The sequence below is a fragment of the Lampris incognitus genome, chromosome 10, assembly GCF_029633865.1.
Source record: "Lampris incognitus isolate fLamInc1 chromosome 10, fLamInc1.hap2, whole genome shotgun sequence".
Taxonomy (NCBI): domain Eukaryota; kingdom Metazoa; phylum Chordata; class Actinopteri; order Lampriformes; family Lampridae; genus Lampris; species Lampris incognitus.
The window spans coordinates 9,553,425-9,841,782 of NC_079220.1; the positions used below are offsets into that span (position 1 = coordinate 9,553,425).

Here is a 288,358-nt window from a genome sequence, read left to right on the forward strand (position 1 = left end):
AAAGTCTGCGACGAGCTCTCCTGCTGGGGGGAGGTGTGCCTCTCCCGTGGCCACCGCGCCATTGTACCAGAGACTCTAAGGGCCAGAGTGCTGCAAATGGCGCATGATGGGTATCTGGGGGTGGTCAAGATGAAGCAACGCTGCAGAGACACCGTGTGGTGGCCTCACATAGACTCTGATGCAGAGGAGCTGGTGCGTAACTGCACCTGCTGCCTTCTGAGTGGGTCAACTGGCCAGCCTACCACAGCACCCCTCACTCCAACCCCGTGGCCGTCCACGCCATGGGAGCACATCCAGATCAACCTCTGTGGAGAGCTCCACGGGGCACCCGCACATGCCCGCTACTTGCTGGTCGTGTATGACCTTCATTCGAAGTGGCCAAAGGCCATCGAACTGGGCTCCATCACCTCACACACCATCATCAACCGCCTCGACAAGCTGTTTGGGCGCTGGGGCCTGCCCAATTTGCATTGGTGGAGTTCTCAGAGTTCCTGTCACTGTGGTCCATCAAGCACATCAGGACAGCAGTGTACCACCCGGAGAGTAACAGAGGGGTGGAAAGACTGAACGAAACTCTCAAGAATGGAATTCGAGCCTGTCTGGAGGAAGGGAAAACCTTCAGCACTGCACTCAGCCAAACTCTCCTGACCATCCGGGCATCCAAGCACTCCACCACGGGGGTGACGCCGGCTCTGCTCATGATCGGGCGGGAACTAAAGCAACCACTGGAGCAAGTAAAGTTGGAGCTGCAACATGCTAAGCTGGATTTAATTAAGACAGGCAGAATGACAGGTGATTCAAGTATGGATTTTCACATATCTCCTGGTAATTCTCCAGACCGGTTTGACGCCAGCAATTTGTGTCCTGTCCCACTGTTCAGTGAACGGGATCCAGACACCTTTTTTCTCTGTTGAGCACATTGCTGATGCTAGGCAGTGGCCTGATGTGCAGCGTACCTTGTTATTGCAGTGCATCATGACTGGTAGGGCGCAAGAGGCATATGCTGCTCTCAGTTTAGTTGGTAGTCGTAGCTATGATACAGTGAAGTCCACTGTGTTAAGGCTGTATCAACTGGTACCCGAGGCTTACCGGCAGCAGTTTAGGTCCTGGAGAAAGGGAGATAAGCAGACGCATGGTGAGTTTGCTAGGGATCTAGCCACTCATTTTCACTGGTGATGCGCCGTTTTGGAAGTGGAAACGTTTGAGGGCTTGACCGATCTTATTGTGTTAGAACAGTTCAAAGACTCACTCCCTGGCTACATAGCCACACACATTAATGAGCATAAAGTTAAGACTGCTGCGGAGGCTGCTGTATGTTTTAACGCACAAAAACCCTTTTGGAGACGTGGGCACTCGCAGGTAGTGTATGGCAGGTGGTTCATATTCCATGAGGTAGGATGGGTCAAGACGGGATGATCATGGGTCAGGTGAGAAGTTTGATCCCAACAGAGTTTGTAATTACTGTCGGGGGAAGGGACATTGGAAGGCAGAGTGTCCTGTTCTTAGAGGTAGGAGTAAGTTATCAGGAAGTAGGGGGCAGGGAAAGGCTGTAGCGTTGGCCACCTCTATCCAAATTGGTAATCCTTTTGCGCAGTTTTCAGAGCAGGTACAGCCACCAGCATCCTCGTGGCGCTCTGCCGGTCCTGATTATTCTGATTTCTCACTATTTATTGCAGAGGGTCACGTCTCACTTGTGGGAAGTAATGTCAAAGTCCCAGTGAAAATCTGGAGCTGTAGATTCTTTCATTTTAGAATTAGTACTTCCTCTTTCTAAGTCTGACACCAGTGATAGTGTACAAAGGTACGGGGCATGGGTTTAATCACGTTGTCTGTCCCACTTCATCAGATGATGCTCATGTCTGACCTGGTGGAAGTGGTGGTTGGTGTCTGCCCAGCGCTACCGGTTGAGGGGGTTCACCTCATTCCAGGGTAATGGTCTATCTAGCTGGGGGATGTGTTTGGGCTAATGTGCCGCCACCTCTAGTAGTTAGCCCTTCACCGACACTCATGAAGGAGGTAGATGAAAGTGCGCAAAATTTGCCAGAGATTTTCATAGCCTGCGCTGTGATGCGCGCTATGAGCCGCGCTATAGCTGATCCACAGCTTAAGCTAAGTGGTAAAAAAGAGGACTGTACAATGCCATTGTTATCCTTGCCAGATCTGTCTGACTTGCCTTTTTCTGTTTCCTTACAGGACATGGCTAGTGCACAGCAGACGGATCCCACCTTGAAGGAGCTCCTTGACAGTGGCTGTCCTGTGGGTGAGGAGTGTCAGGAGTGATTTGTGACAGAAGGGTACCAGCAAGAGTTAAAGGGAAGGTTTACAAGATAGTTGTGAGACCAGCTATGTTATATGGTCTGGAGACAGTGGCACTGATGAAAAGACAGGAGGCAGAGCTGGAGGTGGCAGAGTTGAAGATGCTAAGATTTTCATTGGGAGTGACGAAAAAGGACCGGATTAGGAATGAGTATATTAGAGGGACAGCTCGGGTTGGACGGTTTGGAGACAAAGCAAGAGAGGGAAGATTGAGATGGCTTGGACATGTGTGGAGGAGAGATGCTGGGTATATTAGGAGAAGGATATTCTGTAAAAAGAGAGAAGAAAAAGAAAAAAAACCAAACATAAACAAGAACTAAAACATGAATTAACAAAAGCACAGCACCATCTCTGGGTTATTTGTGACATTAATAATTGTACAGTCCGTCAGCACATCATCAGTCCTTGAAGGAGTCGGCAAGTGACCCATTCCACAGCTTAAACCTAGAAACCAAAGAGACGTCCCTCAATGAATAATCTTGGTACAAACAGCTAAAAGAATCCAGGATGACTTTCACATTTTGGTGTTTTGCTTTGGGACAACGATGCATCCAGAGATTCCATAACATACCTTCATCGGGCTGGTCTGACAGATTAAATAGATGTGGATATTCATTACCAGGTTCATCTAGGAAAACATTTTTGGGAACGTCTTTGCCCTATATGCTGGTGCTTTTTAAAAAAAAAAATTTATCCACTTATATAAAAGAAAGAACAAAACAGGGAAAAATATGTACAGGTAGGGAGTAATTTTTTTCTTTACAACATAATCATTGATTTTTGAAAATAAAATCAGGCCTATGGGATGCTATATGTAGTCAAACCATTTTTTCCAGTATAAGGTTAATTGTGCCATTTCATGATTGACAGGTGCTGTTATCCTCTCCATTTTATAAATGTCCATTGTAATTTCCACCCATGTGTTTCAAGTTGGGCTCTCCTGTGATAACCATAAGAGTCTTTTTACTAGCCGCCAGCAGTATATTCATTAAATATTTATTTAATGAATATACTGCAGGCAAATTAAGAATTTCAACCATTCTTGGGGTATATACCCAAAATATATGGTGTTACTATCTAGGAGTATTTCGCATTTGAAAATGTCTTGTGTATCGCTCTCCAATTGTCTTTGATAACAGGACAATCCCAGAAAATATGGCAGTGGTTTGCATTTTGGTTTCCACAGTTTCTCCAGCAAACAGGGAGGTTACTATCATAATGTGATTTCTGAGAGGGTGTAATAAAATACCATATCAGGTTTTTCCAACCAAACTCCCTCCATTTCTGCGAACTAGTACACCTCCATATTGTTGTCCATTCTTCCTCAGATATAATTGTCTCTCCTTCCTTCTCCCATTTTGTTTTAATGTATAAAGTCGAATGTATTTTAAGATTTAACAGACCCTTATGAACTGATTCTTTTATCAGTATCTGAATTGTATGCGTCTCTAAACAGTTCTATCAGACAAGTATTTGCCTCAGTTATATTTTTCATCTTCATATTAGCAATGTCGCATCTGCAGATACCGATAAAAGTCTTGTTTTTCAGATAAGTGTTTCTTTTTAAGCCTTTCAAAACTCAGCAGTGTTCCTTCTTTCATTATATTGCATAGAGCTTTTATTCCTTTAGCTGTCCAGTCCTTAAATCTAGCTTATTTGGTGTAAAATCTGAGTCATATGCACACCATTTAAGAATTACAATATCTCCCTCGAGTTTATATGCTTTTATAATAGTTTTCCATATTTTGAGAGTGCATTTCACCCAGGGGTTATCCATAGTATTTATATAACTTTGTAGATTGTTATCAGCTAAGATTGCCTGTATGGGGATGGGAGGTGTCCTCTCTTCAATGTTTTTCCATTGAGCATCACATGATGGGTTACACCAGCATATCATAGCTCTCATCTGTGCTGGAAAATAATCATCTCTAATAGAAGGTAGCCCCTTCCCCCCTTTTCTTTAGCCAACTGCAAAGTTTTGAGATGAACCCTAGGTCTTTTACCTTGCCATATGTACCTTGACACCATTTTGTCCCATTCATTGAATTGGTTTTGGTTAATCTCTATTGGTAGGGTCTGAAAGAGATACAATAGTCTGGGCAATATATTCATTTTTATGGATTCGATCCTTGACCCGAGACGAAGGAAAGGAATTAGGTTCCATCTTGTTACGTCCAGGGCTCGAAATTAACTTTTTTCCTCAGTGTCCCACAACTGTCCCAAATTCTACTTTGTATTGTCCCGGATATAACCAACAGTGTCCCAAATTTTAATTCTTGTCGTCGCCCCCCCCCCCCAATTATGCAGAATACATATAATTTGATCCTTTTTTGTCACTTAATCATCACACCATGGACTGGTCCACCATATAAGTTTAAAATACTTATTCTTTTATTAAACATATGAATATTAGTTTCGGGAGTTTCGGGAGTCGGCAGTATTGGGGCTTGCATCAGGGGGCTGTTTATTCAACCACCTCAGCATTTCTTTCTTCTTCTTCTTTTAACTGTGGTTGATGATGGTCTATCGCTCTGGCTCTATGAATGCTGCATTGGCGCGAGTCAAGCAGCAGCCACTGGCAGGGTGGGTGACGTAGATGCATTGTATGATTTGCACGAACAGGCGATTGACTGCCCCATGGTGAGGTGGCGCAAGAACGTAAGCCTTCTGTAGTTTCGCCGTTCACACGTTTTTATTAAATTATTCAAACGACAAAGTAACGTCTAGATACTCATAATTAATGACTTTGCGAATAACACCTATTTTGAAGTTTACTTTGACATTTTTTTTCACTGTCCCGGAATTGTCCCAGACAAAATATATTTGTGTCCCAGTAGGATTTTTTATGGTCCCCGGGACATCGTTAATTTCGAGCCCTGGTTACGTCTTCCTTAATTTTTTTCGTTATAGGTGAATAATTGCATTCCGATAGTTTTGCCAAATCTTTTGGCATGTTGATGCCTGAATATTTGAAAGGCTCCATTTGCCGTGTCAAAGGGTATCTACTTTCAATTTTTCTTCGTGGGCTATAGTTATATGAAAGTAATTGGGTTTTATCTATGCTGATCATCTGCCAAGTCTGAAACTTCTTTAATACTACCCTTATCATAACAAATGTTTATGGGTACAATTCAAAGTCTAGTAATGATGTCCTACTAATGCAGTGTTTCCCAACCCAGTCCTCAAGGACCCCCTATCCTGCAGATTTTCTTTGCAACCCTGAATAGGTACCCGTTTGTAGTTATTCGACCAATCAGCAATGAATTATGTCAGACGTTGCACACCTTGCATAATTAAGTGCTGTGAGATGATTGGTTGAGTAAGTTCAAGCAGGGCTACCTATGCAGGGTTACAATGAAAATCTGCAGGATAGGGGGTCCTTGAGGACTGGGTTGGGAAACGCTGCACGAATGGACCTAGAATGCAAGCTTAAACAGTGGTTATCTAATTATCCAGGTGCTTACTTGCTAATAGGAGGAGACTTTAATGTTGTTTTAGATGACGCTGTTGACAGGTGGCCCCCATGTCAAAGTTGTAATCAAAGTTCCTCTTTAAAGCTGTTCATGGGTAGATTTGATATTGTAGATAAATGGAGAGAGGAATTTAAAACTGACAAGAGTTTACACTTAGATTACTGGCTTGTTTCTAAAAACTTACCTAAGGATTTGCGTACAGTCAAGGTGATGGCAACTCCACTTACAGACGACAAAGCCATCTACATTAATGTCAGACTTGTGTCTGATTATGGTATTATCAGAGGACGCTCTTTTTGGAAAATGAATAACTCTGCTAAAACATGCTATTTTTGAAATGGAATTGGAACGGATTTTATTGGAATTAAGCACAAGTTGAGGGATTGTTTGGTTGTAACTGGGAGCTCCTAAAATATGGAAGTGGTAAATATTTAAGGCAGTATGGAAGTGATTATGCCAAAGGCTGACACGCCATGGAAGAGAAGATGGTTTCTGAAATTACTTCCCTCACTAATTTGCCCTCAGAATGATGAGTTGTATAGAGAGGGCTGAGGGGGGCCTTTGTAAGATCCAGGTTGAAAATGGCTGGAACATGGAGAGCAAATGTCAGCTTTTTTTTCTTCTTGGAAAAGTAAAGAGCCAAATATAATATATATTCACAGCTGAATATTAATGTGTCTTTTACTGATAATGCAGATGATATATCTAAAGTTTGTTATAATTACTATTCTAATCTGTACAGATCAAAGTTCAATGAAAGCGACTCTACTTTGTTTAGTCAACATCTCGATGAATTTGATCCTATAAGTAAGGAGGACTGTTTATCATGTGAAGCTCAGAAGGTGAAATTACGGAGGGCATCCATTCACTCAAAAACAATAAATCGCCTGGTAATGATGGTATCACTGCTGAATTTTACAAATTATTCTCTGATTTACACACACCATTTCACACCCTAAGGTCTATTCAGAAAGTATCCAGAATTCCTCTCTTCCTACTACAATGACACAAGGCACATATGACACATATGTTTAATCCCCAAACCAAAGAAAGATCTGCTTCTGCTGGACAATTGGAGACTTTACGCAATGATTATAAAGTGTTTTGCTATTATTTTAGCTAAAAGATTCAAGCAGGTCTCAAACTCAATAATTGAATATGAATATGGAGCTGCCAGCAAAAAGGAAAAGATGAAGGCCAAAGAGGAGGTTTATGGATGTGGTGAGGGAGGACATGCAGGGGGCTGGTGTAACAGAGAACGATGCAGAGGACAGGAAGAAATAATGGATGATCCGCTGTGGCGACACCTAACGGGAGCAGATGAAAGTAGTAGAAGTAGTAGTAGGAGTAGTAGTCTCTAGAGCTTCAGGTTTATGCCTGAATTTGGATAAGTGTCAGTTATTTGCACTGAAAAACTGTAATGAGGTGTCAATTTGCAACTTTCCTGGAAAAGAAAAAGTAACTTATTTAGGGATTGTTGTAGCTAAAAACCCCAGAGACAGAGTTACCTTAAATGGAGCCCCAATTATTGATAAATTAAAACATAAATGTAATATGTGGTTACAAAGAGATTTGTACTAAAAAGCGCATACTCTCATATCCAAGACTGAGGGAATATCCAGGCTTATATATATTGCTTCATCTGTATATTTGGATGACAAATCCGCTAATGCCACTGATAAAATTTTCTATGGAAAAATCGAGTCCACTATATCAGGAAATCTGCAGTTTAGATTTTCTGGATTTTTCTTCTATGAATTACTCTGAAGATTAACTGGTTAAAGTACTTCTTGTCTAGCAGCTCATCCATGTGGAACATTATCTCTAGAACTGTCTTCAATAAGGTTGGGGGTCTTCCCTTCGTGTTAATGTTTAATTATCAAATTGACAAACTCCCTCTTAAACTATCAGCCTATCACAAGCAAGCCTTACTGGCATGGAAATTGACTTACAAGCACAACTTTTCTCCACACTGTTTCCATATATGGAATAACTGCAATATTTTATACAAGCACAAATTTTATACAAGTATTTTCTTTAGTAACTGGTTTGATAGAAATATTTTATTAGTAGGACAGCTGCTGAACTCTCAAGGTTATCTCATGACATATGACAAGTTAATTGTACATTTTACTTTTCCTGTAACACCCAAAGAATTTGCTATAGTGATGGCAGCTATCCCCAGTGGTTCAATTTCTTTATTGCAAGGTACTCAATATCCTTTCTGTTATGTATGGATGATGCTATTCTACCAGTGACCACTAGGTGGCACCTGTATTCTATATTGCTGTTGTCTGGGTTGTAACCAACAGAAGAAGAGTTCCTAGTAAAGCATGGAAATGAACAGCCGTGTGTGCGTTGTGGTCCCTGCATCGTGTGTGAAATTGTTTACACCATAGTGTTATTAGCCAGCTACATAATACTTTCGTCATTCCTTTGGTACATCCAAATGAAACCATGTGTGGAAGGGTTTGCTTTGCATCAAAACAATAAGGCTGTCCATACTGTTTTCCATAGGGAGTTTACCACTTCTCCCTATGTTGTAGCTTACTGGTCCCAGTTTGATCAGAATATTCCATGGGAAAAAAGTTGGACAAACTTGAGTTTCCTCAGCCGACCACTGTGCACCCTTGTTATCTACCGCTAGGCTATCTCCTCTCTTCTACCACTGAAATGTCACGCGCCCATTGACGTCATCACGGTTCGTGCTGAAAAACCTGCTATTTTTTGGTGCTGGTTCGGAACTAACTTTTCGGGTTCGCAGCCAATTTATTTTTGGTCGAAATGCTCTGAACCTGTTCCCTGTCGGTGGAAAAGGGCGAGACAGCACAAATCGAACAGTCTTTAGGAGGCACTCGTACAAGAGAGGATATAGCACTAGTCATAATCCAAAGAAAGGGAAGCCACCCAGGCAAAGACAGTAAACATATTTCAGGATTGTCAAACAATGTAATATCCACTACTACTACTACTACTACGTTCGGCTGCTCCCATTAGGGGTCGCCACAGTGGATCATCCGTTTCCATCTGTCCTCTTCCTCTGTCACTCACTCACTCATGCCACCTGCATGTCCTCCCTCACCACATCCATAAACCTCCTCTTTGGCCTTCCTCTTCTCCTCTTCCCTGGCAGCTCCATATTCAGCATCCTTCTCCCAATATACCCAGCATCTCTCCTCCACACATGTCCGAGCCATCTCAATCTTGCCTCTCTTGCTTTGTCTCCAAACCGTCCAACCTGAGCGGTCCCTCTAATATACTTGTTCCTAATCCTGTCCTTCTTCATCACTCCCAATAAAACATAACATCTTCAACTCTGCCACCTCCAGCTCTGCCTCCTGTTTTTTTGTCAGTGCCACTGTCTCCAGACCATATAACATAGCTGGTCTCACTACCATCTTGTAAACCTTCCCTTTAACTCTTGCTGGTACCCTTCTGTCACAAATCACTCCTGACACTCTTCTACACCCACTCCACCCTGCCCGCACTCTTCACCTCTCTTCCCCACTCTCCGCTACTTTGTACAGTCTATCAGTATTTAAACTCACACACCTTCGTCAGCTCTACTCCTTGGATCCTCACCACCCTCTCGTTCATACACATGTATTCCATCTTGCTTCTGATGTTCATTCCTCTTCTCTCCAGTGCATACCTCCACCTCTCCAGGCTCTCCTCAACCTGCACCCTACTCTCGCTACAGATCACAATGTCATCCACGAACATCATAGTCAATGGTGACTCCTGCCTGATCTCGTCCATCAACCTGTCCATCACCACTGCAAACAAGAAAAGGCTCAGAGCCGGTCCTTGATGTAATCCCACCTCCACCTTGAACCCATCTGTCATTCCAACCGCACAGCTAATCACCGTTACACCGCCCTCATAAATATCCTGCACCACTCCTACATACTTCTCTGCCACTCCCAAATTCCTCATACAATACCACACCTCCTCCCTTGGCACCCTGTCATAAGCTTTCTCTAAATCTACAAAGACACAATGCAACTCCTTCTGGCCTTCTCTATACTTCAACATCATTGTAAAAGCAAACATCACATCTGTGGTGCTCTTTCATGGCATGAAACCATACAGCTGCTCGCTAATCATCACCTCTCCTCTTAACCTAGCTTCTATTACTCTTTCCCAAATCTTCATGCTGTGGCTGATCAACTTTATACCTCTGTAGTTGTTACAGTTCTGCACATCGCCCTTGTTCTTGAAAATCGGTACCAGTATGTTTCTTCTCCACTCCTCAGGCATCCTCTCACTTTCCAAGATTGTGTTAAACAATCTAGTTAAAAACCCCACTGCCATCTCTCCTAAACATCTCCATGCCTCCACAGGTATGTCATCAGGACCAACCACCTTTCCACTCTTCATCCTCTTTATAGCTGCCCTCACTTCCTCCTTGCTAATCCACCGTACTCCCTGATTCACTATCCCCACATCATCCAACCTTCTGTCCCTCTTTCTTCATTCATCAACCCCTGAAATTACTCCTTCCACCTTCAACACACTCTTCTTGCTTGTCAACACATTTCCATCTCTATCCTTGATCGCCCTAACCTGCTGCACATCCTTCCCAGCTCGGTCCCTCTGTTTAGCCAATCGGTACAAGTCCTTTTCTCCTTCCTTAGTGTCTAACCTGTCATACAACTCACCATACGCCCTTTTCCACCTCTCTCTTCACTTTACACCGCATCACCTTGTACTCCTGTCTACTTTCTTCATCTCTCCAACTATCCCACTTCTTTGCCACCCTCTTTCTCTGTATATTTTGCTGTACTTCCTCATTCCACCATGAAGTCTCCTTGTCTTCCTTCCTCTGTCCAGATGACACACAAAGTACCTTCCTAGCTGTCTCCCGCACTATTTCTGCAGTGGTTGCCCAGCCATCCAGCAACTCTTCACTACCACCCAGTGTCTGTCTTAACTCCACCCTGAACACTACACAACAGTCTTCCTTCTTCAACTTCCACCATTTGATCTTTGGCTCTGCCTTCACTCTCTTCCTCTTCTTGGTCTCCAAAGTCATCCAACAGACCACCATCCGATGCTGCCTAGCTATGTTCTTCTCCCCTGTCACCACCTTGCAGTCGTCAATCCCTTTCAGATCGTGCCTCTTGCCTAACATGGTGGAATTTTTCACAGCAGCCAAGCAGGCCTCTAAATTAATCATTTGAGTATAATCATCAGCCCTTATAGGCATATATATATACAGCTGAGTATCATCCGCATAGCAATGGAGCTTTATTCCATGACTGCGTATAATTTGCCCAAGAGTTGAACTATAAAGAGAAAAAAAATGAATGTACAAAGCAATTAATTCAAATTTTTAAAATTTGAATTCAACCTCCTGAAGTTAATTTAAGTCACTTCATGGTTTTTCAAAGATTCATATGTAGAGGACAACTTATTGGATGACCTGATTTGTGATAATGGTAACACGTTGTTACACAGCTCCGCAAAATTGATTTGTGATGAGCCCATTTTTTTCCTGGTCATTATAGTATAAGTGTTTCTAATTTTGATTGTTTCACATAATAAAATGCTAAACTTTTTTTTTTTTCAGCAGAATACCTGACATAATGCTCAATAATGCTCAGAGCATGGCGCACACAACGTCAACCTTACAAGTGCGCCCCGAATAGAGGAGAATAGTCTCTCTTTACAGTTGTTTGTTCCTCTCCTCCTTATCCCATGTCTCCCTGTTATGCAACCCGCCAAGGCCATTTCTCCAGTTACTTTGTACCTCTCCACTGAGCGTGCCCCCCCAGTACCTGTCTAATGCCTCTGTACAGCTCCACTGCTGGGATGTCAAAGCAACATGTCCACCTTAACAGCGTATAGAGTGTCCTTCCTATTGATCTACTTTGCACACAAGAGCACGTAATGTTCTCACCCAGGAGTTCATAGTTTTTCCCTTACACTCTAGACAAGGCTATTAGTCATGCCCCAGTAATATTGAATTGAATATTCTAAAGCCGTTAGAAATGTTCGTCAACACTGGGTTATTAAACTTAATACTTCGATACTTAATCCCTTGTTTTGTCTCAAAAAGCCCTCTTCAGAATAACATCACGTATGAACAACATAACATGGATCAGACTGAGCAGCAAGAAGAGCCAGGATTGTCCAAAGGGTCTGCCATTTTCACGGATTGAATTAATCAGACCATGCATGCTCAAATAATTTTAAACAGCATAGTGGAAGAGCCACATATCAACATCCCACAGCCTACTTAATCGTCAACTCTCCCCTCTCTGCAATCCCCGAGATCCCTTGTCACCCACACAGTCGCCCTCGCTTGTCACCCAGCACACACCCATTTCACAGCCAGCCCTCTCCCCTCACCACGCCCTAGCATCCGCTCCACCAACAGCTCTCCCCATTAAGGTAGACCCTCACCCCCATCTACAAGCTGCGGGTCCCATACCAGTCTCTGATGCTAGCGTTAGCCACCCCCAGCCTCTATCTAAGCCTCAGTCCCAGCCCTATCAACACCCACCCCTGCAGGACTCTGAGGCCTCAGGATGGTCTAGTGAGGCTGCAGACCTGTCTGCTAACTACCAACCCCTGCAGTGGCAGCCTCCATCCAGCTCCATGTCCACCACACTGCCTTGCTCTATGTGGTGTAGGTAAACACGAAATGGGAAATGCAGTTTTTAGGTGATGTAGCGTCGTTTTTCCATTGTTGTTCTACGTCCTCTGAACAGAGGACGACCTCTGTGTGGAGTTTGCATGTTCTCCCCATGTCTGAGTGGGTTTCCTCCGGGTAGTCTGCTTTCCTCTCACAGTCCAAATACATGTAGGTCAGGTTACTCAGCTGTACTAAAATTGTCCCTATTTGTGTGTGTGTGTGTGTGTGTGTGTGTGTGTGTGTGTGTGTGTGTGTGTGTGTGTGGGCCCTGTGATGGCCTGGCGGCCTGTCCAGGGTCTCTCCCTGCCTGCCGCCCAATGACTGCTGGGATAGGCTCCAGCGTCCCCGCGACCCCGAGAGCAGGCTAAGAGGTTCGGATAACGGATGGATGGATGTTCTAGTTCAGTTCCAGTAATGTCCTGATGGTAAATCCCCGTCTTGCTTTGCTCATCAGGGCCGTAGCAAAACCAATTTTCTAACACCGAGAATGTATAATTTCAAATGTTTAGAAAAATTGTGTTTTGAGTGCGATTGTTTTTTTGAGGCCATGCCCCGTGTCTTAAACAGCTAACAATTTTATCCATTTCAACTCGCCTCATCCAACTGGACGGGCAGCTACATAGAAAGCATAACCGAGGTAATAATACGATGCTTGTCCACTGCCAGATAGGATCAGCCTTTGCCGATCCGGGGAGGGCCGCAGACTACCACATGCCTCCTCCGATACACGTGGCGTCGCCAAGCCGCTTCTTTTCACCTGACGGCGAGGAGTTTCACCGGGGGGACGTAGCGCATGGGAGGATCATGCTCTTCCCCCAGCCCCCCCCCCCCGAACAGGCGCCCCAACCGACCAGAGGAGGCGCTAGTGCAGCAACCAGGACACATACCCGCATCCGGCCACCCACCCGCAGACAAGGCCAACCAAGCCGGAGCCAACATGGGGATTCGAACCAGGATCCCCGTGTTGGTAGGCAACAGAATAGACCGCCACGCCACTGCTGGGTTTTCTAAGTTAAACGCCACATGTTAGAATTACACAATACTGTCTTTGAGAGTCAACCTGACGCCCCCCCCCTTTATTTTGGGTAGTTGTTAATGTGAATTGTCTGACTATTGTCCTAAATCTAATGCATCATAATAAAAGCGATAAGGATTACTTATCGCTTTTATTGATCGCCGTAAAGAAATTATCCTCACGCACAGCCTCTCTCCTGTGTAATTTGGTTTTCTGAATGCGGTACTTCCCCTTAGGTGCATACATAAGTACTACACACACACACAGGTATGTGAACAAATACATACACTCATCAGTGCCGATGCAACACTTTTTTGCAAGTATCCGGAAAGTGCAGGATGACTACCGCTCCACCCGGCTACATCTTGGCTGCTGGAAGCATCAATTCCTCCAAACTGATAGAAAAGATTTCCGCAGACTTACATCTATGCAGTATATCACTTTATGCTTCCAGTCTGTCAGAGCATACGTGACTCAGTGATGGACAGGCAGGTAGAATAACCAATCCCATCCCTGCCATTGGTGGTGGGAACTCCACCTCTTGGGATAGTTTTTTTAGTGCTAAATAGAGTACTGTTAGGCATACAGATAGAAGCCGTACTTATTATACGATACAAAAAAGCAGGATGAACCACGGTGAATAGGAAAAAACATACACAATAATATAATATTTGATATGTGTTATGAAACATATATTTCATATCACAGTAAATGGGGTTTTGAGAGGAATCGGCTAGCTAAAATTCGGTCTTTCCTGTCCGCGGCGGCTGCAGAGAGACTGTAATACATGCCTTTGTTTCGTCCAGATTTGATTACTGTAATTTTCTGTTTTCAGGTCTGCCACATGCTAGTACTAAAACCAGAGAAACTGACCGTGTTACATCAATTCTTGCCTCCCTTCACTGGCTTCCCGTCCATGTTAGATCAGACTGCAAGGTGCTTCTGGTGACTAACAAAATCCTAAATGGGCTCGCCCCATCTTACCCGTCTGATCCCCTTAAACCGTCCGTTCCATCTCGAGCTCTCCGCTCTCACAATACAGGGCTCCTGTGTGTCCCCCCCAAGTTAAGAAATCAAGTGGTGGCGGGGCCTTTTCCTATCAGGCCCCGTTCTTATGGAATAATCTGACTGCTGCTGTCAGACGATCAGAGTCTGTTGAGTCCTTTAAATCCAACCTTAAAACTCATCTTTTTGCCTCAACCTACAATTAGTTGTCTTAAATTGAGTGCTTCACAACCTGTACTGCATGGCGGGTCGGTTTCTGTCTCAATGAATTTACCGACCACTGTTCTGCCGACGAGATTATAGAGTACAGATTACTGACCATTGCAACTGCTCTCTTCTCTCACGTCTTTTCTCTCCCCCTGGACGATGTCTTCTCCTTTCTCCTCTCCCTTGTATGTGAATGGTGTGATGCGAGTCTCCCCCGTGTGCACGTGTAGCCTGTCCTCCTCCCAGGTCTCCATGAGGACGGTGGTCATTGCTTGACAGTCTCCTCATCCCATTCCTTAGATATTTTATAAATCCATATAATTCTATTATTCTGTTTCAATCAGTGTTGGGGAGTAGCCGAACACATGCAAAGGGCGTTACGTATTTAGAATACAAAATATGATTAACTATTCACATAGTTACCATTTAAATTTACGGTATTCAGAATACAGTTACATTCTTGAAATTAATGGATTACTTTTAAAAAAAAAAGTTCTTTGGCGGCGTTCTTATTTTAAAAGGATTGCGACACAAAACGCAGTGAAAGTGATACCCCAATGTTAGTTCAACAGTAAATTCAGTAAAACAGCATACTATAATTTCATTTTAGTCTAAGGTTTGTCATTCTAAGAGCTATGGAAATAAAGAAAAGGACATGGAAAAGTTCTCTTCTTTCTTTTTTTACAGGATGAAAAAAAATAATCATAGATCTTTTGTGTTTGCATACTCGTCTAGCCTCTGTTAATCTATATTTAAGGTGACTCAAATGCATTCAGCCAGTTGATACAATAGAAGAAACAGAATAGTCTACCCAAGTAAGTAGTATCGTGTGAATGCCACATATACTGTTACACAAAATGTAAGAAAATATTAAAGTAATCCAGAGTATTTAGAATACGCTACTCACATTGAGTAATCTAACGGAATACGTTACAAATTACATTTCATGACATGTATCCTGTAATCTGTAGCGGAATACATTTTAAAAGTAACCCTCCCAACACTGCTTTCAGTGGTGTATCCCTCTCTCTCCGGTGTGTGACTAATGTCTTTTCTTGTCTCTTCTCCCGTGTATGTGAATAGTGTGATGCCAGGTCTCCATGGTGATGGTGGCCGCGTGGCTCAGGTCCTGGGCTGTTCTGGCGGCATTTGGACACTGCTTGGCATCCTCCTCATCGAATTCTTCATATATCTTGTAATTCCATTATAATTCTGTTATCCTCTTTCAGTGTTGTGTTCTGCAAATTGTGTTTTATTCTGTACACACAACGTCCACTGCAAGTCTGTCTGTCTTGGGTGAGCGATCCCTCCTCCGTTGCTCTCCCTGAGGTTTCTCCCTATTTTTTTTCTCTGTGTTAAAGGTTTTCTTTTTTTAGGGTGTTGTTCCTTATCCGATTGTGGGTCTGTAAATCCCCTTGAGGCAATATTGGGCTATACCAATAAAATTGACTTGATGCAGATTGACAAAAAAAAAACTGGTCTTCCTTTTACTTTTTACTTGTGTTCAGTTTAAATGTGCCATCAAAATTGAAATTTTAAATGGGTTTCTCAGTACGCGCTCATTAAAAGCAATGCAAGTTGATTTGAACGGTCCAAGCCAGTGATGACATGTTATCCCTGTCTGAACTCCAGTGTGGAGTCATGGTAAGCTGATGCTTCATGTGATGAGACTGGATGAAATCAACTCTAAAATCCTTTGCTCAAAACGTTTTTCCTTTTAATTCACAGATTGCATTGCTAAACTTGACCTTTACAATGGGGAGAAAACGGTTAAGCCTCTGAAACCTAGATTAAGTCTAGTTTAAATCAATATCTGGCCTTCAATGTTACTGGCTTTGTCCTTGCACTTACTCATACCCTGGTGTGTCTGTATTTTCTCGTATGCAAGAGTATTCTGTTTGCAGCACTTAGCTGATTGCGTCTGTGTGTGTCCATCTTCTTGAAGACTCTTCCACCATGGGATACCTGGAATAAGACAACTTTGGTCAGCTTTCCTGTGTGTTGGAATTACACACGCTGTAAGAATCAGTTGCAGGGGTGTAAGGATATTTTTCAAAGCAGCCTTTGCCATCGTCGGTTATGGCATCAGACGGCACTTCCTGCGCAGCATTTTCATCACTAAACCCACAGCAAGCCGAATCACTAAGGATCCATGTGGTATGTACCTTTTACATTAGGGCTGTCCTTGACACGCAATCCAGTGGAGTAATGGGCAACCTGTAGCAGCTATAACAGTAATAGACAGAGCTGGAAACAGGAAAAATAGGCGTCAGACAGGCAGGCTAAGGTCCTAGGCTTTTCTGGTGGCGTCTGGACACTGCTTGGCATCCTCCTCAGCATATATCTTATAATTATGTTATCCTCTTTCAATGTTGCATCCTGTAAATTGTGTACACACAACATCCATTACACAGCTGTCTGTCTTGGGAGAGAGATTCTTGCTCTATTGCTCTCCCTGAGGTTTTCTCCTATTTTTTCTCCCTGTTAATTTTTTTTTTTTTTTAGGGAGTTGTTCCTTGGGTCTAAGGACAGGATGTTATATTGCTGTAAAGCCCACTGAGGCAAATTCGTAATAATGGGCTATACAAATAAAATGGACTTGACTTGGTTTGACTTAAGCAAACAAATAGGCAAAACGGCAAAGACGGGCATAAAGCCGAGGCTGGGTGCGTGGCACGAGCATGACTAACAAAGCAACGATCCTGCAGGGACTGGTGGCTGGTGCAGGGTTCTTGTAGGGGAGTGGGGATAGCTTGATGGCAGACAAGTGTGCTGAATCCTGATGGCGAGCAGATACTCAGGGAGAGAATGACAGGGAATGGATGAGGGGGGGGGCAAGGTCAGGCAAGGGAGCAGAAACAAGAGTCAGACAAAACCAAAACACACCAAGCACTCATCACTCATAGTAAGAGGCTGAAAAATAACAAGAAACACACACACGCCAGGCAGGCAAGTGTCATGAAGGAGGGGTCGTGACACTCTCCCAGCTACAGCAGAATTACACGGTTGTATAAATCGGTACTTAATCATATCTAACAACAGTAATCTTTCAATAAAATCTTATCAAATGGGAGTCAGTGGTCTAATGCACATCTGTTAGGGGGGGTCAATGACGAGAGAGTTTGAGAGCCAGTTAAAAGCTAATAATAAATCAAGTGAAATTTTTAAGGGATTGATAAACCTATTTATTAAGAAAAATAAAGTGGTATCTTTTTTCTGGCTTTATATGCAAGTCAAAGTTTTGTTTTGTTTTGTTTTGACGGTCCTGGTCGCTTACTTTTCTCGCAACATCTGGCAACCCTGTCTGTCCGTGACCTTGTCTGAGGTGAAAGAGCAGCGGGGGGAGGAAAGAAACACACAACAGAAACGATTAGAAATACATTTAACCACATTAACGGCTGGACGGAATTCACGTGTTGAATCGTAACCCATAAACTCCTGTTAGGGTATTTTTTTTATTTTTCAAGCAAAGTGCTCCTCCATTTTAATGATAGACGTCTCATTTGGGAGGAAGTGCTTAAATTATACGTCTCGAATGTTCGTATCTGGTACATAGACGGGGCCATAAACGGATGAAGACGTTTAACCGAGAAGAAGAAGAGGAAGAAGAAGAAGAAGATGAGGACGTTTAGAAGGGCCAGCAGACTCCGAAAGCTTGGTTAGCGATGGTCAAATCAGCCTTCCCGCTCAACGCAACAAACAAAATATTGTTGATCGGCGTTAAAAAAAATAAAAAAAATAAAAACATTTGGTTCGTTCCGCTAAAGTAATTACCCCGGAATGCGGACCGACCAGGAGCAACGCGCACCGGCCTTGCCCGACTCCGTGCAATTCCACTTCCGGCCGCTAGGGAGAGACTCTTAACTATGAGAACAGCTGTTTTACTCACAGGGTCCCACAGCGGGCGGACGGACGGGCAGCGGCGGAGTGCGCACCAGCACCGACACAACCGCGCGGAGCAGCGGTCGGTACCCCCTCCCCCTCCCTCCCTCCCCCCGTCTCACTTCTGACGGAATGGACAGAGACGCGGCCGAGCCGGGGCCGGAGCCGGGACCGGGGCCGGACCCGTCCCGTCGGCGAAGCGGGGCGGCGGGCGCGCTGTACGGGGAATTCACGGACACGCTGAGCGGCGGGGTGAGGTACTCGGTGAGCCTGACGGAGAGCGCCCTCACCGTGCAGAAGATCTCCGCCTCACCTGGCCGGACCAAGGCGGTGTACGACCTGAGCGACTGCGTCGGCTGCCGGGCGTACGGAGGGCAAGGCGGCGCGGACGTCGGCGCTTACTTCCAAGCCTATTTCTACCCGTTCAGGCGGCGGTGGATGAGCCCCGGCGTGGCCCGGCAGCGAGCGGAGCGGGGCTTTCGGGTCGCGCTGCTCCAGGACCCGCTGGCCAATCTCCGAGAGGCGGAGCGGTGGGCGAGGGCGATCCGGGACGCCTCCGCGCGGCAGATCCCCCGGCGAGAAGGTGAGAGTCCGCCGTGGGTGGGGGGGTAGAACTGACACGAAATTCATAACAGGTCAAGTGAAATTCGCCATGTTATAGCGACCGCTTCGGGGGGGGGGGGGTTGACCTTTTTATTTGGGGGACCCCATGTGTCTTCCGGTGACTTTTGTCGTTCTTGAGCCATGGGTAACCATCGCGATGCCCTACAAATATCCAAACAAAAATCAAGAAAGTAGTTTAACTTGCTTCTGCCTAGTACCCCCCCCCACCACCTTGATTTAAGCACACCTCAGTTCAGTACCCCCCCTCCATTAACTTCATCACACCATGACCTTAATTATGGACTTCCCTCTGCACTTAAACACACGCACCCCTTAATCGTTTTACTCAAGCCATACCAAATGTCGTCTCCTCTGTCATTTAGCCATACCCCCACCTCTCCCACTCCCCTTAACCACACCTTAGCTGTGCGGCTCCCCTTCACTTAGCCGTACCTGGAGTTTTTATGTCTCTCCGCCCTCCCTCGGCACAAACCCGGGAGGAGGACTAAATTGAGGCGTTCCACCTCCTTTGAGGAGGCGAGCCGCCGTCTCCTCATATAGTCCAGGAGTCGCACCTGATCCATTCGGTGAAAACTCCCCTCCGGGGACGACTTGTACCCATCGGCCTGATGACAGGTTTACTTTTCCCCCCATTTAAACGGGGCCCTCCTTAGCCTCCCTCGCGCGCGCGCGCGCGCGCGCTCGTATGTATCTCTCTTCCTCGTCCCCTATTGTTGCCGCCCTGTGTAATTCCCACGGATGGATGGGTGGATTTTTTGATGGAGGGGGGGGGGGGTTCGCATGAAAAACAAACCCATGTTTTTTTTTCCACGTTGTGCCGCCGCAGCTATTTCTGATTAGGCTCCATCGTGTGGTTTTTGAAACGGCGTCTGCTCTGTTCCTCCCCCCCCTCCCCCCTCCATCCTAGTGCACAATGCGTTGGCAATTAACACGAATCTGGGTGGTGTTTATTCAGCACATCATCCCTGCTTCTCGCCGGGGAGGAGGCGATGACGCGGTTGACGAGGATACAGAGATGCATGCGTCAACAAATACCCGATTTCTGAAGGAACTTATCTGTGCCCTAAACAGTGGTACTCGTATCTCACGCCGAAACAAGTCACACTAACGTGTGCTTATCTGTTTATGATATACAACAAAAGGCTCCATTGCCCGTAGGCGCACACTCCTGGGCAGCCCATGCTGGTCCAAAGAGGAAACGGATATGTGAAGGGGCAGTGACTAATTTGGTATGTTTGGTTGCCAGGGATGGAGTCAAGTGTTGGTGGTAGTATAAGGATGAGGTTGCCCTCCTGGCAGCAGCCCCCAGGTGCACAATGCAGGGAGGGAGGAGGAGAGCGAAAGAGGGAGAGAGACTCTGACAGGGCCCTTTGTGTGTAGGGGGACATTCAGTCTTCCTGTGCTCTGAAGCCAGCAGGAATTAGAGTTTCGGTGCTTGATGCCAGACGGGCAGATGGTAACCCGAGCGGCTACCGGGCAGCCCCCTCAACGTCCACCCTGCAGGATTCATCAGAGGGGTCCAGATAGGAAGGTTTCGGAAATGTCAGGTCACACATAGTAATGAAGCGGCGGTCGATAGACAACGCTAGCAAGCAAGCGAGCGGTTTTGTAGGCAGGTGCCTCGCGCTAGATTATTTTGCCCCCTTGCCTCTTTGTAAAACAGCGCCCCAGTCACGATGCGACGGCATCACTAATTTATAAGGTTGTTTTAAGCGTCCCAAATCCAGGGCAGCCGATAATACAGTATTTAACCGAATGTATTACGCGTTTTAAATGAATAAATTTGTGCTAATAGACGCTGCAGGATGTGCGGGTGCATCGGTTTAACGCCTTGTCGTAGAGGGTGTATGAAAGTCAGTGTGATTCACTAAATCCCTCATAGTGTATTTACCCCCCCCCCCAAGTTAATTACATGTCGTCTCATCTGCCGTTGCAGACTGAAAGGTTGGATTAAAAGTGCTGTGGCCGTGCAGGACCTTGTATTTCGAGAGAGAGAGAGAGAGAGAGAGAGCCTCCGCTACCGGGCAGTTTCATCACAGCGGCTGGATGAATGAACACCCCACGCCCCCCGTGAAGCCCCAGCCTGGGGCTTTTCCAGTTGTTTACAGCGACGTCGCATCCGAAGTCACATTTTAAGTGAGAAACATCGTGTACCTCTCTGTGTAGCGCGTCCATAAACGTTACTGCAGCCGGGCCTCGGTTCATGGTTTTGCTAGTATTTCCGAAGCCGGACAACAGGATTGCGCGCAAAGATATGGGGTGATGGTTGCAGCGCTGGTCTCGACTGGTCTTCCTAGCGGTTTGCCTCGAGGGTGGGCTCTTGAATTTGGGAGTAATGTTCAGCAGTTTTCACATCGACCGTGTAAGATATTAATTCGCATGGATTGATTCCTGTTTGGGATATCATTTCATATCCGCATTGTCGATTTCTTGTGTATTCTCACACATTTGATGTTACTCTCCGTCAGCATCCAAAATCCTGTTTACATTAGAGAAATCCTGCCGGTTCTGCGCAAGCATGACTCTCTTGTGCACTCTGTATAGTATGTCACGGGTTTGTGCCTGATAAGAAAAGTGGGAAGTGTGTAAGGGGGGGGGGGTGCATTAGAGAGAGCGAAAACCGAAATGGTATAAGAGAGGCACACATAAACGGTTGTGTGTTTCCACAAACACGGGAGCAAGTGGCCAAGTGTGTCTTTTTGTGTGTGTGTGTGTGCGCGAGTCACACACACACACAAATCATCAGTGGACCTTTCACCCCTGCCAGCCTCTTGGTCCCTCTGGAGCCCACGTCTGCCGCTCCCTGACACAGGGCAGCGATGGCCTGTCAGAGCCCCAGGCTGCTAATGCCTCTGAGGGCTGCGGTGTTTATACAGAGCCCGCCGCCGCCATCCCCCCCCCCCCCCCGTGCATGTGCATTTATTTTTAGTTCAGGAGTTTTCTTTCAAAGCACTTCGTGGTTTTTAACCCATCTCACCTGTGAGGGGATATGGGACGGGGCGAACGCCGGCGAAACCGCGGACTCTTTTGGCGGTTGGAGCCTGCACGGAGATAAGCTAGCTGATAATTGGTTGGTGAAGGACGTCATTTCTTTTTTTATCTCGGGAGTTTTTGCACAATAGCTCAGTGTTTTGTTAGCACCGCTACATCGCCGAGTCTATTCCTCATCCCCGCCTGCCTCTGTTTACCCTCGTCTAGCTGCGAAGTGCACACACAGGAGTTCAGAGTTCCCCGGTCGGACGGCTATTTGGTGTTTGGTCTGCAAGCCTAATTTAACCTACATCCGCAAATACAGACGGACTCGGGTGTTCTCGCTCTTCGTTTTTCTCTCACTTATCGTGCACTTACACCGTCGGTAACACACACACACACACACACACACACACACACACACACACACACACACACATAGATACACAAGTACACACAACCCACTGGGTGCAGGAAGCATGTCCAGTTGAAGAAGTGATTTTCACAGACATGCCTTTAGATACTTGGGGGCGGCGTGTTGTGAAACAATGACTCGGGGAACGGGCATCAAACCATGAATTATTGAATGTAAAACAAGATTTCGCCGTCTTCTCGTTTTGATCCGTTGCACCTCAGCTAAAAAGACGTCATTGGCCCTGTTAGGAGTAGCCCGTCTTTGTGGACCTTTTAACGTCACGGAGCTTGGAATGACACAGCTTGTCTACAGGATATTGGGAGAAACATCCAGGTAGCTGATGGACTTTCGCAAAGCCGCCTTGGCGCTCTGAAAACGCTCTGTGGGCAAATGAGACGGGCCCGTCTTATCAACTGATAAGCTTGACTTGAGGAATCTCCTCTTTTTGGCTGTACCGATGCACAGAAAATTGATTTGCTGTGATGAACCAATCACACAACCCAATACCAACAAGCTACTGGATAACTGGTGTGTCTCTCATATCTCTTGGTGCTTCTAAAGTACTGGTTTGATCGGGGTCCATCCATCCTTCCATTATGGGTCCAAAATATCCATCCTGCAGATCCTGGAGTGCATTATGCTATGTATGCTATCATGCATTTACTGTTTATGAAACTACGTAACCGTGACAAAGACGTTGAATTCAGTCGAGATGTATTAGTCCCCCCCCCCTTTTTTTTCTCCCCAGTTGTACTTGGCCAACTACCCCCCTCTTCCGAGCCGTCCCGGTCACTGCTCCATCCCCCTCTGCTGATCCAGGGAGGGCTGCAGACTACCACATGCCTCCTCCAATATGTGTGGAGTTGCCAGCCGCTTCTTTTCACCTGACGGTGAGGAGTTTCACCGGGGGTGGGGCGTAATACGTGGGACGATCACACTGCCCTGCCACCGACCAGAGGAGGCACTAGTGCAGTGACCAGGACACATACCCACATCTGGCTTCCCGCCCGCAGACACAACAGATCGTGTCTGTAGGGGCACCCGACCAAGTCGGAGGTAACATGGGGATTCGAACCAGCGTTCCCCAGAATAGACCGCCGCGCTACCTGGACGCCCGAGATGTATTCGTTTTTGACGCTGCAGCTTGTGTTCCCAAGAGCGGCCGTGCCCATCTCTTAGAAATGTAGATCAGTAGCTGCAAAGAAATGTGAGGTTTTGAATATTTAGCTAGCATAACCAATGTCCAGATCCCTGAAGGGTAAATGGGCGAGATCATTAATGGTGAAGCCTAACTGTGCATCAAAGGGTACAGTTGTACCCTTTGGTGCACAATTATTACCACACTATCATATGACAGATGTTTTTTAAAAATATTGTATGCTTGAATGTGTTGCAACACTCACTCACCTTGACTGTAAGATTTGGTCCGAGAGTCTCGCCGGCCGGTTCTGCAGTACACGTCGGAAGTCGTGAGCCTGTGCAGAGAGGGAAACGCAGCTCTTCAGCACATCTATCAATACCTCATTTGCCACTGGATAAAACGAGCCGTCCTCTGCGGAGGCCGTGTTTGGATTCTTTCAGTTTTCACTCTGACCTCAGTAAAGGCTTCAATGGTTTTATTGAGGGCGTGTTATTCAGCCCCGGTTCACCCGGGCCGTTTTTATTGAACACACTTTACCACCCTTGAGTGCAAAACCAGACTCTAAAGCCGTTTTATTGACAAAAGCCAGCTTCCACTATTGTGAATGATATTCTGGAATTGTAGACGGAGGCTTTTGTGTTTGTAAGCCATATTGTATTCCGATACAAACAAACAACAATGGTGACCCAGAGTGAATGAATAGAGGGAAACAGAGTTTGCCGTGTGCCTGTGTGTTGTTACACTGTCTCCAGACTCTTCCCGATGAGTTCATGTCTCTTCCCCCCCCCCACCCACCCCCCACCCCACACACACACACACCCCCACCCCCCGAGATATATTTTGCTACCTTTGCCAGTTCGGATCACAAGCCACACGAGGTAGTGGCAGCAGCAGTGCTATTCCAGGTCACGCCGGTAGCAACGAAGCGGTTATATGGTGTTAAGGAGAGAGACACGCACATGCACGGTTGCACGTGCACGCACATCGGATAGCGAGAATGTCATTTAGTTATAAGACGGGACCCACAGATCAGCCTGCAGGCGTTTGGCGGACAGCTATGGCGAATGTCCCTCTTGACTTGATTGTAACTCATCTTTGTTGTTGGAGATCAAATTTGGCCGAGGGATATGGGGCTGTCATCAGGGGCTCTCCTCTCACGGAGGTTTGAAATTTTAATCGTAGATCTGAAGAAAAAAGAGAGAGAGAGAGCGACTTTATTCATCTTACAGCTACACACACATGCTTGTAGAGAGTAGCGGCTGAAAAAATGTTCCTTCTGCCGTCTTCCCATCCTGCTGTCCTTCCTCCAGGGGCAGCCAGGAGCAGTGAGGCCCGGGGACCGATTCCAGGTGGACGTCCATGTCGTGGTCAGGGACAGGACAGGAGCGTGTTAAGCAAAATGTATAATTTACCCATCCACCCGCAGCCTTGTTAAATTGTGAAGTCATGCGCAAGGGGGCAAGACTACCGTTCTGACAGTAAAACTCCTGTGGCATTTACATCCTCGAGCCGCAGAGGTCAGTGTTTGCGGTTCAGGAGCCAAACCAGCAGTGTGCAACTCCGGAAATAAAAAAAACAAAAACATTTCAGTTCCTCTAGTCTGAATGAAAGGCAAGTTTGATGTGGCCTCTTGCTTTGAGGCTGTTGCACATCAACTGACAGAGAAGGGAATGTGTCAGCCACATCAACCTTCACGGGGTTGGGTTGCCTCACAGTTCACGTTATAAACGCTTCGCTTGACGGATCACTCATGTTGGCTGAACAAGTTTGACCTGCTTGGCTGACCTGCTCAGTGTCACCTAAGGCAGAAATTAACAGGACCGCTTAGTATCAAACAATGGGACAGGGGTTTGTAGTCTTTCTCTCTGTGTCTGTGAAGATAGTCCTGCATCATAGGAACCATCAAGCACCGTCTAGCTGAGCGATGCCGCAGCATCTAGCATGCAAACCCTTTTTTCCCCCCCAAATTCTTTGAAATAACCTGATTGTATTAGCGCAGGGGTGGCTAACCGTGTGCCACGGAGAGCCATGTGTATGCAGGTTTTCATTCCAGCCGGACCCCACACCAGGTGATTTCACTGATTCGCAACCCTTCAACCAAAGAGGAAGAATTTATCAGTGAAATCACCTGGTGTGGAGCCGGGTTGGGATGAAAACCTGCGTACACGTGGCTCTCCATGGCACACGGTTAGCCACCGCTGTATTAGCGGGACTAATTTGGTGACTAATTGTGTTCCTGTTTTTGCTGAAAAGCGAGTTTTGTCACCAGACTGCCGAGATGTTGTGAGGCCAACCCCCTTTTCTTGTTATCCTTGCCTTTTCTCACAACTTTGTCACATACCATACTGCTCTCTCTGTCTCTCTCTCTCTCTCTGTCTCTCTGACTCTCTTATTTTCTCCCCCCTCCTCCTCAGGTGTGGTGTATGCGGAGTTGTGTCGCCCCTGCAGGGTCATGGTGCTGGTGAACCCTCACAGTGGCCGTGGCCAAGCACTGCAGCTCTTCAGTGGCCATGTGCAGGGCATGCTCAGAGAGGCTGCTGTCCCTTACAACCTGGTCATAACTGGTTAGTAATAAGTAGCCACACACACACACACACACACACACACCCATAAACACACCCATAAACACGCTTAGGCGTACAGCAATGTACATACTAGCACCCACAAAACTGGTACACACTGTCCCACCTTTCTCCCTCTGCAGTCATCATACATTATTTGTGTAAATACGGATGCACAAGCCACTATTGCACGCATGCACATAGACACACACACACACACACACCAACTACACTATATGCGCACACCAACACATTCAGACTGGTGCACAGTCCCCACAAGTTGCCAAGTTGCTGGTGGCTTTTCGGGACCTTATCAGTCTCTGCAGTTCACTGTAGGCAGAGACTGTGACCTTTGATTGACTTTTCTCTGAATTGTGGCCACCTGCCAGCCAACAAATAGGAAAAGATGTCGGTGCCAAAATAATATGAAGTAGATTCACACACATTTACACCTTCCGCCTTCGTGTACCTCCTTACCACCCCCCGACCCCACCCCTCGTCCCCATTCGACTGAGAGATTAGATTGACAGGCACAACTGCCAGTCAAACAGTTGTGCCTGTCAGCATCATCAAGGCATCTGCGCGGTGCATCTCGAAAAACAATAGATTTTCGAGAATATCTCAGTGGTTCCCCACCTTTTTTACTTGGAGCCCTCCCCCCTACTTGTTTCTAAGAAAAGCTGAGCCCCCCCCTTCCCGGCCCACACACACACACACGCACACACACACCAAGAGAAAAGTGATTCATTCCAAATATTTGCAAAAATTAACGTCAATTATAGTTTTTTTCCACCTTTATCTTCAGTAAATGTCTCGTTTCCGTCCTCAGGACATCTGTGTTTAAATGTCTCTTGTCTTGTATAAGCTGAACATTTTTTTTCTTTTAATGACCCAACAGAGTAGACCTGTTGTCATCTGCCTCAGGCTCATTGAAACATCAACAGTACCAGTTATCATCTGACCCAGGCTCACTGAAACATCATACTTATCATCTGACCCAGGCTCACTGAAACATCATACCTGTATTATTTTCATCCGACCCAGGCTCACTGAAACATCATATCTATACTGTTATCATCTGACTCAGGCTCATTGAAACACCAACAAAGTACTAGCTATCATCTGACCCAGGCTCACTGAAATATCATATCTGTATTGTTTTCATCTCACCCAGGCTCACTGAAACAACAACATAGTACTAGCTTTCATCTGACTGAGGCTCATTGAAACACCAACTTAGTACTATTTACCTTCTGACCCAGGCTCACTGAAACATCATATCTGTACTGTTATCATCTTGACCCAGGCTCATTGAAACATCAACATATTAGTACTGTTATAATCTGACATCTCATATCCACATGCACATCATGTAAAGTTGTGAACACTGTTTTTTGACAGACATTAGGCCTATGTGTTATTTTGGCTCTAACAGTAACATTTTTACTGAGTCTGTATCATCCTGTTCATTCATAAACTAATAACACTGTTTGGTTTTTTTTTGACAGGCAGTATGTGTTATTTGGCTCACACAGTCACAAAACAATAACTTCTTCCTTACATTTTTTTACTGAGTCTGTGCCATCCTGTTCATTCAGAAACTAATGGCCACCTTGGGCTTGCACGCCTTTGACCAGGGATGGGATGTCAGGTGCGTCGCTTGTGACAGCCAGCCTAAAGTCCAGGGGCCTCGTGTATCAATCTTTACTATGGGCAAATTTGTTCTTATACACACCCATGGAATTTCTTAGCCCTCAAGATTGTCTTGACAGTCAGTTGCTATGCATGATGGTTATTTGTAATTCCTTCCTCCCAATATCTATCGTCTACCTCTTGCAACGAGCAATCACCCAGGCCTGCAAAGACATCAGTGTTAGCCAGTCGGTATCGAAATTCAGGGGTTACCCAGGTTCTACACTGGTCTCTGAGACAAACTTCAGGGCTAAAAAATCCCATGGGTGTGTACGAACAAATTTGCCCATAGTAACGATTGATACATGAGGCCCCTGGTGTACATCGAGTCTGTTGCGGGCTTTTACAAGGGTACTGGAGGCTGTCTCAGATACATACGTAGTGCTGAATGGCAGAATAACCCTTGTAACTGTGTGTTTGGCCAGTCTGGGTGCAACAGCGTGTCCTTCAATGATCTAAAACTTTTTGTATCCTTCTCCTGGAAATATTTCTTTGGCACCAAGTTTGCTTGAAGTTTCAGCAAGCTTATCATAGCTGCAGCCCCACCCGTGCAGCATGCAACAAGGTTCTCGTAGGGCAGATTGTTGGATGAGAGACAGGAGTCCACAGCCATAAAAATATCCTGGCCTGTTGTTTTTGCGGTTCGATCGGTAGACATAAGAATGTCTTGTTTCAAGTCATCAACGTCAAGGTATTGGACATAAATGATGAGCACGGACTCGTCTGACACTGCTGTCGTCTCATCCAGCTGAATGGCAAAGGGACCGTTCCTAAGCTTCTCGTGCAGCTGGTTCTGATCCATTTATCAATTCTGTCTTTGACGGTGTCGGCAGACAGTGGGGCGGTTTTCACTTTATCAACCGCGTGTGGGCCACACAGCCGCTCTACAGTGTTCAAACAGGCGGGTTTGATAAGCTGCTCTCCAACAGTGTGTGGCTTTTTAGCCTTGGCAATTAATAGCCAACACTCACATGATGCCTCCGTGGCTCTATGCAAATCGCTGCCTGCTTGTTCAAATGCTTTTCTGATGTCGGCGGAGCTTCTTGATAGCGCCACCTGCTTTTTCCTCTCAAAAAATTCCTGACTTTCCCCAATAGTCTCTTGGTGTTTTGTCTCTTGGGTGTGGTTTCATTTTGCTTGGCTTCATGCTGTCGTGAGCTAGTTTCTCACCACACATGACACATTCTGGCCCAGACTTGTCCCCTCCTTCCATAAAACCAAAGTTAAGGTGGCTCTTAAAATAAAGCCTTACTTTCTTTCTTGGCGCCGAGTCAGCCACACTTTCACGTCTCTCAGCCATGTTGTTTCATTCATAAAGTGCTGCTGCTGACTGCAGGAACAAATCAAGACGAGCTAACATTAGCGGCTAGCTGAGTAGCTACCTGACAACACCGCCGGCTCACAGTTTGATAGCGCAGATTGGCGGGTCACAGAAGTGTGGTTACTAGGTGTAGCCCAACTACATTTTAGAAGGGGGGGGGCAAAAATGTATCTTTTTAAATATTTTTACATACAGACTTTTGTATAAAATAAATGATCCAGTAAGTCAATTATCTACTACTACTTTTGGCTGCTCCTGTTAGGGGTCGCCACAGCGGATCATCCGTTTCCATCTCTTCCTGTCCTCTGCATCTTCCTCTGTCACACCAGCCACCTGCATGTCCTCCCTCACCACATCCATAAACCTCCTCTTTGGCCTTCCTCTTCTCCTCTTCCCTGGCAGCTCCATATTCAGCATCCTTCTCCCAATATACCCAGCATCTCTCCTCCACACATGTCCACACCATCTCAATCTTGCCTCTCTTGCTTTGTCTCCAAATCGTCCAACCTGAGCCGTCCCTCTAATATACTCGTTCCTAATCCTGTCCTTCTTCGTCACTCTCAATGAAAATCTTAGCATCTTCAACTCTGCCACCTCCAGCTCCACCTCCTGTCTTTTCATCAGTGCCACTGTCTCCAAACCGTACAACATAGCTGGTCTCACAACCATCTTGTAAACCTTCCCTTTAACTCTTGCTGGTACCCTTCTGTCACAAATCACTCCTGATACTCTTCTCCACCCACTCCACCCTGCCTGCACTCTCTTCTTCACCTCTCTTCTGCACTCCCTGTTATTTTGGACAGTTGACCCCAAGTATTTAAACTCATACGCCTTTGTCACCTCTACTCCTTGCATCCTCACCCTTCCACTGTCCTCCCTCTCATTCATGCATAGGTATTCCGTCTTGCTCCTACTGACTTTCATTCCTCTTCTCTCCAGTGTGTACCTCCACCTCTCCAGGCTCTCCTCAACCTGTACCCTACTCTCGCTACAGATCACGATGCCATACGCAAACATCATAGCCCACGGAGACTCCTGCCTGATCTCGTCCGTCAACCTGTCCATCACCATTGCAAACAAGAAAGGGCTCAGAGCCGATCCTTGATGTAATCCTGCCTCAACCTTGAACCCTTCTGTCATTCCAACCACACACCTCACGAGTGTGCTTTTATTTAACTTGTGCACTTTGACAACCTCAGAGCAGAGAAACCTCGTGAACCCCCTGTGATCTTTGATGCCCCCCCTCAGAGCAGACAAAGCCTTGCGCACCCCTTGGGCATTCAGGTGCCCCCCGCCCCAAGGGGTGCATGGACCCCAGGTTGGGAACCACTGGATTAGATGGAATAGAGCAAGAGAGGGAGGGGAGAGAAGAGGGCAAATATATGTTCGTGCATCCTTGTGTGCATGAGTGAACGGGTTTAAAGATGTGTATGTGGGGCATCTGGGTAGCGTGGCGGTCTATTCCGTTGCCTACCAACACGGGGGATCCCGGTTCGAATCCCCGTGTTGCCTCCAGCTTGGTCGGACGTCCAGACAGACACAAATGGCCGTGTCTGCGGGCAGGAAGCCGGGTGTGGGTATATGTCCTGGTCACTGCAATAGCGCCTCCTCTGGTTGGCCGGGGTGCCTGTTCAAGGGGGAGGGGGAACTGGGGGGGGAATAGCGTGGTCCTCCCACGCGCTACGTCCCCCTGGTGAAACTCCTCACTGTCAGGGGAAAAGAAGCGGCTGGCGACTCCACATGTATCGGAGGAGGCATGTGGTAGTCTGCAGCCCTCCCCGGATGGGCAGAGGGGGGTGGAGCAGCGACCGGGACAGCTCGGAAGAGTGGGGTAATTGGCCGGATGCATTTGGGGAGAAAAAAGGGCGGGGGGAGTATGTATATGTGTGAGCACGATCACGCATCTCAAGTTCAATTTTATCTTCGTATGTATTCAGAATACAGTGAAATTCTTGTGCTCTGGCTGTCTCTGGGGGGACACAAGGACGGAGAACACATGGACACACCATCACAAAAAAAAAAAAAAAACATAGGCTGTGTACACAGTGAATTCATACATAATTTACACAATATACAGTACACGATAACACAACAATGTAAGGTGCATATGTGTGCGTCAGCTGCTCAGCAACCTGACCGCCCGTGGAAAGAAGCTATTACTGAGACGGGCGGTGTGTGATTTGACGCTCCGCTAATGTGTTTTCAGATGGAAGGGGTGAGGACAGAACACGAGCGGGGTGGCTGGGGTCCTTAATGATGTTTTGGGCTCTCCTTTTTCGCGGCGAGCGGTGTAAATATTATGGAGGTCGTGCATCTGTTTACTGTTGCAGAGAGACAGGCGGGCGATGTGCAGGCCTTTCCTCACAGTCCCTCCGGGACTCGAGGAAGGTTAGCAGCTGGACAGTGATGAATAAATAAATAAATAAATTTGAAGGGGGGAAAAAAAAACCGGCATAATTTCCAACTCGTGCCGTAGCTGTCTGGGAGCGAAACGGAGCAGAACGGCACGGAGCAGGGGGAATTTGGGTCACCGAGGGGCTTAGCGGTCGATTACGGTGGCCCGGCAACGAGTCTGCCTGTCTGGCTAAATTAGCCAGCTCAGCCTCTTGTCACATTTTACCCAACACGCTCCTGCACGGTGAATATGTCCCGAGAGCCTGTGCCCGAGGAGAGACAAGCAAACCGGCGTAGCAGCGTGTGCTGAAACTTGGATGTGCCGAGGTTCGTCTTGCAGCGTGCGCAGCCGACGGAAAGCGTTGACCAATTCGAGCGCGAGTTCCGCGTCGTGTTTTTCGTTGCGGGGTACATCAAAAGCCAGAAACCGGCTTATTTTTAGTGCCGTTTAATTCACCCCCCGAGATCCCTCGGTTTGTGTTTACGCATTGCCTTAATGGTGTGCGACAGTCTCCCAGCATCTCGTACAGCTCAGAGGGGAGGCGTCGTCACGGCGGACACGACGGTGAAGGTGACACAGGAAACCTTCATCCGTCCTTGTCTCGACTCCCAGGAAGCACGGGTTTTCTTTCAGCCGGCGTCCACGTGCCGCATGTATTTGCGTTTGGCAGTGACTCTGCGAATAAGGAAATGGCAGTGCAGCATCAGCCTGTAGCCCCAGCAGGCTCAAAGTGCTGAGTCAGCTGCACCGAGCAGCCTCCCTCTGCCTGACAGCACAGGACTGCATCACTCAGCCTCCCCATACATACCGATTAGCCCCGACGTGGGGCAGCGCTGTCAGGAGCAGTGGTGGAAGAAGTATTCAGACCATTTACTTAAGTAAAAGTAGCAATACCACAGCGTAAAAATACTTTGTTACAAGTAAAAGTCCTGCATTGAAAATCATACTTAAGTAAAAGTAAAAAAAGTATTAGCATCAACATATACTTAAAGTAGCAAAGGTAAAAGTACTCATGCAGAATGGCCCATTTCAGAATCATATATCATATTATTGGACTATTATTGATGCACTAATGTGTCCATCACAGTGTTGCAGCTGGTAAATGTGGCGCTAATTACAATTACTTTATATACTGCTGGGTGGCTTAGCCTATAAAAATACATCATTATTAGTTGGTTCATAATTTGTATTAATAATCTAAATTTGCAAAGTAACTAGTAACTAAAGCTGTCAAATGTAGTGGAGTAAAAAGTACCATATTCCCCTCTGAAATGTAGTGGAGTAAAAGTATAAAGTCGCATAAAATGGAAATACTCAAGTAAAGTACAATTACCTCAAAATTGTACTTCAGTACAGTACTTGATTAAATGTACTTAGTTACATTCCACCGCTGGTCAGGCTTACGAGAACCCGGGGACAAGGACACATCAAGCTCTGTGAGGTGGGGGAGAAAGGCACCTGGAGTTTTTACCTTTTTAGGGGTCCAAGCAGCGAAGCTGGTGGAGCAACCATAAGTCCTAGACCAACCAAATTTGGTAGGTGCATTCATACGGCCCCCCACTACTCTGGCACTACAAATCACCCATGTCAGCCAGATGGTGGCGCTATAACAAAGGGTCATGCTTAAAAGGCCATAACTCCCACAGCATAAGTCAGATCAACACAAAACTTAATCGACCCATGCATCTCAATGTGCTCAACAACTTTACTATTGGGACCACCTATGTCAGTCATATAGTTTGCCCGCTATTTTGACTTATTTGGTGTGGAAGCGCTGCAGCTCTACATACCACACGCCAGGACACCTGGGTTTAACGACATACTTTTTCTTTTTACGGCAGCCGGCTAGGACGCAAGAAATCAGACACCGTCTGGTCCAGTTTTGGAAACTCTGGCACATGTTTCTGAGGCAATGGAAGTGTTACGACATTTTAAAAAATTACGGTAATCGTCTAGGGACACAGGCGACCCAAGTAATCCGACATTGTCATATCTAGTTGGAAACTCGGGTAGGCTACTGTTTCTGAAGCAAGATTCTTCCTTCTTTATTACATTACCAACAGCGGTTTAGTTTCATGCTGAAACGGTAGTCTATTACAGGCCAGGTGTATAAAAGACCCCTACGTATCATAGTGTTAATTATTTACGTTGGGTGAAGGTATATGATCATGAGGACAAAACCATTCAAATTGCTCCATAGGGGGCGCAACAGTGCCAATGCTTGGACCCCTCCCAACGCCGCTTGCGGCTTTAATTGCTTTTGTTTTTTTTTAGGGGGGGGGGGGGCTCTTGTCTATCTCGACCAATACCTTAGGTGGAGCAGAAAAGTGCTGCCCGCGAGCAGAGATGGGAAAAACCCGGTCCAGAAAGTAAAAACCCTAACCGTGTCTTTACTCCACCCATGTACTAAACCATCAGATTGCACTGACTAGTTTCCCGAATCAGCTGGTTTAATACACGGATGGAGTAAAGACACGGTTAGGGGTTTTTACTTTCTGGACCGGGTTTTTCCCACCTCGGCCCACAAGAAGACGAGCCGCCGGCGCTCGCCAAGTTCCGTTTGCTCGTTTTCTTGCGTAAACACACAAGCCCGTGCCAACCCATAACACAAACAGACACACACACACACATGCTTCAACGCACAAAAGCCTCATCATCCGGGACAGTCTCAGCTGGCAGGATAGAAGACTATTGCTGGAGGGATGATCCCACCAAGTCCCCCTGCAGTGGGACCCACTCAAGGAAGCTGCCAATAAAACTGGGCTGAACAAATAGCGCAGTCCTCTAGCCGACACATAAACCAACACATGCACGCACACGTGCACACCAACACTCATCCTCTTCAATGTATAAGTGCACACACACACACACACATGCATGCAGTCAGTCACAGATGTTTGCAGTTCAGCTGAACCGCCTTGGAGCCGTTGAGTGGCCAGTGGATGGGCTAATATGATATGTCTGGTCCCATAACGGGAAATTGAGTCTCTTTTCTCCCTAATCTCTTCGATCCTCCCCGGGAGGCCGGCGACGAAGGGAGCAAGCCTCTCTTTCAGCGCCCTCCTCTTTTGTTTTTCTGTCCTTCACTCGGTCGCCACAGTTTCTGTTTCTGCCCAGTTTCTCCTTTTCAGTTCCCCCGTTGTCGTTTTATTTCCGTCACGACCCCACCTCTTTTCCATCTTTTTCCTCCTGTCCTCCATCACGTGTCCTTCTCTCTCCTTCTCCTGCAGAGCACGAGAATCATGCACGGGAGCTGGTGAGGAAGGCGGACCTGTCCCAGTGGGATGCCCTGGTCATCATGTCTGGAGACGGGCTGCTCTTTGAGGTGCTCTGACTCCGTCCGTCCTCTTAACGCCGTGACGCTAGAAGGACAGCGAGTGTCAGGTTGACGTGTGTGGAAAAGAAGCGAGGTGTTGAAAGTCAGTCAGTCAGGGGGAGGGGTGCAATACCTGCCTGCTAAGCCTGTGGTTTGTATTAACTGGACGTTTCAAAGCAGGTCTGCGCAAGTTTAATTGTCTTCGCCCGCCAGATTTAGATTCAAAGCAAAATTGGATTTTAAGCGGTCAGAGAGCCCCGAGTGTCGATAATCCCTGATCCATGACCTGTATTTTTGTCCTTGCCCTGTGAAAACCCACTAGATTCTGCCTCTGGTTTTGCAGTATTTCAAATGAACACATTAGAGGATAAACCCAGATTACATAGTGCTATGTGGCACATGCTTTCCATTACAGTTCACAGTAACTTTATCTGTCTGTCCATCTCGCTGTGTGTGTCTACATTGATACGCCATATCTAAGAACCACAGTCAGAGCAAAGCAAGGCAAGAGAGGCGAGACTGAGATGGTTTGGACATGTGTGGAAGAGAGATGCTGGGTATATTGGGAGAAGGATGCTGAATATGGAGCTGCCAGGGGAGAGGAAGGCCAAAAAGGAGGTTTAGGGATGTGGTGAGGGAGGACTTGCGGGTGGCTGGTGTGACAGAGGAAGATGGCAGAGGACAGGAAGAGATGGAAACGGATGATCCGCTGTGGCGGATCATCCGTAGTAGTTGTAGTAGTTGTAGTAGTAGTAGTAGTAGTAGTAGATCTAAGAACCACAGTCAGATTCACATTCATGTTTACATGTGTCCCTGTTCATCCAGGTGATAAATGGTCTAATGGAGCGCGAGGACTGGGAAAAGGCCATCCAGACCCCGCTGGGCATCCTACCAGGTGGCTCCGGCAACGCCCTGGCTGCCTCCATCCACCATTACACACAGTAAGCCACTTCTTTAATGAGCCATTTTAAATGCATGGACTACAGCACAATAGTATTGCAGGGAGAAACTTCCCTCAGCCTAAAAAGGTGATTTATCCTTGTCTCTCCGTGGCTGTAATTATGCCAACGGCTGACTGGGCAGAGAGTAGACCTATTCCTCAGGAGGGCAGAGAGATAGTGGCGAAGAGTCTGGCTGCCTCGCCGTGCAGAAAGAGGTCATTTCAAGCTGCTGATAACTCTCAAAAAGAATGACGTAAGGGGTTTAGCAAGAAACTCGGCACGTTATGAGTGATTATGTTCTGCAGAACCAGCTGACCCGTTCGGACGACTGTTGGATATCACCTCCCTCTGCTGGTGTCTTATCAAACAGCAGCATTTTAAATCAAATTGCACTTAAAATGTCTTTGTAATGCGGGGCGTTCTGCTCAGCACATGTGCACCTTTTCTTCTCTTAAGGCAAAACTGTGAAAGAAAATAAGAAAAATCAGATGGGATTCATATGCATTTGGCTTGGAGCTCATCACTTAATGGTCCTTGTGTTCCCATCTCCCTGCATTATTTACATCGATTATTCATTTTGTTGTCTTTTCATGTCGTGTCACGACATGTCATATCGGATCATGTCATGTGACGTCAGGTCATACAATGTCTTGTCGTGCCGTTCCATGTTGCTCCTTTAACTACTGTGCTCGTTGCATTGCTTGCTGTCTCTCAGGTCCCCCCCAGCATGGAATGAGGAGCTGCTGTTGAGCTGTGGCTTCATACTGTGTAAAGGTCTGGTTGGTTCCCTGGACCTGGTCTCTGTCCACCTTGCCTCTAAACAACGCCTCTTCTCCTTCCTCTCCCTGGCCTGGGGCTTCGTGGCTGACGTCGACATCGAGAGCGAGAAGTACCGCCACGTCGGCGCAATTCGCTTCCTGATGGGCACCCTGGTGCGCCTGGCCTCCCTCAGAGTCTATCAGGGCAGGCTAGCTTACCTGCCCGTCAAGGAGGTGCCGACCCCTGGTAAAGAGTGCAGCACTGAGGCTAATGCTCCATCCTCCACGCCTCAGCACCCCTCGCTCTGCTCTGCCCTCCCCTGCCAGCTCATCCCCAGCACCTCTCCCAATCACAACTCCCGGCTTGTCCACGACAGCACAAACTCCAACCACAATACCATCACCAACTCCTCCAATAACGCCATTACCACCAAGAGACCAGAGACCCAGGTCGACAGCCAAACCAGAGCGCCTCTCGACTCCCTGCTACCGGCCTTAGACCAGCCACTCCCAAAGAGCTGGACAGTGGTTGGGGTGGAGGACTTTGTCCTGGTGCTGGCTATGTACCAGTCCCACTTGGCCGAGGACCTGTGGACCGTCCCAGGCGCGGCAACAGACGACGGGCTCATACATCTGTTCTATGTGACCGCAGGCATCTCCAGGCCAGCCCTCCTGCGTCTCTTCTTAGCCATGGAGAAGGGGGCCCACTTGGCTTGCGGTTGCCCCCATTTGGTGTACGAGAAGGTGAGGGCGCTGAGGCTGGAGCCGCTCTCTCCTCAAGGCATGATCACTGTCGATGGAGAGATGGTGGAGTACGGGCCCGTTCAGGCCCAGATCCACCCGGGACTGGCCAGACTCATATGTGGATGAACTCAAATTGGCCTTCCTTATCAGTCGAACCTAATTCTGACTAGTTGTGAATGGTACTGGCTTTTGTTTTTTTTCTACCTTGTCTGGATTTCTTATCTACACTGTGTTTTCAGAAGTGCCAAAGACATTATATCAGCCTTTGGAAATTTCTCTTTTTATTTTTCTACAGAAATGACTTGTACTATTTTTGATAGAGCCCGCCCCCCCCCCTTTCTCGCAATGCTTGATTCAGGGTCAAAGCCATGGGTGGTTGGTGTTGTTGCTGGCTGATCCCAGCTTAGTGTGTGTGTATGTGTGAATGCATGTGTGACTTTGCATCAAGAAGCTGCAGTGTGGCAGGGGGGGGCTTGTGCCGTGGCTGAGGAGCGCGTCACGTGCTCTGCTGTCGGACCTACTAAGCTTGACATACGTAAAGAGAAGCCGTGCCCCTCCTCGTCCCACTCTTCACCGGGACGGCGGTCTCTCTCCCCCACCCCCTCCCCTCACTCTGCTTGCCCCTGACAGCATCGCCTACCGCTCGCTTTCAGCACACACACACACCCCCCCCCCCAAGTTGTGGAGATAACCTCTTGTGGATTTTTCTATCGACAGTCGGACGCATGAATCTAGATTGAACCTGACTTACAGCTCGTATGAAACTATCGAGGACTTCACAGTGGGTGGCACATCAGCAACCGGGACACCCCGGCTGCTCCGCCTCCCCCTCTGTGTGTGCGAACTTGCTTCACACCCAGAGGTGGAAAACACTGCTTCAGAAAGTAGAAGTACTAGCCATGCACTAAACCAGCGGATTCTAATTAACAACACTTCAGCCAGGTAGGAGAGCTAATTAGTGAAATCAGCTGGTTTAGTCCACGGGTGGAGCAAATACATGGTTAGTACCTCTACTTTCTGAAGCCGGAGTTTTCCGCCTCTGTGCATACCGCCGCTTGGCGAATTGGGGCTGGTGTGTGTGTGTGTGTGTGTGTCTCGGGGCCGAGGAGGGATGAGTGCCGGTGCAGAGACCCGGCCAGCTGAGGTTCCACCCCGGATCCATTTCCCGCACTGTCCTTTCTCCTTGCCCTGCTTCATCATCTGCAGCTATCATCGCATTGGAGGATACGCTTTTACTCACACAAACTCAAACGCAACCACACACACACACAGCGTCTCTCTGCCTTTTTTCACCCCACCCCCCTCCCCGCATACACAACTCCTTGCTCCCAGTCATACACACATGCTCACTCACACATTCCCTTGCATTTCTGCAGCACTTAGCGAGGGGGAGGGGGATGGTCCGCTGCTGTGCATACGATTCCTCTCCTCTGGCGGTCCTGCAGTCGTACACGCTCCCTCCTAAGGTTTCTGAGCCGGCAGCGCCTCGTGTGTCTTTATCATGTCAGCGATTAACACAATGTGTAAAGGTGTAACAAAAAAACAGCGACGACCCGGTGAGCATTTTGGAAACGACGGGTTCCGACGCTCAGCGCGGCGCGCCGTTCCTTGACAGACATTAACATTTAATCGTTCGTTTGAGGCACGCGACGACTCGGGAGCACGGGGAGGTTAGATTGTTCCTCCGTATTGAAAGTCGTCCAATAAGCGCGAGCTGGGAGGGGGGGGTGTGGGGGGGGGGGGAGTCAAGCGCTGCGCTCCGCTGCGTGGCCTTTTCACTACTTGGCTGTCGGTGCTGCGGTGATGAACATTAGTGCACTGGAGCAGAGAAGAGTGCAAATGTTAGCATGATCATCAGAACCTCCCTCCCTCCCCTCCCTCCCGTTCTCCATCCCTCCCCCCCTCCCCCCCCCCTCTCTCTTGCACACGCGACATGCACACACACATTAACACATGCACACATTCCCCGTATCTTTCTTTCTGCGAGTTCAGCTCAGGTCATGTACGCATCGTATCCTGTTTCGCCCACAGGTGCGCAGGAGCTCATTCTTACAGCGCTACGAGAGAGTGACCCGTCTAGCCCAACCTCGGAAATAATAGCATTGGATATGATAACGAGTAAAAAAAAAATTTTTTTAAATCGAATGTAAACTGGGTAATTGAGAATGCCGATGTATCTTCCTCTTCAGAAAAAAGGAAACCTTCTCCGGATCACGTGATACGCTTTAAGTGAATGTGAACAGGCTCGTGTCGATCAACAGAATGCTGACCTACCAGCCTCCACGGACGAGCACGCCACACACCTACTGGACGGAAGAGGCCATCGGTCGCAGGCGCTGGCGGCACACATTGATTGGCGGCCGGCTGTTTCCCCGGGCTCTTGAGCGACTGGCTCCCACCGGGAGGCACCGGGAGCACGGGTCGTTGTAATTCGGGTATAAGGCGCTCAGTGAAGGATGATGACTTACGTGAGGTGTAGAGTACTTGAAGTGGACCCTCGCAGGCGGTCTTTGCTGACATTTTTTAGGATTCCGTCTTTTCATTGCCGTGTCAGTCGACCCCTGCGTATAACTTGACTTTTGCATACGTGGCGGTGTGAGAACAGGCGATAACGTCATCGACCCAGAGCTTACCCCCCCGCTAAACGCCGCGTTCCCCGTCTAAGTTTCCCCGGGTGCTTTTTAGCCGCGTTATCGTTTGCTGCGGGAAGGGGTCCGTAAGGTTATATATATTTTTTTTTTTTGCATATGTCTGTACAGTGTTTATCACCACAACACGTGATTGCATAATGTGAAAGCAAGTGGTTGAGATAAGCTATGCAAATGAGTTGTGGCCAGCACATACTGTAGATGCCTTGCCTGCTCCGGCTGCGGAAATTTGGAGTGAGGGCGCCCTCTGGTGGACATTCTCCTTTAAGCCGTTTTTTTTTCCTCCCTAAGGAGATGAAGGTTTTGCCTGTTTTGATCCTTAATGTTGCAATTACAAACTTTTAGATCTCCTGGGTCTAACTTGGGTTTTTTTTTTCTTGCATAATCACCGCAAACATCATTTACTACAAGAATCAGTCTTACAATACTGATTCAGCAGCTGCAGTAGCTACTATCTGAACGTGATGATGCATTTTACGCACAAATCTGTATTGGTGGAAGCAAACATCTATCCCCATCTGTCTCAACGACGGGTAGATGACATTTAATACATACTTGATACATGTGCAAAAAAGAAAAATACGACTACAAACTTAAAATAATCAATGCAAACATCTCGGTTCTGCAGGTGTTAAACTACTGGTACCGTACTGTTATCATATTCCACCAGTGACTTTAGGCGAGACCAGTTGTTTCCATTGTTGTTTTGTTTTGTGATGTAGGACTGACGGTATTTCTCTGTGTCATTACTGTCTACACAGTTTTGTTTGGTTTTTTTGTAAATGATTGATTAACGTGTGTTAGAGGTAGCTATTTAGCTCTATTTTTCCAGATTAACATTTTCTAATAGCCAAACTCTGCTGTAATCGTGACTGCCTAAATGGTAAGAGAAATTAAATAAAATGATTGAATTCTTCCTCCTGTCCGGATTAATTGGGGGGTGGGTTTGGAGTCCATGTTCAGGAAGCTGTTGCATCAACGCTGATGTGCATAAGTGGTGACCGGTGCAATGCCTAGATTATGGTTCCTGCGGATGCACTGAATGTCTGATCCGTCTCAAGAGGAGCCTGCTATACGGGAATAAAGAAACGTCTGCCCGCGGTAATTTGATACCACGTGTTGCTGGGGAGCCCGCCCACATAGCATCCGGATGTGGGCCACTTCAGGCAATGATGCGGCACTGATGGCCTTCTGGCCCTGACAAAATGGACGTGAGCCTGAAGTGGCCCACATGTATAATACCAAATATGGCCCAAATATGCGAAATCAAATGTGGGCCTTTTTTTTTTTTGCAAAGATGCGGTGCTCTCAGTAACATGTGTTCTGGATGTGACCCGGAAGTGGCCCCGTGTGGTAAATGGTGAATATGGCCCAAATATCACAAAACAAATATGGGCCACCTTTGGCAAATATGTGGCACATGCGGCATTGCTATGGCTTGGTTCTGGCCCAGATCTGGCAAACAGGAGCGGACTGCCCAAGTGCCATCATTCCATATGTGGGCCGGATGAAAGTGTCGGTGTGGGACGGGTCCGGGCCGCAGCAGTTTTGCTATCTGGGTGCGAGTCTGCTATCGGGGCCATGTTCCGTTTTTCTTTCTCGTCCAAGGGAAACTCGTGCCTCGGAGCCAGATACACGCGCTTTCTGCGACGCACGCAACAGCCAACTCTCCGCAGCATTTTATACAACGCACCCGCTTTCTGCGACGCGAGGGACAGACGACGCTCCGCAACGCTTTCTGCGACGCACCCGCTTTCTGCGACGCTACGAACCACAAACTCCGCCGCATTTCCTACAACGCATCCGCTTTCTGCGACGCGCTCAACAACCATTCCGCCGCATTTTCTACAACGCACCCGCTTTCTGCGACGCGCGCAACAACCAACTCTCCGCAGCATTTTCTACAACGCACCCGCTTCTTACGCGCTCGCGTGTATCACGCGCTCCGCGCACGCGCACAGCGCGCCGAGTTGTGGAAACTTCTATAATCCGTCGTCACGTGACACAAAGTAATAATCACTGCCTAACGAGGAGAGACGTCTTCCGAGGAGCACTGAAAGACGAGGCGCAGAGACCCCTTACAAAAAAGTAGTTTATTCAAGTGTGCTATTAGTATACTTATTTTAAACTAAATATTAGTGAGTATACTTTCAGTTTACTTTTTAAGTACTTATCAGAGATATACTAAACAAAATTATACTTGAGTACACTTGAAGTTTACTTAATAAAATAGACTTCAAGTATACTATTTTATGTAAGGGCGGACACAGCAAAAACAAACAAACAAAAAAGAAAAAGAAAAGAAAAGAAGAGAAAGAAAGAAAAAAAGCCAACAAAACTTGACGGAACACAGACAATTTCTCATCTGTGCCGGTAAGTGTCCCATAACAACAGAGTGTGCGTGCGCAGCTTTACAGGGGATGAAAATATGACATGTGTCTCCATAATGGCCCAAGACCAATATGCTGATGGAGAGGTGTCACTCCCTTCCCCGTGGTGTCGCGTGCTAAATATAGGCTGCAAGTTGCTGGGTGTCTGTTCCGTCTGTTCCCGCCATCATCTATAGCTTTCACTGAAATCCCAAACCCGCCAGGCTGTAAAGCCAAATGGCCGTAATGGGAGCGTTTGATTATACGGTTTGGTGCGCTGCTCTATAATCTGTCGCCCTCGGTTTGTTTTGCGCCATTCAACATTCCTGACGCCAACTATTCACATGCAAATCGCGCGCGGATGACGTCCGCGGCAGGTGTCTCATAAACGCCAGGCGCGGTCCTGACCGCCTGTCTGCCTCGCAGGACGACCCGCGAGAGAGCCCGCGCCCGGAGGAGCGGAGGAGGAGCGGGTTTCTGAGGGGGACGCGAGCTCTGCGGCTGCGTGCCATGCCTGTGGCGGGCGCCCTGCCCTTCATCAAGCCAATGCAGAGCGCGTCTTCCGTGTCGCCCGGCCCGCAGAGGAGACACACGCTGCCGGCCAGCGAGGTGCGACCCCTCAACACGCACGACGCCGTCAGCGTCTTCGAGATCGAGAGGGAGGGTACGTTCCCCACCCCCACCACCCTTCCCCACCCACCCCCCACCCACCCAACTCCCCCCCCCGCAGGGACAAGACCACCTCTCTCTCTCTCTCACTGCAGACAACAGCAAGTCTTTATTTCTTACTTTCTTTTTGTCTTTGTCTCCTTCATCTTTTTTCTCCCTTCTTTATCTTTGTTTCTTCCTTCTTTCTTTCTGTTTCTTTGTTCCTGTCTTTCTTTCTCTTTTTGTTCCTTCCTTTCTTCCTTTCTCGTTTTGTTTGTTTCTTTCTTTCTTTGTTCCTTCCTTTCTTCCTTTCTCGTTTTGTTTGTTTGTTTCTTTCTTTGTTCCTTCCTTTCTTCCTTTCTCGTTTTGTTTGTTTGTTTGTTTCTTTCTTTGTTTCTTCCTTTCTTCCTTTCTCGTTTTGTTTCTTTCTTTGTTCCTTCCTTTCTCATTTTGTTTCTTTCTTTCTTTGTTCCTTCCTTTCTCTTTTTGTTTCTTTGTTTGTTTGTTTCTTTCTTTCTTTCTTTGTTCCTTCCTTTCTTCTTTCTCTTTTTGTTTCTTTGTTTGTTTGTTTCTTTCTTTCTTTGTTCCTTCCTTTCTTCCTTTCTCTTTTTGTTTGTTTGTTCCTTCCTTTCTTCCTTTCTCGTTTTGTTTCTTTCTTTCTTTCTTTCTTTCTTTCTTTCTTTGTTCCTTCCTTTCTTCCTTTCTCGTTTTGTTTATTTGTTTCTTTCTTTCTTTGTTCCTTCCTTTCTTCCTTTCTCGTTTTGTTTGTTTGTTTCTTCCTTTCTCGTTTTGTTTCTTTCTTTCTTTCTTTCTTTCTTTCTTTGTTTCTTCCTTTCTCGTTTTGTTTCTTTCTTTGTTCCTTCCTTTCTCATTTTGTTTCTTTCTTTCTTCTTTCCTTTCTCTTTTTGTTTCTTTGTTTGTTTGTTTCTTTCTTTCTTCCTTTCTTCCTTTCTCGTTTTGTTTGTTTCTTTCTTTCTTTGTTCCTTCCTTTCTCCCTTTCTCTCTTTGTTTGTTTGTCTTTCTTTGTTCCTTCTTTTCTTCCTTTCTCGTTTTGTTTCTTTCTTTCTTTCTTTCTTTGTTCCTTCCTTTCTCTTTTTGTTTGTTTGTTTGTTTGTCTGTTTGTTTCTTGCTTGCTTGCTTCCTGGAGTAGACCAGTACTGTATCAAAGGCTGGTCTACCTGTCAGTTCATACAGCTTATAGTTTTCTTGATGCATGTTCACATCGTTTTCATTGATCTGAGTCTCATATGAAAACTGCCTTTGTACAAACAACGTGCCATGGCATAACTTCACTAAGGTATAACACCCACCCCCCTCTCTCCCCCTCCCTCTCTCTCCCCCTCTCCCTCTCTCTCTCCCTCTCTCTCTCTCTCTCCCTCTCTCTCTCTCTCTCTCTCTCTCTCCCTCTCTCTCTCTCTAGCCTTTATCTCGGTGTCAGGAGAGTGTCCACTCCATCTGGATGAGGTGCGTCATTTCCTCACCTTGTGTCCGGAGTTCTCCATGGGCTGGTTTGAGGAGGGCCGACTTGTGGCTTTTATCATTGGTTCTCTGTGGGACCAGGACCGGCTCACCACAGTAAGACATCTCCAGCAAAGCTTCGCAATTAATGCTTTATTCTAGGAAAAAAAAAAAGACGATACGTACAGTTAAACAGTGAAAGAAAAGTTGAAAAAAGTTCCCAAAAGTAAAATAAATCTCAAACAGCACATATAGAACATGTGTGCATGAGTGCATATAGGCCATGAACCCAATACGTGTTGTATGTATGTGCTATTTGAGCAATCACACATTATATTTCTGCATTTAAATGGTTTCCCGGGCGTCCCGGCAGCGTGGTGGTCTATTCCGTTGCCTACCAACACGGGGATCGCCGGTTCGAATCCCCGTGTTACCTCCGGCTTGGTCGGGCGTCCCTGCAGACACAGTTGGCCGTGTCTGCGGGTGGGAAGCCGGATGTGGGTGTGTCCTGGTCGCTGCAGTAGCGCCTCCTCTGGTCAGTTGGGGTGCCTGTTTGGGGGGGAGAGGGAACTGGGGGGGAACAGCGTGATCCTCCCACGCGCCACATCCCCCTGGCGAAACTCCTCACTGTCAGGTGAAAAGAAGCGGCTGGCGACTCCACACGTATGGGAGGAGGCACGTGGTAGTCTGCAGCCCTCCCCGGATCGGCAGAGGGGGGTGGAGCAGCGACCGGGACGGCTCGGAAGAGTGGGGTAATTGGCCGAATACAACTGGGGGAGAAAAAGGGGGGGAGGGTAACTAAATACTTGCTCAATACTGAATCAATTTAAAAGACTCTGCTACCCGTCACTTGGCTTGACTCTGAATGGTAGGGAAATGGGTTTAGGTCAAAATCTGCCAGCGTTTTGCTTTTATTCAAACAAAACATGCGGCGTCTGACACAAGCTCTATCTCTGCCCCCCACATAGGATGCACTGACTCTTCACAAGCCCCGTGGCTCCACGGTCCACATCCACGTCTTGGCTGTCCACCGCACTTTCAGACAGCAGGGGAAAGGCCCCATCCTGATGTGGCGTTACCTGCAGTACCTGCGCTGCCTGCCGAACGTGCGGCGGGCCGTCCTCATGTGCGAGGACTCCCTCGTCCCCTTCTACCGCAAGTCGGGCTTCAAGGTCCTGGGACGCTGCGCCATCACTGTGGCCAGCCTGACCTTCACCGAGATGTGGTACCCCATCAGCGGCCACGCTTACATGCGCCGCAACAGTGAGGCGATACGCTTCCCTCAGCATCCGCTCACTTTGGAGACACCTAAGACTGACGAACATGTTGACACGTGATATTTTCTTCTTGGATGCGAAGCACCTCGTGAAGCTGGACTCTTAACTCAACCCACCCTCTCGCAAACCGCCATTCAAGTGGTGTCTGAATTGTTAGGAAATGATGCATATTTCAAGTATGTGGTGTATGCTGCATACTGTGTAAGCATAATATTCAGTATACATAATACAGCATGCACCACATGCTACATATATTACGCTTGGCAGGCTCACATCCAAGCCTGGTGACCATTCGTAACACTGGAAGAAGAACTTTGATGCTTTTTTTTTTCTTGGTCCATTCTGATATAGCCTTAGGTCTTTATTCATGCTGAAAACATTTTATCATGAAATTGTTAAAAAGTATATTTGAATTTGCCAATGTCCGCTGCAGCTCCTCCTGTTTTACTGATGGCCATATTGCTTTGGAAAAGTTCCCCCTGGCTGTTCGCTTTCATGGAAACAACGAAGGAGCGAGGAATTACGGGATGGTTTTGAGAGTTTACTGGTCATAAGCTCCATACTTGATATTTTTGTCTGTGTAGAATGCATACACATACATTTCACATACTAAATTTCCATGTTAGCATCATGGATATTGCATTTTTTATGCTACTAATATGTCGTATGAACAATGTGAAGACTGCTTCATCTCACATTTAGCTGTAATATGTACACAGATAGGCATGCAACCCCTTCAAAAATGTTTGTGAGTGAGCACATCTAAAATGTGCAGTTGTAAGAGGATGAATACTTTACATTATAACCATTATTGGTAAGAAACATGGCAAAATATTTTTCCTGCACCCCCAACAATATTGTCTATTAGCCTCCCCCTTATATAATCCATCTCTTGGTATGGGCCATCCGGTTTCGTTCGAGGTAGGATTTCACAGAAACTCCATCAACAGAGATGCGAGTAAGACATGCTCGACCTCCTTTGACGTGCTCAAACAAATCAACCTTGCGATTGAGTTTTTAAGTGTTTCTGATGTGTCAGCTCGCTTTTCCGCATTTGTTGGTTGGTTAAAAACAGGATTCAGACGGGCTAACTTTAGCTTTTTTTTTGAATCAGTGCAAAAGAATCAATTCTACAGTGTTAATGTTACGCAGCCAGTCAGGATAATGTGAAAATGGGATCTAATGTTAGCTACTCAGTTGAAAACATGCAGTCAATACTAGATCTAAACTGTGATCCCGTGCTGTTTCGTTCACAACAAAGTCGCACAACGGTTGTGTTTCGCATCTATGACACTATGTGTCCCTGTTTTCCACTGAACGAGATGTTGCGTTTCTGTACGGCACAGCTCATTATGAATCTGAAAGCAAAAATAAATACGTAATAAAAATTGTATTTTATTGGAGTAGTCGGTTCACCGTTGGATGAATAGTTAATGTTTTACACTGTGAAATTTATTGTGAGCTACTTTTTTCCAATGCCTGCTTTGAGTATCTGCCAGATCTCACAATGCTGTTTGGTTTATTGGAGGGATTTTTTTTTCTTATGTTTTCAGGAATTTGTGAAAAATGAATGCAAGACAGACACCACTTCCTCCCATTGGTGTGTCTATCAATGTGACATTCACTTGCTGTGCAAATGACTGCAAGAGCTTGCACGATATACTAGTGTAACCCATCATATATATATATATATAGTCATATATAGTCAAAATGAGTTAAAATCTATAGGCATACTGCCCTCTTTCCCTTTCATGTGGATGCAGAAGAGTATTTTTGTTCATCTGTCTAACTCAAAATGATGGTATATTGCATTTGTGTTGGACGTCTGGGTAGAAAGCGCTCAGCGCCTCCCTGCATGGGCTTCCAGTAACTATGAACTGACGTCAGTGATAACAAGGCTTTAGCAGCTCAACCACGGCCCCTTAGGAGGCATTAGCTATTGTCAACATCGGAGGATTTAACAAAGGATCCTGCGACCTCACTATTACACCAGCTCCTTGGTGTACGTTTAATAACCTACACAAAGTCACCGTCCAGATTAAATCTGGACTTCGGACAGCGTCTGTGTGCAGGTGCGCGCTTTTAAGCCCATTAGGGGCCCATTGCTAGTCGGTGTCAGTTTGTTCCTCTTTGGGGGTTCTTTTGTCAATAATAGAGTCACATCTTCAATAAAAAATTTTAAAAAAGTCTTTTATATACTTTTTCATAATTAGATGAAAAATAATAAAGTTGTCGATTTGATAAAACTGCGCCGAGCCACTTCCTTTCGCTTCATACATAAAGATGGTGGTTAGCCAACTGAATTCAAACTGACGTATTTACATCTCATCAGATACCCGCAGAGACTAAATGACACAAATAAACGGCCTATTCATTTGCACCGGTATCTATCATGGGCTCTGCAGCTCCGAGGCGCGCAGTCTCTCTTCACTGCAAATACACACCTATTGATCACCGCCTAATCACCGGAGACAGGCCGGCAAGCGGGAAGAGTTCCCCCCTTGAAGGGAAACCTTAATCCAGGATGCAGTCACTGTCTCAGGTTGTAATCCCTTAACACGCCAGGGTGAGAGACTCCCACCCCACTGAAGGGCGAACTCGGAGCGCTCGCCTCACAAGTGGCATGACAATGTAAAGACCAATTAGGATTGGCACAACACAGCGGGAACCCCACCTGAGCCTTTCACTATCGCTCACGGGTCATCATGGCTATAGCCAAGGGCGTGTGATAAAATGCTAGCTGCAGACCTACCTCTTCATCATGGCTATACGCATATCCATAGCTCTGACAATGACTCCTAGAGGATAAATTCTGAGTCTCATCACCAGCCAGTCAGACTAGCTTGGTCTAGTCAGAAAGGCACGAACTGAGGAAGCCTCTTGGATGAGAGGCGAAACGTCTTCACGGATATACACCAAGTCCAGTTGCACTTGATTCAACTCCTTTGGATATAGCCAAGGGCGTGTGATAAAATGCAAGCTGCAGGCCTACCTCTTCATCGTGGCTATAGCCAAGGGCGTGTGATCGAATGCTAGCTGCAGGCCTACCTCTTCATCGTGGCTATAGCCAAGGGCGTGTGATCAAATGCTAGCTGCAGGCCTACCTCTTCATCACGGCTATAGCCAAGGGCGTGTGATAAAATGCAAGCTGCAGGCCTACCTCTTCATCGTGGCTATAGCCAAGGGCGTGTGATAAAATGCTAGCTGCAGGCCTACCTCTTCATCGTGGCTATAGCCAAGGGCGTGTGATAAAATGCAAGCTGCAGGCCTACCTCTTCATCGTGGCTATAGCCAAGGGCGTGTGATAAAATGCAAGCTGCAGGCCTACCTCTTCATCGTGGCTATAGCCAAGGGCGTGTGATCAAATGCTAGCGGCAGACCTACCTCTTTATCGCGGCTATAGCCAAGGGCGTGTGATAAAATGCTAGCTGCAGGCCTACCTCTTCATCGTGGCTATAGCCAAGGGCGTGTGATAAGATGCTAGCGGCAGCCCTACCTCTTCATCGTGGCTATAGCCAAGGGCGTGTGATGAAATGCTAGCTGCAGGCCTACCTCTTCATCGTGGCTATAGCCAAGGGCGTGTGATAAAATGCTAGCTGCAGGCCTACCTCTTCATCGTGGCTATAGCTAAGGGCGTGTGATAAAATGCTAGCTGCAGGCCTACCTCTTCATCGTGGCTATAGCCAAGGGCGTGTGATCAAATGCTAGCTGCAGGCCTACCTGTTCATCGTGGCTATAGCCAAGGGCGTGTGATCAAATGCAAGCTGCAGCCCTCCCTCTTCATCGTGGCTACAGCCAAGGGCGTGTGATCAAATGCAAGCTGCAGCCCTACCTCTTCATCGTGGCTATAGCCAAGGGCGTGTGATAAAATGCTAGCTGCAGGCCTACCTCTTCATCGTGGCTATAGTCAAGGGCGTGTGATAAAATGCAAGCTGCAGGTCTACCTCTTCATCGTGGCTATAGCCAAGGGCGTGCGATCAAATGCTAGCTGCAGGTCTACCTCTTCATCGTGGCTATAGCCAAGGGCGTGTGATAAAATGCAAGCTGCAGGCCTACCTCTTCATCGTGGCTATAGCCAAGGGCGTGTGATAAAATGCAAGCTGCAGGCCTACCTCTTCATCGTGGCTATAGCCAAGGGCGTGTGATCAAATGCAAGCAGCAGCCCTACCTCTTCATCGTGGCTATAGCCAAGGGCGTGTGATCAAATGCTAGCGGCAGGCCTACCTCTTTATCGCGGCTATAGCCAAGGGCGTGTGATCAAATGCTAGCTGCAGGCCTACCTGTTCATCGTGGCTATAGCCAAGGGCGTGTGATAAAATGCTAGCTGCAGGCCTACCTCTTCATCGTGGCTATAGCCAAGGGCGTGTGATAAAATGCTAGCTGCAGGCCTACCTCTTCATCGTGGCTATAGCCAAGGGCGTGTGATAAAATGCTAGCTGCAGGCCTACCTCTTCATCGTGGCTATAGCCAAGGGCGTGCGATCAAATGCTAGCTGCAGGTCTACCTCTTCATCGTGGCTATAGCCAAGGGCGTGCGATCAAATGCTAGCTGCAGGTCTACCTCTTCATCGTGGCTATAGCCAAGGGCGTGTGATAAAATGCTAGCTGCAGGCCTACCTCTTCATCATGGCTATAGCCAAGGGCGTGTGATCAAATGCAAGCTGCAGGCCTACCTCTTCATCGTGGCTATAGCCAAGGGCGTGTGATAAAATGCTAACTGCAGGCCTACCTCTTCATCGTGGCTATAGCCAAGGGCGTGTGATCAAATGCTAGCTGCAGGCCTACCTCTTCCACCAGTGAGACTTTAGCCGGTCACTGAGCCTTGCCGCTGAACATGGTGCAGGTATGTGATGATGTTGTAGGTAAGGCCTGCAATGAGAAAGCAACCCCCCCCCGGATGTTTTATATCCGGTACCCAAATGAACACGGGGCAGATGTACAGATGTACTACGGAGGGAGGGAGAGAGAGAGGCAGAAGTATCGAAGGTAGCAGTGGACAGAGGTGCAGATGCTAATTGCTGGGGTTTTAAAAAGCAGTACGGTCACGTGGTCTGGCATTGTAGAAATAATAACACAGCGAAACAAAGAAAGGAGACACGCAGCTGCAATTACCTTGGACATCAGCCATGCAAATGGCCCATTCGCTGCGAGCCCCTTTCTGTCCCCATCGTCCATTCATGCCATGTGTCCGTCTGCTTCTGTGTGCTGTACATCAGAGTCAAGCCCCTTTTTCTAATTGTTGTTTTCACCTATTGTTGTTTGTGTACTGGGAAAGCAGTCACAATGGCGGAGCGAGAGCAGCCGTCAATTGCACTACGTATCCCCATTGCACCGTTTGCCCAGAATTTTACATCCCCACATAAAACCAGCGAGGCGTTTTCACACGCCTCTGTCGTCAAACCCTACTTGCTGTCTCTCTGAATCCGGGTGGAGGTTTTGTAAAGCTCGGTGACAAGACCCCGTCTCGCCCGGTCATTTCCCTGATATATAAAACAGGCGTCGTGGTGATCTTGATAAGGTACAGGGTACACTGGTGTAACTGGAAAAGCATCCTGTGAGCTAACTTCTTTCACCTAGATGAGTCAACCATCCGCTAGCATCTCCTATGTTCCCTCTGGAGGACCAAGGTGGGGTGGGGGTGGGGGGTGGGGGGGCACTTCAGATACCAGACAGGCTCATGTCCTGTAATCCCGCAAAGCTCCTCCAGTAACCAGCTAATCTGCCAGGCAGACGCCCGTGCTGAGTGGCGGGCGGCGTGTTCCCCCATCAGCCCCATTCACCATGACATCCAGCGTGGGTGCAAATGTTGAGAAGAAGCTTTCCCCAAACAGCTTTCACCTCCTATCAGGGAAAGGAGATTGGCTGAGCCCTGATGACGTCTGACAAGAGACCCAGCAAGACTCTGTACCCAAAGGAGGCAAAGCAACCCCCCCCCACATTGAAATACTGTGCAGAGACCACAGAGTCCTAAAAAAAGACCAGGAAGTTCATGGGGGGGGGGGCTCTTAGGTAACTTATTAATCAGATCATCTAAATTTAAACCAACCTGTTTACTGTTTTAATGACGTAATTAACTTGTTAATGCGCCTGGTGAGAGGGCTGTGGAGGAGATCTGGTGGGTTTTTACTCGTCAACAGGTTTAAACCCAACGTCCTTACCGTCTTCTACAGTCCCACCATTAGGAAGGGGGGGTTTTGCCACACGTGCCTCGCCCCCCCCACGTGCCCCCCTCCCCCGGACCAATGCGTATGACACGCGGCATGTGCGCGCGTGAGTCATATCTAATCTGTATCCTTAATCCAGGGGTCCCCAATTACTTTTCATAGCGGGCCACTTTTAAAACCACGAGTCAATCAACCTCCAGCAGCATGTTGTTCGTTAGTTTGTTTCGGTGTCGATACGTTGCAGGTATTATCATTTAAACAGAGATTTTTCATCTATTTTTCGATATATTACTAGTCTTACTTTTACTAAGAAATTAATTTAAAAAAAATTTTGGGGTAGGGAAATTAAAAAAAATTCTTCCTTCTGGCATTTCTCCAAAAATTCTCGCGGACCATAAATCAACCCGTCACGGGCCGGACGTGGCCCGCGGGCCGCCTATTGGGGACCCCTGCCTTAATCCATCACCTCCAGTCACGAGTCGCCGGGGTTTATGCGCGCTGTAAATTTGAGGTCCGCCGTTTTGCTGTGGGACCCGCGAGCGTTACGGAAAACCCCCCGTTTAACTCAGCGTGATTCAAACAGCAGCACGAGCCCATAAGATACGGCCTCGTGAGCAGGGGACCGCTGCCAGTTTACACCTTTTGATCAGTTTCCAATCACACGCCGACGAGAACGTTCCGGTGACACTAACCTCAGCATCGCAATCCGGTGTAGAGCCACGTTAACACGCTGAATGGTGGTGGGCGTCCGGGTGGCGGTCTACCAAGGCGGGGATCGCCGGTTCGAATCCTCGCGTTGCCTCCAGCTGGGTCGGGCGTCCCTAATTGGCCGGATCCGGATGTGGATATTTGTCCTGCTCGCTGCACTAGCGCCTCCTCTGGTAGGGTCCGGGCGTCTGTTCAGGGGGGGGGGGGAACGTCCCCCTGGCGAAATTCCTCGCTGCCAGGTGAAAAGACGCGACTGGCGACTCCACGTGTATTGCAGGAGGCATGTGGTAGTCTGCAGCCGTCCCCGGATGCGCAGAGGGGGGTGGAGCAGCGACCGGGGCGGCTCGGAAGAGCGGGGTAATTGGCCAAGTACAATTGGGGAGAAAAACGGGGGAAAATAAAAATTTAAAACAAAAACACTCTGAATAATGAAACATATTCAGAGGCCAGACTATTAAAATATCATGTTGGGAATTCCTGTCATCTACTGTGATACAAATCTGAAATGTTTACATTCTTTGGTGATGTATATGATAAAACATCCATCTTGTTTTTCCAAACACAGCAATGTAAATTGTGCCTACAATCCTTTTTCATACTAATAGATGCAATATTGTCATTGTTAAAAAAAACTGAACAATTCTAATAACTGATGACATAAAAAAACAAGAATGCACGGCTTCAGTTGTTTAATGAGTCTTATCGGTTAGTATGCATATTGGAATTAGATCAAGAATACTGGAAAACCAACATGTAAATCCATTCATATTTAAACATCTCATGTCATTTTCATAGCAGTTCCTACAAATCACTGTAAAAGAAAAGATAAGCATTTACAATGTAACCCAAAAAAAACAGCGTAATGATGTTTTAAAAGTTAATGTAAACATATGAAAATATTACATTTCCATTTTTTTTTCTTGACACGAATTTATCATTTCATTTTATTTCAGATAACTTTTAGCACCGGACACTGTGGCAAATTATTTGTGGTATTTCTTCAACAGCACAGGTCTAGACTTGGCTGTGGGGGGCGCTGAACCGATAGTTTGAGTACGATGGAGCATTTGAGGCATCGGTGGAGGCTACAGGAAGCAGTAAGAGCCCCGTGATGATGTCTCGCCTACAGCGATCCATTGCCTGCTTGTATGAAATTTTCTCTTTAGTAATGGGGTCAACCAGCTCTTTTGCATAGGAAGACACATCTTGCAGGTCTTTAGCAGTCGCGCTGTCGATCATCTTGCTGTTTAGAGCTTCGGCGATACTTATGCGGCCTACTTTGCTGGGATTCACCAGCCCTCCAGTCAGGCACTGAACTTCCATGTATCTCATGGCATTATCATGGGGAATCCAGCCTTTCTCTGCTGCTTTCCCCACTGAGAGACGTTCCTTAGTCACAGGATCCTCTACTCCAGTGAAGGCCTTCTGAGCGTTAAGGAGCTTATGCATATGGCTCTTATCAATGAGACTGTGCTGAGCTGCCTTGTGAACCGACAATTTGTCTTTTTTGCTGAGGTCAGCAATGCCACCTGAGGCTGCCTGGGCTTCCAGGAGCTTTAAAGCTGTGTCTGCATCAATGAGTTTGCGAGTAAGTGCACTTCTCACAGACATGCGGCTTTCAGTTGTGATATCAAAAACACCACAGATGGGGTACAACTCATCACCCACTGAAGTAGTCAGGTTGGTCAAACTCCCACTATTGTAAGTTTTGGTTAAATTGCTATTATTGTAAGTACTGAGACTAGGGTAGGAGGCTCTTAATGACGATGGCATGGAGTTCAAAGGAGAGGTTGGGTTGGCTTTGGTGGGTGACCTTGGGGTTTTAGTTAAAGGAATGTAGGGCTTTTTGGTTTCCCCAGCCACTAGTAGAGCAAATTCAGAGATAGGCATTTTTCCACTCTTGTAGAGCTGCAAGTCATACTGGGTCAAGCGACCATCCCCCAGAGCATCCTTGACAGAGAACTGCTTCCCACTCTTGCGATCCTGCAGGACTGAAGTCTCCCCATCTGGACCCATTGAAGTAATCTCTTCCCAGTTACACTCCAGCTCCTGGAGGTGAATGTACTGATTGCGGTCAATCAGGCCCTGCAGATAGGCATCATAGGGAGACATATCTTTACCTGTCTCTGGATCGAGGATGGTGATCTTTGTGGAGACGTTTGTCTCTCTGGTGTGAGTCTCAGAGTGTTCCTCTTTCTTCAGATTATTCTGCAGCTCTGCAATGAGAGTCTCCTTTTTTTGTATTGTGTCTTTTTCATTCTGGATGTCTCTCTCCAAACGATGCACATCAGACTCCAGCTTGAGACTCCTTTGCCGACTCAACTGATTTCGCTCGCTCATAAGCTTAGACTGCTGCTGGAAGGTAATACTGATTTTCTCTCTCTCAGACTCTAGGGTCTTGAGCTCTCTGAGGAGATTCTCCTTCTCTTTCTGGAGAGCATTGCAATTGAGAGTGAGAGCGGTCTCCTCCTGAGAGGTGGTGGACAGAGTCATCTGCAGTCGAGAACTTTTAGTTTTGAGGTTCTGAATATCATCTTCCTGATTCCTCCTGAAATTTCTTTCCTGCGTTACAAGTTCTCTAAGGTGACCCCTCTCAGCCTCAACCACAGGGTCTTTCTCCACACGGACAATCTCTTTGTAAACAACCCTTTCCATGGTCTTCTCTCTTTGCAAAATTTCCAACTTCATCTTAAGATTGATGATTTCTCTCTGTAGGTGGCTGATATTGTTGCTCTCTGTCTCCATGTTCACACGTAAATCATTAGTTAGTTTCTCCAGCTTGGGATCTCTCTCCACTTTGAGTACCTCCTCGATGATGATGTTCTCCTCAACTGGTGGTGGAGCACTTTCAAATTCAAGAACGCGAGATTTGATCTGCCTAAGCTCTGTCTCTACTTGAAACTTTTTCTGACGATCATCCATCTGAGCCAGGGTACTCTCCTTTTCTTCAACCAGAGCTCTGAGTTGTCTAACCTCTAATTCCAGCTTTCTGCGGCTTTTTAGTTCTTCATCGAGGGTCTTGTTCAACCTGTCATGCTCTAGCATCTGCTTGGGGTCCTTCTCAATACGCACCACTTCCCGCTTTACAATCTTCTCTTCTGGTTTCTGCCTCTCAAGGACAATATATTTGTTCTGAAGGTCAAAGAGTGCCTCCTCCACACTGCGCCGCTGATGAATCTCCTCTCTCACATCTCTTCTAAGTCTGTCAGCTTCCTTCTCCAGCAGTGGATCATTCTCATACTTGACCACCTCTTTGGTTACCAGTTTTGTTTCCACCTTGGATTTTTCAACTTTCAACTCATCCCTCTCTTTATGCAGGCGTCTCAGCAGTTCTAATGTGGAGTCAAGGTTAACCTGAAGGCGAGAGACCTGGTGGTTCAGTCTCTGCAATTCCCTGATAACCTCTGGGCTTTTCTCCTCTCTTACTACCTCCTGAGTCACCTCCTTATACTCCACCTTGGGTTTCTGGGAACGAAGAGTGTCCAGATTCGTTATCACCACATTGAGTTCTTTCTTGATGTCCGCATGGTTTCGGCTGCAGTCCTGCAGCTCTTTCCTAAGCCGTACCAACTCTACCTCTGTCTCAGGATCAACTCTATAAATCTCATTGACAATCTCATTGACCTGCACTTTTGGCTTGAACTTCTCAACTTCACCATAACGTAGCTGAAGGGTGGTCAGGTCTTTCATTAAGATAACATTTTCATCCTTCTCTTCCTCCAAACTGAACTGAAGTTTCTTTGACTCTTCAAGCAGGTCTGGGTCTTGCTCTACTTTTTTCAACACTTTGGTGACTATCTTGGGCTGGATGGTGGGAATAACTCTCTCTAATGTGTTTATTTGGCTCCTTGTGCTGAAAATGTCATCATTGAGGGACTTGCATCGAGACTCCTCGTCCAATATTTCATTCTGGAATGTGAGAACAGCTTTAAGCATCTCTGGATTCTTCTCAAGCCTTACCACTTCCTTTTTTACCACCTTTTCTGTAATTCTTGGCTTCTTCTGTGCCAAAACATTTATCTCAGTTTTCATGTGGACTGTCTCTGTATCTCGTGTTTGGAGCTCCCGCCTTAGTCTTTGCATTTCCTCTCTGATCCTCCCAGCTTCCTTATCCAGCTGGGGATCTCTCTCATACTCAGTCAGGACCTTGGTCACCAGTTTAGGCTCAATTCTGCTCAGCTCCATTTCCAGTTTGACAATCTTCTCATTGATGAGCTCTAGCTCAGAATGCTTGCTAGACCTCTTCGCCGACTCATTTTGGATCTTATTCTTCAAAGACTCTAATTCAACCTCCAGTTTAGGATCACGGTAGTATTGCACCACTTCCTTCTCCTCCACCCTCTCCACACCTCGTCTGCTCTTCAGAGACATGAATCTCTTCCTGTATGTGTCCAGGTCATTCTCAGCATGTAAGCGCCTGGAAACCTCCTCACTTAGTTCTGTCTTCAGTCCATCAGTCTCCTCCATGCTCTTCTGCTGGCTCTGTAGCTGCAGCTGCTGTTTGACCACTACCTGGCTAGCCCTCGCTTCATTCTGCATAAAAATCAGAGGACACAAAGAGCCTTTAGAGGATAACTTACCCCGGTGAGCCTTGGCTAATAAATTTGTGCATTTGTGAAAATCTAAATACACATTATCATACATTAATTTTACAGCAGGAATGAATTGCGATAACTGATATCACTTGTATTGTATAATACCATACGTTTGCCATGATGTTCTTAGCCATTCCCATCTGGCTGAGTAGTTGGTCATTCTCTGCAGCCACCTCAGAGTAAAGGTTCTGGATATCTCTCTCCTGCAATAGAAGAAGAATTTATCTCAAGTACAAAAAACTAGATTAAGACTCATGTCTCAAAATGTTTCCATAACTAAAACATTACACTTGTGATAAGCGGTCAGTATTATCTTAATCTAATGTAATTGAAATATGCATTTAGTTATTTCTGAGGATTTTGCCATTTGAATGTGACTTGCTATCTGCCTATCTTGCACAATTACAGATTGATAAGCAACACCTGCCTACACCGATTTGCCAAAATTAAATCATATCATGACTCTAAAATGAAATTGCAGCACTGTCATGGCTGTCACATAAAGTGAGAGAAAACGTGCACTTTTTAAAGTGAGAGAAAGTCTTTTTCAAGGAACATTTAGAAACAAAGCTGTGGCCGAAGCACCTTTTTTGTTTTGATTCAAAGAGTTATAGATATCATATTGAACACATTTCTTAACTCCACTTTTAGTAATGTACCGTAATGCATTTAATAAACCAGTACTTTTTATTTGTAACAGTATAAATTTTGATGTGTTAATTCCCATCTTTTCTCATTATCACAGACTATGTTATGTAGGTGCCTTTCTTTTAACATACCTTTTTTTGTACAGCATAAGCCATTTTGGAGGTATATTTCACAGGTTCATCGTTGTTGTCATCATCATCATCATAATCATCATCTTTCAATGTACCCCGATACTTGTTTGATTGGATTTCATATTCCTGAGAGGAAACACAATTAAAATGTTAAACATCTAGTGAATATCTAGGTAAAGAAAAATCTATTTTAATTATTGTGAGAGAGGACATTAGTGTACTTTAGTGCGTTTTCTGAGCTTACATTTAGGACTTTCTGCAGATCAAGGGAGAGATCCTTGACTCGGTCTAAATCATCAGATTTCCTCTTGATGTCCTCCACCACTCTCTAAACAAGAGACATGATTTATCAAATTAGGATTAGCGAAGCATTACCATTGTTTAAAAGCCTAATTTATTAACTATTCATATGTATAATGGATACTTCTTCCCTCGGCTCCCTCTCAATGGGAAATACGCTTTTCATTAAAGTCTGTAGCTGACACAAGCGTATGAGACTTCTTACATTTTGCCATGTGAAATAAAATCGATCATGAAATCTTCCTTTTGTCAGCTTTGAATCATTTTCTGGAGTATAAATAAGAGAGCTGCGAACAAATAGCCAACTGTCAAATAGTAGAAGCACCATTCACAGATATCCTTACTTTAATGCTCGTTTACATGTGTTCATGCTATACCTGTGCTTCAAACCTCTCTCATAGAACAAAGCATCCACATTTCTTTCCCCTGACCCTTTTCCCCCCAGTTGTATTTGGCCAATTATCCCACTCTTCCAAGCCGTCTCGGTCGCTGCTCCACCCCCTCTGCCAATCCGGGGAGGGCTGCAGACTACCACATGCCTCCTCCGATACATGTGGAGTCACCAGCCGCTTCTTTCCACCTGACAGTGAGGAGTTTCACTAGGGGGATGTAGCACGTGGGAGGATCACGCTATCCCCCCCAGTCCCCCCCGAATAGGTGCCCCGACCGACCAGAGGAGGCGCTAGTACAGCGACCAGGACACATACCCACATCCAGCTTCCCACCAGCAGACACGGCCAATTGTGTCTGCAGGGACGCCCGGCCAAGCCGGAGATAACACGGGGATTCGAACCGGCAATCCCCGTGTTGGTAGGAAACGGAATAGACCGCTACGCTACCCGGATGTCCCTTATTTTAGATGTTTGACTAAATCCCCATTTGTTTTTCCAATGGAGATGGAGACGAGACGTCATCCCTGAACCTCTTGGTTCGCCTCTGTTAAGAAACAATTCCACCAACCTTCTGGGAGTTCTGCTTGGTGGTTATCTGAGCCACAGCATCGGTGGGTTTAATCTTATTATTTGGCACATTAACCAGGAAGACATTTAGGGACTGAACGGCACTCTGGAATCCTTGATTTTTATTGGCTGCCTCCTGGATTAGAGTCGACCTGGAGCAGGAGATCAACGCCCGTCATTACACCATTTATGCATCTCACCTTTTGAAGGCAAAGATTTGTTTAACAATGAAAGCAAAACTGTCCTCACCTTTCCTGCAGTCGGTTGCTGACATTCCCATAACGGTTCTTCAGGTTCTTCACCTCGGTCCTCTGGTGGCTGATGTCAGGGCAGTACTCTTGGAAGCCTTTCTGCAAGGAGCTGCACGCTTGCTCCGTCAGCTCCAAGTCCCTTCCCAGTTTGTAGATCTCATCCTGCTCTGAGGCAACCTCCTTTCCCATTGTCTGTTTGATGGATGAAGAAGACAGAGAGGTAATCAACCGCAGCGAAGACGTACGATGGACCCTGCTTGCTTTGGATCTCGCTGTAACCGAAATATGTGACCATGTTTCACTCCCTTGCAGGAGATTAGTTGCTGTCATCATTTTTTTTTTCAAAGGAGCCAATAATTTCAATTAAAAAAAAAGAAAGTTTGGGGTTGGTTAAATCAGTGCGGCACCTGTAGCTGTTGGCTGCGCGTCTGCAGAGCGGTGGGGGTGTTGAGGATGGCGCCATCCCTCGCCAGCCGCTTCTCGAAGCCGGAGACAATGCCTTCCACCTTCTGGGTCTGCCTCTCAAGGAACATGGCGGCTGTAGCCCTTGTAAAACAGGTGGAAAAGATGAAGAATCATATTCACGACCAGTTTGCAGACGGATAAATAATTCTGCACGGAGAACCAAACAGGTCACAATGTGTTCTCTGCCAGCAGCCTCAGGAGCTTCAGGAACTCTGACCCGACCGTATGTGGATAAAAGGCTAGAGAAGCTAGGCAAGCACAGGAAAGGGACTTATCTTTAAACGAATAGTCTGCTGTATGTTTCCCGTTCCATGGGGTGCGCATGGTAGTGTAAGCTACTAATAAGACACGTTAGCCCCCTAGCTAACGGGTCTGACCTTTTAGCCGAGCGGTTAGTGATGTCGCCTTGTGGTGCAGTACACCCCGTATCGAATCCCGCACCGGGCAAGAAAATAACCGGTTACAGTAATAACATTTTCAGAGTCTTTTCTTTTCTCTGTCTTTTTTTTTTTAATGTATTTGTCTGACTCTCCTTCAGCTTTCATCTTTCAGCCCTTCTTTCACAGGATCGTGTTTCGGACAAATTTCGGACAGTCGGACAACACATTTCAGAGTTTCCACATTTGAATTATCCTATTAACAAACACACCCGGGGCGTCCGGGTAGCGTGACGGTCTATTCCGTTGCCCACCAACACGGGGATCCGGGTTCGAATCCCCGGGTTCGAATCCCCGTGTTGCCTCCGGCTTGGTCGGGCGTCCCTATAGACCCAACTGGCCGTGTCTGCTGGTGGGAAGCTGGATGTGGGTATGTGTCCTGGTCGCTGTACTAGCGCCTCCTCTGGTCGGTCGGGGAACTTATTCGGGGGGAACCGGGGGGGGGAATAGCGTGATCCTCCCACGCGCCCACTGGCGAAACTCCGCACTGTCAGGTGAAAAGAAGTGGCTGATGACGCCACATGTATGGGAGGAGGCATGTGGTAGTCTGCAGCCCTCCCCGGATTAGCAGAGGGGGTGGAGCAGTGACCGGGACGGCCCGGGGGTGTGTGTGTAATTGGCCAAGTACAAATGGGGAGAAAAAAGGGGGGGGTCTAAAAAAACAACAACAAACTAAGAAATTAACAAACACCAACTCGGTATAAAATGATATTCAGCTGCTTACTTCTTGTTATAAAGGTCAGCGAGGGTGTTGACGTCTTCAAACTTGATGTTGGCGGTGCTGAGTTTGAGGGGAAGGGAGGAGGCAGTGGGCCCCAAAGGCTTCTTGGCCAGGATGGGCTCCATTTCCCTCTGGACTGACGACTTTTCAGCCTCCAGGTTCCTTACAGTCAGCACGGCGACCTAAAGGGTCAAACATGGATCATAATCTGAATTTAATCCACCCAGACTGCTCAACACGCTTCGGTTCAGTGTCAAGAGAAGATGTCTGAAGTTTGTTCTCGTGAGGGGTGCTGTTCCCTCTCCGCGACGACACGTCACCGAGAAAGGGACATAAAAAGAAAAGGAAATTTACAGGCCAGAAATCGAAGCGCTTCTGTCCCAGCTAATAAAACGGAAAGGATTTTACAGGAATGCCAATAACATATCAGTAAATTTGAATTTTTTTTTTCAGAATTGCAGTTTTCCTAATATATCTATACACATTTAAAATCACTCTTCCAGAGACACAGCTGAGCAATGGGGCTATCGTTGCTTTACATCCGGCCAATTACCCCACTCTTCCGAGCCGTCCCGGTCGCTGCTCCACCCCCTCTGCCGATCCAGGGAGGGCTGCAGACTACCACATGCCTCCTCCCATACATGTGGAGTCGCCAGCTGCTTCTTTTCACCTGACAGTGAGGAGTTTCGCCAGGGGGATGCAGCACGTGGGAGGATCACCACGCTACCCCCCCCCCCGAACAGGCGCTCCCACCCAAACAGAGGAGGCGCTAGTGCGGCGACCAGGGATTCGAACCGGCGATCTCTGAGTTGGTAGGCAACGGAATAGACCGCTACACTACCCGGACACCCTACTGTTGCTTTTTTGCATATGACACATCTATGGTGCTCTTACACTTTGGTGTCACCAAGGGACAAATGCAAAGTAAGTCTGATGTCACATGATTACTTAACTCTTTCCTGCCTGCTTCGTAAGAACAGGTCCATGCAAATGGCTCTCGCTCGAGACCATCTGGTGTAAAGCAAACTAATAGTAATGCAGAACACAAGCGAAGCGATAAAACACGGTCACCCTGAGGGATTACGTTATTTTTCTAATGAAGACATTTCTATGAGTTCACCTCATGCTGTTTCAGCCTGTTGTCCAGGTCTTGTGTAGGGTTACGGCGATCCAGAGGGTCCCTCAACCTGCCCAGGATTTCTCGTTCGCTCTGGTCCAGGTTTTTTCTGATTTTGTCCAGCTGGCCAGCCAGTACTGCGGCGTTGGGGTCATCCGGAGCGCTGGCTACAGCGACTGAGGACAAAGGGAGACCAATTGCACATCTTTCACATCACGAGGGACTATTACGGCTCGCACATCTGCATCCGTCCCGTGTAGGAGGTCAACTATGACAAGATTTATGCGCGGAAACCCATCAATGCCGGTCGCCGTTCAACATCATGAAAAGCAGATGCGTTTTCACTCCGAGTTCAACCCGGCACACATCTGGACATCTGGATACGAAACGTCACGATGTAAACGATGTACTCATCCAGCGAACAGAGATTGAACCTCTCTCAAGTCTGACTCGGGGGTGTCAGCAATGGCAGCTGGCTGAGGGGACGCACCCGCTTCGGCTCCGCTACCTTTCTGCAAAACTTTGACCAGTACTCGTTGTAGGTGACGTTAAATGACTTCTGTGGGAGTAACTGACAGCTGTGATCCCTCTCCTGCAATAAAAACTTGGTAAAAACTCCAACAAGCCGTTTGAGTCGAAGTCGTCTAACGTCGCTTCTAAGTTGAGCCTTGACGCTGACTGTGAAGGGGGGTCGGCCCTGTGTTCCCTCGGCCCCGTGGGGTAGCTATCGGTTAAGGTTAGGTTAAGGTTAGGGTGAGGTAGAGGAGGGGGTTAAGGTAGGTTAGGGTTAGGGTTAGGGTTAGGGTTAGGTTAAGTTTAGGTAAGTTTAGGGAAAGAGGACAGAGTGTACCGTGGGGTTTCAGTCAGGGCCTTCGGTTACCACACACACACAAATTGCTCATACAGGTGCTGATACAGCCAACACAACCACTTACAAAATACACTATCACGCACTATATGCACTACTGGATCAACACTAACACAACACAACAGCTGGTCTTCAAAAACCACAACACACACGCACACACTGTGCACTATAGCAGCTACTGCAACATCACCATCACATCTTTCTTTATTGCACACACACCACATGGCACACAAACAACTACAAGAGTACACTCAGTAGAGTGTAGACCTACACCAGGCGTATCTCCCCTTCTCCGGTGCTCGGACCTGGCGACAAACCACCCCTTTTTTCGCCTACCGGGAGAAGGGCCCCTTATTAAAAGACCTCGGGGAGGCAACAGACCAAAACGAGATGGAGTCTCTTGTGGCCTAACGGTCGGTAGGAAGTGGAAAGGTGTGCTTTGGCCGTGCCAATAGTCTTCCTACCTGCTTTCTGTGGGCGAACCACTTCCACACTGGGACTCCTCAGGGAGGCCATCAAAGCCGACCGACGTCTCTTCAGGTCCGCCAGCTCTCTGTCCAGACTAAACACACACAAACACACTGTGGCATCAGAATTCACCAGAGGTCAGTCGTTTGTCCGCAGGGTTTACGTGTCTATCTAGTCCTCATCTCGACAATTCAGCAACTTGCAACAAAAACCGGTCCTTTCATTCGTCGCTCCGCACCTGTCTACTTTCTCCAAGGCCTCCTCATCAGGCGGTGGGATTATGAAACAGGCTCCAGGTAGGGTCTTGAGCTTCCCGCTGCTGGTCTGGACCTCCCAGTTCTTGTCATCGGAGTTGGATTTAAGAGTGAGCCTCTCTCCGCGCCTCACCGAGTCCTTACATGAGTGAAAGATTCAAAGGGTAAGTTCACCCCAGAATCAAACAGACGTGTTCTTCCTCTTGCCTGTAGCGCTGTTTATCCATCGAGATCGTTTGGGTGTGGGTTGCCGAGTTTTGGAGATACTGGCCGTAGGGGTGTCTGCCTTCTCCCGAACACAGAGGAACCCGGGTGGCACTTGGCTTGTGTTGCTCAAAGCGTCGAGGAAATTACATTTGAAAAGCTCGACAGCAATGTCTCTCTCCAGGAATAATGGCCCGGTTCCTCAGGATTATCCACAGACCTCGTGAGCAGTTTCACGTAGGCGTAGTTTGGTCTAAGAAAGCAGCTCCTACATGAACCTGCTCACAACAAGGTCTCTCTACGACCGATATCTCCAAAACTCGGCAACTCACGCCAGAAAGATCTAGATGGATGAATAGCACTGCAGGTAAGAATACATGTGTTTTTGATTTTGGGGTGAACCGTCCCTTTAAGGTTTATAACAAATTACAGGCATTTATCTTTTTTTTTTAATGCATAATTATGTTGAATAAGCCCATGATGAGTGAACGAGTGAGAGAGCGAGAGAGTTAGTGGTGAAGTGGTGAGTGAGTGGTGCATCCCATCTGCTCGCGATGGGAAAACTTCCCAGTTATTTCCAAGCAAGTGATGGGGTTCACTGGCTGTCGTGAAAGCTTTCTCCAACTGTTTCCACCACAGTGAGTGAGTGAGTGAGTGAGTGAACAAGTGAGTGAGCAAGTGAATGAATGAATGAGCAAGCAAATTATACGTGAATGAGTGAGTGAGTAAGTACTTGAATGAGTGAATGATTGAGTGAGTGAGTGAGAGAGTGGGTGAGTGAATAGATGAATGAATGAATAAGTGAGTTAGTTAGTTTGTGAGTGAGTGAGTGAGTGAGTGAGTAAGTTAGCGAGCGAGCGAATGAATGAGTGATCAAGCAAAGTAATAAGTGAGTGAGTGAACGAATACTTCAATTCAATGCAGTTGAAGTGAATGATTGGGTGATTGAGTGAGAAAGTGGGTGAGTGAGTGAATGAGTGAGTGAGTGGGTGAATAAATGAGTGAGAGTGTGGATGAGTGAGTGAATGTATGAATGAGTGAGGGAGCGAGTGAATAAGCGAGCAAGCGAGTGAGTGAGTGAGTGAGTGAGTGAGCGAGTGAGTGATTGACAGGCTACTCCCATCATACCTCTTGGTCTGCCCAGTCACACAGGGACACCACATCGGTGGGTTTGGTGGGTCTGATTCGGCGCAGCTTCAGAGGGGCGATGGTGTGGCTTAGCTCCTTCAGGGCAGCCAGGCGCTGTTCATTTCTCTCCACTGCTGGCTCGTCTCCCTGAAGCCATGTTATAATCAGGCAGCATTTACACACACTTTTAAAACCAAATGAGGACATTTACAGAACAAGTTTTAAAGCAACAACCCTAAAAGATCACTGAGTTTTGTTTAACATACTGACATCTATGGTGATAACTAGTAGTCGCTGTGTTGATTGAGCACTCCAACTCCCAGACATCCATCCATCCATCCATTATCCAAACCGCTTATCCTGCTCTCAGGGTTGCAGGATGCTGGAGCCTATCCCAGCAGTCATTGGGCAGCAGGCGAGGAGACACCCTGGACAGGCAGCCAGGCCATCACAGGGCCCACACACACACACACACACACACACGCACACACACATTCATTCACACCTAGGGACAATTTAGTATGGCCGATTCACCTGACCTACATGTTTTTGGACTGTGGGAGGAAATCGGCGCCTCCGGAGGAAACCCACGCAGACACAGGGAGAACATGCAAACTCCACACAGAGGACAGCCCGGGATGAGCCCCAAGGTTGGACAACCCCGGGGTTCGAACCCAGGACCTTCTTGCTGTGAGGCGACCGCGCTAACCACTGCGCCACCATTCTGCCCATATATATATATATATATATATATATATATATATATATATATATATATATATATATATATATATATATATATATATATATTATTAAAAATATATATATGTATGTATGTATGTCGGCCCTGTGATGGGATGGCCTGGTGGCCTGTCCAGGGTGTCTCCTCACTTGACTGCTGGGATAGGCTCCAGCATCCCCATCTGACCCTGAGAGCAGGGAAGCCGGATGTGGGTATGTGTCCTGGTCGCTGCACTAGCGCCTCCTCTGGCCGGTCGAGGCGCCTGTTCAGGGGGGAGGGGGAACTGGGGGGAATAGCGTGATCTTACCTCCAGTGCCATCAGGACTTCAGGGTTGCTTTTGTTGGCCAGAAACTTGGGGTCCACGGCAGATTCGAGTCTCTTCAGCGAGTCAGACAAGGTCTCTGCTTCAAGCTGGAACTGTGTTGGACAAGTACACTTCAATAAGACGCCTAACTGAGCCAGACGACTCAGGCTGACAATCAGAAATGTGGTTATTGTGATCAGAAAAGTTGCATGTTTTGTATCTCGCCTGCATCACATCACACCACACCAGCCAATGGAACCGAATAAATACGGCAGACACACAAATCTGAAGTCGTTCTGTTTTGCCTCTGGCACCTGAAAATACTCCCAAAACATTTCCCTCGGGGTCGTAGGGTTTGGCACTGTTGCAGGAAATGTGTGTTTTTTATAATGGCTACGTCAGGAAATGAATGAGCGAGTACATATTCATGATGTTCAGGAGTCTAGTTGTGAAATATGATGTTGAATTAGTTAAAACAGACAGATAAATGGGGTGCACATGGCCCAAGGTGTGAGGTGTACTTGTGTAGCCCCCCTTTTTTCCCCCAACTGTACTTGGTCAGTCACTCTATTCTCTGAGCCGTCCTGGTCGAGTCCTGGTCGCTGCTCTGCTCCACCCCCTCAGCCGATCCGGGGAGGGCTGCAGACTACCACATGCCTCCTCCCATACATGTGCAGTCACCAGCCGCTTCCCTTCACCTGACAGTGAGGAGTTTCGCCAGGGGGATGCAGCACGTGGGAGGATCACGCTACCCCCCTGAACAGGCGCTCCCAACCAACTAGAGGAGGCGCTAGTGCAGCGACCAGGACACACAACCACATCCAGCTTCCCACCCGCAGACACGGCCAATTGTGTCTGTAGGGGATTCGAACCGGCGATCCCCGTGTTGGTAGGCAACGGAATAAGACAAAAGGGATCTCCCACCTTCTTGTAGTCCTCGATGTTGTCCAGGTGGGTCTCCTGTGCGATACACAAGTTGAGGAAGCTCTGCCACTCGCCCTGCACAGCCTCTCTGTGAGCCTGACAACACACCCCAACATCCCGTAGAGTCAACAGTCACCGACACAAGGGGGGAGGAGGCCGAGCTTCACGTGCCTCTAATGGCTGGTGCGAACTGGGGAGCCGGGTCGACAGACGTACCTGTATCGCCGGGCCGCCGGGGTGTTTCCTTTCCATGAGTTCATCTCCCTCCTCCTGCAGCTTGTGCGCCTCGCTCTCGTGCGCTAGGAGTCCGGCCTTTTTGAATTTCTGCACGGAAACGACACGACAGCACCACGTGAAAAGGCTGACACAGAAGCAATCCGTACTCAGCACGACAAACACCCTCCAGACAGCGCAGAGACAAACTTCACCGACGCCCTAGGGGAGCGATGCATTGTGGTTACACCGGTCCGGAGCAAAGCTTCTGCAGCTGTCCCCGAGGCAAGCTAACAAGCTAACAAGCCATGCTGTAGTATTCCTACAGGAGGCGTTTTCCCAGCCGACAACTGGCGCTCACCTCATATGCCGTGCGAACGCCGGAGTGGTCGAGCATGTGGTCGCTCCAGTCTCTCTCGAGGATCTTCTCCTGCTCCATGGACAGGTAGGCCAGCTCCTTGCTGCAGCTCTGCATGTACTCGTACAGAGAGGCCAGGCTGCTGCGCCTCACCTGGGAGCTCTCCTGCAGAACAGACGGGCGTGCGTGAGGGCATGTGCACATGTTGCACCGGAGACACACACACACACACCAGTCAGTATGGGCATACCGGGTGCACGCATGCATGAATAAGTGCGGATACACACATACACACAGAGGTCACCGAGTTGTCATGCATGGGGATAAGGGTGGAGAGGGCAGCGGTGTTAACACAAACACAACGTGACACTTAACCTGGACTCTCATGCTTCCTGACACTTCACCCGGACAAAAAAAAAAAACTCACCAAAAGTTTTGTGTATTTCTCTTTGACGGCAGCGTACTGCTCCTGAAAGAAAAGGAAGACGCGTGAAACTGTCCCCTCGAGAAACGAACGATTGGTCCTCCATCTGCCTCACAAACGCTCTTCTGCAGGCCCGTGGGCAACCTGTGCATGTGTGCAGCGCGGTGCCGTTACCTGCAAGGGGGCTTTTCTGGGATCCAGCTGGTCAGCGTAGGCCTCGATCTCCTGATGCAGGATGTTGTGGGCAGCGATCTGCTTCTCCACATGGGGCAGACCGGGGCCGTATTCCTCCACCTTCATCTGCCTCTGTGACACGAATAGCACGAAGACACCGAAATGACTGCGAGTTTGGCGAAAACGGAGTACAGCGAGAATCGAGCAGCGAGACGGTTAGGGGGGACGGCGGATGTGACCGTAACCTCAGCTCGGCCAAACCACGCTACGCGGTGGAGGCTGCACCAAACCGCACCTGTTTGTCATCCAGCAGCGCGGCCCAGTCAATTCTGGGAGCGAGGTCCACTTCTTGGACCGGATCGTACAGGTCCCTGTAGGTGGCGCAGTCCTTTACCCAGCGGTCATGGAGGTTGTTCACGCTGACAAACGAGAGAAACAGGAAGTAGGAGCCAGGGTTTGAGCTATGCAAAGCGGCGGTAGATGTGTGCAGGGTGGAGAGAGGTATGAGAGGGCTGGAGAGTATTTCATGAATGTTTTGTGGCTAGCTTGAGGTATGTTAAGTCTTTGTTCGGTGTGTGTGCATGTGCATGTACGTGTATGTGTGTGGGTGTGTTTGTGTGTGTGTGTGGGTGTGGGTGTGGGTGTGTGGGTGCCTTGTGCCTCCCCTGAAATGAACTCACTCTTTCTCTATCTCGGAGGCCTGGGGATGCTGGAACCTCTTGGCCTTGTCCACATCCAGGAAGAGGTCTTTGATCAGACCCTCAGCCTCTCCCAGGTTGTCTGCGTTCCCCTTCTGGTGGATCAGGGGCTGGCCCCTCTTCTCATTCACTGCATCCTGGCAACACATAGGTGGGGGTAAATGTTAGACTAATGCACCTGTTGTGCACTTAGAATATTTGGTGTGTAATCGTCCGGGGGGGGCGTGGCGTGGTGGTCTATTCTGTTGCCGACCGACACGGGGATCGCCGGTTCGAATCCCCGTGTTAACCTCCGGCTTGGTCGGGCATCCCTACAGGCACAATTGGCCGTGTCTGCGGGTGGGAAGCCGGATGTGGGTGTGTGTCCTGGTCACTGCACTAGCGCCTCCTCCGGATGCCTTTTCGGGGGAGGGGGGGACTGGGGGGGAATAGCGTGACCCTCCCTCGCACTACGTCCCCCTGGCGAAACTCCACACTGTCAGGTGAAAAGAAGCAGCTGGCGACTCCACCATGTATCGGAGGAGGCATGTGGTAGTCTGCAGCCCTCCCTGGATCGGCAGAGGGGGGTGGAGTAGTGACCGGGACAGCTCGGAAGAGTGGGGTAATTGGCCAAATTCAGTTGGGGAGAAAAGGGGGGGATAAAAAAAAACATTTGGTGTGTTTTAAAACATTATTATAAGCTTTTACATACCTAAAGTAGAGTTTTACCTAACACACGTGTGTGTTTGTGTGTGTGTGTGTGTACTTCAGTGCGGACTGCTTACCGCGGTCAGCAGCTCCTCTGTCCGCAGGATGTTCTTCTCTACCTGGTCGGCATTGTTCTGCATGCGAGTGATGACGTGGGCCAGGTCAGCGGCCTGAGACCTGCTCGCAGCGACACACACAGTAGTGAAGGTCATGGCCGCACAAAGTTAGCACGGCTACCACAGTAGCATACACAGGCCTCATTCGGCGGGGGACATTTGCAGCCCATAAGCAGTGGTGTGGAAGTGAGGGCGTGCAGGGAGGCCTGTTTGTCAAACCACCGGAAACATGATAAGGGCTGCACACCAGAACACGAGACCCGTTTAACAGACGAACGGAAAAAGGGACGGGTTTGGATTTTCGTCTCGGTTGTGCGTTGGTGTGTCGCTCACATCCAGGCTGCGACGGCTGCTTTTACAGTTCAGCGTGCGCTCCCTTGGCCTTTGTTCCGTCATTCCTTCTCCGCGGTGATATAGGAGCCAGTAATTTGCCCGGACACACCCCAGTCCGGAGGCTTAGTGATAGACTTGGGGAGTGCCCTGACGTCCCCAAAGCCGCTCAGGAATGTTGCCCGGGTGACAGACAGACAGGTCTGCGGAGCTGGTGCCATAATTCACCACTCACCCTGACTCACAGCTCGCAATTTCTTTCTAACAAGGCCATAAAAGTCGTTGTCAGTCACCAACGGGTCAGTGGTGGAAGAAGTATTCAGAACATTTACTTAAGTAGCAATACCACAGTGTAAAAATACTTTGTTACAAGTAAAAGCCCTGCATTCAAAATCGTACTTGAGTAAAAGTACAAAAAGTATTAGCATCAAAATATACTTAAAGTAGCCAAAGTAAAAGTACTCATTATGCAGAATGGCCCATTTCTGAATCATACATCATATTACTGGACTATAACCATTGGTGCAATAATGTGTCCATCACATTAATGTTGCAGCTGGTAAATGTGGCGCTAATTACAACTACTTTATATACTGCTGGGTAGCTTAGCCTATAAAAACACATCATTATTAGTTGGTTCATAATTTGTATTAATAATCTAAATCTGCAAAGTAACTAGCAACTAAAGCTGTCAAATGTAGTGGAGTAAAAAAGTATATTCCCCTCTGAAATGTAGTGGAGTAAAAGTATAAAGTAGCATAAAACGGAAATACTCAAAGTAAAGTACAATTACCTCAAAATTGTACTGTATAGTACTTGAGTAAATGTACTTAGTTACATTCCACCACTGCCACGGGTCACAGTAGGAAGAGGGCTGGGCATCGTGGGTGGTATTTGTATTGTTTGCCTCAGTTGTAAAACATGACTGTAGTAAGATACACACTCTTATCTGTGTTGCTGGCCTTCATCCAAGAGACAAAAAACCACCACCATTATCCAAACCGCTTATCCTGCTCACAGGGTTACGGGGATGCTGGAGCCTATCCCAGCAGTAATTGGGCGGCAGGTGGGGAGACACCCTGGACAGGCACAGATTCACACCTCGGAACAATTTAGTACGGCCGATTCACCCGACCTACATGTCTTTGGACTGTGGGAGGAAACCGGAGCACTCGGAGGAAACCCACGCAGACACGGGAGAACATGCAAACTCCACACTGAGGACAACCCGGGACGACCCCCAAGGTTGGACTACCCCGGGGCTCGAACCCGGGATCTAACCACTGTGCCACTGTGCCGCCCGAGACCAAAACCCTTCAACAAAATCCAAAGGAAAGAGGCGTCACTTACTACTGGGAGGTAGCCAGACCGCACTGCAGACACACAACCGTGATATTGCTGCAGCAGCTGGTCGGCGGTTTCCTGCCACACTCATCAAAAGTGACCTATTCACTCACAAACATCTTACGAGCAGTTTACATGCACAACAAAGAATGAATACGTTTTTTTGCAGGTTGGGAGCTGACAAACGTGAAAGGGAAGGTGTCGCTGTGTGTAGATTATACAAACAACCAGAGCTGCAGGGGATCCTGTCCTGCCACTCCTTACTGTCCTCCCTGCCTAAGCCGTTGCCGGCCCGTCCCAGCTTACCCTGCAGGGACACTGATGTGTGTCTGTGTGTGTCCTTCCGTGTGCACCAAACAATACTGACACACAGGAGCTGAGTTGTGTTACTGCTCAGTTGACTCAAGAGGAAAGGGGTCGATGGTGGAAAGCAACATCTTCCTATGGGTGATTAAGTCGACCCACTCCTCCACCCAAACAGTTGTCTTACACCGTTCTAATGCTATTATTCTGTCTTGCAGAGTTTTGCACCTCCCTGATGAACTAACTCCCCTTTGCTTTTCCATCATCCGGGCATATTGTTGCCTGATCGCTTTTATCAATCAGAGAATTTCCTGTTGAATTATGCAAGAAATGGTCCCACCGGATCAGTGCAGGTCACACCCCTTTGGTAAAGATACGGTTCAGAGGTGAGAATTCATTAGTGCAGCAGGATGAAGCAAGCTGCGGTGGTGAAGTTGTTAATGCGGCGTTATCAACACGGCTTTACCCTAACCCTAACCCTAATCCAAACCCTAACCCTGACCCTAATCCTAACCCTGACCCTAACTCTAATCCTAACCCTGACCCTGATCCAAACCCTAACCCTGACCCTAATCCTAACCCTGACCCTAACTCTAATCCTAACCCTGACACTGATCCAAACCCTAACCCTGACCCTGATCCTAACCCTAACCCAACCCTAACCCTAACCCTGATCCTAACCCCGACCCTGACCCTAACCCAACCCTAATCCTAACCGTAACCCGGACCCTAATCCTAACCCTAACCCTAATCCAAATCCTAACCCCGACCCTAACCCTAATCCTAACCCTGATCCTAACCCTGACCCTGACCCTAACCCTATCCCTGACCCTAACCCTAATCCTAACCGTAACCCAGACCCTAACCCTAACCCTAACCCCAACCCAACCCTAACCCTAATCCTAACCCTGACCCTAATCCCAACCCTAACCCTGATCCTAACCCTGACCCTAACCCTAACCCTAATCCTAACCGTAACCCGGACCCTAATCCTAACCCTAACACCTAACCCTAATCCTAACCCTGACCCTAATCCCAACCCTAACCCTAATCCTAACCCAAACCCCAACCCAACTCTAACCCTAATCCTAACCCTGACCCTAATCCTAACCCTGACCCTAATCCTAACCCTGACCCTAATCCAACCCTAACCCTAACCCTGACCCTAATCCTAACCCTGACCCTAATCCTAACCCTAACCATGACCCTAACCCTAACCCTAATCCTAACCCTAACAGAAACCACGTGCCAGATAAGATTAGGCCGGCCTGGGAATCACGCGCCACTCGTTCACCGCGCATTCTCCCTCTGACGAGGAAAGGAGCACAAATGTTTTGTTCGATGCAACGGATGTGGTGTTTAAATACGTGTCCCTTTACGACTCCACGAATCTGCCCCAAGCTTCTTTTGTCTTTTTCTTTTTGTTTGGCTGTCAGTAAAGGGCGCGACTTCGCCTTCAGTCGTTTATTATTTTGGAGAAACGCGGTTCGGCTGCAGGGTCAGAGCAACAAAACAAGCCGCCCCGTGACAGGTATCACTGAAACGCCCGTGCACAGATAGCATCATCATCATCATCATCATCGTCATTACATTTATATAGCACTTTTCTAGACACCCAAAGCACTCCACATTCTTCAAGTGTGCTATTACTATACTTATATCTAAAACTAAAAATCAGCGAGTACGCTTCCAGTTTACTTTTTAAGCACTTAACAGAGATATACCAAACAAAATTATACTCAAGTATACTTATAAGTACGCTACTAGTACATTGATATAAAATATAATATATGTCTGTGAATGTTCTCATTCATCCAGGTCATGGTCATCCAAAGGAACTGAATCAAGTGCCAAGTCCAGCTGCACTTGATTCAATTCCTTTGGATAAATATAATATACTTGAAATATACTTGAACTTTACTGAAGTTTACTTAATAAAGATAACTTCAAGTGTACTTTTTTTGTAAGGGGGGGGGGTGACGCACTTCAACCACCACCAGTGTGTAGCGCCACCTGTAACTTGGTAAAGAGTAAAGAATGAAGCCCTGCCATTTTCTAGCACGCCTCTCCTGCAGCCAGCATGTAACAAAAGACACACACACACACACACACACACACACACACACACACACACACACACACACACACACACACACACACACACACACACACACACACACACACACACACACACACAGAGTCGGCCGTACTCACTTGCTGAGCTTCATGGGACTATACTCCTTCTTCTTGTGCATCCTGGTAGGCTGGGAACTCGTGCAATCTAAGCCCCGGTGAGATTTGCTCAAACTCCTCACTTTCTCCTGTCTCTCCTCTTCTCTCTCTCTCCCTGTATCAGCAGCACCTCCCCTCAGTTAAACGGCGTCCACCTGCTCCTCCCTGGCGAGCAGGTGTGTCGTCACTGAGGGAGGAGGAGGAGGAGGAGGAGGAGGAGCGGACCGGGCAGACCTGTTCCACACACCGCTGCCTGACAGACACGCTCACTCCTGGACATGAACTGCAGCATTTTTACAGATCTACTTTCTCCCCCTGGGGATGTGCCCGGTTACTTCTGTTTATTATTGTTATTATTATGATTATTATTAATAGCTGCTCTGAACAGCTGGCTACAACTAAAAACTTGCAGTCAAAGTTAAGCTGTTTGATTTGAACATGTGCACGTATGTTCCCGACCAGAGAAGGGGCCCCTGACTGTGATCCGGACGAAGTTCTGTTATCAGCTGAGGTGTATGAAACAGTCTCTTATGAGAGAGAGAGAGAGAGAGAGAGTCAGATAGACAGACAGACAGACAGACAGACAGACAGACAGACAGACAGACCCCGTGATCGTGGGGGTGGTGGAATGCAGCAGAGCCTGTCACTTGATAGCTGTTTTTGCATTCAAACACAACGGGCAGATTTCTAAAGTTGACTTTTCCACATCAAATATAATGAGCTATGGCCAACGCCAGCTACTACAACACACACACACACACACACACACACACACACACACACACACACACACACACACACACACACACACACACACACACACAACGCCGCGTTGGCGTCCAAGATTTATAATGGAAAAACTTCCAACCCAGACAGCAGACACATCTGGGCCTAATCTGGGGCACTTCTGGTACTTACGGCTCAGTTACGGCACTGGCAAGAGTTGTGTGGGCCAGACGTGGTCCAATGCAGTGAACCGGGCTTGACTTGGGTTACAGCACATCCTATGTGGGCCAGAAGTGGCCCAAATGCAGTGAACCGGGGCTTGACTTGGGTTACAGCACATCCTATGTGGGCCCAGGTGTGGCCCAAATGTGGCCCCCAAGTGTGGCTGAGTTGAGGCAGCCACACTCACCCCGAGTCAACGCCGTCGTTCGAGGCCAAACGTGGGGCCCTAAGATCCCTGCGGACGTGGGCCACATTTGGGCCGAAGAGTCTTTGCCGTCTGGGGAAGGGCAGCGTTAAGAAGTGAACGCGTCGAGGGTGCAAAACAAAGAGACGCATTGGCTCGGCAAGACTATCGAAATGACAAAAAACCAATACGAAAACCCTACAAACTTAAAGACTCGCGATGCCGTATGATAATTTCTTCGAGAACACTTTTTGGTTTTGGGTTTTTTACTTTATAATTTTGAGGTTTAAGGCTTTCTCTCTCCCTCTTGTTGCGTTCCTCGATCGCTTAGCCACTTGTGCGGTTCCCCTGAGAGATGTTTTGTAAGTGACAATAATTGGTTATCGCTCACACACCCTGTGACATTCCCACTGTGGCACACTAGGAGTCAAGGTCTAGGGTGAGGAATGCAGACTTCAGGGTTAGGTTCTTTGCTGATAACAAAGAGTGTAAAAAAAAGAAAAAAAAAGAAGTATAGTGCACATAGTATCTGGCATGCCTGCGTGTGTGCTATGTGGGGTAACAACCAAAGCACGCCCTTCAGATCAGAAACAGGGAGGAGGGAGGCCGAAGGCTTATCTCCTGGTAGTGCCATCCGACAATGTGACTCTGCGCTTCACTGAAGGCAAATTAGTGCAGCATGCTGCTCCGTCTCATGCTTGCCGTGGGTGTGTCTGGCTCACACCCAGGGCTTTTACTCATATGACTACACCCTCATACCTGTGTGTGTGTGGGGGGGGTGGTGGGGGGGGCAAGGTGACAGGAACCAAAATCATACAGGCCTGAGTGACAGAGCACCAGAGGGTGACGGGAAAGAATGGCCTGAATGAAAACGTCAAGTCGAGTCAGTTTTAAGTTGTGTAGCCCAATATCACAAATTACAAATTTGCCTCAGGGGGCTTTCACAGCAACACAACATCCCGCCCTGAAACCCTCGCATCGGATAAGGAACAGCTCCCTGAAAAAAAAAACAACCTTTAACAGGGAGAAAAAATAGGGAAGAGCAGCGGAGGAGGGATCTCTCTCTCTGCCAAGCCGGACAGCCGTGCAATGGATGTTGTGTTAACACAATGTCCAGAATACAACACGGAGAGAGGATATCAGGATTATAATGGAATCATAAGATAGATGAAGAATATGACGAGGAGGATGCCGAGCGGTGTCTGGACGCCGCCGGAGCAGCCCGGGACCTGAGCCGCGTGACCAGCATCCCCCGCTCTCCACGTCCCCGTCTTTTATTTCCTGTGTTCTGTACATGTGACCACACCATACAATGTGAATGAGCCAGTTCTTACTATATACACAGAGAGAGAGGCACCTGGGGGGGGGGGCGTTTGACTTCAAGACGCGTATTTTTGAAATCGCTCAAAGAACAAAAGGGCTGGAGGGTAGAGGTTGCATACCTGCTCACTGTAAACAGGCTGGTCCACTCACAAGCTATGCATTTACCTCGGCCCTGCCCCGGCGAACACAAACCCACCTGATCAAATTCCACCATTGCACAACTGCGCAATTCATCTCCGCTCAGATAGGCTTGGCTTGTGTCACCGCTGTGTACAGTTCTACGCGGATGACGTAAACGGCCATTCATCCATACAGCGATTTCTTGTAATTGATAATGGGTTTTGTTTTTTTTTTACAATGGAATCTGTTGGCCTGCCTATAGAGGACGTCTCTGAGGCCGACACCATTAGAGGACGCTGCCGAGAGCAGGGTGAGGCTGCAGCGAGCGGATCAGGACGAAAACGAGACAAACACTTAAGACACACAAAAGAGGAACTCTGTTTTGTATTTACGCAGCAGGTGCTCCATGACACTGAGGTATGCGTAGCATCAGGGTTCTGGAAAGGTGTGAGAAGCGTTCTTTAATTAGCCTCGCCCGCTGCTTTTTTTTTTGAGACACAGCGGCCTCTTCACCAAACAGCAGCGTGTTGAGCTGTGCCTGAGATTTCCTCTTTTTATGCATTACGTGAATCGGGCCAAGACCGTATCAAGCGTCTCGATCACAAAAGAAGACTCCGAGGGGGGTCTGGTACCGTCAGACGGCCCGTGCTGCCGAACGCATGATCGCACCTCTGAAACCTTGGACCCGCTGACTTGTAACGGAGCTAGAATGAGAGTAAAGCTCAGAGGGAACCCATTCCAGTCGGTTTGTCCCACACTTTAAGCCAGTCAACCCCCACAGGACTCCCTTAAAAGGGCCCGGCCTCCATACTCCAGAAGATGAGACATAAAAACAGGTGGCAGCTGTCAAGTTGTGTCGGTTTTGGGGGGAAAAAAATCTAGAGGATCTGCCCATTATCCAAGCCGCTTATCCCAATCGACCCCGTGCATAACTGTAGTCCACTGACTTCCGGTTTCCACTGCAGCGGTCAATCAATTATGAGGGTCCGCCCTCATAATGGTGGACGTAGCTTGATATGTACAACTTGAAACTTTTCACCCGTTTGCTGGGAGGTGCGGGGGAAAGTTTATCCATAGTAAATCTTGCAGGCGTCGCGGAGTAATATGCCGTAGCACACGCCAACAAACAGGAATCTGATGTGACCGCTGCAGTAGAAACCGGAAGTCAGTGGACTAGTTATGCACAGAGCCGACGCTGGAGCCTATCCCAGCAGTCATTGGGCGACAGGCAGGGAGACAGCCTAGACAGGCCGCCAAGTCCATCACAGGGCCGACACGTTCACAGCTAGGGACAGACTTAGGAACGATTATATCAGAACGAGTATATTAGAGGGACCGCCCAAGTTGGACATTTGGAGACAAAGCAAGAGAGGCAAGATTGAGATGGCTTGGACATGTGTGGAGGAGAGATGCTGGGGATATTGGGAGAAGGATGCTGAATATGGAGCTGCCAGAGAAGAGGAGAAGAGGAGGTTTATGGATGTTTCGAGGGAGGACACGCAGGTGGCTGGTGTGACAGAGGAAGATGCACAAGACTGGAAGAAATGGAAACGGTTGATCCGCAGTGGCGACCCCTAGCGGGAGCAGGCGAAAATAGTGGTAGTAGTAGATGCTGAATATGGAGCTGCCAGGGAAGAGGAAAAGAGGAAGGCCAAAGAGGAGGTTTATGGATGTGGTGAGGGAAGACACGCAGGTGGCTGGTGTGACAGAGGAAGATGCACAAGACTGGAAGAAATTGAACCGGATGATCCGCTGTGGCGACCCCTAGCGGGAGCAGCCGAAAGTAGTAGTGGTAGTAGTAGAGGCTGAATATGGAGCTGCCAGGGAAGAGGAAAAGAGGAAGGCCAAAGAGGAGGTTTATGGATGTGGTGAGGGAAGACACGCAGGTGGCTGGTGTGACAGAGGAAGATGCACAAGACTGGAAGAAATGGAAACGGTTGATCCGCAGTGGCGACCCCTAGCGGGAGCAGGCGATAGTAGTAGCATTATCGAAATTGCGTTCATGCCATGTCTACCCTCTAACAGCAGGTGGAGACATTTCCCCTCTCGATACCGATACGAGTTGGTATTCCTCACACACGTCTGGAAACTTCCACAAAGCCATGGCGTGATTCTCCCCTTTCAGCGTGTTTATGATGGGGGCCGTTAATCTGGAGGTTGTTTTGTATACAGCCGTTGAAGGCCCCGTTGACGTCTGGTTTTTATTTTTTATTGTGAGAAGGGCTTCATCTGCTTTTTCTACATTCATCATATCTAATAATACAGGGAGTATTATTAGATATTAAGACTGCTCTTATCCCGATCCCTAAATACGTGTTTTCTACAGTTGTCTTGTTATCTACAGAATAACAGTAAAACTGGATATGCGATCTGGATGACACTTTAAACAGGTGGTCATTGACGTCACCCCGCCCGCTACCAGCAGACGGCACGAGCCATATATGTGAACGATGACGTGTATTCGGGTTATATTTGTTAGGGGACGGCGTTGCTGAGCAACGGAGCCGACAGCCACACGGTTTCGTCATCGCTTCCCGATTTATAATTCATGAACCGCGCGGCAACAAAACGAACCTATTTACTTGACACGTCGACAGGAGCGTCACTCACAACGCTACCGGGTCTTAGTGATGCCGCTGGGTATATGAAGAGGACTAGAAGAACCCCGCTACAATGTAGCGGTTTGGTTATCCACCCGTCTAACTCTCCCTCCTCTTCATCCTGCCAGCTAACGGCCCCCCCCCACTCCAACTCCCTCCCCCCAAATGCTCAGAATCACCTGAAATGTCGAGAAAAATGGTTTTTAGCCATTTTTAGAAAATGCGTATTTTGCATAATTATATTTTCATTTTTCTGGTCCTCTCTGGAACAATACCTACCACCTCCAAAAAAAATGAGGATCATAAGTGCATTTTTGCAAAAATGCATATATTTTGCATAATGCCAAAACAACTCCAAGTAGGTAATAGGTGAAAAAAAATCAAGGATGCTCAGAATCCTCTGAAATGCCGAGAAAAGTGGTTTTTAGCCATTTTTAGAAAAATGCATATTTATGCACAATTATGCATAACTTTAATTGTCTGGGATTTTTCCCTTACTCTGAGAAAATACCTACCACCTCCAAAAAGAATTAGGACCATAAATGCTTTAGTTTTCGGTTCCGCTATCTACACTAACACACACATTACGAAAATATAGGAGTTGATACAGTCCACTTGTGTCTATATTAGTACTCAAGTCACACAACAGCCTCTGACGAGATAAATCCATTTCTACTGCTCGACCTTATGAGTGAATGCTGTGTCAATGTGGAGTTTGCGTACAACAGCTTTCCGTTTACTCACGCTGGTGACGTTTGTCTACAAGTGATTCAATGCAATGGCTGAGGTGAGGGGGTCTGAGACAATGAACGAAGTCTGGGATTACAAGTCTTGTTTTCAGTTTTTAATGTTGAAAGGTCATGCAGCGCCTCTGTTAGGATGTCATCACTTTCAATGATACACGTGGAAAAAAAAAAAACAAATACATTTTCAATTTCCTAGTACAAAATACGACTATACTTTACGGAGGAATGTAACAAATTAAACAATTGCACCAATACTATTGATTCACTGCAGACCGTCCATACTCATTATCTTATAGAGGCTTAAACTGGTTTAACCCTGTCGTGTAAATAGGAAAAAAAGAAAAAGCGGTAAAATTCCGGATCAAGTAAACGAACTTAAAAAAACAAACAAAAAAAAGGCAATAAATTACTTATTTCTTGTGTTGGTTTAACTGAGAGAACTGTTGGGGCATGTTGTAGGGAACAAGGGGTGGTGGAGCCTGTGCCTGTGGGAAGGGAAACGGTGGACGGCTTACACCGTTCTGTGCACCACCCTGGCCAGGACCAAACTGTTGGGCCTGGAAGTTGTTCGGGGTTCCGTATGATCCCGCTTGGTTGTTGCCAAAATTAGATTGTCCATTTCCATTGTAGCCGGTACTGTTGAAGCCATTACTGCCGTTGCCGCCGCCTCCATAGCCCCCATTCTGGGAATTTGTGCCAAAGGCTTTCTTTGGTCCATTGTCATAACCTCTACTGTTATCCCGGTCCCTAAAACCGCCAAAGTCACGCCTGTTGTTGGAATACCTATCCCGGTGGTCATCTCTATACCCGCCACCTCTGCCTCCCCCCCTTGAACGACCTGGAGAAGAAACCAGAGATGTTAAAAACAAATGTATGACAGCGTGAACATGAAACAAAGGATAAGCATAACTACACATACTACAGTTACAATAATATGAAACACAAGATTGGTCTGAGAGCCAAAACTTGCCTGTGGTGAACCAATCCTTTTCTTTAAAAAAGAAAAAAGAAAAAAGAAAAGAACACAAATGGCTGCAGCTTACACCACAGTTCCTGTATCTCACCAATGAGATTTACCTCCTCTGTCCTCAGCCATCTGGAGGAGCTTGGGGTTGATGGCCTGGTTGGCTTCTCGGAGCACAGAGACGAGGTCGCCAGCTTGCCTCATGTTGTTTGGGGTGAAGAAGGTGTAGGCCGTGCCTGTCTTTTGGCTACGAGCTGTTCTGCCAATGCGGTGGATATAGTCCTCAGAGTTGTTGGGGTAGTCAAAGTTGATGACAAATTTCACGTCCTCAACATCTGTAGATTAGTTGCAGCGTGGCACAAAAAAGGAGAGCGCACAGAGACGCACACCAGAGCCACCACAACAGCCAGATCAAAAACAAAAGGCAAAGTTAGAACAGCCATGGACTAATTGTGGCGGGTTAATCCAAAAGGCTGCAAAGAAATTACATTATTGACAGAACTCCAGAGCAACACTTATTCCACAGGGATACTACGGTGGGAAAAGAGAAACGATGCACACTCCATTTGCTTCCAATCCAGAGGTAAACAAAAAAAAAAAACCCACCTTTCTTATTGCAAAGTCAACCCCCCTCACAAAAAAAAAAAAAGGATCAGAAGTCTTACCATTTAGGAGTATGCATTCACTAGTCCATTCCCATTGCAGCACATGCCCCACATACTGTCATGTGACCCTCAGGTGCTTCTACACAGCAGGGCCGCTATGCACACTATTGCCTCCTTGTTTGCCTAAACTAGGACTTTAATGGGTTGACCAAGATCCCTTATCACGCACACCCATGAGAAGCTTGCTATCAAGGCCACACTGCAGTGTCTCTTGCTCGTCATGGCAAGATACTTCCAGAACCAGTTTTCACTTCAAATTGTCTCTCGTTGGCAGGTCTCGACATGACTTTGAAACGCAGGCGAGGGAGGAGTGTGAGCTTGGATTTTGTCCATGGTCAACTAGCATGTCCCACTGTCACCAAAAGCGCCAGTAGCCATGTCACTACAGAGGTGAAGGCACGATCAGTCTGACAAACTGCTCTTCCGACAGAAGTTTAGGAAACTGCAACATTTACATCACCCATGCTTTACACAGACTCTACACAAAAAAAAGGAAAGAAAAAAAAAGCACCTTCCACAACTCAAAATGATTCATAGTGCAATGCCCAGACAAACATGCAAGACAGTGGGGGGGACAGTGTAGCTGGGCTTTGAGCTGGGCCAAATAAGAGCTTGGGTGTGAAGCAGTCCAAACCATTGCCAGAGAACAGATGAACGTATGTGGGAGGAGAGGACTGTGGCCAGCCCCCATCTCGCCCCCCTTTTTTTAAAGGCAGGCCAGAGTGATATGCTGCACTCTGGCCCTGTCACCTCTGTATGACTGGGGGACCCGTGCCTCACCAGTCAGGACACCTCCAAGAATCCTCCTTCCCCCTCTGGAGAACCTGGGCTTGTCATGCCAAGGCCCTGCCATACAGACTGCTCCTTCATAAGGGGAGAAACTCAGAAAGAAGCAGAGGAGTTAAAGAAAGCAAATGCACTTTCTTTTTGAAATATAGAAGAAAGATAAAAAAAATTAGGAACACTAACCTAGACCCCTGGAGGCAACGTCAGTCGCAATTAGGATTGGAGCCTTCCCATACTTGAACTCTGAAACAAAAAGCAGAAATGCTCAAAACATGTCCTTCATAAACTACAGCTCAGTCGAAGTTGCAAAATGGATGGCTTACCATTAAGAACCCAGTCTCTTTCCTGTTGACTCTTATCACCGTGGATGCCCATGGCTGGCCATCTGAAGAAGGAAAGGTCTCAGTTTTAGTCATGTATAAATATATATTTTTAAACTGGCCAAGTGTGATTTCAATAAGAGGAATCAGGAAATATAGCAGGGGACAGATAAAAATAAAGAGTTACACACCCATCTCTTCTCATCCTCCTCGTAAGGTCATCACAACGTCTTTTTGTCTCCACGAAGATAATGGTTTTATTCTCCTTTTCACTCATTATTTCCTCAAGCAGGCGAATGAGTCTACCAAAACACCACAAGAGCCTCAATAACAAATCTACAGGAAACCATCTATACTGGAATAAAAGTACATTTCTAAGATTTAACATGATTTACTCGGCAATCCTACAGCCATTTCTGCAATGGCTCAGCTGTAGCAACATGGCTACATATAAAGCACCCCACTCACTTGTCTTCCTTCTCTCCATCATTGCAGACATCAACTATCTGCAGGATGTTGTGATTGGCACTGAGCTGCAGGGCTCCAACGTTGATCTGAACATAGTCCTTCAGGAAGTCTTCAGCCAGCTGACGAACCTCTTTAGGCCAAGTGGCACTCCACATCAGGGTCTGACGATCAGGCTGCAGACATTTACAGGGTTACAATTAAGAACAATTTTGTTAACTCCTACAGTAGTTGTGACCTTACTACAACCCAATTTGTAAACACATGCAAAGAAAAAGAAACTCACTCTGATTTGGTCCACAATTTTACGAATTTGTGGCTCAAAGCCCATGTCAAGCATTCTGTCGGCCTCATCCAGTACCAGGTAAGTGCATCGACGAAGGTTAGTCTTTCCTGCTTCCAGGAAATCTATGAGCCTGCCAGGAGTGGCAATGCAGATCTCAACACCTTAAACGAGGAAGACCAATAACTTCAATTAGGGACAGTAAAATGATCATTGACAGACCGGGGGGTGCGATTACCATCACAGCTAATGCATGCTAGTTCTTATTAATGAACCACTCCGGTTTACATTACATTGGTCAAGGGCTGGATGTAGAATTTGTTGCCTCATACCTCTTTCTAAGTCACGGATCTGGGGTCCCTTGGGTGCGCCTCCATAGATGCAGGTGGACTTTAGACGAGAAGCTCTGCCATACTCTGCAGCCACCTGCTGGACCTGCTGTGCCAGCTCACGGGTGGGTGCCAACACCAAACACTAGAGGGAAAGGGAAATTTTTCAAGTCGAGCCATGTCCGGTACAATCTGTCCCCTTACACCACCAACATGCAAAACTAGTGTGCATTAAAGATCATTAAAGGGTTACAGTATAGTAGAACACATGTTTAGTATAAAATTCCCACCAATGACTATTCACCAGAACAGGTTTTTAAGAACTACTTACAATAGGTCCATCTCCTCGCTCTAGGAAAGGCTGGTGGTTGATGTGCACAATTGCAGGCAAGAGATACTGCAGAGAGATTATACAAATCACTTTTGGATGCCAAATAAGCATGGCGTTGATCATATACAAGAAAGGAGTTGCACTGACTGATGCTTTTAGGATCAGGCTAGTGAAAGGACTACTGATACAACAATCAATTTGGACATGCGTTAGAATGAACATGTAATTCTTACAGAAAGCGTTTTTCCGGAGCCAGTCTGCGCAATGCCGACCATATCCTTTCCACTCAGAGCCAGAGGCCAGCCCTGGGCCTGGATGGGTGTGGGTTCAGACCAGTTCTGTTTGTTGATTACATCCATCACATAGGCTGAGATAAACAAGGAAAATATTTATGGTCAGGTTAAGGTTACATTTAAAAATACTGGGAGCTGTCCTTGTGAATTGCTCAACATCAAGACACTGCTGCATAAACAAACATTTTAATGTGGAAAAATAAATGTACATTACCAATATATCAAGGTACATACAACTCAGGGCTCGAGACTAATGGTGTCCCAGAGACAATAAAACATGTCTTAGGAACAAATAGATCTTCTCTGGGACGAAAGGGATTTTATATATATATATATATATATATATATATATATATATAAAAATTCATTCCTTTTAAACTATCGCTTAGCAAATTACAATCTGCACAGAGCAGTGACTACAACGGCATTCTTCTTCTCATGCCATTACTATCACTGGCTGACTACTAAATGTGAGACCTGAAATGCACCTGCGGTACTGGTCCATCTATCCCCTCAGCCACAAAACAGCTTGCTGGTAGGACCTCACAAATTATGTTGCACTGATTAAACAAAGCACAGATCAAGCACCATCGAGATCGAGAACATCGCATTTCCTTCTTGGAACCCGAGTAGGCCTACAAACCCCCAAGTCAAGTTTAAGGACAAATTTAAATGGATGTATTTTTTTTTATTAGTCGTTGGACTAAAACAGTCTAACCAGCTGCTTGCTACTAGCTAGCTAACGTCAGCCAGGCTGATTAATAGTGGATGGGTCACAGGAGGTGAAATAATGCATCATTAATGAGGAAAATATAAATTACATTCTCTAAAATGCAAGCATGGCAGAGAGCAGAGCTGCAGTCAAGCTGATGGGTGTCCCAACCACCCACCCACACCAAGTAACCATCTCAGACGTTAACAGGGGTCTAGTGTTCAGAGAGCTAAGATTTCTCTCCCGTCCTCTAGAGCAGGTGGTATGCTGGACACAGTGACTGAAACACATGTATGTAGTTCTTTGGTGTGACCCCTCCCCTACAGGGCTAGTAATAATAAGCCACAATGATTCTTGTTAAATCTTTCCACCTGGGAGCCTTTTGACAAAACCCAATTAATTTTCTACTTAACAGGAACAAGGAAGCTGACTATAAAACTAATTTCAAAACACTTGGAAGTATTAACTTCAAGAACTTTTTTTAATCAAAGGAATTATTTAAATAAATACAATCAATATGTTTTTATGCAAATAACTAGAAGATTGTGAGGGCAGTTCATATTTGATGTTTGCTTACTTTTAATCTTTCACCATGTATGACCTTACATTGCTTAGATAGACGCTTAAAGGCCATGTGTAATAGAACAAAGGCAGTCTTATGAAGTGTCTTCTCCAGGTGCACAAATAAAGCCCTATTGAGTGTAGCAAGTTTGTACACACTAATTTCAGAAGTGGCCTGGGAGGATGGGAGCTGGAAGACACGAGAAAAGGTGGGGAAGAACAGACAACTCGGGGCGCATTCAAGCACCTGGGTTTGAGTGCGTCTGTTCATTGAACATACATTAAAATCGTGAGCCAATACTCTTAAGAGATTTTTGTCTCGTTCCTCATTTAATGTCAGAGTGGAATTAAATAATCGCCACGACAATGACAAAGGGGAAAACGTTCGGAACTTGGAACCGTTTACACTGACTTTGGGACGGTTCTGGGATGGTGGCCCTGACAAAACCATTGAAGCGTACCACATTGTGTTGCGTGTGTCCAGGTGAAGTGATTCAACTTTCTGTGATACCTGGATTATTGAGTATGCATAAAGACACTACTGAAGTGTACACAATTGTACATGATTTACAAGCACGTTAAGTTTATAGGCTGATGGGCAGCTTTCTGTGTCTAGAGCTATCTTAGTAGGAACAAACAAGTAATAGGTTATAGCTTAAAGCAAAAGGTTATACCTAAAAGTAACAGAACTACTGCAATGGAACTGTTGTGCATGTGTGGGAAATCAAATACACCGATATAAAAAAGAAACCAATAATAAATACAGTGGAAATACAGACGTGATTATGAGAAAACTTATTCCAAGTTATTCGCGGGTTATTTTTGTGCTTACAGGGGAAACTGGCCTCATGGAACTTCATCATTGGGTTTGGACATTCTCTCCCCTTCACAGTCACGGCTTTGGCCCTCCTGTACTGCTCAACCTCTTGCTGCAGGAGAAAGAGAACAAACCGAATTAACATCTGTCAAATGGTCGGAGCCACGTGTTCGGTAGCACAGCCGCAGACATAGCTGATTGAGCAACAATGGAACACGTGTAGCTCCAAACACGTTCGTGCTGGATTACGTAACACTCCCCCGAATGACCATGTGAGTGCATACCGGTGGTCTGCGAGTAACGTCGGGATGCTGTTGGTAGAAGTTTTTCTCAAACTTCGGGAGCTCGTCCAGGTTCCAGTGTTTCTTCCGTAGTCGATCGCCGGGATTTCCATACTTGCCGCCACCGCCGCCGCCGCCGCGGCCTCCGCCGAAGCGTGGAGGACCACCGCCATAACTATGGGAGAATAAAACCGTGTTACGAGCAGATGGGAACACCGTCTCGTCCGGGGCAGCAGGGTGTTCTGCCCCAGCTAATTTAACAGCGCAATCGGATAAACTCAACAAAAAGAGCACGTTGAGGTCCGGTTTGCACAGTCTGAAAAAAAAAACCGGCGGCGTGAAGACTAGAGGGTATGAACTGCGTCACATGCTTTGATTTGAGAGCTGCTATATACTTTCCAGCCAGCAGAGGAACAATGGAAAAAAACCCTGCCGGCATTTTGTACACGCAACACGCCGCCACATGGCGAGCGGCTAATGCCGACGATCCAGCTAGCTCAACGGTCACTCAAGACGCTACGCGGTGCCAACATAAAAACGATTAAAAAAAACAGCGACGGAACAACACAAAAGCAAATAAATGTGCAGAACTAGCGCCCAACACATACGCTAGCGCGCCGATATTAGCCACGAGTAGCCTCTCGCGGGATTAGCATTCCACCGACGGACCGATTCAGCGCCGCTCTGCCCGGGCAAAAGGCCAGAGAAGGCCCCGAGCCGGCGGTCTCGCCGTCCACTCTCGCTTCGTTTCAACGAGGCTTAAACCGCGCAGCGAACGCGGCGTGTAAACCGCCGACTCGTCGACATATTAAGAAGCCGGCTTCCCGAGAGCGAAACGGCTAATGCGGCAAGCCGGCACGGCCAGGCCGGCCGTTTCTTCCGCGACCACACGAGGGCCGACTTTTGTCCCAAAAAAAAACCGAATAACGCTGAAGAAAAAAGGTTACGCTCACCCTCTATCTCGTTCCCTGTCTCTGCCGCGGTCGGAAAATCCTGGCATCTTGTGGATAGATAAAAAAAAAGAAGATATAAATAAGACGACAAATTTGCACCGCTCGTCTCTGGAAGGCCGATCTGGGCTCGACCGGCAACTTCAACTAAAATGCCGGTGTCGGAAAAACGAGACCCGGTTTATATGGCAACAGGAAGTGCTGAGCTCACGCCATTGTCTTTGACGTATTCATCCGCCAAGTGCCGTAGTTTCGCCACAAAGCCGGGGAAGGGCATCTACTACGGAGCGTCGGAATTGTTCCATAATCGTAACGACGGGGCGATCTAATACTCGACTGGCACATATCTCTCATGCCGTAATGCAGTTGCACTGTAGAAAAGTCTAAATCGAACTTTCGATTCATAAAGAAAAGAACTGTTGGCGGACGTATATGTCAGACAAAAAAGGGCAGCGTCTGTATTTCCGGTTTTGTTACTGTAAGTTACGTCAACAGAAAAGCAGTGCGACCCGGCGGCGGCGGCGGCGGCGGCGGGGGGGTTTCCCGACTTTGGTGCCTTTTATTGCGTTTTTCTCTCTCTTCGTTACGGTCCATAAGTAAGGTGGCGTTTGCCTCCAGCAAACGATATCGGAAAAGAAATATTAGTCACACCACGAAGAGGTTGTACTGATGTTCTTGTCAGCGCAAGGAGTAAACATTTACACAGTGGCACAAGCTCCATCTTCATGTGCACATCCTTATCAGTGGAAAAGTGGCCACTGGCCTTCTGATGAGTGTAGACTGCGCAGAAGAATCAGTTCATCTGGACACGACATTTATTTCAGTCTGAACTAACTGCAGGTATCCCCACCCTTATAAACAATACAATACGGTTGCCTAACGACCGAAACCAACAACCAGTTTCATATTGTAGCGAATTCGGGGGGGGGGGGGACGACGCAACCACAGGAACTGCCGCGGCCGGGAAGCGAACCCGTATCGCCCGCACCGCATGAGACATCGCTAACCGCTCGACTAAAAGGTCAGACTCGCCAGCCAGCGGCCAGCGTGTCTTCTTATCCATGCACGTTACAATATGCACATATCGGTGCGACTTTTAACGAGAATTTCAAAGGCCATGCGTACGCTGGCGAGCTAACGCGTCAGGCCAAGATTCTGCAGTCTAATGTACTGTATTGCTTATAAGGAGTGGGGATACCTGCAGTCACTTTAGACTGAAGAGGTCACTTAGTTGAGTGATGAAACGTATCTGTCAATACACGTTGTATCCAGATGAACTGATTCAAACTTATTTGATATTCACATACAGTGCTGCTTGAAAGTTTGTGAACCCTCCAGACATGGTCACTGTTTTTGTAAAAAACATTAAAATAAGCTTATTACACATACATCCAAATCCCAATTTGTAAAGCACACCTTCCAAATAATGGACACACACACACAAAAGTGATATATTTTCATTATTTAATTCAACAAAGGTGGTTTATTTCACAAAAACTGAAAATTTAACATGTGCAAAAGTACATGAACCCTTGTATTAGTAGCTTGTGGCTCCTCCTTTTGCAGCCATTACTTCAACCAAACGTCTTCTGTAACCACTAACCAGTCTCTCGCATCTGCTTATGGGGATTTTTGCCCACTCCTCCTTGCAGAACTCAGCCAGTCGAGAGAGGTTGGAGGGACATCTGGTATGTACCAACTTCTTCAGGTCTCGCCACAACATTTCAATTGGATTAAGATCCAGACTTTGACTGGGCCTATCCAGAGTACGAATCCTCGTTCTCTGAAGCCATTCCTTTGTAGTTTTGCTGGAATGCTTTGGGTAATTGTCTTGTTGCATAATCCATTTTCTGATGGCAGGTGTAAGATTCGACTTAGAGACGAGAGAGACATTGGTTGTAACGAACTCTTTACTTAGAACTTAACAAATTTAGGATACGCAGCCATCAGGCTACATCTGCGTTTCTTCCAGTTCGGCTCATACTTAACATGACTTCCTGGTCTCGTCTCGCGAGAGCCCCCCATCAAAGACTAACCAGAGAGCATGCGCATTAACATAAGTCCCAATACATTACACCCCTTTCCCCAGTCAACAAAATCCGCCAAGTGGCGTAGAGGGTGCCGGTCTCTTGCCGGACGCTGTAGAGGGGTAGTGGGCACAGGAATGGACACAGGACCAGAGGGATCTTCAACAGACCCGCTGGTCTCTGGTCGTGGCGTTTCCGAACAATGGATTCTCCAGCGACCACATCCGTGCGTGCAGTCGCTCTACCAAGCAGCTGATCCACGTGGCGTCGATGCATTTGCCCATCAGGAGTCTGCACTCTATATGAAACTGGGCCAGTAGGATCGGCTATCACACCAGGGACCCATTTGGGTCCCCCAGTGTAGCTCCTCATGTACACAGTGTCCTGTGGCCTAAAACATCTGTTTGGGCCTTGCAGCTTTTCTGCACTCACTTCCTGCTTGAGGTGCATCTCATTTTCATAGTCAGGATGAAGGCGATCAAAGGCCGTGGTAAGACGCCAGTTCATGAGAAGCTCGGCGGGGCTCTTTCCTGTTGCCGAATTGGGAGTCACATGCTATGACAGCAGAAACCTAGCCAGGCATGTCTGCCAGTCACCGATAGTGATCCTAGATAGGGCCTCCTTGGTTGTCTGGACCATACGTTCTGCTTGGCCATTTGAACGAGGATGGTAAGGGGCCGTAGTCACTGCTCTGATGCCATTCCGTCTGGCAAACTCTTTGAATTCTTCCGATGTGAAGGCCGCACCGTTGTCAGAAACAATGACATCTGGTAACCCGTGAGTTGCAAAGAGGAGCCTCAGTGTGCTGATCGCTGCAGAGGAGGACATTGAACTCACCATGGCAACCTCTAACCACTTAGAGTGTGAGTCCACAATTATGAGAAATGTCTTCCCCTGGAATGGACCAGCAAAGTCAATGTGTAGCCGGGACCATTTCTTAGTTGTCCACTCCCAAGGGTGCAGCTGTGCTGTTGGTGGTGCATGACGAGTTCTCGGACAGGTTTCACAGGATTTTACTGTCTGTTCTATTGCTAAATCCATACCTGGCCACCAGGCATAACTCCTCCCCAGGCCCTTCATATGCAATGCCTGGGTGTGCATCATGCAGCATGGCGAGAGCCCCCCATCAAAGACTAACCAGAGAGCATGCGCATTAACATAAGTCCCAATACATTACAGCAGGAGATTCTGGTCAAGAATTTGTTGATATGCCGGAGAATTCATGGTTCCTTGGATAATATAGAGTCGTCCAGGTCCAGAAGCAGAAAAGCAGCCCCAGACCTTCACATTTCCACCACCATGCTTCACTGTTGGGAGGAGGTTCTTTTCTTCATATGCAGTGTTGGCTTTTCTCCAAACATGTTGGTTTTGATTGTGACCAAATAATTCTATTTTGGACTCGTCTGTCCAGAGAATGGACTTCCAGAAGGTCTCTGGTTTGTCCAAGTGCTCTCTGGCAAAGTTGAAATGGGCAGCTTTGTCTTTTTGAGAGCAGAGGCTTCCTTCTAGCAACCCTCCCATGAATGTCATGGCTATTCAATTTTCGTCTGATTGTAGACGCATGCACATTTGTCCCAGATGCTACCAGAGGTCTGCAACTCTCTAGAGGTGATGTGTGGGTTGGCCTTTACCTGATTTATTATTTTTCTGGTGCTTCTGGGAGATAGTTTTGATGGGCGTCCACTTGTAGGCAGAGTTGCTGTCATGTTGAAGGCCCTCCATTTGTAAATTATTTGTCTTACAGTGGATGGATGGGGCTGGAATCTTTTGGAGATGATCTTATATCCCTCCTCAGACTGATGGGCTGTCACTACCCTCTTCTTCATGTCCTCGGATATCTCCTTTGCTCTCGGCATTGTTGATTTGTATGGGACCACAGTGGTTTGGTTGGTTTCCTCTCTCTTTTAATTAGTGCAGGCCAAACCCTTCCCCAAGGATGTCTCATTTCATTGGTCTGCTTAAATGATTAATTAATCACCCAAATGTGTTTCACCTGAGTCTGTTACCTGCTTGAATTAACCAATGCAGCTGGGGGTTCACTTACTTTTGCACATACACTAATTCCATGTTTCATGTAGTTTTTGGGCTACTTAAACAAGTCCCACTAAACAAGTACATGCAACTGATAAACATATATCTGACACTTCATACATAAAAACTGGTGATGATAGAATAAGAAAATCATGGTAAAACAACAGAAAAATCTAAACTGCTCAAGGGGTTCACATACTTTCAAGCAGCACTGTACATACCTGCCGCGTAGCTGTGGGTAGAGGCCCACCCAATCAGAAGGCTTCCTTTTTTCTTTTTCTTTTTTTTGCTGGCTCATCCAGCGAATAGCAGTCAATGAATACTGTTTAAATTATTTGGGTACGCCACCAATAAAAATAAAATAATTCTTATTTTCTTGGTTCTTGTTTGAGTGGCAATGCATTTCGCAAATGCCAGATTGTGAGCAGCCCCTCTTCTTTCACTCAGTGTACAGCTCGCGCATTGCACAGAGGAACAGAAGCCTACTTTCCGCTAGCTAGCTGCTTGTAATGTAAGTTAAGCTAGAAATCATGATGAAACAAAGCAGTTTGCTTAAATTTGTCACAAAAAGACAGCAGGAGGAAGGGAATTCAGCTCAAGTTCAGGCATCACTCACTACCCACACCAAGCCCCGTCGTATCCTGCTGTAATCATCAAAAGTGAGCTAATTTACAATTTCAGACTGTAGCAGCCTATTGCCTATTTCAATAGTATTGTTGGTCTCGTTTGTTACTGCTGGAGTTCGTTGCTCCGCTCATCTGAGTGACAGCATAGAAAGTATTCACAAGATGTCTTGATGCATGCTCAATAATCCAGGTAAGAAAACCAAAGAAGGTTGAATCAGTTCATCTGGTTACAACATTTATTGACAGATAAGTTTCTGTCAATAAACGTTGACAGAACGTTTATTGACAGAAATAAACTAATCCAGCTCAGCAAAAGAGACGTTCAGCTCCAGGGTGATGCAACTGGTTGTCACAGTGGTGGATTAGGAGCTTTGTGACTGGGTGAGAGGGGGCTAGAATTACTGGGTGTAGAACTTCCTGACTCAGACTGTTACACCTGCGGAGTCTTCCTTCTACTCAGATCAGGTCAGAAGACTCATCATACTCAGGAGCAAGGGTGAGTAATCAGCTACTGGCTGGGATGGCCTTTCCTGATTTGATTAGTAAATACTCCTCAGGAAAGCTCTCCATCTGAGGATGTCTCAGGAGGGCCAACTCTGCTCTGCGGAAGTTGTCAGCAATGGATTGAGCAGTGCTGTCGGTCTCCCCGTGCAGAGAATGTGTGGTAGCTTTCAGGAGTTCCTGATATGTGCTGAACTGTTGGACGTCAGGTATTGTCGGGCTGGTTGACTCTGCCAGCAGGCCACAAAATGCTGTCTTCCTCGGCTCCTCTACCTCTTCTGTTGGTTTTCCGGCTGGTGCCTTTGGCCAACAGCTGAAGAAAAGCTGACCCTTGACTCCAGCGATTATACCCAGCGAGATGAGTCAGTGTATTCCCTCTTGTGATAACGTCAGCATGATTAGTTGTAGAGTCGCTATAGTGCCAGGATGCAGGGTCAGATAGCTCTTGTATCTCTGCAATTCTGGCTGCCTTCTCCTCAAGCCTTCAGACTGCCTCCACTTCTTGTTTCAACCTAGTGATGAACTGCTCACTCCGATATGGCAGGGTATCCAACTGCCCGTCTCTCCACATGGCTGAAGAGCTTGAGTCCTGGAGGGGTACAGGAGGTGAAAAGGCACTGCTGTGGAGTTAGCTGGTGGCGCAGGAATTTTGACGGGCCTTGTAGAGTCCACCTGAGTCTGGTGTGCACAGCTGCAGGTCCACCAAGAGGACTTAATCGTACAGGCTCCACTGGAGTGATAAGATGTGGGTAATCCAACCCGATGTGTCTGTTTTGCTTCTGCTGCAGATACAGTCGTGACTTTCTCTGATTCTTCCTTCTGCTCACTACCATGGAGAATAGTAGTAGTCTTCCTAGATGTGTACTCAGTGCGCTAGTCTTTGCGTGGAGCTTGCTTCTCTTTATCTGAATTACTACTGTACTGGTCTCCATGCACCTCGTACTCCAGCCAATCAGCCATGTCAAGCAGCGTTGGAATAGGAGTTTGGATGGGATTCACAAATCTCTGGAAATTGGCTCTTAGGTTGTGTGACAACTTAGCTAAGAGGCGAGATACATGTGAGCCACACTTCAGCTCTGTCCAGCCCTGGTCTCCCAACTGGTGCAACATGCCCACAAGTGCACGGACTTGGAGGGCAAATGACTTGAAGGCTCTGATGTCCCCACTCTTGATATTGGGTCCATCCATCAGATTGGAGATCCGCTTTAAGACCAGATGTTGAGGTTGACCATACATCTCAGTGACTGCTCTCATGGCGTCACTGAATGGGCAGTTGCTGTACGAATCAGCAATGAGCAGCACGTCTTCACATTTCAGGTGATGTGTCAGTATCTGAAACTTGAAGCTCTCTGAGGCATCAGGTGGGTGTATGTTGTCTAACGCAAGTTTCAATCTTGCAAACTCGCGTGGGTCCTCATGTACGAAGTCGGGGATCGTTGGCTTAGGTCCACAATAAGTATCTATCTGAGGGTGTCTGCCAAATGGGGCTGGAGGCTGAGGCCATCCAGCTGGATGCAGGTGATCATGTAGGTAACGGTCATCCGAATGCCTGTACTGATCATCATGACCATAAGAGTAGCCATAAGCATGATGATAGCGATCCTCAGGGCGGGTTCTACGAACAAGAGGATGATGCCTGCCATCTTCCCAATAGTAGCAATAATCATGATGGGCTCTCAAACTAGTCTGTTGATAAAATGCAGCATGCTGACTGTGTCTGTCGCCATGAGGAGGATAGGCATCATCAGGCAGAGGGCGGACTCTGTCATCAGGCTGACAGTAGGAAGCGTCATATGGAGGCGGGTAGCCATTGTCAGGCTGGCTGTAGGCAGCCCCATCCTGAGAGTGGTACCTGTTAACACGCAGGTGGAGACTGTCATGGTGGCGATAGGCATCATCAGGCCAAGAACAATACCTGCCATCTGGCTGACTTAATGTAGTGCCATGAAAGGGGTGGTAGCTATCGGCAGAATGACGATGAACAGCTCCAGGTGGAGGGCAGTCCCTGCCTTCTGGGTGATGCATCTGCAACTGTTCCAATGCACTTGAGCCTTGAGACAGAGGGAGCCCTCTACTCTCTGGTGTTTGTGAAGGGAAGTCTTCATAGAAGCGGGATGACCCAGCTGAAGTTGCTGGTGAATGTGCTGCATGCTGACCTGACAGCTCTGCTCCCTTTAGACTTTCACTGAGCTCCTTAATCAGATTACGTTGAATGCCTTTTGGGTGTACAGACTCGTCACTTAATGACACCTGTGGAGCACTTTCACATTGACATAGGTCCTGATGACCACTAGATGGTGTCAACTTACAGATGTGGATAACATCTCCTCATGGCGTCTGGGCCGTGACCTGGCATACTGGGAAGCTAGTACAGGAGAGTTGGAGATCATGTCTGTAAGGCGTTGTATGCCCCATCGCAGTATGTCACTCCCATGCTACGTATACATCTGAGAACGTCAGAGTAAGTAGTTTGTCTGGCCTGTTCATCAATAGGAATGCGGTGCCTAATAGGGTAACGTGTCTGTGAATGTTCTCATTCATCCAGGTCATGGTTATCCAAAGGAATTGAATCAAGTGCAACAGGACTTGGTCTATATCCGTGAAGACATTTCGCCTCTCATCCAAGAGGCTTCATCAGTTCGTGCCTTTCTGACTAGACCAAGCTAGTCTAATAGCTAGTCTAATAGGGTAGCTAGTCTAATAGGGTAACTGACCTCATCGTCCTGAAGATATGATGGCAGGTAGCAACGTCTGCGTAGGCAGTCCACACCTCGTTTCAGGTCTCTCTCATCTGGCCTGAACATCTTGGGCTGAAGTGGTTGCTTGGATGCAGCTTGAAGGACAAAAAGTTGTGTGAGAGAATGTATATGGATCCACAAGTGTCACAGCATTCACTTCAGGGTGTCGAGTTAGGACACTATTTTTGTGTTCAGGTGAAAGTGTGGAAGAAGGAGACGCAGAGTCCAGGTCCAGAGTTTAGGTTCTTTAGCTAGCTCAAAGGAGGTCGAAGGGTGTGTAAGTGTGGTTCTGTAACAACAGACAACAATACAAGCCAATTAATAATAGAAATTCCAGCCTAGATAGCAACGGCGAACCTAAGCTAGACATAAGCATCTATATAGATAGCAGCTAGCATGCAGAGCGAAAGGCTAATACACAGTTAACAGTTAGCATGCAGCGCTAAAGGCTAATAATGATTGTGTAATAGACTAGCAATCAGCGATTAGCAAACACTGAATAAACATTCACACTGTACAATATATGAATAACAGTCACCAAACAATGGGCATTAGGTCTACAAAGCTATAAACAACAGAAAATTAGTGACCACAATGCACAGAAACAGTAGCTAGCAGAATGTAATAAAACAACACTCACAGACTATTACAAGTGTAAACTACTAATAAGACACGTTAGCCCCTAGCTAACGGTCTGACCCTTTAGCCGAGCGGTTAGTGATGTCGCCTTGTGGTGCAGTACACCCCGTATCGAATCCCGCACCGGGCAAGAACATAACCGGTTACATTGGTGGCAGCGGTGGGATCCGGAAGTGTGCAGATCCTCAGAAGTCTCTTCGGGGCGCGGGAATAACAAAGCGCGAAGGCGCGCTTCCGGGAGAGGGTGACGCCTGTAAACTACTAATAAGACACGTTAGCCCCTAGCTAACGGGTCTGACCCTTTAGCCGAGCGGTTAGTGATGTCGCCTTATGGTGCAGTATACTTCGTATCGATTCCCGCACCGGGCAAGAAAATAACGGGTTACAATAGGATCAGACCGGTCCTATTAAAAGATGACCGACAATGACCTGATAATGCCACATAATCGAACAATTTTATTCAGTGAAAAAATGAAACGTGTGAAGAAGGTACAAAATTTCTTGCCCCCCCCCATACCCCCTCCAGCGCCGCCTCTGGCAGCAGCCGAAAGAAGACGGGACAAAGGAAGCAACAGCTGGGTCGTGATTTCGAGTCCTTTGCAAAGCTGTTTGCTTTATTGTGAACTGTCGCGTTTGTCCCCTTGGGTGCTTTCAGGTATAGGTCTCTCGAACAGTCTGGTTCGGTCCATGTAATAGTAATAATAAACTGGATTTAAAAGTGCCCTTCAAGGTACTCAAGGACACTGTACAGAACAAATTTAAAGGATGAAGGGGGATGGGGGGCAGACGAGGAGAGAGCTCGACTCATTGGGGAAAAGGGTTTCTTTGCCACGGAAAGTCTCTCTGAGGAGGCAGGTTCTGAGCTGAGCTTTAAAGCCGGAGGTGGATTCAGCATTGCGGATGGAGTCAAGGAGACCGTGCTGTAAGGCGTCATCATCATCATCATAACCTGCTCTGATGATTGGAAAGTTGCTTTCCCATCATGCAGCACTGCCCAATTTCTAACGAGGTTTTTTCTTCTCCAACACAACTATTAACAAAAAGACAACACATCTTTGTACAAGGTGCCTTGCATCGTTAGACAAAGGCGAGTTTAATTAGAGCTAATTACACACAAAAATAAAATACTCTTACAAAATGATAGTGTTAACATACATCAAATTGCATCAGTCAACTATGAGAGATATAGTCCTGCTAGTGGATCATGCTAAAAAAAAAAAAAAAGAAAAAAAAGAAAACCAAGAGCTGCGTCTTTACTGTAACTTGTTAATAATAATAATAATAATAATAATAAAAAAAGTTCAATTCTTCAACGAGAGGCAGCTATGGGGCAATGTAGACAGATGTAGTGTAGGAAAGAGACAAAGTGATCTGTAGTGTCCAGTGCACTGGACTCGAGCGTAAATGAATATGCTTACATTTTAATCGATAAGTCCGTATCTGGTATAGAAGTCACCATCAAGTATATGTGGCAACTTAGTTCAGTACGTGTGCAATTTTTTCCTTTTTTTTTTAAGAAACTCTTTTTCTCCTTAAGTTAAAGATAAATTACAGTTTGCGTGATCCACATATATGAACAATATCTTCACTGTACAAAGCACCATCTGAGGACACGTTTCACTTTGCATACACTTAATATACATAACAAAAGGACAAAATGAGCTATTAAATTTTTTTTTTAAGTGTATGCAAATGATAAGAACAGTCCATGGTCATAGAGATTGCTAGACAGGCAGCATCTTTTAGGAAACATTCAAGAATTTTGTTTGAAATCATAAAAAAAAAAAAAGTAAATCCCCTTCTTCCGAATAAAAAAACATTACTTGCAGGACTGTTAAATGGGGTAAAGATAACAGTTCGTCTCGTTTATTTCACGTTCGATCAAAAGCCTGTATGGAGAACATGCAACGGTTTCATAACTGCTGATTATGCGCAAATTCAAAAGACAAGGTTGACCAGCCCCCCCATCCATCATTCAGATTTCTATAGGGGATCGGAATTTGTCTCGTCAGTTCCTAAATGACACCGCAAACTAATCTTGACATCTTCTGAGTAAGTTCTGCCCAACTGATTCCTAGCCACAAGTGGGTGGGGGATGGGGGGTGGTGGGTAGTGTATTGTTTCTGAGCTCTAAGCAGTAGTAGTAGTAGTAGTAGGTCAATGCCAACATCATTGAGAGAAAAATAAAATAAAACAATATGCTACTTAGCACCGCGTGGCTACAGCCATAAGGTAGTAGAGGGCATAGTCTTTTTGAAAACACGCAGACGGGTTTCTCATCTCGTTACTCCATACAAATACGGGCTCTTAGGTGCTGAACAGATTACCATTAACAAACAATGATGGGTTTCATACCCACGTAGCCCAGCTGTAAATGACAAACTGTAAAAAGGGTAACTGGATGAAAATACATCTTACATACTTGTCTTGCATGTGACTGTAGGACACACGTGGACAACTGAGTACCAAGAGTGTGGGTTTCTTTCCAGCCGATCACCGCGCTACACTGATTTCAATGATTAAGCACACTTTCACTCAGAGGGGACAGGCTAACCAAGACTCAACCTGACTTGAAAGCTGCACTTCACTTCCTCCACACTGCTTTAACATCTCTACTAAACCATCCATCCATCCATTACCCAAACCGCTTCCCCTGCTCTCAGGCTCGCGGGGATGCTGAAGCCTATCCCAGCAGTCATTGGGCGGCAGGCGGGGAGACACCCTGGACAGGCCGCCAGACCATGACGGGGCACACACACACACATTCACACCGAGGGACAGTTTAGTGTGGCCGATTAACTTGACCTGCATGTCTTTGGACTGTGGGAGGAAACCCACGCAGACAGGGGGAGAACATGCAAACTCCACACACACACACACACACACACACACACACACACACACACACACACACACACACACACACACACACACACACACACACACACAGAGGACGACCCGCGACGACCCCCAAGGTTGGACTACCCCGGGGCTCGAACCCAGGACCTTCTTGCTGTGAGGCGACCGCGCTAACCACTGCGCCGCCCTCTCTACTGAATCATGGCTTATTATTACTGTAAACTGTTACAGACTTGGATGAGAACACACATCAACAAACGTAACGCAAGATGTCCGGGAAGTCTGTGAATGGCTGGGAGAAAACCTCACGTACTCCTGACGCTGTGTGACGCAGGGTCTGGTACCGTCTGCTCCAGGATGGTGTCATTTGAATTTAAAGGGTCGGCTTGATATTTGCAAAGACTCATTCATTCGCAACTTTTATGGCACTCGGAGGACACAGTGTATCTAGGATTATCTGCCCTTGGGACATACCCCTCCTCGTAAAGGTACGAGAGCGAGGCTATGTCGAGATTTCCACCACAGCAATCTAACTGAAATCCATTCAAGCTTAATTCTGTTTTCACAAATTGTCTTCTATAATTTAAACAGTAACAGTTAACATCTAAAAGCTTTATTTTTTTCTGGAATAATGGCAAAAGGTTTCTGGAATATAACAGCAATAAATTATATATATTATATATAATTTTAGTGTTTCTTTTTCATTTTCCCATTATATAAAAATAACACATTTCAAGCTATTCATTTATTATTATTATTATTTTTTTGAACAAACCTTGATGTCTGGCTTATGAAATAGGTTTCTGGGAATGCAGCACTAGTTGTTAGGCAGCGAGCGGGGAGCCGAGATCCCTGCTGCTCTCTTTGGAAAGGGTTGTAAACAGCGGGGCACTGTCTAATTCTTGATACAGTCTCTGGTCTTATCTTTAGTTCTGGACGCGATTTTCCTTGTCCAGCCTTGGTATTACTGAGAGCACCGCTTTAAACACTAGGAGGCACCAAGGAGTCTGTCTAGCCCCCCCAACCCCCGATATACCCTCTGCATCCAGATGTTAACCTTTCTCGAGTGGTTGTGGCAACCAATGATAACCCTGTACTTTATCACAACAGTCTTACTAACGCAGCAATAGTTTCCAAATGGACCGACTTCGCATTTTGCGTGGAAAGATGCTACATGGAATACTGTCTACCTCTTTAAATGCTAAAAATGAACATACAAAAAAAAAAAAAAACACAAAAGGGGAGAGCCAGCATTTTTTGCAGGTTCCACGAGTTAGTAAATAGTCTGAGTTATTAGCAGCTGAAAGTCCTTTTTAATGATAGTAAAAAGAAGTTGGGGGAGGGGGGTGTAGAAAAATCCGGACAGTGTCAGACCCCAATGTTGGGGGGGGGGGCTTTCTGCCCACCCTCCCTCAGCCTGGTCACATGTCCCTGGAAACGATGGGAGTCCCTGGGCTAGGCGACCATAGATGACACCCCTTCTGTGTGATTGGTGGGTGGGGTGGGGGTGGGGTGGGTCTGACGAAGGCGAATCTCCGTTTCCCGCATCGGCGTGTCACTCCACGGCAAAACCGCACGTCTCCTCGATGGCGGTGAGCAGCTTGTCGTACAGTTTATCGTAGTGCTCGTAAGGAGGAATGTCGATCCGGTTAAAGCTAGAGAAGGAAGGAAAGAGGACAGCACAAGTGAATGACGAGGTCCTCCAAGTGAAACTCCACAAGGTGGAGTTTCTGATGGAGTATTTCATGCAGTAAATGTATAGAGATGTTACAATACTCTTCTCTCTTTTCCCCAACAGGGCTGTCAAAAAAGCACCAGGCAACTTTTTCGATTCAGCCAGCGTCTTTCAAGCATTTATTTTCCGTCTTAATGGCGTAGCAAGAAGCAACAAGCCATAGCCAAGGCTCAGCGTTTTCGGTTTAAACTGATATTCACCCGGATTTGATGTTTCCACGGATCCGAAAGTTGTTCCTGTGCGCGTGAGGTTATGTAACATTGTCCTCTTGTGGTGAAATTCAGCATGCTGGATGGCTTTGAAAAATAAAAACCGAAAACGCTGAGCCTTGGCCACAGGTCAAAAGACTATGACGGAAGAAGAGGGGGTATGTTCTCACGTGAGGTAAAGCAAAATAGCTGTACTTTGATAGTTTATTTACAGAAATTGGAAACAGAACATGCTGATTTAACACATTCTCTTTGTGTGTGAATGGTGTGATGCGAGTCTCCCTTGTATGCACGTGCAGTCCGTCCTCCTCCCAGGTCTCCATGGTGATGGTGGTCGCCGCTTGGACACTGTTTGGCATCTCCATCAAATTTTCTTCCATATAGTGTTGTTACCCTGTTTTAATGTTGTATCAGATGTCTTGACTTTTTTTGTTTTGTTTACATGGGGATGCTGGTCACATGGCTCAGGTCCTGGGCTGTTCTGGTGGCGTCTGGACACTGCTTGGCATCCTCCTCATCATATTCTTCATCTATCTTACAATTCCATTATAATTCTGTTATCCTCTTTCAGTGTTGTGTTCTGTACATTGTGTTTTATTCTGTACACACAACTTCCATTGCACGTTGTCCGTCTTGGGAGAGAGATCCCTCCTCTGTCGCTCTCCCTGAGGTTTCTTCCTATTTTTTCTCCGTTTTTTTCTTCTTCAATTTCCCCCCTTTTTCTCACCAATTGTATCTGGCCAATTACCGCGCTCTTTCTGTTTTGGAGCCGTCCCTGTCGCTGCTCCACCCCCTTTCTGCCGATCCGGGGGAGGGGGGGGTGCTCCGACCAACCAGAGGAGGCGCTAGTGCAGCGACCAAGACAAATACCCACATCTGACTTCTCACCCACAGACATTGTAATTGCGTCTGCAGGGACGCCCACCAAAGCCGGAGGTAACATGGGGATTCGACCCGGCGCTCCCGTGTTGGCAGGCAACGGAATAGACTGCTACACTACCCGGACGCCCTATTTTTTCTCCGTGTCAAAGGGTTTCTTGGGGAGTTGTTCCTTATCTGATGTGAGGGTCTAAGGACAGGATGTGGTGTTGCTCTAAAGCCCCTTGAGGCAAATTTGTAATTTGTGATATTGGGCTACACAAATAAAACTGACTTAACAAAACTGCCATAAAGCAACCCCTCTGTATTTCCTGTGGAAATTTTATGTCTTGTGGCAGAAAAACTGCACAGTGAAAATGAGGCTTCTGGGAAACTGATCTGAATAGTGAGATTGTGTCATTCTCCCATAACCATCACACTGTGCACGCAAGATGAATTTCCTGATGACACATTGAAGCAAAATAAAAGTTACCTGGTGCTGCTTTAAAGTATCACACAGTGTTAAGTATCACAGAATACACAGATCCCTCACCAGGTGTGGGCTTTGGGCAGGTTGTTGGTGCTGGCATCAATCTGGTGGATTGTGAAGAGCCGTGGGCCGGCAGCACCTGGAATTAAACCAGCAGTTACAATAAAGTCACCTCAGCTGTACCGTGAAGTATGGCTAGCACGCTACAGCCATATTAAGAAGTGTGTTAACACAAAAACGACGTCTAAAATTAATACGGCGAACTCTACCGCCACACACCCTTCATGTCCTTACCTAAAACCTACAAAATATTACTGCTGCAGTACTTCTGACATGTTTTTTTGCAGATTATTGGTGTTTTTCTGTGATATTGAGAAGTCTGAGCTCAGAGCACACTATGGAAACAGCAGAAACTGGACCGGATGATGTTTTTATCTGATAAAAGCAATATATTTGATGAATATTTGATGTATTTATTTGATGTATATTTGATGCAATATATTTGATGAACGACAATACTAATGTGAGGGGAGGCATGACGGTAACCACGCCGTGTTTGTAATTCTTGGGAAAAAACTGTTTTTGAAGAAACCTGGAAATTGTTAAATTTGTGCCCATGACACCGGGAGTGCACGCAGTTCAAGTTTTACACATCTGCACCCAGGTGTAACCATTGGGAGTCTACCAATTTGTTTATTTTTTATTTTTTTTAATTTTTTGGGCCTTCTGGCCTCTGCTGATGTTTAGACGAGGGAAGGGTTGCCATGTTATGCAAGTGGCGGAGAGGGGGCGGGGGCGGGGTGGCTGTCTCTGTCTCTCTCTGGGCACTGCCGTCTGCCAAGGTGGACCCACTGAACCACTGTGCTCTGCTCTGACACCCAGGGTTCATCCCAGGCCACAGAAACCCTGAGACACAGGAACACCGACTCACAAAGAAGTCAGTGATCTATACAGAGACACACACACACATCTGAACAAGCAACGTGTTCACACTGCAGCTCGCTTGTGGCAATAACGCCAGTGGCCGGGAAGGCGTTGACGGCAGAAAGGAGACAACAGAGTGGAAAGACCTCTGAACATCACCTCATTGCAGTCAGCCTTTTAAGAGCTTGAAGTCCTTTCCACACATCGGCCCATGAATGTTGCTGCATAATGATCAGGGTTCACCCCACGTGGGGGACAAGTCACAGCAAGTCTCACACATAACACTATACTACGTGACTACTGTGCTCATACTTTTTGAGTAGTCATCACACTATTGCCAATGTACTTCATGAAACTTCTCAATGGGCTGTCAATACGTGAGACAATCAAAAAATGTTCATTAAACTCTGTTACGGCTGATCTGTCTCAACTCCTGAAAGCACGCCTTTAACATCACACTTGCCTGCTGTGAAAATCCGAACGAGGCACGGCAGCACGTGGGTTAAGCAAATGGATTTCACACCAGGCGGGAACAAAAAAATTGATCAGTCTCAACCCTAGATCGCAGGAAGTCGAATCAGTTCATCTGGACACGTTTACTGAGAGAAACGTCTCATCACTCATCTAAGTGACCTCTTCAGTCTCAGCTGACTGCAGGTATCCCCACCCTTATAAACATACAGCGGCTTAACGACCGAAACCAACAATCAGCTTCATATGCAAATTACTGCGACCATTAACTAGCATTACAATGCCCTTGTGCACTATTCATAGAGGGTTGGGGAATAGTTGCAAATTGCAGTTGGTGATGGGGACATTTGATTGTTGATTTTTACCGTAAACCACCACATACTGATCAGTACTTAAGGTTTGACTCTCATCATCCACTGGAGCACAAACTGGGAGTCATCAGGACGCTGTATCACCGAGCTGACAACGTCCCCACCGACACAGTGGCCGGGGAAGGGGAGAAACCCCACATTAAACAGGCCCTGGTTCAGTGTGGTTATCCTAACTGGGCATTTGTCAAAGTCAGGAAGACGCCCAAACAGCGCACCAGCCGATCGAAGAGAGGAGAAGGGCAACGGCTGTCTAAGTGTAAACCAGTGGTGAGTCCGTATGTGGTGGGAGTGTCGGAACAGTTGAGACGCGTATTTTCCCAACACCGCGTGTCAGTTGCTTTCAGCCCCCAAAACACGCTGTGCCAGAAGTTGGTCTACCCCAAGGATCGGGTCCCCCGGCACAAACAGAGCAATATAGAGTACGCTGTTAAGTACCAGGAGGACTGCAGTGCTTTCGGGGAAACCAAACAGACGCTGGCCAAGAGGATGGCACAACACAGGAAAGCTAACACATCAGGCCAGGATTCCGCAGTCTACACCCATCTACAGGCCAGTGGCCACTCTTTCAAGGATGAGGATGTGCACATCCTTAGTAGGGAGGAACGCTGGTTTGAACATGGAGTCAAAGAGGCCATCTCTGTGAAGAGGGAACGACCATCCCTGAACCGGGGGGGGTGAGGGCTAGGAGTACGTCTGTCACCATCTTCCAATGCTGTGATTGCACATTCCCAAATCCTCTGTAGTACACACGGCCAATGAAATGCTAGTTAATGGTCATGCCCATATTTGCATATGAAACTGCTCGTTGCTTTTGGTTGTTATGCCGCTGTATTGTTTATAAGGGTGGGGATACCTGCAGTCAGTTTAGACTGAGGAGGTCACTTGAGATGAGTGATGAAACGTATCTGTCAATAAACGTATCCAGGAGACGGAGTCAACCATCTCTGATAGTCACAGGATAAACACACTATAGCGTGTGTGTGGTAGACTGTCCATGTGCTGCACTCCCCACAGTTGAGCATTTTCCCAACACACTATCATAGGAAAAGGAGCGGCAGTAAAACAGTGGACTTTTTTTTTTTTGAGCGTCACAACCCGAACGAAATGACTCGTTTCACTATCAGAATTTGATCCATTTGGTCCGATAACATTGGAAAATTTAGAAGAGTTGCACGATTAAATTATTTTATCCCATCCAAGTTGGCGGAGGAGGGCTAAACCGGATGTTAGCCGGCTCGGCACAGCCAAGCCGTCCAACGCTGGTGCGCATGCTCTATAGGCGTGGGTCGGCTCTGGGTGACTGACTCAGTGACAGAGCAATATAGTGTATGCTGTTAAGTGCCGGGAGGATTGATGTGACTTGTACATCGGGGAAACCAGACGCTGGCCAAGAGGATGGCACAACACAGAAGCGTTAACACGTCAGGCCAGGACTCCACAGTCTACACACATCTACAGGCCAGTGGCCACTCTTTCAAGGATGAGAATGTGCACATCCTTGATAGGAAGGAACACTGGTTTGAACAGGGAGTCAAAGAGGCCATCTATGTGAAGAGGGAACGACCATCCCTGAACCAAGGGCAGGCTAAGGGCCTGGATATACTCCAGAGCGGACACGTACAGCTGCGAACGCCACAAACGCGTAGTACTTCTGTTTATACTACTTACTGGAGTCTGCTTAGAGTATGTACATGCGCACATGCGCAGTAGATCTGCGTTACGCATTTCCGGGCAAAATGGTGACATACACGCAAGAAGAAGAGCTGCTTTGTTTGTTGTATTTAGCACAATCGGAGAAAAAAAAGCAGAAAGCAAGAAAATGGTGTGTGCAGCCGCTCAATCACAACATGACCAAGGAAGGGGAGTTCAGCACATTGGTGCAGGAAATGCATGTAATGGACGAAGTCATTAAAACGAGTGTTTTAATGACAAATTATAAAGATGAGGGTAACGATGGACCTCTTCACATAGCCTCTCTTCAAAGTTGGCGTCCATTTTTGTTTACCAGCGCATGCGCAGTTGCACCCTTGTCCGTGCAGACCAATGCGGACCAAGTCTGCACGGACCCAAAAAATTGGAGGTATGCGGCTGTCCGCGCGGACCCGACATGTACACCTTCTGATGTCATTCGGGGAAATGACTGATGTCTTGCCATTTTACAATTGTGTGATTGCAACTATTCCCCAATCCTCTGTGAATAGTACACTTGGCCATTGTAACTCTAGTTAATGGTCGCGGTAATCTTATATATAGTATAAAGCAAGAGTGTATGTTTGTATGTTCACTTAAAACTCCAGAAATACTCACTGTAGAACAAAAAGAAAGGTATCTTTAGAATCAGCACTTTCCAAAGATTGCACAGTTCGAAAAATATTTCAAAAACCAAGTACAACATTTGATTTATTTGCGAAAGAGGCACAACGATGCTTTGTGGAGACTTCCGGCAAATCCATCCAGTGGTCAAGGGAGGCACTACACCTTACATTGTCAATGCTAGCCTGAAGGCACGCAACGTGGTTTACCCTGAGGTGCTTAAACACTGAGCGATTAATACACACATTGGCAAAGAAGCTTGATGAATGGATTGAAAATTATGATATTTGATCATTTTCATTAATAAGATTAATTTATTCGACAATCATTTATCACATGTATCATATCATAAATGATCCTATATTTCATCATCGATTATATCGTAAAAATCATATTGTGTTGGTTGTTTTGGTGAGAACATTTTCCCTGGGCAACACCGGGTACCTCTGCTAGTTTGCATATGAAACTGATCCTTGGTTTCGGTCGTTATGCCACTGTATTGGTTATAAGGGTGGGGATACCTGCAGTCAGTTGAGACTGAAAAATTCACTTAAATGAGTGAAGAAAAATTTTTCTCAATAAATGTTGTGTCCAGATGAACTGATTCAACTTTGTGATTTCCTTACCTGGATTATTGAGCAGGCATTATGACATCTCAACCCTAGAGTTTTTTTGTGGTGTTAAATTGCCTCCTATACTAATGGTGAACTGGCATAGTTCTCAGGTTGATTGTATTGTTAAAGGTGAGGCAAGTTTATTTGTATCGCGCCTTATCACCGCAGTGGTCATTTAAAGTGCTTTACAGGCGAAAGATAATAAAAAAAGGTGAATTAAATGACAAAACACATGGAACGCTACGTTTTTGGTCAGTATTGTTACCTTGAAGAGCCTTGAAGCCTTGCAGGGGTACCCTGGAAGAGCCGGTGACAAACTGCAGCAGCCGGGCCCTGCGTTCCTCATCATACGACTCCACAGCTTTCCAAAACCATTTAACAATGTTACTGTCTGGGGTGCAGTGCTTCAGCCGAGTGTTGGACTTCCAGTCGTTGATGTCGATTTTACCCAGGCCGCAAACAATGAGCTGGAAGGGAGAAGGGAGAATCAAGCTTGTGCAACTCAAGAGAAAATACTGAGTCAAGCACGCTGTGACTCAATAAAATGAGGAAACTTGTCATAATACCGTCAACTGCAGGTAAACAACTAAGTGATGATGTTAGATCGCACTTCATGTTGAGTATATTTATGTTGGTACAAACTGTGCAGAGTTCTTCCTGAGGCTACAACGTCTCTAACAGAGATAAACATTATTTGTTGGATAAGGGATGCTGTTTGACCACAATGTTTTAGTAAACATACTGAGGTAAATAATATGAATGAACCTCCATAGTGGTATATCACATTCAACAAATCAGTGATCTTAGGTTGGGCGAGGCGTGACAGAGGGAAATGAATTAAGAGTACCTCTAGTTCCTTCTCGTCGAAAGCCTTGAGCAGGTGTTGGGGGATGACCTCGTTGAAGCCCTTCTGGAGGGCCAGAAACTGGGCCTCGATGCCTCGCAGGAAACGCCAGTTGACGTAGAGCCGGACATACTCTTTCTTGGTGTCCTGCGTGACGGAGATGCTCTTACCGTTGGGCTTGAGCTCATGCTGGATGATTTCACCGTAGGCGTTGTGCTCTACACAGAAGGTGTGGTCCAGCACACCTGTGATGTCATTGTCCCTAAGAAAGAAAAAAAGTTGAAAGGGGGAAAAAAAAGTAAAGGACAAAAAAAGAAAAGAAAAATGTAATGCAATGATCCAATCCAAGAATGTAATAAAAAAAAAGTACAACTTTATCGAAGAGTAGGCAAAGATCTCTACTTCTCCTTAAGGTAGCCTGGGACTTTTTTGAAGTCACAAATGAATAACTACACTTCACAATCGAATTTTGTTTTTGCAAGACTTTGCTGATGTTGTACATTTCTTCCTACAAGGTAGAGACTTCCTGTCTATACCCAACCATTTAGAGACAGAGAACACGGTGCTGTTTGACTTGTAATTTGAACCATAATGACAAGGTATGAGACAAGTCACGACTTTTCCTTTTTAGACTTGGGTGTAGAGATTGTCCTCCTAATTCTTGTGGAAAAAAAATGTGAAAGCTTTAAAACAATAACTCCCGTTTCCTACGTACAGGATCCAGACAAGGCTGTTGTGTAGGTCGGGGTCAACAGACTCCATGTCGTCCAAGGTGATGGGTTTGCCCAGCAGCTGTTTGTAAAAGGGCAGGGTAAAGCCTCCATCGATGTAGTGGCCGTGGAACACCGCCATGCCCATGATCCGACCCACAAAGTGGAAATATGACAAGTGCTCCTGAAGGAGAGACATAAACAACATTTTCAGCGTTTGGGAGAACATTTTTCTTTCCTCACAGACACATCTGAATGCCCATCCTTAATGTGGGCACGAAAGAACAATGACCTCAATTGTCAATTCCCCCGCATTTATCTTCCCAGAAATCTTAATATACTTGTGGGTCAAGTTAAGACTCAGCCCTGCCCTACACTATGTTCAACAGTCACTTCTATCACACGAAAAACTGATTGTCTCATATCTCAGATGAGTAATAAGTGTTGAACATCATAATTTCAATCACCGCAGCTGTACAAGAGATTTCCTTTTTGATGCATTTGACCAATACTGCATGATGTTGGCAGCAAATAAGCTAACACAGGAGTCTCAACTGGACAGTTACACTGTTGGTCCACACATGTGAGAAGTCTGCCTGGGAAACCATCACTGCTGGCCTGAGATGAGTAGTTGAGGCAACACAAGGCCAAACAAACACAGAGGGGATTAAAATTGTATAAAATAGTAACAGATGAGCAGATCTGTCTGTTACTCATCTGAACTAAAATCCCATTGGAGATTATGACCAAGGCGTTAGTTGTAATTGTTTGTTAAATATTATCATTTGGTGGACACTTTAATCCATCCGTGCACCCATCCATTAGCCAAACCGCTTATCCTGCTCTCAGGGTTTCAGGGATGCTGGAGCCTATCCCAGCAGTTATTGGGCGGCAGGCAGGGAGACACCCTGGACAGGCTGCCAGCCCATCACAGGGCTGACACACACATACATACATACAAACCTAGGGACAATTTAGTACGGCCGATTCACCTGACCTACACGTCTTTGGACTGTGGGAGGAAACCGGAGCACCCGGAAGAAACCCACGCAGACACGGGGAGAACATGCAAACTCCATACAGAGGACGACCCAGGACGACCACCCCCAACCAAGGCTGGACTACCCCGGGGCTTGAACCCAGGACCTTCTTACTGTGAGGCGACTGCGCTAACCACTGCGCCGCCCCACTTTTAATCCAATCCCCTAAAACATAAACATGCCTATGTTTTTAGCATGGGTGGCACTATATGGGAATAGAAACACCAACGCTGGCAGTCAGTGCCATGCTTCACCCATTGATCTGCATACTGCTACTGTCAATCAGTAGCAGTTTTGAAAGACCTGTCACTGACTCACTGGGTTGACAGCAGAGTCAGGGTTGATCTGCAGCGTGTAGATGTCATCACGGGAGTACTGGAACAGGCCGTAGTAAGGGTTTAACATCTCGTGGGACAGCAAATAGAGCCACTCCCTGTACAGAAATTGCATTAACACAAGAGACAGACATACGGGGGGGGTGTGTGTGTGTGTGTAAAGTTTGGCTGTGAAATCATTTCCATCAAAACTATGGTGATCAGCTGGTGTGCTATATTGCAATCCACCACTGGGAGGCAGCCCCCAGTAATACTAATTTAAAAAAAAAAAACAAACCCAAAACCTGTGGCTGTATTTAGTCTGATGTGTTCCATGTTCTGCTACCATATTTTCTAAGAATTCTTACCTGGCCACTCCTCCATAGTCAAGACCCTCTTCTCCTCTGAACTTCACCATCAATCTCTTCCAAAGGTCCTTCGGCCTCATCTTCATCACCTGTCGATATGACTCCTGCAATAGGTACATATGCACAAGTGCTGTGAGATGAACAGTAAAACAGCACCAACAGCAGATGACTGAGGCTTTTTGTCCCCCACACACACACACACACACTGAACTGGGACTCTGGTCTGCACAGTACATGGCCTTTCACCAGAGAGAAAAGGAGTAGTAAACGGAGAGAAAGAGAACATTGATCAGAACTTTCACATCCATGTGAGCGATGCTAGCTCTGGGGTTGCGGCCAAAGAACATACATTCCAGTGCTTTGACATGTAGGACTGAGCTTCCCAGCTGATGGTGAGCGCCCCCTTGCTTTCCTCTGCCAAAAAAACACGAGTAGCAAAGCCTCATCATCGCACTCTATTATCAAGGTTTGAAAGCTGATGACAGACTTCCATAACATGAGTTGAAATAGGTTATAAAGACTTGTGAGTGACCAATGCCACTGCTGCACACACCATCCCCAGCCCCCCTTGTCATTTAAATTCTGTGCCTTGCATGATGGCGCATGGGAAACATGTTAGGAATGCACAAAGAATCAGACGGGCCAAGTAAAGTCTTTCCGTCTGTGAAGGAATCGCAAGCCTTTTACCAAATGTCCAGACTATCCAGAAAGATTAAAGTTATTAAGGACATGACATAAGGAGTGGAAACTGTTTTTTCCCTTTTTCTACTATTGTGGTTTTCTGACAGACCAAGGCAGACCCGATCAAGTGTTTGAACAAACGTAACTGTTTCCACTTGCTGCGGGGCTGAAATCTCTCCACCTCAATCAGTGTTCGGCCCATGTGCAGACGGCTCACAGCGGCGGTAGGAGGCTCGTTTAAAGTGGATTAAGGGAGGTTACAATAAACACGAGCCGTAAGACCGTAACAACACAAACCTTTTCGACACCAAGGTTCCACTGTGCCCTCTGCACACAGGAGACAACCGGGAGGTGCCACGGGAGAAACGAGGGTGTCTTATCTACACCGAAAAGCACACAGAAGGACAGCTCTGACAGTCCACCGGCTAACACTTGCCTATTCAGACATAATTTAATGCCTCAGCTGGTCTGGAGAAGTTATGTCTCGCTGGGCCCCGAGTCCTCCACCCTTCCACCCTTTCCTCCTCCATCCCCATCCCCACCACCACACCCCAACCCACTCGCTCGCGTTGAGATCAGCCAACAAAAATGTCTTCCTTCAGATTAACAGATGTGGCTGTTCCAGCACATTCCATTGCATACTTTATGAGGGTCATGTAGTCTGTTGCAGGTGTTGTTGCTCTGATGAAGGCCCGCGCCTCCTAGATGCAGAGAACTCCCCCGCTGAGAAAATGCACTTGGGAAAATACTTATTTCAAACGAGATGTCTGCTTTAGATTTTCAGCCCACTACATTCGCACATCATTTATATAGGTGTGTGTGTGCGCGCATACATGCGGTGCGCGTGTGTGCGAAATAGCTCTAACAGCCAAACTGCTTCAGGCACTGACCTGTGTGGGAGTACACCAGAAGATGGGGTAAATAATGGAATGAACCTTCTGAGTGTTCAAAAATACCTGGAAGAGTCTATATATAACTTGAACGGTTACAGGCGGCTTGGCAGAATGAGATATTACGTTGCTCTTGTCACTCATTGGGCTAACGCTGCACTGTTTACCTGTTGTGTGTTTGCATGTGGAAGGCGGGGGGGGGGGGGGGGGGGCTTGGTTTTTGTGCTACTCTTGCATTTGGACAAGTTGTTTATTGTTTTGTGTCTGTATTGCAGCACCGGCTAACATCCCTCTGGGCTAAATTAAGTAACTATCTACCGTGAATCTTTAATCCGAACCCTTGGGCACTGCAGATGCAAATTAGATTACAGCTCATTTTAATTGTGCACGCTGATAAATAAACAATAAATTAAACTTCGTGTGTCTACATCTGTGAAAACATAGCTCATATTACAACCTGATCCGGCGAGTAGAATGGCCTGTTCATGCCCGTCTGTCGCTTAACTCCACTCACCTCGAAAATTTCCTCCCGGGATACCTCGATGCGGCAATGGCCGGCCTGGGGCTGCTGCTGGGACAGCTCCTGGCGGAGGGTCTTGAGCTTCTGAACCAGGTCCCTTTTGTACTTGGGCACCGTGAGGCACTCGGCCTCCTCTGGGAGCTGACTGGGGGACACCAGAGCCTGCTGGGCCTGATCCTTCAAATGATTCTGACGGCTGCAGGGAGGGACGACAGAAAGAGAGGAGAAAGGGGTGAGGGAGAGAGAGAGTCAAGGCAGTAGCAGAAAGTGAGAGAGAGAGAGAGACAGAGAAAAAGATGGGGGGGCGGGGCGGGTTGAGGCAAGAAAAACAACAAGTAAAAGTTAGCGGTGCACCAACAACAAAACTGTAACAACCTACTCATAAGACAAAAGTAAGCAAGCACCCTTGCTAAAGAAACAATATGAGTGCCAAGATACTGAAAGCAAGTCTTCATCTTTCTGTTTCTGTTCTTTGCTGACTCCAGAGAGTGGGGTAAACACACTGAGGTCATCTGGGAAGTACATCAAGTTAAACAGCTGCCTTGGCCCCACAGAGACAGACAGAATACGTAGGTGGAGGTGGGATTACTGGAGGTAAAGACATGCACAATAGACTCACTCTCTCGCGCACACACACACACAGAGCAAGTAGTGCTGGAGTGGCAGAAATCTGTTTGGGGAGGGGGGTGAGGAAGGGGCGCTGTGGTGTCTGCAGACAGGATGGGGGCTCTGCAGTGGGACTCTATCTATCCTGTCGTGCTCTATAAACAAACACAGCAGATGTCATTCTAGCAGGCAGGCCCCTCTGCTTCCCCTTTCAGCCACAGCCCCAGTCTGTTCCAACTTCACAGGTGTGTCCCATGCCAGCCATCCCTCACACCCTCCAAAACACAGACATAAACACACCCCTCCCTCTCCCCCTCCTCCTCCTCACCACTTGTCGGAGACCCAACAGTGGTCTCAGAGAGATACCTCAACTCAAATAGGGCTTTCTATGGGGGCAGTGGCAGACTGAGGCCGTGGTGAGAGGTTTCCGTAAATAGATTCTGTTGGTCTTGAAATCATCATGTACATCTGAGGCAATGTGGGGCCACTGAGGCCCTCGATGGCATAGGGGTAAGAACACAAAAAAAGAAAAAGTCATTTTTTTCTTGATTAAAAAGAGAGCAGTCCAGTTTGACTCAGAGGATCGAGTAGGGCTGGGTTGTTTATCATCTTTCAGAATCGGAATCAGTTGTATTTGGCCAAGTACTCACTCTCTCTCTCTCTCTCTCTCTCTCTCTCTCTCTCTCTCTCTCTCTCTCTCTCTCTCTCTCTCTCTCTCTCTCTCTCTCTCTCTCTCTCTCTCTCTCTCTCTCTCTCTCTCTCTCTATAAAATTTGTAGGTACAATGGATGATCAGTGTTACAGGTTTATTGCAGGGGATTGTTTCTGACACTGTATGACTGTTAAGTGTTCATCAGAGTGACAGCCTGTGGAAAGAAACTGATTTTATATCTGGTTGTTTTGGGGTACAGTGCTCTGTAGCACCTACCAGAGGGGAAGAGTTGGAACAGGTTGCGACCAGGGTGTGTTGGGTCTGCATTGATGTTGCCTGCCGTTTCCCGAGTCTGGAGATGTACAAATCCTGAATAGAGGGCAGGTTGGCACCAATGATTTTCTCTGCAGTCCTGACTGTTTGTTGTAGTCTGTGCCTGCCCTGTTTGGTGGCCAAACTAAACCAGAGAGTGACGGATGTGCAGAGGACAGAATGGATTATTGCAGAGTAGAACTGAATCAGCAGCTCCTGAGGCAAGTTGAAATTTCTGAGCTGGCACAGAAAGTACATCCTCTGCTGGGCCTTTTTGATGATTGTGTCTGTGTTGGATGCCCACTTTAGGTCCTGTGAGACTGTGGATCCCAGAAACCTGAAGATTTCCACAGTAGACAAAGTCCTGTCGAGTATGGTGAGGGTGGCAATGTGTTGGGGGGGGGGCTCCTCCTGAAGTCCACTGTCATCTCCATAGCTCTGAGCATGTTCAGCTCCAGATTGTTATGGCTGCACCAGAGCGCCAGCTGATCAATCTCCCATCTGGATAAAGGCTCTTCACCATCCCGGATAAGGTTAATGATGGTTGTGTCATCTGCAAACTTCAGGAGTTTAACAGATGGGTCTCCTAAGGTGCTGTCATTTGCGTAGAGGGAGAAGAGTAGAGCGGACTGCACACATCCCTGGGGGCCGCCAGTGCTGATCTTCCGGGTGCTGAATGTGATTTTCCCCAGCCTCACCTGCTGCCTGCTGTCTGTCAGGAAGTTTGTGATCCACTGACAGGTAGGGGCTGGTACAGTGAGCTGGTTGAGATTGGAGTGGAGGATGTCTGGGATGATGGTGTTGAACGCCAAGCTGAAGTCCAAAAACAGTACCCTTGTGTATGTCCCTGGGGAGTAGAGATGTTGCAAGATGTAGTGCAGTCCTATGTTGACTGCATCATCCACTGACCTGTTTGCCCGGTAGGCAAACTGCAGGGGGTCAAGCAGGGGGCCTGTGATGTCTTTCAGGTGGGCCAACACCAGTCTCTCAAAGGATTTCATGACCACAGACTTCAGGGTGACGAGCCTGTAGTCATTTAATCCTGAGATACAGGGTTTCTTGGGGAGCGGGATAATAGTGGAGCTTTTGAAGGAGGGGGGGACTTCACACACACAGCCCCAGTGACCTGTTGAAGATCAGTGTGAAGATAGGGGCCAGCTGGTCAGCACAGACTTTCAGGCAGGAGGGAGATACGCCGTCTCGGCCTGGTGCCTTCAATAGTATTGTATCAGAATGAAATTCAGACATTACAATACCCAATTTTATTGCTTAAATTAATAAGAATTAGGTAAAATTTCTCACAAAATGAGGTCTGAAATATCTGATGGGAGTATTATATGATTTTTTTTTTTAATATATTATACTTTGCATCACCAAACAATTCAATGTGATGAACCTGTTGGATTCTTATATATGGTATTTTTCCATATGTAAGCAGATAGACATAGCATAACAATATCGTGGAAAATTCCCTATGATTATAGTGATAATATTACCCATAATGCCCAGCACTAGGATTAAGGCAGAGGGTACTTGCAAGCACAGCTCATAAATGTAGTTGAACGTAATCTTTTTCTGGCTATTCTCATTTCCTTGTTGCTTGCTATTGCACACAACTAAATAAAGTCATAATGGCCTGAAACTGATGTAAACAGATAAGTAGAATCACACAACTATTCCAAATTAGGTATACTGCAAGTTGAAAAGGCAAAGGGGATTAAGGTGCAAGTTATATCTTCTTTTTAGTTATAAAACATATCAAATGAAAGCTCGTGACTTGTAGCGCTGTTAACCGCGGTATCAGACACAAGCTGGAAACATTATCTGTGGTCCATGCCAGTGTCCTCTGGACAGATGGCCAGAAAAGCGAACTTCTGAACCAGGGGCTGCTTTGTGGAAAAAAGAAAAACCCTCCGAGGATGGCACAGCACAGTGGGGAGGGCACACACACACACACACACACACACATACACACACACACACACGCACAAAATCAAAAGAGCCTTTATGGAGCCAGTGGTAAAGGATTATTTGCACACTGGCCTTTTGCACTTCAGTGGGGTGGTGCAGGCATGCTCAGCTCTAAGCAGGGTCATAAACACCACACTATAACAGGCCATAGAAGGTGGTGGGTGGTGGAAAAGTATCAGTGTATGTATGCTGTGAACGTATAGGCTACATTAGTACACGTACTAATACGTACTACACGTACATAGAGGAGTATATTCTCAACAACATGATTTTCTTTTTTTAAAGGTAGAATGAGTAGGTTACGGTTTATAAACACAAGATTCAAAGTTGGCCCCTCCTCCCCGGCACCAGAAGGACACGCCCCCTGAGCGCAACTGCCAGAACAGCGTACAGGTCAACTCTGCGTCGCTCTCGTGTTACCTACGACTTGGTCGGGCGTCCCCACAGACACAATTGGCCGTGTCTGTGGGTGGGAAGCTGGGTGTGGGTATGTGTCCTGGTCGCTGCACTAGCACCTTCTCTGGTTGGTCGGGGCGCCTGTTCGTGGGGGAGGGGGAACTGGGGGGAATAGCGTGATCCTCTCACGTGCTACGCCCCTTGGTGAAACTCCTCACTGCCAGGTGAAAAGAAGTGACTGGCGACTCCACATGTACCGGAGGAGGCATGTGGTAGTCTGCAGCCCTCCCCGGATCGGCAGAGGGGGCGGAGCAGCGACCAGGACAGCTCGGAAGAGTGGTATGATTGGCCGGATACAACTGGGGAGACAAAGGGAGAAAAAAACCACCACCCCCCCAAATAAAACTCTGCGCCAATTGCTCTTCATCCCCCACCCTCTCCTTCAGTACTCATCAGCGGGTGAAATCATGCATTTTAGTTAATACAGACGAGTTTTATTAACCCTAAAAACTACAGCCCAGTACCAGTTTAATCAAACCAGTGAATTTCTTGAGGAAGCCAACAGATTTTCCAGGAACATCGGGGGCAGGTCTCAAAGCCAACAGTCTACTGACACCCGCGATTACTAAGGATGGGTGCTGAAACCCGGAATTAACCGGGACTGGTGCTAAATTATTTAAGACTGTAGTATTGATGAGCGCCGACATTAACGGTTCTGCTATCGGTATCGGAGACACTGAGACAATAAATTCAATTTTTTGGGGGGAGGGGATTTCCCCCCTTTTTTTCTCCCCAGTTGTACTTGGCCCATTACGTTGTCACTGCGCCACCCCCTCTGTTGATCCAGGGAGGGCTGCAGACTACCACATAACTCCTCCGATACACGTGGAGTCACCAGCCACTTTTTTTCACCTGACAGTGAGGAGTTTCGCCAGGGGGACGTAGCATGTGGGAGGATCACACTATTCCCCCAGTTCCCCCCTCGGAACAGGTGTCCCGACCGACCAGAGGAAGCGCTAGTGCAGAGACCAGAACACATACTCACATCTGGCTTCCCAGATCCCTGATCAAGCCGGAGGTAACACGGGGATTCGAACCGGCAATCCCCGTGTTGATAGGCAATGGAATAGACCACTACGCTACCCGGACGCCCCCCACATAAATTTCCTATTTATTTAGGCTACATAAACGTTATCTTGCACCTTTCATGTCGACGACTCCCTTTCTAATTAGCAATAAGATAAAGACATTTGTTTACGATGCATTTTCGTTATTCCCGATCCAGAAGAGGGAGCTCTCTCGGAGCCTGTCACATGTGCGAGCAGAGGGGCGGGGCCAGATCTCTCTGCCTCTCTTTCAGACACACACGCGCACACACACACGCACACACACACGCACACGCACACACACACACACACACACACACACACACACACACACACACACACACACACACACACACACACACACACACACACAGAGCCTGCTCTTAGTGACAACGGCGGAGAGAACTAAATAGTCAAAAGCCTGGTTATACGTCACTAGAGTCGATGCTGACCATGCTCGTTGCCACAGGGGCAACAAGTCTTTTGCATGTATGGGCAGAAACACAAGCAACCTTTCCAAACATCTAGAGAAAGTGCATCAGACACAGGCAGAGAAATGCAGTTTTCGACTGCCTAGCTCGTAGTTCATCTCTCTCTCGTTGCCCCATCCACCTCCGGTATGTTCTGTATGCTGGCAGCCTACAGCCCACACAGGGTTAACTACATTATACACACATCGGGTGATGATTAAAATAACACTGTCCAGACATGAGAAAATATAGCAATGTTAATTCCAGGAAGTGTACCGTTAAATTACTGGATTGATAAGCAGTATCGATAAGAGTAGTAGTACTGCTAAAATCTTAACAATACCCACCCCTAGTGATTACAGAATATAGCTAAAAAGTCAATTCAGCTTGTATTTATCAATATACAGTATCCATCGAACGGTCTGTGCTGCGAAGGCCTGCTCTTACAGTGGCTGCTTTCGTCTGACGGTCTTTTTTTTCCGCCCGGTCCTCAGCAGAAGCCAGCTTAGCATTGCAACCACTTCCTGCTATCCCAGAAAGCCACAGGGCCCCATAGGACACTCCAGCCCTGCACTTGAATCCCTTTTATTTCCTGCAGACTAGACTTCGGGGGAGGGAGGGAGGCAAAAAGAGGGGGGTGGGGTGGAGGAGGGCTGCAGGAAGGGCCGCCTCCCGACAGCACCCAAACACTGAAGACGACTCAGGGGTCGGGAGGGGGGGCTCAGAGCAGCTCTCCCTGCACTTTCACCCATAAATCAAAAATTCCTTCCCTCTCAACCCTCTCTCTCACTCACACACACAGTCAGACAGACAGACAGACACACACACACACACACCCCTCTCTTGGTTCTCTCTTCCCTTTCCAACTCCTCAGTGGTGAGCAGAACTCTCTGGTGTGTGTTACCTGAAGACTCGCTCGCTCTCTCTCTCTGCAGCAACAAGCCTGGTGGTAAAAAGCAACCTTACTGGTATGGTAGAAAACCACCAACCTATGGGAAATGACATACTGACATGACACACACGTAGGAGCACAGAGGGTGTTCTGCAGGCGGTTCTCAAAACCCGACAAGGATCCAGTTACCTATAGTACGGTGACCACGACCAGTCATGGGACTTGGATTCGGGAGGAGAGTGCATCCTCACCAACCAAAACCGTGCTCTGGCAATGTATTTGCACATAAAAAGGACACTAAGGACAAGTTTGATGGACATATATATATATATATATATATATATATATATATATATATATATATATAACATTTTTGTGCGATGACGGCACGTGAGGGGTGAACATTTTTGAAATCCCTGCCTTGATAAAAGGCAGATGTCTCGACGGAGAGCCACGGCGACTGATATCTTTTCCAGAGTTTTGTCATGAGCAGAAAAGAGAGACTCCCAAGCCCACTATTTTGTGCCTGGGTCTCACAGCTCTTAAGCCACTAACTAGTCAGTTGGGCCGGAGACACGGAGAGGGGAAAAATAAAAGAAAAGGAAAAACACATCACACACGGGGGTAGCAGCACCAGAGTGGATCATGGTTGCCTGCCCGATTGTGCTTTCGGCGCATCACGAGGCTGTTATAGTTCATGAAACCTCAGCCAGGGTCCGAACCATCGAGTAACCGGGACAACCTAGTGCGCCCTAGAGCCTTCGGCTAACACCCAGCAACATGTTAGATTAACACACATTTGGAAGTACCACAGGGTCATCAATGTCAGTGCCAAGGGCTTCTCCCCCCAATATATATATATATATATCTCTGATAATGCTGTCAGTAATTTAGGAAAACATGTGCACCTGGATTTGGTATTAAGTACCTCAAGATCTGTACACATCTGGACATTGTTGTGCTACAGACAAAATTCCTACATTACAAAAATGTATGTGTCGCGCCAGGCTACGTTTTATAAGGCTTTTTCAGCCACGGACGGAAAAAAAAGAAGGAAAGAGCGGAGTCGCAAAACATGGTCTCCGATCCGTCGAAACCGCAGAGAAAGAAATCTAGTCCCGTCTTCGATCTGTTCCACCTCTCTCCGCGCCGAGGAGGACGGAGGACAGGTGGGCAAGGCCCACCGAGGCAACCCTTACACCCCACTCTGCCTTCAGACAGCAAGGAGCTATGGTTAATTACACGGCTATCACAACATGTCCTCTGTTTGGACAGCTGCGCGAGGGGGGGAAAATCTGTAAAAGACGACGTATCCTCACACGCAGGTACGGCACACTGACACATACCGGGCGCCGAGCTGAGCGCCAACACACATGCACTCGTGTTTGTGTGCGTACAGCCATACATACGTGAACGCACGCACGCACACACACAGTTCATTCATTGACTAGGGGCATCGAATTTATGCTCCGTTTCCTGGACGCGAGACTCTTCTCCGCCGCCACAGACACAGCGGCCTTGGTTTCCACTCTGCTATCTGATGTCAAGCCAAAGCCAGCTTTGTGATGGATTGTGTGCTAAAACTCCTTCATGATCAAAACCTCTGCAGGACTGTGGAATTTAAACTGTGTATATGTGTGTGTGTGTGTTCATGCAGGGAGGGGAGACTTTGTTGAAGCGTGCCTCCGAGTCTGAAAATGTGTGTATATTTGAGTATGTGTGTGTGTGTATGTGCATGCGGGTGCATGCGCATGTGTCTATTCAGCAGAAAGGCTGCACAGAGCAAAGAGCCTCTACAGGTGGTGAACACACCTTGGCACGGGACCTCACTGTAAAACATTCGCTGAGGGGGAGGCTGAGTGAATATGTCTGTGTATGTCTGGGAGTGTGCATTTTTGTGTGTATATGTGTGTGTGTGTGTGTGTGTGTGTGTGTGTGTGTGTGTGTGTGTGTGTGTGTGTGTGTGTGTTGCCGTCTGCGAGCAGCCAGGACTATTCTGAGACTTACCTGACATTCTGACTTTCGATACCTCCTCTAGGACTGTTGGGGCTTGGGCTGCAGGTGCAAAACACAACAAAGCCAGGCGTATACGTTACAAACAATCTTCACGTTAGTCGTACACTACCCGTTGTACTGCGTACGAGGCTCAGCGTTTTCGGTTTTTACCGATTTTCACCGAAAAATACACAGATTTTTAAACTGATTTTCACCCGGATTTTATGCTTCCACAGATCCAAAAGTTGTTCCTGTTCATGTGAGGTTGTGTAACAGTGACCTCTTGTAGCGAAATTCGGCATGCTGGATGGCTTTGAAAAATAAAAACCGAAAACGCTGAGCCTCGACTACGTATCACGCAAACATCAACTTCTTTGCTCCACTTTCCAAATTACATTGCAAGTGGTTTTAAGTTTGGCTGGTTTAGGGGATAAAGAAGTACTTACTTGAGGACTAAATGCAGGTTGGCGGATAGACGAGGGTCCGTGAACTGCGTGGTTCGGTTGTTGTGGTCGACAAAGTAGACCCGGCCGGTGGCAGTATTCCTGATCTCCCAGCCAGGGGGCAGCGGACCCAGCTCCTCACAGTTGACGTTACTCAGATCTCTGAGGCGGACATTAAGAAATGACAACCAAAACACATCAGACACTGTAGCGCGGTAAAAAAATGAGGGAACAAAATAAAGACGAAGAAGAGCATTATAGCAAGAGAGAGGGAGACAAGAGAGGGGGAGACAGAAAAAGAAAGTACAGAATTTTAGGTATAATACATTCCAAACAACTGACTAACTCGGCTCGAAGCGGCGACCTCAGAAGGAGAGCGAAGATTTCGAGATGTCTGAGAAATCACTTTTATTCTATTTTTCTTCTTCCTCCCTTCTTAATTATTTACGGCTGCCTCGCAACCCTTTCAGCTGGACTCCGCCGAGAAAAAAAAAAAAGAAGAAAAAAAAAACGGTTCAGATGTTACAGCGGCCTCGCTCGCTGGCGCTGACTTATCTCTTTTGTGAGGTGGAAGCCAAAAGGGCCAGAGCCTCCTGAGCGATGAGAGCTTGGCAGCTCCGCCATCTGCTAATGCAGGGGCTGTTTGCACAGAATTCAGTAACGTGTGGCGTAACCAATACGCTTGTATCAAGACCAATAAAAATACCATCCATCTCAGATGTATTGATAGAGAGAGAGAAGAGAGAGAGCACACTAGCCAGGTATTACAATATCATTTATGTTTTATTGATTGTGTCTGGAGTGCACTGAAGTGTGTGTGTATATGTGTGTTTGTGTGCGTTTGCCTATGTCTGCCTGTGCACATTCCTACGGGAGTGTGGTAATCAATAGGACACACATGTCTCTGTGAATAGGGCCCCAGAGCCTCCGGTATGACTGAAACCAGTGTGCTCCTAGCCATGTGTCCAAGGGTGAGGCCTCATAGCGCTCGTGCCAGAGGACTCGCGATGCTGAATCCCTCTCAGAGCCCCGTGTCATGGGCCTTCTCATAGCATGTCAGCCTAGTAATCATCTGCAGGTTTGCAGCGTGACTGCAGGGGGAATGGGCCCAAAGGCCGGCCCTGACTAGAACTATCTGTTATGTTCATAAACTGGATGCTCTGCTCGCAAAACCGGTGCGCCGACACTGAATTGGGCGTGCGTTAAAAGTCGAGGGGATAGCTCAGTTCCCGCATGTTTACTCAGAGCATCTGCCTCTCTTTCTGGGTTCAGAGCCCGCTCTGATGTAAGGAGTACGTGTTGCTGGGCATTCAGAGTTTGTTGCAGCGGTGACCGCTGCCAAAAGAACCAATTCCTGATCGTCCTCCTTTCTTCGAAGACAATTTGTTTCAACTTGACAGCTTTCCCTCCTTTGTCACAACGGTCAAGATTGTGAATCCCTAATCCCTCTGATATTTTTGCTCTGTTTTACTGAAACCTGAAAACTCCATTTTTGAGCAAAGCCTCCGATTGTGAAAACAGTGGATATCTGATAAAAGGGAAAGTTGACTGATGTAGCGCCACATATAACCTCCCTAAGCAGGACTTCGACCTTCAACTAATAACTACATTTTCTGAAACCAGACACCCTCTCCATCTTGTACCTTTGTTAAATACTACTGCCTTCATATATGCCTTTATATAAAAAAGGAATATTCTGTTCATGCAACTTTGATTCCACAACAATATTCAAACATTTTTTTTTTAGTTTGATAAACAATGCTCCGGTAATGTTGGGGGGGTCCCCCCCTTTTCTCCCCAATTGCATCCAGCCAATTACCCCACTCTTCCGAGCCATCCCGGTTGCTGCTCCACCACCTCCACCGATCCGGAGAAGGCAGCAGACTCCCACATACATGCCTCCTCTGACACACGTGGAGTCACCAGCTGCTTCTTTTCACCTGACAGTGGAGTTTCGCCAGGTGGACATAGCGCGTGGGAGAATCACGCTATCCCCTCCAGTCCCCCCCCGAACAGGCGCCCCGACCGACCAGAGGAGGCGCTAGTGCAGCGACCAGGACACACACCCACATCTGGCTTCCCACCCGCAGAAATGGTGTAGGGACGCCCGACCAAGCCGGAGGTAACACGGCGATTCGAACCGGCGATCCCCGTGTTGGTAGGCAACGGAATAGACCGCTATCTTACCCAGACGCCCGTTATTTGGTATTTTTGAACACTCAAATCTGAATAGGAAATTGAATCTGAGATCGAAAAGAGACTCGTGTTGTGTTGGATACATTAGTTCATAAAAACCCTTGGATGACATACCTGGGTACTCTGGGGTCGTGCCACGTGCTAACACCAGTCTGGGTGTGGAGAAAGTACACCTGACCTTGCTGTGTGGTCCTTTGCTCTGTTGGAAAGGACAAGGACATAAAGATCAAACTTGGATGAATTCAATAATACTTGTTGATACACTGGCTTGAATCATTTTAAAGGCATGAATGGGTGGGCTTTGCACTAATCTGCACATTAAAATTCCTTTGCAATCATGTTGAAATGAAATGGGGGGGGGAAACTAAATTGGGTTTGATTTGCTTCTGTGTGCACCCATGCTAGAAAGGGTGCATGTATAATTGGCATAGGAGAGAAAGAGAGAGAGAGCGAGAGACAGACAGAGATAAAAGGAGAGCGTGAGTCAGTGATCCTGGAGGCAGCAGCCGGGGGAGAGGGGTGGAGGGGAGAAGATTGGAAAGGAAGGCTGATGAGAGGACAGGAGAGATGGGGGTTGTCTGACTTTGGAGTCGGTGAGCTCATTCATCACTACTTGACAGAGATATTTCCATGGAGCTGCCTGCCGCAGAGCTCTTCTCTGGCACCCCTTTGGAACTACCGCCCTGCTCCAGCACACATGTACATAACCCTACATCCCCCCTCCTCCCCTGTCTATCCCCACCTCTACTCCCTCTGTCCACCACCGCCCCCCCAAAAAAACAAACGAGCGCACCCCAGACATGTGACGCATGGCGGTGACATCCCTTGGCTGGCCTGGTAGGCTGCTGACAGGGTCTCTTAAAGGAAATGTACCCAGAAGGAAAGATGGAGGGAGCTGGATATAGAGGGGAATGGGGGAGTTTGGGGGGAGTGAAAATCGGAGAGACAAGGCCAGGCCAGGCTGGGAGCCTCCTAATCTGAAGGACTGAGGGCAGAGATGTGCTATGCTACTCAGGCCCAGGCTCCTAAATCCTCCAGAAGATTTGACTGTGTCTGAGGATAAACAAAACTCCCTCAGGCTGTGTGGGGAATAGAGGCTTGTGTGTGCACAAATGTGTGTGTGTGCACATGTCTTTGTGGATGTGCATTTACATTATATGAATGCATCTGACTGAGCATTCGCAGAGGGGGAGAATGGCCGCCACCAGCCCTTAGCTGCTAGATCAATTCAATTAGTCAGTCTAAATGGGACCAGTATTTCAGGCTCCTTGTGTGTGGCCTTGCTGTGTCATCAGCGCTGTGCCGGTCTGAACGAGGAGGCAGATTAGCTGGATGAATAGCCAAGTGTCAGCGAGGGAGAGGGTGGAGGAGAGGTGGTTAATACAGCAGCGTTAGAATCATGCTCTGTCTCAAAGGAGAGGGGAGAGATGGCTATCAGAGGGGAAAAAATACTGCAATGTGACCAGAGTATTAAGTGCACATCACTCAGAATTGGAATAAATGTTGGCAGACAAGGTTGGTGGTCAGAGAGCCCGAATAAATCCAGCATTGCTTCCTTTAGAATTTGTTAGCCCAATGTCCGTGTGCACGTTGTTTGTGTTTGCATATTCTCTTGCAGCCGGCTTCCCACTGACCGTATCCCTCGGGCAGGTCTGGGGGCGTGTGCAAGTGGGTTCTGCTCATATAGTTGCGGTGCCTCTGTGAGCGGACGCGTCTCTCCTGGGCCCTCTGGTCAGTGGGCGGTATCACTGTGGTGGGCGTGGCCCCGTTGGTGCTGATGGGCGTGTTCTCGTCCACAATGCAGCTGAGCGGCCGGCCGGGGCTGGAGTACTCCGACGCAGGCCTGACGGGGGCAACAGAAAGCAGGGCGTGGGGGAGTTGGGGATAGCGAGAGAGAGAGAGAGAGATAAAGAGAGAAAAGGGGCATCAGAAGACACGAGAGAAGGGGAGGATTGAAGGGTGGGAGGGAAGGAAATAGGTTAACGAAGAGATTGAAAGAGGAACGTGTTTCAGCCATCAATCCAAACACAGACCAGCTGCTGACTCAATGGGCTTCAGACAGCTTGTTGTGATGACTGGGGGGGGGGGGCGATCCATACCAGCCAGCAAACAAACTGGCAGACAAACACAGAGTGCTATGTAGTGTGAATGGCGCCTGAGGCCAGACTTACTGAGACCGGAGCAATAGGAACACAGCTGATAAGGACTGCAGGAAAAAGAACGAGAAAACAAGGAGGGGGCAGGAGAGAGAGAGAGAGAGAACGTGAGAGAGAAAGAGAGAGAGCGAGAGCGAGAGAGCATGAGAGAGCATGAGAGAAAGAGGCTGTGGTCAAAAGTCTGGCTCTCTGTCCCCTTCCACACCACTGTCGCCTCTCTTATCAGCCCTGTGACTGACTCCCTGTGCTCTTCTACATCACTTCAGTTACACAGTCTGGACCGGCTAACATGAAAGCCTTTCCCCAGAAACCTGCTCCAGGGTTACACTGGCCAGAATCTCTGGTCCGGAGGGCAGCAAGGGCTTCAATAGGCCCGCTGCTGTTTGATTTTGGAGGTCTAGTTTTGAGTTTCTGCGGGCTGTCGTGTGTACTCACCTGGTAGGCCTCTCCCACTGTGTGGTGCGTGTGATGTGGTTCAAGTACTGGATTCGGCCAGACGCAGTCCTCCTTTCCTCCCAGCTGGCAGCAGAAACACACACAGACACAGCAGTGAGCGGACATGGTTAGGTAGCCACAGAACCCGTCTAGCCATGTTCTGTCTTGCTGTTCGGTTTGACCACATGTAAATATCATGTTGCGCCTATCACTACCACTGTGCACGAGGGCAGCGGTCCTTGTTTGGGATTTGTAGTCAAATCATTTGTAAGTCAAAATGCTCCATATGAGCCAGTAGGACCACTTCCCCGAGCCGACTCACCCATCTGGCAGATCATTGTCAAACAGCCGGCTGCAGTCCACCACGGGGCCTCCTGTGCCTATCCGGTCCCTGGACTGCAGGCTCACTGGATCAAAACATGGAAGATAGAAACACATGGACAAGGATTACAGACAGCAGATTACACTTGAGGAACAGATATATTGATACAGAAAAATAAAAAATGGCGCCATATCTCTTTATAGGTAACAGGGACAGGGATTGAAAAGGTATCAGTGAGAGGCTGAGGAGTTTGGTTACTTGCAGAGGGCATATGCTTACATTCCATCACCCCTCTTAGATTTTTGCTTATGAAGCGCTAGCCCGATGTTTTAAAAGTCTAACTTCTAAATCTGGTTATTCCACAATGGGACCTCGACACTTCGGGTAAGGGTCAGCCTTGGCTAAAGGTGACTTGACAACCTCTTGGCGGTCTTGGCACCCCTGCTGTACTCACCCACGATCTGGCCTCGTACTGTGTCACTGTCGTTGGGACTTAGCTTGTTCAAGTCAAGTCTCTGATCTGTCAAGGGGCGAAAAGTGAAGAGATTTAAGAGGAAAAGATGACGGTAAAAGGGAGCAAGAATCAAGAGAGAAAACGGAAATGAGAAGGGAGATTAAAGGGAAAGCCAAGGAGAGAGAGAGACAAAGAAAAAAAACCATCGATTGTTGTGTGAGAGACACGTATAACTAGCACATGTTGGGATGTACAACCACCCTCCCCTTGGTGGACAACTCCCACAGCTCTGTGTCATTTACATTACCCAAAGTCAATTCCTTGCACCCCTTCCCACTCTCTCATTCTCAATCAGCCTCTCTCTCTTGCCCCCCCCTGTCTGTAGACCATGACTGGGTTGTGCACCGGAACAGATGGTCTGGTCTGTTGAGCAGCCGTGGGCAGGTGAAAAAAAAAAAAAAAAAAAAGTCGCCGTGCAGGCCGGTGCAGAGCAGGCCGTAGTTCAACGGCAGAGGTCAAACATTTGACAAATGTAAGCACAAAGCCCGCACTATTCCATTCGGTCTGAACATGGATATGAACTTCTGCCAAAGTCTGGAAACTCTTTGTCTAAGTTCTTACTGAGTCTGGGGAGGGAGGGAGAGGGGGATGGGGGGAGAGAGAGAGAGAGAGAGAGAGAGAGAGAGAGAGAGAGAGAGAGAGAGAGAGAGAGAGAGAGAGAGAGAGAGAGAGAGAGAGAGAGAGAGAGAGAGAGAGAGAAAGAGCGACAACAGAAAGAAAAAAAAAAGGACAAAAAAATGTCAGGAATACCAAGTTGCCTGCAGACATGAGAAATGCCACTATCTGTTCTCTGTTGTCTGGGTGTCATGCAGATCAGCTCAGGATGTCTGTCTAGACTAAACAGGGACCAAAACAGGCAACGGTCAACCCGCTACAAGGCTGGCCGGGGGTTAGCAGTCACAGAGAAAATAGAACACACACACACACAGGGAGGCACACTTACAGACGTACACTTCCATACTCACACACACATCCAAGCACATGTATATAAATAGAGCTGCGTTTCTCGCTTCGCTCACACGTGCACACACCGACACAGTCGTGCACAACACAAGCGTCACGGCTCAGCCCAGTGGCCCTGTCTGTGGCTTCGCTGAAGGGACACAACTGCAACAGCTGTCCGACACAGAGAGGCAAAAGAATGACAAACGCACAGCGAGCGAGACAGACCACAACAGAGGAACAGAACCAATCTATGCTTACATTTAAATAGCTGTACAATTATGCGTGTCTGCGTGAAATGACCGGTTGTCTAGATCGGCAGACACAGATAGACAGAGGTTAGTCACCATGGCATTTTGAGCAAGTGTGTGTGTGTGTGTGTGTGTGTGTGTGTGTGTGTGTGTGTGTGTGTGTGTGTGTGTGTGTGTGTGTGTGTGTATGTGAAAGCATGGGTTGGGTGTGCATGCTTTTGTGTGTCGCTGCTAGTATATGGAGAAAACTAAGGGGGGCGGAGGTGGGGTGGTGGTGGAGAAAGGGGTGAGGAGGAGGCCAGCAGAGAGAGAGGAAATGCAGAGGCAAACCACTCACAGCTGTGGCATGGGGTTCAGGTTTCCTGTGTCCCTCCAGGAAAACAACGGTGTCGGGGGCTTCTAGGAAAAGTGGTGGGACTTCTCCCCTCCCCTTTTTCTCTCTACAGGGCCACAGGGCCCTTGCAATGGGCATCGGCTCGCTGTACGAGAGTGACACCCGGGGCCCTGGTTTTCTCAGAGGCCTCAACTGTCTGGCAGCGCTTTCTATAAAGGGGCCATTTACCAAAGCCTCTGCCTCATTTATCCTGTTAGCTTCTGACACGAGACATTTTTACTGGAATTGTGGGGTGATGCTGATTGGCTCCTCCTGTTCTGGCAGGGGAGAGAACGCTGACCCCTCTCACACCCTGGTCTGGGCTCTGTCAGACCTAGTGAGCGAGACAGGCTGCTGAAAGGAGCAGCTCCATGTTGTGTCACTTAGTTTTGACAGCTGTGCCGGGTAGTAAGGTTCTGGCTCTTATCACTGCACAGGTACAAGGAGGCCTTGCCCTGTAGTGGCTGGTCACAGGAGGTCACAAAGAGCTTAGAGACCTTAATGCATACCATTTTGCTCGGCACATAAAGACGTCACTTAATTCTGGCAGCACGGCCAGATATGCGAGTACAATGTAGACTCCGGCCTGAAAATGGCGATGTCTTGGTTTGAATCCCATCCTGAACCTTTGCTACACATCTTCCCTGTCTCTCTACACCCTAAAATCCTTCGTTTCACCAGCTAATGAGACATCTACTTTAAGGCTCACACACACCAATCGATGGACCAAAAAAAAAAAAGACCCAATGAGTCACGATGGTACTTACAGCCCGTGTCTTTCAGGCGGTTGATAGCGTTGGACAGAAGGCGGACACAGCCCAAGAACCCGGCTCCTTGCTTCTTGTGGATCTTCTTGTGGTTCCACACACTGATTGTGATGGAGTCTGACTTGCCAATGTATCTGAGGGGAAGACGAGCGAGAGGACAGAGAATTGGTGAAAACAGCAACGACAGACTCTCACAACACCGCAATGTAAATAACTGCACAAGCTTTCAATGAAACTGCTCAGTGTCTGCCGTTATCGCGCCATAAAACAATTTACGGAGGGATGAACCTATAGCGAGTCGACCCTTTGTGACAGATGGGACCCTCTAGGTTTTGACACAGCCTCCAAACAAGCCTGTAGCCATTACTGTGCTGCTCTGAAGAGCCTCTCTCCCCGCCTACAAACCGCCTCTGCCAGGATGCCCCCATAAAAGAACGGCGAAACCACGCGGTCGCCACAGACACCGTCCCTAAGATGACGCGGTAGGAGGAAGAGGAGGGAGGAAGGTGTCTGGCAGGGATTTTCCAGCCGGTGTCTGTGAATGTGCAACTCTGACCCTGAGCGTCTGGGTATGAGACAGAGGAACACAAGCAGACTCTGATTCCTGTGAAACATTAATCATCTTCACGGCAGCCCTTGCCACATATCACATCCAGGGAAACATGGGGGGGGGCTCTCAGAGGCGGTGAGGGAGAGGTAAGAAAGAAGATACAGGGAAAGGGAGAGGCTGTGAATGAGTGGAAGGACATTAAGTTATACTTATAGACATGGCCTATGTTTACATGAGCAGCAACACAACAACACAACAACCGTGTTGGATCTTTGTGGTCATTTCTTTTCAGAGGGCCCGTCGTGCTGCAAAAAGGGTCAAGGCCTTTGTGCTAAAACGCTACGTTAGCGAGCTAGTGGTTATCTGGCTTTCACAACCAACGCCAACCACGCAAGCAAGGCACTGCAGGCAAACGAAAGAAGGAAAAAAAAATTCCCTCAATTCGACAAGATAAACTAAGCTAACCATTTGAAATTCAGAAAGTAAAAGGTCTTCAGGGCAAAGTTGGGGGGGGGGTTCCTCTGTCCTCTGGCACATAGTGGTAAAAGTAAAGTGACACGTTCAACCAACAATCACTGAAGGCAAGATTACATGAAAAGTGAAATATTAAAAAGGAAATGTTCTTCCTATTGTGCAAGTCAAGGATTTTATCATGTTATTCATGTGTGTGCAGTCTGTAGGTGATGGAAGATGGGAGTGAGAGAAGGATTGATCGGACAGAGATACAGACACAGAGGCATAACAAAAAAAGCCATAATATTTGCCCCTGAATCTCTATCCTGTCTCCTATGGTGGATTCTCTCTCCTGTCCTTTTCCTCTGTCAGGCGGGATGGGTGTGGGTGTGTGTGTGTGTGTGTTAAACTCACACCATGTGAACCTGTCGTGGCACATCTGTTCGGGTGGGCTTCCTCCTTCAGTGTAAAACTAATCATCCATACAGTTTGCAAGACTGCATCCCACCGTAATTATCATGCTGCTTACTGAAAGGGATGTGAAACAATAGGGCTGTGAGTAAGACGTCTGGACATTTTGAGTCGATGCCAAATGCCTGTCTGGGGTGCGATCTGAGAGAGCTGCTATGCACACTGCAACGCTGGACAGACGTGTGAGTGTATGTGTGTGTGTGTGTGTGTGTGTGTGTGGGAGATATTACAATCAAACCCCACTCATCTGAATTTTTCTCAGTACAAGCACAGACAGACACACATACACAATTATATGTACATAGGCCAGGGCAAATAGAAACTTATGAAAAGGGAAAGGCAGCAGCTTGGAAAAACCAGATATGCTTTTGGAGTGCCGTCTTTCATTTGGCAGACCGTACTCGTGCAAGATGCATTGGTGTCTGTGACAATGCAAGCATGCATGCACACACAGCCACTCATACACCGATCAGCCAAAACATTAAAAACCACTGACAGGTAGGTGAATAACACTGATTATCTTGCTACAATGGCACCTGTCAAGGGGTGGGATATATTAGGCAGGAAGTCAACAGTCAGTTCTTGATGTTGATGTGTTGGAACCAGGAAAAATGGGCAAGCATAAGGATCTGAGTGACTCTGACAAGGGACAAATTGTGTTGGCTAGACCACTGGGTCAGAGCATCTCCAAAACAGCAGGTCTTGTGGGGTGTTTCTGGTACACAGTGGTCAGGACCTACCAAAAGCGGTTCAAGGAATGACAACCGGTGAACCGGCGACAGGGTCATGGGCGCCTAAGGGTCATCGATGCGCACAGGGAGCGAAGTCTAGTCCATCTGGTGTGAACCCACAGACGAGCCACTGCCGCTCAAATTGCTGAAAGAGTTCATGCTGGCTATAATAGACGGGTGTCAGAACACACAGTGCATTGCAGCTTGCAGCATATGGGGTTGGGTAGCTGCAGACCGGTCAGAGTGTCCATGCTGCCCCCCCGTCCACCGCCAAAAGCGCCTACAACGGGTATATGAGCATCAGAACTGGCCCGTGGAGCAATGCAAGAAGGTGGCCCGGTCTGATGAATCACATTTTCTTTTATATCATGTGGACGGCCAGGTGCGTGTGCGTCGTTTACCTGGGGAAGAGATGGCACCAGGATGCACTATGGGAAGAAGGCAAGCCAGCGGAGGCAGTGTGATGCTCTGGCTAGTGTTCCACTTGGAAACCTTGGGTCCTGGCATTCATGTGGATGTTACTTTGACACGTACCACCAACCTAAACATCACTGCAGACCAGGTACACCCCTTCATGACAACAGTATTCCCTGATGGCAGTGGCCTCCTTCAGCAGGATAATGCGCCCTGCCACACTGCAAAAATTGTTCAGGAATGGTTTGAGGAACAAGACAAAGAGTTCAAGGTGCTGTCTTGGCCTCCAAATTCCCCAGATCTCAATCCAATCGAGCATCAGTGGGATGAGCTGAAAAAACAAGTCCGATCCATAGAGGCCTCACCTCGCAACTTAGAGGACTTAAAGGATCTGCTGCTCACGTCTTGGTGCCAGATACCACAGGACACCTTCAGAGGTCTTGTGGAGTCCATGCCTCGAAGGGTCAGAGCTGTTTTGGCGGCACGAGGGAGACCTACACAATATTAGGCAGGTGGTTTTAATGTTTTGGCTGATCGTTACAAGCTTTGATGGAACGGTTTCACCTGCTGTTATAGTTTTTCTTTAAACTGGTCACTCAATCTTTAAGAGAGTCGTTTCTGATTTGGTCAGACTTCCATGAATTTTCCATAACTTTAATAAAATGATTATTTTCCATAATTTTCCAGCACCTGGAAATTGCATTTTTATATTTGTTGACTTTTCCAGGTTTTACATAATCATAAGAACCTTCCTTGTCAATCGACGGATCTTCAATCAGACCTAAGCAAATTGTAATCATTATCAATCATACAATGAATAGTAGTCCTCTTCAGGGCGTCCGGGTAGCGTAGCGGTCTATTCTGTTGCCTACCAACACGGGGATCACCGGTTCGAATCGCCGTGTTACCTCCGGCTTGGTCGGGCGTCCCTAGAGACACAATTGGCCATGTCCGCGGGTGGGAAGCCGGATGTGGGTATGGGTCCTGGTTGCTCCACTAGTGCCTCCTCTGGTCAGTCGGGGCACCTGTTCGGGGGGGGGGGGGCAGGGGGGAAATAGCGTGATCCTCCCTCGCGCTATACCCCCTGGTGAAACTCCTCACTGTCAGGTGAAAAGAAGCGGCTGGCAACTCCACATGTATGGAGCAGTGACCGGGACGACTCAGAAGAGTGGAGTAATTGGCCAAACACAATTGGGGAGAAAAGGAGGGGGGGAATTAATAAAAAAATAATAGTAGTCTCTTCATAATGACACTCGATTTCTAAATCCATGTTGTGAACGGCGGGTCCTTACACAAGGAAAGAATGGTTGCCACAGGATTGAAGAGCAGTCAACAGACAGAAATCTGTTGCAAGTATCCGGTATGCTATTGAAATGAATTGGTGCCTACAGGGTTTCAGTGCTTCTAGGATAGGGGGCTAATGAGTGCAAACACAAGACCGGGACACCTTTCATCACAGATGTTATGTTTAGTACTGCTGGTTGTGTGCCGCAACCTTCTCAGCAACAGGTAAGTCCCCAGATGAGCATTTATGGGAGACCGTCTAAAATCACTTTCACCAGTACCATAAAGTTGGAGAGGCTAAATGTTCACTCAAAGTCATTGTTTGTTTGAATTAGCATAAGGGACGAAGACCCCCCCTGAAAACTGTCCACTGGGAAGAGGGGCTGTACTGATTCTCTTTTATCAGAGCCACATACTGTAGTTCTCAACTGGCTGCGTGCTTCATAAAACTTGGAGCAGGCAAAATCAGGAGGGAGGAGAGGCCGGTTGCCAGCTAGACTGTGTCTGCTATCCTTGGCATGCCGGCCACATCCTGCAACAATGCTTGAGAGGTCAGAGTTCATGAGCCAGTCAGCTGTCCTGGACTGACCACTGTAACAAAGGGCCTGGGCAGGACACTCACGTTTAAACTGTTTCTATGTATGCCAACAGACAGACAGACAGACACACACACTCACATGAGTGCATACAACCAATGGAAACAAGGAGTCACTGCCAGCAGGTTTTAATGCAGTTGGCTGTATTCTGAACACCAGGCGTCGCAGATTCTATTTTAATAAGTGTGAGCCATTCTGCCCGACAGCTCACCAGCGAGGTCGCTCTCAGTCAATTAAGACCTTCCTCCTCCTGTCCCACACACCACCTGAGAGCCCCTCTGCTGGGGAGTCAACGCTGACATGCGCAAAAGGGGTGCACGGCGATATTTAACTTATCAGCAGACCAGACAAACTGGTGCAGTTTCCACATAAACACTGGTCAGCTCGGCTCACCGGCTCTCCGGAGAGATTTAGAGAGGAGAAAAAACTCCGGCGAGCCGCGGCGCTACATCCCTCCCCGCCATCAGTCTGAGCAGACTGGACACATTCTGTCTTTAAGGTGTGTTTGTGCCTCCTGTGAGACGCGACGAGAACAGCTAATTAAATGGCCATGTAGGGAGAGGGTCCCTGTATCCCGAGCAACCAAACAAACGCAGACATGCGCTTCCTCTTTCTGTTGGCTAGGCATGACGGCTGGATAAACACTGGGCAAATACTGGAAACTTTCACTCCCGTTCTCTCGCTCCATTTTTTCCAGGTTACTTTTCACAGGACAAGCAGTCAGTTGGAAAGGCAAACAAGAGTGAAAACAAGACATGCACGTGTTTCACTCAACGGGGGAAATACTATTGGAAATATCCCCCCCCCCACTTCTCCGTGCCTCAAGTGCAGCTCCAAGGGTCATTTTTAGACTGTATTTACTGGCGTTACAGGATTATGTCATTACTGCATTTCTAGAACAGTGATCGGGCAGATGTAAACAATGGTTACGGTCAGGTGTTCGGGACCTGTTCATGACAAAGGCCTATGTTACTCTCTGTGTGAACATAACTAAAATAAAAAACACTAACCACCTTAAAAATAGGCCTGGCGGGTTACCAGGGAGATAGATGTTTAGATAAGAGGCTAGACTAGAGGAAGGGATTCTCATAAATCCAGGGAGAAATCTGTTACTTTGACTTAAAACAGATACCAATGGGGGCATCCGGGTAGCGTGGCGGTCTATTCCGTTGCCTATCAACACGGGGATCACTAGTTCGAATCCCCGTGTTACCTCCGGCTTGGTCGGGCGTCCCTACAGACACAATTGGCCGTGTCCGCGGGTGGGAAGCCAGATGTGGGTATGTGTCCTTGTTGCTGCACTAGCGCCCCCTCTGGTCGGTCGGGGCGCCTGTTTGGGGGGGAGGGGGAACTAGGGGGGAATAGCATGATCCTGCCCCGCACTATGTCCCCCTGGCGAAACTCCTCACTGTCAGGTGAAAAGAAGCGGCTGGCGACTCCACATGTATCGGAGGAGGCATGTGGTAGTCTGCAGCCCTCCCCGAATCGGCAGAGTGGGTGGAGCAATGACCGGGACGGCTCGGAAGAGTGGGGCAATTGGCCAAGTACAGTTGGGGAGAATAAAGGGGGGGGTTGTCAGGTGAAGGGACTCACAGGTCGTAGTGTTGGTTCCATTTGGGGTCGAGTGTGTTCCTCACAGTGTCTGTCGAGTGGCATTGTCCTGAGCCGTCCACCACCACCTTGGCAAAGGGATCAGGAAGACCTGCAAAGTGGGACAAGTAGGGTAAAAAAACAAAAAACAAAACAAACGAAACAATGACAATGAATTCAGGCACACTGAACAAGGCCACACAGGCAGGAAACATTCTCAGGCAGACAATAAAGCATATCAGTCTATTGCAATGGAGATGGGAGGGGGGAAGGTGTCGTTTACTTCTGTTTTTTAATGAGAGAATCTTGTGGAGAACTGCCTTTTGATGAATGACAGAACGACAAGCTGTGAATGGCAACATCTGATAGCAGTATCAACTTGAGCTGTTGGGTGACAGGTGGAGATGAGCTCCAGTGAAATTGATGCCTCGATCATTCTGGAAATCCAACATGGTTTCCACTACAGGGCAGAGCAGGGCTACGTAGGGCTTACTCATTATTCCTGTCATTCAGTTTTTCTGATGGCAGCGTTTTTATGGTTTTGAGTAAATATCATCTTGGCGACATGTTGCCAGCTGAGATACTCTGAAGGCTAGACTACGTACTCACACAGCATGTTAAATGCCTTGTTATAAACACGCCAAGTCGGCCGTGGCTACGGCCAAGCCCTATTTGACCCATATGTGGAAGAGCGGCTTCTGACAGGCGGGACCTGTTGGGTGAGATTCACCTGACTTCATACAATGTTGGTGTGGTGACGCCACGCATTTGAATGGCCACAAACATCATATCATGTGGACTCAACATGAACAGAGCAGCACGAGTCAAAAGCTATGTTTACATGGAGCCTAACACTCTGATTATAATCAGTTTAAAAGCCTAAACAGAATGAAAATGAATGAAAGCCACTTTATTTGACATTGTATTCTTACAACGAATTGTATTCTTATAATAAATGTGTTCTCTGCATTTAATCCATCCTATTGTATAGCAGCAGTGGGCAGCTGTAGCGCTCGGGGACCAACTCCAGCTCATCTTTCCATTGCCTTGGTCAGGGTCACAGGCAGGAGTATTAACCCTAACATGCATGTTTTTTTGATGGTGGAAGGAAACCAGAGCACCCGGAGGAAACCCACGCAGACACGGGGAGAACATGCAAACGCCACACAGAAAGGACTCGGGACGGCCTGGGGTTCGAACCCAGGACCTTCTTGCTGTGAGGCAACAGTGCCTACCACTGGGCCACCGTGCCGCCATATATCCATCCACCCATTATCCAAACCGCTTATCCTGCTCTCAGGGTCACGGGGATGCTGGAGCCGCCAGTCACTGGGCAGCAGGTGGGGTTTCCTCCGGGTGCTCCGGTTTCCTCCTACAGTCCAAAGACATGTAGGTCAGGTGAATCGGCTGTACTAAATTGTCCCTAAGTGTGAATGTGTGTGTGTGTGTTGGCCCTGTGATGGGCTGGTGGCCTGTCCAGGGTGCCACCATATATATGCTCTATATAAACACCTCAATCAGAATAAACAGGCCAAACTGACTGAAATTACAAGGGGCAGCATGGCTCAGGAGGTAGAGCGGGTCGTCTAGTAATAAGAAGGTTCCTGGTTCGATCCCCGGCTCGTCCAGAGAGCATGTCGAAGTGTCCTTGAGCAAGACACTGAACCTTTAACTGCTTCTGATGAGCAGGCTGGTGCCTTGCATGGAACCCTCCACCATCAGTGTATGAATGTGGGTGATGGGTGAATGTGATGCATACATTGTAAAGCACTTTGAGTGGTCAGCAGTCTAGAAAAGTGCGATATAAATGCACCATTCCTGGCTTTGCTCACGATCGCTGATCCCTCCATTTGTACCGCTAACGGATTCTGCTGCTAGCTAGCACCGGCTTGTTTTCAGGCAAAGTAGCTAGCAAGTGCTCTAAGACAGAGACTTTCGCCGGGTCGTATCTCTCCAAAGACACCGGGATTTTCTTGCCTGTGTTCGCAGTTGTCTGCCACTTTGAGAGACTGACATCCTTCTCCCTCACAAAAGTCAGACTGTATGTGGATCAGATGAATTTGCCCTGTGAAGACTGCCAGCTGCTCCAGAAGGCAAACAGAAAGACTTAAAGAATTGAACATTATTGGATGCTAGGTAGGAAAATAAGAAATAACAACTTATTCAAACAAGTCCACAAAATGTCAGCTGTTCCGATGAAATGCATCAGACACGTAAACAACAGACCGTGTTAGATAACATCCCATGTAAACATCCATCCATCCATTATCCAAACCGCTTATCCTGCTCTCAGGGTCGCGGGGATACTGGAGCCTATCCCAGCAGTCACTGGGCGGCAGGCGGAGAGACACCCTGGACAGCCTGCCGCACACAGGGCCAACGCACACACACACACATTCATACCTAGGGACAATTTAGTACGGCCGAGTCACCTGACCTCCATGTCTTTGGACTGTGGGAGGAAACCAGAGCCCCCGGGGGAAACCCACGCAGACAAGGGGAGAACATGCAAACTCCACACTGAGGACGACCCCCAAGGTTGGACTGTTCGAACCCAGGACCTTCTTGCTGTGAGGCGACCGCGCTAACCACTGTGCCACCAAACCCCAAATCTTCAATTAGGGATGGGTACCGAAACCCAGTATTAAACAGGCACTGGTGCCAAATTATTAAAGACCATAGTATTATTGATAAGCTCCGACATTAATTGTTCTGCTACTGGTATTGGAGAACTTAAGAAAATAAATGTCCTATTGATCTAGACAACATGAGCGTTAGCTTGCATATTTTATCTCACCAACTCCGTTTGTAATTTGCAATAAAATGAAGACATCCGTCTATGAGACATTTTCGTTATTCCCAATCCAAAAAAGAGATCTCTCTGGGAGCCTGTGGTATGTGCGAAAACACACACACACACACACACACACACACACACACACACACACACTATTACTCTATTTATTTATTACTTTACTTAATTTGTTTTGTTTTGGGTTTTTTTTTCTTTAAAAAATAACAAAAAAGGCAGCCGGGTAGCATGGCGGTCTATTCCGCTGCCTACCAACACAGGGATTGCTGGTTCGAATCCCTGTGTTACCCCCAGCTTGGTTGGGCGTCCCCACAGACACAATTGGCCGTGTCTGTGGGTGGGAAGCCGGATGTGGGTATGTGTCCTGGTCGCTGCACTAGTGCCTCCTCTGGTTGGTCGGGGCGCCTGTTCGGGGGGTGGGGGGGATAGAGCGTGATCCTCCCACGCACTACGTCCCCCCGGCGAAACTCCTCACTGTCAGGTGAAAAGAAGCAGCCGGCGACTCCACATGTATCTGAGGAGGCATGTGGTAGTCTGCAGCCCTCCCCGGATCAACAGAGGGGGTGGAGCAGTGACCGGGATGGCTCGGCAGAGTGGGGCAATTGGCCGCATAAAATTAGGGGGGGGGGGGGGGAAATCAAAACACAAAAAGAACCGACGGTAAAAGTAGCAGATCAATAAGCAGCATGGGTGAGAGTAGTAGTACTGTTAAAATCTTATTACCCACCCCTCTTCAATCAGATGAAAAAAGGTGCATATGTAATAGCAGCTTAAGTGTGAGCAAAGCTGACAAGCTAACTGCAAAAAAGGGCCATCAGGCTAATTAACAATATAGGATTTCACGAACACACCAACACGCTGTTTTTAAAGCCACATGCCTTGAGCGATGTTCATGGATCTCGTAGAATTTAACGCAGCACAAATAATGTACAATGCAAAAAATTATTTACTACCAAAAAATGTTCTTCAACATAGAGGGGGTTTATAATTTGAGAGGCAAGTTTAGTTTAAAGAAACTCTGTTCATACAACTATGAAGCGTGTGTATCTCCATGTGTGGGGTGAATCTGTGGAATGGTTTCGATGTGGAACTCAAGCAAAGTACGAACATTATTCAGCTCAAGAAGATGCACAAAAAATTATTTTTAAGACTTACAGGGATGAGGAAGGGTAGTTTTATATTACCTACAGTGGGTGATATTTGGGTTGCACATAGAATTGGGGTAATTGTTCACAAATTGTATATATATATATATAAAGATGATGAGTTAATTGATGAGTAGTGTAGAAGGGGTAGGAATAAACGTGTATACTTCCTCCTACTCCTTTTCGAACAGGTAACATTTAATTTGTGTTGTTTATGACAATTTTTTATTGAGTTTATTGCACAGGTTTATTGTTCATATTATTTTTATTTTTTTTCTCATCTTGTATATATATATATTTTTTAAATTTATCTTACTATTTATTTATTTATTTACCCCCCCCCCCCCCCCCACACACACACATACACAATTTTTTCCTCAATTGTATCTGGCCAATTACCCCACTCTTCCGAGCCGTCCTGGTTGCTGCTCCAACCCCTCTACCGATCCGGGGAGGGCTGCAAACTACCACATGCCTCCTCCGATACATGCGGAGTCGCCAGCCACTTCTTTTCACCTGACAGTGAGGAGTTTCACCACAGGGACATAGCACGTGGGAGGATCATGCTACCCCCCCCCCCCAACATGTGTGTTTGTGTGTGTTTTTGCACATACCACAAGCTCCCAGAGAGATCTCTCTTTTGGATTGGGAATAATGAAAATGCATCATATACGGATGTCTTCATTTTATTGCAAACTACAAACGGAGTTGGCGAGATAAAATATGTAAGCTAACGCTCATGTTGTCTAAATAAATAGGACATTTAGTTTCTTAAGTTCTCCAATACCAGCAGCAGAACTGTTAATGTCAGAGCTTATCAATACTATGGTCTTACATAATTTAGCGCCAGTGCCTGTTTAATATCGGGTTTTGGTACACATCCCTGGTGTTTACATGTGCCGACACATTTCATCAGAACAGCTGTGTGACATGCGCTGTGTGACATTTTTTCGTGGACTTGTTTAAATAGGTTGTTATTTCTTATTTTCCTACCTAGCATCCAGTTGCCCCGACCAACCAGAGGAGGCGCTAGTGCAGCGACCCGGACACACACCCACATCCGACATCCCACCCCCCAGACATGGCCAATTGTGTCTGTAGGGACGCCAGACCAAGCTGGAGGTAACACGAGGATTCGAACTGGCGACCCCCGTGTTGGTAGGCTACGGAATAGACCACTACACTACCTGGATGACCTAATTAATATATTCATCATTCATTCATTATCCAAACCGCTTATCCTTACTCAGGGTGGCGGGGATGCTGGAGCCTATCCCAGCAGTCACTGGGCGGCAGGCAGGGAGACACCCTGGACAAGCCGCCAGTCCATCGCAGGGCCTAATTTATTATTTCTTTTCTTAATTGATCTTTACTATGTACTGTTCATTTTTCCCTCTTGTACCAACATACCAAGAAAGATTCCTTGTATGTTCTAGGCAATAAATCTGATTCCGATAATTATTCTTGTTTTTTTCTTTTTTACATGTTCGAAATAAAAATAATTCAAATCGAATCAGATACCTGCTTCTTTGACTTGAGCAGTGGTGTACCCTCCCTCCCCAGCTGAGTGTTTGCTCAGCTCCTGAGCACTGGAATGGGAGGAATGGGCATCACAGAAACCACCTGAGTGAGCGGCGGGACCTTTACAGGTTCACTCACCATGACAGCCCGACCCAAACATACCAAAACACTCACAACACCGTGGTCACCCGACTGAGCTAGTGTCTAAAAGGGTAAAAGGAACTGGCTGGCTTATTCTGAAAAAGGTGAAAAGGTTGTGTGATTTTCTATACACAAGCTGTCTTTATGCATGCTCGATAATTAATCCAGGTAAGAAAATCACAGAAAGTTGAATCAGTTCATTTAGACTCAATGTTTATTGAGAGAAATGTTTCATCACTCACCTAAGTGACCTCTTCAGTCTCAACTGACTGCAGGTATCCTCACTCTTATAAACAATACAGTGGCATAACATATAGGGGTTTTTGGATAGAGGTAGTACCTTTCGCAGCCTGGTAGCTGATCCTGCTCTGCAGGATAATAGGCGAACTGGCTCTCATCCATCTCCTAACTCTCATGTCTGGCTCCTAGGGCCATACCCTGGGCAACGGCTTCAGCTGGCTGGCTAAACGGCGTGAGGGGGTGGTGTCAACACTGCCATCACTAGGCAATAGGCTTCTCTCAGAAGTCACCGGCTAGGGCAGAAGAACTCTTTTAGGGTCTCCAAAGGAATTGAATCGAGTGCAACTGGACTTGGTATATATCCGTGAAGACGTTTTGCCTCTCATCCAAGAGGCTTCATCAGTCCGTGCCTTTCTGACTAGACCAAGCTAGTCTGACTGGCTGGTGATGAAGCTCAGATATTTATCCTCTTTGGAGTTGTTATCAGAGCTATTGATGTCCATGGCTCTTTGTGTTCCGATGTTAAGCCACGCCCGTCGTTACCAGACCTATTGATGTGCATGGCTCTTTGTGATCCGATGTTAAGAGCGACGGTCGTTGGGGGTGTTAGTTTCAACTTCGTTAGTGCTCCATTCAGTGGTCATGAGTCGTTGGAGCCATTAGTGACCGACTGTTGTTCTTGGAGGCTAAGCTTCTTGAGTCTCCTGGGTAAAGATGAAAGGACGGCATTGTAAGTGGGAGATAGGTGGTGTCGCAGACCTCCTCCTTTGTTGAGGGATGTTTTTTCCAGTTTCGCATAGATGGCTTCCTTCACCCCTCTTTCAAACCATCTATCTTCCCTGTCCAAAATGTGTAAGTTGCTGTCCTCGAAGGAGTGTGTCTTCTCCTTAAGGTGTAGATAAACTGCTGAGTCTTGTCCTGAGGTGTTTGGCCATCTGTTTGTGTAGTGGTTGTTTGGTTTCCCCTATGTATAGGTCAGAGCAATCCTCATTGCATTGTACAGCATACACCAGATTGCTTTTTTGGGTGTGTGGTACACTGTCTTTGGGATGAACCAGTCTTTGTCGGAGTGTGTTGCTGGGTTTGAAGTATACCGGGATGCGATGTTTGTTAAAAATTCTCCTGAGTTTCTCGGAAACCCCAGAAACATACGGGATGACTATGTTATTCCTTCTGTTCCTTTTCTCCTCATCGCTCACCCGGTTGGTCTTTTTGGAACGTGTTGCAGTTTTCACAAAGGTCCAACTGGGGTAGCCACAGGTTTTTAAAGCTCCCTTCAGGCGTTTGTGTTCTTCCCGTTGGGCCTGAGTGCTGCTGGGCACATTGTCAGCTCTGTGTTGCAGAGTTCTGATGACGCCCAGTTTGTGTTCCAGAGGGTGGTGTGAGTCGAAAAGTAGATATTGGTCTGTGTGTGTAGGTTTCCTGTAAACCCCAATGTGGAGGCTCCTGTCTTCCCCAATGTGGACGTCACAGTCCAAGAAGGGCAAACTGTTGTTCTTTATGTCTTCCCTTGTGAACTTTATGTTCTTGTCCACTGAGTTGATGTGTTTGGTAAATGCTTGCACCTCTTGCGTTTGGATTTTGACCCATGTGTCGTCCACATATCTGAACCAGTGGCTCGGAGATGTTCCTCTGAAGGAGTTCAGGGCCCTGTGTTCTACCTCTTCCATATATAAGTTGGCCACAATGGGAGATACTGGTGAGCCCATTGCACAGCCGTGTTTCTGTCTGTAAAACTGGCCCCTGAATTGGAAATATGTAGTGTTCAGGCAAAGGTCCAGTAGTTGGCAAATCTGGCCTGGGCTGAGGTTGGTCCTATCGTGGAGGGTGTCGTCCCGTAGCAAACGTTGCCTCACAGTTTCCAAAGCCTCCATGGTTGGGATGCAGGTGAATAATGAGGTCAGTTGTAGGATACTATGGTTTCATTCGGTTCCAGTTTTACGCCTTGGACCTTGTTCACAAAGTCAATGGAGTTTTGGATATGGTGAGGTGTTTTGCTCACTAAATGGGTCAAAATGTTGGCTATATGTTTGGCAATGTTGTACGTGACCGAGTTTATGCTGCTGACGATGGGCCTGAGGGGGGTTCCATCTTTATGGATCTTAGGGAGTCCATATATGAATGGAATGTTATCTTGTGGGTAGAGACGGTGGTATTGTATCCGATCAATGGTTCCTCCTTTCTGTAGTTTCTGTAGGTATTCTATTATTCTCCTCTTGTAACCACTAGTTGGATCGCGTCTCAGAGGTTCATAGGTGTCGGTGTCGCTGAGTAATGACGTGATCTTGGCGTGGTCAATATACCAAGGACTTCTACCAAATCCAGTTGCACTCGATTCAGTTCCTTTGGATAACCATGACCTGGATGAATGAGAACATTCACAGACATCTTTTAGGGTCAACAGCCAAGGCGTGGCTCGGGATGAGGAGTTCGGCTGTGGTCAACAGTCTGGAGAGGATTGGGCCCCGCCAAACTCTTTTTTCCAGAGACACACCACAATCGCCACTTCCAACAGCGGTGCCCCAACGACCCCTCGAGAGGTTACAGGATAGGTGAGGTGAGTGATTAACAAGGATGAGGATGTTTACATCCTTGATGGGGAGGAACGGTTGATTGAATGGGGAGTCAAAGAGGCCATCTATGTGACGAGGGAACGACCTTCCCCGAACCGAGAGGGGCCTAAGAGTACATCTGTCACCGTCTTACAATGGTGCGATTGCAAACATTCCCAAATCCTCTATGAATAGTATACATGGCCGTTGTAATGCTAGTTAATGCTCACAGTAATTTGCATATGAAACTGATTGTTGTTTCGGCTGATACGCTGCGGTATTGTTTATAAAGGTGGGGATACCTGCGGTCAGTTGAGAGGTCATTTATACCCTTTTTCCACTACATGGTACCGGCTCAACTGAACTTGCCCTTTTTTTTCGTTTTTCATTACTGGAAACTACCGGCATTTTGGTAACTGTTACCACTTTTCTGGTACCACCTTTGTCGAGGTTCCAAAAAGCGGGTACCAAACTCAATGCAGATCTCTGATTGGTCAGAGAACCGCGTCACTGCATCATTTCGCGTCATCAATGTGTGCATGGGATATCACCCGGCATTTTTAAATACTGAAGCGGTCAAAGCGGAGTTATAATGAAAGTACGTTTTGAAATTGGGGGAAAACCCCCCCCCCCCGAAAAAACAGAGAGCTGAAAATCCACGCCGTGGTCTGTCAATAAAGGAAAACGACACAGAAGTGAGTCAAGTCGAGTTGGTACCATGTTGTGGAAAAGGGGTATAAGATGAGTGATGAACCATTTCTCTCAAACCTTATGTCCAGATGAACTGATTCAACTTCCTGTGATTATACATAAGCTATTTTAGAAAAGCAACCATCGCACTTTACTTGAGACTGTGTTCCAAAGTCTAACTGATTGTACGTTAATGTCCCAATCACGTTTTATTTTTCAGGGGGGGAAACGGAAATATAAATCAATCAAACAATCAACCATAAGGCTATAGCATTTAACTGTCTGTTTTCACAAAAAGAATGAAGAGCGAGGGCAATCATTAATCACTAACCCCTGCATTTAATATTGATCTGACTTCTGATACGTCCTTCGACAGGGTATTCTCTACAGGAGAGAGGTAACGCAATTATAGATCTGGTTAGAAATGAGCTGAAATAATAATCCTCGGTTCACATTGATAATCTAACGAGGAAGTTACGGAAACAGCGCTCTCATTAACCTCCCCAAGGACATATGTGGTGATCCAATCATATTATCTCGACATGGCTTAATGAGTAGGCGAAGCTAGAAGCCGCTCATAGCCGGCACTTTCTTATCAGCCCAAAACTGACACATATTTCACAATTCTCACGTGGACCTCTTATCTCGCAATGTGTACTTCAAAGACCAGCAAGGCCCAAACTGAAACTTATGCAGATTCAACAAAACGCTCAGGGTGCCAAAAGCTACGGTGGTAAGGGGATGTGTTATAGAAGGGATTTTTGATTTAGGAGTTACTTACGGAAGAAGTCTTTCTTGACCAGGTTTTTGGCACACAGGACTGAAAAAAAAAGGAGAAAGAGCGCAAATGTTAGTTCAGTCATGTAGACAAAATGCACAAACAGCAAGGTTTTATGGTGACAATTCTGCAAGTGAGCACTTGAGTGCCAAATTCCAAACTCAAATTGCTTATAAACAAATTTTCCGTCTGAACCTGAAATTGGAGAGCATCTTTAAGAACAATGGACTTTCAAAACTGAACACTGCTGGTGCTGATATGGGAGATAATTTTGCACGATACACCTCTAACAGTCAAGAAGCCTAATGAGCTCATCAGCTGTCACTCTACTTGGGATGTAGTTGCAAAATAGCAAATCCTCACACAGTGACTCTGACGTGACCAAGCGAACATAAGCAATAAACAAGCAGTCTTCATTGCTGTCAGTAGCCTCGTCCACTTGTAAGGCGAAACGTTTGTCTTTCAGTTTTTCAATGAGCTGTTAGATGAGCTGTTCTTCAAGGTCATTTGAAATGTCGCATATACGTCTTGCAACTGTATCACTGGACAGAGGGACGGCCTTCAATTTTGCGGCACTTGTCTCATCATAGTTGGCACCAGATCTAAAGCCGTGGGAAGTATGAGCTCCTCTGCTATTGCGTGTCGTTTCTTGCACTAGGCAATCCTGTATGCAAATTTGTATGATGCCGTTAGTGCTGCTGTTGTTCACTGATGCAGCTTTTACAAAGCAATGTTCCTGCGGACAGTATGCACCACGTTTTCTCTGAAAGAACTCGAGTGGCTTATTGGCATGACTGTGGTGTAAAGTCTCTTAAGTGTCTTCTTAATTTGTTTGGTCTCACACGATCAGCTGCCAGAGTTTTCAGACATAAAATAAACACACTGGTCTCTTATCTCTCAACACATTCACTGTGAACCTAAGAGCAAGATAGGCTTCATCTTATTTTCTGAACTTGGTTTTTGGCTGATTACTGTCAGCTAAGCACTTCGTCTTGTTTGCCTCGGCAGCATCGCCTGTCTTCCTTTTCGTCCCTGTCAAATATCTCTCCATTCTGTGAACCTACAGACTCTCCGTCTCATGAAAGCACGTTTCATTGATTGTTCCGCCGCGAAAAAGATTCCGACGTCAAAACAGTAGTTCCGCACAACCACCCCCCCCCCCGGCCATGCCTCTGTGCCCTCCAGGGGGGGCGCGCCACACACGTTGAGAAACGCTGGGTTACAGTTACAGCCACATTGGATCAGGCAAATTGAAATATAGCCCAGCCTTAGCTTACTTCTGTAGTAAAAGGTCTACGTTTCCCCTCAGCCTATGAAATACAGCTGTTAGATGAGGTGAATTTGAAGGGGGGGGGATTTTTATTCAATCAAATCTTACTTTATTCAGACACAAAGGTAGGTCCATGTTAAAGACAACAACGAAGAAATACAACACAAGAACACAAAAATATAACTAAAAACAGCAGTTCACAGGTCCACAATGATTAAAAGCTATACAGACATTTGTTCCGATGTTTCCAGAAGCAAGAGGAGTACCTGGTGTCACTTTGTGTAGGCTCAGTTAACAGCATTATAAATACATTCTTAGAATCAATTAATCAACTCATAAATTTGTACATAAAATCCCTCAACACATGAAAAAATAGATTTAACAATTCCTCAAGTCACACAACACACCTAACCATAAAGCCGATTAGTTAATGTCACAATGGGCAAAATATGGGATTTTATTTCCCCATTTTTGAAAGCACATCGCAAGGTCTACCATCTTTCTCACCAATCAGGGTAAAGCTTAAGTCATGAACCATTTGATCCCTTACTTGTACTAGCCTTAGTTTTATTCAGAGAAGAGCAGACCGGTCTGAAGATGACAGCTGCAGTGTGACAGCCATCAAGCTGCTATGTGCGCCCACTTCACACCCTTCATCGACAGAATCTGTCTCGTGTCTGGCCAGCCCCAGGGTAGGAAGTCTGCTTCTTCTCTCCCTTGCTTTGTCGCTGCTGGCCAGTCTGAAGCTCAATTAATGTCTAAATGTTGATGCATTTGCGAGCACAGATGAAGCATTGACACCGACGTGCCCATAAATGTCTGCTGACATACTTGAACAAAGTGCTTGCGAGTGCCGTAAACAAAAGGTAAAAATAAAAAAATGTCAGGTACGTGTCCACTTTGTGTCTTTCTGTGCTATGTTGGGTTGTTCCTGCTTTCACCCTGTGCTGCGTTTGTGTATAATGTGTGGGCTCATTTGTCCACGCCACCGTTTTGATTTTGTATGAAGTCACACTAGCAGGCAGCCTCCCCCGACACACCAATTGGCATTAGTTGTGCGTGTAGTTCCGCGGACAAGGTTATCGTACCTTGGTGATTCTGGAGGTGTTACACCGCTGTGACACCGCAAGCCACGGTCGCTCAGAAACCCAGAGGTGTTTAGGTGCGCCTAAGTCCAGACCATAACGCTCTCACGTGCAGGTGGGAGTCCTCAGCTAACACATATAGACAAAGGCACACCCATAGGGGCAGACTGTGGTTTAAAAGCTATATGCTCTGTAGCCGTGGCTTCTACACAATTGCCACCCCTCCATTCCAGGCAACCCCCCCCCCTACACACACACACCTCTTATTCTTTGCTTACACTACATGGGAAGTACCACCAGCCTTCTGCATCAATTCAAGTCTGAGCAGAGACCCCCCCCCGCCCCCGTTACCTGGTGAGAGCGGGGAAACGTGGCGGGGGTGGGTGCCTGGCTGTCTTAAATCAAAACGCAGCAGTGCCAAATGCATACATGTGGTGTTTACAGATACACAGGGCACATGGAAACACACAGGAGTGAGGGCTTGACAGAAAACGCCTATCAGGCGAGGAGGGGGAGGTTAAAAAAGGCAACTAAACTGGATCCACGCCCTCTTGGGGGGGTTGGGTGGGATGGGGGCGGGCGGGCGGGCGGGAAGGGAGAACATGCTCGACAGACGAGGAAGAATTTCTTTCCGCAAACATCCCTGGGAATGTGTTACGTTCCAGTGAAACCCACCTCATTACTCAAACATCTGGTATGCATCTTAGTCTCTCTCACACACGAAACGCACACACGCGCGCACGCGCAAACACACCCGTGTGCACACACACACACGCACACATGCACGTACACATGCCCCTGAGAGACTCTTCAACACCTCATTCTCCACTCCAACTCCAGTGATCTAATTAATTATTAACAGACTGAGTGCAGCGTCTGTGTCTGTGTGTGTGGTGCCGCAAGGGAGGCTGAGCAGACTGGTGGATGGCGGAGGGAAGAACAGGTGACAGCATTCTTAGTGTTTCTGCGAGGCTTTACGCTCCTAGGCAGAACATGGAGGTGGCCTTTCTAGGCATCGGCGCCGGAAACCCGAACAGAAGTTTGATGGGAGTTTTTTTTGGGGGGGGGGGAATGACCAATACACCTACCGTGAACCATGTGCCCCCAATCCGGTAGACCTGATTAAACCTCCTTGATGGTCTCAATGTCATTAAACCCAAATGAGGTTCGCAGTATACGGCTGACCGTTGGCTGCATGACTGGGTACCAACACTGGGACAAAATCCACACCCTGAATCCAAACTGGATGAAAACAGAACAATAGAGGAGAAATAAGAACAGTGGGTAAGACGAGCGTCTCTCGGTCTGGCTGAGGTACGGCGATGACATGGTGAGCACAGTGGCGAACCTAGCCATGCCTGTGTAACGGCCCTTCGGACTGGAGGAAAACCTGCATGGCCCTCCTGTGAGTTCATATACAAACCGCAGGGAGCCGCAACAGCAGGAAGCCGACACTACAATTAAGCCTATATGGGCTCCATATGAAAATATACAAGGGGCCGAATTACAGCTGAAAACAGCAAATGGGAAGAAACCACCGGAATGGTAGAGGCGGGGAGACAATGGCGGCACAGAGGCCAATCAGGAGTGGAAGACCACAGAGCACGGGGGAGTGTAGTGCAAAAGCAGCAATCAGGGTCCGGTGGAATCCAACCATCAGAACAAGGTTGTGATCACAGGCTGCCAAAACTACCAGACATACAATAGTCTGCTGCTTATCTCTCACATGCAACATAAACAGCCACAGTGAAACGTGACGGGGACTTGCACAGACCCATCGGCTGGGTTTCATTTTGCAGATGTCTGGTTTCACATGGATTAGAGCGCAAGGGTCGATTGTTCACCTGTTCTCTTTTTATTATTATCTAAAGATAAAACTGTGTTCAGACCACAATACTGTCTGATAATTACATTCTGAGGAGACGGGGCTGTACATTAACTTTTTTTTTTTTTTTTTTGCCATTAGCACTGGTGCTACAGAGGCTTATAGTTTTGTAGCACAAAAATTGTAGCACGGGTATAATACGTCTGTTACCATCTCTAAAAACAACCACAAGGGGTGTCCGGGTAGCATAGCGGTCTATTCTGTTGCCTACCAACACGGGGCTGGCCAGTTCAAATCCCTGTGTTACCCTCCAGCTTGGTCAGGCGTCCCTACAGACACAATTGGCCGTGTCTGCGGGTGGGAAGCCGGATGTGGGTATGCGTCCCGGTTGCTGCACTAGCGCCTCCTCTGGTCAGTCGGAGCACCTGTTCAGGGGGGAGGGGGAACTGGGGGGGGAATAGCATGATCCTCCCACGCACTACGCCCCCCTGGTGAAACACCTCACTGTCAGGTGAAAAGAAGCGGCTGGTGGCTCCACATGCATCGGAGGAGGCATGTGGTAATCTGCAGTCCCCCCCCCCCGCCCCCCGGACCGGCAGGGGGGGTGGAGCAGCAACCATGTGATCAAACATCCGTGTGACAAAAGAGTTCGCTCTTATTGGCTAACCCTAACCTATCAGAGGGCTGAGTCCCCGCAGCGTGGTTGGAAAAAAAAAATCTCTCGCCTCCTGGCCCTCTCAGATAGAAGAGCACATCCATTTGGCTGCTACCTGGCTAGCAAGGCTTTCCACAAGGATATGGAGTAGCCAGTAGTGGGAAAGGGGGGGGGGTCCAGGGGCATGCCCCCCCCATAGAAAAATTTTGGCAGTAAAAGCCCAAATTTGGTGGCCTTCGTCACATTCTAAGGCCACTTTTCCACATATACACTACTGTACATTTTAAACTGTAAAATTACAGTGTGAGGTTGAGACAGCCTACATGTTCCTCATATGACATAGGCATGTTGCTATGGCAACGCTGCCTGTTTTAGAGTGTTTGCAATACGTCTTTGAGATGCTGCTGCTGTAAAAAAGCACAATGTAAATTAAGATAACGCATTCAGGGTGTCTGGGTAGCGTAGCAGTCTATTCCATTGCCTACCAACACGGGGATCGCCGGTTCGAATCCCCATGTTACCTCCGGCTTGGTTGGGCATCCCTACAGACGCAATTGGCCATGTCTGCGGGTGGGAAGTCGGCTGTAGGTAAAAGTATGTGTCCTGGTTGCTGCACTAGCGCCTCCTCTGGTCGGTTGGGGCGCCTGTTCGAGGGGAGGGGGGGGACAGCACGATCCTCCCACGCGCTACGTCTCCCTGGCGAAATGCCTCACTGTCAGGTGAAAAGAAGCGGCTGGCAATTCAAATGTATCGCAGGAGGCATGTGGTAGTCTGCAGCCCTCCCCGGATCGGCGGAGGGGGTGGAGGAGCAACCAGGACGGCTCGGAGGATTGGGGTAATTGGGACAGGCACAATTGGGGAGAAAAAGGGGGGGGGGTAGCCTGCCTAATGAGGATGTCCCCCGTCTGTGCAATCAATGCAATTCTTAACGGGTCTTTTACCATTCATTATTTTGCTAATATTTGTCAAACACTGAAGACGACTGACTGAGCACGTTCACACTCATTCGTACAGAGCACGTGGCGGCAGGACTGACGCAGACGAGCATGCTCCTCTGTCGTTATGCTCGCATTGTTTTGGAGCGGCGGCTAGTGGTTGAAAATGTACAACTTGTTACTCAAAACCATTTTATCTGAATCAAAAAAGTAGCTGGCTGGACTTGAATGAATAGTTGGCAGTTTGGCCGGCAGTTTGGCCGGCAGCTGGCGCGGCCTGATTTCCTCCAATGGGCTGCCTTCTGTGCCGATAGGGATCAAGTCTTCAGCAGCGGAGACATGGCGGCTGCTGCAGGTAGTGCTCTTACTGCAGTTTTGTGCCGAAAATCCACGCTCACACTGAGCGGAGGACTCCCTAGGACAGGGATAGGCAACGTGGTCCAGAAAGTTCCGGTGAGGGGGCAGGTCTTTGTTCCAACCAAGCAGTTGCACACCTGATTCTATTAGCCAACAAATAGTCTTTGCTAAGGACCCTGATTTGTAGACTCGGGTGTGTAACTCCTTGGTTGGAACAAAGACCTGCATCCACACCGGACCTTTCTGGACCACGTTGCCTATCCCTGCCCTAGGAATTGGGTGTTGGATGTATGGAGTCTACGCAGCTGGGGACATGATTTTTTTAATCGCACAACAGACTACAACTACCAAGTAGAATAGCGATGCGCCATCAGTTCACCTCACACACAAACAAGTATACAAACCCTCACGTCACACAAAAACGCAGCTGTCTCACACATGCACACACGCAAAACCATCGCACGGGTGCCACGGTGGTAATTCATTCATCGCACCGAACGATTTTTTTTGTAGCACACCCGACACAAGTATCAGTTGTTGAGATGACCAGCGCAGCAAGACAACTTGTGAGCCATTGGATGCCCAGAACGTGGAAACTGGGTCGTTGTACCATGTCAGTCCGCCCCCCCCCCCCCGTTTTTCTCCCCAATTGTACTTGGCCAACTACCCCACTCTTCCAAGCTGTCCCGGTCACTGCTCCAACCCCTCTAACGATCCAGGGAGGGCTGCAGACTACCACATGCCTCCTCTGATACATGTAGAGTCGCCAGCCGCTTCCTTTCACCTGACAGTGAGGAGTTTCACCAGGGGGACGTCGCGTGTGGGAGGATCACGCTATTCCCTCCAGTTCTCCCTGCCCCCTGAACAGGCGCCCTGACCGACCAGAGGAGGCGCTAGTGCAGCGACCAGGACACATACCCGCATCCGGCTTTCCACCCGCAGACATGGCCAATTGTGTCTGTAGGGACGCCCGACCAAGCTGGAGGTAACACGGGGATTCGAACCAGCGATCCCCGTATTGGTAGGCAACGGAATAGACCGCTATGCTATCTGGACACCCGTACTATGTCAGTTGGATTTGGTTCTGATGGACAAACACATGAATCCAAGTATGTATGTATGCATACAGGCATGTATGTGTGTGTGCACATGCACACACACACACACACGAAACTAACTTGCCAGACGACAAGATGGTGTGATCTGCCCTCCCACAGGGCAGTCTGAGTGGTGTAAAAGGGAAATCTAACCTCTTAAAAGGAAGTGGTTCATTTGGGGGTGGGTGGGGGTGGAGTCGGCTGAAAAGCACTGGCCGTGTTTTAGGCGGTTGTACGTGTTATTTTTGTGGCACGCTGCACAGAAAATCTAATAAAATGTTCACCTCACTGCTGGCAAACACAGCGCCAACCGTTTCCAGTGACCGGCCAGCACACATCACCCATTCAATCTTCTAAGTGGCTTGTCCATTCAGTTGTGTGGGAGAGGGGTCATTCTTTTAAGGAATTACACCCGTCACCCAGTGACCAGACAAATATGGAGCCTGAGTTATAGAATGGGGAGACATTGACAAAAAATGTTCAGAAACGAAAAAGAAACAGGACGATGACTGTTGAGAAGCAATAACCTACATTGAATCTCAGCTGAGCTTGTTTAACAGACATACAGTATTTGCGCCTCAATGTGCACACACAGACAGGCTCGTAGCATACCATAAAAAGAGAAATCATCCTCGCGGTCATTTGATCAGACAGCGACTTGGCGGTTTGATGTTGGCGAGTTCTGAGAGGCCCCGGACTTCTCAGATCTCCACCATGAAGGGTGGCTGGGTTTTGGGGGACCCTTGGTTAGTGTTTGCCGTGTCGCTCTCTGTGATGCGGAGCTGGCCTCATTTGGGTTTGGCAGACTGTCTCTCTGGGGGGGGGGGGGGGGGGGTTCGGCTTCCTGCATTCTGACAGATCTGACTCTGGCGTGTGCTTGAATCTGAATTTCTAATACACACCTCCAACTCTCAGAAGTCTCCTTAATGATGGCGTTTTAATTTTAACCAAGACGCTCCGAATTCACCAAGCATCTCCTAAAAAAAGGAGAGTAGAGAAGGGTGCTGCGAATGTAGGGCGAGCAAAGGGGGTGGAGGCTCTGGGGGAAGAAACAGAAATAAGCGGCACAATAATTGAGAATTCAACAACGAGAAAACTACAGGCAGTGGCTCAAAGAATTTCAAAGGGTTGACGCTAGATCCAACGGGGTGCAGGCAAGGAAGTAGCCGTGATTGGCTACGTCAATCTTCTGTTTCCCGCTGTTCCTAAACTGAACTAGCTAACTAACATCAACTTAATTTCTGGTCTGGCAGTCAGTGCGCTTTCAAGGTTGCGCGCTGTCTATTAGCCGACGCAACAGCCAATCATGCCTACTTCCGTGCCTACACCCCGTTGGATCTAGCATCAACCATTTCAAAGCCACACTATCAAGCTCCTGATGAGGTTCAATGCCTGGAGGACACCCATTCTCCTCGTGAAAACAGTACCTAGACCTCTTCCAGAGAGACGTCAGCAGTACCTCAATGATCCAAAACACGGAGGGACCCATCAAATGCTGGTCCTGATGCGACAGCTCTGATTAAGCTTTGATTATGGTTAAGTCAAACGATGGTTCCAATTCTACCTCTGGCGCACAACTCCTCCTCAAAATTTACAGCGTTATGGAAAATGGAATCTTGACGACAGGAGCTTTCCCCGAGAAAAGGAAGCCGTCAGGCTTGCACCCGGTGGGGGGGAGGCATCGTAAATCTGTTTTTTATTGGTCACCCTGGACGAGATTTCTCATGCTCACACACCGAAAGAAAATGTACTCTCCATGCTGGTATATAAGGGTGCATGTGCGCCCACAAACATGCACATGCACACACACACAAATAGAGAACTCCCATCTCCCATACACACAGCCCTTATTTCAGACGGCGGCGAGAATCACATCACTTCTTTTCCATGTCTGCATTAAACAAAATGCCCTTCTCAGGGAGTGGCACTCCTTAGTGCGACCAAATGATGTAGCTCCGGGCCAAAGTGAATAAGGGAGGGAGGGCGATAGGAGGAAAACTGGACAGCTCTGTGGAGGAGTGGTGGAGGTGAGGACCTAACATCTATAAAAAGAACATCTAAGCGATGGACCAAATGGAATCTACTTTAACTTTATTATTCCTTTGGGCACGATCTTGGGGGGGGGCCATCAATATGTATCCATAACAAACATGTCATTGCAACCACTGGGGCACAATTCCAAACATTTCTCACTATGGATCCCCTCCAACTTACAAAAACATCCCAACACCCCCTTCTTTAGAAAGACAGGCGCATTTCTCTGTCTCTCTCACCCAATGCCCTCCCTCGCTCTCTTTCACACTCCGGAAGAACATCACATGACCCGCTGTATCTCAGCTCATCTTAAATCCTCAGTCGTCATAGCGACAGCGGTATCAAGTCGAGGCTGAGAGAAGGGTCCCTCTGTGTCCCCCGTGTTTCTTATTCCGGTCGCGCTGCTTTCCCCGACCGCCTCGTGCAGCTAACGACTGCGGCACTGAACGATGGGAGTCGGGGTGCGTGGCGGCTCGTGTGGGGTGGCGTGAGAGTGGACGGAGACCGACAGACAGAGACAGAGGGGATAAGCGCCATTGTGGCATTTATCACAGGGGAGCAATGATGACTGTTGCCATCTAAAATGATAACAATAAACAAGGTAATGGAGCTGACCGCAGTACAAACGCCAGGGCTTTCCCTGCCCATCTATCACACAGGTGGCTCACCCAGGGTATTTCAGCTGGAGCCCAAGTGAAAACAGCCAAAACACGCCATTCGGCATCATTAAAAAAAAAGAAAAAAAGAAAAAAAAAGAAATTGACTCACATCTTTCACATCAGGTTTCATAACTCCGGTTCACACGGATTCAGAGACACACCCGACAAAGGCGAAAACTACAGCGGCAGGCGACAATGGCAAAAATGTGAAAGCTGCCGCATCAGGCTCAGTCAGGAAGCTAAGATCATGACAACAGCCAATTATGTTACAAGCTAACGAGGGAGTTAAGATCCCTTGACATATTCTGACTTTCATTTGCAGGATGTAAAGAAAATCCTGGCTTTCTTTATGAACAGTACCATGGAGGAGGCAAAATGAAAGGAGTGGTTGCAGCCAAAGCCACAGGAGCTGACACAAAAGACACAAACAGGCGCTGGTTGATAATGAGAGAGAACAGAGGGAATCCTGGAAAAAGGCCAAGCACAGAATAGGTGATGACAACTGTGAGAAGCCTCATCGTTACTTAGGCTGACTATTTTCATGTGACACGGCAATCGCATAGCAGCAAGCAGAAGAAAAGTGGGTTTGAGTCTGAGTGGCTCAGCAGCTACAGCTGGGTCATGAATGCTCACTATGTATGAATGCATCTGTGTATTCTATATCATTCTGTGGTGCGACACAGACTAACTACAGATTTTTCTCCAGACCCGGGCATATTGTATATCAAATCCTCACCGTTGGTCTGAACCAGCTCAGTTTAAGTAACCATTGCCACTAAAATGACTCAAAACCCCAGGGATGCACTCGAGGTGGGAAGCCCATCCATTATTTAAAGCCATAGTTCATACCGGCATGGACTTGTTAACAGGTTTGATGAAGTCAGACGACGGCTGTATACAGTTTTTCAGAGGCTGTCAGTTTTGTGCTGCACTGTGCACGCCGTCCCACAACAATCAATCATACAATGTTATCGGGTGTGTGCGTGATACGAGGAGCAACACTACTGTAACTGCTGTACATCACAGCTGAGAGGGCTGCTGACACCTGGGGCGGGATGTCCTTCTCTCCATCAACCTGTCCACACAAAACGCTCAGCACAGTGCACTTCCTCCGTCCCTGATAAATGACAAAACCTTTTAGGCCAAAGGAACCTCTTCACTTTTACTGAGCACTGTTCTCTTGAACAGGGCCCAAAGAAGTGTAAGGAATCTGAGTGTGTATATATATATATATGTTGGTAGGCAGACAGCACAAACACACCCGGAAACATACAGTAGCAGTAGACACAACGCTTGTTAAGTCACACAATGGCTTTCCACACTGCAGCTTCGACAGGACCACTTCCCTACGGACAGAAGGGGATGCTAAACAAACACCACACACAACTGATGATCAGCTTCAGCTTAGCTTTGCTACATCCTCTGTCAGATTTCCTCGAACTTAAAACCGGTTCCTCTAAGTGGAAATCGCAGCTCCAGGCGGACAGAGACGGAGACCTTGGGGTGAAGTTAAAGCTCCACCTGTGGCGAGAGGACGGGCCGAGTTTCTCACAGGCTGGCACACAAAGGGCCCCACTGTGCTGGCGAATCAATGAACCCCACCAGACTCAAGCCAAACACCTGGGGAGGGAGAGGTCATGTGACACAGCGGGGGGCGGGGGAGGCATCACCATGGCAACAATCGCCCGCCGCTCAAAACGAAATGGAGGGATGGGGCTTCATCTGGACTTTCTTGTAAACAGACAAAAAGACAGGACGCTTTAAAACAGTCACGTTCACATATGTGATCGCTCCAGGAAGTATGGGAAAAGACAAGCACTGGAGGGAAAAACGGGGGTTTCACACCACTGTGGTGTGTGGCGCTCTGCAGTTAACCATTACACTGGAGTCCCCAGGGAGGAGGAAATGGGGGTGTGGGAACACGGACAACTGCCCAGTAAAACTCCACCATTCCCAGAGCCATCCAAAGTCAAAGCTCTATCTCAAAACATTGTCTAATGAAAAAGTCAAAAGAGAAAAAAAAAAAGAGAGAGAGCAAGAGAGAGACAGAGAGAGAGAGAGGGGGGAAGGGTCCCTTTGGTTGGGTGGAAGAGTTACTGTGTGAGTGCACCTATAAGACATCTCTCTCCACTCTCCCGTTCATGTTCTTTTCTTGTTGACCCCCCTTCTGAACCTTCTTTCCCATTCACCTGGTTTCTGTGGTCCAGCACTCGAACCCAATCCCACCAGACAGCCTAACACATCTCCAGCGAACGTCCCTCTCCCTTCTCTGCTTCCTCCTCCTCCTCGATCTCACCCTGCCTGGCCCTTTCCCCTGCCTGCCTGTCTGGCCCCGTTTTGACTCTGGGTACTGGGACACAGCGCTCTCATTCGCAGCATTGTTCTTCGGTAAACAAAAGGCTTCCTTTTCCCCTCTCTCCACTCCTCCCTACTCTCCTCGGGACATAAAACCTAAAGAGAGGGAGCAAACGCACAGAATAAAGAGACAGAGACAAACATGGATGAGTTCAGACTGACAGGTGGTGGTGGACTTCCTTTAAAAAAAAAATATATATATATATATATATATATATATATATATATATACACACACACACACACACACACATATATATATATCGTTCCTCACGCTATCGCTCTGAGCCACTCCTGAATGCTCACTTAATCTACTCTGACACAGAGACGTCTCTCACATCAACCCGTTGGACACTGGTGAATCTTCAGCCCTGTTTGTAAGACCCCTCATTGGGGTGGGGGGGAGGGGGAGGGGTGTCACACGCAGGCTAACCTTAGCTAGCTGGAGTTTGCAAGCACCCGCCATGGAAACCTCGCACAGGAATAGTGACAAGCGGGCATTCAGTAAGACACAGGAAGGAAATAACAGGGCAAACTGAACCAAACCAGTAGACATCCTTATGATTGCCGCACATTGAAACCCCCATCCACCTTCGCAGATTTCATTCTAACATTGGTCACGGTCCTCACTTCGAAAAAAGATATTTATTTAGAGCAAGACGTGTAACTGAACAATTGGTTAAGATGAGAAAAATAGGAAAATGTGGATCACCTAATTCATATTTATGGGGGTCTATGATTTCCACACAGCTGAGAACAGGGAGGGACTCACAGGATGGATATAACCAGAGTGGCACAATGTTTGGAGATTCCGGGGAGATTAAGTGTAAAATTTGTGAACATATTGGGAATTTAAGGAAATCTATCTGTACACCATCCTCACTTTCCCTCGCACAAACACTCTCGGGCATAGAGGGGGGAGAAAAGCATTGAAAAGCTCAGCATCACAAAACAACAACAAAAACAGCTATTTTGCATCTCTAATTTTCTTAATTGTAGTTGATGACAAACTTTGTTTTTTTGTTTTTTTTAAATTTCTCCCTTTTTCTCCCCAATTGTACTTAGCCAATTACCCCACTCTTCCGCGCCGTCCCCGTCACTGCTCCACCCCCTCTGCCGATCCAGGGAGGGCTGCAGACTACCACATGCCTCCTCCAATACATGTGGAGTCACCAGCTGCTTTTTTTCACCTGACAATGAGGAGTGCCGCTAGGGGGACGTAGTGCATGGGAAGATCACGCTATTCCCCCCAGTCCCCCCCCAAACAGGAGCCTCCGACTGACCAGAGGAGGCGCTAGTGGAGCGACCAGGACACATACTCACATCCGGCTTCCCACCCGCAGACATGGCCAATTGCGTCTGTAGGGATGTCTGACCAAGCCGAAGGTATAACATGGTGATTCGAACCAGCGATCCCCGCGTTGATAGGCAACGGAATAGACTGCCACGCCACCTGGATGCCCCATAACAAACTTCCTTATGGTAAAAATGGATACAAATACAAAAAAGCCCAAATAAAGAAAACTGGGAAAAATGAAAACGGGGGGAAAAAAAATGGTATTTTGGGAAAAAAATTACAACAGATTTCATACAGCGCTGTATTTGCTTCCACGTTTAGATTAATTTATGCTGTGGTGTGATCCAAAAGATGTGCAGCTGAAGCCTCATCTCCTGATGCTGACGCCGATCCATAACTAAAAAAAATAAAACCCTCTTTATGGGGCAGTTTAGTGCACTTGCCAGAGGGGTAGAGTACTTGCTCTGTGAGTGCACTTAGCTCTGCCCCGCTCCTGACAAAAGTAGGTTACTTTTAAGAGAACTGGCCACGCCATTTCACAGTAGCTCTTCACTGTAGTCAGGCAGAATCATGTGGGGGAGCAGGACGGCATCTCAGGAACTCCATCCAACCCCCCATAGGGCACCGGCTAACTACTGAAACGTGGTTAAAGCAAAGTGACTCTTAGGGCATCAGCAGAAAGTAAACCCAGCTGCGGCAATTTTTCAACATCTCTGAAAATCCACTCATGCAATTTGCAAATCTGATAAAAGATTTCTGCTGGGCACATAATCCGGATATTAGACACTAGTGGCAGAGTGATTGGGAAGGAACCACAAACTGCCAGGAAAATCTCCTAATTCCTGTAAACACATCCGCTATTTCCAAGATTTAGGAACGTTGATATGGAAAAAGAAACAAAGTCTTACCTCGAGTCATTTCGGAGTAAGAGGAAAACAGAAAGGAACACACAAAAAAAAAGAGGGGAAAGAAGATATTAATGTTCTATTTCAAAGTTTAAAAACTCATTAGGGTGTTAAAAAGCCACGCTCCATCTCAGGAGAGATGCAGTATCACGCTTTCTGTGATGGGCATTAGGCCTTAATACCCCAAAGCAACTACTGACCCAATGCAAATCCTGAGAATATCGCTACATAACTGAGGGAACGACATTGTGGGGGAGATGTGGGGATGTGTGTGTGTTCATGTGGTGGTGGTGGGGCAGTCGGTCATGTGCTATCACTGTGACCAGACTTGTAAAGAGTCTGCAGCATCTGGGGATGGAGAAAGGGGGAAGACGCGGGATCTATCTTCCATAGTCTCTCACCGTAAAAGGATTAAAGGGCCAAATGTCAGCCGTGACTAAGAGTAGCCATACATCATCATACATAACACTCAGCACCTGTGAGGAAAAGCAACGAGATCTCTGGAACCGCGTTCTTCAGAGGCCTCGCGGAAGCGGGGAACCTGTTTAGAACGGGCAGCGTTGCGTGTGAATGACACGCCGTGGGTAGAAAATGACAGTAAAAGCTCATAACGTAGCTCAGCCTCGAAAAAGGGGGAACGGATATTGTTCCCTGTCCGTTCTTCCAATGGAGGCAATAAAATGGAAACGTACAAAAAGGTACACGGCAGCCACGTTGAACCCAACGAGGCAGCCGACCGGCTAACCTTCCATTGCAAAAAAACCTGTTTCACTGTGCGAGGGGAACACACCGCACACACATGCACACGTGAAAGGAAAGAGAATGACGACACCCTCACTGTGAGAACATTTCATCCATCTCACGTCACCTTTTCCCTCCATGATACAGCCTACTGTAATTACATAATAAAATAGTCCACCCCGACTATTTTTGGCACCAGACAGAGGGAATCCATCCACGATGGTAATTTTTAGCAGTGCATCACTTTCTCTTTCCACTCTGTGTGATACAACTTGCTTAGCTGAGAGTCATCCAGGCGGGTGAAGTCCAAAGTTCCATAGCACCGCCGCCACCGCCAGCGCTAACTGAGAAGTCAAAACAGTGAGCGGAGCTGGGCAAAACTAAGGCTTCTGCAAGCTTGCACCACTGTTGGCTAGGACATGGCTCTTGAGTGGCTGCATGGTTCTCCCTAAGCTCCTTGGCTCCTATGCACTCTCTGATGTAATGGAGGAGAGCAGTGGAGAGTTCTGGGCCGAGCTGCTTTGAGGAGGGTGGTGGGGGGGGGGGGTAATACTAACCTGTTTAACAGAGGCTAAGGACCACCGCTGCCCAGCCTGGAGCTGTGCTGCTATGTTTCATCACTTCTTGTCCTTGTTTTTCTCCCTCTCCTTTGTGGGGAGCTTATGGTTCTCAGAATTATTTCACAACTTGATCCGAGAGCAGCATTGCATTATTACCAATTAGCAATATTTTTCGATCCTTTCTCATTGCCTTCCGATGCCCATCGATGGGTTTGGGCTGACTGGAGTCTCAGCTGCTGCTGAGATGGTGGCAGAAACACCACAGCTTGTTCAGCCGCCTCAAAACGTGTGGTGGATGAAATGGGGGCAACTGAACTTAAACGCTAATTGCAAACAATTATTACAGAATGACTCCGCAGCAAGTCATTCTGAATGAGACACAATCTACAGGATCTTTCACACATAGTTCCCGGTAAGCTACTGGGATAACCTTTCAGGCACTGCTAGTGATTTTTACTAATCACACATGCAGCCACATTCAGTGAAATTCCCGTCTTGCACCTTTTCACACATGCCATGGCAATGCCGGAATAGATGGGGCAAGGGGACGGTCCAGCAGCTTTTCATTGAGCTTAAGCAAGCTTTCCAGCTTACCTAAAACTTGGCTCTTCTGCCTCACTATGCCGCGCTCATGTAGAATTCCTATTTTCTCAGACACTACAGCATCTCTGACTGCTCCAGACAGCTGCCTATCCATGTCATCTTCATCTTCTGCGCGGACTGAGAGGAGCGCCCTTATTTCTGAGTCTGTCCAGCTTCCCGCCATTCTTGAAAAAAAGAAGAACTTGTATTGCAGTTATCGAATCCCCCGCAAGGTAGGGTTGTGTGATATGACAATATACATCGTGTGATGATAGAAAAACGTCTAACGTTTTCATATCACGCTCTATCATTCATTTCGCTGTGTCGCAAATCGCTCTTTACGGCAATATTTTTGTAATCTGGACCACGCTTTGCGTTCTTTTTGCACGGTATGGATGTAGGCAGGAAATACGCATGAAGGCAACACAAACAAACATGGAGGAGAGTGAATGTGACACAGAGCGGGGGGCACTTCCGAACAGGAGAAGCACACCAACCAGCCAAGACAAACCAGAGCTTGTACCTAAAACGGGGGCTACACTTCTGCCGCACATTCAGGTATGAAATGTCTGAAACTCTCTGAGTCACAAGGCAAACATTTTGAAGCATTGTTGCCAAATATTTTGTTTACGGCGCTTTGATTGTTTTCATATAACGCTATAATTCAAAATTGAAGGAGTGTTTTGCTTATGAGTTACATTTTATATATTTATATTGTGAGCCTTATTTTACTCCTATAGTTTAAACTTGAAAGTGTTCCATGTGTGTTTATATTTGGTATTTTATATACCAATATTTATGTTCGATCCGTATTTATTTTTGTTTGCCGCGACAATTCAAACAGTTCCACTGTAAAAGAGTATTATATGTTTGGTTTTGATATTTTTGAACATATTCACATTTTAGGCCTATACTTATTTTGTTTGTAACTATAGTTCAAAAGTGTTTTCTATTAACCTTTTTATATTTTATACATTAATATTCTATATTGTTATATGCTTAATTTAAAGTCTGCCCAAATGTTCTAAAGAAAAGGAGAAAAATAATCAAATACCAGTAAGTACCTTTTATTTGTCGAGTATATAATTCAAAATGTAATGAGAAATAAGCTTTTCCATGTGGTCATTTTATATAAGCTATATATTAATTGAATTTACAGAAAATGTGCTATATCGTGATATGTATGGTTATCTGAATGTGAAATGACCTATATCAGGATATGAGATTTTGGTCATATCGCACAGCCCTACCGCGAGGCAACCTAACCGTCGCGGATTGAAATATGTCATCAGCAGTGTCTCGTGATTGGTTCGCTCACTCCACGACGTGAAAGCATCCTTTGTCGGATGGACATAACCCTTTACGTGCGCTTCCCTGCAATGTTACTGCTTTCATTCACAACACAGCCTTACTGGGATGGTCCCTGAATGATAACATGGTCTTGAGGTGGGAAATTGGCAGTACAGATTTCCCTGAATATCGATCCCTGCTCCCATTCACAACATGACCCCATGCAGGAAACATCCCTGACCTTTTCAGGGAAAGACTGCATGTGTGAAATTTGCCCCATTAAAAGATAGAGCCATCTGGGCATCCGGGTAGCGTAGCGGTCTATTCCATTGCCTACCAACACAGGGATCGCTGGTTCAAATCCCCGTGCTACCTCCGGCTTGATCGGGCGTCTCTACGGACACAATTGGCTGGGTCTGCAGGGGGGAAGCCGGATGTGGGTATGTGTCCGAGTCGCTGCACTAGCGCCTCCTCTGGTCGGTCGCGGCGCCTGTTCAGGGGGGAGAAGGAACTAGGGGGAATAGCGTGATCCTCCCACGTGCTACGTCCCCCCTGGTGAACTCCTCACTGTCAGGTGAAAAGAAGCGGCTGGTGACTCCACATGTATGGGAGGAGACATGTGGTAGTCTGCAGCCCTCCCTGGATTGGCAGAGGGGGTGGAGCAGCGACCCGGACGGCTCGAAAGAGTGGGGTAATTGGCCAGGTACAACTACGGAGAAAAAGTGGAAAAAATCCAAAAACAAAATATAAAATAAAGATGGAGCCATCCAGCATATAGCCTACACACTCACAGGTACAAACAATATGCATGGGTGTCCGTTAATCAGCTAATGTCTTCTTGTGTGTGTTTACCGGTATTTATCAACATGAGGTAAGTTTTCAGTGTCATTGAGAATAACTACAGAGGTTCCCTGATGTAAATAAATAAATAAATAAACAAACAAACACAAACCTTGAGCCGCTGTGTGCAAGAGTGTGACATATACGGCTTTTACTAGGTGTTGGAAGTCATGTTAAAAGTGGGTGACACGTGTCTACAGGCCATGTGTCATGTCTGTCCCAAATTTAGCCAGGCCGCTTTGATGAAATCATCACCCAGACTCCGGGTTGTCAGTTACACCATGAGAGATCTGCCGTAAGGTGTAATCTTTAGGACGCAGTCGGCCTATCGTGTCTGTGAATGTTGTCATTCATCCAGGTCATGGTTATCCAAAGGAGTTGAATCAAGTCGGCCTATCACATCGACAGAGCACAACACGGAGAGTCAATACCCTTTCATGAATTGAATTTTAAGCAATAAATTGAGGCCGCCACTTCTCAATCCATGACTTAGACAGACACCTATGGGAACCCCTGCTGATGAGTCAGATTGTGACAACCACCACTGTTAGCCATAATCCCAGTAGAGTAAGTAAGGACATTACAGTTCTTGTCCCATATTGAAGGATAAGCCTTTACTGCAAGAGTAAACACTAGGCTACATCCGATGACGCTCTTAACAAGATTGGCTGGAGGCTCTGCGGCTTGTGCTCGAGACTTGAGAACTGCATACCACTGGGCTATTGCAGCGCTACTTCATTTGTCATAGCCTCATAGTCCTTAATGTTGGAGACAGTATCATAATGACTTTCCTGCCCAGCAAGCCGCAACTCTTATCAGCCAGATCATTCCACATCAACAGAGCCCATTTAAAGAGACCAATGAAGGACAATGGAGCGTGGCTAGCTATAAGCTTACATATTTGGGATTTCTTTCTTGTCTGGGGACAAAACATCAGGGGGAAAAAAAAAGGCTATTTTGAAATTCAGCGGTTTGCTTTTTCGGCTTCGATGCGTCCCGAGGTCCCCCCCTTCTGCCCCCCTTTACTGGAATCCTTTGGTGTATTTATTCAACTTCAGCAGAGATGCCATTTGAAATGTGATCTGGTGCGAATATAAACATCTCCCCTCTGATCTACCTCCTTAGAGGACTGAAGGGGCTCAACGTCAGTCTGGGGCAAGGACAGACGCCTCCAGTCAGCTGCTGGCGTCTTGCGGCTTTCATGCCAAGCACCTACTCCCACCCCCCAATAACAGCAGAGACCTAGGAGCCCCCCCCCACCCCACCTCCCCATCTGCTTGAGGTAAGTGAAAGCTACAGGGTTAACCGCGTCCAACCTGTGTCCGTCCAGGTTTACAGCAGAACCAGAACAATAGAAAAATTAATCTAAACTTGCTGCTATTTCACCGGACGGCCTGGAGGGGAACTGTCTGGCCCAGCCCCCTCCACCACTGTTTCTAAGAAAAAAAAACAAGAAACAAAACCAACTCTCCATGTGGATTATCCAGCAGAGCTAACAAGACTCAGTGAAAACACACTGAGCTGGCTCACCTGGCCACCCGGCCAGCCCCCTGAAGGAAAACAATCACAGACATTACAGGGGGAAAAAAGTGCAAAGGGAAATGTGCTTTAGCGCCACAGCTGAGATCATATATCAGAAGTGGAATGTGACAGGATAGGCCCGATCTCATGACGCCGCCTGTTCCTAACTCTGTGAACCGCAGACGGCACATATACATCCCAGTACACGCCAGGCATTGAACGATGTCCGTTACGAGGGGGAGGAGGATGAGAGTGGGATGTTCTGGTGCGTCCCAGCGCTCCACTGACATGCTGGACCAACCCCACCGAGTGTCAGAACGTAGAGGCCAGAGACGGCACACGGGCTGCAGCGGAGCACCTGAGATGCACTCTACCGCGAGACGGCCAGGTCCTTCTTGTACAAAGCAAACGCCTGCTAAAATGCCTGAAAACTGAGGAATTAAGTAGCGGGTCTGGTATCAGAGGCCAATATGAGTCCAATCACATGGCTATTTTGTCGATGTAGTCTTGCTTACAGACATGATCCGCTGTGGTGACCCCTAACGGGAGCAGCCGAAAGTATTAGTAGTCTTGCTTACAGCCAGCTAGTCTCTCAGCAATACCAATGTAATGTCTGGCTGCATCTGGCAAGAGAGCGCATCAACGGGGATCGCTGGATCGAATCCCGGTGTTACCTCCGGCTTTGTCGGGCGTCCCCTACAGACACGACTGGCCGTGTCTGTGGGTGGGAAGCCGGATGCGGAGTGTGTGTCCTAGTCGCCACACTAGCGCCTCCTCTGGTCGGTCGGGGGTGCGCCTGTTCGAGAAGGGAACCCCGTGATCCTCCCACGTGCTATGTCCCCCCTGGCATAACTCCTCACTGTCAGGTGAAAAGAAGCGGCTGGTGACTCCACATGTATCAGAGGAGACGTGGTAGTCTGTAGCCCTCCCCAGATTAGTTAAATACAATTGGGGAGAACGGCGGGGGGGGGGGGGGGGGGCATCAAAGTTTTGGCGCACCTCGAGTTCTAATTGTCTGTCATAGTCAAAAATAGTGTGGCTCCATGTTGGGGGGGGGGGCAACCAGTGCCTAATTCACGTAGACATTAAAGTCCGGCGCTGTTTCATTTGGTTGTTTGCTGACCATTTATGTACCGATATTGCATTTGATGTCACACAAGTTACAAGTTACACAGACTCAATTACACAACCCATTTCCTGATAAGGAAATGTACCGACATCAAAGTATATATAAAAAAAAAAAAAAGCCTCCTTTGGCATTAGTATCGAAATGTTCTACCGATAGCCAAGACTATTAATAACAATGATTAACATCTTGTTATTTTGGGGTGGTGCGAGTGCGTAGTCTGCTACCGGACAGTGTCTTGTGTAGGTGCTCACAATTTGGTGTTTCACTTAATGTGTCCTCATAACAGCAGATCCAAGAGCAACACGGGGCTTGAAACCCAGTCCCTGCTTACTATTATGCTACTTGCTGTTGTTCGTCCGACTAGATGGTCCTAGTCGTCCTGTAGGGGTGGATTTCTGTGGGTGCAAAGACGGCCGGTCGGTCCAATCTGTGCCCTGAACGTTCTTCGGCAGTGTGGGCATGGGACAGCGGGAGTAGCTGGAGGCTTGCTGGCACGGTCTTTCCTGGCCTGCCTGCGGCTCTCTGCTGCGGCAATCCTGGCGGCCTCGTTGTTTTAATTTTGCAATAGTAATTGCAAAATGAAAACAAATTCGTCTTTACTTTTTTTTACAGACTGTTTGAGGTAAAGGAAGGACATCTAAACTCAAGCGTGGTTAGAAATTGATATAGGATATTCATGCACAGCCACCAGAGATAAAAAAAATAAAAAATAAACCCCCCCCCCCCCGAGTGGAGCTAACTTCAAAGGGAGAGCTCACTTAATGGGCGAGAAATAGAGAGGACAGGGATGTGAAGGACGGGGGGGGGGGGGTGGTGAATGGAGAAGCCGCCAGGCCGGAGCGATAGGAGTGGAGCCTGCGGACACGAGCCAGTTTAAATCTCGCTGGAGCTCCCATGCCCACCCCGCTCTCCCACCGCTAATCCAATTCTGACCCATTAACCATCCCAGCCAGGTTAGCAGCTCGGGCCTTTGAAGAGAGGTCCCTCACCCAAACTGCCCGGGAGGAATAGCGCTTCTCCGGGGAAAGAGGAGACACTTGAACATCCGGTTCCACCAGGGAGCCGGTGGAACCGGATGTTCCACCCGGTCCCACCGCCACGCATGTAACGTCACCACAGGAAGCACATGACTGACACGGGCTCGTTGATCAGACGGGCGGCTTTTGATATGCATGCGCATCATCATAGACCAGGTCCCGAGTCCAGACATACTGATTTATGACTCATCGTGAACGAGCGTGCCAAACTAATTGGAATTTGCTACGAATCTGGCGTCAATTAGAGCTCCGGCTGTATCGACTACATCAATTACAGAAACGGGAATAACGGAGGAGACGATCTCGGTGCTGGTGCAGTGAGTATCTGACAGGGAACAGAAGGGCGGAGGGGGAGAGAATACTATGTCCTGACAGAAATAAATGTGTGTGTGTGTGTGTGTGTGTGTGTGTGTGTGTGTGTGTGTGTGCACACGTGTGTTTGTCAAAATCAGGGCCGGGATGAGTTGCAGCTGTCTGCAGAACGGCACACCAGACCCATGAGCAGCCCCGCAGATGTGCTGTCGACCACTGCTCAGACTCCGCATCTGCTTGCCATTGGATGCCCTCTGGGCGCACCGATAAAAATACCGCGACGAGGGGCGTCATGGTGACTTGGCAGGCGAGGGCACATACCGTGTGCCTCGCAAATCAACCTGTTTTAATCCGACTTGCAAACCTCGGTTAGCAGTCTTCCCCCTCTGTCATCGTCCCTGAATCCCAGTTGCTCAAAGTGAAAGTGGAAATATTACAAAAATAAACTTCAGAAAAATCATCGGGGGTGGGGGTGGGGGCTGGTTAACTTTTGCTTCAGTTTCCAAATGAGGCAGGGTGTGTTAGGACATGGGAACAAAGAACCTGTCAGTTGTGAATGTTAAAAAGCGGCCCCTTCCAACACACTCGATGCTCTACTCAGCAGGAAGAACCAATCTCCCTAAACCACACCGCCCACTAATTAAATACACAGCCCGCTATCATAACGCAGTAACAGGAGAGAGCGCGTAAGCCACCCAGCAATCTGACCAACACGAGACGTCTCAAGTCCTGCTGAGTAATATGACTGCAATTCTTCCCTTTATTATTGCAGGGGAACCTCAAAAGGAGGTTTGGGCTGGGGCAGGCGGGGGGAATTATGGACTGCTTTGCTCCCCACCTGTCAGGGGTGACGTTTGGACAAGTGTTCGGGTCTGGGGAGCGCTTCCTCTCCGATGCTTGCTGCCTACTCTCTCTCTTTCTCCCTCTGCTACATCTGGCCTCCTCCAAGCCACTGCTGGCGATGGTTGAGAGCAGAGCGGGCGCGGAAGGCTTCATCCCCATCGAGCAGCAGCTGAACCAACAGGAAAGCCAGCGCAAGCCAGTCAATTAATTGATAGAACAATTTTAAAATTATTGGAGGGCCCTTGGCAGGGGGAAAGAAAACGTTTACCAGTGACATGCAATAATTGTTCTACATGTTCTTTATTTTTCATCCCCCGTCTCACTTTCAGTCTTTTTCCTCCCGTTATTGCTTTGTTTTCCTTTTCTTTCTTGGCGAGGAAGAAATGTGGAACTGTTTGCTCAGAAAGGCACGTTGGTGGTGGCGCAGTCGAGTCAAAGGTTCCCCACATGCAGCTAATCACCATGTATTTACAATCGTATCCTGTCTGAACACCCAGATGAACCCCAAATCACTTCCATGCATGCACTCTGCAGCAAAACGGCTCTGACGGAGGCCACATGAATGCGCCATGAACAGGCTCAAACCACATTAAACCCTCTCTTGATCATCAGGTCCTGTGCCTCTGCAGTCCGATCTGTGCCCAGCTGTGGGGGTTTCTTCCAATATCCTCCATTTAGAACACAGCCTGACCCAACAGTACCGGGGGGCTGGGAAATACAGATGACTCTTGCTAAAAAAAAAAGAAGAAGAGGAGACTCGAGCTTTTCAACCAAAGCCACACAGTGAGCCAGGACTTAACCCCACTGGCCCACTGTTGTGTCTTCAACTCAACATCTATTTTGTCCTGGAACAACATCTGTGTCAATGCAACTGTCTGTCATCTTGCAGGGGAAGAGACGTAGGGTGCATTGGCGAATGATCCCTCAGAAACTGCAGCACTGACATGGACCGGCTGAAGCATGATCAAAGTGTGTCCATTTGAAACCACAGCTGATCCAAGTGAAGAGACAAAAAACTAACTACTGAAAGAGAAGAGAGGGATGTCGAGTGAGAAGGAGGGCGAGACGGACAAGAGTGAGAGAGAGCCAAAAGGCCGCTCACTTGGTAAGGGTGGGGGTGAAATATGCTTCAGGCCGAGGGGGAAGAAGCTTACAGTCGGAAAGAACAGGGGTGACTCAGAGAAAGAGGAAGAGGTGGGAATGCTAACGGAGAATTCTAGGGAATCCCACTGAGATAGCTCTCTTCTCGTCTGCGCCGGGCCAAAGAATTCAGATGAGCAAACCATATGCTAAAGAAATCACAAGGAAACTTCTAGCAAATGCAAAAGGGGCAATTAACCTCGATGGAGGTCAAAAGGGGAGCAAAAACAACTTTTGGTTTAAAGAGCAAAATCGTTCGGAACAGCAAAGGCACCACGTCAGTGAGTCCGCCGATTTATCCGTCCATTTCTTTAAGGCAGACAGCTGATGACGGCTAAAAGCTTGTGTCAAAATGGACAGATCCACTCTTCGCTGGGAATCACTGTTCGTGCATTTCACATTTAGCCGAGAGTCACTGAACCTACAGCTGCTCGGGAAGTGGTGAAAACATTATGCCATGAGCCAGGTCCATATTACAGAATTCAAGGCTGATCAGATGATATACTGAGTAATGGGCCATGTCTTAATGATGTAATTTATGACTCACTCTTAGTGTCCGTTATGCTTTTTACTTACTGTTTGTTTGCCACATAGTTTGGGAGAGATCAGCTGTAGAGTATAATGGAAACCTGTCCCGTGTAGTCAAGGGGCAATTCTCACCCTCGACTGTTAGTTTTAGCGACTCGCCTGCCATATTTTTCCAGTTTTAAAGCTGGCTAACGTCTGCAACATCTGGTTCAAATGGACTCCTAAAGCACAAACAACTACAAGACTGTTTGGATGTAGCAACTCATCATTCAGAACTTTCCCAAAACAAACTCATCAACGGCTATGTGTCAAAACCAACTACACAGGAGATGACGACAAGCTGCTACAATGTCACAATGACACTCTCTGGGCCCATTACACTTTGTGCAGCAATATAACATGTCTTGTATACGCAGCTGTGTCGCGCTAAACAAAGAAATGTAATGACAGTGTGCGGAGAACATATACGAGCCAGCATCCTGCTAAAAGCGAAAAAACTTGAGGTTTTATAAATGGACTATTGCTTTGCAATAGGACCTCCTTTCCTGCTCCCTGCGCCGCGTTTCACTGGTATGTGGGCTGGAGACTGGAAGAAAACGGACATATAAGCTCGGAGAGAAACCATGGATAGATGGCACAATATTACATAATTCTCAAAGAACCCTTCACCGGGAAGGTGATGGCCAGGAAAAAAAAAAAAAAAAAAAAACTCGAAAATTTGACTGACCCAAGGATAGATGTAGGGAGACAGGAAGATGGAGAAACGAACAGCCAAGACAAGTTAACTCGAAGACAAATGTTGTGGAAAGTCACGAGTATCTATAACTTTTCAGCAACAATGATGTTTAGTCTGGTGGCCTGTACTGTGTCACTCTGCCTGAAGCAGAAGGAGCAGGGGGCCCATCTCTCTCTCTCTCTCTCTCTCTCTCTCTCTCTCTCTCTCTCTCTCTCCTTACATTCTCAGCATTCCTTTAGGAGACCACTGTAGTCCATCTCAACCTGTAATGACAGACTAATTTGCAGACTAATGGGCTAATCTAGACTTCAACACGGAAATTTGCAAAGGAGAGCGACATAAAAAACAGAGCTACATTTAAGTATCTACAGCACAGCTGAGACAAACAGGAACAAAAACCACCTGGTTTTTTGTTCTATAAGAGATAATATAAGAAAATGGCAATGTGGTAATTCAGTTAAAGCAATTTTGGGAGCCTGTGCTGAGGTCCTGTTGACTGTAAAATGACGACAGAGGTGAAATAAGTGAAAACAAATTGGTTGAAAATGTCAGGTGATGCCAGAGTATCCCCAGTGTGGTACAGCGCTGTTATGGGTCTGGTACAGGTCTGTCAGGTATGTCTGTCCATTGTCTATGCATGCCTACATTACAACTGATTTCTTTTCATCCAACTTCTACTATAACAACAAACCGGGCGTTCTATTTCAAAATTAAAAATCTATAGCAGAAAAATGTTGCCACCTGAAACTGTAATAACATTAGTTTAATATAGTACTCTAGTGGGAAAAAAAGTCCTGGGGCAATTCTTAACTTAAATATGAACCGATAGTGTACCCTGCCCCGCATACCAACAGTTATTTTGCGGGAGTAGGTGCAATTTCTATTTTGCTAAATAGCTTTTTTTTCCATTTTGGGAAGAAACTCCTCAAATGTTCTTATGCTGTAAGCCCTAGATAATTCACATCAACTGTGGAAAATATTTCCATCTTGCATCTTCACGTCAGATTAGTCCTATGCTCTGCGCTCTCCTCGTCTCCGCTAATTCCTATCAGGAACATGACTTGTTTAAATATTTAATTTGGCTCTTCCCGGTGGAAAAGACAGGCCCGGGATCTGCTCAGGTCCTGATCCTGGCGTACATCAAACACGGCAGCTGTCACCCCCCCCCCCTCCCAGTCAAAACAATGTCCTCTGGTGTACACATTTTTGCCGTTTGTGTTGAAATGGTACAAACCAAACACGACTAGGTGAGAGTGCGTGTGTGAGGCGAGACGTGTATCCGTACACACGCATCATGGCAACAGCAGTAATGCTGCGACATGACTCTACAATTTCTGTCTAACAAACCCCGAGCTGTGTAGATACACACATGATTTCACAAAATGACTGCGTTTTAGTGTATACTGTGAAACTTCAGCGATATGCAATCGCAGGTGAGCTTGAAACAAAAACAGTGGCAGCTGCCCATCAGTAACAGAGTGGTCTGATGTGCAGCTGCCCATCAGTAACAGAGTGATCTGATGGGCAGCTGCCCATCAGTAACAGAGTGGTCTGAAGGGCAGCTGCATCAGTAACAGAGTGGTCTGAAGGGCAGCTGCCCATCAGTAACAGAGTGGTCTGAAGGGCAGCTGCCCATCAGTAACAGAGTGGTCTGAAGGGCAGCTGCCCATCAGTAACAGTGGTCTGATGCAGTGGTCTGATGGGCAGCAGACCACTGTTACACAGCTGATTATGAGAAGACATAGAAGATTCTAACGTACATGTCTGCCCATCAGTAACAGAGTGATCTGATGGGCAGCTGCCCATCAGTAACAGAGTGGTCTGAAGGGCAGCTGCCCATCAGTAACAGTGGTCTGATGGGCAGCTGCCCATCAGTAACAGTGGTCTGATGCAGTGGTCTGATGGGCAGCTGCCCATCAGTAACAGTGGTCTGATGCAGTGGTCTGATGGGCAGCTGCCCATCAGTAACAGAGTGGTCTGATGGGCAGCTGCCCATCAGTAACAGTGGTCTGATGCAGTGGTCTGATGGGCAGCTGCCCATCAGTAACAGAGTGGTCTGAAGGGCAGCTGCCCATCAGTAACAGAGTGGTCTGATGGGCATAGAGAGGCTATGGAGTCACTGCCCAGCGGCCGCTGCAGACCCCCTCTGACCTATGAACCTGTCTGCCATCTAAACCCCTACTCCGGCAAAAACTGCTGATTAGACCCAAGCAGGAGGCTGTGGGCATAGGCTAACGCTTGCCAATTTTATGATTAATAACCCCCCGCTCCCTCCCAACCCCTGCCCCCCGAACCAGTGCTCTCATTTTAAGAAACGTGCGATAGCCGTGCAGCCTCGAGTTAATCTCTCTCTCCTTCGCAGAGCGGCCACGTTAAAATAAGACCAACTCGACGCTAACGCGCTGCGACATGATGAACGACAACCATCCCGGGACCCGTGCTGTCGCTGCCGGGCAGCGGTACCGGCGGTTGCTGGCCACGACCGCGGGCTGCGACTAATCCCCGGAGCGATAATATTCCAACATTAACCGTTTGCCGGGGGACGGGCGCGCAATTAAGCCTTTCGACGTTACGCGCGTGCGAACGACAACGGCTTTCGTACGTCCGAAACGTCCAGCGAGGAATAATATAAATCTGAAATGTGTGTGTGTGTGTCTGAATGCACCTGCGGTTGGCAAACTCAATAGGGAATCCAGCAAATAGACCGGGCCCGCTTAGCTTAAGAGTGCGGAGAAACGCGTTTTGGAGGATCTAAAAAAAAAAAGGGGAAAGAAGCATAGCTACCTGTTAATCGCAGCTTTACCGGACCGTTCCGCCGGACTCCTTGGTTAGACATCTTCCTCCGGGTTCCAGCCTTGACTGAGACGTAACAAAAATATTTCATTAACTGTAGAAAATAAAACAGATTTATCAACCGTCCCCCCCCCCTCCGTCAGTTTTAGACAATAATGGAGTCAAGGCATTGTGGCCCGGATGTGGACAGAACTACCATAACGCTCGCGCTCTCACACTTGCGCACAAACGCGGACGCGAGAAAAAAAAAAGAAAAGAAAAAGTCGCGTGTAAAGGTTGCCACAAAGTGCATTTGATGAAAACCGATAAATAATCGAGCTACTTTAGAACAGCGGCGCTACGACGGCGTTTCGTTCACATTTTCAGGAGAGGAGAAAAAAAAAAAAAATAGGGCTTCTGCTCCGTCCTACTCTCCGCTCCTAGAGAGTTGAACTGTCGAGCTCCCATGCAGCTCCCACTTTGAGGGAGGCTGACCGGTGACGTCACGGGCTTGCAGCGAGAGAGAGGGGGGGGCGTGGGTGGTGGGAGATTTCTCTTCAACATGTGGCACCTAACATTGGAGTGGGTTCCTCTGCTGCGTATTATATTCCGATTACACCTTCCACAGTTCAGTCAGTGAAGCACAAAAAACAAAAAAAAAAGCTCCTGTAGAGGCTCATTTGAAACCCCCCCCCTGAATACAATGTTTTATTTGCCTGGCGGTACCACTTGCCAATAACTCAGTACAGCAATTCTCAGTTCAGTTCTCAATTGTCCTTCAAGCGATCGCAATGCAGCATCCTTGTGTAACTTTTTATGAAATTGTACCTTACAGCTTCCCTATCCAATTCCCATTCCAGGGACTTTACTGACATGCTGTTATTCCCCAGCATCACCTTACAACGGTAGAAGTAAAGAGTCAAGTCATCCGGGAAGCCTTTATTTACAGTCACATTTGTAAAAACAGTACGAACAACAAACATATACACAGGAGGTCCGACATTGCCATAAAAAAGAGACAAACAGTGACAGAGAAAACAGTTCAAACCGAAACATAAGCTTCATCAGAAGTTGAAAGTGCTCTGGTTCTCATTGACCTGGAATGCATAGCCGTCAGTGGTTACTTCTGGAGCTACATAGTCAACGGTCTCCTCCTAAGAAAAGAAACCAAAAAACACCTTATTAGCCAGCAGAACACTGTATAACCATTGTTTGCTTCAGAACACTAAACGATAAATAAGTTACCTCTTCGGAGAAATACTTCTCAATCAGGTTGAGAGCAGCTTTGTAGATCAGCTCGTTCTCATGGGACTGCAGGGCTTCAATCTTGTCCAGCCCACCATATTCTTCAACCATCAGGCACAGCTTGTCTGATTCTCCAATCTTATCCCCGGCCTGTGTGGGCAAAATAAATACATATCAATAATCACGCATAGATTTTGCATCTGCCAAGGATCCACAAAAGGCAGGATGTGTACTTCAGTTTAAAAAAAAAAAAAAAAAGTTGTGCAAGAGGAAAAACAAGTGTGATTTGCAATAATATACTCACCAAAAATATATTGGTGATAGCATCCAAAATGACCAGGGTAGTTTTACTGTCTTTCGCACTGAGTAGATTCAGAAGAGGCTCCAGAACGTTGGCTTGAACGAGGTACACCACTTGCTCAACAGTGCCCCCACTGGTAAAATTGGTAATAGCCCACACAGCCTCTTTCTGAGTTTTGTAGTCACCCTGAATACAGGAAAAAAGGGGGGAGGGAGGGGTGAATAAAACAATTTCTGCGGTCGAGGCCATCTGCCATTGTAGAAGAGATTCTCCAAAAAAAAAAAAAAAAAAATCAGGACCAGATCCTTCCACTCATGAGCTAACAGGAGTTATTATGCAACCAAATCAAGGGAGTTAAGTCATGGAAAAATGTATCATCCTTGTATAACTACATGCTTAATAATCTGAGCATAGTAACCTACTTTGCACTAAACTGAATAAATCCGACCAATAAAAACATACCCGTCGTAGCACATCAATCAAGTGAGGGATGAGGCCAGCATTGATGACCTCCTGGATCTGGGTGTCCCTGCCTGCGGTTATGTTGGATAGAGTCCAGGATGCCTCCTTCTGAATGTTTGGCTTGTGGTGCTGCAGCAGCAGGGGGAACATGGCCAGGGCCCCAGAATTTAGCACCTCCTGGGTCTGCTCATCTGTACCAGTCACAATGTTTCCGATGGCACGCAGTGAGGGGGTCTGAAGAGAGAGGAGGAGGGGTTGGTTTGGGGGCAGAGGTTATGCAACAACTCATGAAAGCGTGAGGTGCCAGCAGATTGCCGGGAGGTGGTAGGACTTATTATTTGTGAAAGGTAAAGTGAGGCACACCTGTGTGTGTGTGGGGGGGGGGGGCAAAATTAATCCTATCCCAAAATTCACAAAAAAAGACAGCATCACAATCTTTGTATTTACCACAACCGAAAGCTCTCCAGAGCCAAGCAGCTGCACCAGGCGGGGAACCATGCCCGTCTTAACCACCACGTCAATGCGGTCATTCGAACCATCTGTCAGGTAGGACATAGCCCAGCATGTGTCAACCAAAACCTCCTTGTCATCGTGGTGAAGCAGTCGAATGAGGGTGGGCAAGATCTGCTCCACAGCAGCGATTGGAGGTGAGGGGTTCTTGTTGCGGCAAAGGTTCGACAGTGTCCAGGTGATGTTTCTCAGGTAGCCAGACTACAAACGAAAATCAAGTTGAAAGAACAGGCAGGGATTCGTTTGATTTAGGTGACATCTAGTGGCCAACAAAGGGTAATGAGATACAAACAAAAGTAAGTTCTGAGGGGGAAAAAGATTTTTGAACAAGTCAATTTTATTTGTATAGCCCAATAGGCAGGAATGCCTAAATTGTAATGTACTGCAGCAGTTTGCAAGACATACTAAATCCAACAACTAGAGGATCATTGGTTTGATATAGCCACATATCCCAAGGACTTACGGTAAAAGTAGACAGGTCAGGGACAGCCAGCAGAGTGAGCAGAGGGGCAATAGCTCCATGCTTGATAACTCTGTCTCTGAGTGCCGACCCATCACCTAAACACCAGAAAATAGCATATTAATAGAATACTAAAAACTTGCTCATCATTGAGGATGTACAATTGACAAAACAAACCCATACAAATATGAATTCTCTTGAGATTACCAGCAATGTTTCCAAGGGCCCAGACAGCTTGCTCCCTGATGTGTTGATGAGAAGAATTGATAAGGTCTATGAAAGCAGGAATGGCCCCGCCTTCCACGACAGCACCCGTCTGGTCAGACGTCCCAGAGGCAATGTTGGTCAGAGCCCAGGCAGCCTCAAACTGGATCGGAGGGCAATCTTCCAGCCCGAGAAAGGCAACAAACTTTTTTATCAGGCCTGCACTGATGATGCGGTCAATGGGAGGTTGCCTCTCACGCGACAGCAGTTTCCTGCATTCAAAAGAAAAAACAGTGAGTCACTCATGTCTTTATGCATGGTCAACAATCCAGGTAAGGAAATCACAGAAAGTTGAATCAGTTCATCTGGATGCAATGCTTGAGAGAAACGTTTCATCACTCATCTAAGTGACCTCTTTGGTCTGAACTGACTGCAGGTGTCCCCCATCCTTACAAACAATACAGTGGCACAACGGCCGAAAACAACAACTGGTTCGAAATGAAAATGACCATTAACTAGAGTTACAATGGACATGTGTACTATTCAGAGGTGTGAGGAATAGTTGGTCACAGCATTGAGTCACTAATGTGATTTCTGATTACAGACAGTGTGCACATTGGCCTGACCTGCTTTGCAAGTACTCTTCAACATTACCTTGTAGCTTGAGTAGCTTGGAGCTGGGAGTCAAGATTACTGCTGTTCACTCCGGCGAGGATCTCTTCGATCTTCCACTGCTTGGCAGCCTGAAAATTGTCAAACTTCATGAATAACGTTCTATCGTTGTCTTGTCAAGTGTATCGGGGAGGAAATTCAGATATCATGATACAGTGTTGTCTAATGAATGACAGCGAGAATCTATCACACGAAATTTCCAAAAAAAAAGGGAGGGAGAGCATGATTTGAGAAGTATTTTTGGTTTGATTGATCAACCACGTTGCATGTCATGCAAATCACCACACAGTTCAATGCAACGACACTCAGCTGGAGTCTAAGCAGGGATGGTAAAAATCCCTGTGCTTCTCATTAACCCAGCACCATGTCGCACTTTACAGCGATTAGCCGATTCTTGGCGCTGGAGCACAAGAGGGATTTTTCGTCGAGGTCTCCGATAGCATAATGGGTGTTGTGTAAAGCCACGAAAGCGGAGTCAAATGCCATGTTCGTGCAAACCTCCGCGGCCAATCAACACGATTCTGATACCTGACTGTTCTGGCTGTGCTCCTGCAGAGGAGAGGCGGCCTCCTCGGGGAGAGCGGACACGTTCCTCCTCTTGAAGAGCTGGTCTTCCTTCTTGGCTTTGCGAAGTTCGACGTTGACTTCGACCCTCCTGCGTCGCAGTTCCTGCATTGGAACAAAGTAACGAGTCGTGAGAGTAGTCGGCCAATTTACGAGCACTTGCCGGGGCAGGTGGGGGGTTAAACTGGGCACACGGGATTGCCGAGCACAGCGGACGGCTGAACGACGCTACTTACGTTAGCGTCCTTGCCCTTGTTCTTGAACTTATTCAGACGCGCCGCGTTCTCAGACATCGCGAAGTCAACTGGGGCGTTTTTGAGTGGCAGAGAAGAGTTCGGTTGAGCGTTTGTTCCTACACACGCACACACACGCACGCACACAACACACAAAACGTTAGTACTGAGGTAGTTACAGATGCTACACAAACCGTGGCGTGACAAGCAGTAGGATGCCACTATACTCGGAAGGAAGGTCGAACCCAGACGCGATCCTCCGCAGAAACCAAACGTGCTTCCTTACACGTTACATTGACGGCAATAATCGCACAGCGAAAAACACGCACGTGCGGAACGGTTCTCGCCAAAGAACGCAAAAGTAACAACGCTTAAACGGGGCACGTAGCACACGCTTACCTCGCCGTCCCGTGAAGAGCTCTCTGATCCGGGAAAACGCGTCGCAGACCTTTAAATTTCTGCAACAGAGCTTCCTGATTGGGCTGTTCGAGCGAGAGCATCTGTCGGCGTACAGCCATTGGGCTTTTTTGAAAAATCACAGGGCGCTCGGGAAATGGTGTCACCGAATGAACTCTCGCGAGATTCGACCGTGGATTTTTTTTGGGGGGGGGGGGCAACGGCTGACTCCGGGTCAGTCGAACGGTTCCTCTTCGCTCTTCGCGATCGGTGTGTGAAAGGGTTACGCTGTTCTCGGATCGCTAGACTCCCAACGGTGCCGCCACTGGTTTCCACTACGCTACATTAGCGAGATAAGGGCCCTCATTTCCGCTTCGATAAATCAGACTTGCGCTTGAGCTCAATAAAAACAAAATACGAAATAATAATAAAACGACGTCGCACTCTCTAAATTAGGAGATCTGAAATAATGGTAAATGAGCTCGACGACTGCGCATGCGCTGTACACGAAGGCGTGGTCAGTGTGTGGAAGGAACTCACACGACCCGTTCTTATGCAGACTCTTAGAAAATAAAGAACGACATCGGTATTTTCCATTTATTTTGTTTCATATACATCAATATTTCTTCAGCTGTAATACAAAAAAAAGAAAGTCAAAATTTGACAAATTTTACAAACAGGTCATGTTTTACCTTCAAATACACATCGCTCTCAACCCTTTTCAGTCAGCCACTACTGCGAAGCAAATCATTCTTAATAGCTTATTATATTCAGTAGGCTATAGAACAGTGTTTCCCAACCCAGTCCTCAAGGAACCCCTATCCTGCAGATGTTCACTGTAACCCTGCATAGGTAGCCCTGCTTGTACTTACTCGACCAATCATCTCGCAGCCACTTAATTATGCAAGGTGTGCAACATCTGACAAAATTCATTGCCGATTGGTTGAATAACTACAAACAGGTACCTATTCAGGGTTGCAAAGAAAATATGCAGGATAGGGGGTCCTTGAGGACTGGGTTGAGAAACACTGCATAGAAGCTTGACTGAAACGGACCACTGACGTCAGCAGAACTTTTATTAAGTCTCCCATGCCTCTTTAGACAAAGCAATGAGTCGAAAAGACACACACCGTAGATACGTTTATGCTCAGTAAAACTCAGCCATCGTATTTCAGGACTCCCAACAGTCGTTTCTCCGAAGACGTGACGACCACATTGATGGCCTACGGACTTCTCAACAGAAACGAAACATTGTCAGAATGAGACTCGGGTCCAAAAAAAAAAAAAAAAAAAAAAAGTACATGGAAACGTGTGAGCTCCTTAAGAGTCTTTCCGTCGAGGTAAACTTTCTTCTGAAATGCCTTTATTCACAATCTGCATTACGGTCCAACTGCCAAAAAACAGGCCCGAAAAAAAGGTCCCCGGGTCCAGAACCGGGCATAGATGACAAGCCCCTACCTAGCAGCTCTGTGGAAGCAGCAGCGCAGGTTGTTCTGACACCACTTCATCTGGGGGGACGTGTGTTGCGAGTCGAGATGAGTTGTTCCAAAGCGCAGGATGAGGCGCACCACCAATGTATTGTTAAGAAAAAGGCCATTTTCATGGCGAGTGCATTTTGTTTAAGCAATGTGTGGTGCGTTCTAAGATGCCGAGGAGGACTGTAGCTTGTTGTTATGAGACCTAAAGAACGCGGAGAGAGGGGACAGTTGAGAACCCTTTGCATTACATTAACTGTTCAATATGTCAAAAACAGCAATATCAAACATTGAACGGACAGAACGGTGACACAAAAACAAAAAAAAGGGAACAAAATTGGATGCAAAAGGGGTCAGCAGAGGATACTGCAGCCATGTTGGTGTAACTTACGGGGAATGCCTTTATTATGGAAGAAATCCTTCACAACTACAAACCGAGGTTACTTTATGAGGTGAGGAATGGGGGTAGGCTGAGAGAGCTTAGGTCCATTGCAAATTCCTCACTTCTGCTACAGACGTATTTCCTTGGTCTGTAGACTAGGCCATAAAACAATCCTCCGAAAAGGATTTCTCTTTTACAATTAGTTAAAAGGTCCAAATTGTCAACCAGCTACAGAGGTAAAATGCCTCCGACTAACTCTGTACATTAAAATTGTGTTCACTCGACAGAACTGCTCGAATAAACAGTAAAAAAAATAATAATAAAAAAAAAAAAGCTCAAGAGTGAGTAGCACACAGAACCATTGATAAATATCTCGATAAAATATACAGCTTTACATAAGAGGTCAAAACATCATTTTTCACAACTCAGACCTACTTCAAGAAAATAAAAATCCAATCATTTAACATACTGCCATGAAAGCTGAGTTCTTGCAGCTAACAGCTAGCATTTTATTTTATCTTTTTTTGGTGAAATGGTCAAAAAAAAAAAAATTTCACATCCCTGGATCACTTCACCAGCACATGTCAACATGGCCAGTTTCACGATCAGTGCTCAAGTCAAAATTGGAATCTCTCTAGCTTCAGCTTGACTGCATTACATGGTTTTGTATCTTTCAAAAAAAAAAAAAACTTTAAATTTGTGCGTTTTATTTAGTCATTATTAATCGGACATTTTCTGCTGTTTTTAAAACAGTAAGATTCCATGGCTTTCATTATTAGAGACCCCAGTATCCAGTTCAGACTCCAGCTATAATGGCCGACTTATGAATGTGATAATCTGTAAGAAAGAGAGAATGGGATGGCATAAATCAAAAGACATGCAGCAAAGATGACAGACACAAATGCAAGGTGATGAATGATACAGGCATAAGGAGGCATAAACTGCCAAAAGCTCAGAGTTATGACATTGAGAAAATGTCTTAACTCCAGTTAGCGCTGGTGGCTTTATCAACCCCAAGCAACCCTAAAAAACTACATGCAAAATGTACATACTGTAGTGACCTAGTTTAGGCAGGTTAGACATTCACCATGTTTACTAGACTATCCCTTTAAGACGGTGGGTTCAGGGGTTAGCAGAAAGGGACTGTGGGTGACGTGGTGTTGAGGGGTTTCGTGTGGTTATGAGCCAGCATGTCAAGCAGCCTGAGTTTATGATAGTGAACTGTGCCCTTTAAGTTTTGGTGGAGTACATAAACGACCCCACGGCTGTGCGGTCAAAAGGAGAAGTGATCTCGTCTCCTTTCTGTCATCCTCCACACTGGTGACCCCAACGTGAGCCAGGGAAAACGAAGTTACCAGTGCAGCGGCAGTGGCTAACGCCGTCTCGCTCAAACTGCCCGACTTCTGAAAGACGGCTGCGGCACCATGGTTTTCTCACCTCGAGGCCCAGTTCGCTATCAGGAGCATAACTGTGGATGAGACCAGGTACTACTATGTCGTGGTGGCACTAGGAACATCTATGGTGTCATGGATATTGGGCCTGCTGCAAGCCCCGCCGCCCGTGGACGAGTACGGCATGATTAAGAGACACTTGCTGCAGGCTTTTGAGCCTGCAGCAAGCAGCGCCGTTCCTGGTGCCCGGGAGGCGTTTCGACCATGTCAATGTGGATCTAGTGGGGCCCCTTCCCTCCTCCCGTGGTTTCACCCACCTCCTCTACAACCACAGCCCATTTTACAGCATGAAACCATAACCAGATACACAACTGCTGTTAGAAACATGCATTTCGGCATAAAAAAATGAGTGACAGACACGAAGTCGGAGATAAGAAAAATGTAAACAGGTCAGTAGATTCAGTACAGTAATCATGTGATGACCATATCACTGTTCAACTACTTGTATGACATGACAGAATGGTATGACAGAATGACTGAATCAGTCAATATTGTTCTACAGCAAATGAAGAGATTAGTCTGAAAGAAGTGAGAAAGAGAAGAGAGAGAGAGAGAGAGAGACAGAGACAGAGAGAAAGTTTGAGGGATCCTAGGGAGTCTTTGTGATAAGAAGGGGCCCTTATTTTTACCTGCTCGCTTTGAAACCTTTCAGCTTCTGTACAAAGAACCCTTCCAGGATCTCAGCACACTGAAAGAAGGGGGAGTCATTGGGGTTGTAATAGCGGCAGTTGTCAAATATTTTGGTCACATCTGCCACAAACTCTGTGAGCTTGTGGTAATGCCGTTTTTGTAATCTGCTATCCATTGTGGAAAAATCTGAGGGGAAACAAATGGGAGATGTGCGAGGTTAGTTCTTTAAATTTCACACATTTTGTATTTGTGACCAAGTTTGAATGAAATGTGCAATACGGAAAGTAAATAATCCATTTCACATTGAATGATCTCCTATTAGATCTATGTAATGTATTTCATAGTTCCTTGAATATTGTGAATTCTTGAGACCACCTCATAAATATCACCCCATATCCATCTGAAATGATGAACAACTTAATGCTCTTGACAACACCAACACATTTACCCCTATTCACTACCAATATTTCAAGCAAGATTTTCAAGACAACTAGGCCCTTTCAAATGAATAATACTTTTGCAGAGGGATATCTTTCAACAAAAATGGACTCCCAAGGTTGATGTTTGCTACTTGTTGCTTCTTTAATTTCTTACCCATTGGCTCCTTGATCAAACGGTAATAATCAGGGGCATCGTTGGGATCCACTGGTTCAAGGAAAGGCCATGCCATTTTGTGAGACTGTCGACATTACAAAAGATGATTAAGTGAAGAGTCTCAAAATGAACAAGCCACGTACGGTTTGATGACCAACATGAAACCACTGAATTAAATCATTCCTCACAATATTTTCATCCACCAACTGAGCCTAATGGCTTTGTCTTTTCTCAGTTTTTAATTAATCTATTTCTTATTTTAGAACTTCTTATATTTGTACCTTTTTGAAACAGACTTTATAAATAATTATTATTATGATAATTATCACATGAGAAATGTTAGCCTACAACAGTCAGGCAGACAATTCCATACCTGCAGCGAGCGCAGTATTCTCTTCAACCCCTCGTAGTCTTTGTCAGTGAGCGGCGTGAGAACCGTCATGGCGTCTTCTGTTGACTGGCATGGCGGGCAGACGTACACATCTATGTGGTTGGCTTCGCTTTGTAGGATACCTACACAGCGCCCATGGTACCAGTTCTGGCAACGGTCACAGCCAATGTAAAACCTGGGGTAGGAAATTAGTCAAAAAAAAAAAGAAAAAGCGAGATATGTCATTGGTCCACATTCAAAGCAAAAAAAAAAAAAAAAAATCCCAATGAGATGCCCTTTTACTATAAACCATTAAAACATTAAACCACGAGTGTTCATATTGTTCCTATACTTTTTTTATTGAAAAATCTGTTTTCTTTTATTAGACCTTAATCTTTATTGACGGGATTTGAGGAAAATACTTGGTGTTTAATAAGATGTGTGATGACAAAGGCTTAACAATACCTCTGTCAACCAGGTCATGCCATCTGAAGACTACATTTAACAAATATCACGCCATGTAAAATGACAAGGAGTCTGCAGAGAAATATGCAGCCCAGCCCCCCCCCCCCCAAGACATTTCAAGGCAAGGAAGCATTAAACACTTTAAACCTGCAAACTATCGAAGTTTACAGATCACAGTGCCTGAGAAAATCATTTTCTTCAAATCTGTTTTTTTGATGAGCATCTAATGAAAAGAAGAATTTTTTTTCTATAAGGTTCTATAACTAGGTTCTTCGTTGTAAAACAGGAAGTTGTATTAGTTCACCTCAAACAATAGCCCGCTAACTTGTTCCGAGGAAAGAGCCCCTTTATCTACATGTCCTATTCTTTAATTCCATTTACACAGCAAGTACATTTTATCTGCACTAACATAAGCCACTTTGATCACAATTTACAACCTTGATATAGATAATGGCTAGTATTTTTAAATTGTGGCTAGTTCACTTTAGCTTGCAAAATAAAAAAATGCTCACAATCTGTTTTTGGTTCCATAGCTATTACAAGGCCATGCACTGTATTTCTCCATTTTCTATATACTTCCAAGGTTTAGAACAATTATATAAGGTCAAAAGCACCGTACTGCGATTCATCATATGGCGTACGACAGATGCAGTACAGTTCCTCATTGCTTCCTCCTTCCTGGCCACGTTTACAGTCATTGCAGACAAAGTCCTCCAACTTCTTGGCCTCTTTCTCGGTGATGCCAACACACGCGCCGTGGAACCAGTTGGAGCACAAGTCACATCCAATGTAGAACCTGAACAAAAAAATGGCAATTTCACTTTGATTACTCGACAACTTTCAGGCAATGCCACTGTTAACTTCAAGTGACTGCATTTAATGTCAACACTAGAGTGGAACGTTGAAATGTTGTAGGTAACAGTACATTTTGGTAAAAAAAGATAAAAATAAGTAGTAGCACATGGCATACATTAGCATATCAAAGAAACTCATGGATTGGAGAAAAATGGTACAAGCAATCCAAGTCTAGCCACAACTGTGAGTTTTAAATATAACACATTTTTTAAAGGCCAAAAACACCAACACGCCACAGCATTGTTGCCAAGATCAGGATGTAAAGACTTGTGTGCTACTTGTACTTGTTAATTGCGGGAGTTATGCACTAACCTTTTTAATAAAATAATAATAATAATGAAAAGGATAATTGTAGCATGACTTCTCAGTGTGGTCTTACTTTGACTCGTCATAGGGCGTTTTACAGATGCAGTACAGTTTGGTGTCCTTCTTGTCATCCTTTGAGGTAGTGGAGATAGTCTTCTTCTTCTTGTGTTTCGAAGAGTTGGAATCTCTGTGCCTGTCTCTGTCCCTTTCTCTGTCCTTGTCCCGATGTCTGTCCCGTTGTCCATCTCTCTCCCTCTCACGTTCACGTTCTCTATCCCTGTCTCTCTCTCTGTCCTTGTCCTTGTCCTTGTCCCGCTTCTTGTCCTTGTCGCGGTGTCTGTCCTTATCCCTGTTTCTGTCTTTACTTCGCTCCTCCTCCCTCTTGCGTTTCTGGAACGAGGTCACTGCCTGGGTAGGATGAGAGGAATGGCTGGAGTGGGAGGAATGGGAGGAGTGGGGGGCCTGAGAGGCTGCCTTGGCTGCGGCGGCAGCAGCGGCTGCCTGAGCAATAGCAGCGCGTGCCTTCTCCTTCTCTTTCTGGAGCCGGGCTATGTCTCGCCTCAGTTCCTCCTGACAGACAGAGACAAATACAAATGCGCACACATACACACACACACACACACACACACAGGCTGACTGAGTGGCAGAACAACTGTGGTATATTACACGTAAATAGTAAACAGACAGGAACCAGGGTAGAGAAAAGTCCAACGCCACATCAAATCTTACATCTGGGACTTCCCCCATATGTATATCACAACTGCTGAATCACAGTAACAGCCAGTAAAAGACAGTGTGGTTGGTTTACAGTTTATCCAAAAGTTTTTGCCTCAACATTGTTCATTTCCAGCCTGGTGAGGAAGTTTTGCACTAACCTGCACCTGCAGTTGCAGCTCCTTGTCCAAGAGGGCCCGCTTCTTCAGGATCTCGGCCTTGAGCTGTTCTTTGTGTTTGTAAAGCAGTGCAGTCAGCTTTGTGGCATTCTGTTTAGAGCGCTTCTGTTCCACAACCTCCTCTTTCTTCCTCTTTTTAGCCGCCTGCTTCTCATCCTTCTCGATTTTGTCCAGGAGGAATTTCATTACCTGATTGCATACAATCATCCTGGCCAGAAAGAGGATGCGATTTAGATACATCGTACAATACTAACGTTTCCTGGAGAAGCTTTTATTTTTTGTGGGGTTGGGGGTTATTTTGATTCCCAAGCCCAAGTTTGCTCCTTCAAAAATCAGTTCGACGAAGTCTAATATGAACGTGCACTTTCCAAAAAGAAAAGGTTTGCTATGCGGTCATTTTGGTCTGACCATAACCCTGTCTTTGTTTTCACAGTATAATAAAGCTGGGTAAACCGTTTATGCTCGCACATGCGCAACTCACATCTATGGTTGACTCAGATTGGGCAGTGACAAAAATATGCGACACTTCCTGTTTTGACTGCAATCTAGAGGAAGTTGTTCTTTCACATTTTTTGGATTACCGAATTTTTTTTAATAACTTCTGATCATGTCGCTGCTGATATGAGTCAGCCATAGATGTGAGTCATGCATTTTTGGTTCATTCACTGTTCCTCCAGTTCTCCTCCGCTGAGATCAGCAATGAATGATTTGCTGACCTGTGAAATATGATCAACTTCTCATTTACTTTCAAGACTCATACCCAAGCACATAATGTTTTGACACTGCCACTCTCCGATCTAAATATGCGCGACTCACATCTACGGTTGATTCAGGTCGGGCAGCAACAGAGAGCAGCGTTGGTCGAGTGTGCTATAGAGTGAATGAAGAAAGGAAGCGGCAGTAGCAGGAACAAAAGTTTTCAAAGGTTTTGAATCATTGCAACCACAAGAGGTTCTTGATGATACAATAATAACTGTGCACAAAATATATTGGGCTGATAGGTCCAGTAGTATGTGCGATTAGCTGTGGACAGATACACACACAAACGTACAAGCACACACAACCATATGCAATATCCCCTCCAGGTTACCGCCTGGCGAAGATAATTAAGATACATTTAAATGGGATTTTTTGTCCTACCCCATCCATTCCATCCATTATCCAAGCCGCTTAACCCAATTAGGGTTGGGTATCGAAAACGGTACCCATATGGCACCGACCGAAATATCTCAGTCCTACCGAGTATTTCGATACTTTATGGTAGACGACGTGAACGCTGTCGCAACCAGCCAATCACTACCAGCGTTGTAGTACACAGACTGATAAATCAGCATGAAGCTATTTGGTATGTGTGTGCGTCTCGTGACTGTGTTGGAGTTGAAAACTGGCGGGCAAGATTCAGTGAGCTACTATGCGTTCCAAAGTGTGGCTACACTTGTAAAAATAGACAGCAAACCTGACACAGTAAAATGCAACCGCTGCAAAGCGATCATCAAATGCAAGTCTGGGAATATGTTGAATATGATGAAACATCTGATCACGCATGGGATAAATTTACGAGTGGACAACTGCTCTGTGTTTCATAATGTTAATGTCCGTGCTGCTGCCAACGTTAACGTTAGCTCTGGGACGTCTTCTTCTGGTGCCACTGCTAGCAATGATGAAACAGGTAAGAACGGTTATGATGATGTATATAAATAGGCTCACATACATTAAAGATGTCAGTCTGCACGTTGACCTCATTGTCATTGTTGACCTCACTTTCAATCTCAAAGTGCTAGAGTACAGAGCCAAAATAACACAATGTGTCAATGAATTATGGTGCTTGCTGTATAGAAAAGTAGTTTGGTCATAATCCTATAAGGTTTTCATAATATATAGCATCGGAAAAGTATTGTTTAGGTATTGTATCGAATTGAAGGCAATGGCTTTGGTATCGGTATCGAAATTTTCAAACGATGCCCAACCCTAATCCCAATCGGGGTCACGGGATGGTGGAGCCTATCCCAGCAGTCAGTGAGCAGCAGGCGGGAAGACAGCCTGGACAGGCCGCCAGGCCATCACAGGGCAGACACATTCACACCTAGGGACAATTTAGTATGGCCGATTCACCTGACTTACATGTCTTTGTACTATGGGAGGAAACCGGAGCACCCAGAGGAAACCCACACAGACACAGGGAGAACACGCAAACTCCACACAGAGGATGCAGGACCTTCTCGTTGAAAGGCACTGTGCCACCCACTGTGAGTGTGAGTGAGTGTGTTTCCTACCCCTACAACAGAAATTTAATTTCAACACAGTGGCGACTAAGTATTTAGATGTCTTTGGAATTATATGGGGAAGAACACTCCTTTAAGTACGATTAAATCAGTCAAAATTAGGACACAAACCTCTGGTTCTCCTCGCGCTCTGCTGCTGCAAGGGTCTTCCTCTGCTTCGGGTGCTCTGCTGAAGCATTCTGCTTCACCGTTGCCTGGTAATGAAATAACAGTTTCAGCTGAGCTGTAAGGAATCCTGTTGCATTTTGAAATAAACCAATGATCATAAGTATGGATGGTGCAATAAAATCAGTCATTGCACATTTTTCTTTTGATGCCAAACCTGTTTGTGGATGCCATCCCCTTGGCTGGTGACCTGTAGATTTTGCTCTTTCTGCTCCCTTTTGGCTTCCTGCTGCTGTTTCTTCTTCTTCTGCTGCTGCTGCTGCTGCTGCTGCTGCTGCTGCTGCTGCTGCTGTTGCTGCTGCTGCTGCTGCTGCTGCTGCTGCTGTTGTTGCTGTTGGTCTCGAAGTTGCTGCATCCGCTGGAGGTGCTCCTGAACGCTGGCTGGTGCCTGTATGGTCACCATGTTCTGGATCTGGTGGGCCTGCACCTGCCCCCCTGGCTGCTGGATCTGAATAGGCAGCTGCAGCTTGATCTGTTGAGGTACTGCACCCCCCTGCTGTTGTGCCTGTGCTTGGATCTGAGCTTGGATCTGGGCCGCAACATGAGGTGGGAGAGCAGAGAGGAGCTGAACTGGTTGTTGGAGACCCGGAACAGTGATTAGTTGGTGTCTGATTGGAGACTGCACCTGAAGCTGGGGCTGGCCTTGAATTTGAGTTTGGCTCTGTGGCTGAAACTGCACTTGTAGTTTGGCTTGGATTTGGGGTTGAGCTTGGACCTGGACCTGTTGTTGACCTGTCTGAGGATGGACCTGAGGCTGCTGGAACTGAAGGTGAACCTGGGGCTGAGTTTGGATTTGAGGCTGCATCTGTGGCTGAGTGAGGACCTGGGGCTGTTGCTGGGTTTGTGGCTGAGGATGAATTTGGGTTTGCGGCTGGAACTGAACTTGAACCTGTGGTTGGAGTTGGGCTTGGACCTGTGGCTGGGGCTGGAGTTGAGCAGGGGCATGAGACTGAATGTGTGGCTGTGTTGTAACCTGGGGCTGAGGTTGGACCTGGGGCTGTTGCTGAGCCTGAGGCTGGGTTTGTGCCGGTGGCTGAAATTGGACTTGTACCTGCTGGTACTGAGAATGTACTCTAGGCTGGACTTGGGCCTGGGGTGGGGTTTGGGTTTGAGTTTGGGACTGAAGCTGAACCTGAGGTTGAAATGGTGCCAGGGGCTGAGGTTGGACTTGAGATGGTTGCTGTGTCTGTGGCTGAATTTGTGCCCGAGGCTGAAACTGTACTGTGACCTGGGGGTGGAGTTGGGCTGGCACTTGGGCCTGTAGATGTGTTTGGGGTTGAATGTGAGGGATTTGTTGGGCTTGTATATGGGGCTGGACCTGAATATGTGCCCGGATTTGGGCTTGAGGCTGGGCCTGAAACTGTGTAGGGGCCTGATATGGGGCTTGAGTCTGAGTTTGGGTGGGCCTCACTGTGGTTTGAGTGACAACAGAGGACACAGGTAAAGCTTTCATATGAACCTGCGCAGGTGAGGCTGGCAACTGGGGTACCTGCTGTCCAGGTACAGCTGCTGTGTGCTGGACCTGTGTTTTAGACTGTGGTGGAAGTTGCACTTGAGTTTGAGGGGTAGTGGGTGGGTATGTTGCAACTGAAACAGGGGCAAGAGCTGGGGGAGAGGCAGGTACAGTAGCTGGGGTGGACAGATGGGCCAAGGCAGGGGGCTGGACAAGAGCTGCAGCCTGCTGAGCTGGCTGGACTGGGGACTGGACTTGAGATGAGACAGGAGTTAAAACCTGTGGCTGAGCTGCAGTCTGCCCCACCAAAGCTACATGAGGAGAGAAAAAGAGGTAATATGTTATACGATGTGTAAATAATGTGTAAAACAATCATGTAGACATATAAAACTCCAGTTCACAATTACAGTGACAAGAGCCGTGGTTACTGTGGTAAAAAGAAAAAAAAATCCAGTTAACCAACATCTTTTCAATGGTTTCATTAATGAATAGACAAATGATTTAAATAGTTGGGTTGTTCTGGACAGCAAGCAGCTCTTACCTGGCACTGAAGGTGTTGTGGAGGTGGCTGTGACAGGTGTAACAACAGCAGGGGCCACTGTAGCAAGAACAGGGACAGGGGCTGCTGCTTGAATTTGGACTGGGGCTTTAGCAAGAGATGGGACAGGAGCAACAGCAGGAGTAAAGACCGGTGTTTGGACTGGGGCAGGCAAAAGAGTAGATGCAAGGACAGAAACTGGTATTTGGGTACTGGCTGTGGTGGCTACAACTGTAGCAACAACTCTAGAGGGGGCTGTTACTTGGACTGGCGTAAAAGCAGATACAGAAGCCCCAGTTTGCTTTTGGGCAGTGTCTGGGGCAGTACTCAGGGCAAGGGCATTTACTGGGGTCTGGATTGGGGGTGCAACTTGTGTTGTGGCAAGTAAAGAGGCCATGATTTGCGTTCCTGCAGGGGCTAAGGCTTGAGTTGGGGGCAAAACTTGTGTTTGGGGTTCAACTGGTTTTTGTGCAGGGGCTGAAGGTGGGGTTAAGACTTGTGTTTGGGTCATTTTTGGAGCAGCAACTTGTGCTGGGGTAGGTGGAGGTGCCACCACTTGGATTTGTGGAGGGGCTAAGGCTGGGACAGGGACAGAAATGTGGGTTTGGGCCATGGTTGGGGTAGCCAATTGGGTTTTAGCAGCACTTGAGGCTGGGAGTACAACCTGTGCTCGGACAGGAACAGGGGCTGAAACCTGGGTATGGGCCAGAGTTGAGGCAGTTGTCTGGACTTGGGCTGGTGTTGATGTGGAGCTCTGGGTTGATGTAGGCTTCACAGTGGCAGTAGAGGTGGTTGCTGAGGTTAAGGCGGATGAAGCTGGGGGCATGGGGGTGAAGAGGAAACGCTGGACCTGGCCATTGGGCATGGCTGCCTGCATGAGTTGCTGGCCAGGTCCAGGGATGACTGTTACTCCTTGAGGGATGATTTGCAGCTGACCCTGGGTCTGGCCCTGGCCCTGGATCACCACTGTCAGACCGGGGTTTCCTTCCTGGAGGTTTTCAGACAAAAGAAATTTTAAATTTTAAACTTCCAGGCACTGTTACAGTTAAAGAGGGGAAAAAAATCTGTTTATACAGATGAAAGGGAAGAGGTGGGGAACTCCAAAACAAAACAAAACAAAACAAAAATAAAGCAAAAAGGATGCACTCCCCACCTGAGCCCCCTGTGTCAGCAACATGAGCTGAGCCATAGTGAGCTTAACTTCACCCTGCCGAGGCCGGTTGGACTGGGAAGAGGGGGGAGGAGCAGCTGGGACCTGCCCTGGTGCTGGGGTAGCTGCACGTGGTGACGGTGCAGCACCCACTGCTCTCTGAGCTGCACTGGTCTGCACTGGACTGGCACCGGACACAGCTGTAGATACGGGTGGGTCACGGCCTAACTGAGCGATAGCCTGCTGCGGCTGACCTGGAAGGGATGAAGGTCAGAGGGATTAATGCAGATAGACAGACACAGAACTTGATAGAGTTGGTGATCAGTCAAATCAACTGAAGATAACCACACAAGGACCGAACAGTAACGACTATAGAAAAACAAATCAAAACCCATAATTTCAAAGTCACCTCTCTTACAGTAACTTGCAAATCAATAGCCACAGATCATCAATATGGGATAAGCTCACAAATTGTTATGAAAATAATCATGTACAATAGATATCTATTGGACATGATTATTTTCATAGAAACACATTAAAGAAACAGCAAGAAATGAGATGTGAGCCACAAAGGCTGGGGAAAAAAATCCCATGGAGAGTAGAGAAGAATCACTTAACAGGGAGAATACCTTGTTGAGACAACATTGGACTTCTAGCCATTGCTGTGCCCATGGTTGCACTCTGGGTGGATGAGCGGATCATGGTCATGCCTGGCCTAACCTGGCCCCCTCCTGTGGTGCCCTGAGAGAGGGACAGAAACACACAGACAGAGAGAGAGAGAGAGAGAGAGAGAGAGAGAGAGAGAGAGAGAGAGTACAATGCTCAATTAATATAAAACATGTAGAGTACTGCACACACTACAACTATCCAGGATTAAAACTAAGTTCAACTGGTCACTTTAATGAAGCAGTTTATGAGATGAGAGGGAAAGCACGCCAGGCTTTCTATGCCATAAAAAGTATACATCAGAAATCCCAATTAGAATTTGGTTAAAATTAATTGAGTGTGTTACTGTACCAATTGCAAACTATGGCCGTGAGGTGTGGGGTCCACTTATAAAACAAGACTTTACTCAATGGGATAAACACCCCATTGAGACCCTGTATGCAAAGTTCTGTAAGACTCTCCAACATGTCCAGAGGAAAGCTACAAACAATACATGCAGGGCAGAATTAGGCCAATACCCACTAATATTAAAAATAAAAGAAAGCGCAATTAACTTTTGGACACACCTAAAACTAAGTGACCCCCCCCCCCATATCATTACCCTGCCTTGCAATGCCAAAAGCTGAGGAGTAATGGGAACCCCCTTACCCAACTGGTCCTGAGGCCGAGACCATAAACCTGCTCTATTACCACACCTTGGGAACAGAACACATCACCAATGGGACTCAATCAAATTACAAAACAGTTAAAACTACATCACTTATTGGCAAACACAGAGCAAAATGCTATGCTATCTGGCTCTAAATCAACAGTATACCACAGCAGATTATTTTAGGAGATTATTTGAGCATGGTGACTGATAAACAAATAAAAGAACCTTGACAAAGTACAGACTGAGTGAGCAGAGCCTTGCTACTGAAAAGAGGAGACACAGGAAAACATGACTCCCTGCAGAGCAAAAGCTGTAAGTTAGTAGCAGTCTACGTTGCTGCCTGCAGGGATGTCAAACACATGTATGGGGGGAAAAAGAAAGCGCTACATGAAGTCGGAAAAAAAAATGCCACAGCGTAATATCATATAACCACGTGACGAAGGCCTGTGCTATATACTTAAATAAATGGGAAATTCTATTTCATATACTCAGATCAATAAGGGACGTGCAGAACTGTAGCAACTACAGAGGTATAAAGTTGATCAGCCACAGCATGAAGATATGGGAAAGAGCAGTAAAAGGTAGGTTAAGAGGAGAGGTGACGATTAGTAAGCAACAGTATGGTTTCATGCCACGAAAGAGCACTAAAGGTGCGATGTTTGCTTTGAGAATGTTGATTGAGAAGTATAGAGAAGCCAGAAGGAGTTACATTGTGTCTTTGTAGATTTAGAGAAAGCATACGACAGGGTGCCGAGAGAGGTGTGGTATTGTATGAGGAAGTCGGGAGTTGCAGAGAAGTATGTAGGAGTGGTACAGGATATGTATGAGGGAAGTGTGACAGTGGTGTGGTGTGTGGTTGGAATGTCAGATGGGTTCAAGGTGGAGGTGGGATTACATGAAGGATCGGCTCTGAACCCTTTCTTGTTTGCAATGGTAATGGACAGGTTGATGGATGAGATCAGGCAAGAGTCTCCGTGGACTATGATGTTTGTGGATGACATTGTGATCTGTAGCGAGAGTATGGTGCAGGTTGAGGAGAGACTGGAGAGGTGGCGATATGCACTGGAGAGAAGAGGAATGAAAGTAAGAGCAAGACAGAATACCTATGCATGAATGAGAGGAGGACGGTAGAATGGTGAGGATGCAAGGGGTAGAGGTGACGAAGGCATATGAGTTTAAATACTTGGGGTCAACTGTCCAAAACAACGGGGAGTGCAGAAGAGAGGTGAAGAAGAGAGTGCAAGCAGGCTGGAGTGGGTGGAGAAGAGTGTCAGGAGTGATTTGTGACAGAAGGGTACCAGCAAGAGTTAAAGGGAAGGTTTACAAGATGGTTGTGAGACCAGCCATGTTATATGGTCTGGAGACAGTGGCACTGATGAAAAGACAGGAGGCGGAGCTGGAGGTGGCAGAGTTGAAGATGCTAAGATTTTCATTGGGAGTGACGAAGAAGGACAGGATTAGGAAGATTATATTAGAGGGACTGCTCAGGTTGGACGGTTTGGAGACAAAGCAAGAGAGGCAAGATTGAGATGGCTTGGACATGTGTGGAGGAGAGATGCTGGGTATATTGGGAGGAGGATGCTGAATATGGAGCTGCCAGGGAAGAGGAAAGCCAAAGAGGAGGTTTATGGTTGTGGTGAGGGAGGACATGCAGGTGGCTGGTGTGACAGAGGAAGATACGGAGGACAGGAAGAAATGGAAACGGATGATCCGCTGTGGCGACCCCTTATGGGAGCAGCCGAAAGAAGTAGTATAGTAGTAATAGTAGTAGCTCAATAAGAGACAGACTGTTAAGTAGTGAATTAAGCTTTTTTATTTTCAGAATTAGAAAATGAAAATAACCAACTACATATAGTTCAATTATGTCCAACAATGTCCTCTCCTTAAGCACCTATCAGCACTTCTTCTTTAACTTCATTTGGAGTGTTTCTAGTGCTTTACATCTAGCTGCATTCCTTTGCTTGACTGCATGTTTCAGCCGTGCTTCTTTCTCCTCTTCCTGTGTGGTCCTCTTGCTATTTTGTGCACTTGCACATGTTTTCTTGCAGCTATATTCCACCTGTCTCCTTCTTCTCTCCAACAGCCTCTCCTCTCTCTGTGCTTTCTCCCTTCTTCCAGCAGACCTTATGTTCCGGCACAGTCTTCTGTCAACTGGCCCAAATTTTTCATCTTCTCTCTTGAACATCATGGAAGCAGTCATACCCCTAGACTTCATGGCATATTTTGCTGTTTGAATTGCAACCAAGGTGGAAATGTTTACTTTTGAGCTTTTAGGGTAAATTATGTCTCCCATGAGGCTGAAGAAGGACTCCACCATGGGCCCATGGAAGATTGAAATTGCCCCTCTGATAACCCCACTGAGGGCTGGATATTTCCCTGTGCTCACAACATGGGCCCACCACATGACCATGTTGTCTCCCTCTTGGTACTGGGCCAGTGTTGAGTCGACGTTGTACCTGATGATTTCCTGGGTGATGTCACTCCCCTGAGGAACCAGGTGTTTCATGATCCCAGCCAACTGCTTCAGTTAAGTCCCAGCCTCTGAATGGCCCATCACAACAGGATCAATAGAGAACAAGGCTTGTAGGGTCTTACTTTTAAGTGCAATTTCACCTGCATGTACTTGTCACAACCCACGTAGGCCTTGCCCACCTTCTCAAGGAAATCCTTGATGATCTGTAAGATATCAAATACAAAAAAAAAAACCACTTTCATAAGTATCCTAAATTCCTCTTCCGTAAGTATCCTAAATTCCTCTTAAGGTTTCATGGATGCAGCACAGTGCTAAGTTTCTCAATACTAAAGCTATCAGTGAAATTATGGCCTGTATTAGTCAACATCAAGCCAGACAATGTTTAAATAGGGCATGTACTATGGTAAATTATTTATACAATAATTACCATGGTAAAACTAAAATTACCATCAAAATACTATGAGAGTTTTTTGTTAGGCTAACCTGGCCTCTTTCCACCACTAGATGGCACTCAATATGAATGAAGTAAGTAGAGTATAACAATTAGTAAAACTACATTATACACTATTGTTGCACAAACAATTTCACAGGGACAGAACATGCTAACTAATTTATTTCACACATTGTTTCACACACTAACCAGGTGTTTTGGATGGGCTGCCAGGTTTTCTGCCACTTTCCCAATATCGATCTGAGAATAGTGTCCAGTTGGCCAAGTCCAATTCCAACAATGCTTTGGGCGACATCTTCGGATACTCAGGTTTGATAAAGCAAGCGAGAAAGCTGACAAACACTTCAAGCTGCTTGTCATATAGCTTGTGGACCAGGGTTTGACTTCCCTTAAATGCAAACAGGAATGGCAAGTTTCAGTAAACACTGAACCAGCTTTTGTTTACAAAAATGCATGTTATTTCTATATGTTGCCTCGAAATAAAACTGACTTGTATATACACTGTACATAGAAGAAACACTCACCTTGAAAACCACCACATACTCCTTCAATATTGGGAGTACACCAAGGTACACACTGAGGTGCAGGTCCACTTTTTGGTTATCAACCCAGATCTTCTTCACCACTTGGCTCTTCCTCTTCTTCCCTAATTTAGTCATACCTTCCAAAAGGAAAACAAAGGTAAAACAACGTATTAATAACTTTCACAGAAATGGGATGCTATTCAAAATGAATACTTTCAACTATGCACAAAATAAAGCCAAGTATAACCAACAATACAACTCACACAGGATATTTTTGCACAAAAATCCAATTACAGCAATACGCAGAAAAATAAGCTTGTTAATGGAATGATGCTGAAAAGGTTTATAGGTTTGTTTATATATATATATATATATATATATACACACACACACACACACACACACACACACACACACATACATACATACATATATACATACATATATAGACTGTTGAACCACAATTAACTGAGATTACTAACATTCAATAACAGGATTTAAGAGCCGTGCTTAAAATAACACAATTCTGTTGAAATATTTTACAATAAATATATACATACCTTTCTTGCTGAGGTCTTGGTGCACAAATGCGATCCTTTGCTGTGTCTTCTCGCTGACAAGGTAGTCTTTGTATAGCTGCTGTAATGGATCCTTACACAGAGTTTTGTCCTGCTTCCCCATGAAACCAAAGTACAGGACCCTGTACACAGGCAGCATTCTCTTTGTTTGCATCCCAACATTGTACGCAGACAACCAACCGTGGGGGACAAACCTCTGGGGATTTCCATGTATTTAGCAATTTCTCTGAGGTACATGAGATGAGGTACAGCCTTTTTTTCCCCCAACTTTTTCCTCAAATTCTCTCATTCTGAAAATGCAGAGTTGAACGCTGTTAACAAAATGACATGACGACCAAATTAATTTATCCAAGATTTCATTGTAACGCTACATGTCCACTTCTTGTCTTGTAAAACGTGCGACACTTGTTCCAATGAGCATTGATGTGCCTTCAGACTATTGTGGAATTTTCTAGAACTGCTGACACTTTAGATCATAAGAGCTAGCATAGCTCGTCCAAAGATGTTGGCATGAATACAGTACGGACAGGAGCTAAGTCAGTACGGTGGAATTTCGTATTCATTTGCATAAAGTTAAACCATCTTCAACTTTTCTCGCCGTACGGCCAACTAAATGAATGGGATCCATCGAGTTGATTTTACAAGTGGAAATCTAGTGTAAGAGAAGCTCCTCTGACACGGAGTACAATAACGTTATCTAAAAAGACATAATATATATAACCTACAGAGCTAATGACAGAAGTCAAAACCATATAAAATAGTCAGCCAACAGAAAAAAGTGAATGTCCTTACCTCTGGTGATTTCGCCACTCGCCGCTCTTAATGAGCCACACATTGCAGGGAGAGAGAAAACAACCACGTGAGGTCCTCACAATGGGTCCCGACAGTTGAGTAGAATTGTTTGCGCAATGCAGCTCACTCATATGAGCGTGGCAGAAATACGCTGTAGGAATCGTTAAGGAGATTCATACGTCACCCATACCCCCCTCCGGAAAGAACAAAAACAAAAAACTCTTCGGATTTGGACAATTCACATAAGTCACCCAAACAGACAAGAAAAAAGCGACATTCACCGAAAAGCGAGTTGTTGGCGTCCCTGGCCTGCCATACAGTGAGGAATAGTGAGTCACCTCAAAAACGTTGTTGCTGTTATATTTGATGACAGTTCATTTATTTTGTATTGTTTCTTTGCTGTACTATTTCTTTGCTGTCATATATTTATTTCCTATATTATGTTTTCTAATTAACGTTTAGCTTTTCAATGTTTAAACGCTTGATTTGGCAATATGTACAGTATTACATCATGCCAAGAAAGCCCAAAGGTCATTGTGGTGAGTGGGGATCCGCTGCACACGTCTAGAGCCAATTAGGAGGGACTCAAGACAGGCGTAATCACACCCCACTCACCACACTCTTGTTTCACATCTACCTTATCACAAAGAAACAAGGGAGAAGGGAAAAATAGAGAGAATGGAGAGTGAAAGACAGAGGGACGAAGTGAAAAGAGGATGCCAGTAAAGACTCAAGATGGACAGAGGAAAACAGATTCTTGAGTGATGTGTCCACCTGTTGTTGCGTGGTTGAGGCTGCAGTGGTGGCTCTGAGGTTGATGTTGCCCGTGGTGGGGTGCAACGTGCTGTAGGTCCGCAGGTTGGCAGGGGGGCCAGAGGGGAAAATGCTCAGAACTTTCTGTTGGACAACACCTGTTGAGGATACAATTGAGATAAATAATGAGTGTATGAAGTGGTGGAGGAAATACAGATATGGCAAAGCTATATGTGTGTGAGTGCTTGTGAGCGTATAGGTGTATGCAGGTGGAGTTTTACATTGTCTCACAGAAAGTCCAAAAAGAATTAAAAAAGTCCATCTGGTTAAAGGAAGCAAAATTTTTTGACTTCAACATCAATCAAGAGAAGGGTTTCCCTTTTAAGAACTTTCGCATTCGGTATCCAAGGAAAGAGAATTATAGTTAGCTTAAAGATAACTCAGAATCAATGACATCAAAACGGCAAAAAAACCCAAAACAAAACACACACACACAAAAAAAAAACCCAAAACAAAACACCGCCATCACATTTGTAGACACAGAGGTGTATTTTTTTATCTGTTCCAATTTCTTCTCTCATTTCCTTCAACATAATCAAATAACATGTTCAAAAGATGATAAAAAAGAGGTATTACATATGTAAAATGTCCTAGAACTATATTACAAAGGGGGCTATTGTAACCCACATCATTAGTGGCAGGCCTAAATTAACAAACGCGAAACCAGCCTGGGGGGGGGGGGGGGGACTAAAAAAACAATAGTGAGGCCCTTGCTCCCTACCTCCTTGCGTGGTGGGCATGTTGAGTGTGACAATCTTGCTGTTGGCTGGCAGCGGTAGCTTGGCGGTGAGCACCTGGCCAGCCACGGTCACCGGTCCGCCAGTAAGCTGGAAGGTTTGCCCTGGCATGGTGGTGATGCTGCTAGCCACGGTGGCCACCGAGCCCGTGGAGACTGCAAGACACACCATGCCACCTGCAGTCATGCACACCCGACTGTGCCACCACAACAGCCAGGGTCTATGGCTGTGGTGTCCACTGACAGGTATGGGTCAACCGACAAAGTGGCTGTTTAACGGTACTGAAGTTTTTGTAGGTGGCTGTTTGTCATGTGATTTTACCTCACGGTGCACACAAGTGCCAACGTCCTTTTCTAAGATCCAAAGACTTAAATGAAAGTAATTTAAAGCCCAGATTTCATCAAAAAAAAAAAGGGAGTGGACACCACTAACCAGAAGGCACTTTTAAACGAGGTAAAATTGACCAAATAGGGCAAATGACCACATATACGGGAGAGAAAAAAAATGGGAGGAAAAAAAAAACTGGGAAAAAGTCATGCCGATGATGGACCATTTCTATTTAACGTCTTTTTTTAATGATCAAAAATAAAGAATGGGCAATGAAGGGGAAAAAACAACTCAGCCTTTCTCTGCTTTTCTCCACCAAAATGAAAAAAGATGAGGTGAGGTTTGAAATACATGATTTCAAATGGGCATAAAACTGATTCCCCTTTGTCATACACTGACTCACCTGAGTTGTTAGTCTGACCCTGATTGACCCAGGAAGCAAAAGACTGTTGAAAATTCTTGTCCTGCTGGAAGGACACTGGTGAGCTCAGTTTGGAGGCCAGGACCATCTTGGTCCCAGGTGTGACCTGGCCTGTCTTCAGGCCTGTGGAGGCTGGGGTACTGGGAGTGCTGGTAGGGGTGGTGGTGGTGGCGGTTGAGGTGGTGGTTGAGGGGATGGTGGCAGTACCAGATGCTTTCTGCTGCTCCAGACGTTTCTGAAACAAAAAGTTTTAGATTGATGAGCAGCAATAAAACTATACCTACAGTCAGCCAATCAATTAAGAGGTTAAGGTCACAGATTTCAGTGTGCATCAAAAATGTATAGGATGATGAATGATCCAAAAACGAGCGCAACCCAAGAAAGTGTTTTGAAATAAGTCATGGAAAAAAAAACACACATACAAAGACGCGATAACTTTGAAAAAACGAGCTAAAACAAGGCACACATTAGATTGGATTTACTTTAATGTGCATTAGCACCAATTAGCATATCATACAGCATTGAGGTTAGAAATAGAAGAGTATTTGATGTTAGTTGTAAAGCAATGTGGAGCCTTGCCTTTAAAGAGTATGCCTTACACCAGTGTTTCCCACCCAGTCCTCAAGGACCCCCTATCCTGCAGATTTTCTTTGCAACCCTGAATAAGTACCTGTTTGTAGTTATTCAACCAATCAGCAGTGAATTATGTCAGATTTTGCACACCTTGCATAATTAAGCGCTATGAGATGATTGGTTGAGTAAGTACAAGCAGGGCTACCTATGCAGGGTTAAAATTAAAATCTGCAGGATAGGGGTCCTTGAGGACTGGGTTGGGAAACACTGCCTTACACTGCTACAGTTAGAAGTTTAATTTCACCAATGCTACTGTTAAAAGATATATGCACCCAGGGTACCATAAGGTGTTTTTGATTAAATTGTCCCCCAAATGGTTCACATTACTTTTTATATGTTTTTTTTTCGGAGGTCTGGCAGTTAGTGGGACATAGGCTCAATTCAAAGAGTCGAAGTGTCCATCCACATTAGCGTGTCTTTGTGTAAGACAATAAATCCTATCTGATTTATGATGCCACTGTATTGTTTATAAGGGTGGGGATACCTGCAGCCAGTCGAGACTGAAGCGGTCACTTAGATGAGTGATGAAACGTTTCTCTCAATAAATGTTGTGCTTAGACAAACTGATTCAACTTTCTGTGATTTCCTTACCTGGATTATTGAGCATGCATAAAGACGTCTACCCGCTTTACTATTTGCTTAACTTTAAATGACAATTTAAATTTGAATTTAGATTTAATTTCATTCCGCCTTTATTTAACCTGGAAAAAGCTTTGTTTCAAGAGTGGCTCGACATAAATAGGAAAGAGCACAATTAATAAAGTTGCAGACAGAAGACAAAGTAAAAACAGTAAAAAAAAAAAAAAAAACTAAACTAAAAATCAAATTAAAAAAATACAATGACGCCAAAAGGCAAATAACTAAGCTACATCGTTAAAACCCAGATGTGTCCAAGTACAAAATGTTTCAAAATAGATTTAAAAGCACCTATCAAGACCAGCTCGGGATATAAATTCCTCTTGGAGGGAACTCCAAGCACACAGAGCAGCAGGGAACTCCAAGCACACGGAGCTCTTTATCCTAATTCAGTTTGTGCATTTTTGACAGATGGTAACAATACATGTCCTTGGAGCAAAAAGAGTCATTTCCAGCACTTTTCTGATGAAATGTAATCACATTCCAAGAAGAGAAACCACCAACAACTGCTTTAGCGATGGAAGTTTTATCAGCGATTATGTCGACACGTGAACAGTACGACACAAAAACAAACTCAGCCCTACAGGAAACATCCATCCATCTATCTATCCATTATCCAATCCGCTTATCCCAACTGGGGTCGCGGGATGCTGGAGCCTATCCTAGCAGTCATTGGGAGGCAGGCGGGAGACACCCTGGGCAGGCACACACACATTCACACCAAGGGACAGTTTAGTATGGCCGATTCACCTGACTTGTAGGTCAGGTGAATCGTGTGTGTGGGAGGAAACCGGAGCACCCAGAGGAAACCCACACAGACATGGGGAGAACATGCAAACTCCACAGAGGATGATCTGGGACGACTCCCAAGGTTGGATAACCCCGGGGTTCGAACCCCGGACCTTTTTGCTGTGAGGTGATTGCGCTAACCACTGCGCCACAATGGTGCAACCCTTGGAAACAATGGTGCGTAAAATGTAAATACAAAGCTATAAATGTGTTAATAATACAAATCTGATCTTCTCACCTGCTGAGCAGCCAATCTGGCCTGTTTCAACTGAGCCTCTAGATGGGCCTTTACATCTTCAGCAGTCTTTAGACTGCTGCCAATCTTCAACACATCTGCACCCTGGGACTTTTCCCTCTCCACCCTGCAAAAAACAGAGGGTAATGGTGGTCAGTTGAGTTGTCCATGCACTATCAAAAAAGAAAAAAGGAAAAAAGAAAAAAAATGGAAAAGAGCCAGAAATGCCCTCATAAGACTAAGAATGAGTAGAGACAAAGGATCTCATCCCAGTTTTTCTCACCTCTCTGCGAAGGCCCTGATCTCCCACAGCTCCAGCTCCTCCTCAGCCACCCATGACTCCACTGCGATGGGTCCAGTCTGCTTGGCCGGTTCTGGCTTCTTGGGCCTCAAGGCGCTGGAGCGCAAGCCTTTCCTCTGGGGAGTGGGAGTCTCTACTAAAAAAAGAGAAAGAGAAAAGAGAGAGAAAAAAGGGATGAGAGAAAATAAGAGCTGAGCAAAGGGTGCTTTCACACATGGTCCATTTTAAGTGAATCAAACTCATTCCTCTTTTAACTGGACCAAAATGTGTACTGACTTAAAACGGACCAAGTTCCCTTGGCGTCCACATTATCAGTTCACTTGAAAGAGGACTCAGTGTGTTCACACTACAGGTCCTTTACAACTCAGTCGTTCACCATTTTTGCATAACTGGTAGTTCTGCACCACTCGCCTTGACCTTTTCTTAAATGACTGTTGAATAAATACTGTATAGCAAGCAAGTTTATTTATATAGTACATTTCATACGCAGGGCAATTCAGTGAGCTTTACACAAATAAAAACAGAAAAGGAACAACTATATAAAACATAATAGAAATAAAAACAAATAAAAACAATTATATAAAATATAATCAAAAGAGTACAAAGTACATAAAATGTACTTTGAAATAGTAACTAAAAAGAGTAATATAATTAAAGACAGAAATGATAAAAAGAAAACACAAAGTACAAAAAATCCCCCAAACAAACAAAAACCCAATAAAAACAGTCACTTCCCCGCTAGGAGTGACTAGAGCTCTATTTCTAGAATTAAAGTGTGGTAGGAATAAGGTGCAAGCTTTAATGCTCAATCATAGGCACAAGAAAAAATAAATATATTTAACCTAGATTTAAAAATTGCTATATTTGTGGCATATCTAAGATTTTTGGTAGTTTGTTCCAGTTGCACGCAGCATAACAGCTAAATGCTGTTTCACCATGTTTGCTTGGACTCTGGGCCAATCTAACTGACCCGAGTCCATGGATCTTATAGCCCTACCCGGTTTATGTATTCTGGGCCTGCACCATTCAGTGATTTGTAGACAAGTAGCAGCACTTTAAAGTCTATTCTGTAACTAACTGGAAGCCAGTGAAAAGATTTCAGGACTGAGTAATGTGCTCTGTTCTCTTAGTCCTGGTTGAAACTCTAGCAGCAGCATTCTGAATGAGCTGTAGCTGTTTAATGGTCTTTTTGGGAAGACCAGTTAAGAGACCGTTACAGCAATCAATTCTACTGGAAATAAAAGCATGGATGAGCTTCTCTTGATTATTTTGGGATACCAAACCCTTGATTCTGGCTATACTTTTAAGATGATAGAAGGCTGTTTTAGTGACTGTTTTGATATGGCTGGTTAACGTTGAAATCTGAGTCTATTAAAACGGCAAGATTTCGGACTCGGTCTTTGGTTTTCAGAGCTCGAGACTCTGAGTTGTTCATTTATAATAATTTGCTTCTCTTTGTTGCCAAACCCAATAATCTCTGTTTTGTCCTTATTCAATTGAAGAAAGTTTTGGCTCATCCAATTATTTATCTGCTCCAAACAGTGACAGTGAGTCTATTGGGCTGAGATCATCAGGTGAGAGAGCCAGATACATATTATTATCATCTGCATAACTATGGTAATCGATGTTGTTACTCTGAAGAATTTGGCCTAAAGGCGGCATGTACAGATTAAACAGGAGAGGTCCAAGAACTGATCCCTGGGGGATTCCGCATGTCAAAGCCGCTCTATGAGATTCCGGTCTTCTAAATAAGACCTGAACCAATTAAGGACTGCTCTGGAAAGTCCTACCCAATGTTTCAGCCTGTCCAACAGTATTCTGTGATCTACAGTGTCAAATGCCGCACTGAGATCAAGTAAAACCAGAACAGATATTTTATCTGAGTCTATATTCACCCATATATCATTTAACACTTTTACAAGGGCTGTTTCAGTACTGTGGTTAAGTTGGAAACCTGATTTATATTTGACAAAATGGCCATTTGATTTCACAAAATTGCTGAGTTGATTAGAAACAACTTTCTCGATGATCTTGGCTATAAAAGGAAGATTTGAAACTGGTCTATAGTTATTTAACACAGAGGTATCCAGAGTTCTCTTTTTTAGGAGTGGCTTAATGGCAGCTATTTTTAGTGACTTTGGGAAAGTACCTGATAACAGTGAGCTATTAACTATTTGATGTAACTCAGCTTGAACAGAGTTAAAAATAGTTTTAAAAAAAAGTCAGATGGCAGTGTGTCAAGACAACATGTTGATGATTTAAGGTGCCGAACTGTTTCCGCTAGAGTTTCTTGATCAATGTTATTAAATTGTGATATAATGACCAGATTATTTCTAGGTGGTCGTAGAGACTGCATAGTTTTATTGCTTGACTGTGTGGTGTTGATGGTCACTCTAATAGTTTTAACTTTTTCACCAAAAAAGCAAGCAAATTCATTACATTTCTCTGTGAAGAGGAGTTCTGGGGCTATCTGTTTTGAGGGGCCTGCAAGCTAGTCAACCATGGCAAATGAGTGCGGGTATTATTAATGTTCCCATTAATCAAGTTAGAAAAAATGTAACTGTCTAGCCTTGCATAACTCATAGTTAAAATTAGAAAGGCTTTGTTTAAACAAGTCATAGTGGATTTGAAGTTTAGTTTTCCTCCATTTGCGTTCGGATTTCATGCATTCTCTTTTCAGGGCTTTTACCATCATGGTATTTCCCCAGGGTGCCTTCTTTTTGCTCAGAGTTTTCTTGATTTTTACTGGTACAACAACATCCATGACATTCAAAATTTTCAAGTTAAAATTATCCAGGAGTACATCAACTGACTCTGAATTCATGGTTTGTGACACAGTTATTGTTTCCATAAACTTAGCACTAGTACTCTCATTTATATACCTCTTCTTTTTTTTTTCTTGGACCCCCCCCCTTTTCTCCCCAATTGAACCGGCCAATTACCCCACTCTTCCGAGCCGTCCCGGTCACTGCTCCACCCCCTCTGCCAACCCGAAGAGGGCTGCATATACCTCTTCTTAACAGATACAGAGCTAGTTTGAACATCCGGTGCGATCAGTAAGTCACAGAAGACACAGCAGTGATCAGAAAGGGCCAAATCCTTAACCATAATGGATGGAATGTTGAGAGACCTTTAGAGATAACCAATCTAGAACATGGCCTCGAGTGTGCGTCGGCTCTTTCACATGTTGCGAGAGACCAAAAGTGTCAAGAAGTGCAAAGAGATATTTGGCATTATTGTCCATGTTATTATCTATATGAATGTTAAAATCCACTGTTATGATAAAGAAGCTGTAATCAATAATAATAGCTGATAGTAGTTCAGTAAAATCATCAATAAAATTAAGACTATTTTGGAGGTGTAAATGGTTAAAAATAGAATTTTGGGAGCATCCTTCAATATATAACTGAGGTACCCTAAAGAAGTAAAATCACCAAATAAAATCTCTTTGCACTGGAAAACGTCTTTAAATAAGGCAGCTACTCCTCCTCCTTTCTTGCCAATGTAGCAGGTATTCATAAGACTAAAATCTTCTGGCGCTGTCTTGTTGGGAAAAGTAGTGCTATTGCCTTCAGTTAACCACGTCTCTATAAGAAACAGAAAATCTAAATTGTAGGAAGTTATAATGTCATTTACTAAAAATGATTTGTTGGCTAGAGATCTGATATTGAGTAAGGCTAGCTTTGCTGAGATAATAGGAGCCCTTGTGATAGTCTGAGGTTGTCGTGGAATAGGTAACAGATTAGACTGGTTTACCCCATAAATTGAGTACACTCGATTCCTTCTATTTCTAATCAATACCGGAACAGACAACAGTGCTGGATTACATCTGAGAGAGGTAGTAGTAGGCCCTCCTGACCACAAGGGGAAGGTAGTGTGGTTTGTAGGGGAGGGAGAGGTTTGTTGGTGGTGACTGGTAATGACCAGGTGAGGACATGTGGTGGGGAATAATCAATCAGAGGGACAGTTCCCGATTGTGTAAAACAAATTGTCAGTTAAAATGCGTGGCCCCAGGCCATTTGGGTGGACACCATCTCGACGGAAGAAAGCAGGGCGATTCCAGAAGAGATTAAAATTGTCCACAAAAGTAATTTTCTGGGTTGCACAGGTTGAATGCAACCAGCTGTGGAAACTCAATGTCCGACTGAAGTGACACACGCCATGGTTAAGTGGTGTGGATATAAAGTATAAACCATAATGACACAGTATCTATCAACAGTTACAAACCCCTTCTAAGAACCTCAAGGCATGAGGAAAAAGAGAAATAATGGAGCTAAAATCAGACAGAGTATTGGGGTCATTTATCAGTCCATATCAAGTAATCAGTCCATATCAAGTGATCAGTTCCACAAGACATTGGCCCGAGTCCACTTGAGAGGATGAAAACACCCAAACTGTTATTTCATTTTATTGTTTACTTTTCAGGTAATCATTTACCTTTGGGAGTGTCTCTGTTGCTGAGGGGACAGATGATCTTCCTCACGCAGTATTCTGAGCGGATGCCGTAAGGCCCCACATCTCTGCGTTTGATGATCTCTGTTGTGATGACGTCCGTGTCGGTGGTTTCTGTGGAGAGGCCAACACATTGTTACGAGCATAATGGTTTGCAATGTACTCAATGTCAACATTTGATTAATCACTGACATCAATAATACTTTCACCTGATTAAATACCCACCTCCATAAACTGATATGTCAGCATCACTTCCAAACTATATGTTGCAATAACAATAATACTACCAACGACGACGACGACAACACCATACCAACAATAATACCTGATAATAACTCCTACTTCTCATAATAATAACAATAATAATGATTCTCGAAAACATGTAACAGTTACAAAGAGCTGTGAAATCAAAGGGAACCAAATTGTAATTAACAAACCATTAGCCATAGTAAAAAGACTGGCTCAATTTTAAAGTCCAGAATTTGTTAAAGTCCCCTCTGCAAAATACGGTGATGCTAGAAAGTTTGTGACCCCTTCTACTTTTTTGTATTTCTGCATAAACGTGACCTAAAATGTGATCAGATTTTCTTTTCTTTCTTTTTTTTTACACCGCCCCCCCTTTTCTCCCCAATTGTATCTGGCCAATTGCCCCAATCTTCCGAGCCACCCCGGCTCATTATTAACACAGAACTTCTTCAACATCAATGAGTTGAAGATGTTTTGTAAGGCAGAATGGGCCAAAATTCCTCCAAGCCGATGTGCAGGACAGATCAACAGTTACCAGAAACATTTGGTTGAAGTTATTGCTGCTCAATCAGAATCAGATCAGAATCATGTTTATTGGCCATGTAGGCTTGCACGTACATGGAATTTGACTCCAGTTTCGTGGTTCTGTCAGTGTACTTAACATAGAATAACAACACTACAACACAACAGGGGGGGGGGGGGTTACACCAGTTACTGAAGGCAAAGGCTCACACACTTTTTCACAACAAAGACATTTATGTTGGATAATTCTGCTCAATAAATAAGTCGAGAAAAGTGTACGTTTTGTGTGTTATTTGTTTGACTGGGTTCTTTTTCTCTAGTTTTAGGACTTAGATGAAGATCAGATCACAATTTTGGTCAAATTTATGTAGAAATACAGAAAATTCTAAAGGGTTCACAAACTTTCTAATGCCACTGTATATGATGAGAAGAAAACCAAGTTATCTTAACCAAGTTAAACCAAGTGTAATTTTAGAAAATCGAGTTTTCAGTTCCTTTGATGGCCTGGCGGCCGGTCCAGGGTGTCTCCCCGCCTGCCACCCAATGACTGCTGGGATAGGCTCCAGCATCCCCGCGACCCTGAGTAGGATGGGCGGTTTGGAGGATGGAGTTTTCAGTTTTGCATTAAAAGAAGATAAGAGTCTGCTTATCACATTTTCTCATGCTGACTGTTCGAAAGCTTAGAGACCCTGATGACAAATGCTTGGAAACATTGTCTTTAAATTTAACTGTGAAATAGTCATGGAAGCTGTATCATCTGTAGAACAAAGGCTAGTATATAGATCAACTCATGAGGATTTGAAAACCATCCATCCATTGTCCAAGCTCCTTATCCCAACCGGGGTCATGGGATGCTGGAGCCTATCCCAGCAGTCATTGGGCGGCAGGTGGGGAGACACCCACACACACACAGGGACAATTTAGTACAGCCGATTCACCTGACCTACATGTCTTTGGACTGTGGGAGGAAACCGGAGCACTCGGAGGAAACCCACGCAGACACAGGGAGAACATGCAAACTCCACACAGAGGACGACCTGGGACGATCCCCAAGGTTGGACTACCCCGGGGCTTGAACCCAGGACCTTCTTGCTGTGAGGCGACCACACTAACCACTACACCACCCCATTTAATAATATATTATGTAAATCATTACAATATTAATTCCCACTTTCATTCAAAGGCTTAGTAGCAAGACAGAGATCATCATCAATTCCGGATTCACCCTTTGTTACAGGACCCTGTCTCTTCCTCTCCCTCTCCCTTATAATTAACAAGCTCCTCTGTCTGTCTATAAATTATGAAATGAATATGGTGAACTCATTCAGCTAGTTAGCTTAATGGCTAGCCTAGCAGTTACAATGCATTTTCAGATGTGAAGAATATCACGAAATTCTTCAGCAAAAGAATTAGGAAAGGGAAAGAAGGAAGGAAGTAACAAATTTTAAGATGTCCTTTTTCAGCACATTTTTCACAACCTGTATGTATGTGACAGTAATCATCTAAGTGGTTAACCAAAGCCATACCAAGACTTTCCTTAGCTTAACAGAGTTGCTCACAGACAAGAGTTGAAAACCATTTATCAGTCAAATCATAATCAATGCAAATTCAAAACCCAATTTTAAGTTTAGAGTCAAAAGGATAGAAGAGGACAACAGATGTGGGTAGGGAATAGGTAGCCATACCACTGTCTCACCTTTCCGAGTTGTCCCTACAGCAGCAGAAGGCTTGACAGCCATGTCGTCCCATCTCAGGCATGCCCACAGTAACCTTAGCATCAGGCTGACCCCGGCCAGGGACTTCACAGTCTGGAGACGGTACCTGAAGGTGAGACAGTCAGTCACAAAAACCTATCCAACAAAACTGCAGCCAATGTGCTTAAACACGCACACATGCACACACACTGAAGAAGATAATCCATCATTACACACTCAAGGACTTCCTCAGTGCATGGCATTAGTTAATCAAAATGCTCAAGTTGTTGCATATTTTCACATTATGGACATAAACACATGACACTTTTTAAGATTTTCATTATTCTTAAATCAACAAAAATCCAAGACCAAAGGCCCAGGATAATTACTCACCTCCATGTGATGCCAAAGGTGGGTCTGGGGGAGGGATAGGGCCATATGTCCAGGGCTGGCTTGGCATTGTAGTTGAAGATGGGCACCTCTCTGATCGCTGCCCTCCTTGCCAGCCTCTTCAGGTCATCATTGGGCAGAACAAAGATGCTCTTTTTGCTGCTCTTGGTGACAAACTTGCGGTAGGACGGCAGGGCTGTACCAGAGCGTGCCTTCTTGGATTTAGAGAACCTCAGGAGGCTGACCCGGTCTCTGGTGGTATACTCTTTACTCACCGTCATGGAACTATTTGCTGATAAACCAGACGAGCCCGTCTTAGAGGCTGTAACCGTGGATGTGATCATGGTCTTGGTGTTCTGGGAAACTGTTGCCACAGGGCTCATAGGGCTGACCTGGGCATTGGTGGTTTTGGTAGAGGTGATGGTGGTAGTGACAAGGGTGGAGACTGCACTGCTCTCTGATGTGGACACCAAAGAAGGCTTATTACTGCTGCTGGACACCTCTGCCATATGCATCTTCTGGGACTCTGTGGTTATTGTGGTAGTGGTAGTAGTGGTGATGGTTACCTGGGAAATTGTCTTTGCACCATCACTACTACTGCTATTACAACTACTACTATTAGAACTACTGCAGTTTTCTGCATTGTTATTGCTAAGGCTTGGGGCGGTTAAGGATGGCAGCTCAGTGAAAACTGACTCTTCAGTTTCCATGGGCACTTCCTGTTTTTTATCGGTTATTAAGGTGGCACCGATGCTCAAGGAAGAGTCTGCCTTCTCTGCCACGTGATTCTCTAACCTGGGAACCTTCATGGGAGGTGGGTGATCGGCATCGGACACAGAGTCCTGGGAGAGGTTTCCATTCATCAAAGATTTGACAGACTCTTTCTGGGAAACAGCTTTGATCTCACCTTGGTTGCCCAGGTCCAAGTTGATTTTTGGGTCCATAGGGGCATCAGCTGCAGCTTTCCCATTAACCTGCATGGGACTGATTATGCTTAGGTCTGACCCTATGCATTCTGTCTCGTGCTGTCCACCGTCTTGCTTGGTCTCCTCATACCGACGCTTCTTAGGGTTTTCTCCTGCTAAAGCCCCCTCTGGTTTGTGTGGTTTGTCTACACTCACTACTGCCTCTGATGTAGAATCTTCTTTTCTGACGGTGACAGTGCTCACTTGGTCACTTCCATTCACCTCCTTATGGGCCAAGACCTCCCCACCATTCCCTTGCACAGCACATGGCTCACTCCTTGTGCTGTGGTTTGGTCCTGTGGATTCTGTGGAGTCTATTTTGACATTCGAGTGGCCTATCTCACCTGAGGTCGGAGTCTTTGTTTCTGTCTGCTCTTGTTCAAAGTCAAGCTTTTTAACCACCCGGTCTTTCACTTGCGTGTCAGACTTTGCACACGGAATTACCGCTGACTCCTTTTTGACTGCAGCGATACCTTCAGTCTTGACACCTAACCCGGACTTTGCAGCGACTAGTTTGGACTGCAGGGGTGACTGTTTCAGCCACTCCAGCCTCTGCTTTTCCTCCAAGGTAAACTGTTTGACCCGGCGCTCAAGCAGCCCATCCAGCTTGGAGGGCTTAACCTTCTTTTTGTAGGCTGTCCGCCTCTGGAAGCCCTCACTGACATTCACCACATCGTAGTTGAAGGGTTTTGTTGCCAAATTCTCCTCCTTCAAGGATTCTCCCAAAGGTTCTTCCTTTACAGCCTGGCTGGCAGGTGATGAAGGGCCTCTTTTATCAAAATTTTCTAAGAGAGAGGATCAGCTGAATTATTAAATCAAAAGTAAAAGTGTTGATGTCATCTTTGAGAGGACCAAAGATTACCACAGATCAATGATCTCTTGATAGAACAGATTACCAAGAGTTTTGCCTTGGTATGATTAGGACTGAAAAGAAACACATTTACCAGCATGCAAAAAGAGACAAACAGCAAATAATACAAGGGGAGATATCAATAGATTCCGGTCATCTAACCTTTCTTTTCACTGGACGAGTCGCTGGGCTTATTTGTTGGGCTCAGAGGAACTTCCATTTTTTCCTCAGTATTTTCAGCCGCATTTCTTGCCTCTTCTTTCTCTGTGAGCCTTTCTTTTTCATTCGTGCCTCCGATCTGGCCCTCCACTAATGAGGTGCTCTGAGATGTCACAGTGCAGGATGTTTGCTCCTTGACGATGTCCACAGTGCCCTGAGCTGTTTGTTTGTCAGTGTTCAGTGAATCTTCAAGACTGCCTGGGTTTTCCTTGCATGTTTTAGCTGCTGAATAAATCAATAAACATACATGAGCACAAACTGCAAGCATCAGGTGGATGCTGGCTAGGAAAAGCTAAGCATAACAAATTTAAGTGTCGACAACTCTGGCAATTCCAACGCTTACCCTCCAGCTCTTTACGGTAGTTGACATTTGTATTCCCTGGTAATCTTGGAAGAAAGCGTGGCACATGGGTCTTACTGACCCAGCTCCAACCCCCATAACCAGTCACCCTGTACTCCTCCCCTTTCTGCTTCCACACCTACACAGACAGAAAGAAGACAAGGGATCAGTTACGAGAATTTAATAAAGCCTTCTGACAAAAGGCATCGTCAGTCCATTTAGTATTTTTCCCTTCAGCCAATGTATTTGTGATTGCACAGTCAATCTTAATCATTTGGGAGTATAAATGTTAACTACAATCCCACAAGTTCATCAAATATTTGACCTTAAGATGCAGGCAATGAAAAACTACTTTTTTTCCATCATCTTAAATGGAAGTCACACACCAAAAGCATAAAATATTTGCAGCCTCTAGCGCTTGGTGCTCCAAGAGCTAAATACATGCTAATTTTTAGCAACAGAACTAATAGCTGCTTTTTAATAGTTGCTTGGCAGCAAAGAAAAGCCCTTCCCCTTAACTAACTGTTTAACTAGCTGGAAAAGAAACCATGTGCTAGCTCATCTAGTGGCTTAAAATGACTTTATTTGTAACAGCCCTTAAGTTTTCTTCACCAACCTCCTAGGTGCAGGGTTCCTGCGGGTTTCAACAGGTTAAATTTAAGATTTTTAAAGACCACTTTGAATAAGATTTAAGACCTCCTATTTCACGGCAAAAAAGAATGAAGGAAAATTACTATGAAAGAATAAAAATAGTCCTAGAATGACTTACAAAGTAAATTTATTAATGTTCAAAAAGGACAATTTCACATTCCATCAGAACAATTCTTTCAATGAACATGTAGTAAAAAACAACTACAGTACAGGCACCTCCTGCAGATCACAGATTATGTGTGGGGGGCATGAATGGAGTTTGGGGACAGTTAGTGTGTGTTTACATCTGCCAGTCATACACTGGTCTATACACAGCTGCACATTTTATAGAATACTGAGTGTATGTGTGTGTGTGTGTGTGTGTGTGTCTCTGTCTGTCTGTCTGACAAGAGCTATTTTCTGAGCTCTTCTCCCTTGGCCATAATCTCCTTTTCAATGATCTCAAGCTCAGGCAACTCCTCCTTGTGGCCCCTCCTCAGAATATTTGACTTGGAGATGAGCTCTGCCATTTTGCTACCAGTCTTGCCCTCTGCCTCTTCTGCAAACCTGTCTGCATCTCCGGCCAGACCTTCAGACACCTCTAGGATGGTTTTCCTTCTCTTTTTCAGTTCCTCCAGGTGGTCCTCTGCAGCCTTTCTCTTCTGACCCTGTGCTTCCGCCTCCTTCTTCCTTCTCTCCTGATCGAGGTGGACACGGTACCTGGACCTGGCTGATGCCACAGAATTCAGAAGCTCCTTAGTGAGTGGGACCTTGGTAACACTGTCGTGTAGAGTGACATAGTCACACAGAAGCCAGCCTGTGAGCAACAACAGTGTCCTTGTGCATATTTCAAGTCTCTACCATCTTGTTTAGGTCTCTCTTGACGTATTCCGCTAAACCAAATTTTGTGACGTAGGCAGTTTTGTCACCACCACACACAAATTTTTTCGCTACTTCTGAATCCGGGAACATGCTTCTAAAAAGCTCACCTATGCCCTTGTTGGTGCTGTAAGAATGGTGTTTAGCTACAGTATTTAGCGTCCAAAGCACCTCCGCTTTTAGGGTTGGTGTAGACCCAAACGTCGTCAGGAGGTCGATTATCCCTGATGCTGCTGCACTTGATCCTCCCGCAGCAGTGGCAAACACCGAACAGATGACAGGCGTTGGTCGTTGGCTTTTCAGTTGGGTCTTGTGTTTCTCTGACTGACCAGGCGATTCTAAAGCCTTTACCCCCAATGTCCCGAGTTTAATAGTTTTCTTGCATAAGATGCAGCGGGCTTCAAAAACATTCCCCTCCACCGGTTTCAACCAAGGACTAAACGTGCTTTTCTGTAACCACTGGTAGTTGAATTTGCACTTCCCCATGAAGTTAGAAAAGTAACAGACAGAAGTTAAAGACTTTAGCATTCACTTATCTCTTGGCTTGGACTGACAGCATGAAACACGCTACAGGATACAAACACAAAACACTAGTTCGGTGTTTGCCGATAAATTGACCGTGGAGCTGCAAAGTAATGACTATCGGTTCCATGTTGTTTTCTTTCAATACGGATTATTGGAGCGGACCTGATTATTATTGTAGCGCTTACGCTGCAGCCCGGACATTTCCCTCAAACACATTTAACCTGATACACAGAAGTTATATTTTTAAGACCCATCAAAATCATATTTAAGACCAAAAGACACATTTTAGATCAAATTTAAGACTTTTTAAGGCCTAAAATTCAGATTATCAAATCTAAGACTTTTTAAGACCCTGCGGGAACCCTGTAGTTGGTAGATGTAAGGCATGAGAGCCTTACCTGGTGTTTGATGGGGATGGTGTATTTCACCCAGGTGGCCTGCTGCATTGTCTCCTCGTCCTCCAACTTTTTCTCTCGTTTTTTCACCTTCTCCTTATCCTCCCGTTCCATGGAGGTCATGCGATGAAGTCTGGGCAAAAGAAGGACAGAAACCAAAGAGGGGAAGAGAGGGGGAGGGTTGTTGTCTGTGAGACTATGGTCCAGCTATTTTGAACTGTGTAGTGTGAACAAGACTACCGTAACCTAAAATCACAACAACACCACTGCAAAAAAAAAGGAATTTAAAGAAAGTATAAATGCCTTATTTCTAGGAAATTAATCTAATTATTTGCCCCAAAAAGAAAAATAATCTTGTCACGCATTTTTTTCTTTGTATAAAAAAGCAACCTTGTTTTTAGATATTTTATCTTTCTTTGCCCTAGTAAGATAATGCAGCTAATTTTGAGCTGGATTTATCTAGAAACAAGCTCTAACAATGCAGCACATCCGAGGAACCAGATTTACTCTCATTTTAAGAATTAAGCCATCTGTGCATGCTTCATTTCAGAACCTAGTGAAATAACACCAAAACAAACCTGTTTGTATTGATATTTTTATTCATAGTCATTGTACATGAAAAGGAGAGTCCATCTTTTTCAACACATCACATGAGGATTTGTGTAGCCCAATCACATGTCCCAGGAAGGGGTGTAAGAAAATATCGATACTCGAGTATCACGATATCATCTTTTGTGATACTGTATCAATTCTCAAAACCAGTAAGATATCAGATAATCATCTGTTACATTATAGGATAAATTCTATTCTAGCATTTATTGGTAGTATTCATACTGTCAGTCAGTCAAGCAAGAAAGTCCAAACCCGATCTTTTCAGGCTTTTCACACAAATCAGGTCTTTCTGCTACTCCTTAAATACAAATAAGGTATTTCTTTATTCTCAGGTGTTTCATTTGAACGTATGATTTAGCTTACTTCACGCGAACAATGAGTTCATCTTTTTGAGTGAAAATTAGTCTTTTTTTTTTATTTGTCTTTTTCAACTATAAGGGAGTCAGTTCACTTCATCCTGAACTTTCCACACTCAGGGTGGATGAGGTCTACAGGGACCTTTCTAGTGATGTGGCTCATCTCATGATTAACATGACGGTTAAATTAAGTTTGAGTTAAAACAAAAAAGAAAAAGTTATGAATGCAGTTGCAAGAACAATACTTTCCTTATATTTTTGCATGTTCAATTGGAAAGAGAACTTATTTTAATTGTAATTATAACTATTCTAACAATCTGTTAACTCCCTCTGCTCCTTCATTGTTTTGCTCTGCTGATGTCTCACTTTTCTCTCTGGATTGAGTTTTTTGACAGCGATTGTTGTTATTTGGAGTGCTTTAACTCAGTGTAATAAAAATAAATGATTAGCATTGGAATGTTGTGTCCTATATTAACTACAGTAATTGGTATAGAAAGGTAAATGAGCAGAACTGACAGGTGGGTGACCAAAAAAATCTGAGCACCAGTCAAATTGAACAAAGTGAATGTATTTCAGTAAACGAATACTCAGTAAAAAACTATATAAAACAGATTTCGTGTAGTGTATATACAAATAATTGCTATTTACAAGATTCACATTTTATCCTCAAGATAGTATACAACTCATTTCATCATCACTGAACAAAGTGAAATGATTTCAATAAACCAATATCAAACAACTTTAACAATATAAAAGATTTTATGTAACTATACATGTAACTGCTATTTACAGGATTGACATTTATTCCTCAAAACAATACATATCCTCTTCTATGCTTTTTTTGGGAGTGGAGGTGGTGGCATCTTCTAATGGTGAAGTTGTCCCTCCGAATAGTGACAATCCATTTTCGCCTGCTTTTCGCATCACAGGGAAACGTATGAAAACTATGTACTTTGTTGTACTTACTGGAGGCTTGACACAAAGGCACACAGCAATGTTCAGCTGTCGTGCTATCGATACACTGAAACTTAAACTTTTTCTGAGATGGCGTTGCCATTTGACAAAAATCATATGAACAGTATGGATAGCGGAAGTGAACAAGCTGGCAGAGATGTTACCGGAACTATGTCAGCACCACTGTGTGCATATAGTCCATTGGCCGTGTCTGTGGGTGGGAAGCCGGATGTGGGTATGTGTCCTGGTTGCTGCACTAGTGCCTTCTCTGGTCGGTCGGGGCACCTGTTCAGGGGGGAGGTGGAACTGGGGAGAGTAGCGTCCCCCTGGCAAAACACCTCACTGTCAGGTGAAAAGAAGCAGCTGGTGACTCCACATGTATCGGAGGAGGTATGTGGTAGTCTGCAGCCCTCCCCGGATCGGCAGAGGGGCTGGAGCAGCGACTGGGACAACTAAGCGAACGGGGTGATTGGCCAGGTACAACTGGGGAGAAAGGGGGGGGGGGTCCAAAAAAAGAAATAAAGAAAAAGAAATGAGACGAATGGCTGATGAAAAAAAACAGACTGAAATCCAGTGGCTGGAGGGATGATTGGAAAGCCTCTAACCCGCTGTGTGGAGATCAATGTCAATGAGACTCCAGGAGACAGGGCTGCCAGCCACGCCGCTCATGAAGTGAGCAGAGAGGCCATTCCCCTGACTGCAGCTGGTGTGAACATGGAGAGGGGTTCCTGGGAAAAACAGGATTACCGGGAGCCATATGATAACAGCCCACTCACCAAATGGGCAGAGCCTTAAATCCACCAGGGGCCCAATAACGATGAAACACTGAGACGCCGGGGGGTGCGTTTTCCCTCCCCCAGAAGAGATGACCCGGCCAACCAGTCGGGAAAAGAGATGTAGCTGATGTTGTGGGCCCAAACACCAGCTACCGCACCTACGGGCCCCTCGGAAGGAGAAGTGTTTATCCCCTCAACCAGTAATGCCCTGACACAGGACACAACACAGCAACAGCGCACGTCAAATGTCAGAGGAAGCATTGGAGGAACGGAAATCAACATATTAGTGGATTCAGGATCAACAGAGTCTCGCCTTGATGCATGCTCAATAATGCAGGTAAGAATATCGAAGAAGGTTGAATCAGTTCATCTGGATACAGCGTTTATTGACAGATACGTTTCATCACTCAACTAAGTGCCATCTTCAGTCTAAACTGACTGCAGGTATTCCCACCCTTATAAACAATACAGTACAACACAGTACCTTACAACCGAAACCAACGACCAGTTTCATATGCAAATATGGGTGTGACCGCTGATCATGTGTGCTATTCACAGAGGATTAGGGATTGTTGCAATCACAGCATTGTAAGATGGCAACAGAGGGATAACGACCGAGACCAATGACCAGTTTCATTATCAAATATGGGTGTACCCATTACCTAGAGTTTCGATGGCCATGTGTACTATTCATAGAGGGTTGGGGAATAGTTGCAATCACAGCATTGCAAGATGGTGACAGAGGTACTCTTAGGCATGTACTCTTAGATGTACTCTTCAGCCTCCTACAGACTGTGCGATTTGGGCCGTCTCAGACGAAAGATGACTAAACGTGGCGATATCTTTGGTCGTGGCTCCAAAACGGTGGTCCTACGGCGCACTGAGACGGGTTCAAACACGGCTGTTATTAGGGTCTTGCAACTGATGGTAACCTGGGACAAAAGTCTGACAGTGTCAGAAATTTTGGATGACCATCTCACAATGTGACTGCTGCTATGACCTACATCTACGAGCCAACGAATAGAAATGCAGCACGAAATGACGCACTGACCAACGCGACGCAGAATATTTGCTGACACTAAACACAAACAAACAGACTGTTAGCACCTGTGACACAAATGCAATGGACTCAACAAAATGAGCTAAAACAAGCAACAAATTCAGCAAAACGAGCTGCGGCGACTACTGAACGGATTCGATTCCTGCTTGGTGTCATGTTGCTCTACCAGCGGCGTAGATTGATTACGCGCGCTGATGCGGCAAGCACGCTGATGACGTTTTTATGGACTTGCATCGTAGCCTGCGATTCAGTGGGTGTTATCATACAGTCTACATACATCAAACTTGATGTCATGTTTATTACAACCCTATCGCACAGTGTGGCTTGCAATAAACTTATAAGATTGCTAAAATCATGTATAGGAGGCTTTGGGGCGGGGGCTAAAAGTACATCTGGCGCCATCTTACAATGCTAAGGTGCTTACAATTATTATTATTGTAAATAATAAATGTGATGTCGAGTGTATTTTTGGAATGTATTTCTAGTAGTAGCCTTGTAATGGCCTGGCGGCCTGTCCAGGGTGTCTCCCCGCCTGCCGCCCAATGACTGCTGGGATAGGCTCCAGCATCCCCGTGACCCTAAGAGCAGGATAAGTGGTTTGGATAATGGATGGATGGATTTCTAGTAGTCGATTTGGATAAACCTCTGTATAGTAAATACATGTCAGTATTTAAATGTATTCATTGATGTATGTTCACGCCTACATTTTAGGGGGAGGCACGTCCTCCTGAAATGCCAGGGCCATCAACGGCTGGAAGTAGTGACCATGTAAAGCCAGATGAGCCCAGCATATCCAAGTTCCTGAAATTATCCAGTATGGAATACATCATCTTCACTAACAGCGAGCTGGAGCAGGCAAGGCAATCATACTTCGAGGAAAAAAGGCTTGGAAAAGAGCCTGATGTCACTTTATCCAAAGAGCTTTTCTGTTGCCTCATCCGAAATACAATGATGAATATGATCACCATTGCATGAGCCTCTGAAGACTGCCGCTATCCGACAAAACACACAGTAATCTCCATGGCAAAGTGCTTAATTGAATAGTACTCTATGATCAAGGGCAGGTCCTCCGACAGAGTGGGTCGATCCCATTTTTGTTGGTGTACATTTGAAGTTTACGGTGAAACCTTGTTCCTGTGCATTTTTAAATGCATTACATGTACCCTGCAGGGGTATGTTTCTAAGAAGCTGCTGAAGAGACTCTCCAACGTGAAAAGTCCTGTGAAACCCAACTGTCGTCCTGTCAAAATACAACGCTGGGATGAGGACGCTGATGTGAGTGCTTATTCTGGTAGGAGTGATGATGCCAAATCCAGTGCATCAACTATCATTCTGGAAGACTTGCCAGTTAGGACAAGCACCCCAAAAAAGCTGAAAGACAACAGTGATGTAACATGCAAAGGGATATTACACTCCACATGAAGCTCAACGTACTTGTACAGAAGTGATTTTTTTTTTTGGATTTCCCCCCCCTTTATCCCCCCAATTGTATCCTGTCAATTACCCAACTCTTCCGGGCCACCCCGGTCGCTGCTCCACCACCTCTGCTGATCCGGAGAGGGCTGCAGACTACCACGTCTCCTTTGATACATGTGGAGATGCCAGCCACTTCTTTTCACCTGACAGTGAGGAGTTTCACCAGGGGGACGTAGTGTGTGAGAGGATCATGCTCCCAGTTCCCCCTCCCCCTTGAACAGGCGCCGCAACTGACCAGAGGGGGCGCTAGTGCAGTGACCAGGACATATACCCACATCCGGCTTCCCACCCGCAGACATGGCCAATTGTGTCTGTAGGGACACCCGACCAAGCCGGAGGTAACATGGGGATTCAAGCCGGCGATCCCCGTGTTGGTAGGCAACAGAATAGACCACTATGCTACCCGGTCGCCCCAGAAGTGCTTTATGGGAAAATGTCATTATAATCCACAAGGAAGCACACATTGCTAGAATTTTGTTATGCAAAGTTTTCTTTTTTTTATTTATTCCCTTTTTCTCCCAATTTAGTGGCCAATCGATCCCTGTTTTAGTTCAAACACCCACCCTCGTACTGCATGCGTTCGCCAACTGCGTCTCTCCGGCCGGCAGTGTCCAAGGAGACGCCTTCCCACTTTCGTGACAAGGCGACTCCTGGCCGAACCACTGCTTTTTCCGACACACAGAGACGCATTCATGTGATGAACACAAGCCAACTCCGCCCCCCTCCCGAAGACAGCGTTGCCAATTATTGCTGCTTCATCGAGTCCGGCCATAGTCGGATCTGACGAGACCGGGTCGCGAACCCTGGTCCCCAGTGGGCAACTGCATTGACACAAAGCCGATGCTTAGACTGCTACACCACCGTGGACCCTCTGCAAAGTTGTGTTTTAATATTGTTATGACTCCACAAAATGAGTTGGACGCCTGTGTATTAACATTGTGTTAATGCAGTTGTTAAGTTAACGCAATAGTTTAGTGTTTTTGAACCTTAACCCTATTAAGGCGTTGTTTTCATTTATACTGCATTTTGGAGAAGTTTACGCCTGTGGACGATTGCCTAGACTTCCAGTCAGAATGGTTGAGGTAGCTGCACAAACAAGTCAAATTTACTCTACACGGCGTGAATGGCTTTGTATAAGTGAAAACGTCTTTTGGTCTACACTGACGATTCAGGAGACGTCTTGGACAGCGAGAAAACCCAGGCAAGACACTACCAGACTCTCCAAGAGATGTAAGAAGTTTTACATCTCCAAGAGACGTAAAACTTTTACATCTCCAAGAGATGTACAACTCTCCAAGCTTTGTTCTGCTTCTTCGCCGAACAAAGCTGCAGCAACTCATCTTCTGGACCTGCAGTTCCAGTCCAGAAGGCACTTCATCGTTTCAGATACTGTGAAGGAGCAAGACAGACCAACCCCGATTCTCGAGGCTTACTCGTGTTTCAGAGATCATGCAAGTATGTCTGTGAATGTTCTCATTCATCCAGGTCATGGTTATCCAAAGGAGCTGAATAAACCTGCGGCTACCCCAGTTGGACCTTTGTGAAAACTGCAACACGTTCCAAAAAGACCAACCAGGTGAGCGACGAGGAGAAAAGGAACAGAAGGAATAGCACAGTCATCCCGTATGTTTCTGGGGTCTCCGAGAAACTCAGGAGAATTTTCAACCAACACCGCATCCCGGTATACTTCAAACCCAGCAACACACTCCGACAAAGACTGGTTCATCCCAAAGACCGTGTACCACACACCCAAAAAAGCAATCTGGTATATGCTGTACAATGCAATGAGGATTGCACTGACCTATACATAGGAGAAACCAAACAACCACTACACAAACGGATGGCTCAACACAGAAGGCCAAACTCCTCAGGACAAGACTCAGCAGTCTATCCACACCTAAAGGAGAAGACACACTCCTTCGAGGACAGAAACGTACACATTTTGGACAGGGAAGATAGATGGTTTGAAAGAGGGGTGAGGGAAGCCATCTATACGAAACTGGAAAAAAACCATCCCTCAACAGAGGAGGAGATCTGCGACACCACCTATCTCCCACTTACAATACCGTCCTTTCATCTCTACCCAGGAGACTCAAGAAGCCGAGCCTCCAAGAACAACAGTCGGTCACTAACGGCTCCAACGACTCTCATGACCACTGAATAATGAAGTCGAAACTAACACCCCCAACGACCGTCGCTGCTAAACAAATGCAAATCAATAGCTCCGATGGCGACGGGCACGGCTGGACATCGGAGCACAGGAGAGCCACGCATATCAATAGCTCCGATAACGATGGGCGCGGCCAAACATCGGTACACAAAAGAGCCACTCATATCTATGGCTCTGTTAGCGACGGGCGTTGGTAAACATCGGGACACAAAGAGTCATGGACATCTATAGCTCTGACAACGACTCCAAAGAGGATAAATTCTGAGTCTCATCACCAGCCACTCAGACTAGCTTGGTCTAGTCAGAAAGGCAGGAACTGAGGAAGCCTCTTGGATGAGAGGCAAAACGTCTTCACGGATATATACCAAGTCCAGTTGCACTTGATTCATCTCCTTTGGATAATCATGTAACTAATTTTACCAAAACGGTTTACTCTTAAAAACACTCCGCTGTAATCACATTATCAGCTCTCCTCAGAAGTAATTTAACATCATGTTTCTCATATTCACTGACTTTTACAGAATTCTATTTAGACGGGAGGTCAGTCATCATTTGTTTGACTAGCACTAGCTGCAAGTGTTTCTGCTGATTTTTAAAAGTATGTGTGGACATGTTTTTCAGATTATGGATGGGCTGCACAGGATAATAAATCCCAAGAATGCCCATTGCACTGCTGACATGAAGGATAGATGGGAAACCTCCCACAGTACAGTGCAGTTTTACAGTGTGATAAAAAAAGTCATGAGTCCTCCAAGGACTTTAGATGGTGGCGAGTTCACAATTCATATATTTTAAACCTAATAGTTTGAGATCTCACATGGAGTGTTTATTAATGCACTGCCTTTAGGTGTGCTTTCTTTTACCACTACAACGACCAAGCCGGTCATTTTGACTGTTTTGGATTTTCAAAGTTTGCGGGGGGGAAAAAGATACAGACCTGCCGCTCCCTGAATTCTCCTAAAATTGCATATATTTGCATTAAAATTACATTTAGATCAATTGCACAAAAAAGGTTATGATAAGATCTATTTAAAACGACCATGACCGTTCAAAATGACCGCACGTAATTTGCACGTGATCGTGGACGTCATGTCATTATTTACGACGTGTGTTGGTCGCATCCTTTCCTTCGTGAAGTTCGTTGCTCTGTCCTAGAAACACACTAGCGTTCTCCAGTGCAGAGAAATAGTCTAAACTTGATTTTTGATTATTTCCAACATGTCAGGTTACAGACGCCGTTTCAGATGCACCATGACTACCACCGAGACGTTGCAGTATTTACAGGCGTTGGACAGAGGCCATTTTAAGTTGTTTGGTGTCAGTCGTTTCTTAACAGACATACTAACATGCAATGCATTAATATCTCAATTGGTTATTTATCTTGACAGAATATAGAGTTTAAAAACCGGCGGTCATTTTGACCACCCATGGTCATTTTAGGTTGGAGTGAAATCCCGGTCGTTCAGTGGAGGTGGAGCACGCCACGGTAGTTTTCACAGCCCTGCCTCAGCTCTTCCTGTCTGCCGGTGCAGCCCTCAAGAAATTACATTCTAGCAGCGAGCAGGGCTCGAAATTAATGATGTCCCGATGTCCCGGGGACCATAAAAAATCCGACCGGGACACAAATATATTTTGTCTGGGACAATTCTGGGACAGTGAAAAAAAAAATGTCAGAGTAAACTTGAAAATAGGTGTTATTTGCAAAGTCATTAATTATGAGTATCTAGACGTTACTTTGTCATTTGAATAATTTAATAAAAACGTGTGAACGGCGAAACTACAGAAGGCTTACGTTCTTGCAGCACCTCACGATAGGGCAGTCAATCGCTTGTTCGTGCAAATCATGGAATGCATTCTACGTCATCCACTCTGCCAGTGGCTGCTGGTTGACTCGCGCCAATGCAACATTCATAGAGCCAGAGCGATAGACCATCATCAACGACAGTTAAAAGAAGAAGAAGAAGTCTGCGGTGGTGTAGCAGTCCAAGCATCGGCTTTGTGTCGATGCAGTCGAGTGCCGGTCGGAGAGATGCAGTTGGCGAACGCATACAGTATGAGGGTGGGTGTTTGAATTAAAATAGGGATTGATTGGCCACTAAATTGGGAGAAAAAGGGGAAAATCAGAAATAAATTTATATATTAAAAAAAAAAGAACAAGAAAGAAATGCTGAGGTGGTTGAATAAACAGCCCCCCTGATGCAAGCCCCAATATTGCCGACTCCCGAAACTAATATTCATATGTTTAATAAAAGAATAAGTATTTTAAACTTATATGGTGGACCAGAGTCCATGGTGTGATGATTAAGTGAAAAAAAAAGGATCAAATTATATTTATTCTGCATAATTGAGGGGGCGACGACAAGAATTAAAATTTGGGACACTGTTGGTTATATCCAGGACAATACAAAGTAGAATTCGGGACAGTTGTGGGACACTGAGGAAAAAGTTAATTTCGAGGCCTGGCAGCGAGGCTCTTTTCCACATTTTGATGGCGAGACTTAAAGCAGTAAAGACATTGCAGTTGTTAATGCAAACGTGCTCATTTAAGGTATTTGTATATAAAACGGACAGTTACGGTTGGGTCGAGTACAGTTTTGTGACTGGCTGGGACACATTCAGAGAGGGTCAGTATTCACAGTATAGGCCCACCTATGACGCTTTTAACTGGTTAGCTATATTACCTATATTATCATCATATATATTACCTACATTGCTTAAGTGGTGGTGTCTAATTCTTTCCATTTGCTTACTATGTTTTTTAGCCTTCTGAAAAGCCTGATTCTTTCCTCCACAACCAATCATTGGGCTGTCTGGTCGTGCTGTTGGGCGAGGAAAACTGCCTGCTGGCAATTGGCTCCACTTCTGTCTCAACATTCCCCAGAAATCTCTTCCACGAGGGACTCCTGTTGTATTCTGTAAATTGTGTAACCACAACATCCATTGCACATTGTCTGTCTTGGCGGAGAGTGCTTTGAGAGGCTGTTGCAGCTAGAAAAACGCTATAAAAAATGCAACTTGATTGATTGATTTAATGGGGTGCTATTACACTTTTCATTTGAGGTACCCAACATGCATCGCCACTCCGCTCTCTGTTCTTCAGACTGAAATACTGGGTGATGCCATCCATGAGAGGGATGCAACCCCCTCATACAAGAAAGCAATTTCTGATTGGAAATCATTCATCGAGAAACAGCCTACAAACTGCTGTACCGATTCGAGAACCAGAAATTCATTTTAACTGTTTGTTTGTTGTTTCTTTTATTTTATTTTTATTCTCTTTTCCATTTCTCAACAGTGAGTTCTATAGTCATGATGACAGGCTAGTCTTTTTTTGTCATCCTCTGCTGGCATCTTAAGAGATATCAAGTTAGCACGCTTTGCTTTGTATTATTTATGCTTTGTATCATTCTTTTTTCGACAGTGAATTCTATGTTCATTATTCATTCTATGTTCATTCAATTCACATGGAATGATCGTGTGGATGGTGTATTAAAAGAACTGTAAACTGTACACAACTAGCCTCTGATATCTCATTTCAAGACAGTTTGACTAATTATATTCACCTTTTAGGAAATAACATCTCATTACAAGCATTTGTCCAATGGCATACAAGCTAATTTAAAGAATAAAATACTTACTTTAAGATGACTTAAAAGACAAATTTACTCAATTTAAGCAAGTTTCTCCAAAATACTTGCATTGTAGTTGCTTCTAACAAGCCAAAGAGGCCTATCTTAAAGGATTTTAGTTAGACATCTTGTATTGTTTGAAGTTTTCCAGTGCCTAGAATTTTATGCTAGTTTCGAGAGTTCTTACCAAGAAAAATTTGCTTACCCCATTGGCAGATTTTATTTTCTTCCTTGACACAGACTTTTACCACATTAAAGAAAATGTGGCTTCTTTCTAGCGGTGCATTTTTTGTAGTGTAGAAGATAAATGAACAAAGCAAACTAGCCCCTGTCCAAAACAAAAAATTGTCCTATTGTATATGCAGCACAAAGCTGTTTTTAAAATGCACTTTATTGGCATCCATTCCCAGCAGCAGGATTTGTTCTGCTAATTACCTTGTGTGTCCAAGAGAATCCTTCCATACAGGCAACATGACCACTGGTTTGATGGCACACTCAAGGATGGCCAAGGCCAAGGCAAATTCCCTGGCTTTACTGCACATCTGTACTGCTTTGTTCCAGTTAGACCTGAGAAATACAGATATACAGACATGTACAAATCAATGCACAACACATCCTGACCCTTTCTTGTAGTTTTGGCACATCAGAAAATGTAAGAGTCAATTGTTTCGGGGTGAAAAAAACAAAATAATACTACTGCATAGAACCTGGTGTTTTGCATTACATGCCAAGTGTGTACAGAATTAACAAGGGGACATGGGTCAAAGCAACCATGCCATGGCCCAGCACTCTGACCTCTCAATGAATGTGTGCAAGTGATAACACAAATTTCTTTAAGGAGAACCCTAAGTTGTCACATTAATAATGCCACTTACTACTACTACTACTACTATTACTACTACTACTACTACTGCTGCTGCTGCTACTACCACTTTTGGCTGCTCCCGTTAGGGGTCGCCACAGCGGATCATCTGTTTCCATTTCTTTCTGTCCTCTGCATCTTCCTCTGTCACACCAGCCACCTGCATGTCTTCCCTCACCACATCCATAAACCTCCTCTTTGGCCTTCCTCTTTTCCTCTTCCCTGGCAGCTCCATATTCAGCATCCTTCTCCCAATATACCCAGCATCTCTCCTCCACCCATGTCCAAGCCATCTCAATCTCGCCTCTCTTGCTTTGTCTCCAAACCGTCCAACCTGAGCTGTCCCTCTAATATAATCTTCCTAATCCTGTCCTTCTTCATCACTCCCAGTGAAAATGTTAGTATCTTCAACTCTGCCACCTCCAGCTCCGCCTCCTGTCTTTTCGTCAGTGCTACTGTCTCCAAACCATATAACATAGCTGGTCTCACAACCATCTTGTAAACCTTCCCTTTAACTCTTGCTGTTACCCTTCTGTTGCAAATCACTCTTGAGACTCTTCTCCACCCACTCCACCCTGCCTGCACTCTCTTCTTCACCTCTCTTCTGCACTCCCTGTTACTTTGGACAGTTGACTCCAAGTATTCAAACTCATACGCCTTCGTCACCTCTACTCCTTGCATCCTCACCATTCTACCGTCCTCCCTCTCATTCACGCATAGGTATTCCGTCTTGCTCCTACTGACTTTCCTTCCTCTTCTCTCCAGTGCATACCTCCACCTCTCCAGGCTCTCCTCAACCTGCACCCTACTCTCGCTACAGATCACAATGTCATCCACAAACATCATAGTCCACGGAGACTCCTGCCTGATCTCATCCATCAACCTGTCCATCACCATTGCAATCAAGAAAGGGCTCACAGCCAACCCTTGATGTAATCCCACCTCCACCTTGAACCCATCTGACATTCCAACCGCACACCTCACAATCGTCACACTTCCCTCCTGTACCACTCCTACATACTTCTCTGCAACTCCCGACTTCCTCATACAATACCACAACTCCTCTCCCAGCACCCTGTCATATACTTTCTCTAAATCCACAAAGACACAATGTAACTCCTTCTGGTCTTCTCTACATTTCTCAATCAACATTCTCAAAGCAAACATCGCATCTGTGGTGCTCTTTCGTGGCATGAAACCATACTGTTGCTCGCTAATCATCACCTCTCCTCTTAACCTAGCTTCTATTACTCTTTCCCATATCTTCATGCTTTGGCTGATTAACTTTATACCTTTGTAGTTGCTGCAGTTCTGCACATTGCCCTTGTTCTTGAAAATCAGTACCAGTATGCTTCTTCTGCACTCCTCAGGCATCCTCTCACTTTCTAAGATTGTGTTAAACAATCTAGTTAAAAATGCCACTGCCATCCCTCCTAAACATCTCCATGCCTCCACAGGTATGTCATCAGGACCAACTGCCTTTCCACTCTTCATCCTCTTTATAGCTGCCCTCACTTCCTTATTCACTATCCCCACATCGTCCAACCCTCTCTCTCTCTCATTTTCTTCATTCATCAGCCCCTCAAAGTACTCCTTCCACCTTTTCAGCACACTCTCCTCACTTGTCAGCACATTTCCACCTCCATCCTTGATCACCCTAACTTGCTGAACATCCTTCCCAGCTTGGTCCCTCTGTCTAGCCAATCGGTACAAAGTCCTTTTCTCCTTCCTTAGTGTTTAACCTGTCATACAACTCACCATACGCCTTTTCTTTTGCCACCTCTCTCTTCGCTTTATGCTGCATCTCCTTGTACTCCTATCTTCTTTCTTCATCTCTCTGACTATCCCACTTCTTCTTTGCCAACCTCTTCCTTGTATAGTTTGCTGTACTTCCTCATTCCACCATCAAGTCTCCTTGTCTTCCTTCCTCTGTCCTGATGACACACCAAGTACCTTTCTAGCTATCTCCCTCACTATTTCTGCAGTCCTTGCCCAGCCATCCGGCAACTCTTCACTACTACCCAGTGCCTGTCTCTTAACTCCACACAACAGTCTTCCTTCTTCAATTTCCACCATTTGATCTTTGGCTCTGCCTTCACTCGCTTCCTCTTCTTGGTCTCCAAAGTCATCCTACAGACCACCATCCGATGCTGCCTAGCTATGTTCTCCCCTGTCATCACCTTGCAGTCTCCAGTCCCTTTCAGATCATGCCTTCTACGTAACATTTAGTCCACCTGTTCGCACTTTCCTCCGCTCTTGTACGTCATCCTATGTTCCTCCCTCTTCTTGAAATATGTAATAATAATAATGTCACTTAGCTGTACAGAAAACCTCATAAAGCCTCGCCTCTTGTGGTGTATCACATAAATTCATGCACAGGCAGAGGGTCCACTCTGTCATACCGGTGTGAGGCCCAGTTTGGATGCATAAAAGGTGCAGGGACGTTGGTCTCCAGCTGGATGATGGTGAGACGCAAGGTGGAGATGGTGAGGACTCTGGACCCATGGATGGAGCCATTCCACTTGAACTCGGAAGCAGCGGTCAAGCTGAACTTGTGGGAGAGGTGGCGCCTCTTGTCATTGTCCTCCCGATGCTGGTGCTTATTGAGGGCAAGGACGTTTGTGCTGTACTGGTTGTGGTAGACTCTGTATTTGCCCTCCTGGCCCAGCTTGAACAAGTTGTTCCTGTTGGTCTTCACAGGGTCCTTTTTGACAGTACTGGAGCGGGAGGCTTCGCTGTCAGACCTTGCAGGAGATGACTGAGAAATGCAGAGAGGCAATGTTATCTAAAAGTTAACAGTGAGAAGGGGGAATGAGAGATTCATCTTCAACTTGACGCTTTTCCCCCTACAATGGAGAGTAAATGACTTGCAATCAGAATTCTGTTCATGAGAATGAAAATTACATGACTTACCTCCTTGCTGCCCTTAGGCATCAGGTTATTGGACTCCTGTCCTATTGCTGCTGTTCTGCCACTCTTGACCTTCTCATTGTACTCCTCTGTCAGTTCCAGAAAAAAATACAGTTAGCACAATAACAAGCTTACCTATTAGAGGTGTGGACAAACAATGTTTGATTTCTGAGCGCAAACCTGATAGTGTCCTGTTTACCTGTCCCATCCTGGCTGGTGAAAGAGGACTGGGAGGACCTGTCAGCCAGGTCAGGCTCCTCTGCTTCCCTGAGGCCCACAGTTCCTGACTCCTGGCTGCTGCTACTATTCCCCTCAGCTGGCTGAGGTGACTGCTGCTGCTGCTGCTGCTGCTGCTGCTGCTGCTGCTGCTGCTGCTGCTGGCTCTGGCCAGGGGCCCTCTCCTGAGCATTAGACTCAGCTTTCACGTTGTTCTCTAAAGAGAAGATTTGTTACAAAGACTGAGTAGAGAGGCAGGTAAGAGCTTCAGAGGAATTCTGAGTGTGAAATTAATCATGCAGTCATCGTTGGCTCTAATCTCTGAGAGAAGACACCAGGTGTGTGAAACAATAGCATTTGGGGGATTACACAAAATAGCAAGACAGACTAAATGACACAAATTAAAACCACAGTGAAAACAGACTGGCCAGATGCATTCCTTGCCTTACCTGCTCCAGAATGACAATGCAATTAACATATTACACCAACAGAGTGCTTAATCGTTGAATACATTTAGTGGATGAGCACTTTGCCATTCAAGGTAACCTGATTAAGACTAAATCCAACCTCCAAATACATAGCCATGAAAAGCTATACAATTGCATTAGCTAGTGTCCCAATTTAGGAGACGCCAGAGCTGCATCCAAGTTGTTACAAGGGCAGATTCTGCTCTTTGTGGTTGAGGTAGCAGGTGTGTTTTCCTGGCAAAAGCTCTTTGTCTCAGCAGAAGGAACCCAGACCCCCCTTGGTTGGTGCTAGAGTGAGAACTGAGAATGTGCTGTCTCTCGGAGCGAGATCAAATGAATGATTCATATCTGATATGTTATTTGATAGCCTAATTTTTATACAGGTTAGATAATATTCATATTAGTTTAAATAAACAATCTGATAGTATTTTTCCAGCTTTGCGCCACAAGAATTGCATACAACTTTATCTCAAGGTTCCAACATTTTGCTGTCTACTGACCAAAATTTGAAGTATTTCCAAACGGGGCTTTTTAGATTGCTCAGAGTGCATATCACTCTCTCTGCAGGCGAGATGGTTTGTGAACTCATTCCCTCATTACCACACAGTTGTTGTTGAATTATTCACTCGTTTCAGCTTGACCTACATTTCATTTTCAATCAATGAAAGTGACGTTGTGTGACTCCTGTCAGTCATGCCGTGCATTCAGTGCAGCCGCCCAGGCCCACGCGAGAACTTGCAAGGCAGACAGCCGTGGTAGTGCTGCCCCCACCCACCCCACTCAAGCGATTATTAATTTCACAATCAAATGTCTTTTTTTCCTTTTTTACAATTTGATTATATAATCAAATTTAGAATATTCGGTGACAGCATTAATATGTATTGCAATATTAAAGAATAAAATGGCGAGACGATTTAACCAGATATGTGCAGCTTTATAACTTTCAAAGTTCCATTTGAAACGAATACATCACTAGCAACGATTAGGGTAATTTTAGAGGGGAAAATAAGGCAGTTGTCTACGAAGCCATTAAATCAGACTAAATTATATTACTAGTCAAATGTGCTAGAACATTTTTCTTCAAGTTTAGTTGTAACCAGGGTAGTTAACCATAGATTTGTTATGTTGGTTATGTTACTGTCCCTTTAAATGAAGTTGACAAATATTGATATGCTCCGTCTCTGCATGCACAGAGCACAACAGGCGGCTTTCTCTTGTCGCACATCTTTTTTCTTCCTCTGTCATCGGTGTGGTTCAGTCCGTCGGAGTTTTTGGAGTAAAAACAGATTCACAGTTGATTAAAGTTCGTGAGCTGAGGTATAACCCTGAACCACAAGAGTTGGCCGAGGAGTTGCTACTTCGTATGGAGATATACTTAAGACTTTGAATATTTGATATTCCGGCTGGGTTTTGTTTTTGGAGCTCTTCGGTTGGACCTCGAGTCGTCATCTGTCCACCGTTTCATCGGCTGTCATTCCACCAACATCATAGTCATCACCTGGGACATCTTGTGGGACATTCATTGCAAGAGGGCGGTAGGACTTTTGAGTGCACTCGTTTTATTTTATTTTCATTTTATTTTCCCTTTAGTTTAGTCTTTTGCTTATTTTTTTATTCTATTAGTTGAACTTTGAAACTTTTCTGAGATCTCAGGTTTTTGTTTTGTTGTGATCCACCAATTATCTGTTTTTGGCCAGTGGTGCATCAAGACATTCGGTGTGTGGAAAGACATTTGTCGGTTGTAATATATTGTGCAATACTGTGACCTTTTAATTTTTTCATTAGCTATAATATAGTTCCTTTTTACATGCAACTACACAACGTCCCAATGGAAAATTCCATGAGAGGGAAAACTATTTTCACTATGTATTCAGATGTGTACTGACGATAACAGAAAGACATAAACGTAGGGAAAGGGTTATTCATCTAGCATTGCATGAGAAGTGTGTTTTTGTGGAGCTAGACAACCAAAGTAATCAGATTTGTCTGAATGAACAACTTTAAGTTTAATGTCCATCACTGGAGAGAATAGTCTGTCTTGTTATTTTGAAGATTCTGAAACATTTAAACTTGTTCCTTATAACTAAGGGACTAGCAAAAGGACCAACAAAGGAGCTCTTTCGCAGCAATGATTATCAATGCAAGTCAACAGAATTAGTTATGTTCTGCACAAGCTCACTCTAAGACACTTTCTTCTCAAGAGAAAGTACAACTATAGTAAACGTAAATGAATCCTCAAATGAACAGAGGCTCCCACCAGCCAGCTTATAGATGTATAACTCAAGCTAGGAAAGCAGCTATGCTACACTGAGCAGCAGTCAGACAGAACAAACTAGCCAAACAAACGCATCCAGAGACCTACCATGACTAGCATGACAATGAATGCTCAATAGCTTGGCCATCCAATTGAAATGTGCTCTGCACCAAAGGTTGGGCATATTTTGAAGCAACTAAAAAGCACAGGCAGATGGATGTAGATGGATGCACACATGCAGGTCAGCAGCAGCGTGCGACAGGAAGGGTGAGTCGACTGGGGAGAGATTTTGCAAACATCTTTACATGGGATGAACAGTAATCCTTCTTTGACTCTCCTGTGTACCTGTCCTCTCCTGCTTTGTCTCTACGGAGGACTCCCCACTCTCCTGGCCTCCATGGGGGGCAGGCTGGGTCCCCTCTGTAGGTTCAGGGGGACTGGTTTTAGGGACAGCCGAGTCCTGGATGGCTGAGCCAGGCTTAGGGTCAGAGATGTTACTCTCATCTCCAGAAGCAGAAGGGGCTTTGGCTGCTGTGGTTATGATATACAATTACACCGGACGTACAGGACAGTCAGAATCATGACAGGCCTTAAAAGCACTGATGATTTAAAAGCATTCTTGCCTTAGTAAGAGAGACATATTGACAGTTTACACATAGTTTCACCGACATGCTTCACTATTGTGAAAAAACTCCAAAAACACTGTGGGGACTTGGGGGGTTTGCCAGTAAGTCAGAGGAAACGGCACGCGAAAGACATTAAAGGAAAAGGGATTGAGAAAGGAAGCCCAATATACACAAGAATGTGTAGTAGTGGATCTCCCTTACCTTGCAAAGTAGTATCTTCTTTAGATGCAAGATCTTTGTTTTCTCTGTTGTCTGTCTGTGAGGCGGGTTCAGTAGGGCTCTCAACTGTCTTGGCAGGGCCAGTTTCTGCTGCCTGCTGCCTGCCTTCGGCCTCTTCTGCTCGCCTCTTCATTTCTTGTGTCTCCTGACCGAGCTTCACCCGCTCCATGATCTCTTCTAAAAACGGGGGAAAAAAAAGAAATTACATCAACTAAGAAAATAAACAGCGACAATAATGTAACTACAAATTGGTCGGACCAGCCGCCTCAAAGATAGTTTCTACCCCCAGGCAGCTGGAATAGTGAACAGTAGGCTCCTTGCATAACTTTCACTGATTCATTATTTTGTGGGATTTCTGGTTTATTTATTGTTTTTGTTATTATTTATTATCTCCTTATAGACTGAGAGAGCCAGGGCATATGCATTTCATTGCCTTTGAAGGTACATGGTACTTTACTTTTTATATTCATATGATAATAAAATGAACTTCAACTTGAAATTTGTCATGAGTTGGAAATGAGCTTTTGCATTTTCCCTTTAGAGTGAACTGGGATAAAAAACACACTATAAACACTGTACTCCCAGGATTGTGATAGTGACCTTGTACCAAGAAATCTACATCATATCAGTAGACTGTGGAAACTTGAACATATAATGAAGCATGTTAACAACGCACTTTTCACTTGGAATGGAAAAAAGCAAAGCAGAACAAAAAAAAACAAAAACAAAAAAAACAAAAAAAAAACAAAACAACTGAGTCCAAAACCAGAAACTAGAGCACGAGAAAAGCCTGCATCTGATTAAATGATAGCAAGAGTCCTTTTTTTTTTCAAGGTTAGGCCATTCTTGATCCACAGATTCAATTTGAGAAATATGATGACAGATAATGTAAGCTAACCGCCACTGCTTAAACGTGAGGCAACACTGAAATTGAAAAGGGTGATAATGGCACAGTACTCAACACTTCTACAAACCTACTCAAGACAGAAATAAAGCAAAAAATGCATTTGAAACTACTGATAAAACCGGCAAGGAAGGATTTTCTTTTCACCAGTGGGCCCCATTCCCTCAGGGGTTGGGTTTCATAAACTGTAGTTTTCACAGGAAAGAGAAACAGCCGTGCCACTACCGGTTCTAGTGAACAAAGAAAGGTGTAGGCAGCAGTGCACTAGAAGAGTGACGGGCTTAAAGGCAGGAGAACACTCACAGCAGCACTCATCAATCATTTTAGATGGATAAAAAGCAACAGAGAAAATAGGTGCTTTAATAATAATCTATTTCTTTGTGTGTACAGAGCACAATCCCAACACACACACACACACACACACACACACACACACACAACTTGGTGGTTGAGGAGGCGATGCAGCAAACATTTATTTCCAATCAAACATGCTACCGCCTTCAGTTTGCACAGAAAAGTCTGGATTCAATAAGCTGGATGACAAATGTATTTGCAGAAGACATTGGCCCTTATAGAGCAGAGAGAAAAGCCGGTTAAATAGCAAAAGATATTGCTAATAAAATCAATCATAAAGTCTTCTCACCACTCTCCCTACAACAAAGCAGGGGGCAGGGACAGTTAAATGCTGTCTGGGAGAGTAGCAGGAGGAGGAGGTGAGAACAGCATCTGACATTTCTGTGTCAACTGTCATCTCAGCTGCACACTACTGCCTGATGGTAGAAGCACTACTATCAGGAGTTTAGATAAGAGTATGTTGGAATGTAACCCGCAGGACACATGGACAAGTGTATAAACAAACACACACACACACACACACACACACACACACACACACACACACACACACACACACACACACACACACACACACACACACAAGCCCAAGTCACACAAATCTTAATCACTGACAGTCAGATCAGCAATATAAACAATAAATTCCCTTGTCATGTCATCATATGAAATAGCCCACGTACACAGAGGAATACATCCCAGTGATGAGCACCAGTCAGGGAACTTTCTGTATCTCCCCTCTGTCTATATTTTGTTCTGCTCCATTTTCTACACAAAACCTATTCAAAGATCCTGGCTAAATGGAGAACCAGTGGACCACACCAACTATTATCCTTCACAAGTCCAAAATGTGTGGTAGACATCTCTTTTGAGGTGTTAAAACCTGAAAAAAGAAAACGATAACAAAAACAATGGCATACCGTTTGCAGCAGTGAGGAAGGCCTTATTGTTTCCACGAGCCTTGTTTGTGAGGTCCTCTGTGATGTCCATGTGAGCCTGCACCTCCTCTTTCAGCTCCTCCAGGGTGGCATAGAGGTCCATCTCCCAGTAGTCCTTATCAAGGCACTCCATGAGCTGCCCAAGTTGTGCCTTAGTGCTGTAGTACCAGATCTGTTTCTTCTCATGCTCCCCGTCCTGCTCACTGGGGCATGGGAGAGGTGATAGAGCAATAATTACCATTACATATAATTTTAACAAAAATCATGGCATTAACTCATCCTTATTTGAGTAAAAAAAATTTACTCCCAAACAGCATCACAGCTGAATGATTTGTGTGATATTAATGGCCAGAATCATAGTAGTTAAAGAATCAGAGTAGTTATGCTCAAAATATAAAAAACCTTTTAACAGTAAAAATATGTTGCACATCCATCGTTGATCTAACCTTGGATAAAACATCACACCAAACAATATGTTATAACCCATCATTCTGATTACTGCATAAATTAATAGTCCTATATTCCTTTTTCATAATACCCAAAATGATAGTGAGAATCTTGCAAGGTGCAGCTAATGTTTACAGTACCCAAACTGTGTTTGCCGAGACATTATAAACTGCTTTCTCTAGGACCGGGACTGAATTTAAGTTCTTGAACAAGGAGGTGGAAAATTAGTTTCCCTCAAATGAACTTGTTATAGCAAAAAAAACAAAATTTAAATGCCATGCAAATTATACAGGTACCAATGATGCGAAACATGCAAACAGCATCAACGAGATTAGGCGTAAATCTTTAGTCTCATAGGCCAACTGAAGTTGTTTCAGTCAGATAACTGATTTATATCTAGAGCCATAGTTAATTTCTCCTTCACAAAAATGCAGAAAAGGGTCTCCTCAAGCTCACTGATGAATTTCAGAGCTGGAATAGAGCAATACTTTATCTAAGCAATCACTGTTGAGATAGGCACAAGGACAGAACTGCATTTCTTTACTGTAAGCAAAAAAGTAAAGATGACTCTTTTATCGTAATAAAATTATATGCCGGGAACTATGTTAGGGGTTAATTTAGTTTCAATGTCAAACCACTTTGCATTTTAAGAACCTCTAATTGCAACTGGTTGCTTAAGTGTGTGTATATTATTTTAACCTTTCTGAATTCAGCTTGTTGTGCAAGGTGTATGTATTTCATGTTAAGGATATTTCTAGGTTTTTTTCTTTTTCAAAAGATTAACATCTTATTGAGAATATACTACATAACTATCAATTAATATCTGCATGTGCACAATGGTAGTAGCTAGAACCCGAAGTCTAACATTTTCTCCAGGGTTGTCCAATTTGTCTATCCTGATCTGATTAGGAATACTGAGACATAGTAGTCTTGTTTTAAGGGTCTTCTCATTTTCAGCGGTGTCATCTTCAACATATTGTATATCATTTTTAAAAGAAAATAAAGACATGACAGTATGACAGGTAATTTTAAAAGAACAAGTGGCTGATATGAAGGCTAGGCCAGGGTGGTTCAAAACTTACACAATTATCCTTCTGTTGAAGAACCAGTATTTTCTCTGGTGGCGGTCATATCCGATGGGCTCCTGGCGGATATAGGGCCTGTTTTTCTGCATCTCAGTCACAGAGTCTGTAACACCGGGTACCTTGTGTGCCACACAGATCTCACACTGCCACTCATCCTCTGGAACTTCCTCCAGTGGCGGTTTCACACACTCCAGGTGATACACTGCTGAGCAGGTCTCACAGCAGAGCAGGTCCCCTAGGCGATGACAGACTCGGCAGTGGTCGTCGTACTGCACCACCCCCTCTGACATCAACTCCTCACGGGCAATGTTGGTGGTGAGGAACTGGTCAACTAAAAATTGCAATACCTTGATCTTGCTCTCCAGAGGGCCATAGGGGTAATCATCCATCTCCTGGTATGGCAGGACATGGTGGTACTCCTGGTCACTCTCACAGTAAGACCGCAAAACCTCAGGCCATGTCATGCCGTCAATAAAGTATAAGGTGGAGTTGACGCTGTCCTTAAGGTCAGCAGGGCCAAAGGTGGTGTTGGAAGAGTCTTCCTCACGCATAATGGCCTTTAGCAGGGCAATGTGGGTCTCTGCTATTAACGTACACTGCTCCTGGCCAACCAGTGCCGCACAAAAGTCCTCAAAACGGAATGGGGAGAGCCGTAGCACTGTGCTGAAGTTGCGCAAAACTTCATAGATGGAGGCAACGTTGAGAAAATCATCACTTGGTATCAGGAGATCTTCAGAGGTTTCTGGAAGCTCAAGAAGAGGAACCTCCTCCTCCAGGATAGGACTGCGAGGTCGGGTAGCCCGCAGCTTCTTCTTCCCTGTTGGATTAAGAGCAAGATCTGTGAATCATGATGAGACTAATATAGCTACACCCTAAGATCATTGGGAACAGCTATCAATGCTCCCTTTCATTTTCAGATTAATATGATCTTTATGCCAATGTTTTAATATGACCCCGTTTCGCTTTATGTGATATTACAAGGCCATAATGAGTCTGTCAGGATTAAAGAAATTCAGAGGGGCTATCTAATATATCCCATTTGTCTACAAAAATCAAAATCAAAATCAGTTTATGTAACTGTGTTTCAGTGGCCCAAAATGTTTTAGATCACGCTTGGAGCCAATTGCTGTCACGTACTAACCGACACTGGAGGTGTAAATCATGACTCAAAATCGTAGTAACAGTCATAGTAGTAGTACTGGATTTACGTTGATCAAAGCAACTTATTGGCTGAGTCTGGATCTGAGACCGTGTCATACACCTACAACTATACTCCTAACCCCGCTAGGCAAGCATGACGTTAAGTTAAACGTTAATCAGAAAACATGTCATAACCTCTTTGTTTTGGGGGGTCATTTGACAGGTCCCCAAATGCTGTATGCAAGGGTGCATCACGCATGTGACAGGTTTGCTTGAATATGCCAAATTGCAATGACAAAACATGCTAGGCTAGCTGCTCAGCTAGCATTAGATGCTCGGTACGTCTCACGGAAGTGCAACAGCATTTAACGGTCGTCCTAATGACAATCTATGACGCTGAACTAGAACAATGAGATATGTTAGACAAATAAACCTCTAACTTCCTATGTTGGTAGATGTTTGCGAGGACCATCGCCAAAGTAGTAGCGCTGCAAGACAGCGTTGCCGAGCCAACGTGCTAACGTTATCCGGCGAAGCCAGTGTGCTAACGTTATCTTGGCTAGCAATTAAGCTAGCCTTTGTAGCTTTCATGCTAAGTTGTTACACAAAAGGTGCTTTCGCAGCAAACTGCAGGAACAACAGTCCCACAAACTGTGACACTTTCTTTTGCTAAGAGCTCTATCGTATGCCAGCAGTATGACGCTTCATGGACGCAGACCACCATCGGCAGCATTTAATGAGTGGACTGCGGCCTGTGTTCATACAGTGTGCATTCTCCATTTTGAACAATACAGCCTCTGGTACTGTCAAAAATAAATACCAACGACTGAGCATTAAAGCAAAGGGATTTTGCAGCTATTGGTCGTACACGATACATCCCCTGATCGACCCCTCGATGGCGTTTCATTTTACCCGGAGTGCTGGCGTGTGTGCTCTGACTGCGAAAGCTACTCTCCGTACAGTAGCTGTTATCATCTTCCTCCTCATCCAGCACGTTATCCAGGCAATCGGAGTCTTCCTTGAGGGCCTCCTCCTCCTCGGATAAAGCCTCTTCCTCAACGAACTCGTCCTCCTCCGATCTCAAACTGACAGCGTCGTCGTCGTCCTCGCTCTCGTGGTCGTCGTAGACCACCGTTTTGGAGAGAGCCGTCCGCCTCCCTCCACGACCTCCTCTGCCGCCACCTCTGCCTCTTCCCCTGCCCCGGGTTGACGCGCCCGGTCGGCCCTTTCTTTTCCCCCTGGTCGCCCTGGCGGGGTCCCTTTTGGGGCTCTCGATGTCCTCATCGCCGCTGTCTCTCAGTCTCGGTTTCAGATTCCTCCTTGGTCTTAAACCACGCACCGGTGCCGCGGACGATTCTTCTGGGGGTAACGTCAGGGGTTTGGGCGGCCTGCCCCTTCTCCCTCTCATGATAGGCAAAATCTATTATTTTCGATCTCTATTTTTTGGCCGTCGACGCAAGCCCTTCGGAAATGCGAGCGAAGGCGGATAAACCCCGAGTAACGGCCACCGGCGAGGATTAGGAAGCCGTAGTCCAGTTAGTCCCCGGTCTCGGTTTGGCTGGGAAAGCTCAAAACGGTAGCCCGGCGTCCCGTTTCGGTCCGCGCAGAGCCGCCATCTTTCTTCCTTTCTCCGATGACTGAAAAACAGGAGGCCCTCGCTCGCTCGCTCGCGCTACGGGGGTCACGTGGTGACAGTTCTTCTGGTCCAGTAACTAACTCGGTTTGAACACGACGCTTCATGAAAGCTGTCAACATAAACCGCCGAAGTGGCGGCGTCTGCTCTGAAAGTGGGATTTCTTTAAAGCAGCTGCAGCGTGAACTTTTTTTCTTTTAATGAACGTGAGCTCGACTGCTGCCATGTAGCTGATTTTTTTTTTGCTCTAAGAAGTAGCTGATAAATTGTCATTAGCGACGTTATAACGCTTCGGCAACGGTAACGATTGTTTGTGAGCTGTCGCACGGGTCGCCAATGTAATCGCGTAGCAGCGAAGCACCACGTACCCGCGCATGCGTGCAACACGTGAAAATAACAGGTGTGAAGAGTGTGTGACTGTTATTACAATCAAATGAAATAAATGAGTTGTTTTCTTCTTTGTGTTCATATTGTAGCGAATTCGGGGAACAACGCAACCACAGTGACTGCCGCGGCCGGGAAGCGAACCCGTATCGCCCGCACCGCAGGAGGCATCGCTGACCGCTAGACTAAAGGATCAGACCCGCCAGCCAGCGGCCAGCGTGTATTCTTCTCCATGCACGTTACACTACCCCCCAAAATCCAGCGATGGAGTGACCGTAAGGCGCCATCCCACTTCTGACACCAATGTAGCGGATTGGGAGGCACTCCCAGGAACCGCCACAGCTGGGACGCGAACCCGTATTTTCCACTACGCAAGCGACAACGTTAACCAGTCGACTAAAGGGCCCGACCCGTTAGTCAAGGACCAACGTGTCTACTTATCCATGCACGTTACAATATATTTTTTTTAAATTTATTTCAGATTTTTCCCTTTTTTCTCCCAATTTAGTGGCCAATTAATCCCTATTTTAATTCAAACACCCACCCTCGTATTGCATGCGTTCGCCAACTGCATCTCTCCGGCCGGCAGTCTCGAAGGAAAGCGCCTCCCCACTTTCGTGACAAGGCGAATCCAAGCCGAACCACTGTTTTTCCGACACACACAGAGACGCATTCACATGACGAACAAAAGCCGACTCCGCCCCCCTCCCGAAGACAGCGTTGCCAATGATTGCTGCTTCATCGAGTCCGGCCATAGTCGGATCTGACGAGACCGGGTTGCGAACCCCAGTCCCCAGTGGGCAACTGCATCGACACCAAGCCGATGCTTAGACCGCTACGCCACCGCGGACCTTACGTTACAATATTTTGAGATGACCGGAAGTGTATATGTGTAAAACAACAGTTGTCGTGGCCGAGTGGTTAAGGCGATGGACTAGAAATCCATTGGGGTCTCCCCGCGCAGGTTCGAATCCTGCCGACAACGTAAACTATTAATTTTGCCGCTCCCTCGTCTAAACATCAGCACATTCGTCCTCATCAACTCTCGATATGTGGAAAATGTGCATGGCCGTATTCAAATATCATATACCGTCCTCCGGAAGTTCCACAGCATATGAAACACCCCAGCCAACCTACACCCGCTCACACAGCGAACCCTAATGATAATGGCGATACAAAGTCATGTTTACTTGGATACGATGACGACGCCGAGGCAAACATGAGATAACACATATTGACGGTTTCTCCCAAACTTGTGCTGCTCATTTGCATTAATGTTGACAGCAGCTTTAAAACTGACAGGCCTACTTACAGCTGCAGTCCATAGATACGTTAAATAGCGCCCCCCAATTAACCCAGGTTACATCCATCACCTTTCACTGTCAACTATTTGGCGATGGACAGATACGAGGTTTGAGAGAACGTTCTTCCAAACGTAAGTCTTGTTGTTGATGATGATGATGATGATGATGATGATGATGAGTTACAAATTACTCGCCAATACAAAACTCCATTATGGCCGCAATGTGGTCTCCCTTTAGTAGGCTGGACGAGCGATTTATCAATCAAGTTGTATTTTTTACAGCGCTTTTCTAGCTGCAACAGCCACGCAAAGCGCGAATTATAAGACATATTATCCATTAGTGGTTCACATACTTTCCTGGCTTTTTCCAGTTCTTGAAGGAGCTTCTTCCATTTTCAGAAAACCCTAGACATAATTGGCCAAGGCCATAGATTAGATCATTAAACAGTTTTAAAATGGGCGAATTATAAGCCTGGTACACATTTAAAAACCTTATTTGAATTCAGAAATTAAAGTCAGAATAAATATCTGACTTGAACATAATATTTTATCTTATTCCTTAGATGACAATGGCGACAGGCATGGGCGCAAGTCCATGGATACTGGGATGGCATCCAGTGCTTTACCTGTGCCCCGTCCATAGGGTTAGAGGTTGTGTCAGGAAGGGCATGCGACGTAAAATTTTACCAAATCATGATACTGTAGCGAACTCGGGGGCGACCACAGAAACTGCCGCGGCCGGGACGCGAACCCGTATCGTCCGCACCGCTGCCGCGTCAGTTCCTGTGGTTGCCCCCGAATTCTCTACAATACGGATTGACAAGACCGCTATCGGTGCTGTGACCTGACGGGGTACCGATGGAAACTATCAAATCCGCTGTGGCGACTCCTGGGAAACGGGGAACAAACCGAAAGAAGATTCCTTAGATGACAAAACGTTAAAGGGGGGAAGGCATATACTCACCAGTAGGTGGCGGTAGCACATCAGAAAAAGACCAAACAAAAAGCTCGCGTTCTTCTGTACAAACAAAATGTGCACGTGGTTGTGGAGGGTTAATCAGTGTTTTGGGGCACAATCAGTGGAATCCATTTCAAAATGGAAAACCCAGACAGCTGTGGCCTTTAAGAGACCTTACATGACCGGTCACCCACACATTGTGTTTGTTACACCAGACCAACCATGTCAGGTGGTCGCTCACTGCCAGAATAACTGAGAACCCTTCTGGGTAAACAGATGCCCACTGCACCTCACAATTATGGCTGCATGCTACTTTCCAGCTTTTTATTTTATTTTATTTTTCGTTACTGAACTGATTGAACATTTGTGTTAAGCAAATGCAAATATCACATGGCACATTTTTGTTCTATGGGGGCATTTCTTTGCAGTATTCGCTAGGTTTTAATGAGACCAGAGACCTTGCTGTGTGATAAATCAGAGGACAGCAAAGGAGCAAAATGTTTTGCACTGCACAGGGTATTTGCATGTGGTGTAGTCTAACATGTTCAGTTGTGGCCTTCTTCCTATTTGAATACTATGACAGTACATAATTTGCCTACTGTGTGAGCATGATCTCATTTGGCCAAGATAAGTCACGGCGATATGATAGTCAAACCTCTCGCCTGTCGTTTATATTATTTCCATGACCTCGGTCTGCACTGTGGACTATATGGTGGAGAGTGACTATCGGCGGATATTGGTTGAGGTCATCTTCACAGTAAAACACCCCTGATGTTCCCGCCGTTGTGTTTTCAGCAATTTGCAAGTCCTTCATTACAAATAGTTTGTAATTTTTCCTCAGCCGAGGTCCCATGATGGATAATAGAGGCCAAGGCCCTGTTTCCTTTTCAGTTTTCACATACTGGGAATTATGCAACAACCAATAAATCTCACACTGCATTCTACGCCCCTTTTTAACATGCATTTCTAAGAAAAAAAAAGTGTAGTGCACAAGGTCTGCAGCTATAAGGGATTGTATTTCTTAATACATTGTCTGCGTTTCCTGTACAACAGAAGAGCACTTGAATAATCAAATAACCCTTCACTGACAATAATACAATTGAAACCTTTAAGAAAACTGTACATGGGTTGTCGCCGTTCATGGCATCACAAACTCTGATTTCTCCTGAGAACACCAGAGTTTAACTGGACGTCGTAGGACCTAGTATCAACCGGCTTCAGTACTCTGCCTAGTCTCCAGACAATGTGGGGTTGGAGTGGCTTTATCCTCACACAGTCACCCTGTTTCAGCGTTTCTAGGTCTCTAGCTGATCTGTCGTAGTAGGCACACTGACGTTGTTGTTTTTCAATCCCTGCTGTGTCCGTTCAACTTCAGGCTGTAGAGGGCTTGGTTTTGTGGGCAGTAGCTTTATGGTGCTGCGGCTGAGGAGTCTCTGTGCTGGACTGGTGTCCAGGCCTTGTGATGGTGTGTTGCAGTGGTCTAGAAGCACAAGATAAGGGTCCTGTCCAGCAGTTTTAGCTTTGAGTATAAGTCTCTTTGCTGTCTTAATGGCTGATTCTAGTTTGCCGTTGCTCTGAGGGTAACCTGGTGATGAGGTCTTATGTTGGAATTCCCAGTCGGCTGAATCTCTGGAATTCTTGGGATTTACATTGTGGTCCATTGTTTGAAATGACAGTATCGGGGATACCTTGACATGCAAAATGGGCTTTCAGTTTCTTTATCACTGTCGTGGACTTTGTATCCGACAGACAATCTATTTCCCCAAAATTTTAATAGTAATCTACAGTGATGAGGTAGTCCCTGTTATCTAGTGAAAACAGATGTGTGCCCACCTTTGCCCAAGGTTTGTTCAGCATTTCATGCGAGATCAGTGTGTCTTTTAGTTGTTTGTTGTCCACTGACCTGCAGATGTCACACTTGCTGCATACAGTCATGTGTCATGCACATTGGAGAGCGATACACAATGCCCTACAAGACATTTTTAAATGCGAAATACTAGATAGTAAGATCATATATTTTGGGTAAACACCCCAAGAATGGTTGAAAGGCGATAAATATTTCATGAATATACTGCTGGTGGCTAGTAAAAAGACTCCTACCAGGAAATGGTTATCACAGGAGAGCCCAACTTTAAAAACATGGATGGAAATTACAATGGACATTTATAAAATGGAGAGGATAACAGCACCTGTCAATCATGAATTGGAACAGTTAACCTTATACTGGAAAAAAATGGTTTGACTACGTAGCACCCCATAGGCCTGATTTTACTTTCACAAATCAATAATAATAATAATAATAATAATAATCTTTATTTCGGACACACATACAGTCGTCAATTACCAAAATACAACATATGCTTACCCAAATTCAAGAAAATAATTACCAACTTATTAATTTATGTAAAGGACAAGCCCCATGTTAAGACCCCTGGCTCTACAAAGTGCAACTAAAAGGGGGACACATCAAAACCATTCTACTACTACTACTTTCGGCTGCTCCCGTTAGGGGGCGCCACAGCGGATCATCCGTTTCCATCTCTTCCTGTCCTCTGCATCTTCTTCTGTCACAGCAGCCACCTGCATGTCCTCCCTCACCACATCCATAAACCTCCTCTTTGGCCTTCCTCTTCTCCTCTTCCCTGGCAGCTCCATATTCAGCATCCTTCTCCCAATATACCCAGCATCTCTCCTCCACACATGTCCAAGCCATCTCAATCTTGCCTCTCTTGCTTTGTCTCCAAACCGTCCAACCTGAGCTGTCCCTCTAATATAATCGTTTCCTAACAGTGGCGCCAGCAGCTGTAATCCTGTACACACCATGCGTACATTTTTTTATGATTTTGTTCAGTTTTTTTGCCACCCACGCCGTTTGACGCTAATTCATTTGAAGGCCAATGATGGGGGTTAACGTCACTGGCTAATAGCGCACGGTGCGTACAGATCACTGTATGCACGGTGCGTACAGATCCCTGTATGCACGGTGCGTATAGGATTACGGCTGCCGGCACCACTGGTTCCTAATCCTGTCCTTCTTCATCACTCCCAATGAAAATCTTAGCATCTTCAACTCTGCTACCTCCCGCTTCGCCTCCTGTCTTTTCATCAGTGCCACTGTCTCCAAACCATATAACATAGCTGGTCTCACAACCATTTTGTAAACCTTCCCTTTAACTTTTGCAGGTACCCTTCTGTCACAAATCACTCCTGACACTCTTCCCCACCCTGCCTGCACTCTCTTCTTCACCTCTCTTCTGCACTCCCCGTTACTTTGGACAGTTGACCCCAAGTATTTAAACTCATACGCCTTCGTCACCTCCACGCCTTGCATCCTCACCATTCCATTCTCCTCCCTCTCATTTATGCATAGGTATTCTGTCTTGCTTCTACTGACTTTCATTGCTCTTCTCTCCAGTGCACACCTCCACCTCTCCAGGCTCTCCTCAACCTGCACCCTACTCTTGCTACAGATCACAATGCCATTCGCAAACATCATAGTCCTGTCCGTCACCAGTGCAAACAAGAAAGGGCTCAGAGCCGATCCTTGATGTAACCCCACCTTCACCTTGAACCCACCTGTCATTCCAACCGCACACCTCACCATTGTCACACCTTCCTCATACATATCCTGCACCACTCATACATACTTCTCTGCTACTCCCGACTCCATAGGCCGCGGAACTGGTATAGCCAGTAGGGCCGTGGCCATACCTACTTTGGCGTGCATCAAACATAAACAAATGTAAAAATTCAAATCGCAAATACGTTACATTCTTAATGTATTGCACTTTTGCGCGCTTCCCGGGCTAATTTCCACTAGCTGTAAGCCTACGTATAGTACGTAGCCTATCACAAGCAACAAACTCTGTTTCCTAATGATTGATTGGTTATTTGTGTCACGCGAGCTTAGCGTCACGCGGACGTGAATTCCACAGAACAAAATAGCAGCGCTCTATGTAAGTAGACTACCTGCTAGTGTGTTCGCTACACTTTAAGCAATAGTAACGTTAAAATTAATGATGAAGCATCGGAAAATAACTGATTTCTTCGGGTCAAAGTTAACCAAGTGTAAACTACTAATAGGACACGTTAGCCTCTAGCTAACGGGTCTGACCCTTTAGCCGAGCGGTTAGTGATGTCGCCTTGTGGTGCAGTACACCTCGAATCGAATCCCGCACCGGGCAAGAAAATAAACGGTTACACAAGGTAGCTGAGACAACCACCGTCACACCAGCCCACAATGAGCCCTCTGAGGAACCAGAAGGAGAATGTCCAGCTGTCGCTGCTCCACCTAGCCCCTCTGACGCCGCTACCCTCAACGTTATGAGCCTGTCGCCCCAGCTGACAATGAGCCCTCTGCGCTTGAGGAACCAGCAGTAGAACTGCTAATTAGCCCCAGAACTGTCAGTGCTCCAACTAGTGTTCGACTGCCGCGGCCGGGAAGCGAACCCGTGTCGCCCGCACCGCAGGAGACATCGCTAACCGCTCGACTAAAGGATCAGACTCGACAGCCAGCGGCCAGCGTGTCTTCTTATCCATGCACGTTACAATATATACATTTTTTAAATAGACACATTAACGAACTTACAAACTTGATAAGAACAATCAAGAACGTGAAAAACAGATACAACAAAATAAGTAAAGAAAAGAAAACTAACCATAATATACTGTGACGTAGGTCAAGTAATGGGCTTCTCAGCAAACCTTTCAAAGTTAGCAAGCAAGCTTTTAATGACCTCAAGCCAAGCTAGTCATAACAGACACAAGCTCGTATTGGTCTCAGCTTGACCATTATCTCGGCCACAGAAGCGAGATTATCTAATTGCCTACTCTTTACCCTCATGGTGGGAAATAGCATGTTGTCTGTTACAACTTCTCTCATGACGTCCCCATTACCTTCCACCACATCCCCGCTATCTGTAACAGATATGCCCGTTTTTAACATGTTCAGTATCCCACAACATAACCAAAACATCGACACCTCAGTTGCATCGTGGGTAATATGCAAATGAACTTGGAGCAGGAACACTCTAGTAGAATTCGCAACAATACCCAGCAAGGCTATCAATTCTGTTCCCATAACAAAAAGTCATTAGATAAAGTCATTGTTTTTACAGCCTTCTTATTGTAACTTAAAGATATTGTATCCATGTAATGTTCCAAGTCCTTTGTGAGAATGAGGTTGATCACAAGAGCAATTCTTTCCAAATTCCAAATCTCTCACATATTTAGAAAGAAATTGCTTAACGGGATGTGTGAATCATTTCAAAGGAAACCTCCTTTACTTTGTTTGTGAGAAGATATCTATGAGATAATGTCCAACTTTTTTCTGATCAAACTGGGACTAGTACGCTACAACATATGGAGAAGTGGTAAACTCCCTATGAAAAATGGTACGGACAGCCTTATTGTTTTTTATGGCTTCAGTGAAGCAAACCCTTCCACACATTGTTTCATTTGGATGTACTAAAGGAATAACAAAAGGATATTGAGTACCTTGCAGTAAGGACATTGAACCACCGGGGATAGCGGCCATCACTATAGCCAATTACAGGAAAAGTAAAATGTACAATAAACTCGTTATACGTCATGAGATAACCTTGAGAGTTCAGCAGCTGTCCTACTAATAAAATATTTCTATCAAACCAGTTACTAAAGAAAAAACTCTTGTGCTTGTATAAAATATTGCAGTTATTCCATATATGGAAATGGTGTGGAGAAAAGTTGTGCTTGTAAATCAATTTCCATGCCAGTAAGGCTTGCTTGTGATACGCTGATAGTTTAAGAGGGAGTTTTTCAATTTGATAATTACGCATTAACAAGAAGGAAAGACCCCCAACCTTATTGAACACAGTTCTAGAGATAATGTTCCACATGGATGAGCTGTTAGACAAGATGTCCTTTAACCAGTTAATCTTCAGAGAAGGAAAATCCAGAAAACCTAAACCACCATTCTTAATAGAGTTGAAAACTACAGATTTCCTGATATAGTGGACTCGATTTTTCTATAGAAAAGTAAGCAATATTTTATCAATGGCATTAGCAGTTTTGTCATCCAAAAATACAGATGAAGCAATAAGCCTGGATATTCCCTGTCTTGGACATGAGAGTATGCCCTTTTAATGACAAATATCTTTGTAACCACATATTACATTTATGTTTTAATTTATCAATCATTGGGTTGTTATTTAAGGTAACTCTGTACTTGGGGTTTTTAGGTACAACAATCCCTAAATAAGTTACTTTTTTCTTTTACAGGAATGTTGCAAATTGACACCTCATTACAGTTTTTCAGTGCAAATAACACACACTTATCCAAATTCAGGCATAAACCTGAAGCTCTAGAGACTACTACTACTACTACTACTACTACTACTACTACTACTGCTACTACTACTTTCAGCTGCTCCCATTAGGGGTCGCCACAGCGGATCATCCGTCATCTCTTCCTGTCCTCTGCATCTTCCTCTGTCACACCAGCCACCTGCATGTCCTCATGTCCTCACATCCATAAACCTCCTCTTTGGCCTTCCTCTTTTCCTCTTTGCTGGCAGCTCCATATTCAGCATCCTTCTGAATATACCCAGCATCTCTCCTCCACAAGCTCCACGCCATCTCAATCTTGCCTCTCTTGCTTTGTCTCCAAACCGTCCAACCTGAGCGGGCCCTCTAATATAATCACTCCTAAACCTGAAGCTCTAGAGAATAAATCAATAATCTTTATAGGTGATTCTACCTGAGAGGCATTTTTAAGAAATGATGTTGTAGCTACACTGGTCCAATGAAATAATGGCCCCGCATCATACAGATGTCTTCTGAAGATTTATTTTATATCTCTCTCTCTATCGTCAGCAGACACCGTGAAAACTACAAGAAAATAAAGGACAAAAAGTTTAAGATGTACATCATCTCTCATTTCGTTTAAATCCTCTCAAGCTTGTGTCCGTTGATCAACAGGCCCAAACGTTAGCGCAACAAAAATACGATGAAATCCAGTAAAATAGCTGAAAACATACCACACTGTCCATGTAAAGCCACTTCAGCAACATTATATACAAATATAAAACACACGAAGGACAATTACCACGTGCACCTCTTGAACTATGTGTAGAATAAAGTTGTTTTGGGGGCTGTATACGGAGATGTCTTTCCTCTGCATCCATGTTGATTCTGACCCATAATGCAACGGCTATGCGCTTAACGAAACTCTGGTCATGTGACCCGTTACACTCTGACGTCAAATAAACCTTGCATAAAGGGTATATTTTTTAACTAAAATTTTTTTCCTGTGTTATATTTCAAATAAATTTGTATCAATGTTACCCCTTTTAATCACTTATTTATTACATTTTTAATCTTTTTTTTAACGGCTGAATTAACTCAATATAACTATCTCTGAGACAGTTACAAATGTTGTATCATCTGCCAACTGACTTATAAGAAGATTATGATCAGCAACAGATACCTTCTAACCTACTGGATTTAATATAATGGCAAAAAACCTGAGCCACCAGGAAGAGAAGGTAAACAGAAACAGGGCAACCTTGTCTCACCCCTCTTTGTAGAGAAAATCTTTGAGTTGTCCCATGTGTTAGTTTAACAGAGCTATTACCATTAACACAGAGAATTTTCATAGCATTACAAAATATGTCCCAAAACCAAAGCGCTCTAGACAATAAAAAAATAAAAGAATGTTTTTTGGAGTCAAAAGCTTCGCAGAAGTCCTGGAAAAATACGAAACTTTTGTCTATCAAGCAATTCTAGCTAGAATTAGATCAGAATAGTCTGTGAGGTCTAAAAACAATCTAATATTATTGTTAATGTCTTCAGCTCATAAATCCAGATTGATTTTCATCAATTATTGAGTTTGAGACCTGCTTGAATCTTTTAGCTAAAATAATAGCAAACACTTTATAATCATTATTGAGTAAAGTTATTGGTCTCCAATTGTCCAGCAGAAGCAGATCTTTCTTTGGTTTGGGGATTAAACATATTACTCCTTGTGTCACTGTAGTAGGAAGACAGGAATTTATTGTTTTTGAGTGAATGCATGCCTTCCTTAATTTCACCTTCTGATATTGGAGCTTCACGTGATAAACAGTCCCCCTTACTTATAGGATCAAATTCATCAAGATGTTGACTAAACAAAGTAAAGTTACTTTCATTGAACTTTGATCTGTAAAGATTAGAATAGTAATCATAACAAAATTTAGATATATCATCTATATTATCAGTATAAGACCCATAATGTCAGCTGTGACAAAATATCATATTTTGCTCTTTGTTTTTCTAATTAAAAAAAGAAAAGCTGACATTTGCTCTCCATGTTCCAGCCATTTCAACCTGGATCTTAGAAAGGCCCCCTCAGCACTCTCTATACAACTCATCTGCAACTCTGCAAGCCTAACAATGTGTTTATCATTCACTTCCTCTGGTGGCAAATTAGTGAGGGAAGCAATTTTAGAGACCACCTTCTCCTCCATGGCGTGTCAGCTTTTGGCATAATCACTTCCATACTGCCTTAAATATTTACCACTTTCATATTTTAGGAGCTCCCAATTACAACCAAACAATCCCTCAGCTTGTGCTTTATTCCAATAAAAAGTAATAATAGCATGCTTGAGCAAAGAGTTATTCGTTTTACAGAAAGAGCAACTTCTGATAATACCATAATCAGACACAAGTCTGACGTTAATGTAGATGGCTTTGTGGTCTGTAAGTGGAGTTGCCATCACCTTGACTGTACACAAATCCTTAGGCAAGTTTTTAGAATCAAGCCAGTAATCTAAGTGATATTCTAGACTCGAGCCACCCCTGTTGCTCCAAGTATAAACTCTTGTCAGTTTTAAATTCCTCTCTCCATATATCTACAATATCAGCTCTATCCATGGACAGCTTTAAAGAGGAATTTTGATTAGAACTTTGACATGGGGGCCACCTGTCATCAGTCTAAAATAACATTAAAGTCTCCTGCTATTAGCAGGTAAGCACCTGAATATTTAGATAGCCAGTTTAATCTTGCATTCTAGGTCCATTAGTAGGACATCATTACTAGACTTTGAACTGTGCCTATAGATATTTGTTATGATAAGGGTAGTATTGCAGCAGTTTAAGACTTGGCAGATGAAATGACCCTCTGGGTCACACTCACAGTGCAAAATAACACCGTCATAATTATTTTTCAAAGATGAGACCCCTGTAGATCTTTCTGTTTGTTCCCTGAGATAACCATATATCGTTGCCCCATTGTGATCTCCAAAAAGTGGTACCGCTAGGAAGAGAATGGGACTCTTACAAAAATACAAAATCCGTTTTGAAACGTTTTGTAAACAGAAATAAGGCCTCACGTTTGACATTATCTCTTAACCCCCTGGCATTCAAAGATAGAACAAGACATAAAAACACGAAGACCGTATTGTATTTAGTAATCACGTCAGGACACAGCTAGCGGGCTAACGTGTCTTACTAGTTTACACTACCTTCCCCATCTGCACGTACTTTCACGTTCACCCTTCGAGAGACCTTCACCAAAGTTTAGACCTTTAGTCTTCAAGTAGGAGGAATTCTTAAGCGTGGCGTAAACTGAGCGACGGTCGTTCTGGGTTGGACATTATTCTCACTGCTCGGTGCGTTACCAAGGCGACGCGCAGCGGGGACCACGTGTCGTCCGGAAGGGACACCCTGGCTAATCTTGACGACCTCTAACCCAACGTTCACATCCCTGAACGCCTCGTAGCTTTGCGTTGCGTCGTCTCATGTACGATTCCAACTCGTCCTGATTAGCGGGGTTTTTTTACTTGTTCCACTCTACCGGTCAGTTCGGCAGCGATCGACTGATTTTAGGAGTTTACTCATTTTGACGCTGGCTGAACAATAGTGCGTCCACTCGGCGGCCATCTTGGAAACTCCCTCGCTCGGCGTCCTTTTTTTTTTTTTTTACACTTTAATAAACTTTGTCGCAAAATATTCTATATTTCTATATTTTATACCTATTGTAAACTACTAATAAGACTCTTTAGCCAAGCGGTTAGTGATGTCGCCTTGTGGTGCAGTACACCCCGTATCGAATCCCGCACCGGGCAAGAAAATAACCGGTTGCATTGGCGGCAGCGGTGGGATCCGGAAGTGTGCAGATCCTCAGAAGTCTCTCCGGAGCGCGGGAAGAACAAAGCGCGAGGGCGCGCTTCCGGGGGAGGGTGACGACTGTAAACTACTAATAAGACACGTTAGTCCCTAGTTAACGGGTCTGACCCTTTAGCCGAGCGGTTAGTGATGTCGCCTTGTGGTGCAGGACACCCCGTATCGAATCCCGCACCGGGCAAGATAATAACCGGTCACACTATCTCCGAAGACAGACTCACAGTGATCCGTTCTGCGGCAAAAGAGGATAGAATAGAACACCGCAGATTCCCATTAAAACGATGGCGGACACCAAGCGAAATCGGGCCGCACTTCTTTCCAGAATGAGCTTCACGAGGGAACGTGTGGTCACGCCGGACGCAGCGAGGCGAGAGGTCACTCACCGCACACGCGCCCTCCCATCTTGGTGTTTATTGCTACTTTTTAGCAATAGAACTAATAGCCGCTTTTTAATAGTTGCTTGGCAACAAAGAAAAGCCCCTCCCCTTAAACACTGGGTTGTTATAACTGTTCTGAAAGACAAAAACCTCAGAAAAAAAGAGAAAGGATGTAACAATAGGAACTATCGTGCAGATATATGTTGCCACACAAACCTAAGTAGTTGTTCCATCTAGAGAGAGCGCGCAGCTAAGTGATTGTATTGTGAATGCAGATGTCGAAGTTAAATAAAGTTGTTACCCAGTTGGGTGTGAATAATCTATTCGGTAGTCCTCCTGTGTGCAAAAGGGACAGAATACAACAGTAGGGAGAGGATCTGAACAGCAGGTGGAAGACCTTAAGGCAATGTATTAAGAATGTATGGGATCTAGATTATCAGTAGATAGGGATATGTACAGCTGTGAATCATCTGCATAATTATGGTAATTTATTTTGTGTTTCTGGATAACGTGTGCGAGTGGGAACATACAGAGATTAAATAATAATGGTCCAAGAATCGAACCTTGGGGTACCCCACACAAATATACCCACTTCTAGCAAAATATTATGATGAACTGTGCTGAAGGCATCACTGAGATCCAGCAGCACAAGAACAGATAAATTCTGCACTAACACCTGCTGATATGCATTTTTATTTTCTGTATTTGCACTGTTATGATTGAGTTGCAATTGTATTGTCATTTTGTGTAAAGTACATTGTGTTGCCCTGTGTATGAAATGTGCTATATAAATAAAGCTGGACTTAACTTGACTTAAAACTTTCCCGAGTCAACCTTATTCCTTATCAATGTTTGTGAACAAACCCATAAATGTGTGTGTGTGTTTTGACTGAACCATGGACACTTTTGATCATCATAAAGACTTTTTGAGACAATCACAAAACAGGTCACAGGTTCAAATGCAGTAATAATCCTCTCATCTCTACCCGAGTGGCCCTCACATATAAACCCTATAAGCTCCCTGACATCTCAGAATTGCAAAAGCACTTAAGATGTTAAAGCTTGTGTGTAAGACAGTGTAGCCAGATTTGAATAGCCCGATCAGAGCCCTGAATCCGACCAAAAATAGCCCCCCCCCTTTTTTTTTACTGCCATTTAGTAGAAGGTTTCGCTGTCTGTCCAGTGTATGTATGTAATAATAATTATGTTTATCAGAGCCCTTTTTACCCACCCAATCAAAGTAGCCCAATTTGGTAACACTGGTGTAACAATGTGGTGGTACAATGATAAAAAGACCACACAGAGAATTTCTCATTTTTTAATAATTGCATTTTATTAATTGAAAACAGATAAGAGCAGATAATACATGGGGAGATATCAATAGATTTCAGTCATCTTTCTTTTCACTGGTCGAGTCGCTGGGCTTATTTGTTGGGCTCAGAGGAACTCCCCCCCCCCCCCCCCCCCCAGTATTTTCAGCCGCATTTCTTGCCTTTTCTTTCTCTGTGAGCCTTTCTTTTTCATTCGTGCCTCCGGTCTGGCCCTCCACTAATGAGGTGCTCTGAGATGTCACAGTGCAGGATGTTTGCTCCTTGACGATGTCCACAGTGCCCTGAGCTGTTTGTTTGTCAGTGTTCAGTGAATCTTCAAGACTGCCTGGGTTTTCCTTGCATGTTTTAGCTGCTGAATAAATCAATAAACATACATGAGCACAAACTGCAAGCATCAGGTGGATGCTGGCTAGGAAAAGCTAAGCATAACAAATTTAAGTGTTGACAACTCTGGCACTTCCAACGCTTACCTTCCAGCTCTTTACGGTAGTTGACATTTGTATTCCCTGGTAATCTTGGAAGAAAGTGTGGCACATGGGTCTTACTGACCCAGCTCCAACCCCCATAACCAGTCATCCTGTACTCCTCCCCTTTCTGCTTCCACACCTAAACAGACAGAAAGAAGACAAGGGATCAGTTACGAGGATTTAATAAAGCCTTCTGACAAAGGGCATCGTCAGTCCATTTAGTAATTTTCCCTTCAGCCAATGTACATGTGATTGCACAGTCAATCTTACTTGGGAGTGTAAATGTTAACTATAATCCCACAAGGTCATCAAATATTTGACCTTAAGATGCAGGCGATGAAAAACTCCTTTTTTCATCATCTTAAATGGAAGTCACACACCAAAAGCAGAGTGCTTGGTGCTCCAAGCGCTAAATACATGCTAATTTTTAGCAATAGAACTAATAGCTGCTTTTTAATAGTTGCTTGGCAACAAAGAAAAGCCCCTCCCCTTAACTACCTGTTTAACTAGCTGGAAAAGAAACCATGTGCTAGCTCATCTAGTGGCTTAAAATGACTTTATTTGTAACAGCCCTTAAGTGTTCTTCACCAACCTCCTAGCTGGCAGATGTAAGGCATGAGAGCCTTACCTGGTGTTTGATGGGGATGGTGTACTTCACCCAGGTGGCCTGCTGCATTGTCTCCTCATCCTCCAACCTTTTCTCTCTTTTTCACCTTCTCCTTTTCCTCCCGTTCTATGGAGGTCATGTGATGTAGTCTGGGCAAAAGAAAGAAACCAAAGAGGGGAAGATAGGGGGAGGGTTGTTGTCTGTGAGACTATGGTCCAGCTGTTTTGAGCTGTGTAGTGTGAGCTACACTACCTTAACCTAAAATCACAACAACACTACAAAAAATACATTTCAAGAAAGTATAAATGCCTTATTTCTAGGAAATTCATCTAATTTTTTGCCCCAAAAAGAAAAATAATCTTGTCAAGCATTTTTTTTTGGTGTAAGAAAAGCATATTTTATCTTTCTCTGTCTTACTAAGACATTGCAGCTAATTTTGAGCTGGATCTATTTATTTTATTATTTCATTGGACGGCAGGTGGGGAAACACTCTGGACAGGCTGACAAGCCATCACAGGGCAGACAGAAAGACAGACAGACAGACAGACAGACAGACAGACACACACACACACACACACACACACACACACACACACACACACACACACACACACACACACACACACACACCCCTAGGGACAATTTAGCACAGCCGATTCACCTGACCTGCTTGTCTTATAAAATAAAATAATATAATACATAATAAAACACACACACATATAGTATGCTATATTCTTTGCAGGGAGAAGACACAATATTATGCTCTCAGACACTGATTAGCCATTGCCATATTTGACAGAAGAGTTACACATCATCTGTACTATTTGAGCAGCAAGTTCATTTGGTATGTTAAAGCAAATGTGTGAGTTAGACAATAACAGTAATGAGACACAAAGTTCAGTCCTAAACAGATCTTCATTATAGCAATGTTGAAGTGTAACTATCATATTGAGAAAGGAGGATGTAGTATATAGTGCCGCTCACTGATACTAATATGGAAGCTGATGGTGTGGAGGTGGAGTAACTCTGCTTGTGATTCGTCCGGCCATGCAATCAGTATATGTGTATGCAGCACGGGTTGTCGTTAATAAAGTCATCTCATGCAGTCAAAGTCAAGTCTCTGTATATTCATCAGCTAAGTCGAGTCTTCTGGTCATGTAAAACCATAACACAGAGGAGACAGGACTGCGCACCTAGCCTGTATACACCAGATGAAGCAAAAAATAATGCAGTTTGCACGTGAGAAAGGTCTCCTGTTTTACAGGGGCTCGGAGATCCACATCTATACAGATTAAAGTGCTGAGGTAGCCAGAAATAGAGCTGTCTTCACGCCTATCAAGGCCAAACTGAAAAAAGCAGGGCTCCGCTTTAGCCTATTTTTTCCTGCTAAGCTCCGTGTGATAGCAGATGGTACCAGGCATGAGTTCAACACTCTGGCTGAAGCAGCTGCCTTTTTGGAGAGCCAACGAGCTACAATATAATACCCTCAATAACCATAACTAGGGAAAGTATTCCAGGGTTGTCACATTTTCCTAGATTAGGTTTGTTGGACTGTCCAGTGAGTGAATAAAATTGCTGGCTAACTAAGTTGACCAGCACTTTAAAACTGAGGAACATCTCCCATATGCTGTTAGTCTATGTGTGTGTCTATGGGGGGGGGGGGTCTGTGTTGTGAGCAGTTTATCATGGGGTAGAGTGTGTTTGCATAACACTTCAGTTGTTGTTCAATGATGGCTAACTCCACCTCCAATGCTAAGCCATTAGCCCTAATTGCTAACTACATGATATCAATACTAGCCAAGTACATAATGGCCTTTTATTTAGTTTAACATTCAGTTGATTATCTCGGTCTGACTAGTAAAGTCACGTTATGTGTGTGCCTTGACTGTTGTACATAGCCATGGAGCACAAGGCTTTTTATTTTTTGTCCTATGTATATAAGCTAATTTAAAGAATAAAAGACAAACTTACTCAATTTAACCAAGTTTATCTAAAATATTTGCATTGTAGTTGCTTCTAACAAGCCAAACAGTTCTATTTTAAGGATTTTAGTTAGAAATCTTGTCTAATTTTAAGTTTTCCAGTGGCTATAATTTTATACTAGTTTCAAGAGTTCTTACCAAGAAAATTTTGCTTTCCCCACTGGCAGATTTTTTTGCTTGACACTGACTTTTACCACATTAAAGAAAATGTGGCTTCTTTCTAATAGTGCTTTTTTTTGCAGTGTATCTTTGTAGAAGATAAATGAACAAAGCAAACTAGCCCCTGTCCAAAACAAAAATTGTCCTATTGTATATGCAGCACAAAGCTGTTTTTAAAGTGTACTTTATTGGCATCCATTCCCAGCAGCAGGGTTTGTTCCACTAATTACCTTGTGTGTCAAAGAGAATCCTTCCATACAGGCAACATGACCACTGGTTTGATGGCACACTCGAGGGTGGCCAAGGCAAATTCCCTGGCTTTACTGCACATCTGTACTGCTTTGTTCCAGTTAGACCTGAGAAATACAGAAATACAGACATGTACAAATCAATGCACAACACATCCTGACCCTTTCTTGCAGTTTTGGCACATCAGAAAATGTAAGAGTCAGTTGTTTGGTGGTGAAAAACCCCCCCAATACTACTGCATAGAACCTGGTCTTTTGCATTACATGCCAAGTGTGTACAGAATTAACAAGGGGACATGGGTCAAAGCAACCATGTCATGGTCCTGCACTCTGACCTCTCCATGAATGTGTGCAAGCGATAAGACGAATTTCTTCAAGGAGAACTATCAGTTGTCACATTAAGCTGTACAGAAAACCTCATAAAGTCTCACCTGTTTTGGTGTATCGCATAAATTCATGCACAGGCAGAGGGTCCACTCTCATACCGGTGTGAAGCCCAGTTTGGATGCATAAAAGGTGCAGGGATGTTGGTCTCCAGCTGGATGATGGTAAGATGCAAGGTGGAGATGGTGAAGACTCTGGACCCCATGGATGGAGCCATTCCACTTCAACCTGGAAGCAGTGGTCAAGCTGAACTTGTGGGAGAGGTGCTGCCTCTTGTCACTGTCCTCCCGATGCTGGTGGTTATTGAGGCCAAGGACGTTTGTGCTGTACTGGTTGTGGTAGACTCTGTATTTGCCCTCCTGGCCCAGCTTGAACAAGCTGTTCCTGTTGGTCTTCACATGGTCCTTTTTGACAGTACTGGATCGGGAGGCTTCGCTGTCAGACATTGCAGGAGACGGCTGAGAAACGCAGAGAGGCAATATTATCTAAAGGTTAACAGTGAGAAGGGGGAATGAAAGTTTATCTTCAATTCAATGCTTTTTCCCCCTCCAATGCAGCGTAAATGACTTGCAATCAGAATTCTGTTCATGAGAGTGAACATTACATGACTTACCTCCTTGCTGCCCATAGGTATCAGGTTATTGGACTCCTGTCCTATCGCTGCTGTTCTGCCACTCTTGACCGTCTCATTGTACTCCTCTGTCAGTTCCAGAAAAAAATACAGTTAGCACAATAACAAAGCTTATTCTATTTTTGCATCCCTCCATTGGCTTCCCATAAAATTCAGAATAATGTGTAAATCTTATTGATTACATTTAAAGCACTGCATGATCTTGCCCCCAATTACATTTCTGATCTTCTCGTTCCACTTCCCGACCCCCCACGATCCTCAGAACTCGGTCTTTTATCCATCCCTCACTCCAACTGCAAAACAAAAGGTGACCTTTGCAGTTTTAGCCCCAAGCCTCTGGAATAATCTTCCCCAACATGGGTTGGGGAAGATTATTCCATTATTCCATTCGCTGAATCTCTGGACTGTTTTAAGCCGCTTCTAAAAACCCATCTTTTCAGGAAAGCTTTTTTATGGATTCCCCCACCCCTGCCTTCTGCTTTATTTCGTTTTTAGCTTGGCCTGATACTCCCTATACCATGTTTTATAGTCAATATATTTATTCATATTTTGTGTATTGAGTGTAAAGCACTTTCTAACTGCATGTTTTTAAAAGCACTATATGAATAAAATTTTGCTTGCTTGCTATTAGTGGTGTAGACAAACGTTTGCTTTCTGAGTGCAATGCCATGAAAAGCTATACAATTGCACTAGCTAGCGTCCCAATTTAAGAGACCTCGGAGCTGCATCCAAGTTGTTACAAGGGCAGATTCTGCTCTTTGTGGTTGAGGTAGCAGGTGTGTTTTCCAGGCAAAAACTCTTTGTCTCAGCAGAAGGAACCCAGACCCCCGTGGTTGGTGCTAGAGTGAGAAGTGAGAATGCGCTGTCTCTCGGAGTGAGATCAAACGTATGATTCATGTATATGATATGTGATATTCAGATAATGAAGCATGTTAACAGCTCACTTTCCACTTTGAATGGAAAAAAGTAAAGCAAAGCAAAACAAAAAACAAAAAACTTTTGGAGTCCAAAACCAGAAACTAGAGCACGAGAAAAGCCTGCATCTGATTAAATGATAGCAAGAATCCTTTCCCCCCCCCCCCCAAGGTTAAGCCATTCTTGATCCACCAGATTCAATTTAAACGTGAGGCTTAAACGTGAGGCAACACTGAAATTGAAAAGGGTGATAATGTGAAAACCGGCAAGGAAGGACTTTCTTTTTACCAGTGGGCCCCATTCCCTCAGGGGCCGGGTTTCATAAACTGTAGTTTATAGTGCAGAGAGAAAAGCCGGTCAAACAGCAAAAGATATTGCTAATAAAATCAATCATAAAGTCTTCTCACCGCTCTCCCTACAGAACAAAGCGGGGGGCAGGGACAGTTAAATGCTGTCTGGGAGAGTAGCAGCAGGAGCAGGAGAGAGCAGCATCTCACATTTCAGCTGCACACTACTGCCTGATGGTAGAAGCACAACTATCTGGAGTTTAGATAAGAGTATGTTGGAATGTAACCCCGCAGGACACATGGACAAGTGTACACACATATACACACACACACACACACACACACACACACACACATACACACACACACACACACACACACACACACACACACACACACACACACACACAAAGCCTAAGTCACACAAATCTTAATCACTGACTGCCAGATCAGCGATATAAAAAATAATTTCCCAGGGGCATTCGGGTAGCGTGGCAGTCTATTCCATTGCCTACCAACACAGGGAATGCCGATTGGAATCTCTTGTGTTACCTCCGGCTTGGTCGGGCGTCCCTAGAGACATAACTGGCCGTGTTTGCGGGTTGGAAGCCGGATGTGGGTATGTGTCCTGGTCGCTGCACTAGCACCTCCTCTGGCCGGTCGGGGCGCCTGTTCCGGGGGGGGGGGTAGCGTGATCCTCCCACATGCTACGTCCCCCTGGCGAAACCCCTCACTGTCAGGTGAAAAGAAATGGCTGGCGACTCCATATGTATCAGAGGAGACATGTGGTAGTCTGCAGCCCTCCCCAGATCGGCAGAGGGGGTGGAGCAGATGTCACGATGGCTCGGAAGAGTGGGGTAATTGGCCAAGTGGGGGAAAAAGGGGGGGGGTAAATAAATAAATTCCCTTGTCATGTCATCATATGAAATAGCCCAAGTCAACAGCAGAGTGCATCCAAGTGACGAGCACCAGTCAGGGAACTCTTTGTATCTCCCTGTGTCTATATGTTATTCTGCTCCATTTTCCACACAAAACCAACACAGGGAATGCTGTATTGGAATATCCTGGCTAAATGGAGAACCAGTGGACCACACCAACTATTATCCTTCGCAAGATAAAGTCCAAAAGGTGTGGTAGACATCCCTTTTGAGATGGTAAAGTCTGAAAAAATAAAACGAAAGCAAAAACAATGGCATACCATTTACAGCAGTGAGGAAGGCCTTATTGTTTCCACGAACCTTGTTAGTGAGGTCCTCTGTGATGTCCATGTGAGCCTGCACCTCCTCTTCAGGCACTCCATGAGCTCCCCAAGTTGTGCCTTAGTGCTGCAGTACCAGACCTATTCCCCTCTCATGCTCCCTGTCCTCCTCACTAGGGCATGGGTGAGGTGACAAATCAATAATTACCATTACATATAATTTTAAGAAAAATCATAGCATTAACTCATCCTTATTCGAGTAAATTTTTTTTACTCCCAAACAGCACCACAGCTGAATGATTTGTGTGATATTAATGGCCAGAATCCTAGTTATTCACACCCAACGTGGGTGTGAATCAAGTTGAATCTCAGAATATATTTAACATATTTCTTCTTTATGTATTCTGTATTGAAATATCTATTCCAATTTATCAGAACGGTAACAACATATTTACCGTGGGCTGACTATCAACATATTTGACTATCAACATAAATAATACTGAACACCAACCAAAACCCTCAAATCTAGTGAGGAGATTTAAGATCTAGGGGAGGTATTGAATTTTGAAATGCAGAATATATCTGAGCTGCTGAAATAGGGCCCTGTGATAGACTGGCGGTGTGTCCAGGGTGTCTCCCTGCCTGCCACCCAATGACTGCTGGGATAGGCTCCAGCATCCCCGCAACCCCAATTGGGATAAGCGGCTTGGATAATGGATGGATGGGTGAATCATTGGTATGCTCAAAACATAACGACTCTTTAACAGTAAAAATATGTTGCACATCCATCGTTGATCTAACCTTGGATAAAACATCACACCAAACAGTATGTTATAACCCATCATTCTGATTACTGCATAAATGAACAGTCCTATATTCCTTTTTCATAATGCCCAAAATGATAGTGAGAATCTTGCAAGGTGCAGCTAATGTTTACAGTACCCAAACTGTATTTGCCGAGACATTATAAACTGCTTCCTCTAGTTTAAAAGTTCTTGAACAAAGAGGTGGAAAATTAGTTTCTCTCAAATGAATTTGTTATAGCAAAGAAACTAAATTTAAATGCCATGCAAATTATACGGATACCAATGATGCGAAACATACAAACAGCATCGGTGAGTTAGGCCTAAATCTTTAGTCTCACAGACCAACTGAAGTTGTTTCAGTGAGATAACTGATATTATCTAGAGGCATAGTAAAATTCTCCTTTACAAAAAAATCCAGAAAAGGGTCTCCTCAAGCTCCTCAGTTTCAGAGCTGGAACAATCACTGTTGAGATAGGCAACGACAGACGGCATTTCTTTACTGTAAGCAAAAAAAGTAGGTGACTCTTTTATCATAATAAAAGTACATGCCCTGAACTATCCATCCATTATCCGAACCGCTTATCCTGCTCTCAGGGTCACGGAGATGCTGGAGCCTATCCCAGCAGTCATTGGGCGGCAGGCGGGGAGACACCCTGGACAGGCCGCTAGGCCATCACACAGGGCCGACACACACACATTCATACCTAGGGACAATTTAGTAATGCCGATTCACCTGACCTACATGTCTTTGGACTGGGGAAGGAAACTGGAGCACCTGGAGGAAACCCACGCAGACACAAGGAGAACATGCAAATTCCACACAGAGGACGACCCGGGACAACCCCCAAGGTTGGACTACCCTGGGGCTCAAACCCAGAACCTTCTTGCGGTGAGGCGACTGTGCTAACCACTGCGTCACCTTAATATATTGTATCATTCAAAATAAATAAAGACATGACAGTCTGACAGGTAATTTTAAAAGAACGAGTGACTGATGAGGGCCAGGGTGGTTCAAAACTTACTCAATTATCCTTCTGTTGAAGAACCAGTATTTTCTCTGGTGGCGGTCATATTCGATGGGCTCCTGGCAGATATAGGGCCTGTTTTCCTGCATCTCAGTCACACAGTCTGGAACACCAGGTACCTTGTGTGCCACACAGACCTCACACTGCCACTCATCCTCTGGAACCTCCTACAGTGGCATTTTCACACACTCCAGGTGGTACACTGCTGAGGAGGTTTCGCAGCAGAGCAGGTCCCCTAGGTGATGGCAGACACAGCAGAGGTCATCATACAGCACCACCTCCTCTAACATCAACTCGTCACGGGCAATGTTGGTGGTGAGGAACTGGTCAACTAAAAATTACAATACCTTGATTTTGCTCTCCAGAGGGCCATAGGGGTAATCATCCAACTCCTGGTATGGCAGGACACGGTGGTACTCCTGGTCACTCTCACAGTAAGATCGCAAAACCTCAGGCCATGTCATGCCGTCAATGAAGTATAGGGTGGAGTTGACGTTGTCGTTGAGGTCGGCAAGGCCGAAGGTGGTGTTGGAAGAGTCTTCTTCACGCATTATGGCCTTTAGCAGGGTAATGTGGGTCTCTCCTATTAAAGTATACTGTTCCTGATCAGCCAGTGCTGCACAAAAGTCCTCAAAACAGATGGGAAGAGCCGTAGCACTGTGCTGAAGTTGCGCAAAACATAGATGGAGGCAACGTTGACACGCTCTTCACTTGGTATCAGGAGATCTTCAGAGGTTTCTGGACACTCAAGGGGAGGGATCTCCACCTCCAGGATAGGACTGTGAGGTCGGGTTGTCCGCAGCGTCTTCCCTGTTGGATTAAGAGCAAGATCTGTGAATCATGATGAGACTGTCATTTAACTACACCCAAAGATCTTTGGGAACAGCTATTAATGCTCCCTTCGTTTTCAGATGAATATGATCTTTATGCCAATGTTTTAATATGACCCCGTTTCAGCTTTATGTGATATTACAAGGCTATAATGAGTCTGTCGGGGTTAAAGAAATTCAGAGTGGCTGTATAATAAATCCCATTTGTCTCTAAAAACAACAACAACAAAAATCAGTTTATGTAACTGTGTTTCAGTGGCCCAAAATGTTTTAGTTCATGCTTGGAGCCAACTGCGGTCATGTATTAACCGACACTGGAGGTGTAAATCATGACTCAAAATCGCATTAATAGTCGTAGTAACAGTCATAGTAGTAGTAAACTGGATTTACGTGGATCAAAGCACGTTATTGGCTGAGTCTGGATCTGACACCGTGTCATACACCTACAATTATACTCCTAGCCCCTCCTAGCCCTAAGTTAAACGTTAATCAGAAAACATGTCATAACCTCTTTAACCATTTTTTGGGGAGGGGGTGGGGGTGGGGTGATTTGACAGGATCCTAAATGCTGTACGCAAGTGTGCATCACGCATGTGACAGTTCAGCTTGAGTGCGCCAAATTGCAATGACAAAACATGCTAGGCTAGCTGCTGAGCTAGCATTAGATGCTAAGTGCAACAGCATTTAACGGTCGTGCACATGACCATGTATGATGCTGAACTAGAACAATAAGGGATCTCAAACTGACAGCGTCGTCGTCGTCCTCGCTCTCGTGGTCGTCGTAGACCACCGTTTTGGAGAGAGCCGTCCGCCTCCCTCCACGACCTCCTCTGCCGCCACCTCTGCCTCTTCCCCTGCCCCGGGTTGACGCGCCCGGTCGGCCCTTTCTTTTCCCCCTGGTCGCCCTGGCGGGGTCCCTTTTGGGGCTCTCGATGTCCTCATCGCCGCTGTCTCTCAGTCTCGGTTTCAGATTCCTCCTTGGTCTTAAACCACGCACCGGTGCCGCGGACGATTCTTCTGGGGGTAACGTCAGGGGTTTGGGCGGCCTGCCCCTTCTCCCTCTCATGATAGGCAAAATCTATTATTTTCGATCTCTTATTTTTTGGCCGTCGACGCAAGCCCTTCGGAAATCCGAGTAACGGCAACAAGCGAGGATTAGGAAGCCGTAGTCCAGTTAGTCCCCGGTCTCGGTTTGGCTGGGAAAGCTCAAAACGGTACCCCGGTGTCGGTCCGCGCAGAGCCGCCATCTTTCTTCCTTTCGCCGATGACTGAAAAACAGGAGGCCCTCACTCGCGCTATGGGGGTCACGTGGTGACAGTTCTTCCGGTCCAGTAACTAACTCGGTTTGAACACGACGCTTCATGAAAGCTGTCAACATAAACCGCCGAAGTGGCGGCGTCTGCTCTGAAAGTGGGATTTCTTTAAAGCAGCTGCAGCGTGAACTTTTTTCTTTTAATAAACGTGAGCTCCATTGCTGTCATATCTCCCTTTTAACTTATCTTTAGCTTTAGTCTTCATGTGTGCATATCTTATACTGGAAGAACCCCGCTACAATGTAGCGGTTTGGTATCTTATACTAGAAGAACCCCGCTACAATGTAGCGGTTTGGTATCTTATACTAGAAGAACCCCGCTACAATGTAGCGGTTTGGTTATCCACCCGTCTAAATCTCCCTCCTCTTCATCCTGCCAGCTAACCGCCTTCCCCCTGCCCCCAACCCCCCCTCCCCACTCCAACTCCCTCCCCCCCAAATGCTCGGAATCATCTGAAATGCCGAGAAAAGTGGTTTTTAGCCATTTTTAGAAAATGCATAATTATGCATAATTATTTTAATTTTCTGCTATTTTTCTGGTCCTCTCTGGAACAATACCTGCCACCTCCAAAAAAAGTTAGGATCATAAGTGCATTTTTGCAAAAATGCATATATTTTGCATAATGCCAGAACATTTCGAAGTCCCAGAATTTTTTTTTATATAGGTGAAAAAAAATCAAAGATGCTCAGAATCATCTGAAATGCCGAGAAAAGTGGTTTTTAGCCATTTTTAGAAAAATGCATATTTTGTATATTTATGCATAATTATGCATAATTTTAATTTTCTGGGATTTTTCCCGTACCCTTTGGAACAATACCTACCACCTCCAAAAAGTATTAGGATCATAAATGCTTTAGTTTTCGGTCCCGCTATCTACACTAACTAACACACACACACACACACACACACACACTAACACCACACACACACACATTCCGAACATATATGAGTGATTGTGTTTGCTGTATTTGTCTGTGTCTGTCTTGCACTGATTGGTGAAGCCACAGCCCTCATTTCATTTTTAACATGTAACTGCACATTGTTTTTAATGACAATAAAATTGAATTGAATTGAATATAGCTGATTTTTTTTGGCTCTAAGAAATAGCTGATAAATTGTCATTAGCGACGTTATAACGCGTCGGCAATGGTAACGATTGTTTCTGAGCTGTTGCACAGGTCGCCAATGTAATCGCGTAGTAGTGAAGCACCACGTAACCACGCATGCGTGCAACACGTGAAAATAACGGGCGCCCGCGCGCGGCAGCCTTCTATAGCTAAGCTTAACTCTCTTACATTTTCCCGTTCATTCTCTATGGCAGTGTTTCTCAACCGGGGGTCCGCGGACCCCTAGTGGTCCGTGGTGTAATTGCAAGGGGTCCGTGAAAATAAAATATCTTTAAAAAAAAGATCCTATGACATTTATAGAAATAGGATTATTTTACTCAAATGTGACTGAGACCTTTATCTACCTTAACTATAAAGGGTAACAGGACTTTTTTCTCTAATTACATCTGTTTCACAAGTGTAATTTATTGTATTTCAATAAGAGATCTCGCTCCCGTTTGCATTGTTAAAAGTTACTGCATAAAAATTCTGTTGTTACATATATCTGAAAGTTACTGAATACATATTCTGTTTTGTTACATACACTACCGTTCAAAAGTTTGGGATCACCCAAACAATTTCGTGTTTTCCATGAAAAGTCACACTTATTCACCACCATATGTTGTGAAATGAATAGAAAATAGAGTCAAGACATTGACAAGGTTAGAAATAATGATTTGTATTTGAAATAAGATTTTTTTTACATCAAACTTTGCTTTCGTCAAAGAATCCTCCATTTGCAGCAATTACAGCATTGCAGACCTTTGGCATTCTAGCTGTTAATTTGTTGAGGTAATCTGGAGAAATTGCACCCCACGCTTCCAGAAGCAGCTCCCACAAGTTGGATTGGTTGGATGGGCACTTCTTTGAGCAGATTGAGTTTCTGGAGCATCACATTTGTGGGGTCAATTAAACGCTCAAAATGGCCAGAAAAAGAGAACTTTCATCTGAAACTCGACAGTCTATTCTTGTTCTTAGAAATGAAGGCTATTCCATGCGAGAAATTGCTAAGAAATTGAAGATTTCCTACACCGGTGTGTACTACTCCCTTCAGAGGACAGCACAAACAGGCTCTAACAGGTACTATTTAATGAAGATGCCAGTTGGGGACCTGTGAGGCGTCTGTTTCTCAAACTAGAGACTCTAATGTACTTATCTTCTTGCTCAGTTGTGCAACGCGGCCTCCCACTTCTTTTTCTACTCTGGTTAGAGCCTGTTTGTGCTGTCCTCAGTTTGGAAAATACAAGGGGAAGTCCTTCCGCTGGCTGCTGGAAAATGACGTAGGCTACGTCTTGTACCTCATCAACAAGGTAGACCAGGAAATACAATCAGGGCACTTCCATGCAGAGGGCTACAGTGAGGACAGCTTAGTGTCCTTTATCAAGTATTCCAGGGGCTTTCAGGACACCGGCGAGCTCCTGGACTACACCTGCACCTGTTGTGTCCTCAGAGGACGAGAGACTTGTGGGCTTTGGAGCCCGGGCCAAGAGCACCTGGTTGGAAGTTTGGGAAAGCAGGGCCGATGGCTACGCTGCATTCATCATGCAAAACCAGTGTGTGCCAAACAGCAAAATGCAGCAGCTACAGCAGGACCTGTTAAAGCAGCACAGCCACCTGAAGACTTCCCCAGCGCCACTGGCACCTGCCATGGCAGCCCCAACCCCAACAGCCACCTTGACTCCTGCCTCTCATCTTCCAGGTAAGTTAGTAACATAAACAAAATATGAATAATTATTGGTTTGCTTTCTTTAACCATGGTATTTGTAATAATAATAATAATAAAAAAAAGCTTTATTTATATAACACCTTTCATACAGAGAATGCAACTCAAAGTGCTTTCACATTTCAGCACAGAACATGGGATAAAGACAACAAGAATAACATAAAAACAAAATAATACAAATAAATATATATATATATATAAAGTATGTATGTAATGTATATGTAATGAAATCTTTGTTCCATTTCACAGTAATGGAGGAGGACGACGAGTTGCTCATCGTGCGGTTGAACGTGGCGCCGGAGAGGGCGATGGGCCACGCCAAATACCCTGCACTGCACTTGAGCCACAGAGACACAGGGGAGAGATTTGGCCTGCAATATGTAGAGCCGGGCTGTCGCCCTGTGCCTCTGGGCTGGTTCAAGAACAGGTCCCGGAGGGCTGATGAAGAGGAGGCTGAACAGCAGGTCGCTGAGCAGCCCTTCATTACACCCGAAGAGAACGTAAGTTGCATCGATAGCGCTCAGTAATTCTCGCTTTCAAACTCACACAGTTTACACCTGCAGTTCGAGCGATACGTTTCATTGAAATACATGCGCTTCCTCAGTTGCCGGATGACATCTTTGGTGAGACTTCTCCAGCCTTGCCCCGGGCCACGCTCCTGCCAATCCAGCAATCAACCCCGATCAAACGCGAGACGTCGGACATGGATGGAGGTAATTAAGTTCATATCACTCATTTTACACATCTGCTAGTAATTGGTGAATGAGATGCATACTCGAGATCAGGATTCGGATAAAAGTGCTGTACAAGAAGGCCATCTACAATTGAATAGCTGTATGTTTATTTATTGTTAAATACTTATTGTATATGGTGTTCACCAAACTCTCTAATGTCACTTATCCTGGAAAGAGCCATATTTAATCTTTATTATTTGTTATTTTTGCTTGTGTTCACATCTGCCGGTGACACCTGCACTGCCCGTCATAGCCTCTCGCGCGACGTCCATCAAGGCAGGCGGGCTTCTGTGTGTCTTGGACCATACCCGGTGGGCAGAGGCCATGAGGAAGGTCGTAGACGGCCTCACAGCAATCCACCATTGTGGTGGGCAAGTACATTTACTGTCCTGCCAAGGTGCTGTCCCTGTACAGGGCAGGTGGACTGAACACTGAAATGACCTGGGGGGAATTTCGACAGGCAGCCTTCTACAAGGCAGAAAAGAAGCGGTGGGCCGAGGAGAAGGGGCAGTTTTAGTGTATCAGCATCCGCTGCCACCACAGACGCTTGCTTGTGAACGCTCTACCAGTCACATTTCTTTAAAATTTTATTAGCACACTTATACGGCTTAGTACTTGGGGCCAGACGAAATTTGTAAAAATATCTTAACATTTTCCCGTTTTATGGGGAAAGAAAGTTGCAATTTTTGCCTGTTTTGGCACATGGAGCTTGTTTGTGATGAATGTCAGCGAAGGTCTAGTTATTATTTGTAATTCATGTCAGTGTACTGCATTGTTTATACCTTTTCATTTTATATTGTTTAAAGAAATAATGGTGCCTTATAAACCCATGTGGGCTGGGCAATTTCATGATCCGTGACATCGAGTGAAAAAAAAATCAAATCAATCAATCAATCAATCAATCAGTCAATCAATCAATCAATCAATCAATCAATCAATCAATCAATCATATTGCAAATAGACAATGTTGGAACAACTTTGTAAATAGGGCATAGACAATGCTCAAAGCTCCTCAGCTGTAAATAAACAGCTGGGAGCTGAGAGGGTTATGTGATCGTATGTAAAATATTGTTTTATCTAAATTACTATTGTAAAAAAAAAACTTTTATGAATATTTAGCTTTTAATGTGTTTTTTTTCTACAAGCCTTAATTAATTGTGGCAATAAATAACCAAAAAAAGATTGTGTGTTAATCTCAATTATGCTCGGCTGGTGTTAGTTTGGACCCAAATGCAGAACTCAGGGAGGCAGAGACAGGTGAAGGGCTAAATCCAAGTATGGGGATAAACACAGGAGAATAGCAATCACAAGGAGGAACACTAGAGCTAATAGTACAATTTTAAAATGGTAAAGGCACAATTTTACTCTTCCCATTGTTTCTTGTTCACTGTCATTTGGACCAATGAAAGAGGCAGTACAATCTCCTATTGTTTTACTTTCTCTCCCCATGTCAGTCAAACTCCAATTTAAGTTTTTAAATCCATACAGTATTCACAGAGTTAGAACCCTTTTGTCTTCGCCGATTCAATGTTGCACCCCAATAGCCTAATATAAGAATATTATATGGATTTAAAAAAAAACAAAAGAAAACTTCAATTGGTGTTCAGCTGACATGGGGAGAGAGAGTAAACAATGCCATAAAGTCAATTTTATAAGTGAACTGTTCCTTTAATGTCTTGCTTTACTTGACCATGTGACATCCATGATTGAGTCACTTCCATTATTAAAATGGAATAATCTGAACAAATAAAATAATTTTAAACAAAGTCACACATCTAAAAATATTGTAACGTGCACGGATAAGAAGACACGCTGGCCGCTGGCTCGCGGGTCTGACCCTTTGGTCGAGCGGTTAGCGATGTCTCCTGCAATACGGGTTCGCGTCCCGGCCGCGGCAGTTCCTGTGGTTGCGTTGTCCCCCGAATTCGCTACATTGGTGTCAGAAGTGGGATGGAGCGACCGTAGGCCATCGGAGGCGCATGCGCCCTGAGGCGTGAAGGAGCTGATCTGCTTAAGCGCGGGGACGCGCTTCCCGAATGAGGGGGGTAGTGTAACGTGCATGAATAAGAAGACACGCTGGCCGCCGGTCCGCGGGTCTGACTCTTTAGTCTAGCGGTTAGCGATGCCTCCTGCGGTGCGGGCGATACAGGTTCGCTTCCCGGCCGCGGCACTACCCGTGGTTACGTTGTCCCCCGAATTCGCCACAATATTATTATTGAAACAATAACTCCAACATCGTCGATTTAGTCGTGAGTGACCAAGGTTAAGAGCGGAATTCGATACGATGACTTCAGAGGCTTCATTTTTTTCCTCGAGACGTAGTGACACGCCCACAGGCTCCTCTGATTGGCTATTCAGCGCGTCGCAGTTACAGGCGGCTGGCCAACAGGTGTGAAGAATGTGTGACCATTATTACAATCAAATGAAACGCTTTGTTTGTTTGTTTGTGTGAACAAACTTTGGAACGTCATGTATATACGAATAGTTGTCGTGGCCGAGTGGTTAAGGCGATGGACTAGAAATCCATTGGGGTCTCCCCGCGCAGGTTCGAATCCTGCCGACAACGACAAATCATTTGTTTTGCCGCTCCCTCGTCTAAACATCAGCACATTCGTCCTCGTCAACTCTCGATATGTGGAAAATGTGCGTGGCCGTATTCAAATATCATATACCGTCCTCCGGAAGTTCCACAGCATATGAAACACCCCAACCAACCTACACCCGCTCACACAGCGAACCCTAATGATAATGGCGACACAAAGTCATGTTTACTTGGATACGATGACGACGCCGAGGCAAACATGAGATAACACATATTGACGGTTTCTCCCAAACTTGTGTCGCTCGTCTGAATTTAATGTTGACCGCAGCTTTAAAACCGACACTCACCGCTGAAGTCCACAGATACGTTAAACAGCGCCCCCCAGTGGCGACAAGTTTAATTTACCCCAGTTAACCCGGGTTAAATCCAAACTATTTGGTGATGGACAGATACGAGGTTTGAGCGAGCATTCTTCCAAACGTAAGTCTTGTCCTTGTTGTTGTTGTTGTTGTTGTTGTTGATGATGATGATGATGATGGGGATGATGGTGATAAGTCACAAATTATGAGCCAATGTATGACTCCATTATGGCCGCAATTTGGTCTCCCTTTCTACGTTAGTAAGCTGGGCGAGCGATTTGTCCATTAGTGACATGGTTCACAGAGCGTTTCCTGCGGTTTTCCAGTTCTTGAAGGAGCTTCTTCCATTTTCAGAAAGCCTAGACGTCATAGGCCAAGGCCATAGATTAGATCAGTAAATGGTCTTAAAATGGGCGAATTATGAGCGATTCTAGCTCTGGCCCACATGTGAAAACCTTATTTGAATTCCGAAATTAAAGTCAGAATAAATATCTGACTTGAACATAATATGTTATCTCATTCCTTAGACGACAAAACGTTAAGGGGGAAAAAATGACATATACTCACCAGTAGGTGGCGGTAACACATCATAAAAAGGCCAAACAAAAAAAAACAACAACTTGTGTTGCTTTCCGTACAACCAAACAAACAAAATGTGCACACTGTTGTGGTTGTGGAGGGTTAATCAGTGTTTTGGGGCACAATCAGTGGAATCCATTTCAAAATGGAAAACCCAGACAGCTGTGACCTTTGAGAGACCTTACATGACCGGTCACCCACACTGTGTTTGTTACACCAGACCAACCATGTCAGGTGGTCGCTCACTGCCAGAATAACTGAGAACCCTTCTGGGTAAACAGATGCCCACTGCACCTCACAATTATGGCTGCATGCTACTTTCCAGCTTTTTATTTTCATTTTTCGTTACTGAACTGATTGAACATTTGTGTTAAGCAAATGCAAATCTCACATGGCCCATTTTTGTTCCATGGGGGCATTTCTTTGCGCTATTCGCTAGGTTTTAATGAGACCAGAGACCTTGCTGTGTGATAAATCAGAGGACAGCAAAGGAGCAAAATGTTTGCACTGCACAGGGTATTTGCATGTGGTGTAGTCTAACATGTTCAGTTGTGGCCTTTCTTCCTATTTGAATACTATGACAGTACATCATTTGCCTACTGTGTGAGCATGATCTCATTTGGCCAAGATAAGTCACGGCGATACGATAGTCAAACCTCTCGCCTGTCGTTTATATTATTTCCATGACCTCGGCCTGCACTGTGGACTATATGGCGGAGAGTGACTATCGGCGGATATCGGTCGAGGTCATCTTCACAGTAAAACACCGCCGATGTTCCCGCCGTTGTGTTTTCAGCAATTTGCAAGTGCTTCTTTACAAATAGCTTGTCATTTTTCCTCAGCCGAGGTCCCATGATGGATAATAGAGGCCAAGGCCCTCCGTTTCCTTTTCAGTTTTCACATTGCACTGGGAATTATGCAACAACCGATAAATCTCACACGGCTTCGTGGGTCCCTTTTTAGCATGCATTTCTAAGCAAAGAATGTATTCGGTGCACAAGGCGTGCAGCTATAAGGGATTGTATTTCTTAAACTTTCCTGAGTCGACCCTGTTACTTATCCATGATGTTTGTGTGTGTGTGTGTGTGGGTGGGTGGACTGAACCATGGACACTTTTGGCCATCATAAAGATTCTTTGGGACAGTCACAAAACAGGTCACAGGTTCAAACGCAGTAATAACCCTCTCGTCTCTACCCGAGTGGCCCTCACATATAAACCCTAAAAGCTCCCTGACATCTCAGAACTGCAAAAAGCACTTAGGATGTTGGAGCCTGTGTGCGAGACGTCACCGGGAAGCAGCAGCGGCGGCGGCATCAGACCGCTGCTGAAACCCGTCTGCGGTCTGGTCACCACTCCTCTGCATCAAGTGCAGCTTGCATGTGGCTTGAACCTGAGCCGAGTGGCTTTGGAGGTGGTCCATCATTTTGTGAAGTCTAACGCGGTTACCCAAAGACAGTCTGACATCCCACCCCCCACCCCAACACTCGCACACTGTCAGGTACTCCCGTCCTTAGTAGTTATATTCTGTCCATGAGGGGAAAAATGCATCTGCCATTACTGTGAAAACTCCCTGGATATTTCCAAGTCCTGTGCCGCGTGTGATGACACGGTACCGTTTCATTGTACGAGACCCTCGAGTGTGGCCTACACAGCGACTGCTCATCTACGACACACGAGTCATGTTTGCAAAAATCCACGATTCGATACCGAAATGTTAAAACCGATGGTGGCTTGAACGTGTCAAGTGGCTTTGAATCGGTCTGCAAAACAAAAAAGAAAGAAACTCTTTGGCCTGATGAAAACTGGACCCGACACGGGAGTCCACTTCAGCTTGGAAAGAACGACTCCCACTCCAAAGAGACGGCGGTACAATGACAAAAAGACCACACAGCTATTCCTCATTTTTTAATAATTGCATTTTATTAATTGAAAACAAAAAAAAAACAAAAAATAAAATAAAACAAAAAAACAAATAAAAAAAATGCAAATAAAAAAGAGCAAAAAAAAAAACAAAAAAAACCCAAAACAAAAACAGTATCATTAGGTAAGAGAAGGCGAGAGACACTTAAATAAGAGTTTCATGTTGGTAAGGGCAAGGCGAGGAAAGGGCGGTGATGGAGGGTGATGGGACAGGTTGGATTATATACAGACTTGTTTCTTACTGCAGGACTGACAGGCCCCATGAAGGGAGGGGGCTCAAAGCAGCAGGTCGGAGACACTGAGACACCAGAGAGAAAGGCACTGTCCAGAGAGAACAAGAAAACAAAACACAAACACGGTAAACAAACACACACGCGTGCGCACACATGCAGCCACACAGGACCAGACCGGAAATGAAAATGCGTAACATAAAAAGTGCTTGACCAAACACCACGCTGGACGAAAAACAAAAAAAAAAAATCAATTTTTTTTAATACATGATTTAATCTGATCTCTCAACTTTTAGCATAAAAGACAATCTTAAATTTTCTGAAATGTTAATCTGTGCCAGTGGCAGAACTGCCCCCGGTGATTATAACATAGTAATTATCCAAACCCACCCTCTCTGCTACGTGCAGGTATAACAAGGAGTGTGGTCATGTCTGTTTGTGTGTATCTCTTTTTTTTTTTTGTCTATGCACATTAATTTTACATTTTCCCATAAATCTCTTAATAAATGAATATTGACACCGTTACTAATTCAGCATATCTTGGAAATCCCTTGCGATTTTGTGGTTCAGTTCTCCGACCTCGCTTCCCTCAAGTCAACGTCTATGGACTCACGTCAGCTACATTCACTGCCCTAGAGTAAAAATGGCTGCAATAAATACATTGGCTTGGAAAAAAGGTGGCTTGGCCTTTACAGGACCCCGTCAACACAGCAGCTCCTGCAGCGTACATGGCTCTACTCACTGGTCGACACTCGCTCCCGCACAGGGTTGGATCGACTTCTCCTCGCGTTAAAGACAAGAGAAAACTTTTCATCGTGGAATTTATGACACCTTAAATATCGTGCTATATCATCTGAGGGCCCTCAGATAAATCCGGGGGGGTGGGGGTGGGGTGGGGTGGGGGATCATACTGAGAATTCAGCACATTCTAGAGCTACTAGGTCTCATCTAGACTAACCAAAAATTAAACATAATTTACAAATGAAAAAGAAAAATACAATTTGTGATGAGAGGTAAAACAGACAAACACATACAAATATATAATATATATTCTTAAAAAATGGATTCTCTCTATAGTTGATTTATTTATACAGCCGAGGGCTGATGTACAATGCTTACTTGCCAATGATCTTAAACAATGAAACTTGCTGTAGATGGCATTTTTTGAGGTTCTCTCTCTCTCTTTTTTTTTTTAAAACCATTTCTGTTTTTTCTTAAATTTTTACTTCCTTAATTTTTTTTTTCTTTCTTTAAAACAGAGTTAGGATTTATCGGTAGGTATTTCATTTAGGTGATTAAAATAACATGCGGAACAAGAAAAAAAAAAAAAGGCAGAATGTTAAGAAGTAAAGAGGACAGAAGCAGCCATGGGAGTTCTAGCGGTGGAATCGTTCGGCTATCTTCGAGGTTGGTGCACTACGCTTAAGTTTCTCTGCATTTAAACATTTCCCTCAACGACAGTTCAATCCTGACCAAGGCGCTCACTAGGAAGGTGAATATTTCTCAGGACAAGTAAAAAGTTGCTTTTTGCACATCTGCCACCCACCGGGTGGCTCCTTCAACAACACTGCTCCTCTACCATTTCTCTTCTTATAGCTGTTTATGTTCTTCCTGTCTGCTCCTGTTATCTGGGGACGGCAGGGGAGAGGGGTAGGTGGGGGGGAAGGTGAGTGGGTAGGGCAGGGATGATGGTGGCGATGAAGTTGTTGTTGTTGTTGATGATGATGATGGTTGTTGTTGGTGTGGTTTGAACGGCCTGACTGTTTACATGTTCCGGTTGACTAGTGTGACGTAATTGCGGGGGAACATGCCCGTCTGGCCGTGGCAGCCTCCTTTCCACCAGTTGGGGTCAGAGTTGTCCAGGACTTGAATGAAGTCGCCGCGTCTGAAGCCCAGCTCTCCATCCTCCTGGGGGTCAAAGTCAAAGAGCGCCTGCACATAGGTGGGATGCTGTGGGGGCAGGAAGAGGGGATGAAACAGAAAAAAAGCATGAGAGAAAAGTCTGGAAAATGGAGACGTTAAGACCCACGTCTCAATCGACACCGACAAACAGCGACTGTAAAGCAAGTTGAATGACTCAGCAGATGAATGCCCGAAGGTGGAGGATGCGGACATGACAATTATTTCTGGATTAGCCTCACTGTCAATTGACCTACACTGAAAGACCGACTATCTAAAGATTTGCCACAAAGATTGCCGCATAATCTGACAGCAGGCTTAATGTGAGGGGGAGAGACATGAGACCACTTTCCAAGGAGAGGGGAGAGGAAAAAAATTCAACACAACTGTAATGAGACCATACTTTACAGGTTTATGATGGCAAAAAAAAAAAGATCTTAGTATGCTAAAAAATGGTGGCATGTAGTGCAACCTGTTTCAAATATTTATCTCTAGTTTTTCATAGTTCACGTATGTTGCTGCTCGCTGGGTTCACTCATCAGTCCACTGACGCAGATGAGGGCAGGAAGTGATGAAAGGTACCCGTGAACCACAAGGAGTCATGCGAATCATGTGACAAGCCAGCTGAGACGTTTTAGACACAAATACACACAAGACATTCACACTTTTATCCTTTTTTTTATAGAGCCTACCATTTCCAGTAATAAATCTCCACATGCCAAGTAATCAGTGGACCAAATTGAGAATGTTTTTATGATAACGCACCTATGGGAATGTTGTCAACAGACACCAAATAGTGTCTTGAATAGTAAAAAACTGAGGACAACAAAATTGGGGAAAAAAGCTGGCCAACAAATGATTGAGGGTGTAGTTCTCACTTCCTCCTTACTAACTTGCTAGCATCTCTGACAGCTAAGGAGATACACTAGACACTACCGCCTGACCTGACCCGAAACCATCTTAGTGTAGTTTTTGCCTTCAGGAGACCGGGCTTATACATCTGACACTGTATTTATTACAGAAATGTCCTTTACCTGAGTGACCTGCTCGATGTCACGTAGGAAGATTTGCTGATTGCGGGATACAGAGGTGGAGCGGTGGTAGTCCACCAGCTCATTGAGAGAGTTAAACTTGACCACCCATAGGAAGTACTTTCCAGCTCCATCACGAAGAACCTTGAAGTGCTGGACGTCGTTTCCGAACCTGACCAGAGATGGAAAGAACAGGACCGCTGAGACAATTCAGACACAAATACGCAAAAGGTAGCAATACTAAGAGATGGTGCAACTGGTAGTTGAATAGACGATTAATCTGAGCAAGAGGTCGATGCTGTGAAAGCATCAATTCGGGGCAGATGTTTAACAGGGCGGTAAAACACTCAAAAATTACCCACCCTTATCAAATAAATGAGCCACAACTGTGACACACAAATGTTTAACCAAATGAATTAGCTGTTCCTGTAACAGACTGATCCATAACTGGTCAGCCAAGCGAAATAATTTCAGACAACTATCAACAGCAAAATCTAGCCAGCAACGACAGTAACCTGCAGGATCTTTTTGGAAGGCAAGAACGCAGAGACAAACAGATGAGAGGAAATAAAGCTGTATGTGTCAGCTAGACATTGCACGAGAGGGAAACAGTTGAATTACGGGAAGGCAACCTCAGGACTGGAGGGGGCGGTTCTGATAGCAAATATGCTGATGACGGGTAAACCTGGTCACCAGAGAGCAGCACTGAGACTTGCAAAGTAAAAGGAAGTGACGGTCAATGATGCATGGAGAACTAACCAAAATGTAGAAAATGTCATATCAAACTATAGGTTAGTCATCAGTGCGCAGTTACCAAACTTCCAGATAAAAAGGCATCCATGCATTGACGCAATGATGTTAGGCTGCTTTTGCAAAAGAACTACACGACATGTGCTTGTGACAATTTAACGCTGAAACCCTTCTACATACTTGACGGAGAGGGAGAAGTCCCCCGGTGCACTCTCGCTCTCTCGAATGAGGAAGGCTCCGTCGTGCCTCTGTTTGTTCAGCATCTCTTCTGCCTTGGCCCGGGGAATTTTCCCAAAGAACCACCTGGTAGAGATGGCAAAAGACGCACAAGCAAAGCAGAGAGACAAGTGAGCCGGTGCAGTCACAACCCTTGGCTACCCAACCTAAAAGAAACCCTTAGATCTCAAAACATGCATTAGTCTGACTGGATGTGTAAAAACTGTTCTGTTCAATAAAGATATTATATAAATCATCAAATCAACATGTGGACGGGTCAAAGATCTGAAGGTCAAATGGGCTGATTAAGAAATGTGAGTCAGATAAACCTCTTCTCTCTCGCACACACACACACACACACACACACACACACACACACACACACACACAGTAAAGATGTGCCCATTTTGTTTAATCTGAGATTACAATTCAGATTCAGATCACATCTCCCCGGTCAAACCAGTCAACACCACAGGGGCAGAACATAAACCATACTTATGTATACCTGCACAGGCTGTACCTTATCATGTGTTCCCATCTTTTGGCAGGAAACTTAACTGATTTTCACAGGGGCCATTACATTTCAAACTACTGCCGCCGCCTCAGTACATTGGCTGGTAAAAATATATATTTTTTCCCATACTACAGTTGGACCATCGGACCTTGGTTTTACCTACTGAATGTACAAATTTACCAGCTACTGCCAGTCTTTACCAGTGTTCTACTTGTGTTAATTATCCATTGTCGAGGTGTACATGTGTGTACTGGTCCTGGGTACGACATTAAACTGCAACCGTCGGGTCGTTGGTGACTAAACCGGCACCCCCAATTCAACCCTTGGGCTGTTGTGAGGAGGGTGTGTGGACACCCAGCAGGACTAAAAACAAAACCTGTCAAAGGGCGGATGAGTTCCTCTGTGAACATACGGCCATCCATACATGGAGAGGAGATAGGGACCAACAGGTACTCCCCTTACTGACACACAATGATGACTCAATTATATAGAGACCACCAGGTACTCCCCCTACTGAAACACAATGATGACTGAACCAAACTCATTCACCATGAACGGTGGAAGAGACTTGTTGAGGCATCATCTGTGCGACTACAACCTCCATAGGTTATGGAACTGATGATGATGATGATGATGACATGTGTGTATGTGTTTGTTGGCTCTAGATATGGTGTGGTCCCAGGTAGAGCTGTCAAGATTATTACATAATCGCTTGATCGCGATTATTTGACCTGACCACGATCATTTTTGCATAATCGTTAGAATAGTTTCCATTCATTTGTATAAAACCAGCTGGGTGAAACTGACAGAAATGTCATATTTCCATCAGTAATTCCACCGTTTGTTGTTTGACTGGCGCTCTTTTAATGACATCATCTAGTTGCGCCCCTGGCACACGAGTGGCGAATTAGCGTCAACAAACTGTTTCTCTTGAGACGCTTATTCTATAATATTTGACGACTGCATTTCGACGAGCATCTGTTGACCTGAACATCATGGACGTAGCTGCAAAGTCAAACGCCACAGCACCACTGTGGGCACATAACTTGGAACAGGCGACTTGTTGGATTTGCAGCAAAAAGGTGGCGGTCAAAAGCGCTAATACCACAAATTTAAAAACCCATCTACGGATCCACCACCGCACCCAATTTGTCGAACTTGGAAAGACAGCCACCGCTGCGGCTCCATCCCGGCAACTGGCTGTTCCTGAAGCTTTCGGACGAGTGTTTAAATATGAACGTGACAGTACCAGATGGTGCACATTAACAGACAGTGTAACGCAATATATAGCACAAAAAAATGCAGCCATTCGCTACGGTTGAAAAACCAGTGAAATGCTGCAAAAGTTTGACAAGTAGCACGAATTACCAGGAAAAACATCTCCAAAACTGCAATCCCCAATTCACACAACCGAGTGCAGGACGACATTATCAAGGATTTAAAAGAAACGGACTTTTACTCAGCCACGACACACATGTGGTCAAGCTCAAATATGACCCCATACATGAGCTTAACAGTACATTACCTCGCCACTGACTGGACTCTACGGTCGAAGTGTTTAGAAACAAGATATACACCGGAGAACCACACCGCTGATACACGGATCCCACCTCAGCCGGTGCGCGCCGGCCCCCACTTTCATTGCACCACGGGGTTTTGTCGAGCCCTCCGACTCGCGTGTGCGTTAGACTCCTTGGTCCGTGTTTCAAGACGGGTCGGATGGTTAGCCGACATCGCCGCCGACCCCTGGCGCCCTTCTGTACATGGGCCAGGGCGGGGCAAAAACCCCCCCCCCCAATAATAGCCTTTCTATATTTAAGTTGTGATTTATGTCATATCTGCCATGTGCAATTTTTGTTTACAAAGTCTAAAAGGCAAACAAATTTAATTTTTATTTATTCATGTTCAGTTCAATGCCAATAAATGCCTCTTCTTCTTCATAAGGTATATGTGTGTTATTAAACTATGATTAGGCTTATACTATAATAGTGGCATAAAATGATCAGAAAAAGACAATTAAGGGCGTGCAGGTGGCGTAGCAGTCTATTCCATTGCCTACCAACACGGGGATCGCCGGTTCGAATCCCCATGTTACCTCCAGCTTGGTCGGGCATCCCTACAGACACAATTGGCCGTGTCTGCGGGTGAGAAGCCAGATGTGGGTATGTGTCCTGGTCGCTGCACTAGCGCCTCCTCTGGTCAGTCGGGGCACCTGTTTGGGGGGGAGGGGACTGGGGGGGAATAGCATGATCCTCCCATGCACTACGTCCCCCTGGCGAAACTCCTCACTGTCAGGTGAAAAGAAGCGGCTGGCGACTCCACATGTATCGGAGGAGGCATGTGGTAGTCTCCAGTTCACCCTGGATTGTCAGCGGGGGTGGAGAAGCGACTGGGACGGCTCAGAAAATAGGGTAACTGGCCAAGTACAACTGGGGAGAAAAAGGGGGCGGGGGGAGCCACACAAAAAGACAATTAAATCGTTAATTGTGATTAGTTGTATGACAATTAATCGTCAACTAAAATGTCATGATGGTGACAGCCCTAGTCCCAGGCTTGTTGCAGCAGCTGCAGATGCGAGGGGCTTCGAAATTCAACTGTACCTCAACATGTTTGTCTGAAGAGAAGCTTCGGTTCCCAAATCTAATAATTTAGAAGCACAGACAGAAATATAGGAGAATTATCTGTTAAAATAGAATTGTCATTCACTGCTCTGAATCTAAAGTGTCACCGGTCTTCTATTCTGGAGCAAACCATGCTTCTAAAAGCTAGGGAGTAGATAGTGATAGAGATGGGAAGAGTGAGAGAAAGACAGAGAGCGAGAGAGAGAGAGAGACAGACAGACAGACAGAGAGAGGGACTCTTTACTCCCGTAAATAATTTAAAATCCAGCCAGAGAGAGCCAGAGATGACATCTTGGTTCCATTGCATGCAAGTGAAAATCAATAATAAAAAGACCAAGGCGTAATCCTCTTTGCATCTGGGTCTGGCGTCACAGTAAACCCGCTGTGCCCAGGTACAAGTTCCCTGTTTGATAAAAGTGATGGCAAGCAATTAATGGAGCCACGGAAACAACCGGCCCACAGGGAGACAGACTGGCGGTGCTGAATAGCTCTCAGTCACACGCGAAGGCTTACATGCCCGCACAAACACCCGCTATAATGAAGGGGAGCACTGATGCTTTCATAACCCTTGACGTGCCCACAATATGCTCGTACTGAGCCGCCCAGTCAGTGTGACACAACTACCATTAGCCATAAAAATAGACAATCCTGGCCCAAATGCCGTTTTTCACCCCCAGGGAAAAGATCCTTTGTTGACTCGACAAAAAAATGGTCAGACTGGGAGCGTTGCTATACTGTACTCTACTGTATGGCAGACTTGTGTGTGTCTGCTGGTCTCTGTGCGCCTGGTGCTGCCTGGTGGTCCTCCATTGTCGCCGCTACTACCACGGCACACAAGCTATACAGGCCAGGACAAAAGGCAATCTCCAGCCATGCAAGAGCCTCGTGATAACCGTCCTCCTCTGTCCATTACTTTTCTGGGTGCTTCTTCTCTGTGGCGTTCACAGTGATTTTTTTCCCCTGGACGCAAAAGTAGGCGAGGGTGACAAGACCGACATCTGAGCCGGGATTAACGTACATGGATGTGTTGGGATGACAAGTGCAGTTGATAACTAGGAGACAGCATGCATAAAAAAGAAAAAAGAAAAAAAAAGAAAGGCAGACGAGGCAGAGTCTCAGACATCCCTGCACTCTCTGATGTGACTGGGAAGAATGACAGGCTGTAAAACTAATCCTTTAACCGAGGTGAGGAAGCGGTATCAGAGCTGAAGGATGAAATTCACCTCGGGTAACAGACAGGTATGACAGCCGCCCAGCTCGGCTCCACCTTCACGCAGACTTCCCAGTCATCATCAGTACGAGTGTCCTAGAACTGCTCAGGTCTCGCAGTCTCTACTAAATATGTCTGGCTGAATTTGAACATAGCAAGACTTTCACAGTCATATCTATATGAGGGGGAACTAGTGTTGCTATAGAGACACAGCACATAGATGTCCCCTGCCTCTGGTTTGAGTTGAGCAGCTGTGCTACAAAGTTGTGACTCTCAACAGCAGCATGTTAACAGCAAACTGCAGCTGGATTAACACAAGTAACAAAAATCAACAATGGCAATAAGCTGTAAACGATCGTTTTCAAAATACAAACCAATCCTACATAATTTCCCCAACTATGCGTGCTTCACTTAGACCTCCTGGAGTGCCACATGTCCTCTACCCAGAAAGCCATTTATAGGCCCAAATCAAATTTTAATGACTTTGTAAAACGAGCACTTCCTGCCAAGCAATCTGTTTTGTCACACACTTTTAAACCATTGCTGGTAATTACCATGAATATTTTTTCAATAATTTGTTCACTCCCTACACCCATTTAATCCAGTTTGGGGTCTCCGTCATAGCAGACTTTGGGCACAAGGCCGGTTCATGCCCTGTATGGGGTGCCAGTCTGTCGCAGGATGTACAAACACATACCAGCTCTACACATCTATGGGTAATCTAGAGTTTGTATTAACCACACTGGAGACTCTCTACATCTGACAGCAAAAGGGCTCGGACAGAAACCAGTGCTAACCACTTAGGAACCTTGCCAACCTCCTTGACAACAAGCCATTTTTGGCTTGCTTTGCTGACTCGTGACAGCACACGAACTAACCTTTTTGGTTTTGTCCCCCCTTTTCTCCCCAGTTGTACCCGTCCAATTACCCCACTCTTCCGAGCCGTCCTGGTCGCTGCTCCACCCCCTCTGCCGAGCCGGGGAGGGCTACAGACTACCACATGCCTCCTCCGATACATGTGGAGTCGCGAGCAGCTTCTTTTCACCTGACAGTGAGGAGTTTCGCCAGGGGGACGTAGTGCGTGGGAGGCTCACGCTATTCCCCCCAGTTCCCCCTCCCCCCTGAACAAGCGCCCCGACCGACCAGAGGGGGCGCTAGTGCAGCGACCAGGACACATACCCACATCCGGCTTCCCACCCGCAGACACAGCCAATTGTGTCAGTAGGGACGCCCGACCAAGCTGGAGGTAACACAGGGATTCAAACTGGCGATCCCTGTGTTGGTAGGCAACGGAATAGACCGCTATGCTACCCGGATGCCCCATTTTGTTTTGTTTTTACTCGTATATATGTGAATTTGAAGTAAACCTTGCAGTCTGTAGACATACACTGTAACCGCTGTACCAAAGCCATAACATCCAAGATGATGTTCATTATATTTATATACTTACTATGTACTGTACTTCCAGTCATTCTTTAGTGGCAGACAGTACTGATATCGATAATTAATATAAAAATGCTCCCTTTGGGGGTAATTACAACATCGGCACAAACCATATATTCAGATATTTGTGCATTAAAAACTAATCACATAAAGGCAGACATATTGCCTAATAGCTGAAGAGGCCATTGTGCAAATTCTGTCCTCCACAAGACACATCTTTACATCTGACAGTTGAGCTAATCTCTGATTTTTAAATGCTTTGCCATCACCGCTTTGTGGTCAGTGTAGAACCAAACCTATCGCTACAATCTTTTGGTTTACATCTAACCAAGACCTGAAGAGGAAACAAAGAGGGCGGTCTGACAGGACGTGGAAGTGGGGCAGGCTAAGCTAACTGCTAGCCCACGTAGACCGGCAGTTCTGACAGTCATCCTGGCTGGCGTTCGTTCTCTGGATGGTGATTTTTTTTTAGTTTAGATATATGGGTTAGTTTGGATATATGTGTTCTTGTAGTTTGCCGATGTGTTTTTGTCTTTGTGTTGCACTGCTGTGGGCTGGGGGGGGGGGGACGGTGTTTAGTTTCACTTCATGTGCACAAGTGCATGAAATGAAATGACAAAGTGTTTCTGATTCTGATTAAGTTATTTTTTGGTGTCTTTGTGTGTGTGTGGGAGGGTTAGCCAGATCTGATACACTGTTAGCAATGATGCAATCTGGTCAATATTCAATTAAACCTAAGAGGCACTGAGTGCATTAAGAGTGAGGGCTAATCTGGCACTGAACACTGCTCCAGAGGTAATGTCCTCTAAGGATTCAAACTGGTGTTCTCTATGGAGTGCTTTAAGACCCTCTCACACCCACCCACCCACCAACCCAAATGCACACACACACAAAACACATGCATTGGGTGCTTGATTACTTTAGCACTCAAAGTACAGTGGGGTCCCATGGGTCTGGACAGGCCAGTTGTGTTTTAGGCATATTGAACCAAGTCAGTCAAGACTTTGATAAGTGGACAGTAAAAATTGACAGGCTCTCGGCACATTGCGATCCCCTTTTGAATTTTTCATCAGAATAAAGAAATAAAAACTGGTTCATTACGACTGCGACTAGCATAAGCACACACAAGCAGTGATTCAGGGTGACCTGATCGATGAGGTCTGCAGTCTTTAATGAGCAACACACCCAGCGCTTCAACACGTCTCGCTTCAGGCCTCGTGAATTACTCCTAAAACCATATTTGAACTACCTTGAGCGTGCCAGCTGACAGCGTCTCAATAAATCAACAGTGGAAATACATGTGGAAAGTGCAGCAGAATTTGAACTAAATGCTTTTAATGCTACATTAAAGACGTTTGCTTCCCCCTGCTACTTGACTTTAGAGAGTCTAATATGCATAATACTTACGGATGAGCCTTCATCTCTATGTAGTTCTTGGGAATGAAGCCGTCCTTCCCGTTAAGCTCTGCCTTGTACCAGTTCTGGTCACACTCCTCATTTAATACCTGTTAAAACAATAAAAACCACAAAGTCAGTCATGTGTCTGTATCACAATTAGAATGCTGCTCCGCCTGTGATGCAAAATATGTGAAACCAAGAGACAATATTAACATATGACAAAACAAACAACTTTGTGCATCCATCTTCTACAAGAACAAACTTGCAGGATCTGCAACACTGAAAGCCAAAAAAAAAAAGGTACAAGGTACAAGTGTCAGAGCTGCAGTGTCCTGATGACAGATCTGACAATTATTCCTGAGACCAAACAACAGTGAGAGGGAACCCACACACCCTTCAATGCTCATCTTCAGACACTCCACTGGTACTGCAGAACATCGCTACACACAGTGCATGACTGCAGAATTCCCCACAAAAGATTTTTTTCTTTAAAAGGGGAGGTATGAAGTGCTTCAGAGGAAATGGTGTGTACGGTATCCTTCCTGAGCCCTGTACGCTAGCGATGGGTAAAGACAAAAAGGGAAGGGTGTGTGTGTGATAGTGGCTGGGGGGGAGGGGGGGGGGTAAAATACAAAACCATAAAACGATTAGTTGTCCATGCAGCTGTTGATGGATGTGATAGCTGTCAAAGCTAACGCAATACAAATACACACAGGATTGTGATATCACACCCAACCTCTAGAGATTCTCCTGATCCTCTGCTCCTCCTGAGAGGAAGGCCAAAACTACAGCGCCTGGTCTCACAACCCGAGACAAAGAGCTATTTTGGGTAGAAATGTGTCAAACCTCACAGCACGCCATGCACTTGAGACCTACGATCACCGCTCTGCCCCCTCAAACTGTGTGAAAAGATCTAACTGCTCCAACGTTGAAGTCCACTTATGGAGTGACTGCAAAAAAAAAAACTAACTGAAGCCATTTTGTTTAATTTTATTGGCCACAGTTAGCAGTTAAGCATTGAGGCTCTGGTAGGTGGGCTGGTATCACGACAACATTAAAACTGAGTACAAAGTAGGAAGCCGAGTAAGACAAGTAGGAAGAAAAGTTTTTGAAAATAAATGGAAATGATTCTGAGTAAAAACAGGAAACCAGTATGGCCAATGTCAGCGGTTGAGTGTTTTATGAACTAATATGGATTTTTGCCTGCTTATAGGTCAAAAAGTTTAACCCAAAATGGGAGGAAAAAAAAAAAAGTCCTTAACCGCTCCCCCACAAAAACACTACCCACGCAGGCTATGAAAAATAAATACAGAAATCTTAGCCATCAGACTTCTAGATAAGAGGCTTTGTTCAATAAGGTCGATGAGGTCTATTCCCCATGGTGTAGAATACACCCACAAACACGATAAACACTTCTTGAGTAGGCATATATCCTAGCGGGGGATGCTTGGCCGGCTGTGTTCAGAACAGGCCCTGACCAATGTGGACCTGCAGCAAAGCAGCTGTAGGGTACCGAGTACCACAATGGTTCTTATGCAGTATCTGTTCGGGTGCAACATCTAGAGATCAACAAGTTCTTTTCAGAAGAAAACCGAGTCACACCGCTGTGTCAAATCAGTCACAACTTGAATCACACTAAATTAAGAGAAAGCAGCTTAGGTACACCCTGTGGGCTCCTGCTGGCCTATATAGAACATATAAAAAGAGATGAAGTATACAAAACCTGTAGGAGAAAAGAAACCAAACCAAATAAACGATTTATTCATCTTTGAACAGCTTCAACAGAAGGCAGTAATCTCACCCATCTCACCCCGTCAGGCAGAATATCAAGAAGAACCGAGTCAGTTTTATTCAGAGTTAAACTGAGCCAAGACTGCTGAAGTGTTTCATTCCGGTCTTTGATTATATAATGCAAAAAAAAATGCTACTTCTGTACAAAGACAGGCAGACAACCCTTTATGCTGCAACATCACTGGGTTTTGCCGGAAGAAAACCCGAAAGAAATACACCGTGAGTTGGGACAGGTGAGCCATTCGACAGTTCCTGTTACATGTGTGACTCATTCCTTTTACCAGTTGAATATTCTCTCCTTTTTGTGTCCATCTGTTCTACTCCAGAATTATATTTTTCTTCGACTCTTCCTTAATACTTCCGACCAAAATAATTTAATTATTTCGGTGGGATTTAATTCATAATTTCCCCCTCAGCCGAAACCAGCCGAGTTCTCCAACTGGCTCTTTCTGCAGATTCGAGGGCCAGGTCAATCCGCTTCGGTGAGCCTGCAGCAGACCAGCTGTCACTGAACCTCCCCAGCTGCTGCCCCTGCTTCACAAATACTGGCAGTGGGGGATTCCTAAAACCATATGTGTCCTCAGAATTGGTCTCCAATCACCATCTCCACCTAATTTTCATATACATTTCCATTTCTATTTTTTACCTTTATAGAAAGCACCATCAGTTCTGCATTTAAATACGCGTTACATATGCACGTAAGTAGGTTAAGTCTTATTATAAAGGGGGTCTGTTGTCTCCATGTATATCAGTAATGTACATATTTAACACATATTTAAACATATGCAGCTATAGGGTGAGAGAGATCATGGCAAATCGCAATTCAGACAGTTAAGAAAAGACAGGGGCCACGCCAAAGTGTGTC

The 288,358-nt window shown here is 45.9% G+C and overlaps 8 protein-coding genes, 1 long non-coding RNA gene, 4 other non-coding genes and 1 pseudogene across 17 annotated transcripts in view; 5 read left to right on the forward strand and 9 right to left on the reverse strand.

Annotated features, from left to right (window-relative positions):
• Positions 1–16,248: 16,248 nt before the first annotated feature.
• Positions 16,249–16,316, forward strand: LOC130120241 (small nucleolar RNA R38). Its single transcript, XR_008810945.1, has one exon. It is a non-coding gene; the product is annotated as a small nucleolar RNA R38 (small nucleolar RNA).
• Positions 16,317–16,706: 390 nt separating this feature from the next.
• Positions 16,707–16,779, reverse strand: LOC130120246 (small nucleolar RNA SNORD49). The gene has a single exon (XR_008810949.1). It is a non-coding gene; the product is annotated as a small nucleolar RNA SNORD49 (small nucleolar RNA).
• A 1,891-nt stretch (positions 16,780–18,670) lies between these two features.
• LOC130119223 (sphingosine kinase 1-like) lies at positions 18,671–37,542 on the forward strand. The gene is made up of 5 exons (XM_056287661.1): positions 18,671–19,121; positions 26,103–26,252; positions 34,888–34,982; positions 35,799–35,914; positions 36,630–37,542. Exons 1-5 carry the CDS (start codon positions 18,671–18,673, stop codon positions 37,540–37,542), a joined length of 1,725 nt encoding a protein of 574 aa, XP_056143636.1.
• A 5,401-nt stretch (positions 37,543–42,943) lies between these two features.
• Positions 42,944–45,876, forward strand: LOC130119224 (serotonin N-acetyltransferase-like). Its single transcript, XM_056287662.1, has 3 exons — positions 42,944–43,097; positions 44,502–44,656; positions 45,508–45,876. Exons 1-3 carry the CDS (start codon positions 42,944–42,946, stop codon positions 45,874–45,876), a joined length of 678 nt encoding a protein of 225 aa, XP_056143637.1.
• A 7,491-nt stretch (positions 45,877–53,367) lies between these two features.
• LOC130119690 (envoplakin-like) lies at positions 53,368–69,934 on the reverse strand. The gene is made up of 21 exons (XM_056288287.1): positions 69,836–69,934; positions 69,054–69,208; positions 68,669–68,792; positions 68,374–68,505; positions 68,203–68,244; positions 67,779–67,940; positions 67,421–67,528; positions 67,205–67,300; positions 66,283–66,393; positions 65,234–65,380; positions 63,886–64,040; positions 63,644–63,741; positions 62,315–62,487; positions 61,198–61,376; positions 59,979–60,117; positions 59,570–59,763; positions 59,322–59,472; positions 58,306–58,389; positions 58,062–58,187; positions 57,393–57,485; positions 53,368–57,220 (listed from the first exon to the last, which is right to left on the reverse strand). The coding sequence occupies exons 1-21, from the start codon at positions 69,896–69,898 to the stop codon at positions 53,702–53,704; spliced, it is 6,051 nt and encodes a 2,016-aa protein (XP_056144262.1). The 5' UTR covers positions 69,899–69,934; the 3' UTR covers positions 53,368–53,701.
• A 10,146-nt stretch (positions 69,935–80,080) lies between these two features.
• ddx5 (DEAD (Asp-Glu-Ala-Asp) box helicase 5) lies at positions 80,081–87,926 on the reverse strand. 2 transcript variants are annotated; one of them, XM_056287991.1, is made up of 13 exons: positions 87,765–87,926; positions 86,815–86,986; positions 86,546–86,642; positions 84,381–84,514; positions 84,148–84,213; positions 83,820–83,961; positions 83,491–83,651; positions 83,208–83,380; positions 82,931–83,041; positions 82,743–82,804; positions 82,603–82,662; positions 81,082–81,303; positions 80,081–80,842 (listed from the first exon to the last, which is right to left on the reverse strand). In XM_056287991.1, exons 1-13 carry the CDS (start codon positions 87,809–87,811, stop codon positions 80,415–80,417), a joined length of 1,875 nt encoding a protein of 624 aa, XP_056143966.1. In that variant the 5' UTR covers positions 87,812–87,926; the 3' UTR covers positions 80,081–80,414. The 2 variants fall into 2 exon arrangements, with proteins under 2 accessions (XP_056143966.1, XP_056143967.1); XM_056287992.1 differs by having other exon boundaries at positions 80,669–80,842; positions 81,069–81,303.
• A 2,318-nt stretch (positions 87,927–90,244) lies between these two features.
• Positions 90,245–90,899, reverse strand: LOC130119493 (uncharacterized protein K02A2.6-like; annotated as a pseudogene).
• Positions 90,900–99,240: 8,341 nt separating this feature from the next.
• Positions 99,241–174,000, reverse strand: smurf2 (SMAD specific E3 ubiquitin protein ligase 2). The gene is made up of 19 exons (XM_056287985.1): positions 173,818–174,000; positions 145,304–145,342; positions 135,425–135,533; positions 129,333–129,466; positions 126,940–127,005; positions 126,486–126,570; positions 126,164–126,247; positions 125,207–125,415; positions 123,687–123,771; positions 121,380–121,538; positions 120,946–120,993; positions 112,529–112,730; positions 110,444–110,547; positions 110,080–110,194; positions 108,727–108,905; positions 108,015–108,273; positions 107,433–107,634; positions 102,538–102,613; positions 99,241–100,837 (listed from the first exon to the last, which is right to left on the reverse strand). Exons 1-19 carry the CDS (start codon positions 173,915–173,917, stop codon positions 100,738–100,740), a joined length of 2,355 nt encoding a protein of 784 aa, XP_056143960.1. The 5' UTR covers positions 173,918–174,000; the 3' UTR covers positions 99,241–100,737.
• Positions 174,001–174,730: 730 nt separating this feature from the next.
• On the reverse strand, positions 174,731–178,871 carry kpna2 (karyopherin alpha 2 (RAG cohort 1, importin alpha 1)). Of its 2 annotated transcripts, none has more exons than XM_056287995.1 (11): positions 178,856–178,871; positions 178,460–178,575; positions 178,188–178,328; positions 177,642–177,730; positions 176,991–177,259; positions 176,787–176,881; positions 176,261–176,524; positions 175,814–176,047; positions 175,355–175,537; positions 175,051–175,200; positions 174,731–174,959 (listed from the first exon to the last, which is right to left on the reverse strand). In XM_056287995.1, exons 2-11 carry the CDS (start codon positions 178,514–178,516, stop codon positions 174,870–174,872), a joined length of 1,572 nt encoding a protein of 523 aa, XP_056143970.1. In that variant the 5' UTR covers positions 178,517–178,575; positions 178,856–178,871; the 3' UTR covers positions 174,731–174,869. The 2 variants fall into 2 exon arrangements, with proteins under 2 accessions (XP_056143970.1, XP_056143971.1); XM_056287996.1 differs by lacking the exon at positions 178,856–178,871 and adding an exon at positions 178,684–178,849.
• A 570-nt stretch (positions 178,872–179,441) lies between these two features.
• bptf (bromodomain PHD finger transcription factor) lies at positions 179,442–240,039 on the reverse strand. Its single transcript, XM_056287978.1, has 30 exons — positions 239,361–240,039; positions 237,306–238,125; positions 235,759–235,979; positions 233,566–233,760; positions 230,001–230,234; positions 229,805–229,890; positions 229,294–229,649; positions 226,465–226,596; positions 215,000–215,129; positions 212,571–212,706; positions 212,171–212,452; positions 210,197–211,943; positions 209,806–209,930; positions 207,327–207,455; positions 202,872–203,025; positions 202,592–202,715; positions 200,278–200,530; positions 198,772–198,908; positions 192,491–192,602; positions 191,865–192,115; positions 190,715–191,699; positions 188,878–190,484; positions 188,667–188,749; positions 186,256–186,481; positions 185,454–185,950; positions 184,839–185,015; positions 183,758–183,950; positions 183,385–183,469; positions 182,790–182,976; positions 179,442–180,532 (listed from the first exon to the last, which is right to left on the reverse strand). Exons 1-30 carry the CDS (start codon positions 239,854–239,856, stop codon positions 180,493–180,495), a joined length of 10,200 nt encoding a protein of 3,399 aa, XP_056143953.1. The 5' UTR covers positions 239,857–240,039; the 3' UTR covers positions 179,442–180,492.
• Positions 240,040–241,368: 1,329 nt separating this feature from the next.
• trnas-aga (transfer RNA serine (anticodon AGA)) lies at positions 241,369–241,450 on the forward strand. Its single transcript has one exon. It is a non-coding gene; the product is annotated as a tRNA-Ser (tRNA).
• A 13,265-nt stretch (positions 241,451–254,715) lies between these two features.
• On the reverse strand, positions 254,716–265,403 carry LOC130119495 (uncharacterized). 3 transcript variants are annotated; one of them, XR_008810850.1, is made up of 10 exons: positions 264,862–265,403; positions 263,631–264,093; positions 263,281–263,518; positions 261,493–261,625; positions 259,035–259,120; positions 258,469–258,879; positions 258,020–258,145; positions 255,670–255,797; positions 255,045–255,180; positions 254,716–254,923 (listed from the first exon to the last, which is right to left on the reverse strand). It is a non-coding gene; the product is annotated as an uncharacterized LOC130119495 (long non-coding RNA). The 3 variants fall into 3 exon arrangements; XR_008810848.1 differs by having other exon boundaries at positions 254,716–254,926; XR_008810849.1 differs by having other exon boundaries at positions 254,716–254,926; positions 255,634–255,797.
• Positions 265,404–271,473: 6,070 nt separating this feature from the next.
• Positions 271,474–271,555, forward strand: trnas-aga (transfer RNA serine (anticodon AGA)). Its single transcript has one exon. It is a non-coding gene; the product is annotated as a tRNA-Ser (tRNA).
• Positions 271,556–274,375: 2,820 nt separating this feature from the next.
• grb2b (growth factor receptor-bound protein 2b) overlaps positions 274,376–288,358 on the reverse strand; it is a 68,792-nt gene continuing 54,809 nt past the window's right edge. The window contains exons 3-6 of the mRNA XM_056288007.1: positions 285,712–285,809; positions 278,481–278,603; positions 277,554–277,722; positions 274,376–276,570 (exon numbers count right to left, since the gene is read on the reverse strand). Coding sequence (XP_056143982.1) covers positions 276,385–276,570; positions 277,554–277,722; positions 278,481–278,603; positions 285,712–285,809 — 576 coding nt within the window. The 3' untranslated portion in view covers positions 274,376–276,384. The remainder of the gene's footprint in view (positions 276,571–277,553; positions 277,723–278,480; positions 278,604–285,711; positions 285,810–288,358) is intronic.

Excerpts from the sequence above, each read along its gene's own strand:
- kpna2 (XM_056287995.1), bottom strand. The coding sequence starts at position 178,516 with ATGTCTGAGAACGCGGCGCGTCTGAATAAGTTCAAGAACAAGGGCAAG. Across the intron at positions 177,260-177,641 it reads CAAGCTACTCAAGCTACAAG|GAAACTGCTGTCGCGTGAGA; the intron begins GTAATGTTGAAG and ends TTTTGAATGCAG. Across the intron at positions 176,882-176,990 it reads GGCCCTTGGAAACATTGCTG|GTGATGGGTCGGCACTCAGA; the intron begins GTAATCTCAAGA and ends TCTGGTGTTTAG.
- LOC130119224 (XM_056287662.1), top strand. The coding sequence starts at position 42,944 with ATGCCTGTGGCGGGCGCCCTGCCCTTCATCAAGCCAATGCAGAGCGCG. Across the intron at positions 43,098-44,501 it reads CTTCGAGATCGAGAGGGAGG|CCTTTATCTCGGTGTCAGGA; the intron begins GTACGTTCCCCA and ends CTCTCTCTCTAG. Across the intron at positions 44,657-45,507 it reads ACCAGGACCGGCTCACCACA|GATGCACTGACTCTTCACAA; the intron begins GTAAGACATCTC and ends CCCCCCACATAG.
- LOC130119223 (XM_056287661.1), top strand. The coding sequence starts at position 18,671 with ATGGACAGAGACGCGGCCGAGCCGGGGCCGGAGCCGGGACCGGGGCCG. Across the intron at positions 19,122-26,102 it reads GCAGATCCCCCGGCGAGAAG|GTGTGGTGTATGCGGAGTTG; the intron begins GTGAGAGTCCGC and ends CCTCCTCCTCAG. Across the intron at positions 26,253-34,887 it reads TTACAACCTGGTCATAACTG|AGCACGAGAATCATGCACGG; the intron begins GTTAGTAATAAG and ends CTTCTCCTGCAG.
- bptf (XM_056287978.1), bottom strand. The coding sequence starts at position 239,856 with ATGAGAGGGAGAAGGGGCAGGCCGCCCAAACCCCTGACGTTACCCCCA. Across the intron at positions 226,597-229,293 it reads CCAAACTGGGCCTCACACCG|GTCTAACTGGAACAAAGCAG; the intron begins GTATGACAGAGT and ends TGTATTTCTCAG. Across the intron at positions 212,707-214,999 it reads CCATCCCCATCAAACACCAG|GTGTGGAAGCAGAAAGGGGA; the intron begins GTAAGGCTCTCA and ends CTGTCTGTGTAG.
- ddx5 (XM_056287991.1), bottom strand. The coding sequence starts at position 87,811 with ATGCCAGGATTTTCCGACCGCGGCAGAGACAGGGAACGAGATAGAGG. Across the intron at positions 83,652-83,819 it reads GATCCGTGACTTAGAAAGAG|GTGTTGAGATCTGCATTGCC; the intron begins GTATGAGGCAAC and ends TCCTCGTTTAAG. Across the intron at positions 83,042-83,207 it reads GATGGAGAGAAGGAAGACAA|ACTCATTCGCCTGCTTGAGG; the intron begins GTGAGTGGGGTG and ends GTGTTTTGGTAG.
- LOC130119690 (XM_056288287.1), bottom strand. The coding sequence starts at position 69,898 with ATGCAGAACAATGCCGACCAGGTAGAGAAGAACATCCTGCGGACAGAG. Across the intron at positions 68,506-68,668 it reads CGCTGCTGGATGACAAACAG|AGGCAGATGAAGGTGGAGGA; the intron begins GTGCGGTTTGGT and ends TTCGTGTCACAG. Across the intron at positions 66,394-67,204 it reads ACATCGAGGACTACAAGAAG|TTCCAGCTTGAAGCAGAGAC; the intron begins GTGGGAGATCCC and ends TGTCCAACACAG.
- smurf2 (XM_056287985.1), bottom strand. The coding sequence starts at position 173,917 with ATGAAATATTTTTGTTACGTCTCAGTCAAGGCTGGAACCCGGAGGAAG. Across the intron at positions 135,534-145,303 it reads GGTCAAGAAAGACTTCTTCC|GTCTTCCTGATCCCTTTGCC; the intron begins GTAAGTAACTCC and ends CCCACTTTGCAG. Across the intron at positions 102,614-107,432 it reads AGGCTTCAAGGCTCTTCAAG|GTGCTGCCGGCCCACGGCTC; the intron begins GTAACAATACTG and ends GTTTAATTCCAG.